General features: G+C 46.4%; 1 protein-coding gene and 1 non-coding gene across 2 annotated transcripts; both read left to right on the top strand.

Moving 5' to 3' along the window:
- The first annotated feature begins 55,786 nt into the window (after positions 1–55,786).
- On the top strand, positions 55,787–55,868 carry TRNAS-GCU (transfer RNA serine (anticodon GCU)). The gene has a single exon. It is a non-coding gene; the product is annotated as a tRNA-Ser (tRNA).
- Positions 55,869–77,354: 21,486 nt separating this feature from the next.
- On the top strand, positions 77,355–267,213 carry LOC138469226 (extracellular calcium-sensing receptor-like). Its single transcript, XM_069609027.1, has 8 exons — positions 77,355–77,371; positions 130,410–130,701; positions 190,465–191,295; positions 198,376–198,534; positions 199,201–200,013; positions 225,302–225,511; positions 231,472–231,595; positions 266,288–267,213. The coding sequence occupies exons 1-8, from the start codon at positions 77,355–77,357 to the stop codon at positions 267,211–267,213; spliced, it is 3,372 nt and encodes a 1,123-aa protein (XP_069465128.1).
- Positions 267,214–288,358: the final 21,145 nt, after the last annotated feature.

Genomic DNA, 288,358 nt, shown 5'->3' with positions numbered 1-288,358 from the left:
AGCAAAACATCACAGGCTGCCGTTGCTGGCACCCTTAGGTTGTCAGCTCCCTTGGGCCTTACATTATCCAGCCATGTTCCTATAACCTCACTGACTTTACCTGTTTTGACTAAATAAGCATCTTGCTGAAAAAGAGCTGTTCAGTGGAATTTCGTGTTTCAGCTCCCCGCTGGCTCCCTTTCTTTGTTCAGTGCAGAGGGTAATAAACCTGTCCTGTCATAATCTGCAGCTACTCACCCTCCACACTCCATTCCTTTATTTCTCCGTTATAGTCTGTGCACCCCACAGGTATGTCAGACTTGTTTTCCTAGCTGTAGTCATGAGCCCCACCCCCAAAACACCATTTTGAAATGAGCCCCCAGGAGCCCAACACATCTTCAGTAGGCCCTGGACGCAGCCCCGGGCAACGAAATAAAATGTGCCACTTCTGACCCCCCGTGCACCTCTGGTCCTGTGGGGCGGTGGATTGGCCACATTTTTCAATAGGCGCTGATGTGAAAACATCAGCGCCCTATTGTTATGAAATGCGCCCCGCTCCCAAGAACACTGCACGTAAAATTTCACCTGCTCTGGGAGATCATGAAATATTGCCCCGTGCAGGCATGACAGGGGGCTAATGGCATGGCGCCCGGGACTGTTTGTTACCTGGGGGCCCTGCCTGCACTCACCAGCAATATCAGTTCTAAGGGTTGCATTCCTTTATCTACCCTGGCTCCTTGTAGGAATCTCCTCATTATGTAAGAGAGCAACACACAGGCAGGAGTGGACTGGGAACCAAAAGAGGCCCTGCAATTAATGTTCAAAGCAGCCCCATATTACACATTATCAGCAAGCCCACCCTTTCCCTATGAGAACATTTGGAAATGAAATAGGTTGCAACACAAAAGAGGCCCAGGGTGACGAGGCCCACGGGGAAACCTCCAGAGTTCCCTATAAACCAGTCCACCCCTGCACACCGGGGAGCCATATGGCAACACAAACCACACATGTCCAACTCACCTAGAATCTCACTGGCACACACACCACTGGCACTTCGGTTCTGCACCTGACATGTCAGGATTTGCACCTCCGCCCCCTCGTGCCCCCATAAGAGCCCCTGCCCCACTAAAGCCATTCCAGCCCCTCTTCTACATAACCTAGCGCCAAGAGGTAACCGTAATTGGCCGACGGCACCCTATATAAGACCAAGTTACATTACAGATGCACTAAATAACACATGTGCCTATTGAGCTGCTCTCCCTATATTAAACCAAACCATTATTTAAAAACAGGCTTCATTTTGGGAGGAGTCACTGGCAGGGGAGTTGCTAGGTCTGGAAAAGACCCGGGGCTAAGCTGCTGTGGGAACTGTTGGGACTGGGGGCTAGCTAGTCTTTTGGCTGTAGCTCCTGAGATTCTATCCGGGGCTACAACCAAAAGATCAGGGGCTATAGCCCCCTTAGCCCCCCCCTAGCAACGCCCCTGGTCACTGGGAGCGTTCAGACGTGTTTTTTCGCCGTGTCCAATATTCCAGGGTTGCGAAACCTCCTCGCTTCTGTGCGCGCTGTGTTTAACCTGATAGTTTATTCAGTCGCTTGCTTTGTGCAACCCTTACAAACATGGTTTCGGGTAACATTATTTTGAAGATGTGTACCCATTGTTCATTGTTATACATAGCTACGCGAAGTCACAAAATCAGACACATATCATTTTAGGTTCATGTTGACTGATATTGAACATGAGAAGGGCGTGAACATGTCCGAGACCTCACAACAATGTCATTTATACTATTTAGAAATATAAAGGAGCTTTGCTTTATTTCCGCTACGCAGAGGCATTAATGTGATCAGAAAGTGTTGAGGTAAAATAACATACACTACATACTTATTCATTTTATGAAATTAATAAAAGGGCTGGTCCGGGATGTGAACACGGAACCTCTCACACCCGAAGCGAGAATCATACCCCTAGACCAACTAGGCCCTGTACGAATAGTATCTGCGATCAGGTGTCCGTGTCACTTCGAATCTAGCATGTGTTGCAACTGGGTTGGTTTTGTTTAAATCAAAGAGCCAGTCAAGCAAAAGTAGTTTTTGACTGGGTTAGTAGTAGCAGTTCCCTCCAGTAACAGTACTAGGTTTAGTGGCATCACTACCTTGTAGTGAAAGGGACATTCGGAGCCTTTTGCCACAGTGACATGGTCAGTAGCATCATTTCCTCTGAGTGTGAGTGAAATGAGGATCCTGCAGTGACCTGGTAAGTGACATCATTGCCTCTAAGGGGCGTGGCCAGGTTCATCGCCATCTCTCTGTGATAGGGTCAGCTGTGCATTCATTCCGAGGGACATCAGTGCCTTTCAATGACAGAGCTAGTGACACCCCTTCCAGGCAGGGACTGACACGTCACTGCCTTACAGTGGGCGTCTCTGCTGCACGTGTGTCCCTCAGTGACAGGGTCAGTGGCAGCCCTGCGTCTCAGAGACAGGGACAGTGACTGTATTGCTTCTCGGTGAAAGGGTTAGGGGTATGTGTGGCTCTGTCTGACAGGGGCAGTGGCCTCACCACTTCTCATTGATAAAGTCATCCACTTTAATGGCTCTCAGTGACAAGTTCAGTGACAGCACTGCCCACCAGTGACAGGAACAGTGACTCATTGTAGCTGTTGGGGGGGGTGGGGGGGTGTCGTTACTGTCGCTCTGTGACAGAGTCAGTGCCATCACTCCCTCTAAGTATCAGTGGCTTTCCTGCCTCTCAAACACCGGGACAGCAATGACTTATTTGGCTCTGAGTGACAGGCTCATTTACCTGTTATTGAGGGGGTGAGTTACTTTATTGTCTCTTAGTGACAGAGTCAGTGCTATCACTGCCTCTCAGTGTCGGGCTTAGTGAAATTATTGACTCATAGCGAGTCTCATAGTCAGGAAAGGTGACGTAGTTGCCTCTCAGAAACACCCCTGCCTCCTGGTGACAGGTGACGTACCAAAACTATCTCCCAGTTACAGGTCCAGCCACACCCATCATCCGGTGGACAGGTTTAGTCACAGCCCTCTCCGGTGACAGGTTCAGTCACACCCCTCTTCCCGGTGACAGGTTTAGCCACACCCCTGCCTCCTGGTGACAGGTTTAGTCACACTCACTTCCCGGTGACAGGTTTAGTCACACCCCTCTTCCCGGTGACAGGTTTAGTCACACCCCTCTTCCGGTGACAGGTTTAGCCACACCCCTCTTCCCAGTGCAATGAACCCGGCCATCGATCTATAGAGCGCATCTGTTCCTGACTCCGGTTAAAAGAGCCATGATTCGCCCGTGGGACGTGGAGCGGAGGCTTTCCTTGATTTCGTGTAAAAGATAACACAGGAATGCAGGAGCGGCTTTGTTGATATCCTGGTAGTAGTTAATTAGTGAATATAATTTAATTCATAGTAACGGTACTTTTGCTCGCCACGTTTGCCCGGCCAGCATGCAGCACTGTGTCCGCACTGCGCCGAGCGTGCTGTGGGGTGCGGTAGGAGTAATTCAGTTCCAGTCACACAGGACAGCACTGCTTCACTAATAAAAAGTTAAAGCTTCTCAGCTGTCATGTGCAGATGGGGTGGCCGTGTTGTTAAGGCGATGGACTGCTAATCCATTGTGCTCTGCACACGTGGGCCTCGTCGGCTGTTTTCTTCACACGTTTTAAATAAGGGTGGTAGTGTTTACACAAAAAAGGTCTAATTTACTACAATGCCACGGATCTTTAATTGTCCATTTACCTTCCCTGACAGATGAACGCTAATCACTCAGTGACGCCAAAACCTACACCAGTGTTCAGGGAGAGGGAACGACTGATACCCGTAAAAGATGCCTCAATTCTCCGAAAGTTACCATCCCTCTCAAGTGAAATTTATTTCATTTATTAGTGCTTATAATAATACTCATTTGCTTTTACACAGCACTACGAAGCCTCAGGCATCTTATCGACCACAGTGTGTGGTAAGGATGAAAGGCGGGGTTTCGCCCTGGCGGCATTCGGTACAGATGTCCGATGGAGCGTTCTACTCGCTGTGCTAGATGACCAGCAGTTGCAATTGGCTTTACTGTTACAATTACAATGAGCAGAACTGTTTCAAAGCGCCCACAGGTCAACAGGGTGGGGATAGGAGAAAGTAGACAATTAATTAAACAAAGAAAATGATTGAATTAATAGACAAACAAATCATGAGAATAAAAGGGAGGGCAGAGGAACCTAGCATGCCTTGTGAGTGTTCAGAACGTGCAAGAGCAGATGTGTGTGGTTAAGGGATAGGTGCTGTGGTGCTCATGGCGAAGTGCAAAGGGTGAAGTGCTAAGAAGAGAAGAACGTAAGTGCAACCCCCCATGGGTAGGGTGAGCCTAAGGAAGTGCAATAAAAAGACAGCAGCGGGAATGAGAGATGTGGGGGTTGGAGGGCAGGGCCCCAAGGATACATAAGGGCCCTACACATCAGTCACTCTGCAAATGCATTCAGAAATGTCTTGAATTCGTGGGCATTCCAGAAGGAGCTGCTAATATTGTTAAGGGTTTGTAGGAAGATCAGTTATGTAATTCCGCCAAAGTTCCTGGTTATGTAATTACCTGTTGGTGTGCATTGCTGGTTGATTCGTGCCCAACCATCATCAGCATCGTCGGCGAGGCCCCGCTTGGTGCGGGCATGCACCCTTAGTCCCAGGGCGTGCAACAGAGGAGCACATGTGGAAATAAAATGCAGCCCATCAGCAACACGCCGACAACCGCCGGCTCCTCTGGCAACACCCGCAGGAGGCCCCTGCGCACGATCCAAAAAAAAGACAAGCACTGGCAAAGCCAATATTTTTAGCATTTTATTTTTGGATTTTTAACTGGACTTTATTAAAATGACACACACACTGGTTAAAAAAGTGGCTGAACACACACTTGTTTAAGACAATCTTAATACACCAGCAGCACAGTTATAGCTACAGTTAAGCAATTAACTCTTAAGAATAATTTGAAATAATGACAGTCACTCGAATCACTATGTTTGATATTACTGCTTGAGAAAGAGATCCTATGATGATGTATTTTGGGTGATGAGGGGCAGGTAGTGGCCCGAATGGCTGCATAGAGATGAGCCTGGTCATGGGCAGTCATTGGGTAGGTAAATAACATGCACAAGCCCTGTGGCACTTCTGACATCCCATCGCTCTCCTAGCTTTACTCCAATGCAATCAATTCAGGTAATAGGTGGTGCTTCAGTGCCACCCAACAGCCAACACTAAAAATGGTTCAATCCTTAAGATTATTACTCAATGCTTCACCAAGACACACACAACCATCTCACAACTGATCCTTGAAACACCAGGCCTGTCTCAGATAATGACCCATAAAAATAGTGAGCCATGTCACAGAACTGCCTTTTGAATGCTAGAAACACTAGACCATTCTCATCCGAGCACTGAAGCACAACACAATCAGCAAGTCTCACGTGATCGTTCACCGGACCAATCTCACAAAATAAATTGTAAAAACAAGGCACAATGCACTCTATTGTGAAGCAAGAGGATTTATGTAGAACAGGAACAATACATTCACTTTTCCATACATAGCACCTGCTACTGGTCATGCATTTGTATAGCACTGCCCTGTTCAATGCTACTCATTTTAGTGACCCACTTTGGAAAGATAAAAAGCTAAAGGAAGGGGGCGTGGCTACATGGCCACGTAAAAGACCTGTATCTCGGAGCTCCTGCTGATCCGATGAAGATCCGAATGCTGAACAGGTATAATAAACAAGATATGAACAGTAAAACGGAAGCCACAGCAGCATGAATATGCCGGGCACATAGTGCTGAAAACCCAGATGACACTTGCATGCAGGCCAGAACACGGAAGAAAAGGTTGGATGGTGTTGCGGGCGAGTGCAACAAAATGGCGCCTAGCCTAGAACAAAGGAAAGGAGAATCCACGCAGCACGTTTGAACCGAAACAGAGCCCTGATCTCGAGGGGAAGCCGCACCAGAGCCCACATGAAGAGGTTAGAAGATAACAGCAGCTACAGTGTGTTAGGAGGAGCTGAACTGCAAATGGCTGGCAGACTCAGGCAGAAACTCTGAGACGCGATGGATACTTTGTGTCAGGGGACGCATGCTGAGGCGGCAGTGTGCAGCCGTGGAGAATACGCAGGGCGCAGGTGTCTACTAAGCGGCTGTGCGAAGAGCGGGACCCCCGAGCTATGGCATATATACCTGAGATAGTAGGAGAAGCGAAACCATGTCGGAGAAGCAGGCGCGGACAAGCAGAACGCTGAGACGCAACACGGGCCCCAGATTCGAGAAATGCACAACGTGGCAAGGACGGGTGGAAAAACACACAACACGGAGTAGATGTGCTGAGTACCCACAGAGATGATGCAAACTGAGTACTAAGGTCCTTAAAGTCCCGAGGAGGGAGAACATTTATATGTCACATGCCAATAAGACTCACGCACGTGGCCGCCAACTATTCACTACAACATCTACTAAGAGTACACAGCAAACGGGAAGGCATGGAGAGTCCTTATGCCCCCGAAAGGAGGATCTATAGGGTTTTGGGCAACGTCCGATGCATGGGAGGGAGGAGGAGAGAAGTGCTTAGCCCCAGCCACATTGGAATACCAGAAGGGCAATTGTGAGGCAGCCTAATGGAGGGAGCCTTGGAGACTGTCACAGAAGGTCAGGATCAGGCTGAACACCACAAAGCAGTCTTGGTGTGGGGACTCTAATCAGACTCAGCTGCAAAGTGGGCTGCAAGGGTCTCAAAGCGGCACACACACCAATGGACAGCCGGCAGACACAATGTATATGGAACTGTGGGCACACAATCAACGTTAGAAGTGCCACGAGTTTAACACTGTCAAGCCAGAAGCTCAGATGGTAGGGGTCCCGGTACACCCACTGCCCAGTAACAACCTGAGGAGACAGTAAGGTGCTGGAAAAGAACCTAATACAATCCGGATGAGACGAGAGGCGAGTATTACAAGGCAACATATATACGTGCCAACTACTCGCTAATTTACCAGAGGCAGAACTGTGGGCGCTGCTCCAAATCTTAGGAACAGAGGGTGGCAACACCAGCGGCCTGGAGGCACTGAATGTACAACAAACTCTGTAGAGGCAAGTAAGGAACCTGAGAGGTCGTTGGGCCCCCAGGAGAGGGCGAAAGCAGCACCCCAGGCCCAGGCAGGCATAGACAACAGAGAGAGGAAGAAGGGAAGATGCATACACAAATCAAGGGGCCAGGGGTAGCACATCATCGTCGAGACTCCTCACCAGCCTTTGCAATACCTTCAAAGTGACAGAATCCATGCAGGGAATGTGAGTAATTCCAGAATTACTTACTGGATTCTGTCTATACAAGGCTTTCCTGTGGAGGTGAGATATGGCCAAAACTAGAAGAGTCCACTCACAAAGGTTTGGCTAACTTGCATGATTGTGCTCGAGAAAACTGTGTCGAGGACGAAAGTCTCAAAACACAAGACAACATGGAAGCCTACCTGAAGTCCCCACACAAAGTCTATGAAGAAGACACATGCCAGGGGCTGCCCACAGTTTATGTGGACAGGTGCTCCTACCATGTTGATAACAATCGGGAAAAGGAACTGGTGGCCATCGTTGGGAATGCTTGGGTGAATGAGGCCCCGGAGCCCTTCGCTGGATACAAGATTGGTCCCTGAAGTAGTCAGGTGGTGGAGTGGATGGCGGGTTCATCAGGCCATCCTCAATGCCATGCAACACCGACTGTACAACCTGGTCATAATCACTGATTCAGATTATGTCTGGAACGGGTTCGTGGAGCACTTGATTAATTGGAAAACCAGAGGCATGCTGTGTGCAAACAATAAACCACTCAAGCATGGCAATCTAATACAATCTATCGATTATCTGGTCATCTCTAATGAGATTGCAATTGGTTGCTGCTGTTACCAGGCTCTAAACACATGCCCAAAATGAACTCTCAACTGCCCAGTGGAATAAGGAGACCCAGATGCTGATCTCTAATGAGATGACCATCTACTGAAAAAGATCAAGGGTAATTTCAGAATAGAGGGACCAGACAAAACTGGAAATGACCTGGCTGACCAGCTGGCCAAAACCAGAGCCGCCTATGGGGATCTCATTGAGATCGAGTATCTGTTGGGGGAAATCCAGGTTGCTGCTGTTACCAGGCCCTAAACACATGCCCAAAATGAACTCTCAACTTCCCAGTGGAATAAGGAGACCCCAGATGCTGATTTGTTCACGGCACAAAAAGGGGGTCCGATAATTGGGAAACTTTATCAACACATTGAAGACCCCGTGAATTTGCCTCTGACCGAAACCGATTACATCGAGGGTTTCATAGTACTTTGAAAATCTTGCGAGAGGTTGCATACTGGCCACACATGGGTCAGGACCCGGACCAATATTTGAAGGGGTGTCTAGTGTGTGCACAATTTCAGTCGAGTTCACTCACACACCAAACTCCCCTCCAGAAAATGGGAATGACACTGTCTTGGTCAATGTTAGGCAGAATCATTTGCAGTATCCTTTGGGAACACCGCACACAATTAAGACTACAAGTGACAGTACAAATTCACCTTTGGTACAAGCCTGTACTACACAGTAAAGGGGTAGCAATGTCTGAGCAGCCAGACTTATCTCAAGAGTAAAGTGAGCAGTATCAAAGTTACACAAAGGACAACAATTTAGTATGGTTCAAGCAAACATTGACTCAAGGTTTCTGAGTAAAAGAATATACATTTATTTATACATCATTTGTAAAACAATTCACTAAAGTAAAGCAGTAGAAAAACCACACTCTTAATATACTACACACCACTCAATAGATTCTGGACAAGTAAAGCTAAAAATGAAGTGAGAGCAAAATGGCACTCCAGCAATTTAAAAGGGAGAGAAATACAAGGTTATTCACAATTAAGCAACACCAACAAGTAAGTAAGCAGAGCAATCTAGAAAAGGCAACTACGGTGAGGAAGTCAAATCAAGTGGCCTGAGCCAAAGTCAATGGACCAGAGTCTTTGCAGAGGATCACACAGTTCAGAGTAGTTCGCAGTTAAATCTTTGCCAAGAGTTCGAAATGAAGATGGCCGTAAGAAAAGTTACTTTAAAGAGTAGAGAAGGACAAACCTTCAGATTGGCGAAAGATTTGAAACACTTTCACCGCGGTCGGACGGAACAAACAACTGGGTTAGCACAGTACCTTTAGAGCAGAGGAATGCTGTAGCTGAGGCACATGTTCCTGGCAGATCCTCCAGGTTCACATTTCCTGAAACAACTGTCGGACTGACACGAAGGAGGAAGACTGGAGGGTCCTGCACTGCCCAGGGAAGAAACCAGCAGCAGAGCAAAGCGACAAATAAAAGGTGCGCTCCTTAAAACCCAAGCAGGGTCCGGTCCTCCTGGCTATCCGGTTCACTGTAGCTGTGCACAGCAATTTTGACCAGAGGAGGGAGGCCTGGCTTGGAGTTTGGCGAACTGGTTGGTCCCACCAGCTCAAGGGGAGAAGATTCCTTGCAGATAGTCCCTGTCGTCAAAGTATCGAGATTTAGACCCACAGCAGGGCTTCACTGGGAGGTTCAGTAGTTGCAGTAGTCCTCTTCCTTTAGCTTCTCTTCAGTTCTCTTGATCCAGTGGCGACTCTGCCTTCCAAGTCCCAGAGACCTGCTTTTTATGCAGTTTTCCCCCATTCACACTGCCTGGCTTTCAATCACACAGCGTGGTGGCTGTCCTGGCAGGACAGTCACCACAGCCAATCATACAGAGTGTGACATGGGTCTCCAAGGAGACCCTGTGCTGGGAGTCTCATACCCCTCCCTCACATCCTATCTCTCTCAGACATTCAGGCACCTAAGGCGTGCTTCTGTGAAGAAGCCCGCCAAAGGACAGCGAACAAAGGAACCAAACCTGGTTTGGCACGCAGAGTAAAACACGAGAAAGACCTTTTCAAAAAGAAATGGTGAATGAACACAGCCAGAACCGAAATAAAATAAAAGAGGTCCAGCGGGTTTAAAGTTTGAGGCTACTAACCTAGCCTAAAACAGTAGCAAGGCTATTTTCATGGACCGCGGTAGGGAAAGAATTGTAAACACCACTGCCACCAGCCAAATCTTAAAGATAGGGGGAACAAAATAATGTTCCATGAGAGACAGATAAAAAAAGGGATAACTATTAACCCTTTTCAGTACTTTATATAAGATAGTTTGTACTGGGTCTGTGAATTTAAAAAGACTAAATAAAGTCAATGGCAACTTTACATGTTCTGGGAGGCAGTACTCAGTCCCAGAAAATGGAGTCAGTGTTGGGAAGTCTAAAAAAGACAACCCTGTGTCACTGCACTAAAGGTGCTCTATGACACACGGTAAAAAGATGATGCCTATGGAGTAGGTGAGGCTCCACAGTCCATGAACACATAAAAATGTACAACACATAGCCAAAAACACATGTAAGAGTAGGAAAAAAAGGCTCACACTCTTAACAGGTGAAAACATTAATCCTAGAAATCTAGCAAAGCTGCTAAATGAATGGAAATTAGCCATTTTGGAGCATTCTCCCTAACACTCACATTTGCAAGTAGAGTTCATCAGGCATGTGATTCCCTCCTCTAGAGGAAACAAGTACATGTTAACGGTAACAAGCTTGTTTACAAAAAGTGTGGAATGTCTCCCGGCCCAAATTGCAAGGCAGAAACAGCAGCTGCCCTGATGATCAACCACATCTTCTCGCATTTCGGCCTCCCCCAAAGGATTGAGTCGGACTGAGGAAGTCACTTCACCAGTAAGGTGATGACAAAGATGTGGGAGATACTTGGGTAAAGCGATAACTCCATATTGTCTACCACCGAGCCTCTACTGGGAGAGTTGAGAGGTAAAATAAAACAATTGTGAGCACCCTAAAGAAGTTTATGATGGACTCTGGGCCTAGTTACGACATCCAATTACCGCTTGTCCTGATGGCCATCAGGTCTACCCCATCTTCTGCAACAAAGCTGTGTTCATTTGAGCTAATGACTGGACAAAAAATGGTGTAACCACAGCATCTGCTCTACAGAACACAAGAGCAGACCCTATTTAACACATCCACGACACATGAATATATTGAGAATCTGAGAAGACACCTTCAGCATGATTTTACGTACGCTCAGCGGATTCTAGAAAAAACAGCAGAGGGGATGAAAACCCACTACGATTTAAAGACCAATGAAAAGTATATCAAGTAGGAGACAGGGTCTACTTTTACAATTTTCAGAGGAGCCAGACCAAGAAGTGGAAATTCCTTCCCTCCTGGCGTGGCCCCTTTGAAATTGCAGACACAATCTCACCTGCCGCTTATAAGATGTGCATTCCTAAAGGAGAACAAATGGAAGAGAAATGGGTGCACATCTATCAGTTGAAGTGCTGTCATCCCACGTAGAATTTGCAACTGATTGAAGAACCCAGTGAGGGTTGAGCCCAGGAATCCTCTGAGGAGCAAAGGTAAGGAACAGGAACCTGAATAAAGAAAATCCTACCTTAACAGGGAGTCGAACAATTATACTTATTTTGAAAGGATTACGAAAATGAAAAATGTAAGAACCACTGTTTGGGAAATATTTGTATGCCAAAAACCAAATGCTTGATTGATATATGCACTTTATGAGTATCTCTCCTGCTGTTTTGTTATCTATTGTCATGTCCCTATCTTTAAAAATGGTATTGTGTAAAATACTTAATCTCTCCGTTCTTCTTGGCAGATCTCTTAACTCCTTGACTCTACAGGCCAGAGGAGAGCCGCGGGAAGGGGAGATGTCCAGAAACCCCAACCTAATGGAAAAATCAAAATCTGAAGAGGGTGAGTGCGTACCAGTGCACCACTCCATCAGGCCCCGGAATAGAGCAGACACACTCCGAAGGAAAGTCCTTGAATGAACCAGGAGCAGGAACGCTCTAAATGAGACCCCTGGGGCGAATCCAGGCCATCCTGGAAGGAACACCCTACTCTCTCTTAGCTCTTCTCTCTCTCAATAAGGTTGCTTCAGAGCTAGGAGGGGAGATTTTTGGGGTGAAAATGCCCTAAAAAGCCAAAACTACAGGCCGGAGTCAGAGGGGGAGATATGCCCCTCAGCAAAAGGCCTGCGCTGGAGAGTGCATTCAAAATGAGGCGCTTGCCCAAACACAAAGGAGCCAATTTAGACATCTAGGCATGGGGATCCCTGGAAATATTCCTTGCTACACATGAGGGGAAGACCTAATGATACTGTTGAGGAACGTCTGGAAAGGATGAGACCCGCTTAGCAAAAATGGCGACATCCAGCATGTAATTGAAAGGGCCAAAATGTGCGCAAGCCTGCACAACAGACTGTGGTTTTACTGTAACAAGAACGATGGTCTTCAAAAATGTGTTTTTCTTCTAATTTTCAATTAAAGACCAGCTCTTCAAAATATGTGTAGATATGCCACCAAGGAATTGTAAGTTTGTTCATCATGTGCCCATCACAGATAATTTTTTAAGTAACCAGAATCTATAAGGAAATTTGGAACTATAACAGCATGAAAGGCTTCACGGCTAAAACTGACCCCAGTGTCATTGCAATTGGGTCTTAAAATCTACTCTTTAAGTATTCAAATGTACAGCTAAAGTCTTTAAACATATTATGTTGCCTTCTGTAATCACTGTTGCAGGAAAGTGCTGTTGCAAGGGGTACAGGTTACATTGTGTGCATTTCCTAAAGTTGGATCAAATATAAAATGCTGGGAAAAGGCAACTCTTTAATTTCACTTCATAGAAATTAACCCCAGGTGTGAAACCATGCCTTCCCAAGCTGTGTTACCATGGGAATGAGCTGAGGCATTCTTTGGATCTACAAGTTTTACGACCAATAGCATTCAAGCCATCGTAAACTTAGCAGTTAGCCTTTGAAGCTGTTGGCTAGCCTAATCAAAAGGGCCCCTCTTGACATCAGAGCTAAGAACCCAATCTCTGCTTACAGAGGGGTAAGAGTGAAGGCATAGCTTTACGCCCATTGTGCACGATGGGAGATATGCAATTAACAGAATAAATTGGGAAGTATTAATCGTACATTTTTCATGTTCGGATTTCTGAAAAGCTGTCAGTGAGCTGCTTCTTGTGGGTCCAAAACAACTTTGGTGATACCAACCTACCAAAAGTTAGCAAACACATATTAATTGTGTTCTCTGTATAAATCTGACAATCATAAAAATGTGATCAAAGGTGTAGTACGTGATAGGAACTCCACCCACTGAATGCCATATTTTTCAGTAATGTAGTTTGGGCGTAAACAGGAAAATACAATAGCTTCATCCCAATATGTTGCACAGTCACCCAACAAGGTTCATATGATTCCCCAAAAAATTGGATGTCTGAATATGCTGACATCTGTGGCGTAATCTGATGAGAAAGGGTATTTGTCAAAATGTGAGATTTCCACGTACAAAAGCCAGATCCAACCGTTAGCCTGTGTCATATGGTTGATGAGGTAACTTCCCCGGACTGCTCAAATCACGCCTACTTTCTTTGAGCCTACAAGTTTAGGGAGGGGCAGGGATCCCTTCACCATTGCCCAATCAGTTGTGTGAGGAGGATGACACAGCTGTGATATCATTTGGCTTATAAATAGATTACTCTTCCTCAACTGGAGATGCTCTCTACAATCCCCGAGCTGTGCAGCTGACAGGAGATCTGGGGCTATACTTGCAGAAATTGGGCCTAATCCTGGAGTCAAGCAGGGACCTGGAGTAGCTTGTTGGGATCACAGAGTGAGGCTTCATTTACCCCGGTGATGGTCCTGGCAGTGGAACCCTGGCACATTGATGACTGTAGAGTCTTCTGTAAGTATAGATCTTCCCAAACATAGATTAAACAAGTCATATTTATGTAAGCACTAGCCTATAGTGTCCATAAAGGAAACCCCTCTATTCTATCTGTTTGGAAATTTGTGTCATTTTCTATTGAAATGTATTTTTATTTATCTGTGCAATTTGGTAACTTTCCCCTTGACAAATAATGTGTTTCTCTGTGTATTTAAGTCATGTTTTTTATGAAAAATAATCATCCCATGTGTATCTGTTGATCATAGTTCTCTTTCCCCTGAAAAGTCCTTTGTTTATTTGCATAATTAAGTAAGTTATTCCCCAAATATTTTGCTTCGTAAATCAATTAATTCCCCTATTGAAATTCACGGAGCAAGATTGTTGCAATTCGAAATCAACCATCTTGTGCCCAGTGAGGTTATTTAATTGTTATAGTCATTAAAGTGTTGCTCCAAAAGAATTATTCCCATTATGAGCTAAAAACAAATTTTTCCATGTGTAAATTGTGTGCCTAAAAACAAATCTCCATTTGCATCCATCATAATAAACCCAAACTGTTGTTCCCACTGTGAGAATCGCTTTGCCCAAAACATCCCTGTGAATTGCCCCTGTAATTTTCACTAAAAAACGTGTTTCCTACATTCCTTTCTCATTGTTGAAAGTGTGTATGTAATTTTCAGCTCCAGCTAAAATTAATATGATTTGCAATTACGTTTTTCCAAAACCTTCTCTTCCTCCTTTAAAAGGGGATTTTCCCACTCAATCCTTCTTCCTCTATCGTGTTCTTAGCTCAGATTTCCTTCAATTTTTTTTTTGTTTGAGCTAGCTTGTCCTTTTCATTTCCAGCCAAATTCAGAGTGATTTACAATTGTGTGCTTCCAAATATTTCTTTTAATCCTTTAAACAGTGATTTTCCTAAAGTAGTTCCCTTCCCCTATCATGCCCTGAGCTCGGATTTAGCATTGCCTTTCCTTTATTATATGCTTTTGAGCTTGCTTGTCACTTCCAGCCACAGTAAAACTTAGCGTGATTTGCATTTTCATTTTTCTAAAACTTTCTTTTCACCTTTAAAAAATCGTTTTCTTTTTCATGTGCTGCATATGTAAACATTGGATTTCCTAGGTGTGCTAGCTAGCCTGTTTTGAAGCTCTATTTGTACTCTAGTGTAATCAGCCCAAAATACCCTTGTACGCTGTCCCATGGTAGTAGTAGTGAATCATTGAAAAACACAGTTTTCCACTGTAACAGGGGAATCGCTTAACCTTCCTGTCATTAGTTGAGAGAAATTAGTTGACATTGCTTTTCACAACACAAATTTGGTGTGGCATTGGAGTCTATCATAATCTGGTGATGTTTTAGAAAGTTGTGGATTGTGTAACCACCTCAATAGTGGTTGCTATCATGTTTTGTTCTGATTGAACATTAAGATTGTACATTAATAAAGTGTTCATTGACAACACACCGGCCTGGTTCTTGGTCTATTGGGACAAAGGGTGCTGTTGGAAGTTAGGTGTGAGACGGGTTGGAGGCCTCCTTAAAAACATTTGGGGATTGCAAGAGGAAAAGGTCCCTTTCGTATTTGTGCTGCATAATATTTCGTGACAGCCCCTTTCCTTTACAGGTTGTGGACTCGTACTGTGTGCCATCCATTTAGACCCATTGTAAATGTATATATGTTCTATGGTAGTGTTGGGAGTTTTAAGTATTGCAGCTGATCTTTGCTTGTGTTTGATTTAGGAGGCCTTTAATAAATGTGTATGTATTTTCGATATACACCTGATTAAGAGAGTAATGTGTAGTGTCCTTGCTGTGTGTACTCATTGTGGGCTTTCGATCATCCTCTCCACTCCTGAGATCTAGTCTTGACTGCCACCAATGCTACCTTGATTGGTCTGGCTTGTTCAGAAGGTTACCTTGTTCCAAGAAACTAGGCTTGCCTTCTGAACCTCTGCCCACCAGGTCAGAGTTCCGAAATCCATCTTAACAATCATTCAATTTAATTTAAAATTTCAAAAAAGCCCACGTGTGCGCACACCTACTTTGCAGGTCTTGGAATGTCTCACGCTCCTGTTGCATTTTGCGTTTAAAAAAGGGGTCTCCCATTCCTTCTTGGATTCACTCTTGGAAAGAACTTTCGGAACAATTGATTGGACATATTTTTGGAGAGTTGGGGCCTCATTACATGGTAGGCGGTAAGGGTTTACCGGTATTTTACTGGTACCGGTAAACCGTTACCTCCTTACTACGAGGTCCCTTTGTGGGTTGGAGAATTTAACGCCTGCTTTTTGCAGGCGTTAAAAACCAACCCGCAAAGGGACCAGGGAGCTAATTATGGTACCGCAATTTGCGGTGCCGTAATTAGCACCTTCCTCATTACCATTATACCCTATGGGGCAAAAATGGGAATGGGGAAGGGCAATGGGGAAAGGGGAATTACCGCCCCACCAACCTTGGAATAGGGCGGTAATTCCCCTTTCGACCAAGGCGGTGCCGGTATTTTACCGGCATGGACCAAGGTGCTAACAGCACCTTGGTAAACTGCCATCTGTGTAATGAGGCCCTTGCTCTTACCAAAGCTCTCAATCACTGAGGCAAGCTCTGTTCCCTACTCACTCCCATGACCCATTGTGAGTGACTCTTGCTGAGCATCAGGACCTGCCACTCTGCCCTAACCCTCCCAAAGCTGGGAAAGCAGTCACTGAATTGAGCATACTGCCCTAGAGCCCCTGGGTTGGGTCTCACAGCATCTTGATGACCAAATCAGGCAAGGCTACTTTTTCTGCTGCATTGATCCGTTCAAACTGCATGTGACCCGTGCTTACCATATTCCAACCAGAGTGACCAGCAGGTGCTCTTTTGGCACTCTATCAAACTCAAACTATAGCTGCATAACATCTGTCAAACAGACTCCCTGCAGCATCATGCCAAGTGGAGCCTGTCACCTGTTTGGATTGAGTAACTTGCTTGCCGCTGTGGACCAAACTCAAACAACCACCTCTTCGAAGCCTGCATATGCTCACCAAGTTCACTGCATTGCACTGACAGACATCGACTTGTACCGCAGGAGAATCGCATCACTCACGACCTGTACCAGCAATTATCAACATCTCAAACCTCATCAACTCACAATCTGACCCTGGTGAGCCATCCGAACTGCACAACCAGAACACCATATTCGACACACATCGAACTCCCGGTTCCAACTGACACCAGCCCCCTCTTGACCCAACACGACTCGCCACACCTGAACCTGGTATGACCCACAGCACAGCAATGCTGTTGAGCCACCTAAGAACAATGGAACATTACTGCTGACCCCTAACTGACCCTGTGGTCCATCTTTGGGTCCTAGAGTTTGGTTAGGTCACTTTTGCACCGAAAGACATATGCTATTTGAGTCTATGATAGTTGCTTTTTGTCTTTTCACCCCTGTTTTTATTACCCAGAGTGCTGCATCTTTCTGTCTTTGCATATTCTGTCTTCTCTCTTGCAGGGTTGTTTTTTTCTTAGTGATTTTAATAATTATTGTGTACATTGATGGGTTCAATTTAAGTTTATGTATTTTTATAGAACCTTGATTCTACATTCCTTCCTTTTGGACTGTTATACTCTGCTGTTTACTGGATCCTATTCATACCCATCCTGAGAGTATAGCCTTCCCTCGGCCCACGTGCCATACAAGGTGTTGGAGGTACATCTCTTGGCTGTTCCTCTGTTACCTTTATGATGGGGCTCACTCTCCGTTTGCAGAAGTGTGGAAACTGAGCAGGTGGTTTATCCACTGCCCATCCTTATGCTCCTGCAGAGCAAATGTCATTTTGTCACCCTCCTATGGAATAGGGAAAGTTGGGGCACTTTCCCACAGCAGATATACCAAAGGACGGTGCAACAGCCTTTGTGCTCTTTCAGTTGAAATAGGTCGCGAACCTGAGGGGGCCTGAGCTGCTGCTCCAATGTTGTCATGCATATTACAAAGCAAAACACCACAGGCTGACGTTGCAGTGCCTTCAGGTTGTCAGCGCCCATGGGACTTATATTATCCAGCCATTTTCTTATAACCTCACTGCCTTTTCATACCGGTTTTGACTACATTAGCACCTTGCTGACAAAGAGAGCTGTTCAGAGGAATTTCTTGTTTCAGCTCCTCGCTGGCTGACTTTCTTTGTCCGGTGCAGAGGGTAATAACCCTGTCCTGTCATAATCTGCAGCTACTCACCCTCCACACTCCATTCCTTTATCTCTCCATTATAGTCTGTGCACCCCACAGGTATGTCAGACTTGTTTTCCTAGCTGTAGTCATGACCTCCCCCCCACCAAAAACACCATTTTGAAATGAGCCGCCAGGAGCCCAACACATCTTCAGCAGGCCCTGGACTCAGGGCTGGCCTTAGTGGTGGCAGCCCCGGGCAGCAAAATAATTGTGCCCCTCTGCCCCCCCTTGTTCTGCGGGGTGGGGGATGGGCCACATTTTTCAATAGGTGCTGATGTGAAAACATCAGCGCCCCATTGTTATGAAATGGCCCCGCTCCCAAGAACACAGCAAGTGTGCCTGCCATGTCTTCTCCCATCACGCCAGCTCTGGGGAGACCTTGAAATATTGTCACCCGGGGGACCCTGCCTGCACTCACCACCAATATCAGTTCTATGATTTGCGTTCCCATATCTACCCTGGCTCCCAGGAGGAATCAGGATGTAAGAGAGCAACACACCTGGGGCCCATACGGCAACACAACCACACATGCCCAACACACCTAGAATCTCACTGGCACACACACCACGGGTACTTCGGGATCTGCACTTGACATGCAGGATTTGCACCTTGCACCCCCTCTTCCCTCATTAAAGCCCCTGCCCCACTAAAGTCCGTCCAACCCCTCTTCTACATAACCTAGCGCCAAGAAGGAACCGTAATGGGCCGACGGCACCCTATGTAAGACCAAGTTACATTACAAATGCAGGAAATAACACGTTTTGACATTTTAATTTACAAGAAATACAGTATTTTCAATGACTTTGCCTATTGAGCTGCTCTCCCTATATTAAACCAAACCATTATTTAAAAACAGGCTTAATTTTGGGAGGAGTCACTGGGAGCGTTTAGACGTGTTTTTTCGCCGTGTCCAATATTCCAGGGTTGCGAAACCTCCTCGCTTCTGTGCGCGCTGTGTTTAACCTGATAGTTTATTCAGTCGCTTGCTTTGTGCAACCCTTACAAACAGGGTTTCGGGTCACATTCTTTGCGAAGTTTGTACCCATTGTTCATTGTTATACATAGCTACGCGAAGTCACAAAATCAGACAGATATCATTTTAGGTTCATGTTGACTGATATTGAACCTGAGAAGGGCTTGAACATGTCCGAGACCTCAAAACAATGTAATTTATTTGATTTAGAAATATAAAGGAGCTTTGCTTTATTTCCGCTATGCAGAGGCATTAATGTGGTCAGAAAGTGTTGAGTTCAAACAACCTAAACTACACGAGTATTCATTTTGCGAAAATAATAATCTAAGGGATTAGAACCCAGGACCTCGTGCACCCGAAGCGAGAATCATATCCCTAGACCAAGGAGCCACTGTATGAACAAAACCAGCATCAGGTGTCCTTGTCACTCCTTATCTAGCATTTGATGCAACTGGGTTGGTGTTGTTTAAGTCGTAGAGCCAGTCAAATAAAAGTATTTTTGACTGGGGTTGGTAGTAACAGTTTCATCCAGTAACAGTACTAGGTTTAGTAGCATCACTGCCTTAGAGTGAAAGGGTCATTCAGAGTCTTTTGCCACAGTGACATGGTCAGTAGCATCAGTTCCTCTGAGTGTGAGTGATATGAAGACCCTGCAGTGACCTGGTAAGTGACATCATTGCCTCTGGGGGTCGTTGATTCTCAGTGACAACAGTGCCTTTCAATGGTAGAGCTAGTGACACCCCTTCCAGCCAGACAAGGAATGGCACGTCACTGCCTTACAGTGGACGTCTCTGCTACATGTGCGTCCCTCAGTGACAAGGTCAGTGGCAGCCCTGTGTCTCAGAGACAGGGACAGAGACTGTATTGCCTCTCAGTGAAAGGGTTAGGGGTATATGTGGCTCTGTCTGACAGGGGCAGTGGCCTCACAGCTTCTCATTGATAAAGACATCCACCTTATTGGCTCTCAGTGACAAGTTCAGTGACAGCACTGCCCACCAGTGACAGGAACAGTGAACTCATTGTAGCAGTTAGTGAGGGGGGGGCGTGTCGTTACTCTGTCTCAGTGACAGGGTCAGTGCCATCTCTGCCTCTCAGTGCCAGTGGCATTGCTGCCTCTCAAACACAGGGACAGCAATGACTTATTTGGCTTATAAGTGACAGGCGCATTTACCTGTTATTGACGGGGCGAGTGACAGGGTCAGTGCTATCATTGCCTCTCAGTGTTGGGCTTAGTGTTATTATTGACTCCTAGAGACCGCTGCAGTGACATTTGCGCCTCAGTGTCAGGAACAGTGAAGTTATTGCCTCTCAGAAACACCCCTGCCTCCCAGTGACAGTTGACGTACCAAAACTATCTCCCAGAGACAGGTCTAGCCACACCCCTCTTCCCGGTGACAGGTCTAGCCACATCCCTCTTCCCGGTGACAGGTCTAGCCACACCCCTCTTCCCGGGGACAGGTTCAGTCACACCCTTCTTCCGATGACAGGTTCAGTCACACCCCTCTTCCGATGGCAGGTTCAATCACACCCCTCTTCCGGTGACAGGTCTAGTCACACCCCTCTTCCCTGTGAAATGAACCCGGCCATTGATCTATTGAGCGCATCTGTTCCTGACTCCGGTTAAAAGAGCCATGATTCGCCCGTGGAACGCAGAGCGGAGGCTTTCCTTGATTTCGTGTAAATTATAACAAGGGAATGCAGGAGCGGCTTTGTTGATATCTTGGTAGTAGTTAATGAGTGAATATAATATCATTCATAGTAATGGTACTTTTGCTCGCCAAGTTTGCCCAGCCAGAAAGCAGCACTGTGGGCGCACAGCGCAGAGCTTGCAGTGGGGTGCAGTATGTTACAGGTGGCGAGTGACCCCCGGGCCCCCGCAGGCATACACACACTCACACGCATGTACACGGAGGAACACATGGGGTCCCGACTGTAACTGCCGTCCGGGACCGCCTTTATTAACAACGCACATGCGTTGCCCAGAACAAGGCTCGCGCATGCGCACACTGCGTACGTACTACGCAACATCCCTCCTTTTCCACCCACACAATGAACAACTCCAACATTAACAAATAACAGTCACAACCTGGGAACACAGTAACAGTTCTCGACCTCCTAAGAGACCGGGTCCATGATGAAGTCCTGGAATCTCTGCGGGGGTTGTCGCCCCTCGTGGCTTGGGTACCTTCTGGACTCCTCTCAAGGCACTCTCGGTGTCTCTGGGACCTCTGGAGGTTCTTCGCCCCTCAGCGGCGGTCCTTGTCTGGGTCCCGGCGTCTCTGGCGGCACAGGAGGTGGTGTGGCTTCGATCCGCTTGAAGTACGACACGTTCCGCGTGATTGTTCCCTTGGCATTGGCCGCCGTGACCATGGACCCCTTGATGTGAGTCACTCCCAGCGGCTGGGCCTTGTACGGGAGGGACAGCTTACCCTCCGGCCTTCTGTTCAGGACCAGGACAGTGTCCCCTACCGCGATTGATTTCTCGGGCAGGTTCCTGCAGGCACTTTCCCACTCGTTCTTAATCCCCCGCTCCACGCGTACACAGTTATTGTCAATCACCCCAGGGCAGCGCCCCTCCACTTCTGGTAGCACTCCTCTGGGGCACCGCATAATAGGGCCTCGGCCGGCGCGACCCCGGTGGACTGATGTGGGGTCGTGCAGTATTCTCGCAGGAATTCAAAGAGGTTTTAGCGTAGTTCCCTTCCCCCATCCAGCTAGATTCTGAAGACCTTGTTGAGTGTCAGCATGAAGCGCTCGGCCTCTCCATTCGCCCTGGGCCAGAGCGGGGTGACTTTTTGGTGCTTGATCCCCCTTTCCTCACAATATCTGGCAAACTGCTGCCCCTGGAATGGCGGGCCGTTGTCCCAACAAAGCTTAGTGGGGAAACCGTGGGTGGCAAACATCTTCTCCAGTGTCAGGATGGTGTGGTCGCTGGCCATGGATTCTACTATCTCCACCTCGGGATAGTGTGACCATTGGTCGACCACTACGAAAAAGTACAGTTCTCTGCCTGTAAAGCCGAAGTCAGCATGCACCGTCCCCCACGGCTGTTCACGTATTTCCATGGCTCTGATTGGTGGCCCTCTTTCCACTGGACTGGCCGCTTGGCACGGTACGCATGAGCACGCAAACTCATCCACTCCTTCCTGGCGGTGTTATTGAGCACCTCTCTCCACTCTCCGCTGGCCATTGCCTCCTTGATAACCAGGAACACCTCATCTTCATTCGAGGCACCCGCAATCTCCTGGCGCGCCAGGGCCACTGGCAGGGCTGCCTCCACAGCATTGTGCATCATCTCAATGCAGTCCACCACCTCGGCTGTGTCTCGAGGGTGCCCGGCCCCCGGATGTCTGGACATATAGTCCGCTGCGTTGTGGGTGCCCGGGTGATACTGCAGCTTGACCCCATATTCTATCAGCGACAGCATCCACCTCTCGATGCGTGGTGGTGGCTTGGAGGAAGCGCCCGCTATAATCGGAATGAGCAGCTTGTGGTCGGTTATCACTACAACAGGTTTACCCAGAATGTAGATCCTGAAGTGCTTGCAGCCCCACAGGATAGCCAAGGCCTCCGGTTCGATCTGTGAGTATCATTTTTCTTTCTCTGTGAGCGCCTTACTAGCATATGCGATTGGACGCATAAGCCCATGAGGGTCCGCTTGCATGAGCACCGCACCCAACCCCACCGGGCTGGCATCCACGCCTATCTCCGATTCCCGGTCGGGGTTAAAGTATGCCATGGTTTCCTGGCCTGAAAGGGCATTCTTGATCTCGGCAAACACCCTTTGTTCCTTCGGCATCCACGCCCATGCAAAATCGTTCCTCGTCAGGGTCCGCAAAGGCTCAGACAGAGACGCCAGGTCGTGAATGAATCGCCTACAATAATTCACCATGCCGAGGAAGCTTCTTATCTCGGCTGGGGATTCTGGCGGGGTTGCCTCACGTATGTCTCTCACCTTCTCCGGGTCAGGCGATATGCCCCCTGCATGGAATACCAACCTGAAGAACTCGATCCGTTCCTTGAGAAATTCACATTTCTTTCGGTGTAGGGTCAGCCCCAGACTTTTGAGTCTCTCCAAGGCACGTTCCAATCTTTTCAGGTGCTCGGACTCCGACTGTGCGAAGACCAGAATGTCGTCCGACATGTTGATGACCCTTTTAGTCCCACCAGGGCTCCTCGGATGATGTTCTGGAAGACCTCCGCCGCTGACGAGACACCAAAGCTGAGTCTTTTAAACTGATATAGCCCCTCATGAGTTGTGAAGGTGGTGATGTTCCGCGACTCCGGGTGGAGTTCCAGCTGGTGGTATCCAGACCTCATGTCCAGCTTGGAGAAGACTTTCGCCCCCTGCAGCTCGCCTACAATATCGTCTAGCATGAGCGTAAGGTGGCGCTCCCTCTTTATGGCGGCATTTGGCAGTCTCATGTCCACGCAGATGGGGCAGCCCCTGGTTGCTTGGGCTTTGGCGCCACCACAATTTTAAATTTTTATTTTTTTTAAATGGTATGTTTGGTAATCCAAACTTTTCATTATATTTGTCTTTCGAAGAATCGTTAGGATAATTGCTAAAGAAAGATTTGCTTCTTATTTTTTTTTTCGTGATCTTTTCAGTCTCGATCCAAAATTTAATGGCCGTTAGAATTAGATGTTTGTCGTTGCCTTTTAGAAGATGGTTCCAGCGTTCTTTTGTAGTCATCTGTTTTTTTGATATTCTAAAGAATTCCTTGACTAGATTTCTTTTTTCTTGTAGGGCTGGACAAATCATGATGATATGGAACAATGTCTCTTTGGTTCCGTGGCTCTGGCTGAAGCAACAATCTGAGGATTTGATTTCTGTCTGTTGGGTGATACTCAGATAGTCTTTGGTTGGTAAGAAGTTCAATCGGAACCTTAAGAAGAGATCTCGGGTATGTCGATCTGGAAAACAGGTCAAGTATGGTGGAAGTTCATGAAGGACTCTTATGTCTATTTTGCATACTTGATGGCATTTATATTTAGTCTGATCTTCGAGAGTTTTTATCCAGTCGCTCCTTTGTAGTGTTAGCTTTGCGTGTTGTGGCCTGTTCATTAACGTTTCTTCAGTGATGCCTTCAGCTTGCATTTGATTCTTGACCTTGTTGGTCCATTGTTGGAAAATCCTTGCGTTTGTAGCGTATTTTTTGCTTTTCAATATTTCTATGGCTGGGATTTTTTCGTGGCTTATTATTTTCCTGTAGAGGTCCATCTGTTTCCATGATATTATGGATTGTAATGATTCCAGCGCCAGTTCGAAATGGATCCCTGTCATGGGGAAGTTTTTTGGTAGTGCTAGTGTTTTCCTCCAGAATATTGCTTCGTAGAGGTGCCATTTCAGTCCTTGGTTGTTTACCAGGGTTTCGCCAGCGTAGGTCAATATTGGAACAACTTTTTGTTTATAGAAGATGATTGTTGATTTGTCCCGAATTTGCAGTGATAGAACCGACCTAGTCTGGCTAGCGATCTGGCTTTGTCTTCGATGTGCATTTTCCACTGTTGTTCTGTGGATGACGCATTAACCATTACCCCTAGATATTTGATGGATTTTGTTGTTTCAATTTCTTTGCTTTCAAGATAGAACTTTGGGGTTTTTCGGTTCTTCTTTGTTTTTTGGGTTGTTAGGTTCATTACTTTGGTTTTGTTTATGTTGATCTGAAGTTCATTGGCTGTCATCTAGGTTTCTACTTTGTCCAGAGTTTTATGTAGACCCTATGGGGTTTTGTCCATGACTGTGATGTCATCAGCATATATTAATGATAGAACTGATTTATTATTTAGTTTCGGAGGATTTGAGAGTGGATCTTTGATTGAGTTGACAAAGTCGTAGGTGTATAGATTGTAGAGGCAGGCAGCCAAGGGACATCCTTGCTTGAGACCGTTGGAGGTATTGATCGGTTGTGTGACTTTACCCTGTTTTGTTAGCCTGTCTCGGACTGAGGTATTAGTGTATAGTTGCTTGATTGGGTGAAGAATTGCTGGTGGACAGCGCCATGTTGTCAGTTTTGTCCATAGTTTGATTCTATTTACTGAATCGAATGCCATTTTTAGGTCAATGAAAACCGCATAAACCTGTTGATTTCTTAATGCCGCCTCGTATTTGAGGAGGCTCAATATTATCAAGTTGACGTTGGTTCCGATTTTGGCTACGAATCTGTTTGCCTTTTTTCAACTTTCCTGTTGTTTTTTGCCCAATCAGTACATTTTTTCAATAGAAAGTTCGGAAAAATGTTCCTAACAGGTCGAGTAAGGCTATGGGTCTGTAGTTATGTGGGTTCTTTCTGTCACCAGTTTTGTAAATAGGAATCAAGATGGCTAGTGTCCAGCTATGTGGGATTCGTTGGATTTTTTCAATGATAAGGAGCAGGTGGGAGAGGAGGCTAGCCCAATTTTCCGGTGCAGCCTTCAGGATTGTGTTTGATAATCCATCTGGACCTGGCGCTCTTGATGGATTTAGAGTTCTAATGGTTTGAGTGATGTCCTCTGTTTCCCATTTCAGATTCCATTTTGGGCAGGTGGATTCTTGTTGGATAGCCTCCGCATGTGCACTGTTGTTATATAAGGTGTTGAAATGTGCAGTCTACGCTTCTGGATCAACTTCTTGCATCATGTTTGTTGTTCTGTTGTTTCCGTTTAGAAGTGACCATAATTGCCTCGTATTTTTCCCTTTGATTGCCGCTAGAATAGCTTCAGCGTCAGCTTGTTGCAATGATCTTTTGACTGATTTAAGCGAGTTAGAATAAGTCTGTTTTTCTTTTTTTATGGCGATATTTGCTGCTGTTGTATTCAGTTTTTTCAGTTGACGTATTTTTTTCCGAAGCATTTTTTTTCTTTTCTTTCATTTCCATATTGATGCATGTTTATGTGTAACAATGGGATTGGTACTTTCGAACGATTGGCAGTCTCAGAGTACCCATTCATAGTTGAGTTTTACATGGTCAGGCATTGAAGATCTTTCAAATTTGGATACTAAGTCGATCGTTTGATGCTGTTTTATTCTTAGTTTCCTTAGTCCGTTGTTTATTTCAAGTTCTGGGAGGTCCAGGATCGAGTTCTCGATTTGTTCTGTTTGCCATGTTATTGAGATTTGACAGTGATCACTGTTAGATTGTGCAGAGTTTTCAGTGGTAATTAAGTTGTTCTTTATTCCTTCAGAGATGTAAATATAGTCAATAATCAATTTGGAGTTACCATTGGACCATGATGGGGGCATTTGACCTTGTGTGTTTAACGGTTGTTCTGTTAGGGTTAAATTGCGGGTCTCGATCTCTTTGGTCCATTTTCTTGCTCTTGGAGATATTTTCTTGGTTTCTAGACAAATTCCTTCAGAGTTGTAGAGGTGGATATTTAAATCGCCCACGACTACAAACTCTGTTTGCGCGAAAGAGTTTGCTATTTTATTGTACTCGTCATAGATGGAATCTATGAATTTATTATCAGTCATTGACATTGCGCTCCAATAGATATTGACGATTGTTAAGTGTGTTTTATTCGGAGGTTGCTCTGGTTTGGATGGCAGGATCAAAATACAGATGACAATGTATTGGGCCCATGGATGGATGTTTTTCTTTTTGACAATTGACCAGTTGGGGTCTATCTTAGTCAAGATTACCATTTGATTGCCGGGTTCATGAAAGTGGAAAACCCATTACAGACCACTTCTGTGGATAGCCAGGTCTCTTGGAGGCATATTATAGGTGTTTCTTTTTCCACAGGGTTGGGCCCTCCACTCTCTCGATAATGTCCAAGTCGATGAGTGACTGAAGTTCTTTCTCCACCTGCGCCCTCAGGTGGAAGGGGATTCTTCGATGCTTGAGGGCCGTCGGCCTCACGGACCCATCAATGTGGAGTCTGATGGGATCACCCTTCAGCTTTCTGACCCCTTTAAAGATGCTTTTGAACCGCTGAAGCAGGCGATCAATGTCTGTGTGGTACACCGCCAGCGTGAAGTGTACGATGTCAAGGGCTTCGGAAGGAGCACAACTTAGTAGGGAGTACGGGCTCACACTCGTCACAAAGAACCTCGCCTTGATCTTATTGAGCCCATTTGACACCGGAGTTACAAAGACTCCCTGAATTGGCAGTGGCGTGTCCCCCCCGAAGGAATATATCCGGGCTTTGGACTCTTCCAGCTTGGGAGGACCTGTGAGAGCCTCATAGTGTTCAGCAGCCAGAATGCTGACCGATTCCCCTGTATTGATCAAGACGGGGGTGGGCACATCACCAATGTTCACTGTGCACGTCGGTTGCCTGCTCTGCCTTGACCCTGTGGCGATACTCGAGATGAAAAAGATTTCCTCCTCCTCTTCTTCCTCCTCGGCGATGTCCAGATCTTGCACGCTTTGCTCAATCGACGACACACCCCTCACGCGCCGGGCATTATTCCCGCCTGACCTTGCTGGCCCCCTCGACGCAGCCACTGGGGTTGAGGCCCTGCACATTTTCTTTAGTGTCCTGGTGTGCCACGCCGTGCACAGACTCTAGTCTTTGCCAGGCATTCCCCAGCATGAGGCAGGTCATATCCACAGTACGGACAGTACTGCGGAATTCCAGGCGCAGAAGGGCTGTCCACCCTTCTGGGGGCCCAGCGCGCCCTACCTGGGGCAGAGCACCCGATGGCAAAGGAGTCCTCACTCTTCCCTGGATACATAGCTGCGTCCATTTTTGCACCTCTGGACTCCGCCAGTTCATTCGCTCTCCCAGTGTCAAGGATTTGCGGCAGCGTCAGGCCTGGCTCCCTTAGCACCTGCCTTCTCAGCTTCCTGGAGCTGCACCCCTGAATCAGCTGGTTCCGCACCATCTCCTCCTCATTCACCTACCTGCAGGTGCTTGCAAGGTGCCTCAGCTGTGCACAGAATTGGTCCAAGGACTCTTCTCCTTGCTGCTTCTCCACACAAATCACAAATCTGTCGAAATCGACATTCGCCATGGGGAGGAAATCGTCCTGGAGGACCTGTTTCACCGCATCATAGGTGACCACCTGAAGGTTTAGCGAGTCATAAATCCTGTGGACCTCCGTGCCAGCTGAATATACCATCGTGGCCACCTTCGCATCATCATCCGTCTCCCCTGAAGCCCTGAAAAACATTTCTAGCTTCTTCGCCCACAGTAGCCACTTCGGTCCCAGTTTAGATGGTGGGCCTGTGGTATCAAATTCAGGCATAAGTGCCAGGGTAGTATGCAATCTGCGTGGGACTGGCACAGGGGCTCCCTCTTCTTCCCCCTCATCTCCCATGGTGGTGACTGGGTTGAGGGTATCTCTGTTGGATTAGCACTGACCTTCAAGAGTCCCGGATGGGTGCCCAGGCACCAAAAGGCACAGGATGGAGGTGTGGTGGGCCTGTAGCAGGTGTGTCGCCATCAGCCGTCTCTCCTTTTTTTTTTTAACCACGGCCCTTTTATCCAAACAGGGCCATGGAGTGTCCAAAAATTGTAGCAAATGTCTCGATCACAGCCGTCGCATGAGCACCCGTGTGGGCCGCAACCGCTGTGATCTGCGTGTCTTCCAAGATGGCCACCGGCCAAGTGCATAGGTGCGCGACTGCGTGGGGAAAGAAAGCACTTTCTCCGACTCGGCAGTAGCCGGAGCAATGCCTTGCTCCCCGCCGTCGCCATTCCTCGTCGCCAGTGTTACAGGTGGCAAGTTACACCCAGGGCCTCCGCAGGCATACACACGCTCACACGGATGCACACGGAGGAACACACGGGACACGTGTTTCTGGTACGGGGTCCCGGCTGCAACTGCCGTCTGGGACCTCCTTTATTAACAACGCGCATGCGCGGCCCAGAACGAGGCTCGCGCATGTGCACACTGCGTATGTACTACGCAACAAAGTAGGAGTAATTCAGGTCCAGTCACACAGGACAGCACTGCTTCACTAATAACAAATTAAAGCTTCCCACCTGTCATGTGCAGACGAGGTGGCCGAGTGGTTATGGCGATGGACTGCTAATCCATTGTGCTCTGCACGCGTGGGCCTCATCGGCTGTTTTCTTCACACGTTTTAAATATGGGTGGTAGTGTTTACAAAAAAAAAAGTTCTAATTTACTACAATGCTACAGATCTTTCTTTGTCCATTTACCTTCCCTGACAGATGAACGCTAATCACTCAATGATGCCAAAATATACACCAGTGTTCAGGTAGAGGGAACGACTACAAGCTGCCTCAATTCTTCAAAAGTTACCATCTCTCTCAAGTGACATTTACTTCATTTATTGGTCATTTGTTGGTGCTTATAATAATACTAATTTGCGTTTACACAGCACTACGAACCCTTGGGCATCTTATCACCCACAGTGTGTGGTAAGGATGAAAGGCGGAGTTTAGCCCTGGAGGGATTTGTCAGCAGGCTCTAGTACAGATGTCTGATCTGGCATTCTACTCGCTGTGCTACCCGACCAGCAATTGCAATTGGCATTACTGTTATAATTACAATTAGCAGAACTGTTTCAAAGCTCCCACAGGTCAATAATAAAAGGGAGGGGAGACAAACCTACCATGCCTTGTGAGAGTTCAGAACGTGCAAGTGGAGAGGGGTGTGGGTAAGTGATAGGTGCTGTGGTGCTCATGGCAAAGTGCTAAGAAGAGAAGAACATAAGTGCAGCCTCCCGTGTGGAGGGTGATCTTAAGTAAGTGCAATAAAAAGACAGCAGCCGGGATGAGAGATGTGGGGGTGGAGGGGCAGGTCCCTGAGGATACATAAGGGCCCTGCATATCAGTCATGCTACAAATGCATTCAGAAATGTCTTGCATCCATGGGCATTGCAGAACGAGCCGCTAATATTGTTTAGGGTTTGTGGGAAAATCAGTTATGTAATTCCTCCGAAGTTCCTGGTCATGTAGTTACCTTTCGGTGTGCGTTGCAGGTTGGGTCATGCCCGACCATCGTCAGCATCGCCGGCGAGGTCCCGCTTGGTGCCAGCACGCGCCCTGAGTCCATGGGTGTGCCACAGCAGAACACCTGTGGAAATAAAATGCAGCCCATCAGCAACACGCCTACAACCACCAGCTCCTCAGACAACACCCGCAGTGTTCGGGCGCATGCGACAGGAGGTCCCTACACACGATCCAAAAAAAGACATGCATTGGCAAAGCCCATAGTTTTAGCATTTTATTTTTTGATTTTTAACAGGACTTTATTAAAAGGACACACATACGGGTTAAAAAAGTGGATGAACGCACACTTGTTTAAGACAATTTTATTACACCAGCAGCACAGTTATAGCTACAGTTAAGCAATTCTTAAGAATAATGTGAAATAATGGCAGTCACTCGCATCACAACGTTTGCTGTTAAAGCTTGATAAAGAGATCCTAGGATGATGTATTTTGGGCGATGAGGGGTAGGTAGTGGCACGAATGGCTGCATAGAGATTAGCCTGTTCATGGGCAGTCACTGGGTAGGTAAATAAATAAATAACATCCACAAGCCCTGTGTCCCTGCTGACATCGCTCACCTAGCTTTACTCTAATGCACTTCAGGTAATAGGTGGTCCTTCAGTGCCACCCAACAGCCAAAACTAAAAATGGCTCAATCCTTAAGATTATTACTCAATGCTTCACCAAGACACACACAACCATCTCACAACTGATCCCTGAAACACCAGGCCTGTCTCAGATAATGACCCATAAAAATAGTGAGCCAGTGTCACAGAACTGCCTTGTGAATGCTGGAAACACTAGGCCTATCTCATCCAAGCACTGAAGCACAACACAATCAGCAAGTCTCACGTGATCGTTCACCGGACCAATCTCACAAAATGAATTGTAAAAACAAGGCACAATGCACTCTATTTTGAAGCAAGAGGATTTATGTAGAACAGGAACAATACATTCACTTTTCCATACATAGCACCTGCTACTGGTCATGCATTTGTATAGCACTGCCCTGTTCAACGCTACTCATTTTAGTGACCCACTTTGGAAAGATAAAAAGCTAAAGGAAGGGGCGTGGCTACATGGCCATGTAAAAGGACCCGTATCTCGCAGCTCCTGCTTATCCGATGTAGATCCGAATGCTGAACAGGTATAATAAACAGGATATGAACAGTAAAACGGAAGCCACAGCAGCATGAATATGCCGTGCACACAGCACTGACAAGGCTGAGATTAGACGTGCATGCAGGACAGGACGCAGAAGAAAGAAGTTTGGATGGTGTTGCGGGCGAGTGCAACAAAATGTTGGCTAGCGAAGAACAAAGGAAAGGAGAATCCACGCAGCGCGTGTGAACTGAAACGGAGCCCCGATCTCAAGGGGAAGCCGCACCAGAGCCCACGTGAATAGGTTAGAAGATAACAGCAGCTACAGTGTGTCAGGAGGAGCTGAACTGCAAGTGGCTGACATTCTCGGTCAGAAACTCAGAGAAGCGAGGGTTACATTGTGTCAAGGGACGCATGCTGAGGCGGCAGTGTGCAGCCGTGGAGAATAACCCTGGCATCTGTCCATTCATATACAATATATCATAGCTCATTCCCTTTTCCCCCAGAAAAGTGTAGAATGAGACCTGTTTGTTTTTTGGCATAAAGAGCCGCAGATTTATTCCACAATAACAGCAAACCAAAACCACACTGCACACATTTGTGGAAACAATTACTCATAAGATGCGGCGACTGCTCCGTGTCCAAAATAACCTGCTTCCCCCTTTCCTTCCCCAAGTGTCCAGAATAGGCCCAACTCTCCCAACCTTTGCGTCCGAGCCTCTCCTGCCCCTGCAGGTGCTCCTGGGCGGGGAGAGTGCCGTTTTCTTGGGGGAAGCTGAGCCCTAGTTGTTCCTCCCAGACACCCCTGCCGCTTAGGCTCCCAAGGGGTGCTGGGTCTGAGAAGAGCGAAGACCCTTCTTGCTTTCCCCTGGCTCATACGTAGTCCGTCTCATGTGTTTGTCCGGCCAAACACCGCCACACCGCCTTGCTGTCCTGCGACGTCGACGACTAGGCCCTTCTGCATTTCTTGTCTGTAGGGTTGGTGGGTGGGAAAACGAAAAGCTCCTTCCAAAGTTACCGGCGGGTGTCCTTGCAGAGGCTGGCTGCTGCTTCCCCTGCAGCTCCAGCCTGCTATAAAGAGGGAGACCCCTCCCATTTCTTTTGTCCGCCCTTTGCGGGCTTTCCCTGTGTTTTTGCCGCGCTTCCTTGTTTTCGCTGGCTTTTGCTGGTGTTTGCCGCGTTGAGCCCGGCACCTCCCCTTTCTCCAGAGAGGGGGAGGTCAGGAGAGGGACACTGCCCGGGTTATCGGGGGTGCCTCCTCCATTTTGTGGTGCCTTCGTCGACACCTTCATAACCCTGGCATCTGTCCATTCATATACAATATATCATAGCTCATTCCCTTTTCCCCCAGAAAAGTGTAGAATGAGACCTGTTTGTTTTTTGGCATAAAGAGCCGCAGATTTATTCCACAATAACAGCAAACCAAAACCACACTGCACACATTTGTGGAAACAATTACTCATAAGATGCGGCGACTGCTCTGTGTCCAAAATAACCTGCTTCCCCCTTTCTTTCCCCAAGTGTCCTGAATAGGCCCAACTCTCCCAACCTTTGCGTCCGAGCCTCTCCTGCCCCTGCAGGTGCTCCTGGGCGGGGAGAGTGCCGTTTTCTTGGGGGAAGCTGAGCCCTAGTTGTTCCTCCCAGACACCCCTGCCGCTTAGGCTCCCAAGGGGTGCTGGGTCTGAGAAGAGCGAAGACCCTTCTTGCTTTCCCCTGGCTCATACGGAGTCTGTCTCATGTGTTTGTCCAGCCAAACACCGCCACGTGTGGGTTACCGCCCACCGTGGCTCCCCCCTTCCTCCTACCTTTCCAGTATCTTTTTGCAGATATTCCACAAGAATAACTCCATGCCTGTAAGAGGACTCAATTCAACACTACAGCTAAGTCAATGCCTAGTCTGGGATACTGAATGGAAACCCTTATTGATATATCTTTATGACCAGTTCATGAGTTCTGGATGACTACCCCTATATAACACCCCTCTCTTGGAATCCCCCTGACCCCACTGAGCCAAGAAGTAGTTCTGTTTTGCAAGTTTAAAAGGTTTATTTGAGAAAAATTAAACAATATATATATATCACACTTTTATGATAAAGTAATAATTAATATCACACTTCAGAACATGAGCAGTTAACAACAATGGGTAATGTTCTACTAACAAACTGATTGGGTTACTCAGAAGTAGTATAAAGGATGAGGTAGCACGATTGGGAATAGGAACAGAAGAATAAGGTGGTAGAGAATGCTTTATCTAGTTTCAGATGGATGCAATGTTGAATGAAAATGCAATACAGAAAATACTCAATATGATTTCAACAAAACAATGTAATCACTTTTCTCTGGCAATCCACTCCCCCCCCTTATGCAATGTAAGGAAATGAAGAGGAGAGCACACAGTTCTTAGAAATGCAATCAAATGTAATTCAGTTCACCCCAGCAAGCTTAGACTACAGATAGGAGTTTTGAAACACAGACCCAAGTGCTTTGAATGTGGTGGCAATGAAGTGAGAAATATGCTGAAAATGCTTTTAATTCCCTTTAGGAGGTTCAGGGTGAGTAGTAGCTACTTGGGATGAGTGCAGGCTCACTTTAGCAATGATTCAGAGATGGTGATTAAGAGGCAAACGAAATTTAGCAGTTCAGGCAAAAGCAGCTATCTTTTTACAAGTAAAGAAATCGGGCCAAATCACAAATCGCGGCAAAATTCGCGAATGCGTGAATCGTGATTGCGGAGAAAGTAGGAAGTCGGTTCTAGGCTTGTTGGAAAGGTAAGATTCTAAGCTTTCAGAGGAAAGTTAAATCAAGTTCCTAGCACAAACAGTTAAGGAGTTATGAACGCTTTTGTGAAGGTTGTTTTTCGGATTTGGAATTTTGGAAAAAGCGACAGGTTACAGCTTTGCAGCTAGAAAATGACAGGTGACAGTTAGGAGGCAGTTCTACTTAGATTAAAATAGTTTGGATTAGATTATTTTAACTAAGAGATTGGTTCTGCACAGTTCTGCTAGGTACTCACAATATATTTGAAATAGGCCTCGCCACGGATCTGGTCAGGTTTTGGACTGGACTCCGGTTCTGGTCTCGGCACTTCACAGTGATCTGGGTCAGCTCTCTGGTTCTGCTAACAGCGGTCTGGGTCACTCTGGAACTCTGGCCTCTGGTTCTGGATACTGCTCTGCTTTCTCTGGGTACAGCACTGCTTCTGAACTTTCTGGCACAGGGTTTCAGGCCAGAATCAACAGCTGGGTCTGGCTGTGAATAGTCTGCAAATGATTTTTGGGCCTGCTGACAAATACTTTTGCTTGCAGTGGGCCTTCTTGGTTCAAAGTTCTGTAGTCTCTGTTTAGCTTGGAAGTCTAAGTGTAGGATCTCTGGATGTGAAGTCGTCGGTCAGCATGCTCCGCAGCAAATGGAATTGAAAGTCTCTACCTGTCCCAGCAGTCTCTTTTTATGTGTTTTGAAAGTGGGTGTGTGCCTGGGCCTAGCTAAGCCTGCCCCTTTCTACTTGTCATTGGCCCAATTCTCCCCTCTCCCATGATTGGAAATGTGAGTCAGAGTGATGCTGTAGGTTTTATGGGTCAGAGGATCCTCCCCTGGTCAGTTTGCCCACAAATCTATATTTGACCTAAAGACATATTTCATAGATACACAGTGGTTTGAAATTACATGCACCCATCACGTATCACATGAGGTATACTCTGTTCAAACTCTGATGTTTCTAAGAGCTTGCATTCAGAAACGGCAACATTTTGTGTTTTTTTAACTGGTTTTGCAATATTGGTTTTTCATTAAAAATGATACACATATACACGGCCTGTCCATACATACTCCAGTAAATTCCCATGTCTCTAGCTTAAACACAGAGTCTGTAGTATCCATAAATAGCGGGGTTTTGCCCCAGAACATCACACAAATTGGAGTTTGGGCTTGAATCGAAGGTACATTTTTTAAATTAAGGCTCTCAAAGTTATACATTCCTGTCATTTGATTACAAAGAGTTATCAGTGTTTCTGTAAAATATATATTTTGCTTTCAATTCAGTTCTCAGAGTGTTGGAGTCCGCCTCCAAGACTTGTGTGGGTCAGTGATCACATGTGTCTTCTGCTGGGAGCTCTTTGTGTACAGTCAACAGTCAACATCAGCATATTCTATTCAAGTGTGTGGTCTCCAGGAGGCTGCCAGCCAGTCTGCCTTCTATCAATCAAGAGGTCATGTGAGATTCTGACTCCTGGTGTGAATCTCTGGAGGTGAGAGGTTTCCCAGCCTTTGGCCTGTTAATTAAATCAGATTGTCTTCTGGGAACAGCATGTGGTTAAGATTTTAATTAACTCCCAGCCTTTGATGTAAAGGCCTCTCCTGCAACTCCTGACATGCAGTTTCCCTGTCAGAGTTTAGACCGCTAGCGCCGCCCTCAGTCAAAAGCAGGTACTGCATGCATTTTTTGGATCAGTCTTGAATTCAAGCATTTCAAACAAGAGATATTACATGGAAGTATATTGTCCAGGTTCAACAAATGGCCTTGGTGTAGTTCTGCAGTAAAATAATTTTGTGCCCATAAATTAGCCATGTTTGACCTGAAGAAAACGAATTCCCAACAGTTATGGTTTGCTTTTGGCAATCAGCATTGCCCCTTTTACAATGGTTTTAGGCTCCGTGCCCTTCTGTGCTCACAACATAGGCAAAAATGGGTGGCACCTTGGGTGACCATCTTGGTGTGCGCACAAACTGCGTGGTCCATCTTGGATTTTCTAAGCCCACAGCACCAAATGTTGCAGCATGATAGCTCAAACGTGGGTCAGGACACCCAACATGCCCAACGGGGCCAAGTGTATCCCATCCTTGTGAAAGTACTCTGGGGATTTCAGATTAATCCGCCCATGCCTGATCTGCCCAAAGCCCCTGCAGCACTTTGCCATTGCGCAGTTCAGCTTCCTCCTGGATTTCTCCACTGCTGCGTGCTTAACTGCCCTCTCCCTTCCGGCCGCGGGATGATTTCAGACCAAACAATTTGTTTCCCCCAGCTGTCCTGCTAGTTCCTGCAATGAGGACATCATTTCACGCATCAGAGCCCCCCTCCCCAAGCTTGTGAGGTTGTTACCCCCTAAGTGGATAACCAGTTATGTCTGGCTTTCGCTCATTGCTCACCACCTATGCACCTGCTTCTGCAATTGTGCCCATTTCATCCCCGGCACACCATGCCAACCTATCCTGAACTCGCCCGCCGTCAGCTTTTCTTGTTCCTCTGTCCAGCTTGCCACTGCTCTAGACACAAAAGAGTGTCCTACCACCCACACCGATCTCTTCCTTCTTCGAGCAGGCACTGGTGAAAAAGAAGGAAAACACTTAACCTTACATTTTATCGGGCCTGATACACCTCCCAATCTGCTTGATCACCACTTCCCCCATGCCAACAGCTGCTGCAGATGTGGCAGCCCCTATCCGGAATGAGTGTGTCCCAAAAACCCCTTCCGTCTCCCCAATACCTTCTAAAGCCAGCTCCATCACCGTTTTAAACTGGAAGCGACTTAGAGCTGAACCCTCCTGGTGGATGAGCAGTGGGGCCTCCCTTCTGAAGGAGGTCTCAGCCTGAGGTATCCTGACACCTCCCTGACTGGGCATATTGCGCTTCCTGCGATGAAATGTAATGACACAGTGCACCCTTTGCCCTCTTGATCCGTCTTTGGCTTTTTTAACCATAAAGTCGCTTGAAGCTCTGAATAGTGTACCTCCTGTATTTGTAAAAACCTAGCCCCTTTTGCACCTTTGTACTCTGGCACCAGTTCACCCACTCTGAATGCCCCAAAGAACGCCAAGGTAAAGGCAGCTTTAAATAATGCCGCTTCGTACTCCCTATGGCAGATTTGCCCTAGACAACATACCACCTTCTGTAACTTGCCCACGTCAATGGGCCTCCTCCCTAATCCTCTATGGGGTATCGCCGAAGCTCCCATGCCATGGCCAAGTCGGCTAGCTTCCTGACGTTCACAGTGGTGCCATCCCACAAAATATCTCGCGCCTTGAAACACTTGTGTACAGGTGCGTTATAAATGCTATATCATATTATCTTGTTCCCTACCATGAGCCCTCTACCACTGCTACCTGATCATTGTCATCGTTCGGGTGAGAGGCAGTGCTGGCCCCGCTACCTGCGTCTTTAAACCCATTCCTTGCTGTTCTCGGTGAACCACCCAGCGTTGATTAATACTTTTTACTTCTTAGTCCCATACAGCATGCTCCCCACCTCCCATCACGTTGGCGCTTTGTTCCGTATGACCATGGGCTCCAGTCATAACACGAGAACTTGTTGTGGCTTTAGTACGCCTGACCAATGGCCACCAGCCCTATAACACGTTGCTCCCAAACCTGTAGCGAGAGCTGGCCTTGCTGAACTGTTAACCTGTCCCCTAATTTACTTCGCCTGGCGCCCTAGTTGACTACTTCCGCCAGCCCCCACGCTCCATGCACAGTACTCACTCGTACCACTGCCATCTCGTTCTTAGCCTTGGTCCTGGTAAGTTCCCCCATGGTTCATTGCAGTGCGAGCTGGTCTTCCCGCACTGTTCTCATGCCCTAATGGTGGTGGCCTCCGCTACTTGATGATGCCTCTTACCAATCCAGAGTACTTCACCTTCTACGTCGTAGCAATGCACCTTCCTGCCTGTGCTTTGCCCAGTTACGACCCCGGCCTAGGCCCCTCCCACGGTGCTCTCTTTGCCATATGACCGCTGATTTCCACGCCATAATCCTCCTTTTCCACCTTACTTAGGGGCTGACTCTACATGATCCGGTGACTTAGCCGCATCACCCGTCTGCATTCTCCTGGGTGGCAAGACAACTGGAAATATTACCGCTGGCTATGCTTGTTTTTTTAAAAATTTATTTATTTATATTAGACCGCACTAAAAAACCTCCAAGTTTGTATTTTCGAACCTTCATACTGTACCTGCGTTGAGTCCTTACTCTCCCCCAACGCCTGCAAACGTCTCCTGTCCTCCGCCACTCACACTGGCACCTTGTCCGACCTTTCTCCCACTCTTTAGCTCGGGCCACCCAATCTTCATTTATCCGCCTGACTGCCAGTTTGGCTGCTCCGCACTTGGCGACGCCCTAGTCCTTATAGCTGCGTACTTACCACACCTACTGCCTCTACAACAAAGCCTTCTGGTTACCTGCCACTAATGGCCACTCCGCCTGCATCCTTTTCATGTGCCGACCCTTATCACAACCTGCGGTACGTCGCCAATCTTATGCTTCCAAAGCTATGGTTGCCCTGTTTGAGGCGTGCCCCATCGTTCCGACTGGGCTGGCCTGGCTAGCTGAAAGACCATCGTCAGGCCCCACCCTTAAGCCACCCGCTTTAACCAAAGGGCAACCCTATCCGATCCCCCATGACTATACCCAGCTGGCCATTATACCATTCTCCACGAGAAAAGGGGGGGGAGGAGGCACTGCCTTGTGATGTTTGTTGCTGCAATGCTTCACATTGTAGCCCCATTGTTCGGGAGCCTGTAACATCAATTCCCGTTCAAGCAACCAAACCACCAACTCCTGCACCTGTCATCACTACTTTCATAGTGAACACATGGCAAACAACGGAGACACAAACCATACAGCTCAATTTATCTTACCCAACCTCTTTCAAATTCAGGTTAGCTGTTGCCCAAGAGGAATTAGTACCGTTAAATCCCTTGCCAACAATGCCTTTACCCAGGACCGATCTTTGCCATCACCGCCAAATACACCCATTGTTTCCTCCTTTGCTTACCCATGCACAGCTTCCCTTTTACCTCGGAAAACAACCGTTGTCATCATGCTGTCCCTATGTATCCCCAACAGGTGATGCAGTACGGCGCCCTGCGCCCTTCCCCTCTGTAATAGGGTACGTAACTCCAATTCTAACCACGGGCACTGGTGCCCCGCACTCCCACCCACAATTAATGACACTCTAGCAATGGCCTCTGGCCTTGAATATGTTAGCCCTGGCCATGAAACTGCACTAAAACCCCACCACTGTAACATAATTCACCTCCTTGTGCTTGGCCCCAGCGCACCCTTAATTGCCATCCAATTAACTGCCCACCGCCTTACTGCCCCCTCAAGCCTTCTTTGCGGAATGGTGAACCAGCGAACCTGCCATAGTTGAATTACCTCCAAGCCCCAATTTTAGTTGCATGAAAACTGACATGTCAACCCACCCGATTCAGGCGGGAGACTCCCAATTTTGAAATGAAAAATATTGCAAAATCTTGCTGTAATTAAGATTGGTAACACAACCTTCGCACAGAAGTCTACCATCATACTTTTACTAAGCGCCTCGACCGGTTGAGAACAGAAACCCAGCTGGCTACATGCCGACCTCCTTCTGAGCACTGGTGGCCAGCGCCATGCTTATAGCCATCTCGCCCGTAATACTCTCTCCCGTATCTCAAAAGCCGTGCCCCATGCATTACTCGAGCCACAGGTGGTTTAGCTAACACTAAACGTCATCCGCATCTAACTGCTGTGCGAGGCCCCTATTTCTCACAATATGTGAGGGAACCATGGTACGCAGGGGCCCTGCCTCAGCTTACCCCCCATGCACAGTTCATTCATCCTTGAAGCCCCTTGCTTATAATATGCACGGCTCCGTGACGCGCTGAGGCCCTGGACACCTCATTTTAATTTACTCGTGCGCCTGTGTCTGGAAACCGTCAAACGACCCAAGCATACCCATGCCAAGTGGGTGCATTGCCTCAACCAGTAAGTTACGACACCCTTGCAAAATGTGTCACGAAACCCCTGTGTACCTGCGTCTTACAAATAACGTGCGGCGTGAATTAAAGAAAACATCCACTAACTTGGCTTGCTCATATTACTGTGTCTGAGAGACACCCCACAGGCCAATGCTTTCTTTGTGCCCGCATCGCGCCATGCTGCCCAACGCATGTAGCACGGCAAAATGGCCGCCTGATTTCCATTTGCCATTAGGATACCTCTGTAATGCACCGCACCCTTTTGCTGCCTACCCCTGTAGCCTCCAAGCCATAGCGCGCTCTTAAATTCCTGGTACTACCTTCTCTCGGGCCGATGCACGGCCAAAGCCAGCCATGCTCTCCTGCATACAAAATCAGCTTGCCGCATATAACCCCTTCAATTGTTCTTCCCCCGGGCCGCTGCCGCTCCGATAGTTGCCTCGAGCTTACTTACACAATTTAACTTCCATCCATTCCCAAATACATAAGCCCCAGCCGCATGGCGTGCAACTGACAACGCAGCCGAAACCATAATGTATTGCTACACTTGAAACTTGCCAAATACATCTGCGTACGCCGTCTTTGATTTCCAAACCAACCTTTCCACCTTTTAATCAGTCCCTGCAACACAGGACCGCCATCACAACCAACGCGACACCTGCCCCAAATTCAAAAGCTCACCCTGCCAGATGCCTGCTCTGTACAATTAGTAATTTCCTTGCACTTACTTAAACCGTTTTATCTCCCTCCCACTATTGAAATTACTAACCCACCACCATATACCTTGCACTCGATCCACCGTGAGCACCTTCGTGCAATTTCCACCTGTGAAACCTGCCAAATACCTATGCATATTTGGCCTGTTTCTTTTATCCTGTGTACAACTCGCACCACGGATAACGCGTCTCCGCCAAGGAGTAGAAGCTCCCTGACTTTGCTGGACCCACATATGTAGGTCCAGCGGGTGGGCGTCCGTCTGCAAAGCAGACCACGGATCTACGCGTACTTTGCAGCCCCTTCTGCACACTCCTTAATTCTTCACGTCCGCCCCGCGTAATTAATTAACATTAACCGCAAAACCCTCCGTGCATGACTATTTACCTCTTTCTTCCTTACAGCTGATCAATCTCGACTCCTTCACCTTGAAACTGAGCCACACCTTCTCTGGAACCTCCGGAACTTCCATTACTGGACCTCTTCCTTTGCTGGAGCCCTTCGACCGTCTCGCCCGGTCACCACAACACAAACACGAAGGCAAACCTCCTCGCCTGCTCACAGTCAGCAACACGAAAACGAAATCCAAAACGAAAAGCTCCTTCCAAAGTTACCGGCGGGTGTCCTTGCAGAGGCTGGCTGCTGCTTCCCCTGCAGCTCCAGCCTGCTATAAAGAGGGAGACCCCTCCCCTTTCTTTTGTCCGCCCTTCGCGGGCTTTCCCTGTGTTTTTGCCGCGCTTCCTTGTTTTTGCGGGCTTTTGCTGGTGTTTGCCGCGTTGAGCCCGGCGCCTCCCCTTTCTCCAGAGAGGGGGAGGTCAGGAGAGGGACACTGCCCGGGTTATCGGGGATGCCTCCTCCATTTTGTGGTGCCTTCGTCGACACCTTCATACGCAGGGCACAGTTGTCTAATAAGCGGCTGTGCGAAGAGCGGGAACCCCGAGCGGAGGCATATGTACCCGAGACGTTAGGGGAAGTCAAATCGTGTGGGGTCAGCAGGCATGGACAAAAAGAACACTGAGACACAACACAGACCCCAGCTTTGAGAAACGCAAGACGTGCCAAGGAAGGCTGGAAAACAAGCAGCACAGAGCAGATGTGCTGAGTGCCCACGGAGTGGATGCAAACTGAGTGCTAATGTACTTGCTGAGGAGGGGGAGCGTTTATATGTCACACGCCAGTAAGACTCACGCACGGGGCCGCCAACTATTTACTACAACATCTACTAAGGGTGCACAGCAGACCGGAAGGCATGGTGTTTCCTTATGTCCCCGAAAGAAGGATCATAGTGTTTTGAGCAACGTCTGATGCATGGGAGAGAGGAGGAGGAGAAAAGTACTTAGTCCCCACCATGTTAGAATACCAGAAGGGCAATTGTGAGGAAGCCTAATGGAGGGGGTCTTGGAGACTGTCACAGAAGATCAGAAGCAGGCTGAACACCACAAAGGGGCCATGAGGTGGGGACTCTAATCATCTGCAATGAGGGCTGCAAGGGTCTTAAAATGGCACACGCAACAAAAGACAGCCGGCAGACACAATGCATATGGAACTGTGGGCACAGCATCAAAGTTAGGGGGGCCACGAGTGTAACACTGGCAATCCAGAAGCACGGATGGTAAAGGCCCTGGTACACCCATTGCCCAGTAACAACCTGAGAAGACAGCAAGGCACTGGAAAAGACCCTAATACAATCCAGATGAGACGAGAGGCGAGGATTACAAGGCAACATATACACATGCCAACTGCTCGCTAATTCACCGGACACATAACTGTGGGCGCTGCTCCAAAGCTCAGGAAAAGAGGGTGGCAACATCTGCAGTCCAGAGGCACGGTAAACAAAGCTCCTGAAACTCCTGAAGCTCCTGAAACTGAATGTAAAACAAACTCTGTAGAGGTGAGTAAGGAGCCTGAGAGGTCTTTGGGCCCCCAGTAGAGGGCATGAGCCACCCCCCAGGCCCAGGCAGGCATAGACAATGGAGAGAGGAAGAAGGGCGGATTCATAGGGCCTCATCACAAGTTTGTCGGTAACCCTTAAATGTGGCGGTAGCGTAATTACTGCCACATTTAAGGGTCCGCCAAATCACGGGTTTGGCAGAATTCCCACCAGCTCTGAGCTGCGGGGAAATCTGCCGAAATTTCGCACTAATAGCGCCGGCGTTACCGCCCAACTTGTGATGAGGCCCATACACAGATCAAGTGGCTAGGGGGAGCACATCATCGTCGAGACTCCTCAAAAGTCTTTCCAATACCTTTAAAGTGACAGAATCTGTGCCGGGAATGTGAGTAGTTCTAGTATTACTTCCTATCTGTCCATGCAAGTCTTTTCTGTGGAGGTGAGATATGGTGAAAACAAGAAGAGTCACGTTGCGCAAAGTTTGGCTGACTTGCATGATTGTGCTCGAGAAAACTGTCTCGAGGATGAAAGTCTGAAAACACAAGACAGCATGGAGGCGTTCCTGAATTCCCCGCACAAAGTCTATGAAGAAGACAAATGCCAGGGGATGTCCACAGTTTATGTCGACGGGTTCTCCTATCATGTTTATAACAATCAGGAAAAGGAACTGGTTGAATGAGGCCCCGGAGCCCTCCGCCAGATACAACATCGGTCCCCAAAGTAGTCAGGTGGCTGAGTTGATGGTGGTTCATCAGGCCACCCCCACTCCCGTGCAACACCGACTCCACAAACTGGTCATAATCACTGATTCAGATATGTCCGGAATGGGTTTGTGGAGCAGCTGATTAATTGGAAACCCAGAGGCATGCTGTGTGCAAACCATAACCCACACAAGCATGGCAAACTAATACAATCTATCAATGATCTGGTCACCTCTAATGAGATAACCATCTACTAAGAAGATCAAGGGTCATTCCAGAATAGAGAGACCAGACAAACCCGTAAATTACCTGGCTGACCAGCTGGCCAAAACCAGAGCCGCCCATGGGGATCTCATTGAGAATGAGTCCCTGTTGGGGGAAATCCAGGTCACTGCTGTTACCAGGTCCCAAACACATGCCCAAAATGAACTCTCAACTGCCCAGTGGAGTAAGGAGACCCCAGCTGCTGAATTGTTCACAGCACAAAAAGGGGATCAAATAATTGGTAGGTTTTATCAACACATTGAAGACCCCGTGAATTTTCTTCTGACCGAAACCGATTACGTCGAGAAAGAGGATCTCTGGGTGTTGATGAAGTTTCCCAAAATGTTCCGAATCCAAGACGGTTTGTTGGTACAGAGATCAATCACTGGATGTGACCAGTGGGTGGTGTCCACCTCATGCCTGATGCTAAGTCACACCCATGACGTGGCCACAGCCGGTCATCAGGGGTTTCATACTACTTTGGATATCTTCTGAGAGGTTGCATACTGGCCACATATGGGTCAGGACCTCGACCAATATTTGAAGGGGTGTCTAGTGTATGCGCAATTTCAGCCAAGTTCACTCACATACCGAGCTCCCCTCCAGAAAATGGGAATGACACTGCCTTGTTCACATTTACAAGTAGATTCATCGGGCCCGTGATTCGCTCCTCTAGAGGAAACAAGTACATCTTAATGGTACTATGCTTGTTTACCAAAAGGGTGGTATGTCTCCCAGTCCCAAATTGCAAGGCAGAATCGGCAGCTGCCCTGATGATAAACCACACCTTCTCGCATTTCAGCCTCCCCCAAAGGATTGAGTCAGACCGAGGAAGTCACTTCACCACTGATGTGATGACAAATGTTGGATACATTGACCCATTCAGCAGAATTCCCACCCATAACCAAGCTGCACTTCAGCAGTTAACAGCAAAATGGCTGTTCTGACTCCTTTGAGCTCCACTGCCTTGCATCAAAACTGTGTTTTGCAGCTACAAAAGGATGACTGCACTGTTTTGCCAAGCACCATTGAGCAAGTTGGAACCGGGAGCACACTAAGAAAGGCTGCCAAGGTATGTTCTGGTGTGCACTATAGAAGCAGAGTGAAAAAGCAGCGCTGCTTTGCTGCTAGCCCATATTTTACATTTAAAAGTATGCCGCTTTGATGCTCTTTTCATCTGTTCTACATTACTCTGCTTTTATCAGTGAGGCCCTGCCATGCCCATCCAAATTCAGATTGTGGTCCAGCAGAAGAGAGCCTTATTCCTGAATGGCAGGCTGTGTCAGACCAAGTCTGGGAAATCAACAGAAGTTTTAATTTCAACCGTACGGAAAAACGCTTGACTTTTGGGCTACAAAATGTAAAAAATCACTGCTTCAAAAGAAACCCTAGCTCTAAGGGCATATGTCAATTTCAGTGGACCTGTGTTTTAAACAGATTGCTGTATAAGTGAAAATGACTAGGGCTGCAAATCAATGCTTGGAATCCAGATGAGAGAGAAAAAATGAATTTGAAAGGGAAATTCCAGCAGCATTCACCACGTGTCAAAATGTGTTTTTGCAAACCAAGAAAAATGCCTGTTTTAAAAGTACAATCTTGAATAAAGCCCTTTCCTTGCCTAGGAATGTCAGTGGGTTGTTTTTTGAAAACCTAGATGGGATGTTGTGTTTCAACAGACATGATTCTGATGCAGAAAAATAAAATAGCTAAGTAAAGGCATTGGCTGCATTGTGGAACTAGCCAAACAGGTTTTCTGCTTGGGGGGTTGCTAGCAACAGGAGAGGCCTTCCCCCCCAAAAGAAGCCACACTAGATTCTGGGACACCTACCTGTTAACTGCCCCCCTTGAAAACTGTGAATGGACCAAGAGAAAGAAATATCACACGCTTGTTAGACTTCTGTCTGGGCTTCAGCTCGAGACAATAGATCTGGGACACCTAGGTGCGACTTTTGGAAGTGACAAACTCCAGGGCAGGCCTGGGCTGAACTGACATTTGGTGGTAGCCTGAAGAAAAAAATGGTCCCAGTGAAGGACAAAGGCCGCCCATTTTGACTCCAAAGACTAGTTTATTAATAAAACTTGGAGACTTTAATCTCTGCAATTGGACAATGCAGAAATGCGAAAGTTTCACAATCTAGATGCAATTTTGATGGCTGTAATTCAAGACGTGGTAGCCTTCAGTTGCATATAAGGGACAGAAGTGGCAGAGAATTGGATATTCTGAGGAAAGTGTATAGGTTGCCACTTTGAAATTCAAGATTAACATGCCTTATGATAATATGTACACATGAATAAAGTAATAGAATTGTAGGTATGATATTTCTCACTGAAAAGGGCGAGAAATGAATAGATGAACGCAACAAAGTCCTACAAATGGGGGAATTGGACTGCCATGCTCTGCATGAAATATGTAATCTGCCTATGTAATTTGTTAAAGTGCCACAACTTTACAAATGTGTAATTTATGTTAAGATTGATTTTTGGAAAAAAGGACTGTGGGAAGGCTATGCATTTCATAAAACAATACCCCCTAAACTGAGTCTCCTCCTTGAGGAGGCAGCTAACTTAGGTGGACCTATCTGGTTCTTAGGGGTAGGTCTAGCTCAGTTCTACCCAACAATAAACCCGGTGATGTCACCCGCTTTTATATAAAGGGTGGGAGCTCACAGGGAATCTCTCCTGAATTTCCCGCACCTGCGTATCCAGACATTCCAGATCCACCTTTGTAAAATTCCAGACTCTACTGCTAGGCCAAAGCATAACTGACCCTATCCAAGCAGGGCCAATTATCTAGAAACCCCCACAAAAATCCCAATAGCAAAGGGGAAAAGCTGTGGTACCCTTGGGGAGCATCCTGTGACCAGAGAAGCCTTTTTCTCACTACCTCCATGCCTGCTGTACCCTTACCATTCAGTGTCCAGACTTTGCCAGCTGCTTGCTGTTAGGAGTGTCCACCACTATCCTGTGACTAGAACCTTTGAGTCCAGAACCGGTTGACTGTCAAAATCCCCAAACTCAAGTTCTGATTGTGAGTATTTCCCCATCCCATAGCCACACATAGCCTACCCCATTTTGATACTTTCTCTTGGTTCCACTTTTTAAGTAATCCTATCCATACCCTTAATCCTTGTTAAAACGGTTAGAATTCTCTGTGCATCTTGTCATTGATCTCCAAGCATTAGTGCCACTTTTCTATTCATTTCTGTCTCGCATAGATCAGAAGTCCTTAGTCATATCTGAAATAATTAAATTAATTCCTACATGAAGTTGAACGCGGGGTGAAAAGGTTGACGTTGCGAATCAATCTTGGAATTTACTGTGTCTTTCTTTAACCACATAGTCTAGATAATTTAGTATAAGTAAAACTTGCCGTTCCTTTTTAAAAACGATTTTCTTTTCTTAACTGCTTTATTTTACCTAAACCGAACCTCATTCCACCTTGAAAATCTCATCCAATTCTTCAACTATAGCCACTCTTTCACTTCTATATTCTCCCTACGATGTGCATCTATCACCCAGCCTAAAAAACGCATTTTGATTCTGTGTATTTCACCCATTTGTTTTAAAAACCATTTTGACTTTTAAAACTGCAAATGTGTAAATTGCAACCTTTCAACGTGTGAATTGGGCTGCACTGTTTTTTCATTTCAAGTTGCCTTTTGAACTGTATGCCTTTTGTGATACCTTACCTTATAGTTGCTAGTGATATTACATCCATGATACTGTGATAAAACGTATGTATATCATTATTTAACCACACATATAATTAATTATTTGTCAAATTCCGAGTGTCAATTTATGCCATTGCAAAGGATTTTTGCCTCTTATTTTGTGAGGGAAGGTCGGATTTTGATTCTGTTTGCTGTCTCATATTCCTGTTTCCATGCTTCTTTCTATCCACTCAGAATTCAATTAATTTGGGTTTGAGGGAATATTGCAGGGGGAAACCGTAACTCTATCTTAATTGACAAAGTGCTCTTATTCATTTGTGTTTTGGATATGTTCTTGTAGAAAGTTACCCAAGTGTATTTCAGTGGTTTTCATTGTAATTATCACCCAATTGGTGATTGCTGCACAATATAAAAATTGTGTGATTTTCTTTGAAATTAAAATAAATAAATATTGAGTAACCACCCACCAGCCTGGTTCATGGTCTATTGTGACCCAGGGTATTTGTAAAAGGGGATGTGAGATGGGTTGGTATCAGCTCAATTTGAATTCGTAGAAAATCAAGAAAAAGTATTCTCATCACGCTCTACATCTAAGACTAAGGGCGAAGGTCCTGGTCCGGTGTTTGATGCCGGTTGGAATCCTTTACACAAGATGTGGGAGATACCTGGGGTAAAGAGAAAACTCCATATTGCCTACCACCTAGCCTATAGTGGCAGAGTTGAGAAGTACAATAAAATGATTGTGAGCATCCTAAAGAAGTTTGTGATGGACACTGGGCTGAGTTAGGACATCCGACCACTGCTTGTCTTGATGGCCATCAGGACTACCCCATCTTCTGCGAAAAAGCTGTCTCCATTCGAGCTAAAGACTGACAGAAAATGGTGTTAAAACAGCATCTGCTCTACAGATCGCAAGAGCAGATCTTATTTAACGCATCCACGACACATGAATATATTGAGAATCTGAGAAGACGCCTTCAGCAAGATTTTACAAATGCTCAGCGGAATCTGAAAAAATCGGCAGAGGGGATGAAAACCTACTACGATTTAAAGACCCTAAAAATGTATATTAAGTAGGAGACAGGGTATACTTGTACAACCTTCGGAGGAACCAGACCCAGGAGTGGAAATTCCTTGCCTCCTGGCGCGGCCTCTTTGAAATGGTAGACAAAATCTCACCTGTTGTTTATAAGACCTGCATTCCTAAAGCAGAACAAACGGAAGAGAAATGAGTGCACATCTATCAGTTGAAGTGCTGCCAACCCAGGCAGAATTTGCGACTGATTGAAGAACCCATTGAGGGTAGAGCCCAGGAATTCTCCTATGAGTAAAGGTAGGGCACGGGAGCCTGAATAAAGAAAATCCTATCTTAATAGGGAGCCATTTAATTATACTTATTTTGAAAAGATTACAAAAATAAAAAATGTAAGGAACCACTGTTTGGGACATATTTGCATGTCGAAAGCCAAAAGCTTGCTTGATATGTGCACTTTATGTGTATCTCTCCTGCTGTTTTGTTATCTATTGTCACGTCACTACCTGGAAAATTGTATTGTGTAAAATATTTAATCTCTCCATGCTTCTTGGCAGATCTATTAATTCCTTGACTCTACAGGCCAGAGGAGAGTCGCCGGACGGGGAGAGGTCCAGGAACCCCAACCTAATGGAAAAATCAAAATCCGAGTACGTACCAGTGCACCACTCCATCAGGACCCGGAATAGAGCAGAGACACTCCAAATGAAAGTCCTTGAATGAACCAGGAGCAGGCACAACCTAAAGGAGACACCTGGGGCAAACCCAGGTTATCCCAGAAGGAACACCCCACTCTCTCCTAGCTCTTCACTCTCTCAATAAAGTTGCTTCAGAGCTAGGAGGAGGGATTTGTGGGGTGAAATAGCCCTAAAAAGCAATAACCTCAGGCTGGAGTCAAAGGGGGAGATATGCCCCTCAGCAAAAGGCCTGCGCTAGAGTACATGCAAAATGAGGCCCTTGCCCAAACATGAAGGAGCCAATTTAGGCATCTAGGCATGGGGATGCCTGAAAATATTCCTTGCTACACATGAGGGTAAGACCTCATGATACTGTTGAGGAAGGTCTGGAAAGGATAAGACCCGCTTGACAAAAACGGGGACATCCAGCATGTAAATGAAAGGGCCAAAATGTTTGCAATCCTGCACAACAGACTTGGGTTTTACTGTAACAAGAATGATTGTCTTCAAAAATCTGTTTTTCCTCTCATTTTCAATTAAAGACCTGCTCTTCAAAATATGTGCAAGAATGCCAACAAAGAACTGTAAGTTTGTTCATCATGAGCCCATCACAGATCATGAGCCCATCAAAGATAATATTTTAAGTGTCCAGAATCTACAAGGAAATGTGGAACTATAGCAGCATGAAAGGTTTCACGGCTAAAACTGACCCCCAGTGACATTGCTATTGGGTCTTCAAAATCAAATTTTTAAGTATTCAAATGTCTTTAAACATATTATGTTGCCTTCTGTAAACATTGTTGCAGAAAAGTACTGTTGCAAGGGGTACGTGTTAGATTGTGTGCCTTTGCTAAAGTTGGATCAAATATAAAATGCTGGGAAAAGGCAACATTTAAATTTCACTTCCTAGAAAGGAACCCCATGTGTGAAAGCAGCCTTCCCAAGCTGTGTTACCATGGGAAGGAGCTGTGGCATTCTGTGGATCTTCAAATTTTACAACCAATAGCACTCAGGCCATCGTAAACGTAGCAATTACCCTCCGTAGCTGTAGGCTAACCTAAAGAAAAGGGTCACTCTTAACGTCAGAGATAAGAACCTGATCTCTGCTTACACAGGGGGAAGAGTGAAGGCAGAGCTTCACACCCATTGCACACATTGGGAGATATGCAATTTTCAGAATAAATTGGGAAGTATTAATCATACATTTTTCATGTTCAGATCTCTAAAAAGCTATCAGTGAGATGCTTCTGGTGGGTCCAAAACGACTTTGGTGATACCAACCTATAAAAGTTATCAAACAAATATTAATTGTGTACTCTGCATAAATCTGACAATAATAAACATTTGAGAAAAGGTGTAGTAGGTGATAGGAAGTCCGCCCACTGAGTGCCATATTTTTCAGTAATGTAGTTTGGGCGTTAACGAAAACATATGGTAGCTTTGCTCCAATATGTCACACAGTCATGTAACAAGGTTTATGCTAAAAAAATGTTATGTCTGAATATGCTGGCATTTGTATTGTAATCTGATGAGAAAGGTATTTTTCAAAATGTGAGATTTCTAGGTACAAAAGCCAGATCCAACCCATTGCCCGTGTCATATGATTGATGGGGTAACCTCCCCAGACTGCTAAAATCATGTCTACTTTCTCTGAGCCTACCACTTTAGGGAGGGGGGACCTTTGACCATTCCCTAATCAGTTGTGCATGGAGGATGACACAGCCGTGATGTCATTTGGCTTATAAATAGGTTACTCCGCTCAAGTGCAGATGCTCTCTACAAAATCTGAGCTGTGCAGCTGACAGGAGATCTGTGAATATACTTGCAGAAAGTGGGCCTAATTCTGGAGTGAAGCAGGGATCTGGAGTAACAGGATGGGATCACAGAGTGAGGCCTTGATTAACCCCAGAGATGGTCCTGGCAGTTTAGCCCTGGTGCCATTGATGACTGTAGAATCTTTTTCTTCTGTAAGTATAGATCTGCGCAGCCATAGATTAAACACGTCCTATCTATGTAAGCACTAGCCTAGAGTGTCCATAAGGGAAACCCCTCTATTCTATCTATTTGTGAAATCTTTTCATGTTTCTATTGAAAAGTATTTTTGTTTGTCTGTGCAATTTGGTAACTCTCCCCTTGACAAATACTGTGTTTCTCTGTGCATTTAAGTAATTTTTCCTATGGAACAAATTCCTCCCTTGTGTATCTGTTGATCATAGTTCTCTTTCCCTTGAAAAGTCCTTTGTTTATTTGCATAATAACGTACGTTATTTCCCTAGTATTGTGCTTAGAAAATCAATTAATTCCCCCATTCAAATTCACGGAGCAAGATTGTTGCAATTCAAAATCAACCATCTTGTGCTCAGCGAGGTTATTTGATTGTCATAGTCATTAGTTTTGCTCCAAAAGAAATATTCCCATTATGAGCTAAAACCGAATTTGTCCATGTTGAAATTGTGTGTCTAAAAACAAATTCCCATTTGCATCCGTCATAATAAACCCAAACTTTCCTTCCCACTGTGAGAATCGCTTTGCCCAAACCATCCATGTTAGTTGCCACTGTCATTTTCACTAAAAACCGTGGTTCTTAAATGCCTTTCTTATTGTTGAAAATGTGTATGTAATTTTCAGATCCAGCTAAAATTAATCGGATTTGTAATTTTGTTTTTCCAAAACCTTCTCTTCCTTCTTTAAAAGGTGATTTTTCCACTCAACCCTTCTTCGTCTATCATGTTCTGAGCTCAGATTTAGCATTGCAGTTTCCTTCATTGTTAGTTTTTTTTTAGCTTGCTTGTTATTTCCAGCTCCAGCCAAATTCAGTGTGGTTTATCATTTTGTTTTTCCAAAACATTCACCTCGTTATTTAAAAAGTGATTTTCCTACTCAATCCTTTGCATTGCAGTTTCCTTCATTTTTTTTAGCTTGCTTGTCATTTCCAGTTCCAGTGAAATTCAGTTTGATTTACAATTTCATTTCTCCAAATATTTATTTTCATCCTCTAAACAGTGGTTTTCCTAAAGTAGTACCCTTTCCCTATCATGTTCTGAGCTCAGATTTAGCATTACCTTTCCTTTATTATATGGTTTTGTGCTTGCCTGTCACTTCCAGGCCCAATAAAACTTAGCGTTATTTGCATTTTCGATTTTCTAAATCTTTCTTTTCACCTTTCAAAAATCGTTTTTCCTACTCAATCATTCTTTTACTATCATACCCTGATTTCTGATTCAAATTCTATCCCCTTTCATTTTTTACTTTATTTTTTATGTGCTGCCTGTGTAAAACTTTGATTTCCTAGGTGTGCTAGCTAACCCGTTTTGAAGCTCTTTTTGTACTCTAGTGTAAGCAGCCCAAAATGCCCTTGCACGGTGTCCCATGGGAGTAGTAGTGAATCATTGAAAAACACAGTTATCCATTATAACAGGGGAAGCACTTAACCTTCCTGCCATCTGTTGAGAGAAATGAGTTGGCATTGCTTTTCACAACACAAATTTGGTGTGGCATTGAAGTCGATCGTAATCTGGTGATGTTTTAGAAACCTGTGGATTGTGTCGCCACCTCAATAGTGGCTGCTGTCATATTTTATTCTGATGGAACATTAAAATAATCAATTAATAAATTGTTCATTGACAACACACCGGCCTGGTTCTTGGTCTATTGGGACAAAGGGTGCTGGTGGAGGTTGGGTGTGAGACGGTTGGAGGCCTCCTTAAAAACCATTTGGGGATTGAAGAGGAAAAGGTCCCTGTCGTGCTTGTGCTGCATAATATTTTGTGACAGCCCCTTTTCTTTATAGGTTGTGGACTCTTACTGTGTGCCATCTGCTAAGACCCATTGTAAATGTATATATCTTCTATAGTAGTGTTGTGTGAGTTTTAAGTATTGATGCTGATCTTTGGTTGTGTTTGATTTAAAAGGCCTTTATTAAATGTATATTTATTTTTTATATTCACTAATATCGAGTAATTTGTAGTGTCCTTGCTGTGTGTGCTCATTGAGGGCTTTCGATCATCCTCACCACTCCTGAGATCTAGTCTTGACTGCCGCCAGTGCTACCTTGATTGGTCTGGCTTGTCCAGAAGGTTACCCTGTTCCAAGAAACCAGGCTCGCCTTCTGAACCTCTGCCCACCAGGTCAGAGTTCAGAAATCCATCTTAACAATTATTCAATTTCATATAAATATTTCAAAAAAGCTCAGGTGAGCTCACACCCACTGTGCATTTCTTCGAATGCCTTACATTTATGTTGCATTTTGCCTTTAAAAAAGGAGTCTCCCGTTCCTTTTTTTGGGTTCACTCTTGGAAAGCACATTCGAAACAATTGATTTGGACATATTTTTGGAGAGTTGCTCTTCCCAAAGCGCTCAATCACTGAGTTTAAGAAGGAGCAGTCCAAGGTACAGGCGAGCTCTGTTCCCTACCCACTCCCAGGACTCATTGTGAGTGACTCTCGCGGAGCTTCAGGACCTGCCACTCTGCCATAACCTTCCCAAAGCTGGGAAAGCAGACCCTGAATTGACTCATACTGACTTAGAGCTTCTGGGGTGGGCCTCACAGCATCTGAATGACCAAATCAGGCAAGGCTACTTTTTCTGCTGCATTGATCCGGTCAAACTGCATGTGACCCATGCTCACCGTATTCCAACCAGGTTGACCCACAGGTGCTACTTTTGGCACTCCATCGAACTTAATCTATAGCTGCATCACATCTGTCAAACCGACTCCCTGCAGCATCATGCCAAGTGGAGCCTGTCACCTGTTTGGCTTGAGCAACCTGCTTGCCGCTGTGGACCAAACTTGAACAACCACCTCTTCGAACCCTGCATCTGCTCACCAAGTTCACTGCATCGCACTGACAGACATCGACTTGAACCGCTGGAGAATCGCATCACTCACTGACCTGAACAAGCAATTACCAACATCTCGAAACTCCTCAACTCCCAATCTGACCCTGGTGAGCCATCCGAACTGCACAACCAGAACACCATATTCGACACACATCGAACTCCCGGTTCCAACTGACTAGACACCAGCTCCTGCTTAACCCAACACAACTCACCACACCTGAAACTGGTTTGACCCACACCACAGCAATGCTGTTGAGCCACCTAAGAACAATGGAAAGTTACTACTGGCCCCTCACTGACCCTGTGGTCCATCTTTGGGTCCTAGAGACTGGTTAAGTCACTTTTGCACCAGAAAGACATATCCTTTTTGACTCTTTGGTAGTTGCTTTTTGTCTTTTCACCCCTGTTTTTTATTACCCACAGTGTTGCATCTTTCTGTCTTTGCATATTCTGTGTTCTCTCTTGCAGGGGTGGGTTTTTATAGTGATTTTTATAATTATTTTGTACATTGATGGGTTTAATGTAAGTGTATTTATCTGTATAGAACCTTGATTCAACATTCCTTCCTTTTGGACTGTTATACTTTGCTCTTTTGGTCACTACTGTATCGCATACATACCTGCTCCGAGAGTATAGGCGTCCCTCGGCCCACGTACCATAAAAAGGTGTTAGAAGTCCATCTCTTGGCTATTCTTGTTCTACCTTTATGATGGAGGGTGTGAACCTTATGGCCGAGACCTCAGAACAATGTAATTTATTTTATTTAGAAATATAAAGGATCTTTGCTTTATTTCCGCTATGTAGTGGCATTAATGTGATCACAAAGTGTTGAGGTCAAAAAAACATAAAATACATGAGTATTCATTTTGTGAAAATAATTAAAGAGTAGTATCTGACCTCAGTTGCCCGTGCTATTCCTTATCTAGCTTATAATGCAACTGGGTTGGTGTTTACATCGTAGAGCCTGTAAAGTGAAGGTATTTTTTGACTGGGGTTAGTGGAAACAGTTCCATCCAGTAAGAGTACTAGGTTTAGTGGCATCACTGCCTTATAGTGAAAGGATCATTCAGAGCCTTTTGCCACAGTGACATGGTCAGTAGCATCAGATCCTCTCAGTGTGAGTTATATGAAAACCCTGCAGTGACCTGGTAAGTGACATCATTGCCTGACAGGGTCAGCTGCACATTGATTCTCAGTAACATCGCTGCCTTTCAATGGCAGAGCTAGTGACATTCCTTCCAGCCAGGGACTGACACGTCACTGCCTTACAGTGGACGTCTCTGCTACACGTGTGTCCCTCAGTGACAAGGTCAGTGGCAGCCCTGCGTTTCAGGGACAGGGGCAGTGACTGTATTGCTTCTCGGTGAAAGGGTTAGGGGTATGTGTGGCTCTGTCTGACAGGGGCAGTGGCCTCACGGCTTCTCATTGATAAAGTCATCCACTTTAAATGGCTCTCGGTGGCAAGTTCAGTGACAGATCTGCCCCCCTATGACAGGAACAGTGAACTCATTGTAGCTGTTAGTGATGGGGGGCCGTGTCATTACTGTCTCACAGTGACAGGGTCAGTTGCCATCACTCCCTCTAAGCGCCAGTGGCATTCCTGCCTCTGAAACATAGGGACAGTTACTTTGGTTGGCTCTGAGTGACAGAGTAACATGTACCTGTTATTGAGGGGGTGAGTTTCTTTATTGTCTCTCAATGAAGGAGTCAGTTCATTCACTGCCTCTCAGTGACAGGCTTGGTGACATTACTGGCTTCTGGCGACCGCTGCAGTGACAGAAACAGTGACTTTGTTGCCTCTCAGAGGTGTGGCCTCCTGGTGACAGGTCTAGCCACACCCCTTTTCCCAGTGACAGGTTCAGTCACACCCCTCTTCCCGGTGACAGGTTTAGTCACACCCCTCTTCCCAATGACAGGTTTAGTCACACCCCTCTTCCCAGTGAAATGAAACAGGCCATTGATCTATTGAGCGCATCTGTTCCTGACTCCGGTTAAAAGAGCCATGATTCGCCCGTGGAACCCGGGGCGGAGGGTTTCCTTGATTTCATGTAAATGTTAACAAGGGAATGCAGGAGCGGCTTTGTCGATGAAGCCCTGGTAGTAGCTAATATAATTCATAGTAACGGTACTGTTGTTAGTTAATTTTGCAGGGCCAGAATGCAGCACTATGTCCGTGCCACGCCCATCCTGCTGTGGGGTTCAGTACGAGTAACTCGTGTCCGCTCACGCTGGACAGCTGTGCTTCACTTTCATTCAGCAATAAAAATTTAGAGATTATCGACCATCACATCGAGACGAGCTGGCCAAGTGGTTAAGGTGATAGACTGCTAATCCATTGTGCTCTGCACGTGTGGGTTCGAATCCCATCCTCGTCGTCTATTTTCTTCACACTTTTAAATAATTGTGAAATTATATGGGTAGTTTCTTTAAAAGGAAAGACAATCGCTCTGGTGGGCGCCGCCCCTTAGTGGGGGCTCCCGCCCAGCCTACCCCCCACCCCTACAACAGCAGGGGACATTTGGAGCGCAGGTTTAGGGGAAGGGAGCAAGAGCACGTCACCAGGCGGCGCGGGACCGAGAGATGGATGGCCTATATAAAGCCTTGTCAAGCGAGGCTTACTCTCTTGCTTCCTGACCCCCCCTTACCATAGTGGAAATAGTGGTGTGGCAGTTCCAGATGGAAGGGGTATCCAGTGTTCCTGTTGGAGGAGTAGCAGTGTTCCAGAAGGAAGCAGATGTCAGAGGAGTGTTTGACAGCTGTGCGAGCATTGAGAGTGGCAATATGGAGAAGGATACCAACCTTGAAAGACTTCCGAGGAGGGGTAGAAATCAGTGCTATGCCCTGCAGGGGTGTAGAAGGAGCCTGAGGTGGGGCAGAAGAGGAAGGAGGAGAGGGCAAGGAAGCCAAGGAGGAGGCAGAGGGAGCCAAAAAAGGGGGAGAAGGGAAGGAAATTGATGAGTTGCAGGAAGTGTCTATCAAAGAGGAGAAGGTTGGCCCGAGGGCCTTGTACCAAGATGGTGCCATTCAGGTAAACATTAATGATGACCTTAGAGGAGTGGAAGAGGGCCAGGAGGGCCTCCCACCGGGTGCCACCATTAATGGGAGAAGAAGAGAAAGGAGAGAGCACAGAGACCATATGGTCTGGTTAGGGAACGAGAAAGAGGATGTTGGTGAGGGTCTGTCTGGAGGAAGCACTGGTATAGGTGCCAGCAATAGGGAGTCCTGGGTTGAAGACCAGAATATCCTTTTTGAACTTCTTCCTACCAGACTTAGTACAGAGAGCAGGATAGTGGATAGAGAAGCAGTTTGAAAAGAAAGAAGAAACAGAGAGCACCATAGACTAGGTGGGGGAAGAGGAGAGAGGAAGAGGAGAAAGGTTGGGGAGACAATAGGGGAGGAGACAAGGAGAGGTGAAAGCCGACGAGACAGAAAGGGAAAAAAAAAAATAGTGGACGATTGTCTAAGTAGACACAAACTCAGATGGAAGAGCAGGCAGAAAACAAGGCAGTCCGGTAATCAAATCAGGTTACCAGGTCATCATGAACAGAGCAGTCATTAAAAAGAGAACCTAGAGGAGGGTGGAGCACAGCAGAACACAGAACAATATACAAAAGAACAAAGCAGTCGACAAATGTACACCTGTAAGAAGGAAGAATGCAGCAGAACACAAAGAAATACAATGCAAAACAGGGCAGTCAATGAGGAACATCAAAGGGGGTGCGTGGGTGCAGGAGGCTGGAGAAGGGGGCGTGAGGCACATGCAATAGGGAGTTGCAAGGGACCATGCAGTCAGGAAGGTGCCACTGAGAGCAAACCACACACACGCTGCAGTGCGAGAGTACAACTTTTACTTACTGTTCCACAGAGAACTTGTCCTCACCCCAGCACCTGAGAAGTTGACGTTGGTGTTTCCTGATGATGGTGGGGATGGCCTATGGGGTGGGGAGGCAGAGGGAGTAAACACATGTTGGTGCATTATTACATGCTGTCTGGGCAGGGGTTTGGGTGCTGGGTCCACCTGGTCTGAACAGGAATTTCCCTTTTCTTCATCTGCCCTTTTCTTCGGACGCCCGGGTGATAGACACCTTTGATCTAAGAGTTAAGAGCAGAAAGGAAGATGTAGGGCTAAGAAGGTGGGTGGTGCTTAGGCCAGATGACCTACATCCACTTGCACCTGCTCTCCATCTGCAAAGGAAAAGATGCTGGAGGGCTCCTTAAGTAGGGAACTAAGTCTTCCGAAATACCTGCCTTCTAGAGCTCTTCGCTCAGCTACCTCCAACTCTCGGAGGGTCAGACAATTCTCCAGGCAGAAAGTGGGGGTTAGACCCGCTGGTGATGCTCACAAATATTTTTCGTACGCATGCTGCTCCCCAAAAACCCGTAAAAGGCGTACTTTCTCCACTTGAAATCGAGGATATGTACTTCGTCGATTTTCAAGGGAAAGGGTGCTATTTTTTCTCCCTCTATGCGTTTCTGGTGTTTATCGGTGGGGCCGAGAAGAGAGGGTGGGTAGAACTAGAGGCCACAGTGTCTGTAGGAAATCTAGAAATCTAGAAATCTAGAAATCTACCCCTTAATGGGGGGTGGGAAAGCCATGGTTGTGGCTCTCCAATGTAAGGCATGATGTCCCTGCTGCTACTGCCTTGTGAGCCCGGGACTCCTGGAACAATGTTTAAAGGTGTGAAGGCAGGCGCTCAGTTACCAGTCTTTAGCTTCTCCTCCTAACACACGTTTTCATGACTTCATCAATCTTCAGGGAGGCTGAGTTTCTTTGTTTTTTTCGGGCGGGTCTGCATTTCTGTTTCAGGTGTGACAAGTTAATTAGCTCTGAGGATTGTGGTACTTGTATTTTTTGCACTTGCTTTTGCTGGCAGGTGACTGGAAACAACTCCCTCCAAAGATTGTACGAATGTTCATTGGCTGTTGGTCAGCCAATGAAATTCATTATCATGTGGTGGGGTGATGAGCACGCATACCTCTGAACTTTTCTGGACTGTTCTCCCAAATGTTCTTCCCAAATACAAACAGGAGCAGAGCCCGGAGCAGAGGCCTGTGCGTGGTGTTTTCCCCAGTGAGGCCTTGCTTGGGGCCTGGGGAAGCATGTTAGACGTGGATAAAGTTTGCTTGGTGCGTAAACAAACAAGACTTTACTCAGAGAGAGGACACAACCGAAAAATGAGGGCGCAGCATAACAAGCATAGAACCTGTGACATTGGAGCGATCCGAAACTACCAGGAAAATGTAGGTGAAGTAGCTGAATGGTATGTAAAAAACCTCAATGACATAGGACTGCACCTTTATGTATTAAACGGCACAGCCCTTTCATTATGCAGCGGATATATTTCCATTACGAACCTTAGTTTATTGCTAGGTATGGCAATCGGTAGCAAGCTTACCAACTAATTTCAGAGGCTGCTGGTGAGTGATATAGGTGGCTAAGTCTCCTAACCCTTTGCTTTGCAGGGCACTGAATGGCCCGAATTTTCACAGTGAAGTTATTCGAGACCTGAGGGGCCTCAGGCCTTACTTTTTCTTCTGGACCCGCTACCGGACCCGGCTACCTGACCGTCACCACAACCAGCAACCAACTTGAGTGAGGCCCTCTCCCCACTACCGTCGATCACTTTACCACCAGTGGAGGCATTTCATTTTTGTTAGGACACCAGCCATAGAAGTGGCAGACCACAGATCCTTTGTGCCCCCTTCTCTGCCAGCTCCCTTTACCTGGCGCAGGGTGGCTGTGCATCCTTGCAGATAGTGAAGGCCATTGAGATTAAGGACATGTCAGACCAGGTGTGCAGAGCGGCACCCACAAGCAGACCAGGATGTTAGCAGCGGTACCGTTATGAACGATACTGCTGCTACCATCCTCCCCATTCCCATTGAGCTCTATGGGGGCTCAAATGGAATGGGGATGTACTGACTCCGGGTCCCACGAATGGGAATTACCAGGCCCTCCAAGGTCGGAATGGCCTGGTACGTTCAGAGCCGGACCCGAGCCGGACCCGAGTTTGGGGGTAGCCATGCCCTTGTTAAGGTATGGGTGCATATTCTGGCAAAGCCACGCCTCATGGAACAGGGGGCTACTTCAGGTATGCACAATAGGTATGGGTTCATATTGTAGGCGCCCTCCCCGTCTTTAGACGTTCAAAAGAATGAATGAAACACTCCCCGGACGGGGAATAAGGCTAAGAGGACAGGTTGCGTGAGTTCAAAAATAGTTTATATATTTGGCATCCAAAGAACTCTGCTGCCTGAGAGTGATCTAACACAAATCACAGTTACATCGTATTATAAAGGTAAATTTCATCATACATGACGCAATTAGTGTAGGGTGTTGAAGCGGTACATGATTGGACAGTCAGTATAGGTACATATGGTGATGACGTTACTGTTCCATCTGAATTGGTTGCTCCTTCGCTGGGAGGATGGACTTCACGTGACTAGTTGTCAGTGTCCAGGAGGGGTGAAGGTCAGGATGCTGTGAGGCGGAGGTGATCACTAACTAAGCTAACATAATACATTTCTATGAAGCACACACTAAATAATGACTTTGCTATTCGTTTGAACAAATCACTATAAACCTATAAATGTCTTACATGTATTTACATCGTTAATAACAGAGGTTTATATTGAACATCAGGTTAAAGGGCTATGTTGTCCATCTTGATAACAGTGATTGAAGCTTGGGTCTGGACTCGTAAAGACTCGAAGGCACGTTGGCATTTGTTAGTATTAGGAGGCGATATACTGTGACAGGGACCTAATGTTAGTCGGGGGTCTACTTGGCGGGTCTCATGGTGGGGTCACATGTTTGGTACATCAAGTGAATACCTTGCTGGGACACAGGGTTACACTAGCAGTAATTTTCCAATGGCAAGGGTGAGGGGGGCATGGACAGATTTGTGGAGATGGATGCTTGGTTCAAGCAGGTTCGCACACAGGGCATTGATCTCAGAGGAAGAGTGAGTTGTTACATTAGTTCTTTGTTGCAATTGACCTCCGGCTTCAGCGTGAGAATGGAGTCGCAGAGTTTTCCAGACACAGTGAGAGAAAAGGTGGGGGCCATGTGTTCTGCGTGCGCGGCGCTGCAAAGGGGAGAGAAGCCTTTTCGTATTATCGCAGTGAGGCCTAGTTACCAAGATGGCGTCAAGGGGGCACAAAGATGGATACCTTGTGTCCTGCGCGATGGTCCCATCTACACAGATGCCAGCCAATGCTGACATTGCATAAGGGCAACAGGGGCACCCCCCACCATTGGAGGCACATGGTCCAAGTTGGTACTAAGGAGAGGAGGGGCGGGGGGGCCTACTGGCCCCTCACCGCCACACAATATTCTGGCAAAGCTGCGCCTCATGGAACGGAGAGCTACTTCAGGTATGCATCATAGGTGTGGGTGCATATTCTGGCAAAGCCGCGCCTCGTGGAACGGGGGGCTACTTCAGGTATGCACAATAACGAGCATGACAAAACAGATATGGGGGCACATTCTGGCAAAGCCACGCCTCATGGAACAGAGGGCTACTTCAGGTATGCACAATAGGTATGTGTTCATATTCTGTCAAAGCTGCACCTCATGGAACGGGGGGCTATTTCAGGTAAGCATCATAGGTGTGGATGCATATTCTGGCAAGGTTGTGCCTCATGGAACGGGGGGCTGCTTCAGGATGTACGATAACAGGCATGGCAAAATAGGTATGGGGGCACATTCTGGCAAAGCCACACCACGTGGAACGGGGTGCTACTTCAGGTATGTGCAATACCAAGCTTGACAAAATAGATATGGGTGCACATTCAGGCAAAGTCACGCCTCATGGAACGGAGGCTACTTCAGGTATGCATGATAGGTATGGGTGCATATTCTGGCAAAGCTGTGCCTCATGGAACGGGGGCTACTTCAGGATGCACGATAACAAGCATGACAAAATAGGTATGGGGCACATATTGGCAAAGCCACACCTCATGGAACAGGGGGCTACGTCAGGATGCTCGATAACAAGTATGGCATAATAGGTATGGGTGCACATTCTGGCAAAGGCACGCCTCATGGAACGGGGGCTTCTTCAGGTATGCACGATAACAAGCATGACAAAATAGGTATTTTGAAACACTTATGTATGGACACGATATCAATAAAATATATCATTATATCATATCATTCTGGCAAAGCCACGCTCCATGGAACGGGGGCTACTACATTTCGCTTTAGAATACTGTGCATACATGCAGTCTGAATTACATGAAGTACCAGAAATACATTTTTGGCATATTGCAGCTTAATTCTGCACTGGTTTCTCTGGCAACGTTACATTATTTAAAAATCTTTTCACCGGAGAAGCTGTCCATGGTTACAGCCTGAAAACTACAGTCCCAAAATTGGCTTGCAAAAATGATCAATGTGCAATCTTTCCTTCTCGGGTTGCTCAAATTCCCTCCCTCTGTGATGCTCCCACCTGCTCCATGGCAGCATGGCACACTGCCCAGCCTGGATACAGGTCCCCTATTTACCACCATTCTGTCAGTGCTCCAAAGACAACGCATACTGTTTGTATATGTCTTTTGTCCACTCTCATATCCTTATCGTAATAGACTGTAATGACATCATTAAAACGCAACCAAAGAAAGGAGAAGGCTCTTGGGCGGGCTCTTTGGTCTCTGATGATTGTATTCACGTTGCATGTATTCATAGTTCCAAATGTAAATTTCTTTGCTACCATATAGGTATTTTTGTTCAACATCAATTCACCTGGGGAGCCAAAGGTAGCTCCTGGTAGTTGTTGGTATCAAGCTAACTAGGCTATTGGAGTCTACAAGCAGGAGCTAAATAGCTCCCCTCAATTTCAAACCCTGCGTCAGGATTTAATTGTTAGCTGTACCAATGTATGGATTCTCTTGTGTCAGTTGATTTAGAAAATGACTAAATACTTATGTATCCTTGAATAACCTTCATATGAAACCTTTGCATATCATTCACATTGCATTTATTCATAGTGCCAAATGTAAAGATCTGCGCTAGCACCTACCACGTTCTCAGCCATGCAAAATGATCATACCCTGTAGAAACAGATTTTATTGCACGAGTTCTCCGTTCAAAGCAGTTTACTAAATAAAATAAAGTGGAATCATGTGTGCTGTTTTGTATTCATCTGCAAAGCCCAGTCTATGGAAAACCAAAGATGAACAAAGTTTTTTTAGTAAGCCAAACCAATACAATAAATAAGATGTTCTTGGACAAAACACAGAAGGACATACCTGCATACCTATATCACACCAAAAAATATAAAATACCCTTTTCATTAAAAGGAATCAAAGGAAAGCCTGGAGGCCTATTAGTAAGACCAGTCTGTATATTTACAAAGAATAAGGAATTTTAAAGAGAACTGTGTGGCAATCAGCATTTTCACACATAAGGGGGGTATAACAGACGTTACAGGCTCCTTGTTTTTGGAAAGAAGGGGGAGGGGGGAAATTAAGGTTAAAAAACGAAGGAAAAGGGGTGTTGTCAAAAAAGCATGGTACAACTTTAGACTGAGAGTGCCACCCCCAGGGGGTAGATCTCTCTCCTTTGCAGGTGCCTCCTTCTGGAATGGCCTCCCTGCCCCTCTCAGACTTCAGCCGGACCGCCTGAATTTAAGGAATCTCCTTTTCTCCTCTGTCTTCGCTCTCTCGCTCCCTTGCTAACTTTTCCGTCTGCTGCGCCGACTGATTGCTTGGTTCCCCTAGAGTCTCACTGGGTACCATGCTCTTCAAAGACCAGTCTTCCTTTGCACTGCCTCCTGGCATAGCTCACATTTAGGGGCTATAGCTGTAGCCACCACGACCCCCCTGCCTCCTTTCACTTACCTAGAGCCGTGGTGCCCTGGCTGCACTCACCTAGAGGCATGCTGCCCTGATCGCTCTTCCCCCTCTTTTCTCCTTTGTACTTACCCCTCTACTTCCCCCTGCACTTCTCGTTGAAGCACTTGCACATTCCGAATGACACAAGGCCTGGTAGGATCGTTTATCTTGTCCTCCCTATATCTGCCCTCCCTTGTCTTGTCGCACCTATAAAAACTTGTGTTCAGGTGTGCAAGAAATGTCATATCCTATCATATGTACTGGCCTACTGCTCTTGACCCATGCCCCATTCCGTACCAGAAAGTCAGAAACCTGGGGTCTGGCTTGACCTTTCGCTTTCTATTGATTACTACATTAATATGGTCTCTAATGCATGCTTTTTCTATTTACATTCTCTACAAGGATTCCTGGAATTGTTCAGATTGCCACATAAACTCCAGCTGCTGAATAATTTTGTTTCCAGCTGGTAGGATTCATGTTACACTATTCATTTGTATCTGACTAAATCAACCTTGCACAGATTTCAGAGGGCCCAGAATGCTGCTGCCAGACTTTTATCACATATGGATTTCAGGGCCCATAGCTCGTATGGGCAACTCATATGTTGCACTGGCTAGAGATTGAATAGCAACTTCTGTTCTAGGCATTGTGCTTGGTACATACGTCTTATGATAAACTAGTACCTCTATTTCTAGTAGTCGGTTTTCTCATTACACGCCCTCACGTGAGTTACATTAAGCATCTTCTGGCCTGCTCATAGTTCCAAAGTTGAGTTTTGTCAGGTGAAGTGGATCGTTCTTGCTCGGTGCTGGTGGCCAAGCTATGGAACGCTTTCCCTACATCTCCTTGTAGAATACTGAACACTTTGAGTTTAGGTGGAATCTGAAGACCTTTTTGTGTCCTCAGGGGCGTAGGAGACACATAAAATCTGGGGGGGACAGGGGACATCTTGGGGACTTTGTTTTATTTATTTATTGTGTTTTAGTCAAAGAACTCGACTTTCACAAAATTAGAATTAAAATAGCAGTACGTATTAAATTACAAATATCACTGTATAAAACAAGAGAAAAGAAGAAAAGAAAACAGAAGAAAATTAAAGGATGCAGCAGCAAAGAACATGGCTCTCATTACAACCCCAGCGCTTAACCATGGCGCTATTAGCACCATGGTTGGTGCCGGTGTTGTAACTAGTCCGCCATGGTGGAATGGGGAAATACCGCCCCATTCCAAAGTTGGCGGGCGGTATTTCCCCATTTCACCATGGCCCTTCCCCATTCCCATTTTCGCCCCATAGGCCTCAATGGGACTGGGGAAGGTGCTAAGTACGGTACCGCAAATTGCGGTACCGTAATTAGCACCGAGGTCCCTTTGCAGCACCCTACTTTAATGGCTGGTAAGACCAGCCGTTAAGGTCGGGTCCTGCAAAGGGACCTCGTAATCAGGCATTAAGGGTTTAAAAGCGCCGACACCTTTTACGGCACCGTTAAACCCTTAACGCCAGCGTCATAATGACCCCCCATGTTTTTGTATGTTGCATTTCTGGATTTTTCATCTGACTATGAGCTCATGGTAAGAGAGAAGAAATACACATACTTCCAGTGGGCCACAGCTAGGACGCCAGCTCGTTAAGAGGCAGATCACCTGTAAGTGGACTCCTTCCAAATAAAGGAGTTGAAGCCTTTTTCTACCAACTGCAAGTTACTACTTTTTTTGTGTGGGGCAAGGAGACGTGTCTGTCTCTTGGAATGGAAAGATGGGGGTTTCAAAGAAAGAGGAAATCTTGTTTGTTCCTCTGAGTAAGCCCTGTTATGGGAGGAGAGGGACCAGGTGTGTGATGTTGCTGCTTTGACTGTCCTCCGGGGGGGGGGGGGTACAGCAAACAAGGAGGATGAGCGAACGCAAGCCCACCCCCTTATAAGCACTCCCCAGGTCCGCGGCCGGATGTCTCGGACCCGGGGGATGCCTAGTGGGGTGTATGTGGACCCAGGGGGTGGCCAGAAGGTCAGCCCGCTATGTGGGCTGACCCTTTAGCGACCCTGCGAGGGCCGGGTTAGGCTCTCACAATAAGTCTGGTCCCTCTTATTCCATCTCATGCTGGCTTCAGAGCCTAGCCTTTCTTTGCCTTTGTTATTCTGAATGCAGAGCTGGACTCTGTTCCTTTCTCGTTTAACATTTGCTGCAAAGCCTGATCTATTTGATTCTCTCATATGTTACTAGGACGGCAGAGCATGGGTCCTCTGCCTTGTTACATTATTCAAAGAGACCCTCTGGCCTTTCTTTGCCTCTCCCTTGTCTCACTGCTTGCTTGATTAATACATACCTCCTTGCTTGAACACTTAACATATTGTCCCTAACACAGCAAAGGCAGCTGCAGTCTTTGTTCGCTTCTATTTGTTCCGTGTCTTGAATTGGCCTCTTATTTCCGCTTTTCTGTCTGCATGGGAAAGGCATTTGCCAGTCACTGCCATGATGGTTCTACCTGCCCATAAGAGGGCAACAGCTTGCCAATATTGGAAGAACATGGGCATATTATGCCAGAGGCTGGCAAAAGCCTTCCTAATGCCTACACAAGAGACACAACTCTTGCCTTTGTTTCTAACAGTAATTCAGTGGATGAAGAAACGCAAGAGCACACATATTGCTTATAGAGGAAGAGGATGATGTCACACTTGGTTAAGACATTTTGATCACGCCAGGAGCTAATTTCCAGCTGCAATTAAGCAATCACCTTTTAGACTTCTGGCTTTAAATAACGTTAGTATCACCTGGAAAGCACAGAGGTTGCTAAACAGGGTTGCTGGAGCACGAGGGATACCCTACTCGTGGGTATGGATGATTGGAGGGCATTCCTGCCCTGTTTTGGTGCCTGTCCCCTAAAGCCATGATGGGGGGAGGGGCCTATTACTTTTGGTTGTACGTACCCTTTGAGGGTGGGCAGACATTGCCTCCTGCTTTAGCCCACTAACAGCTCTGCTTTGCAACTTTATCACACGTATCTGTCAGGTGGCATGTAACTCAATGTTATCTGCCTCAGAAGTCTGGAAGCAGCGGTTTGGATTGGCAAGAGCAGTGGTTGTCTCAAGAATACACATAGAGTACACATCAACTAGGGTACAGGCTTGCTGTCATGATCTCTGCTTCCAAAAGATCAGGACCTGCCCGAATCCCTTGGAAGCAGACCCATAACCCCGGTTCCGAGTGCCAGCCAGTCCCAATTGGGACCTTTTGGACCCTGTCCTGGCGCCAGTGGCACCAGGCTCATAAAGATGCCCAGTCCCAGCGCTGGAAGCGCCGGGCTCATAATGCTTGGGTGGACTTACCTGCAGCAGACCATGCTGCTTACTTACCTGTCAGTTGAGCCCCTTATCCTCTTCTGTTTGGGACTACTTTTCCTGTTGGGTGGGGCAGGAGCCACTCCCTAGGTTCAGAACACTGGAACTCTTCTGGAAAGCAGGAACTCTTTTCTCACCTAGGCGAGGCTGTGGAAGGAGACACCTAAGCACTACAGGAGGCTATTTAAACCACACCCGATGGATGAATCTTGCTTTGCGTTATTCTGCATTCTCTGCAGCAGAACGCTCATCGTGTCTTCTGCTTCTGATCCTGGGCCTAAGGGAACAAAGGCTACCATCCTGGAATCCAGTCTTCAGCAGCACCTGTAAAGACAAAGAAAGAACAGGTTAGCACTCCGGTCTTCAGTGGCAGCGCATCTCTTACCTGGTCCATCGGCTGTCACCAACGCCTCGCGCTGCATTCCGGCATCTGAAAGACAAAGGCTTACCTATCCTTCGCATGCTCCGGAGGTCTTCGCACTGCATTCCGGCATCTGAAAGACAAAAGCTTACCAGCTCTTCGCACGCTCCGGAGGCCTTCAGCGCTGCATCCCGCATCTGAAAGACAAAAGAAGGTGCGTTTAAAGACATTGGGCAACTTTATTACTCACGTGCCATTACTCCTTCCCACGCCAAATCCAGTGGGTATTCCAGCACCCTTCAGCTTCTCTAAAGCTCCGAACTTGTACCTGCAAGATAAAAGGGACAGTTAGTGCGCATCGTGAAGCAAACTACAAGCGCTTACTTACGTGCTTCCAGGCACTTCTATTCCTCACGCGGGTTCGATCCTCAACTCTCATCAGCCCGCCATCCGCCATCGCCGGAACCCTGCAAAACAAGAGATATCATTACAAAAGACTTTTAAGACATTTGAAGTGCCCAGAACTTACCGTTCGTGCAGTTAACGACGGACAGCAGTCCTCTGAGGTCAAGAGGCCTGCACCCTTATCCAGTGAAGAAACTGGTTACGGCACCCTGCCCCGAGGCAGATGGAGAGCTCGGCATTCACTTACCTAAGGTGAGGGCGTTAACCTTTGGGGTTCTACAGGAGAAGAGAAAGGGAGGAGGAGAGAGGCACCCAATAACCCCAGTTCATTAATCCCATATTTTCTATCTGCAGACATCTTACTCTTCGAGTCAGACATACAGTGCGCAGAGGTCCAGCCCAAAGAGCCAACCGTGTGTGACACATCACCTTTGAAGATACGGCATTCACCCAGTCAAGACCGGCGCCTCTGCGGGAATCAGGTGAGCGTTACAGAACGCAAAGCCTACCGCAAAACTCCCACCCAGGCGCTATGGAAACCTCGGATACCGACCAGCTAGCCCAGTTACTTGGGGAACTAAGAGCAGAAGTGCATGCAGCCCGTCAGGAAACGAATGCTCTAAGAAGGGAACTGATTATTTCCAAAGAGCGAACAGACGATCTCGCTAGACAATTGCTACAGTCACAAGCCGGACAAACTCCGTTACCCGCATCAGGGGCAAATCTTCCTTCAACATCTTCTACGAACCCAGTGCCGATCAACCTACCTGGGAATGTACCTCTGGCTCCGCCCGAACGATTTTCTGGTGACCCAAAGAGGTTTGCAGTATTTATTAATCAGTGCCGGTTGCACTTCTTATGCCGGCCAGCAGCCTTTCCAATTGATCAAGCTAAGGTAGCTTTCGTGCTTTCATACCTTAGTGGCAATGCGGCAGACTGGTCGATCCCTCTAGTTAATCAAGATGATCCGGTTCTCCATGATTTTCAAGCTTTTCAGCTCAGTATGGAAAAACTGTTTGCAAGACATTCACAGGGGCAGGCCTTGGACAATGAGCTCCTTTCATTGCGACAGGGTAATCAAGACCTTTTGGCTTATATTGCGTCTTTCAACAGACTGATAGTGGAAACTCGATGGCCTGAGGACAAAAGGATTACGCTGTTTTATAGAGGTCTACGTGGAGAGCTCAAAGATGTGTTAGCCCAAGTAGTGAATCCCCCGCAAGACTGTTCGGACTATATTGACTTAGTCGTTCAAATTGACCACAGACTGCAGAACAGGAAGGCCGATCGTTCCAAGTTTGATGCTCGAGTATTTTCCAAACCACCAACTCCTACCAAAGGAGTAGACTCCGGGGAACCCATGCAAATAGGGGGCCTGAAAGGACCACTAACACAAAAGGAGCGGGAAAGGAGAAAACAGCTGCAATTATGCCTCTATTGCGGAAACTCGGGGCACTTTCTTCGAGACTGTCCGGTGAAACCAGCCAAGAAGACAGTAGGAGCTGCAGTTACCAGGGTCACAAACTCTGAGCAGGGAAACGACCTCGCCCGACAAGAATAGAGGTCCTCTTGCCGAGCGTTAAAACCAGTTCCGTGACCTCGCATTTCGTGATACCTATGGTCCTCATTAGCCCTGAACATCCGGATCGATTACATGCGATTGAAGCTTACGTCGACAGCGGTGCCATCGGCAATTATGTGGATCATGAAATGGTTTTGAGGATGAATCTGACTCTTTGTCCAAAGGCTGTAAAGGACGTCATTACTACGGTGGATGGTACGGAGATAGCCTCCGGACCAGTAACGCATACCACCCAAGAAGTGACGCTAGTAAGTCAAGATGGACACCATGAGAAGATTGTGTTCGATGTGATCAAGGCCCCTCAGTTCCAGATTATTCTAGGAATTCCTTGGTTAGAGAAGCACAATCCTCAGATCGATTGGCGAGCAAGAACGGTTCAGTTTCCAGAATGTGTCTCTACGTGTCACCCTCGACCTGGTGTTGCACTGGCAGCAATTTCCTCGGAGGCCCCCCAGTTACCTCCTGAATACCTAGAATTCCAAGATGTTTTCCAGAAGGATCAGGCTAACTCTCTACCTCCTCATAGGTCTTATGACTGCCAGATAGACCTGATACCTGGATCTACTCCTCCTTGTAGTAGAATTTATGCCCTCACCGAGCCTGAGAATCTTCACCTCCGACAATACCTGGATCAATACCTAGCGAATGGGTTTATTCGTCCTTCCAAGTCCCCTGCTTCCCCAGCTTTGTTCTTCGTTCCAAAAAAAGAAGGGGACCTTAGAACTTGTATAAATTATCGCGCCCTGAACCAGATCACCGTTAAGAATAGATATCCGTTACCTTTGATCCCTGAACTCCTGGACCAAGTCAGAAAAGCATGCATATATACAAAGCTGGATCTTAGAGGAGCCTACCACTTGGTACGAGTAAAAGAGGGCGATGAATGGAAGACGGCCTTCCGCACCAAGTATGGGCTATTTGAATATCAGGTCATGCCCTTCGGACTTTGCAATGCCCCGGCCGCCTTTCAATATTTTATGAACGATGTCCTCAGAGAGCTCATAGATGTGTGTGTTGTTGTTTACATTGACGACATCCTCGTTTATTCTTCATCGGAAACTGAACATCGGAAACATGTGAAAATGGTCCTGGAGAGATTGCGTCAACACAAACTTTTCGCTAAGTTGGAAAAATGTGTTTTCAACGTGACTGAAGTTGAATTCTTGGGATTCATATTATCACCTAGCGGAGTGCGTATGGATTCAAAGAAGGTCGATGCAATTCTCAAATGGCCATCGCCATCCTCCGTAAAAGGTGTTCAAAGCATGTTAGGCTTCGCTAACTTTTACCGCAGGTTTATCCCCGAATTCTCTCGAATAGTCCAGCCCATCACCGCCTTGTTAAAGAAAAACAAACGTTTTGAATGGTCTACCGAAGCGGAACAAGCTTTCCAGAATTTGAAGACTAGATTTATCTCTGCACCGATCTTAAAACATCCTCGCCCAGAACTCCCCTACATCGTTGAAACTGATGCTTCGAGCCTTGCCATGGGAGCAGTTCTATCACAAAAGGACCCAGTAACCAATCAGTTGCATCCCGTGGCATTTTGGTCCCGCAAATTCTCGCCTCCTGATATCAATTACACTATTACTGATAAGGAACTTCTAGCTATCAAGTCCGCCTTTAAGGCTTGGCGACATTATCTTCTGGGAGCCCGACACACCGTTACTGTGATTACAGATCACCGAAACCTGCAATATTTGAAAACCGCAAAAGCTCAATCCTCTAGGCAACTCCGTTGGGCACTATTCTTTGCCGAGTTTGACTTCATAATTACCTATCGACCTGGTACAAAAAACAGTAAAGCTGATGCCCTTTCTCGGATGGGAGTGGAAGAACATTTGATCAATCCTAAACCTGTACCTATCATTCCCGAACAAAGAATTCTAGGTGTAATCGCCACACAATCCATAGAGGAAGTTAAGGATAAAGCCAGGCTACTGGTAAGTCCAGCAGACATACAGAATTGGCATCTGCAGGGAAAGGACTTTACGGTGAAGGACAACCTATTATATTTCCAAGAACAGTTATACCTGCCCAGCACAGATTTACAGAAAAAGGTAATCTCTTGTTATCACGATTCTTTAATGGAAGGACATCCCGGTATGACCAAGACCTCGGAAAAGATCAAGCGCTACTTCTGGTGGCCGTCTTGGAAAAAAGATATCAGAGACTTTATAATGTCCTGTGGAGTATGCGCCCAAAACAAGAGTCAAAAGGAAAAACCAGCCGGCCTCTTACGCCCTATTGACATCCCACCTCGCCCTTGGCATACGCTTTCTATGGACTTCAACACCGATCTACCTCCATGCTCCGGATACAATACGATCCTAGTAATCGTGGACCTATTCTCCAAGATGGCGCATTTCATTCCACTCAAAGGCTTACCAACAGCAGCAACTCTGGCCGAGAATTTCTCGAAAACATCGTCCGACTGCACGGTTTTCCTTCAGTTCTCATTTCGGATCGAGGTAGTCAATTTATTTCTCATTTTTGGCGAAGTTGCTGTCGGTCGGCTCAAATTGATGTGAGACTTTCGACCAGCCACCACCCTCAAACCGACGGACAAACCGAGAGGACCAATCAAACTCTGGAACAGTATTTGCGCTGCATGCTACAACAAACTGAAAAAACTTGGAAAGATATCCTTTGGATAGCCGAATATGCCTACAATAACTCTGTCCACTCGGGAACTGGGAAGACCCCGTTTTTTCTTTTATACGGTAGTCACCCTCGAACCTCGGAGTTGGATCCACTCCAAGATCTTGGAACACCAGCAGTAGACCACCTGCATTCTACAATCACTCAAGCCTTTAAGGAAGCCGTTTCTCACCTTCAAAGGGCTAAAGAACAATACAAGAAAGGAGCAGACCAACATCGGAAGGAAGCCCCCCAATATCAAGTAGGAGATCAAGTCTGGTTATCCACCAAATATCTACCTCTAAAAGGACCACGCACATTCAACCCAAGATACCTTGGTCCCTATTCCATCACTACCATAGTAAATCCAGTAGCGGTCAAGTTGGACTTGCCCCCTCACATGAAGATACATCCGGTCTTCCACGTCTCTCTATTAAAACCCGTGCAACCTCAAACCCGACTAACTAAATCTCCAAAACCTATTCTAGTTTATGGAGAACTCGAGTTTGAAATCAAAAGCATCCTGGATTCCAAGATCTCCAAATCTAAACTATTTTACCTGATTGACTGGAAAGGCTACGGTCCCCAAGAAAGATCCTGGGAACCTGCAGAATATGTCCACGCCCCTCGTCTAATCAAAAGATTTCATCGAACATTTCCTAACAAGCCCAAACCCCCGGAGAAGCCCGGTTTGGGAGGGGCCTTGAGGGGGGGTGCTGTCATGATCTCTGCTTCCAAAAGATCAGGACTTGCCCGAATCCCTTGGAAGCAGACCCATAACCCCGGTTCCGAGTGCCAGCCAGTCCCAATTGGGACCTTTTGGACCCTGTCCTGGCGCCAGTGGCACCAGGCTCATAAAGATGCCCAGTCCCAGCGCTGGAAGCGCCGGGCTCATAATGCTTGGGTGGACTTACCTGCAGCAGACCATGCTGCTTACTTACCTGCCAGTTGAGCCCCTGATCCTCTTCTGTTTGGGACTACTTTTCCTGTTGGGTGGGGCAGGAGCCACTCCCTAGGTTCAGAACACTGGAACTCTTCTGGAAAGCAGGAACTCTTTTCTCACCTAGGCGAGGCTGTGGAAGGAGACACCTAAGCACTAAAGGAGGCTATTTAAACCACACCCGATGGATGAATCTTGCTTTGCGTTATTCTGCATTCTCTGCAGCAGAACGCTCATCGATTCTTCTGCTTCTGATCCTGGGCCTAAGGGAACAAAGGCTACCATCCTGGAATCCAGTCTTCAGCAGCACCTGTAAAGACAAAGAAAGAACAGGTTAGCACTACGGTCTTCAGTGGCAGCGCATCTCTTACCTGGTCCATCGGCTGTCACCAACGCCTCGCGCTGCATTCCGGCATCTGAAAGACAAAGGCTTACCTACCCTTCGCATGCTCCGGAGGTCTTCGCACTGCATTCCGGCATCTGAAAGACAAAAGCTTACCAGCTCTTCGCACGCTCCGGAGGCCTTCGGCGCTGCATCCCGCATCTGAAAGACAAAAGGTCAGTTTAAAGACATTGGGCAACTTTATTACTCACGTGCCATTACTCCTTCCCACGCCGAATCCAGTGGGTATTCCAGCACCCTTCAGCTTCTCTAAAGCTCCGAACTTGTACCTGCAAGATAAAAGGGACAGTTAGTGCGCATCGTGAAGCAGACTACAAGCGCTTACTTACGTGCTTCCAGGCGCTTCTATTCCTCACGCGGGTTCGATCCTCAACTCTCATCAGCCCGCCATCCGCCATCGCCGGAACCCTGCAAAACAAGAGATATCATTACAAAAGACTTTTAAGACATTTGAAGTGCCCAGAACTTACCGTTCGTGCAGTTAACGACGGACAGCAGTCCTCTGAGGTCAAGAGGCCTGCACCCTTATCCAGTGAAGAAACTGGTTACGGCACCCTGCCCCGAGGCAGATGGAGAGCTCGGCGTTCACTTACCTAAGGTGAGGGCGTTAACCTTTGGGGTTCTACAGGAGAAGAGAAAGGGAGGAGGAGAGAGGCACCCAATAACCCCAGTTCATTAATCCCATATTTTCTATCTGCAGACATCTTACTCTTCGAGTCAGACATACAGTGCACAGAGGTCCAGCCCAAAGAGCCAACCGTGTGTTACACATCACCTTTGAAGATATGGCATTCACCCAGTCAAGACCGGCGCCTCTGCGGGAATCAGGTGAGCGTTACACTTGCCACCTGAGACTTACCCATGTCTGAGTCTGCATCTGTCGCCCTGTGGGGAATTCCAAAGAAAACAGCACATACATGTGTATAGAATCACATTAGAAGTTTCCAAATGATTTATATTTGGATAGAATTTAAATGTCTGTATTTTACATTCTGAACATCATACTAAAGAACACGCACATAAGCAAACATAATTTGCATTATCAGAACAAAACGGAAGAAAGATTCTGTTCTTGCATAATAATATTGTTGGACAAACGTAATGCAATCACTACTGTCGCTACTGAGAGTAGACGACAGGCGTCGTACAAAGAGTGAACAAATAAATAAACAGGTCAGTAGAGCATATCTACATGGGAACAAACAGTTGACATTGCTAATGTTGTGTATTGGTGAAAAGCGTCTACGCCAGGTGTTTCAGCCCTATAACCGGGCTAGGTGAGCCATTTCTGCCTAGGGCCTTCATCTGGACGAAGGGAAGATAGTGTGGTCAGGATGTTCAGGAAGTGCTGAAACAGGAATGGAGGTCATTGATAAGGGGAGGCTCAATATAAATTGACTATAGAGAGTGATACAAATCACTGAATTTCTATCAAATAAATAGAACGTCATTGCTTACCTATGGGGACGAGAGTCAAACCACAGGTGGAGGTAACGTAGGTAACCTAATGGGAAAATGGACAATACCGTGTAACTAAATCTGGTATTGTAAAGCTCATGACTGTTCTGTGGATCTTACCTTTAATGGTAGCCGTGTGTCCAAAATCAACGTAATGGGACAGCTATATCTTCACATGTATTGCTAAAGGTAAAGACAAAACAGATATAGCTATAGTCACTTTCAATGTGAGGATTTAAAAAGGTATTATGTGCATTCAGGTTTTGTGAAGCCGTATAGACATGCTTACCCAGTGAGAAGTCTCAAAGTGGCATCAAATTACGCCCGAAAATATGTCCATCTGACAGAGTTCAGGGAACAGATATGGAATGTGGTTGTAAAAGAAGATGTCATAACTCTCGTAATAGTGTGCGTGAAAATTGCACTGACTACTCTGTGTGGGTAGAGCATTCGCTTGTTACATGTGTCTGCGAGCGCCGATCGCAGCTGTAACGCAGTCCACAGAAGACAGGCGCGCAAAAAGTGCTTGTGCGGCTCTGCCAGTAGAGGCGATCTCACAAGAACAACCTCTGCCGAGTCCATCCGAGTAGGAAAATCACACGCGTACAGCGAAGACGCGGTTGCTAGGCGCCGCGTACTGATATAGCGGGCACCATTTTGGAATGGGAAAAAAATAGTAGTGCTGAAAAACCCGAATGTACAAGACAAACAGGGTCTTAAGCACGTATTGTTAACAAGGGTTTAATATTGTAACTTCCAAGGAAATTAGGTGAATTAAAAACAGTATGTTGTTGGACGTTGCCATGGCAACCAGGTCGTGTTGTCAAGTCTGTATGACAGGAGTGAGGCCAGCAAGCTCTAGGTGTGTTGGTCATGTCATGTCACTAGGATGACCAAAGGTGGCTGGATGGACATGAAACTAAAAAGGGTGCTGAATGTCTCAAAAGGACGTAATGGCAATGTGCCTGGTAATCGTCCCGATAACTACTGGTATGTCTATTAGCTCCTATATATAGGGCACCGAGGTACTGATTCGGCATGAACAACATGTGGAAAAATGATGCATATCACAGGGCCATTTAATCTGCTAGTATAATCTATTGAGGGCCAACATTCATATGTACCAATATTTAAATACACATTGCCATGGTGAATCAATAGCATAGAAAAACATGATAATTCATAAAACCACATATGGAACAATCCCCTTTAAATTCAGTCCTGATCGAGTAAATCATAACAGAGAGACAGTCTGAATCAAATAGTTTGGCTTCTTACATTGGGACTCGTGGAGGCTTCTAGGTCTATACAATAGACACACTACCGAGTCATGGATGTCAGCGTAAACAAAAAATACATCTTACATGAAAGATTTCCATTCTACGGAAATTTTCAGACCTGTTTTCACCGTATCTAGTCTCTGCACTCAACGTTGCTCGTGCTGGGTGAGGGCTCTATTTTGGTCTCCTCCTCTAACAGTTGGTTCAAGTTTTTGGATAATGAACCATCTAAGGTCCACATCCTTGTGTTTAAAAAGGCAGAAATGATCCACAAGTGGTTTGTCTGGATCACTGTTCTGGATACAGGAGCGATGTTCGGAGATACACATTTGTATGGGGCGGTTAGTCTTGCCCACATATAAGAGGCCGCATGGGCATTCGATGATGTAGATGACTCCTTTCGAGTTACAATTTGTGTGTGTTTTTAAAGTCCATTTCAAGTTCTTGTACTCAAAGACTTTTTTCTGTAGGGTTAAAGGACATACCACACAATGGCCACATATGTAGTGTCCCACTATAGCCGGTAGGTTCAATCGGTCGTGTCGTTTCCACAAAAGTATGGACAAGGGTGTCCCTCAGATTCTTATTCTTTTTGTATGCAAAACACGGGTCTTTGCTGAGCGTCCCTTCTTGTTTGACTAGATGCCAGTTTTTCTTGACCACATTTTGGATAATGTCACTTAAAGGGCTGGATGTGGTGACACAAATCAATCTGTCTAGTTCTTTTTTAGGTTTGGTCTTGAGGCAGATTTCCCTGGGGGTGTATGTGGCTCTCTTCTTGGCATCCCTTATGGCTTTGCGGGGGTATCCTCTTTCAGTGAATCTTTCGTGTAGATCTTCTGCATGTTTTATGAACTTGTCGACCTCGGTACAGTTCCTTCGAATCCTCAAAAATTGGCCATACAGTAAGTTGTATTTTAGACCACGTGGGAGGTAACTGTGAAAGTTAAGTAAAGTATTATGATCTGTCGGCTTGCGGAATAGTTCTGTCTTGAGTTGGTCTCCTGTTCTGTATATGTGTAAATCTAGAAGATCGATCTGGTGGTGGTCCACTGTATGGTGAACTTGATGAATTGGTTGCGCTGGTTGATCCATCGGTGAAAGTCCAGAAGAGTGGCTGATGTGCCATTCCAGATCAGGATCACTTCATCGATGTAACGTTTCCAAAGGGCAATATGGCCGAGAAAGGGATTGTCCACACAGTAGATGTTGTCCTTTTCATACTGAGCCATATAGAGGTTAGCAATATCGGGGGAAAAGGTAGCCCCCATGCTAACTCCTTGTATCTGTTTATAAATCTGCTTGTGGAAGAGAAAGTGATTTTCCGACATCACTAGCCTGGTACACTCCAAGATGAAATTGGTAGGAGTCGTGGTGGTGTCGTTTCTCTGGTCTAGGACCAGTCGGATGGCCTCTAGGCCTTCAGCTTGGGGGATGGAGGTGTAAAGAGCCTCAACATAAATGGTGACAAGGAGGCTATTCTGCTGTAGATCGACATGATTGAGTAGGTTGATGGTACTGGTAGTGTCCTTAAGGTAGGATGGCATCTTGATGACGAGAGGTTTAAGGAAAACATCAGTGTACAAGGACAATGGTTCAAAAAGGGAATCACACGCGGACACGATGGGTCTACCAGGAGGGTGAGTGGCGTTCTTGTGAATTTTGGGCAAGATGTAAGAGGCTGGAGTCCGGGGATGTGTTTTGTTGAGGAAATGTGGTTCATCCTCGCAGATCTAGCCTTCCTCAACAGCGTGTTTTGTGAGGCTTTTAATTTCTTCTTGTAGAGTAGAGGTGGATTATGATTAAGTGGTCTGTAGGCTTTTTGGTTCTCGAGGAGGCGTAAATATTCCTTATCATAATCTGAGGTGTCTATGATTGCATTACGTTTGTCCAACAATTTTATTATGCAAGAACAGTATCTTGCTTCTGTTTTGTTCTGATAATGCAAATTATGTTTGCTTATGTGCGTGTTCTTTAATATGATGTTCAGAATGTAAAATACATAAATTTAAATTCTGTCCAAATATAAAACTTTTGGAAACTTCTAATGTGATTCTATACACATGTATGTGCTGTTTTCTTTGGAATTAAACAGAAGGGAGGAGTTGTCATAGTAGGATTGTTTCCAACCCATTCATTTTTGTTCTAGCAACTTAAGCCTTCCTGGGCAGAATAGGGTTGCACCCACCAGGAGCCCTTTTTGATACAATTTTGCCCTGCGAGGAAGAAACACACAGAAAGAGCAAGGCCCAGTGCCCTTGTGGGTTTTTCACACTTCTTCCTCGGGGTGGGCACAATTCACTCCGCAGAGAAAGTGGCACATGCTGGGCAACATTCTCCCACTTTGACAATGTCACCCAAAGAGCGAAATTGGCCATTTGAAATACCTCTGTCGACTTATTATTGCGCAATCCACACTGATGGGTTTCAGCACCTGCTTAACGCGAAATGGCAATTAAGGGCATTTGCCAACGCACTCAAGAAGCACAGGACACCCTCTTACCAGCGACAAGCCATACTCACTCATTCTGATCACGAATTGGCATTTATCTGGGGTCATGTTAAATGTATTTATTTATTTATTACATGTGTAGCATCACGCAAAACCCCCAAGCATCAAGGAGCAAAGTAAACTGCATGGAGTGGACCACATCCATTGGCGCAAATTTTTACTTTTCTGCCACACAATGGAAGATTTTTGTGTAAAAGGCAGGTGAAATCACATTGCATTTCCACTTTGGAAGAGTATAAATACCTCACACAATTAGCGATTGCTGGCGGAATCGACAATAGCTTCCTCTGGACTCCGCCCGCTTTTACCAGGTTTCATTACTAAGCAGATCCCAGAGGAATCCCTTTCCTTATTTCCAGCATGAGAATCCATGCTGGCATTAAGGCTGCAGTTGTCTGGTGGAGCGGGAAATACAGGGGGTCCTGGTGTGTCCACTCAGCTCCCGAACTCCACCCAGAAAATGCACGAAAATCTGGCTAATTAGAAAAAAAGCGACAGTAATAGTGTTTACACCACTTTTACTGAACCAATTGACCTGGAAAATGCTGTGGTGCATCGGAAGCTGAATGCATTCACTCTGCCTATTATCTCACCAGAAGTTTAAGCCAGGTGCTGAACACAGGTGTTACGTATTTCTGTGCACAATTTGCATTTGGAGAACGAACTAACTGAGCTACCTTACAAATGATATCTCCTTTGGGGCTTTATCGTCTTAACCCCTTAACTGCCTTGGGTATTTGCCCCCAGTGCCAAGGCCTTTTTGGTGATTTCGGTATGTCGCCATTCAATCCCTTGTAACTTCTTTGTTACATGAGATATCTCGGCCAAAGTCAGCCCTTTTTTTCCCCACATGTAGGTGGTCATAACACCATCCAGGAATCCTAGTTTGCTGTAGGGGGGTGGGAGAAAATAACCAAAAAGGAGAACTTTTTTTTCTTCAGAAAATGCCAATAAAATGTTGTACAAAGAAGCCTGTTGTGTTTTCCTTGTAAGAGCTAGGAACAAATGGTTTGCTCTGCTGGATTTTCCATTTTTCAGGCTTTCAAGAACAGATTGAGTGGAAGCCAAAATGACATATTTTGATATGCTAATCAGCCGTTTTGTGAGTGGTAGGCGATTTTGGTGTTTTTTGTCCAATAGGACATGCGTGGACGGGATGGAAGAAAAGGGTAGGAAAGCTGAATGGGAATCCAGAAAGGCATACATTTCTGAAAAGTAGACACTATTCCAAGTTTAGGAAGGGTTGATTTGCAGAGGTCAGGCAACAACTATGTAGGGAAAGATTCCATAGTTTGGGGGGAAATCGGGAAAATGTGAGAAAAAAAACACAATTTCCGCACATTTCACTCTGGTCACACACCGAAACACGCAGCCAACAACACATGGCCTAGCTTCCTGCGTTCCCACAGGTTTCCCGATGAAAACGGTACCTCACATGTGTGGGTGCACCTACCTGGGTGCAAAGGGAAAAGCCTAAAACACTGGTAACCCCAAGTCTTTTCGCACAGCAGACTTTCAGGAATTTTGCTCATGTGAACAACCTACAGATTTGGGCCTAGGGTGTCGAAGCCACGAAGGAAAACATGGAACCCCATGCATTTCCGAAAAGAAGACACCCATGGGAATCCACAGAGGTTTGACTTGCGCAAATCACCCCATCATTTATGACCCACAATCCTTGACAAAATCTGAAATTTAGTGGAAAAAATACAATTTTCACTTTGTCTGGGATTGTGGGTAATACATTCTGGGGCAATTCACGCAAGTCAGACCTCTGTGGATTCCCACGGGTGTCCTCTTTTTGGAAATGCATCGGGTTCCCTGTTTTCCTTGGTGGCTTGGACTCCCAAGGCCAAAATCTGTATGTTTTCCACATGAGCAAAATCTGATCTGCCGTAAGGCTTGGGGTTACCAGTGGGTTAGCCTTTTCCCTTTGCGCCCAGGTAAGTGCACCCACACATGTGAGGTACCATTTTTGTCGGGACACCTGTGGGAACGCAGGATGGTAGGACATGTGTTGTTGGCGGCGTGTTTCAGTGGGTGGCCAGAGTGAAATGTCTGAAAATTGTGTTTTTTTCCACCAAATTTCAGAGAGGCTGTTGCAGTAGTCCAGCCTGGAGAGAACCAGAGCTCTAGAGACAGTGAGCTTCTGGGGGAAGGAGAGGAAGGGATGAATACCTCTGAGGAGGTGCAGTTGGTAGCTTGACTTCTTAGAGACGTCCGAGATGTGTGGAGAAAAGGAAAGCATGGTGTCGAAGATGACCCCAAGGTTCTTAGCCTCACAGGTGGGAGCAGGGAGAGGGCCAATGGAGGCTGGCCAGAGAGTGACAGGAAAGGAAGGTGCAGGAGTGCCGATGAGGAGGCTCCCTGTCTTACTGGCATTAAGGCAGAGGTTGTTGGCAGCACACCACTCTTGGATTGCAGACAGACAGACAGAGATGAGAAGCTGGCAGAGGGGAGCCTGAAAACGAGCTGAGTGTCATCCGCATAGAACTGAAAATTGGAGCAGAGAGTAGTCATGCGGTGGGCAAGGGGTGCCAGGTATTGGTTGAAAAGTCAGGGAGAGAGGTTAGACCCCTGGGGAACACCAGAAGTAAAGAGTGAGATAGAAGAAAGGAAGGACCCGTGTTGGACCTTGGAGGGTCGGTTAGAAAGGAAAGAGGTCAGCCAGGCCAGGGCCTGATCAGTGGTACCCAGGTTATCAAGGGGCGCTCGAGCAGGATGGCATGGTTAACCATGTCAACGGCAGAAGAGAGATCAAGTAGGATGAGGACAGAGGGGAGATTAGAATCAAGGTTGAAGTGCAGGTCTTCACGGATGTTCAGCAGAGCAGTTTCCATGCTTGTGGCTGCTCTGAAGCCAGACTTTATGGTCATGGAGACAGCCAGCAGAATCAGTATGAAGATTAAGCTGGGAGATGGTCAGTTTGCTCAGGAAAGGAGTGATAGAGATTGGGCGATAGTGAAGAGGGTGCACAAGAGAGTGCTTCAGAGGGGAGGGGAAGGCTGCCGAGGTGACGGAGTGGTTGCAGAAGCCGGCCAGGGCAGGAGCGAGGGTGTCAATATGGTCCTTGATGGTTTTGGATGACAGGGAAGAACCTGTTTTCAAGAGATTTACATAGATCAGACTTGTCTGGAAATCTTGTCAGGAGAGAACAGAGGAAAGGAGGAGAAAGAGGGAGGAGAAGCGGCAGCAGGGGGGGGCGGTGGTAGCCGAGACAGAAGAGGGGAGAGGAAGGGAGGACGAGAGGGTGGACAGGATGTCCTTGGTTTTAGAGATGAAATGAGAAGCCAGTTCCTTCCAGAGGGCCTGGGAGGGGACAGGGGAAGTAGAGACTGCTGCAGGATTGGCCAGCTCCTGTCAGACTTTAAAGAGTTCGGCCGAGTTGTTAGATGCCGCAGAGGCACGGCCTTGGATGTGGTCTCTCTTCTTATTGTGGACAGAGAGACGGTATTGCCTTTAGAGCAGGCGGCAGGCCAGTTTGTCACAGGATGCCAAAGATGCCCGCCATTTCCTCTCAGCCACCCTACACTCGTGTTGCATTTAAGGCTGACTAGGTCACTCCAAGAGTTGCACTTGGCCTTGGACTTCAGGCGTATCCTCATTACAGGGGCAAGAAGATCAAGAGCATCAGATTGGAGCAGAGTGGAGCTTGGAAAGGGCAGTGTCAGGATGAGAGTCAGCCAGAGATGGAGGAGGGGGAGAGAAAGTCTCAACTGACACACGCTTGATGGGCCTGATGACCGAGAAGTTAGGTGGCAGTGCTGGAGCAGGTTTCGCGAGAGATGGGAGGAAAGTAGAAAGTGATCGCTCCAGGAGAGAGGAGTGGTGAGAAGGTTAGAGAGGGGGAGGTCAGAGGAGATGAGAAATATCTAGAAGCCCAGCAGTATGTGTCTGGCCAGAGGGAAGAATAGAAAGAGAGAGAGAGTTGCAGAGGTCACGAAAGAGTACAGAAGAGGGACATGAAGCATCCAGGTGAATATTGAGGTCACAAAGGAGGAGGAGTTGAGTGCTCACGGCCAGGAGGGAGGAGGAGAGGTCAGTCCACTCTTAGAGGAAAGAGGTAGTCTGACCATGTGGCCGATCGATAGTAGTAATGGTGAGAGAGTGGCCAGGAGAGAGAGAAAGCCTAAAGACAAGGCATTCAAAGGAGGAGTAGGCCTGCACGGAGAATCACAAAGACAGAAATCCACTCTGCGAAGATCAAGGCAACACCCCCACCACAACGGTTGGATCTGGGCGTGGAGAGGATCCTGTAGCCGTCAGGGAGGAGAGTGTCAAATCTCATGGCAGAGTTGGCCGTGAACCATGTCTCTGTGAAACCAAGGACATCGAGGTTCAGTTCTTCCAGGAGACGTCAGATGTCAGAGGAGTGTTTGACAGCTGAGCGAGAGTGGATAGTGGCAATATGAGAAGATTGCCAGCATTGAAAGACCTCCGGGTAGGGGTACAGATCAGAGGTATGCCTTGTGGAAGTGTAGAAGGAGCCCATGAGGGGGCAGAGGAGGAAGGAGGAGAGGGTGAGGTAGCTAATGAAGAGCCAGAGGTGGGAGGCATGGAAGCCAGAGAGGAGAGAGAGGGCACAGCAGCAGAAGGAAGGAAGTTGATGAGGCACAGGAAGCGTTTATCAAAGAGGAGAAGGTTGGCCTTAGGGCCTTGTACCAGGACAGTGCCATTCTGGTAGACATTAATGATTACCTTAAAGGAGTGGAAGTGATGCAGGAGGGACTTCCACTGGGTGCCACCATTAATGGGAGAAGAAGAGAAAGGAGAGAGCACAGAGACCATGTGAGGAGTCTAAAGATCAGGCGAAGGAACGACAAAGAGGATGTCGGTGAGGGTCTTTCTGGAGGACATGCTGGTGTAGGTGTCAGCAATAGGGAGACCAGGCTATGAGGTCAAGGTATCCCTTTTGAACTTCTTCCTACCAGACCTATTGAGTAGGATAGTCAATAGAGAAGCAGTTAGACAAGATGGGAGCAATAGAGAGTGCCATTGGTTATGTGAAGGAGGGTGAAGACGAGAGAGAGGGTGGGAGGGAGTGACCAGAACAGAGGAGGGGAGAGCAGGAGAGGGGAGAAACACAGGAACAGCAGGACAGAGTAGCACAATGCAGTGACTGGGCATCAAAATCAAAAACACACAGGTCAGCCGCAGGGGCACAGCAAAATTCAAATTGGCAGCAAAGGAGGAAACAGTACAGCCACAAGAGCAGGCTAAATTCGAATTTGGTAGCAGAGGTGGAAAACAGTACAGCCACAGGGGCAGTCTAAATTTGAATTGGCAGCAGAGGTGGAAAACATTACAGCCACAGGGGCACAGCAAAATTCAAATTGGCAGCAGAGGTAGAAAAGACTATAGCAACAGGGACAGGCTAAATTATTTGAAGTGGCAGCAGTCACAAGTGTAGGCTAAATTCCAATTTGCCAGCCGAGGTGGAAAAACTACAGCCACAATGGCATGCTAAATTCGAATTTGGCAGGAGAGGCAGAAAGCAGTACATCCACAAGTGCGGCTAAATGTGAAATGGCAGCAGAGGTGGAAAAAATACAGCCACAGGGGCACAGCAGAATACAAATTGGAAGCAGAGGTGGAGAACAGTAAAGCCACATGGGGAGGCTATATTTGAAGTAGCAGCAGAGGTGAAAAAATAGTACAGCCACAGGGGCACAGCAAAATTGAAATTGGGAGCAGAGGTGTAAAACAGTACAGCCACGAGGACAGGCTAAATTGAAGTGGCAGCAGAGGCAGAAAAGAGTACAGCCACATGGGCACAGAAAAATAAAATTGGCAGCAGAGATGGAAAACAGTATCGCCACAGGGGCAGGCTAAATTTGAAATGGCAGCAGCAGTGGAAAAACAAACAGTACAGCCACAAGTGTAGGCTAAATTCGAATTTGCCAGCAGAGGTGGCCAGCAGTACAGCCACAAGGGGAAGCAAAATTCAAATTGGCAACAGAAGTGGAAAACAGTACAGCCACAGGGCAGGCCAAATTTGAAGTGGCAGCAGAGGTGGACAAACAGTACAGCCACAGGGACACAGCAACATTCAAATTGGCAGCAGAGGTGGAAAAACAGTACAGCCACAAGGGCAGGCTAAATTCGAATTTGGCAGCAGAGGTGGAAAACAGTACAGCCACAGGGGCACAGCAAAATTACAATTGGCAGCAGAGGTGGAAAACAGTACAGCTATGAGGGCAGGCTAAAATTGAATTAGCGGCAGAGGTGGAAAACAGTATAGCCATAAGGGCAGGCTGAATTCGAATTTGGCAGCAGAGGTGGACAACAGTACAGCTACAGGGCAGGCCACATTTGAAGTGGCAGCAGAGGCAGAAAATAGTACAGCCACATGGGCACAGAAAAATAAAATTGGCAGCAGAGATGGAAAACAGTATAGCCACAGGGGCAGGCTAGATTTGAAATAGCAGCAGCAGTGGAAAAACAAACAGTACAGCCACAAGTGTAGGCTAAATTCGAATTTGCCAGCAGAGGTGGCCAGCAGTACAGCCACAAGGGCACAGCAAAATTCAAATTGGCAACAGAAGTGGAAAACAGTACAGCCACAGGGCAGGTCAAATTTGAAGTGGCAGCAGAGGTAGACAAAAAGTACAGCCACAGGGACACAGCAACATTCAAATTGGCAGCTGAGGTGGAAAAACAGTACAGTCGCAAGGTCAGGCTAAATTCGAATTTGGCAGCAGAGGTGGAAAACAGTACAGCCACAGGGGCACAGCAAAATTACAATTGGCAGCAGAGGTGGAAAACAGTACAGCTATGAGGGCAGGCTAAAATTGAATTAGCAGCAGAGGTGGAAAACAGTACAGCCACAGGGACACAGCAAAATTCAAATGGGCAGAGAGGTGGAAAACACTATAGCCACAGGGGCAGGCTAAATTTGAAGTGGCAGCAGCGGTGAAAAACAGTACAGCCACAGGGGCACAGCAAAATTCAAATTGGCAGCAGAAGTTAAACAACAGTACAGCCACAAGAGTAGGCTACATTCGAATGTGGCAGCAGAGTTGGAAAACAGTACAGCCACAGGGGCAGAGCAAAAAGCAAATTGGCAGCAGAGGTGGAAAAACAGTACAGCCACAAGGGCAGGCTGAATTCGAATTTGGCAGCAGAGGTGAAAAACAGTACAGCCACAGGGGCACAGCAAAATTCAAATTGGCAAAAGAGGTGAAAAACAGTACAGCCACAAGGGCAGGCCAAACTTGAAGTGGCAGCAGAGGTGGACAAACAGTGCAGCCACAGAGACACAGCAACATTCAAATTGGCAGCAGAGGTGGAAAGCAGTACAGCCACAAGGGCACGGCAAAATTCAAATTGGCAACAGAGGTGGAAAACACTACAGCCACAAAGGCAGGCCAAATTTGAAGTGGCAGCAGAGGTGGACAAACAGTACAGCCACAGGGGCACAGCACAATTCAAATTGGCAGCAGAGGTTGAAAAACAGTACAGCCACAAGGGCAGGCTACATTTGAATGTGGCAGCAGATTTGGAAAACAGTACAGCCACAGGGGCAGAGCAAAAAGCAAATTGGCAGCAGAGGTGGAAAAACAGTATAGCCACAAGGGCAGGCTGAATTCGAATTTGGCAGCAGAGGTGGAAAACAGTACAGCCACAGGGCAGGCCAAATTTGAAGTGGCAGCAGAGGTGGAAAACAGTACAGCCACAGGGGCACATCAACTTTCAAATTGGCAGCAGAGGTTGAAAATCAGTACAGCCACAAGGGCAGGCTACATTTGAATGTGGCAGCATATTTGGAAAACAGTACAGCCACAGGGGCAGAGCAAAAAGCAAATTGGCAGCAGAGGTGGAAAAACAGTATAGCCACAAGGGTAGGCTGAATTCGAATTTGGCAGCAGAGGTGGAAAACAGTACAGTCACAGGGCAGGCCAAATTTGAAGTGGCAGCAGAGGTGGACAAATAGTACAGCCACAGGGACACAGCAACATTCAAATTGGCAGCAGAGGTGGAAAAACAGCACAGCCACAAGGGCAGGCTAAATTCGAATTTGGCAGCAGAGATGGAAAACAGTACAGCCACAGGGGAACAGCAAACAGCACATTGGCAGCAGAGGTGGAAAAACCGTACAGCCACAAGAGCAGGCTAAATTCAAATTTGGCAGCAGAGGTGGAAAACAGTACAGCCACAGGGGCAAAGCAAAATTACAATTTGCAGCAGAGGTGGAAAACAGTACAGCTATGAGGGCAGGCTAAAATTGAATTAGCAGCAGAGGTGGAAAACAGTACAGCCACAGGGACACAGCAAAATTCAAATGGGCAGCAGAGGTGGAAAACACTATAGCCACAGGGGCAGGCTAAATTTGAAGTGGCAGCAGCGATGAAAAACAGTACAGCCACAGGGGAACAGCAAAATTCAAATTGGCAGCAGAGGTTAAAAAACAGTACAGCCACAAGGGCAGGCTGAATTCGAAATTGGCAACAGAGGTGAAAAACAGTACAGCCACAAGGGCAGGCCAAATGTGAAGTGGCAGCAGAGGTGGACAAACAGTACAGCCACAGGGACACAGCAAAATATTTCAAATTGGCAGCAGAGGTTAAAAAACAGTACAGCCACAAGGGTAGGCTACACTCGAATGTGGCAGCAGAGTTGGAAAACAGTACAGGAACAGGGGCAGAGCAAAAAGCAAATTAGCAGCAGAGGTGGAAAAACAGTACAGCCACATGGGCAGGCTGAATTAGAATTTGGCAGCAGAGGTGGAAAACAGTAAAGCGACAGGGGCACAGCAAAATTCAAATTGGCAACAGAGGTGAAAAACAGTACAGCCACAGGGACACAGCAACATTCAAATTGGCAGCAGAGGTGGAAAAACAGTACAGCCACAAGGGCAGGCTAAATTCGAATTTGGCAGCAGAGGTGGAACACAGTACAGCCACAGGGGCACAGCAAAATTATAATTGGCAGCAGAGGTGGAAAACAGTACAGCTATGAGGGCAGGCTAAAATTGAATTAGCGGCAGAGGTGGAAAACAGTATAGCCATAAGGGCAGGCTGAATTCGAATTTGGCAGCAGAGGTGGACAACAGTACAGCTACAGGGCAGGCCACATTTGAAGTGGCAGCAGAGGCAGAAAATAGTACAGCAACATGGGCACAGAAAAATAAAATTGGCAGCAGAGATGGAAAACAGTACAGCTATGAGGGCAGGCTAAAATTGAATTAGCAGCATAGGTGGAAAACAGTACAGCCACAGGGCAGGTCAAATTTGAAGTGGCAGCAGAGGTAGACAAAAGGTACAGCCACAGGGACACAGCAACATTCAAATTGGCAGCTGAGGTGGAAAACAGTACAGTCGCAAGGTCAGGCTAAATTCGAATTTGGCAGCAGAGGTGGAAAACAGTACAGCCACAGGGGCACAGCAAAATTACAATTGGCAGCAGAGGTGGAAAACAGTACAGCTATGAGGGCAGGCTAAAATTGAATTAGCAGCAGAGGTGGAAAACAGTACAGCCACAGGGACACAGCAAAATTCAAATGGGCAGAGAGGTGGAAAACACTATAGCCACAGGGGCAGGCTAAATTTGAAGTGGCAGCAGCGGTGAAAAACAGTACAGCCACAGGGGCACAGCAAAATTCAAATTGGCAGCAGAAGTTAAAAAACAGTACAGCCACAAGAGTAGGCTACATTCGAATGTGGCAGCAGAGTTGGAAAACAGTACAGCCACAGGGGCAGAGCAAAAAGCAAATTGGCAGCAGAGGTGGAGAAACAGTACAGCCACAAGGGCAGGCTGAATTCGAATTTGGCAGCAGAGGTGAAAAACAGTACAGCCACAGGGGCACAGCAAAATTCAAATTGGCAAAAGAGGTGAAAAACAGTACAGCCACAAGGGCAGGCCAAACTTGAAGTGGCAGCAGAGGTGGACAAACAGTGCAGCCACAGAGACACAGCAACATTCAAATTGGCAGCAGAGGTGGAAAGCAGTACAGCCACAAGGGCACGGCAAAATTCAAATTGGCAACAGAGGTGGAAAACACTACAGCCACAAAGGCAGGCCAAATTTGAAGTGGCAGCAGAGGTGGACAAACAGTACAGCCACAGGGGCACAGCACAATTCAAATTGGCAGCAGAGGTTGAAAAACAGTACAGCCACAAGGGCAGGCTACATTTGAATGTGGCAGCAGATTTGGAAAACAGTACAGCCACAGGGGCAAAGCAAAAAGCAAATTGGCAGCAGAGGTGGAAAAACAGTATAGCCACAAGGGCAGGCTGAATTCGAATTTGGCAGCAGAGGTGGAAAACAGTACAGCCACAGGGCAGGCCAAATTTGAAGTGGCAGCAGAGGTGGAAAACAGTACAGCCACAGGGGCACATCAACTTTCAAATTGGCAGCAGAGGTTGAAAATCAGTACAGCCACAAGGGCAGGCTACATTTGAATGTGGCAGCATATTTGGAAAACAGTACAGCCACAGGGGCAGAGCAAAAAGCAAATTGGCAGCAGAGGTGGAAAAACAGTATAGCCACAAGGGTAGTGAAGTGGGAGAATGGAAGACCAGGCTCCCGTCCTTCACCTCTCGCGCTTGGCCTAGAGGGTCACCACCCAGACACCCGCCACGAGACGAGTTTGTCCAGTTACCAGACGACCAGATACCCTGGTACAGGAACATACGGATGTGTCCATCTGCCTGCCCAGCAGCCCGCACTGGCCATGCCGACACCTGCGGCACGGATCAACTAGACTAAAATCTACACGTCGTTAGAGATGCCATGACGACCTAGACAACGGGAAGCACATCTGTACAAAATATACACACTGGACATTTCCACACCGATCTACACGAAGAATATACTCAGTGCTATGACGTAGGCGACAGGCATATTCACGGACGTGCATCTTTATTATTTTTACATAGGCTTTCAGAATGCAGAAACGCAAGACGCGTCATGAACTCATCTATAAAGCTTGCTCACGCTTCTCTTGAAACCCGTTACCACCATGAGAGGTATAATGAAGACACGATACTGGTCATGGAACTATATGCTACTATAACCTAAAGCACCTATGCACCAAACGGACCACTTATGCACCAGGCCCGAGTAGGCCCCAAACAAGAGCTCCCGTGGACATTAACAAAGCAAGAGTCAGGTTGCTGATCCTGCAGAAAGAGCCCGGTGAAGCAACCAGCCAAGGTCGCAATGTTGCAAACCCACATTCCAAGAACAAATCATCAAAGGCACGATGTTGCAACCTCGTACTCCGCGCACCAACGTTAAAGTCACACCGGCAAATTAAACCAGACGCACAGTGGAAAAGCAATATTAATTGTGCAGAATTCTGCCTCTTTCACGGTCCCTCCCCACGTGACCAAGCCGAACCTGACGAGATGCCAAACCCAGGAGAGAAGAGGCGTCTGGATCTCTCGCTACGAGACACAGGCAGATACACATGAAAGGCTCAATGGACATCTGCGACAGTGGGAGCGGTCAGCCTTCCAGCTATGAATAAATCCTCACATTGTCTGCACGTACCCATAGTGAAACATTGTTGCAACTTGCAGGTACACCGAGAGCTGGGAACAGCGGTGGTCCCAGGCTGGGAAGCTCACGGGCGCACCAATCAGAACATGGGGCTCTTATCACTGACGCCAGTAATATTAACCAATCCCCAGGAGTCTTCATGTAACAATTCTCATGTATCTAATTGTAGGGACAACCCAGATATACCACCTGACTACCCTTTGTCCACTAACATCGTTCTCTATATGTGTGCTATACTAACCCTACCACTCGAGCAACCAATTAAGAGTGGCGATAGGTTTTTTGTTAACTTTCTGAAGTGACGCAAGTAGCGCGTCATAATACAGTAAAAAGGGCCTGCGAGCCCCACGATTGTGTGTGTGTCAGGACGGACGCGTACGCTCCTTGACCCATCCCTGCCGTTTTGTCTAATAAACAGCAGAGTCACCTTGCTCCTTGTGTGTGTCTCATACTCTATCTCATCTGGGATATACACGGGAGGAGTTGGGGCCTCCCTGCCTGGAGGCCTGCGGACGGACTGGCCGACCCCGGCAGAATTTCCCCCCGACAAGTTGGAGGCACTGCTGAGATCTGTTTAAGATCTGCCTTTTTATTTTTTTTACTTTTCCAGGCACTCCCGTTGCGAGGAGGCCCGGCGGCGCGGCCCCCTCTGCCGTTGCCCCCTTCTGAGGACTACAGGACCATCGCGGAGCTGCGAGAAGACCGGACAGCGCAATCCGGATATTGGCCCTCGGGAGCCGGTTGAGAAGTATCCCGCCCGCGGTTGGCGAGTGTCCAGGCGTGGTCCAGACGAGGGGAGGTGGCGAGCCGCTTGGAGGGGTGCACACAGTCGAGCGGCCCTGCATCGAGAGAACTTGGTGAGCATGACACGCACAACAAGCAATGCGAAATTGTGAGGGCGGGGGAGGAAGTAAATAAGGGAGGAGGGAGGTGTTGTACAGATGCACGGCGAAGGTCTAACAACTTAGTGTTGCCAATGGAATGAACGGTAGCGAAACGAGTGCGAGAGCAGTCGGCTACGTCACGCGAAAGAGGGGGGCGGAGCACGAAAACATCACGTGCGGCCGCTCGTAAGACACTGATTGGCCTAAGTCGCGACTACGTGTAAGGGTGGGTGTGTGTGGTTTCCTACGATTTGACATTTATTGATCAATGAGTAGACGAGGATCCCTATTGTTCGAGCAAGAAACTCGATAGGTAGATGACGTTTCCCTGTAGACGGTAGCTAGTTGCCTAGTTGCCCAATACAGAAGATAATTGGCTGGTTAAGCCCTCCTGTTGAGGGGCGTATCACACGCGAGGCGACGCAGCGTGCGCAGTCCGATTATATTATTGATTTGATTACCTTGTTCCAGGAGAGACAGGAAGACAGCTGTAGGGTTAGCGGGGTAGATTGCAAGTGTATTTTGAACTTAAAGAACATAATAAGAATGTACCAGTAGCTCGAAGAGATCGGTGACGTCACCAGCAGGGATTTAATAGGATATCGCGAGCACAAGGAACTTTGGGTTTGAGAGTGGTGGGGAAGAGAAATATGATAAGGGAGCGGACACGGAGATAAACGATAGACGAGTGGATCGGAAAAGGAGAAGAAGAGAGGGGCGTGGCTGCGCACGGAGAACGCCGGCCACGGCAAGTGTAAAAGGGGGAGGAGAACGGGGAAACAGGACGACTGTATAAGAGCGTCGTAAAGGGTACGCAGCCGCAGGGGGCTGCGTACGCTTCGGCCGCAGGGGGCCGTAAGGGAGGGAATATACAATATAAAATCATACACATTTTTTTAAATAATTTTTTATTGCGTAAATTGTAAAAGGATTGTCGTAAGTCCCCACACTTGCGGGGCCAGGTAAACAATATAAGGTTGTATATTGTAAACTGCTAGTGAAGGGAAGGGTAACAAGGGGAGCGCCACTATGTCGTACGGGACAGGGTCGGGAGGGTGGGGGAACACCCTCACTACCCCACTACAACACATATGCACCACACTGCCACCCCATAGGGAGAAATTAATTAAGTACAGCATAGAGTGGACCCAGGGGACGGACAACAAAATGTTAACGCCATGGCGCCTAATGGTAGTTTCGATCCATATGCCCAACATTCACTGCTAAACCATCTGCACAATACATACAAGGGGAAGAAGTTGGCAAACCATGTGGAGGTGTTTAACTTATGGAGGATGTTCCAAGGGTCCCGACCAGGACCAAATGGAATGTTCACTATGGGGAAACACCGGAAGAAAAGGAGATTAAGAAAGAAGGAGAGGATGGGAAAAAGGGGTGTGAAAGCACAAAGAATACGGGGAACGGAGGAGAGGGAGGAGAAAAGATTGATAAATCAGACGACATAAAAAAGGAACCGAGCAACGAGATACCCATAACACCGGGAGTGAAAACAGAGGGAGGAGGGTTGTACCCTTTAAGAGAATTAGGAGAAATAGAAGGACAGTTAAGGGCGGCTGAAGGATACTCGAACCCGGCATACAGCCCTCCACCATATGTGGCTCATAGGAAGATACCAATGGGGGAGGGGAGGATTGGAGAAGAGCAGACTGTAGAGATAGGAAATGATGAGTGGGTAGCTGCACAGATATTATTAAAATTACGAGGTTCACTAACTGGAGAAGAGAGGGAGGTAGTAAAGAGAACAGACGAGGATAGTGCAAGAGAGAGTGAGATGAGGGGGGAGGAGCTATTACGGCAAAAGGAAGAGATTTTGGAGGAAAGATTAGCAAAGCTAAGGGATGAGCAGAATGAATTGATCAAACAGCTTGAGAGGGAGGAAAGAGAGAGAGTGAGGAAAAGGAAAGAAGGTAAGGACGAATTGGAAAAATTAAGGGAACGAAATGAGGAGCAAAGGAGAGAAGCTGAAAGGGTAAAAGCAGCAGCAGACAGGGTATCAAGAGTAGTGCTGAGAGAAAAGAAGAAGGAGGAAGAAGAAAAGGAACAGGAAATGGCAATATGGAGGAGGAGGGTACTATCAGAGACAGCTAAGAAATATGAAGAGGGGAAAGTAATAGAAAGTATAGTAGAAAGAGAAAGGGTGAAATGGGAAAGGAAGAAAGAGGATGAAAGAATATTGGAACAGATGAGCAACGAAGTGATGGAGGAATTAAAAAGGAAAAGGGAGGAAAGTAGTAGGGAGATGGAGGAGAGAAGTGAAGGGGAAAGAGAAGGGAGGAGTAGGGAGAGTGAAAAATGGGGGGATGTATATAGAAGTAGAGAAGTAGCAACAACATCAGCACTAGGGGGAGCAGTTGGTAACAAAGGAAAAGGAGAAATGGACCTAATAGACTTAGAAACAGTAACAATAAAAGGGAAAAAGGCAGAGTGGGGGGTACCATTTATGACTGATTTTTGCAGTGAGGAGGAAGAAGGAGTAGAGAGGGAAGGAAGAAAGAGTGAAAGGGAAAGCTTAGATAAGCTATACCTCACTCGAACAAACATAGACTCGCCATGGATCAGTAGGAGAAGGGAGGAGCTGGAGAGAAGTGAGGAGGGGGTGCAAAAACTAGTGGAAAAACAAACCCATGAAACCACACCATCCCCATCTCCATCACGCCCTCCCCCATCGCACCCTACATGCTCAACCACCGCACGCTCGCTGCACAGAATAAAGCTCGCGCCCTTCATGGACGAACTGACTCCCTATGCATATCGGCTTAGAGACCTCCCTAGTCGCAGGCAAGACAGACAAATAAACACGCCCACATTAAACACAGGAAATGACGAAAGGAGGGGAAAGGATGGAGAAGGAGTTAGGGGCAGGGGTAATAAGGACGAAATTGAAGAGGTAAAGGAAACGGAAGAAGAGGAGGGGTGTGAGGACTCGATATTATGGAACGTAAAGGGTGACACAAGACACAACTTAATGCCACTGTTGGAGAGAGGAGGGGTTAGACCACAGTATGTCCCTTGGAAGCATACGGATAAAGAAAATATAAAATGTAGGCTCCCATCACTAAGTGGAGGTGCGGGTAAGTGGATATATGAAATGGAAAAACACACCGCAGGACAGAAACTAGCAGTAGGAGATGTGAAGGGCCTGTTAATATCAATATTAGGGGATAGAGCGGATGACATTTGGAAGAGAGCGGGATTCCATGGGGTCACAATAACAAACACATCGCATGATGGGGCACCATTTGCAAACTGCAGACATGCGCTATGGCAGGCACTGAGAGTACAGTACCCAGACACATCAGACATAGGAGCAATTACTTCCCGTAAGATGCGTGAGAATGAGGATCCTGTTGATTATATCCAGGAATCCAAGAGAAGTGGCGCATGGAAACTAGAGAACAATGGGACAAAACACCAGCCATATTTTATCATATACTAGTACAAGGGCTCCCAGAAGGAGTTCAGAAACAACTGAAGAAAGTAGTGGGAATGGAAGCAAAACCATGGCCAGAAATACAACTGACTATAGTACATCACTGCATGACATGGCAAGGAAAAATGAAACAAAAGGAAGAGGACAGGAAAACAGAAGAGGCTAAACTAGTACAGAAAAAACTTACTAAATACACAATGGAAGGGGCACTAATAACTACGCCCACACCAATGGCCCAAAGCCCCACACAAGTAGTGGCTGCACAAGATCCCGCTCAAATAGCACCTCCACAGAGTGTAACACAGCAAGTGCCGCCACTGCAATTACACGCACCAAACATGGGAGGAGGGTACCCAATGCAAGGAGCTGGGTATTATAGTTATAACAGGGGGAGAGGAGGATTTATGAGAGGGAGAGGATACGGATATAATACCCAACAGCAGGCGGGGGGACTTAGAAATTCCTACCCCACAGGGCAACCAGTATACCAGGACAACACAGGGAGCTTCCCATGGCAAAGCAGGGAACCACCCGTGTGTTGGAGTTGCGGATTATTAGGACACATGTCACGTACATGTAGGGTCAGGCCAGGAACACCAACATGGAATGAACAGGCACAACCTAGGACCTCAAAAGAACAGCAGGGCATACAACAACAGCAGACGTTACAACAAGGAAGTGACCCACAACAACAAATAACACAACAACAGCCACTGCCACAACAACAAGTAGCGCTACCACAACAACCCCAAACGCAACAAACGCAATTGGGTAGGGTGACGGTGTTGGGACACAACCCTTACACAGGGAATGGCCAATCATTGTACCCTCAATAGGACAGCCCACAGACAACCTTGGTGTGTCCCATCCTGTCAGTAACACCTAATAGTGCGGAGGAGCCACGCATAGAGGTAACGATAGGTGACAAAAAATTATCATTCCTTGTTGACACCGGGGCAACCCGGTCTTGCATAAGGGAAGGTAAATTTAAGATGTCAGGCGAAGCCATGAACACCCAAGGATTTTCTGGGGCTAAAGGGTTGGTTCCCTTTACTGATAACATTCCCTTATCTATTGGAGATTATGATCTGTCGGTTCCACTTTTGTATTATAGTGCCTCACCAGTAAATATACTGGGGAGGGACATAATGAACAGGTTGAATATGACGATCTCCTTTACAGAGGATGGCATAATTTGCTCTACTCAAGGGATTAACATGCTCGCAGCACGACAGATTATGCAAGCATACTGTGGACAGACAGCGATTAGGGCGGAGCCGGTAGATGGCGAGCTATTCCAGTATGGAACAGACATGGCATTTGCATGGATGCCAGGGATAGAAGGGAAAATATGGAGGAGGCCAGCAGCCTATCTGTTCCGACCAGAAACACCCGTTAATGAACCAGAAGGAAAGGTGTTTGTAATGGACATCGAGAGCATTATTGCAACAGCTGATTATGTTGCTGTGCACGCCCAAGATAAAGAAGGGAGAGCATGGAGGGCAGTGATAGCACTAGCAGAAGGATGTAGGCTGACCCAGGTGTCAGATGAGGAGCTGTTCTCAGAAGAAAAGGAGGAAGGTGAAATGGTGTTCATGATGAGTGTAGAAATATGGCTAAGAGTGGCTCACAAACAAGTAGCACAGAAAATTGCAATGGCACTTGAGGCACCCGCATGCACCCCAGTCCCATTCTTTAAGGAGGATATGTCAAAGGTGCCCAAATCATTATGGACTATTAGTCCTTATGACATGGGATGCATAAAAAGCATAGGGGGTGTAAGGATAAAATTGAAAAAAGGTGCCATACTACCAAGAGTGAAACAGTACCCATTGTCAAAAGAGGCAGATGAGGGCATATATGAAACCATAACGGCCCTAATAAACAATGGCATATTGGTCCCCTCAGAATCACCATGTAACACGGCTGTGTACCCGGTGCGCAAGGCTAAAGGGGGGTCTTGGCGCTTCATACAGGACCTCAGGCCCTTGAACAACATAGTAGAAGCAGAGTATCCAGTAACAGCAAACCCGGCCACAATATTGTGTGGCATTCCAGCAGAAGCATCACGATTTACAGTGATTGACCTTAAAAATGCTTTTTTCTCAATACCATTACACCCAGACTCACAAGATTTGACAAGCTTCACTTACCGAAATACAAAGTGGAAACATACCAGATTACCACAGGGATATTGTGAATCACCCTCAATTTTCAATAGAGTAATACAGATGGATTTGGGTAACGTTGAGGTGGAAAGCACAGTGTTACAGTATGTGGACGACATAATAATTTGCAGTACAAACGAAAGTAAATGCAGAGAGGACTCGTTAAAAATGTTGACGGTATTAGCTGAAAAGGGGTACAAGGTAGACATGGAAAAGATACAATACTGTCAGGAACAGGTACTTTACATTGGCCAACTGATATCCCAACATGGAAGAAAGATTGCACCACAAAGAGCACAGGCCATTTCAAGCACTCCAATGCCACAGACTGTGAGAGAACTGCAGCAATTTCTGGGGCTATGCAACTACTGTAGAGCATGGGTATTTGATTACAGTTCATACATAGGACCCCTGCTTGAGGGTTTGAGGGAAGCCAATAAAGGGGAGAAAAAGTTGGGGTGGACTATGGAAATGAGGGAGGCCTTTGACGAATTGAAAGACGCAATATCAACTGCTCCAGTACTGGCATCCCCAGACTATGAGCAACGATTTTTTATATTTTCACATTGCGACTCAGCAGTGATGAAAGCAGTATTGGCCCAAAAAACGAGCATGGGCTATAAACCAGTAGCATTTTACAGCGGTCACTTAGACCCTGTGATGTTAGGTCACTTCCCTTGCGAACAAGGTCTCGCTGCAGCTGCTTTTGCAGTGGAAAAAGCATCAGCAATAACCATGGGGTGTCCAACTACACTGTTTGTGGAACATGCACTATTTGCAATATTGAATAAACCCAAGTCCACACTAACGACACAGATGGCATCAGGTTATGAGATCATTTTGTCTAGAGCTGAACTAGCAATTGTTAGATGTAGCACGGTTAACCCTGCAAGGTTCCTAGCAGAAGTAATTGAGGAGGGAGATTACGCCCACGACTGCACCCAAATAACTGAAATGTACTCATGTACTAGAAAAGTTGAAGAAAACGCACTAGAGAGAGGTGAGCTTTTGTTTATTGATGGGTCATCAACTATTGATCAAGGAGATGGGATACGGAGGACTGGGGCAGCAGTAGTAAAAATGATGGAGGCGCCGGTGTGTGTGGCTATGAAATGTGTACAATTACCACAGCATTACTCTGCTCAAGCCGCGGAACTAGTTGCACTAATATTGGCATTGAAGGAAAGTTTTGACAAACGAGTAACCATATATTCCGACAGTGCATATGTTACATCCACTGTCCACTCAGGGCTGTCAAAATGGAGAAGAAGAGGGTTTAGGAGAGCTGATGGCACTCCAGTGCAACATGCCCTCTTGTTGGCTGAACTAATTGAAGTAATAAACGACCCCCAAGAACTAGCCCTAGTCAAATGCACCGCACACACCAATGGTGAAGACCACGTCTCAAAAGGGAATGCAGCAGCAGACGCACATGCGAAATATGCTGCATACTTTGGTGAGATATGGAACCCCACAGACTCACAGAGAGGGAGAGGGAGGGGAATGGCTAGGGAGATGTTGATAAGAGAAGGGTACACCCATCTCCCAGCCACACAGATTATGGAGCTACAAGCGGCTGCACCAATGGCCGAAAAAGAAATATGGGTAAAAAGAGGATGTACAATGTCACCAACCGACGCACTATGGCGCCAGGGTGGCACTGGAAAAGTTGTAATACCATTGGCACTTTTAAACACCGCCCTGAGCCAATTACATCACCCAGCCCATACAGGCAAGGAAATAATTGCAGCACGAATCAGAGAAGATTGGTTCTGTCCCGAGTTAAATTCTCATGTGTCGAATTTTATCAGCAATTGTCTCACATGTCAACAGTTTATGGCCGGTCATACCCTAAAAGTGATAAGAGGTACCATACCCCGGCCAGAAGGACCTTTTCGGCACCTTCACATTGACTATGTTGATATGATCAACATATGTCAAGGTAATAGGTATATGATTGTAGTAGTATGCCCATTTTCTAGATGGATTGAAGCAGGGCCCTGTTCACACCCAGATGCATTTAGAGCAGCCAAATTCCTAGTAAGGGAGGTCTTCCCCAGGTGGGGAGTGTGCGAGGTGTTAAGGTCAGACAATGGCCCGCATTTCGCAAACGAAATGTTCCAGCATATCACATCCCTGCTGAGCATAAAACACAAATTTGCATGTGCATACCACCCACAGGCTAACGGTATATGTGAACGCCTGAATGGCCTATTGAAGGAGGCAATTGCAAAAATACAACAAACAACAAAGAAAAGCTGGTTGTATTGCCTTCCATTAGCCCTATTTGAATTGAGGAATAGGCCAGGGTCCGACCACCACCTCACCCCTCACGAGGTGGTTACTGGACGTCAAATGCGCCTTCCCCTAACGCCAACGTCAAGGGCATTCACTGACCACGAAAGTTCAGCGAGTGTGTTAGGTGATGAAATGTATCAATATGTGTCTTCTTTGATTACTAGTGTTGTGTTTGTGTCTCAACAGCTCGAGCGCACATGGGGCGGGTCTACCAGCAATCAAGAAGAAGGCGCAAGTACAGAATTGGAAAAGGAGAACTTGTGCAAACTTGCCAAAGGTGACCACGTGCTACTTTGCAATTTCAATAGGAAATGGAACGATAAGAGGTTCACTGGCCCCCATCTGGTAGAGGACGTATCAACAAGAGCAGTAAAACTAAAGGACAAGCGTGCCTGGAACCACCTACATGATGTAAAGATCTACAAACTGCAGACCCGCCCCAGCGCCAACGACAGGTCCATTGGAAGAACAGCAACAACATCCCCGACAGCGGAAGGAAGTTCTACCACAGACAACGACCCAATTGTTCCCTTACCGTGTCACTACCCAGCTACCCCGGAGACAATAACTGACGAAGAAAGGGGTGATCCCCATACTGCCCACCCCATGGTCACACGTTCAAAGAGTAAAAATACTGCCGCCATCTGAGCCCAAACCCCCCGCCCATTGACTCCCAAGTACAGTTATAACTGAAACTGAAAGACATTGCCTGCACAAATACACATGTAAACACGTGAATGTTCTCTTTTTTCTCTCGCACATACAGGAACTGCGTATTATTGTATTGTTAAGAAAAAAGCTAACTAACAAATTCACTGTCCAGGCGTAGATGGTACTCCTAGACGATAACTACCCAGAAGAATTGTCACACCAATTTGTATACGAAATAAAAAGGCCAACATACCTAAAAAGGAAAAGGGTACGTGTCTACTACACAGCATTCCTCCTGGCCATAGAATATTCCATGCCCCACCTCCGCCCATACTTGCCGGTCCTAAGAGACCGATCACTTAGAGTAGCGTGGGAGCAGCTCTTCGCCTGGGCACTGAATGACTATTTGATAGGGAGAGCTTAAAGGAAACAAAAAACTAACATTTAATAACAAGCATTTTGAGAATTTTTAGGCGGGCAACTTTAACGTCGCAAGAATACGCTGCCAGGACTGCAGCAAGGTAAGAGCAAAATGCCGGTGAGATTAGCATATGTAATAAAAATAATAGGGATTTTGATGATCACCGGGTTCTTGGCTGCCTCTGTCTGGCAGTACAGCTATGCTATCAATTTTATTGCTGCACCCAAACCTAATATACCCCCGTCCCCTGCTGCAACAGGTGTTACGTCAGGTGGTAATAGTAACATTGCACCCAAGCAAAATAGAGTTAAACGCAGCACATACTCAGACAATAAAGGTATTGATAATTATATACAAGATTCAGCACACGTCACAAACAACATATGGTACCAACACATGACCCGCATTGGTAAGCAGACAACTGAGGATAGCTGCTACGTTTGCTCATTAATACCATACGCCATGAGTGCTTCACGAACATTTGTTGCCACAGAAATAGATGAAAAGACAGCACAGTGCATAATATACTTGGCACTGTTCCAAACGAAAGGAAGATTTCAAGGAACAGTAGTGCACATGACATGAAAAACACGAGACTCATACCCATATGAAAACAACTTCCTCAAGACCTATTTGAGTTACCACAAGAGCAGTTTACATGCTGAAGCATTCAAATACATAACAAGTGGCCCTGCAAAAGGAGAAACAAAGAAGGTAACACTGCAGTATCTACCATGTGATTGGTACGCCACTGAAGTTCCGGGTAAACAAGGATGCTGGGAGAGGCCGCTGGTGACGATAATAGGAAAGGTGTATCTGGACAACAGCTGGGAGATAGGAGTGATTGGCAGCAACATGGTAACAAAAGAAACTATCTCAACCATCGAGACACACAATCACCGATGTTGGACGACGTGGATCAAGTATGTACCAATGCTCACGTGGGTAGAAGAAGATGAAGACCCAATAACAATACTACCGTTGACTGCGCCCAAGGTATGCTACCAGCATAAAGGAGAGGTGGACGTAGGATATAACACCAATTGTGCAAGTGTGATGGAGTTACCTGAATGGGGAGCGGGAACAGCAGTAATAATGGACCATTATTGGGCCTGTGGAGAAAAGGCATACCATACAATGCCTTCCCTGTGGAATGGTGTGTGCACAATGGTACACGTCAATGTACCATCACTAGTGGTACCTAAGAAGCATGTCAATGTGGCGAACTTTCCTAAAATGGATGAAGGGGATAAGAGAAAAAAGAGATCTGCACCACTTCAGGAGGAGCAAGGGAACAGGACCAACAGCAATGATACTGTCCTAAATAGAAGAAAACGACAAGGAGAGCCACTGACAGGAAATTACCTGTGGGGAAGGTCGGAAACGGCACTAACATCAATACCGCCAGAACACAGACTATTCAGCAGAGCACCAATGTTCTTCTCCTCAATAATACACCCGGGACTGCAGGCTTACGCAAACGCAAAATGGCTCCAAATAACTAGATGGGAACTAATGATGACCATCAATTCTACAGTAAATGGGTTTAACGCAATAAAAGAGGAGCTGCGAGCTGTAAGGATGGTAGCACTTCAGAACAGATATGTATTGGACCTTCTCACAGCAATGGAAGGAGGAGATTGTGCAAAGATAGGACAATCATGCTGCACGTTCATACCTGCCAACGATGCTGACAATGGTACACTGACAGAAGCAGTTTCACAATTGGCTCAGATGCACTCCAAAATGATGGATGAAAGTAACGGTGTAAACAAGGATAAGAGCTGGTTTTCACTATTATGGTCATGGATGCCATCCTGGCTGTCAGATGGACTGAAAATAATAGTGGGTTGTACTATTTTGGCTGGAGCTACGCTGATCATAATTAGATTTTGGAAGGCCCGGAAGGCACGTACTACTGACGAGTTGCTGGAAATGGTGGGAATGCACCCCTTGATGCCAGCAGATGACGGCCAGCATACAGGTGTGATAATACAGGAGAGGGAGAAGTTGCGCACCCAAATAATAACCAACCATCTAGACCCACCATCAGTGAAGGTCGAGAACCCAAGAAACCCCAGGAGCTACATAAGAAGATGGGTATACTGTACTCCTGGAGGAACCTGTGAATATATGTACTGGTCATTTGAAGATCATGTAAACCATTATGGACATCTCGGAGGAATAACCAAGATATGGCGAGTAAGAGGAGATAACGAGAAGGATATGTTTGTGGTCGACAAGTTGACCAGAGGGGGGACTGAAGTGGGAGAATGGAAGACCAGGCTCCCGTCCTTCACCTCTCGCGCTTGGCCTAGAGGGTCACGACCCAGACACCCGCCACGAGAAGAGTTTGTCCAGTTACCAGACGACCAGATACCCTGGTACAGGAACATACGGATGTGTCCATCTGCCTGCCCAGCAGCCCGCACTGGCCATGCCGACACCTGCGGCACGGATCAACTAGACTAAAATCTACACGTCGTTAGAGATGCCATGATGACCTAGACAACGGGAAGCACATCTGTACAAAATATACACACTGGACATTTCCACACCGATCTACACGAAGAATATACTCAGTGCTATGACGTAGGCGACAGGCATATTCACGGACGTGCATCTTTATTATTTTTACATAGGCTTTCAGAATGCAGAAACGCAAGACGCGTCATGAACTCATCTATAAAGCTTGCTCACGCTTCTCTTAAAACCCGTTACCACCATGAGAGGTATAATGAAGACACGATACTGGTCATGGAACTATATGCTACTATAACCTAAAGCACCTATGCACCAAACGGACCACTTATGCACCAGGCCCGAGTAGGCCTCAAACAAGAGCTCCGGTGGACATTAACAAAGCAAGAGTCAGGTTGCTGATCCTGCAGAAAGAGCCCGGTGAAGCAACCAGCCAAGGTCGCAATGTTGCAAACCCACATTCCAAGAACAAATCATCAAAGGCACGATGTTGCAACCTCGTACTCCGCGCACCAACGTTAAAGTCACACCGGCAAATTAAACCAGACGCACAGTGGAAAAACAATATTAATTGTGCAGAATTCTGCCTCTTTCACGGTCCCTCCCCACGTGACCAAGCCGAACCTGACGAGATGCCAAACCCAGGAGAGAAGAGGCGTCTGGATCTCTCGCTACGAGACACAGGCAGATACACATGAAAGGCTCAATGGACATCTGCGACAGTGGGAGCGGTCAGCCTTCCAGCTATGAATAAATCCTCACATTGTCTGCACGTACCCATAGTGAAACATTGTTGCAACTTGCAGGTACACCGAGAGCTGGGAACAGCGGTGGTCCCAGGCTGGGAAGCTCACGGGCGCACCAATCAGAATATGGGGCTCTTATCACTAGCGCCAGTAATATTAACCAATCCCCAGGAGTCTTCATGTAACAATTCTCATGTATCTAATAGTAGGGACAACCCAGATATACCACCTGACTACCCTTTGTCCACTAACATCGTTCTCTATATGTGTGCTATACTAACCCTACCACTCGAGCAACCAATTAAGAGTGGCGATAGGTTTTTTGTTAACTTTCTGAAGTGACGCAAGTAGCGCGTCATAATACAGTAAAAAGGGCCTGCGAGCCCCACGATTGTGTGTGTGTCAGGACGGACGCGTACGCTCCTTGACCCATCCCTGCCGTTTTGTCTAATAAACAGCAGAGTCACCTTGCTCCTTGTGTGTGTCTCATACTCTATCTCATCTGGGATATACACGGGAGGAGTTGGGGCCTCCCTGCCTGGAGGCCTGCGGACGGCCCGGCCGACCCCGGCAGAATTTCCCCCCGACAGTAGGCTGAATTCGAATTTGGCAGCAGAGGTGGAAAACAGTACAGTCACAGGGCAGGCCAAATTTGAAGTGGCAGCAGAGCTGGACAAATAGTACAGCCACAGGGACACAGCAACATTCAAATTGGCAGCAGAGGTGGAAAAACAGCACAGCCACAAGGGCAGGCTAAATTCGAATTTGGCAGCAGAGGTGGAAAACAGTACAGCCACAGGGGAACAGCAAACAGCAAATTGGCAGCAGAGGTGGAAAAACCGTACAGCCACAAGAGCAGGCTAAATTCAAATTTGGCAGCAGAGGTGGAAAACAGTACAGCCACAGGGGCAAAGCAAAATTACAATTTGCAGCAGAGGTGGAAAACAGTACAGCTATGAGGGCAGGCTAAAATTGAATTAGCAGCAGAGGTGGAAAACAGTACAGCCACAGGGACACAGCAAAATTCAAATGGGCAGCAGAGGTGGAAAACACTATAGCCACAGGGGCAGGCTAAATTTGAAGTGGCAGCAGCGGTGAAAAACAGTACAGCCACAGGGGAACAGCAAAATTTAAATTGGCAGCAGAGGTTAAAAAACAGTACAGCCACAAGGGCAGGCTGAATTCGAAATTGGCAACAGAGGTGAAAAACAGTACAGCCACAAGGGCAGGCCAAATGTGAAGTGGCAGCAAAGGTGGACAAACAGTACAGCCACAGGGACACAGCAACATATTTCAAATTGGCAGCAGAGGTTAAAAAACAGTACAGCCACAAGGGTAGGCTACACTCGAATGTGGCAGCAGAGTTGGAAAACAGTACAGGAACAGGGGCATAGCAAAAAGCAAATTAGCAGCAGAGGCGGAAAAACAGTACAGCCACATCGGCAGGCTGAATTCGAATTTGGCAGCAGAGGTGGAAAACAGTACAGCCACAGGGGCACAGCAAAATTCAAATTGGCAACAGAGGTGAAAAACAGTACAGCCACAGGGACACAGCAACATTCAAATTGGCAGCAGAGGTGGAAAAACAGTACAGCCACAAGGGCAGGCTAAATTCGAATTTGGCAGCAGAGGTGGAACACAGTACAGCCACAGGGGCAGAGCAAAATTACAATTGGCAGCAGAGGTGGAAAACAGTACAGCTATGAGGGCAGGCTAAAATTGAATTAGCGGCAGAGGTGGAAAACAGTATAGCCATAAGGGCAGGCTGAATTCGAATTTGGCAGCAGAGGTGGACAACAGTACAGCTACAGGGCAGGCCACATTTGAAGTGGCAGCAGAGGCAGAAAATAGTACAGCCACATGGGCACAGAAAAATAAAATTGGCAGCAGAGATGGAAAACAGTATAGCCACAGGGGCAGGCTAGATTTGAAATAGCAGCAGCAGTGGAAAAACAAACAGTACAGCCACAAGTGTAGGCTAAAATCGAATTTGCCAGCAGAGGTGGCCAGCAGTACAGCCACAAGGGCACAGCAAAATTCAAATTGGCAACAGAAGTGGAAAACAGTACAGCCACAGGGCAGGTCAAATTTGAAGTGGCAGCAGAGGTAGACAAACAGTACAGCCACAGGGACACAGCAACATTCAAATTGGCAGCTGAGGTGGAAAAACAGTACAGTCGCAAGGTCAGGCTAAATTCGAATTTGGCAGCAGAGGTGGAAAACAGTACAGCCACAGGGGCACAGCAAAATTACAATTGGCAGCAGAGGTGGAAAACAGTACAGCTATGAGGGCAGGCTAAAATTGAATTAGCAGCAGAGGTGGAAAACAGTACAGCCACAGGGACACAGCAAAATTCAAATGGGCAGAGAGGTGGAAAACACTATAGCCACAGGGGCAGGCTGAATTTGAAGTGGCAGCAGCGGTGAAAAACAGTACAGCCACAGGGGCACAGCAAAATTCAAATTGGCAACAGAAGTTAAAAAACAGTACAGCCACAAGAGTAGGCTACATTCGAATGTGGCAGCAGAGTTGGAAAACTGTACAGCCACAGGGGCAGAGCAAAAAGTAAATTGGCAGCAGAGGTGGAAAAACAGTACAGCCACAAGGGCAGGCTGAATTCGAATTTGGCAGCAGAGGTGAAAAACAGTACAGCCACAGGGGCACAGCAAAATTCAAATTGGCAACAGAGGTGAAAAACAGTACAGCCACAAGGGCAGGCCAAATTTGAAGTGGCAGCAGAGGTGGACAAACAGTGCAGCCACACCACAGAGACACAGCAACATTCAAATTGGCAGCAGAGGTGGAAAGCAGTACAGCCACAAGGGCACAGCAAAATTCAAATTGGCAACAGAGGTGGAAAACACTACAGCCACAAAGGCAGGCCAAATTTGAAGTGGCAGCAGAGGTGGACAAACAGTACAGCCACAGGGGCACAGCACAATTCAAATTGGCAGCAGAGGTTGAAAAACAGTACAGCCACAAGGGCAGGCTACATTTGAATGTGGCAGCAGATTTGGAAAACAGTACAGCCACAGGGGCAGAGCAAAACGTAAATTGGCAGCAGAGGTGGAAAAACAGTATAGCCACAAGGGCAGGCTGAATTCGAATTTGGCAGCAGAGGTGGAAAACAGTACAGCCACAGGGCAGGCCAAATTTGAAGTGGCAGCAGAGGTGGAAAACAGTACAGCCACAGGGGCACATCAACTTTCAAATTGGCAGCAGAGGTTGAAAATCAGTACAGCCACAAGGGCAGGCTAGATTTGAATGTGGCAGCATATTTGGAAAACAGTACAGCCACAGGGGCAGAGCAAAAAGCAAATTGGCAGCAGAGGTGGAAAAACAGTATAGCCACAAGGGCAGGCTGAATTCGAATTTGGCAGCAGAGGTGGAAAACAGTACAGTCACAGGGCAGGCCAAATTTGAAGTGGCAGCAGAGGTGGACAAATAGTACAGCCACAGGGACACAGCAACATTCAAATTGGCAGCAGAGGTGGAAAAACAGCACAGCCACAAGGGCAGGCTAAATTCGAATTTGGCAGCAGAGGTGGAAAACAGTACAGCCACAGGGGAACAGCAAACAGCAAATTGGCAGCAGAGGTGGAAAAACCGTACAGCCACAAGAGCAGGCTAAATTCAAATTTGGCTGCAGAGGTGGAAAACAGTACAGCCACAGGGGCAAAGCAAAATTACAATTTGCAGCAGAGGTGGAAAACAGTACAGCTATGAGGGCAGGCTAAAATTGAATTAGCAGCAGAGGTGGAAAACAGTACAGCCACAGGGACACAGCAAAATTCAAATGGGCAGCAGAGGTGGAAAACACTAAAGGCACAGGGGCAGGCTAAATTTGAAGTGGCAGCAGCGGTGAAAAACAGTACAGCCACAGGGGAACAGCAAAATTCAAATTGGCAGCAGAGGTTAAAAAACAGTACAGCCACAAGGGCAGGCTGAATTCGAAATTGGCAACAGAGGTGAAAAACAGTACAGCCACAAGGGCAGGCCAAATGTGAAGTGGCAGCAGAGGGGGACAAACAGTACAGCCACAGGGACACAGCAAAATATTTCAAATTGGCAGCAGAGGTTAAAAAACAGTACAGCCACAAGGGTAGCTACACTCGAATGTGGCAGCAGAGTTGGAAAACAGTACAGGAACAGCGGCAGAGCAAAAAGCAAATTAGCAGCAGAGGCGGAAAAACAGTACAGCCACATGGGCAGGCTGAATTCGAATTTGGCAGCAGAGGTGGAAAACAGTACAGCCACAGGGGCACAGCAAAATTCAAATTGGCAACAGAGGTGAAAAACAGTACAGCCACAAGGGCAGGCCAAATTTGAAGTGGCAGCAAAGGTGGACAAACAGTACAGCCACAGAGACACAGCAACATTCAAATTGACAGCAGAGGTGAAAAAATAGTACAGCCACAGGGGCAGGCTAAATTCGAATTTGGCAGCAGAGGTGGAAAGCAGTACAGCCACAGGGGCACAGCAAAATTACAATTGGCAGCAGAGGTGGAAAACAGTACAGCTATGAGGGCAGGCTAAATTTGAAGTGGCAGCAGCGGTGGAAAAAAACAGTACAGCCACAAGTGTAGGCTACATTCAAATTTGCCAGCAGAGGTGGAAACAGTACAGCCACAAGGGCAGGCTAAAATTGAATTGGCAGCAGAGGTGGAAAACAGTACAGCCACAGGGACAGAGCAACATTCAAATTGGCAGCAGAGATGATAAACACTATAGCCACAGGGGCAGGCTAAATTTGAAGTGGCAGCAGCAGTGGAAAAACAGTACAGCCACAAGTGTAGGCTAAATTCGAATTTTCCAGCAGAGGTGGAAACAGTACAGCCACAGGGGCATGCTAAATTCGGATTTGGCAGCAGAGGTCAGAAGCAGTAGAGCCACAAGGACAGGGTAAATTTGAATTGGCAGCAGAGGTGGAACAAAGTACAGCCACAGGGACCCAGCAGAATGCAAATTGGCAGCAGGAAAACAGTAAAGAGACAAGGGCAGGCTAAATTTAAAGTGGCAGAAGAGGTGAAAAATCAGTACAGCCACAGGGGCACAGAAAAATTGAAATTTGCAGCAAAGGTCGAAAAACAGTACAGTCACAAGGGCAGGCTAAATTCGAATTTGGCAGCAGAGGTGAAAAACAGTACAGCCACAGGGGCACAGCAAAATTGAAATTGGCAGCAGAGGTGGAAAACAGTATAGCCACGAGGGCAGGCAAAATGGAAGTGGCAGCAGAGGCAGAAAACACATGGGCACAGAACATTTCATATTTGGCCGCAGAGATGTAAAACAGTATAGCCACAGGGGCAGGCTAAATTTGATGCGGCTGCAGCAGTGGAAAAACAGTGCAGCCACAAGGGCAGGCTAAATTGGAATTTGGCAGCAGAGGTGGAAAACATTACAGCCACATGAGCACAGAAAAATTCATATTTGGCAGCAGATGTGGAAAGCAGTACAGCCACAAGGGCACAGCAAAATTCATCGGCAACAGAGGTGGAAAACACTACAGCCACAAAGGCAGGCCAAATTTGAAGTGGCAGCAGAGGTGGACAAACAGTACAGCCACAGGGGCACAGCAACATTCAAATTGGCAGCAGAGGTGGAAAAACAGTACAGCCACAAGGGCAGGCTAAATTCGAATTTGGCAGCAGAGGTGGAACACAGTACAGCCACAGGGGCACAGCAAAATTACAATTGGCAGCAGAGGTGGAAAACAGTACAGCTATGAGGGCAGGCTAAAATTGAATTAGCGGCAGAGGTGGAAAACAGTATAGCCATAAGGGCAGGCTGAATTCGAATTTAGCAGCAGAGGTGGACAACAGTACAGCTACAGGGCAGGCCACATTTGATGTGGCAGCAGAGGCAGAAAATAGTACAGCCACATGGGCACAGAAAAATAAAATTGGCAGCAGAGATGGAAAACAGTATAGCCACAGGGGCAGGCTACATTTGAAATAGCAGCAGCAGTGGAAAAACAAACAGTACAGCCACAAGTGTAGGCTAAATTCGAATTTGCCAGCAGAGGTGGCCAGCAGTACAGCCACAAGGGCACAGCAAAATTCAAATTGGCAACAGAAGTGGAAAACAGTACAGCCACAGGGCAGGTCAAATTTGAAGTGGCAGCAGAGGTAGACAAACAGTACAGCCACAGGGGAACAGCAAACAGCAAATTGGCAGCAGAGGTGGAAAAACCGTACAGCCACAAGAGCAGGCTAAATTCAAATTTGGCAGCAGAGGTGGAAAACAGTACAGCCACAGGGGCAAAGCAAAATTACAATTTGCAGCAGAGGTGGAAAACAGTACAGCTATGAGGGCAGGCTAAAATTGAATTAGCAGCAGAGGTTGAAAACAGTACAGCCACAGGGACACAGCAAAATTCAAATGGGCAGCAGAGGTGGAAAACACTACAGCCACAGGGGCAGGCTAAATTTGAAGTGGCAGCAGCGGTGAAAAACAGTACAGCCACAGGGGAACAGCAAAATTCAAATTGGCAGCAGAGGTTAAAAAACAGTACAGCCACAAGGGCAGGCTGAATTCGAAATTGGCAACAGAGGTGAAAAACAGTACAGCCACAAGGGCAGGCCAAATGTGAAGTGGCAGCAGAGGTGGACAAACAGTACAGCCACAGGGACACAGCAAAATATTTCAAATTGGCAGCAGAGGTTAAAAAACAGTACAGCCACAAGGGTAGGCTACACTCGAATGTGGCAGCAGAGTTGGAAAACAGTACAGGAACAGGGGTAGAGCAAAAAGCAAATTAGCAGCAGAGGCGGAAAAACAGTACAGCCACATGGGCAGGCTGAATTCGAATTTGGCAGCAGAGGTGGAAAACAGTACAGCCACAGGGGCACAGAAAAATTCAAATTGGCAACAGAGGTGAAAAACAGTACAGCCACAGGGACACAGCAACATTCAAATTGGCAGCAGAGGTGGAAAAACAGTACAGCCACAAGGGCAGGCTAAATTCGAATTTGGCAGCAGAGGTGGAACACAGTACAGCCACAGGGGCACAGCAAAATTACAATTGGCAGCAGAGGTGGAAAACAGTACAGCTATGAGGGCAGGCTAAAATTGAATTAGCGGCAGAGGTGGAAAACAGTATAGCCATAAGGGCAGGCTGAATTCGAATTTGGCAGCAGAGGTGGACAACAGTACAGCTACAGGGCAGGCCACATTTGAAGTGGCAGCAGAGGCAGAAAATAGTACAGCCACATGGGCACAGAAAAATAAAATTGGCAGCAGAGATGGAAAACAGTATAGCCACAGGGGCAGGCTACATTTGAAATAGCAGCAGCAGTGGAAAAACAAACAGTACAGCCACAAGTGTAGGCTAAATTCGAATTTGCCAGCAGAGGTGGCCAGCAGTACAGCCACAAGGGCACAGCAAAATTCAAATTGGCAACAGAAGTGGAAAACAGTACAGCCACAGGGCAGGTCAAATTTGAAGTGGCAGCAGAGGTAGACAAACAGTACAGCCACAGGGACACAGCAACATTCAAATTGGCAGCTGAGGTGGAAAAACAGTACAGTCGCAAGGTCAGGCTAAATTCGAATTTGGCAGCAGAGGTGGAAAACAGTACAGCCACAGGGGCACAGCAAAATTCCAATTGGCAGCAGAGGTGGAAAACAGTACAGCTATGAGGGCAGGCTAAAATTGAATTAGCAGCAGAGGTGGAAAACAGTACAGCCACAGGGACACAGCAAAATTCAAATGGGCAGAGAGGTGGAAAACACTATAGCCACAGGGGCAGGCTAAATTTGAAGTGGCAGCAGCGGTGAAAAACAGTACAGCCACAGGGGCACAGCAAAATTCAAATTGGCAGCAGAAGTTAAAAAACAGTACAGCCACAAGAGTAGGCTACATTCGAATGGGGCAGCAGAGTTGGAAAACAGTACAGCCACAGGGGCAGAGCAAAAAGCAAATTGGCAGCAGAGGTGGAAAAACAGTACAGCCACAAGGGCAGGCTGAATTCGAATTTGGCAGCAGAGGTGAAAAACAGTACAGCCACAGGGGCACAGCAAAATTCAAATTGGCAACAGAGGTGAAAAACAGTACAGCCACAAGGGCAGGCCAAATTTGAAGTGGCAGCAGAGGTGGACAAACAGTGCAGCCACAGAGACACAGCAACATTCAAATTGGCAGCAGAGGTGGAAAGCAGTACAGCCACAAGGGCACAGCAAAATTCAAATTGGCAACAGAGGTGGAAAACACTACAGCCACAAAGGCAGGCCAAATTTGAAGTGGCAGCAGAGGTGGACAAACAGTACAGCCACAAGGGCAGGCTACATTTGAATGTGGCAGCAGATTTGGAAAACAGTACAGCCACAGGGGCAGAGCCACAAGGGCAGGCTGAATTCGAATTTGGCAGCAGAGGTGGAAAACAGTACAGCCACAGGGCAGGCCAAATTTGAAGTGGCAGCAGAGGTGGAAAACAGTACAGCCACAGGGGCACATCAACTTTCAAATTGGCAGCAGAGGTTGAAAATCAGTACAGCCACAAGGGCAGGCTACATTTGAATGTGGCAGCATATTTGGAAAACAGTACAGCCACAGGGGCAGAGCAAAAAGCAAATTGGCAGCAGAGGTGGAAAAACAGTATAGCCACAAGGGTAGGCTGAATTCGAATTTGGCAGCAGAGGTGGAAAACAGTACAGTCACAGGGCAGGCCAAATTTGAAGTGGCAGCAGAGGTGGACAAATAGTACAGCCACAGGGACACAGCAACATTCAAATTGGCAGCAGAGGTGGAAAAACAGCACAGCCACACGGACAGGCTAAATTCGAATTTGGCAGCAGAGGTGGAAAACAGTACAGCCACAGGGGAACAGCAAACAGCAAAATGGCAGCAGAGGTGGAAAAACCGTACAGCCACAAGAGCAGGCTAAATTCAAATTTGGCAGCAGAGGTGGAAAACAGTACAGCCACAGGGGCAAAGCAAAATTACAATTTGCAGCAGAGGTGGAAAACAGTACAGCTATGAGGGCAGGCTAAAATTGAATTAGCAGCAGAGGTGGAAAACAGTACAGCCACAGAGACACAGCAAAATTCAAATGGGCAGCAGAGGTGGAAAACACTATAGGCACAGGGGCACACCAAAATTACAATTGGTAGCAGAGGTGGAAAACAGTACAGCTATGAGGGCAGGCTAAATTTGAAGTGGCAGCAGCGGTGGAAAAAAACAGTACAGCCACAAGTGTAGGCTACATTCAAATTTGCCAGCAGAGGTGGAAACAGTACAGCCACAAGGGCAGGCTAAAATTGAATTGGCAGCAGAGGTGGAAAACAGTACAGCCACAGGGACAGAGCAACATTCAAATTGGCAGCAGAGATGATAAACACTATAGCCACAGGGGCAGGCTAAATTTGAAGTGGCAGCAGCAGTGGAAAAACAGTACAGCCACAAGTGTAGGCTAAATTCGAATTTTCCAGCAGAGGTGGAAACAGTACAGCCACAGGGGCATGCTAAATTCGGATTTGGCAGCAGAGGTCAGAAGCAGTACAGCCACAAGGACAGGGTAAATTTGAATTGGCAGCAGAGGTGGAACAAAGTACAGCCACAGGGACCCAGCAGAATGCAAATTGGCAGCAGGAAAACAGTAAAGACACAAGGGCAGGCTAAATTTAAAGTGGCAGAAGAGGTGAAAAATCAGTACAGCCACAGGGGCACAGAAAAATTGAAATTTGCAGCAAAGGTCGAAAAACAGTACAGCCACAAGGGCAGGCTAAATTCGAATTTGGCAGCAGAGGTGGAAAACAGTACAACCACAGGGGCACAGCAAAATTGAAATTGGCAGCAGAGGTGGAAAACAGTATAGCCACGAGGGCAGGCAAAATAGAAGTGGCAGCAGAGGCAGAAAACACATGGGCACAGAACATTTCATATTTGGCAGCAGAGATGTAAAACAGTATAGCCACAGGGGCATGCTAAATTTGATGCGGCTGCAGCAGTGGGTAAACAGTGCAGCCACAAGGGCAGGCTAAATTGGAATTTGGCAGCAGAGGCGGAAAACATTACAGCCACATGAGCACAGAAAAATTCATATTTGGCAGCAGAGGTGGAAAGCAGTACAGCCACAAGGGCACAGCAAAATTCATCGGCAACAGAGGTGGAAAACACTACAGCCACAAAGGCAGGCCAAATTTGAAGTGGCAGCAGAGGTGGACAAACAGTACTGCCACAGGGGCACAGCAACATTCAAATTGGTAGCAGAGGTTGAAAAACAGTACAGCCACAAGGGCAGGCACATTTGAATGTGGCAGAAGATTTGGAAAACAGTACAGCCACAGGGGAACAGCAAACAGAAAATTGGCAGCAGAGGTGGAAAAACAGTACAGCCACAAGGGCAGGCTAAATTCGAATTCGGCAGAAGAGGTGGAAAACAGTACAGCCACAGGGGAACAGCAAACAGCAAATTGGCAGCAGAGGTGGAAAAACCGTACAGCCACAGGGGCACAGCATAATTACAATTGGCAGCAGAGGTGGAAAACAGTACAGCTATGAGGGCAGGCTAAAATTGAATTAGCAGCAGAGGTGGAAAACAGTACAGCCACAGGGACACAGCAAAATTCAAATGGGCAGCAGAGGTGGAAAACACTATAGCCACAGGGGCAGGCTAAATTTGAAGTGGCAGCAGTGGTGAAAAACAGTACAGCCACAGGGACACAGCAAAATTCAAATTGGCAGCAGAGGTTAAAAAACAGTACAGCCACAAGAGTAGGCTACATTCGAATGTGGCAGCAGAGTTGGAAAACAGTACAGCCACAGGGCAGAGCAAAAAGCAAATGGGCAGCAGAGGTGGAAAACACTATAGCCACAGGGGCAGGCTAAATTTGAAGTGGCAGCAGTGGTGAAAAACAGTACAGCCACAGGGGCACAGCAAAATTCAAATTGGCAGCAGAGGTTAAAAAACAGTACAGCCACAAGAGTAGGCTACATTCGAATGTGGCAGCAGAGTTGGAAAACAGTACAGCCACAGGGGCAGAGCAAAAAGCAAATCGGCAGCAGAGGTGGAAAAACAGTACAGCCACATGGGCAGGCTGAATTTGAATTTGGCAGCAGAGGTGGAAAACAGTACAGCCACAGGGGCACAGCAAAATTGAAATTGGCAGCAGAGGTGGAAAACAGTATAGCCACGAGGGCAGGCAAAATGGAAGTGGCAGCAGAGGCAGAAAACACATGGGCACAGAACATTTCATATTTGGCCGCAGAGATGTAAAACAGTATAGCCACAGGGGCAGGCTAAATTTGATGCGGCTGCAGCAGTGGAAAAACAGTGCAGCCACAAGGGCAGGCTAAATTGGAATTTGGCAGCAGAGGTGGAAAACATTACAGCCACATGAGCACAGAAAAATTCATATTTGGCAGCAGATGTGGAAAGAAGTACAGCCACAAGGGCACAGCAAAATTCATCGGCAACAGAGGTGGAAAACACTACAGCCACAAAGGCAGGCCAAATTTGAAGTGGCAGCAGAGGTGGACAAACAGTACAGCCACAGGGGCACAGCAACATTCAAATTGGCAGCAGAGGTGGAAAAACAGTACAGCCACAAGGGCAGGCTAAATTCGAATTTGGCAGCAGAGGTGGAACACAGTACAGCCACAGGGGCACAGCAAAATTACAATTGGCAGCAGAGGTGGAAAACAGTACAGCTATGAGGGCAGGCTAAAATTGAATTAGCGGCAGAGGTGGAAAACAGTATAGCCATAAGGGCAGGCTGAATTCGAATTTAGCAGCAGAGGTGGACAACAGTACAGCTACAGGGCAGGCCACATTTGAAGTGGCAGCAGAGGCAGAAAATAGTACAGCCACATGGGCACAGAAAAATAAAATTGGCAGCAGAGATGGAAAACAGTATAGCCACAGGGGCAGGCTACATTTGAAATAGCAGCAGCAGTGGAAAAACAAACAGTACAGCCACAAGTGTAGGCTAAATTCGAATTTGCCAGCAGAGGTGGCCAGCAGTACAGCCACAAGGGCACAGCAAAATTCAAATTGGCAACAGAAGTGGAAAACAGTACAGCCACAGGGCAGGTCAAATTTGAAGTGGCAGCAGAGGTAGACAAACAGTACAGCCACAGGGGAACAGCAAACAGCAAATTGGCAGCAGAGGTGGAAAAACCGTACAGCCACAAGAGCAGGCTAAATTCAAATTTGGCAGCAGAGGTGGAAAACAGTACAGCCACAGGGGCAAAGCAAAATTACAATTTGCAGCAGAGGTGGAAAACAGTACAGCTATGAGGGCAGGCTAAAATTGAATTAGCAGCAGAGGTTGAAAACAGTACAGCCACAGGGACACAGCAAAATTCAAATGGGCAGCAGAGGTGGAAAACACTATAGCCACAGGGGCAGGCTAAATTTGAAGTGGCAGCAGCGGTGAAAAACAGTACAGCCACAGGGGAACAGCAAAATTCAAATTGGCAGCAGAGGTTAAAAACAGTACAGCCACAAGGGCAGGCTGAATTCGAAATTGGCAACAGAGGTGAAAAACAGTACAGCCACAAGGGCAGGCCAAATGTGAAGTGGCAGCAGAGGTGGACAAACAGTACAGCCACAGGGACACAGCAAAATATTTCAAATTGGCAGCAGAGGTTAAAAAACAGTACAGCCACAAGGGTAGGCTACACTCGAATGTGGCAGCAGAGTTGGAAAACAGTACAGGAACAGGGGTAGAGCAAAAAGCAAATTAGCAGCAGAGGCGGAAAAACAGTACAGCCACATGGGCAGGCTGAATTCGAATTTGGCAGCAGAGGTGGAAAACAGTACAGCCACAGGGGCACAGAAAAATTCAAATTGGCAACAGAGGTGAAAAACAGTACAGCCACAGGGACACAGCAACATTCAAATTGGCAGCAGAGGTGGAAAAACAGTACAGCCACAAGGGCAGGCTAAATTCGAATTTGGCAGCAGAGGTGGAACACAGTACAGCCACAGGGGCACAGCAAAATTACAATTGGCAGCAGAGGTGGAAAACAGTACAGCTATGAGGGCAGGCTAAAATTGAATTAGCGGCAGAGGTGGAAAACAGTATAGCCATAAGGGCAGGCTGAATTCGAATTTGGCAGCAGAGGTGGACAACAGTACAGCTACAGGGCAGGCCACATTTGAAGTGGCAGCAGAGGCAGAAAATAGTACAGCCACATGGGCACAGAAAAATAAAATTGGCAGCAGAGATGGAAAACAGTATAGCCACAGGGGCAGGCTACATTTGAAATAGCAGCAGCAGTGGAAAAACAAACAGTACAGCCACAAGTGTAGGCTAAATTCGAATTTGCCAGCAGAGGTGGCCAGCAGTACAGCCACAAGGGCACAGCAAAATTCAAATTGGCAACAGAAGTGGAAAACAGTACAGCCACAGGGCAGGTCAAATTTGAAGTGGCAGCAGAGGTAGACAAACAGTACAGCCACAGGGACACAGCAACATTCAAATTGGCAGCTGAGGTGGAAAAACAGTACAGTCGCAAGGTCAGGCTAAATTCGAATTTGGCAGCAGAGGTGGAAAACAGTACAGCCACAGGGGCACAGCAAAATTCCAATTGGCAGCAGAGGTGGAAAACAGTACAGCTATGAGGGCAGGCTAAAATTGAATTAGCAGCAGAGGTGGAAAACAGTACAGCCACAGGGACACAGCAAAATTCAAATGGGCAGAGAGGTGGAAAACACTATAGCCACAGGGGCAGGCTAAATTTGAAGTGGCAGCAGCGGTGAAAAACAGTACAGCCACAGGGGCACAGCAAAATTCAAATTGGCAGCAGAAGTTAAAAAACAGTACAGCCACAAGAGTAGGCTACATTCGAATGGGGCAGCAGAGTTGGAAAACAGTACAGCCACAGGGGCAGAGCAAAAAGCAAATTGGCAGCAGAGGTGGAAAAACAGTACAGCCACAAGGGCAGGCTGAATTCGAATTTGGCAGCAGAGGTGAAAAACAGTACAGCCACAGGGGCACAGCAAAATTCAAATTGGCAACAGAGGTGAAAAACAGTACAGCCACAAGGGCAGGCCAAATTTGAAGTGGCAGCAGAGGTGGACAAACAGTGCAGCCACAGAGACACAGCAACATTCAAATTGGCAGCAGAGGTGGAAAGCAGTACAGCCACAAGGGCACAGCAAAATTCAAATTGGCAACAGAGGTGGAAAACACTACAGCCACAAAGGCAGGCCAAATTTGAAGTGGCAGCAGAGGTGGACAAACAGTACAGCCACAAGGGCAGGCTACATTTGAATGTGGCAGCAGATTTGGAAAACAGTACAGCCACAGGGGCAGAGCCACAAGGGCAGGCTGAATTCGAATTTGGCAGCAGAGGTGGAAAACAGTACAGCCACAGGGCAGGCCAAATTTGAAGTGGCAGCAGAGGTGGAAAACAGTACAGCCAGAGGGGCACATCAACTTTCAAATTGGCAGCAGAGGTTATAAATCAGTACAGCCACAAGGGCAGGCTACATTTGAATGTGGCAGCATATTTGGAAAACAGTACAGCCACAGGGGCAGAGCAAAAAGCAAATTGGCAGCAGAGGTGGAAAAACAGTATAGCCACAAGGGTAGGCTGAATTCGAATTTGGCAGCAGAGGTGGAAAACAGTACAGTCACAGGGCAGGCCAAATTTGAAGTGGCAGCAGAGGTGGACAAATAGTACAGCCACAGGGACACAGCAACATTCAAATTGGCAGCAGAGGTGGAAAAACAGCACAGCCACACGGACAGGCTAAATTCGAATTTGGCAGCAGAGGTGGAAAACAGTACAGCCACAGGGGAACAGCAAACAGCAAAATGGCAGCAGAGGTGGAAAAACCGTACAGCCACAAGAGCAGGCTAAATTCAAATTTGGCAGCAGAGGTGGAAAACAGTACAGCCACAGGGGCAAAGCAAAATTACAATTTGCAGCAGAGGTGGAAAACAGTACAGCTATGAGGGCAGGCTAAAATTGAATTAGCAGCAGAGGTGGAAAACAGTACAGCCACAGAGACACAGCAAAATTCAAATGGGCAGCAGAGGTGGAAAACACTATAGGCACAGGGGCACACCAAAATTACAATTGGTAGCAGAGGTGGAAAACAGTACAGCTATGAGGGCAGGCTAAATTTGAAGTGGCAGCAGCGGTGGAAAAAAACAGTACAGCCACAAGTGTAGGCTACATTCAAATTTGCCAGCAGAGGTGGAAACAGTACAGCCACAAGGGCAGGCTAAAATTGAATTGGCAGCAGAGGTGGAAAACAGTACAGCCACAGGGACAGAGCAACATTCAAATTGGCAGCAGAGATGATAAACACTATAGCCACAGGGGCAGGCTAAATTTGAAGTGGCAGCAGCAGTGGAAAAACAGTACAGCCACAAGTGTAGGCTAAATTCGAATTTTCCAGCAGAGGTGGAAACAGTACAGCCACAGGGGCATGCTAAATTCGGATTTGGCAGCAGAGGTCAGAAGCAGTACAGCCACAAGGACAGGGTAAATTTGAATTGGCAGCAGAGGTGGAACAAAGTACAGCCACAGGGACCCAGCAGAATGCAAATTGGCAGCAGGAAAACAGTAAAGACACAAGGGCAGGCTAAATTTAAAGTGGCAGAAGAGGTGAAAAATCAGTACAGCCACAGGGGCACAGAAAAATTGAAATTTGCAGCAAAGGTCGAAAAACAGTACAGCCACAAGGGCAGGCTAAATTCGAATTTGGCAGCAGAGGTGGAAAACAGTACAGCCACAGGGGCACAGCAAAATTGAAATTGGCAGGAGAGGTGGAAAACAGTATAGCCACGAGGGCAGGCAAAATAGAAGTGGCAGCAGAGGCAGAAAACACATGGGCACAGAACATTTCATATTTGGCAGCAGAGATGTAAAACAGTATAGCCACAGGGGCAGGCTAAATTTGATGCGGCTGCAGCAGTGGGTAAACAGTGCAGCCACAAGGGCAGGCTAAATTGGAATTTGGCAGCAGAGGCGGAAAACATTACAGCCACATGAGCACAGAAAAATTCATATTTGGCAGCAGAGGTGGAAAGCAGTACAGCCACAAGGGCACAGCAAAATTCATCGGCAACAGAGGTGGAAAACACTACAGCCACAAAGGCAGGCCAAATTTGAAGTGGCAGCAGAGGTGGACAAACAGTACTGCCACAGGGGCACAGCAACATTCAAATTGGTAGCAGAGGTTGAAAAACAGTACAGCCACAAGGGCAGGCACATTTGAATGTGGCAGAAGATTTGGAAAACAGTACAGCCACAGGGGAACAGCAAACAGAAAATTGGCAGCAGAGGTGGAAAAACAGTACAGCCACAAGGGCAGGCTAAATTCGAATTCGGCAGAAGAGGTGGAAAACAGTACAGCCACAGGGGAACAGCAAACAGCAAATTGGCAGCAGAGGTGGAAAAACCGTACAGCCACAGGGGCACAGCATAATTACAATTGGCAGCAGAGGTGGAAAACAGTACAGCTATGAGGGCAGGCTAAAATTGAATTAGCAGCAGAGGTGGAAAACAGTACAGCCACAGGGACACAGCAAAATTCAAATGGGCAGCAGAGGTGGAAAACACTATAGCCACAGGGGCAGGCTAAATTTGAAGTGGCAGCAGTGGTGAAAAACAGTACAGCCACAGGGACACAGCAAAATTCAAATTGGCAGCAGAGGTTAAAAAACAGTACAGCCACAAGAGTATGCTACATTCGAATGTGACAGCAGAGTTGGAAAACAGTACAGCCACAGGGCAGAGCAAAAAGCAAATGGGCAGCAGAGGTGGAAAACACTATAGCCACAGGGGCAGGCTAAATTTGAAGTGGCAGCAGTGGTGAAAAACAGTACAGCCACAGGGGCACAGCAAAATTCAAATTGGCAGCAGAGGTTAAAAAACAGTACAGCCACAAGAGTAGGCTACATTCGAATGTGGCAGCAGAGTTGGAAAACAGTACAGCCACAGGGGCACAGCAAAAAGCAAATCGGCAGCAGAGGTGGAAAAACAGTACAGCCACATGGGCAGGCTGAATTTGAATTTGGCAGCAGAGGTGGAAAACAGTACAGCCACAGGGGCACAGCAAAATTCAAATTGGCAACAGAGGTGAAAAACAGTACAGCCACAAGGTCAGGCCAAATTTGAAGTGGCAGCAGAGGTGGACAAATAGTACAGCCACAGGTACACAGCAAAATTCAAATTGGCAGCAGAGGTTAAAAAACAGTACAGCCACAAGGGTAGGCTACATTCGAATGTGGCAGCGGAGTTGGAAAACAGTACAGCCACAGGGGCAGAGCAAAAAGCAAATTGGCAGCAGAGGTGGAAAAACAGTACAGCCACAAGGGCAGACTGAATTCGAATTTGGCAGCAGAGGTGGAAAACAGTACAGCCACATGGGCACAGCAAAATTCAAATTGGCAACAGAGGTGAAAAACAGTACAGCCACAAGGGCAGGCCAAATTTGAAGTGGCAGCAGAGGTGGACAAACAGTACAGCCACAGGTACACAGCAAAATTCAAATTGGCAGCAGAGGTTAAAAAACAGTACAGCCACAAGGGCAGGCTGAATTCGAATGTGGCAGCAGAGTTGGAAAACAGTACAGCCACAGGGGCAGAGCAAAAAGCAAATTGGCAGCAGAGGTGGAAAAACAGTACAGCCAAAAGGGCAGGCTGAATTCGAATTTGGCAGCAGAGGTGGAAAACAGTACAGCCACAGGGGCACAGCAAAATTCAAATTGGCAACAGAGGTGAAAAACAGTACAGCCACAAGGTCAGGCCAAATTTGAAGTGGCAGCAGAGGTGGACAAACAGTGCAGCCACAGGTACACAGCAAAATTCAAATTGGCAGCAGAGGTTAAAAAACAGTACAGCCACAAGGGCAGGCTGGATTCGAATGTGGCAGCAGAGTTGGAAAACAGTACAGCCACAGGGGCAGAGCAAAAAGCAAATTGGCAGCAGAGGTGGAAAAACAGTACAGCCAAAAGGGCAGGCTGAATTCGAATTTGGCAGCAGAGGTGGAAAACAGTACAGCCACAGGGGCACAGCAAAATTCAAATTGGCAACAGAGGTGAAAAACAGTACAGCCACAAGGTCAGGCCAAATTTGAAGTGGCAGCAGAGGTGGACAAACAGTACAGTCACAGGTACACAGCAAAATTCAAATTGGCAGCAGAGGTTAAAAAACAGTACAGCCACAAGGGCAGGCTGAATTCGAATTTGACAGCAGAGGTGGAAAACAGTACAGCCACAGGGGCAGAGCAAAAAGCAAATTGGCAGCAGAGGTGGAAAAACAGTACAGCCAAAAGGGCAGGCTGAATTCGAATTTGGCAGCAGAGGTGGAAAACAGTACAGCCACAGGGGCACATCAAAATTCAAATTGGCAACAGAGGTGAAAAACAGTACAGCCACAAGGTCAGGCCAAATTTGAAGTGGCAGCAGAGGTGGACAAACAGTACAGCCACAGGTACACAGCAAAATTCAAATTGGCAGCAGAGGTTAAAAAACAGTACAGCCACAAGGGCAGGCTGAATTCGAATGCGGTAGCAGAGTTGGAAAACAGTACAGCCACAGGGGCAGAGCAAAAAGCAAATTGGCAGCAGAGGTGGAAAAACAGTACAGCCAAAAGGGCAGGCTGAATTCGAATTTGGCAGCAGAGGTGGAAAACAGTACAGCCACAGGGGCACAGCAAAATTCAAATTGGCAACAGAGGTGAAAAACAGTACAGCCACATGGTCAGGCCAAATTTGAAGTGGCAGCAGAGGTGGACAAACAGTACAGCCACAGGTACACAGCAAAATTCAAATTGGCAGCAGAGGTTAAAAAACAGTACAGCCACAAGGGCAGGCTGAATTCGAATTTGACAGCAGAGGTGGAAAACAGTACAGCCACATGGGCACAGCAAAATTCAAATTGGCAACAGAGGTGAAAAACAGTACAGCCACAAGGGCAGGCCGAATTTGAAGTGGCAGCAGAGGTGGACAAACAGTACAGCCACAGGGACACAGCAACATTCAAATTGGCAGCAGAGATGAAAAAACAGTACAGCCAGAAGGGCGGGCTAAATTCGAATTTGGCAGCAGAGGTGGAAAACAGTACAGCCACAGGGCAACAGCAAAAAGCAAATTGGCAGCAGAGGTGGAAAAACCGTACAGCCACAAGGGCAGGTTAAATTCGAATTTGGCAGCAGAGGTGGAAAACAGTACAGCCACAGGGGCACAGCAAAATTACAATTGGCAGCAGAGGTGGAAAACAGTACAGCTATGAGGGCAGGCTAAATTTGAAGTCGCAGCAGCGGTGGAAAAAAAACAGTACAGCCACAAGTGTAGGCTACATTCAAATTTGCCAGCAGAGGTGGAAACAGTACAGCCACAAGGGCAGGCTAAAATTGAATTGGCAGCAGAGGTGGAAAACAGTACAGCCACAGGGACACAGCAACATTCAAATTGGCAGCAGAGATGATAAACACTATAGCCTCAGGGGCAGGCTAAATTTGAAGTGGCAGCAGCAGTGGAAAAACAGTACAGCAACAAGGGCATGCTAAATTCGGATTTGGCAGCAGAGGTCAGAAGCAGTACAGACACAATGGCAGGCTAAATTTGAATTGGCAGCAGAGGTGAAACAAAGTACAGCCACAGGGGCCCAGCAGAATGCATATTGGCAGCAGAGGTGGAAAACAGTAAAGCCACAAGGGCAGGCTAAATTTAAAGTGGCAGCATAGGTGAAAAATCAGTATAGCCACAGGGGCACAGCAAAATTGAAATTTGCAGCAAAGGTTGAAAAACAGTACAGCCACAAGGGCAGGCTAAATTCGAATTTGGCAGCAGAGGTGGAAAACAGTAAAGCCACAGGGGCACAGCAAAATTGAAATTGGCAGGAGAGGTGGAAAACAGTATAGCCACGAGGGCAGGCAAAATGGAAGTGGCAGCAGAGGCAGAAAACACATGGGCACAGAAAATTTCTAAATTGGCAGCAGAGATGTAAAACAGTATAGCCACAGGGGCAGGCTAAATTTGATGCGGCAGCAGCAGTGGAAAAACAGTGCAGCCACAAGGGCAGGCTAAATTCGAATTGGCAGCAGAGGCGGAAAACATTACAGCCACATGAGCACAGCAAAATTCATTTTTGGCAACAGAGGTGGAAAGCAGTACAGCCACAAGGGCACAGCAAAATTAAAATTGGCAACAGAGGTGGAAAACCCTGCAGCCACAAAGGCAGGCCAAATTTGAAGTGGCAGCAGAGGTGGACAAACAGTACAGCCACAAGGGCACAGCAAAATTCAAATTGGCAACAGAAATGGAAAACCCTACAGCTGCAAAGGCAGGCCAAATTTGAAGTGGCAGCAGAGGTGGACAAACAGTACAGCCACAGGGACACAGCAACATTCAAATTGGCAGCAGAGGTGGAAAAACAGTACAGCCACAAGGGCAGGCTAAATTCGAATTCGGCAGCAGAGGTGGAAAACAGTACAGCCACAGGGGAACAGCAAAATTCATATTTGGCAACAGAGGTGGAAAGCAGTACAGCCACAAGGGCACAGCAAAATTCAAATTGGCAACAGAGGTGGAAAACCCTACAGCCACAAAGGCAGGCCAAATTTGAAGTGGCAGCAGAGGTGGACAAACAGTACAGCCACAGGGGCACAGCACAATTCAAATTGGCAGCAGAGGTTGAAAAACAGTACAGCCACAAGGGCAGGCAACATTTGAATGTGGCAGCAGATTTGGAAAACAGTACAGCCACGGGGCAGAGCAAAAAGCAAATTGGCAGCAGAGGTGGAAAAACAGTATAGCCACAAGGGCAGGCTGAATTCGAATTTGGCAGCAGAGGTGGAAAACAGTGCAGCCACAGGGGCAGAGCAAAACTGAAATTGGCAGCAGAGGTGGAAAACAGTACAGCCACGGGGCAGGCTAAATTTGATGTAGCAGCAGAGGTGGAAAAACAGTACAACCACAAGGGCAGGTTAAAATTTAATTTGGCAGAAGAGGTGGAAACAGTACAGCCACAGGGGCACAGCAACATTCTAATTGGTAGCAGAGGTGGAAAGCAGTACATCCACAAGGGCAGGCTAAATTTGAAGTGGCAGCAGAGGTGGAAAACAGTGCAGCAACAGACAGTGCAAGTGAGAAGTCCGGGAGAGGAGGTGAAGTTTGTACAGCCTAGGGGAGGAGCAAATTGAGGGAGAGGTAACTAATCCATGGTAGTTGAGGTGTGAGTGTACAGTAGTTCAGGCTCCAACAGGGAGTGCAGGAGTTCCAGTCACATTCAGCTGGTGAGGGGTGTAGGAGGACCTCCTAGGCCGGTCCAGGTCGCGGGCAGGGAGAAGACAGGGCCTTTGATCCAGGCTTTAGATTCAATGGGCCGCCTCCTGCCTCCCGGTGACAGTAATTTGCTAAAATAGAATGCAGGCAACCAATGGGAGTGGGAGCAGGATCAGGCACAACAGCAGGGGGGACCGCAGAGAGTGCGGCCATGCTAGAAGGGCCAAGCACTACAGTGAAGAAGTAGTACTGTAGGCATCTAGGTAACAAAGCATGTGGAAACAGCTAAGCGATCACCCCCTCTGCCAATGTAGATCTCAGACGCAGGATGCCTCTCTCAAACACGAAAGGTCTCAGTGGAATGCAATGCTTAGTCACAGAATGGGGCTTACCAGCAAGTGGCCAACAAAGGACAAGGCCAGCGGTGCTCTGCGATGTCTCCCAGAGCAAAGATCAGCTGCCCCTCCCTGCGTTGCAACACTTAGATGCTGTTCATGCCTTCATTTTCATAAATGCAGACGTCTGAAGTGAGTTGAAGCTAAGGCTTGGGGGTCCCGCACTATATGAGGGCGATGCTAATAATAATAATAATAATACATTGCAATAATGAGCGCTGTTTATTATTACCCACAGTGTGTGGTGTTCACTTATCGGTCTCAGAAGGATGAAAGGCTGAGTTTGTCCCTGCCGGGATTCGAACCTGCTCCTGCCCGGCTAGTCGGTTGTCTTCTTTTCGATTGCAACTTGGGCACATGGGAGAAGAGAAGCTGTTCCGAAATGGGCATGTGACCTGCCCCCTCCCATCCCCAACACCTACATACTAGACCCTATGGCAGTGGTCTTCAAACCTTTTTTAGCCGGCCCCCCCCTAAGCAAAATTTGGGCAGGCCGGCCCCCCTCCCCCAAAAAAATACCAAAATGACAGTATGTACAAATGGCTGTGAACCATTGCACGCCGTCACTGCACCCTACTCCCAGTATAATCCCTGGGCTCCCTCATCTGCTCCCATCACAGTCGCTGGGCTCCCTCATCCCACTCCTACCTAATCCCTGGGCTCTCCCCACCCCATCACAAACACTACGGCCTTCGTGAATTAAGTGCAAACTCTTCTGCTTCCATCCCTATGGTGGAATTAAGAAGCTGCCTGTTAAGACAATTACACATGTTTCAATCGAATTATGTTTAATGAAGCCAGCTGCACACCTTCTCCTCCGTACTTACTCCTCGGGCTAAAGGCTTTATAAAGTCGAATCGTGCAACCTCCTCGCTTAAGAATATGGGCCCCCAGAAATGACACGAAGACATATAGGGGTGCGAAGTGAAGGAAATAAATAGGTTGCCCATCGCTGGAGCAAAGGTCTTATAGAACAGATTGTGGGCTATGAAACCAGGAACCCCCTTATTCTAATTTGCAAACCCACTTGGCCAAATTCTTTTCTTTCATTAAACAAAATGTCTCCCTTGTCTATCCAAGTTGGGTGTGCTCAGAAACAAGCTAAGTGTTGTATAATAAACTGTCGTTTAAGATGACCGTGCCTCCAGGATCTATGCTATTGTCTCATTGAGAAGGCTGGCTGTCCAGTCCCGGCTCCCATACGGATGCAATGTGTGACCTTGGCTTACTGGCTACATCTGATTAGCCTGCAGTCAATTCGCAACCTGCCTTGGGAAGACGAAACTGCGCACGGGGAACACACCTGGAATAGCCACGTGTTCATGCCTCCATGATTGCTTCAGAGCCCAGCCTGTGTCAGTCTACGGCGCTGCTTAATTCTTCGTACATGAACATTAAAGATTACAAGTCTTAAGGAAAGGAAGCAGATCTGTCCCATCCTCCGTTCCCTCGGCCCAGTTTTACAATAAGTGTCTCTTGCTAAAGGATGGTCAACGTCCAGCACAGGTCGATGGACAATATGTCAATAAGAGGACACGTCACGAATCCCCTATATCAGAAATCCTGCCTCTACCTGCTGCTGTACTGTCTGATCCCAGCGTCCATGATGCAACGTGTGGATCCCAGGTGCCGGCTCCACACCCCACCGGTGACCGGGCTCACCAGGCAGGGAGACATCATGTTAGGTGGGATATTTGTAGTCCACGATGACATAGAATTCCAGGAGACCACCTTTACCACGAGGCCTGCACCCACAACCTGCCAAAGGTACAGTAAGGAGCTGTCTCTTTAATCACGTTGAGGTAACGTATAGCGCCTATAGTCTGCATCCAGAGCATTTAGGTGCTTCAATAGTTCATAGAGAAACAGTAAGACTAATACGCTTTGTTCTGTTTGCAATTACCTACATACTCCCTATGAAGGGGTAGATACTGAGGGCTTGCCATATACACACAGAGCTCAGCTGCCCGTGCATTAACGTGCTAAGCTTTCCTACTAAAGCTTTGAGCGCACATATAATACGCGGCAGTCTGCAATAGCCTATAAAGCCCGTTCCTATGTTTCTCATCACAGCCTAGTGTGACATCACTAAGGACCTTTAATTAAAAAAAAATGACATCATTATGCTTTGCAATTAGTTATTAAAAATATTTGGGATTTCGCAATCCCTGCTGCTGGAGTCAGCACAGAGCGGATTCCCAGCTGAGAGTGCATCACTTGATTAAACTCATGACCGCATTTGTAAATGTGCCTTCTATGACACTTTACTGCCATTAACTGATAAGGAACTCTTCATGGTAGTATGATTATTATTTGTGCACTACTGGAGTTTAACACCTGAGAGCAAGAATGAGTATGCTTGCTATTACTTACTTTAGAGCAAAAAATAAAACGATTTTACGGATGCATTTTATTAAACTGCTTACATTATTTTTCAGCACGACATCAGCAGCTGCATATTCGTTTTTTTTTTGTTTAATCCAGACACATTCCAAATAGATGTTATGCATCAGCAACTTGGAGATCTCTTGCATTTCAAGGATCAGGAAGACAGGTATTAAAGGAGATGACCTTGTGTGGCCATGTATTAGAAGGAATAAAATACCCCCCATGGTGCAGACAAAGGATAGTGCAAGTCAACTCAGCGTCCCTTGACCTTATACAGGCCTCAGTCTTGTTCCTCCATTTGGTCACTCATCTCCCCTGTTTCTTGTAGATCAAGTGTTTAGGGAAAAGCAGTTTAGAATCGTACATTGGGATATAAATTAGAGTCTGGCAGAAGCCTTCTCTTGCTGGAAAGTCTTTTTGTATCTTTAATTCACTTTACAAGCTCCCAGGATACTAGGGGTCAAGTCCTAAAAATTAAAGCAGGGGACTCATCAACAAACACAATGGGATGTGACGTCGCCAGAAATTAGCATATCAAGGTGAAATAAGCACATTTCATTTAATTGGCTTTGCATAACCACCCAAATTGAATTGGACGAATGGCATTTGCCTTTCATGAAATAAACACACACACACACAAAACCAAGACAGGATATTTTCTTCTAATAGTGTTTTTGAAAACGTTAAAAGGTGTGCATGGTTTAAACTCCAAGAACCAATACAAATGTTTTCCCTTGGACTTGCAATACCGAAATGGGAAATGTCATCTTTATTTGAAGTTTTTCATCAGGTTATGTAGTGCAGTGGTGAAGTGTCCTGCCTCCAAACTTGAAAGCTGTGATTTGATCCACGAGGTCGGCTTTAATTCATACGTTCAAAGAGGATATCCAATGTTTCTCTTTTAGCTGGGGGGGACTGAGTCCATCCTCTGAATAAAGTGGGTGGACTCCGCCACCCCGCCCCCCGCATGTACCTTCGACTTGATCCCTGCAGGGTACAAGCCGGGGGTGAAGCTTCAGGTTTGTCTGTTCTTCAGTGGCCGCATCAATTAAATATACATTATTTGAATTAATATGTTAATGTTACGAGTTTTCTTGATACATGTGTTCAAACCCCATGCATTAATGTACCTTGATATTAATGCTACTGGGGTAATTACCTGTGGTTTGGGATTGTCTCAGAATCACCCGAGTGCATGGGCAGAGCAGTAGTTATGAGGGGCTGGCACAGCTACGTTGCACAGACCACCTAATTGGAGGATCTACCTCGGCCGCCCGCATCATCAAGGGTCTACGTGAATATGACCACATCGCTCCGGTCCTCATCGACATTCACTTTCTCCCAAAAACGCGCGCAAATCACCTTCAAGTCTTGCTGCATCATCTATAAGGCAGTCGCCTTCAAGTCACCATCTACCTCGCGGAGAAACTCAGCATCTCTGGCGGACGGCGCACCACCAGATACCGGGACAAGTGCAGAATTTAAATACGCTGTTACAAAAGTGAAAAGACCAGAAAACAATGCTTCTCTGCTTACACCCCAAAACTATGGTACCTCCTCTCTGTCAGCATGAGACTCGCCCCCACACTCCTACAATTCAGAAAAGAACCCAAGGCCATCCTCTTCAAGGAGTCTCTCCTCCTCAACACCTAAGCAATCAGATCGCCCCCGTGCCACTTGACTCGCTAGAGGCCATCGCCCTTCTCCTCCCCGCCACCCTGTATGGCTGTACTTCTCCTCTGTGCCCCTCTGTATCCAACCCTCTCGCTGTATATCTGGTTTGTTGTGTCCTCTGAAAAGTGCTCTGTTATGCTTCTGTAATGTTGTACACCTCTGTAAAGCGCTCTGTTATGTATCTGTATTGTTGTATACCTCTGTAAAACACTCTGTTATGTATCTGTATTGTTGAATACCTCTGTAAAGCACTCTGTTATGTATCTGTATTGTTGAATACCTCTGTAAAGCACTCTGTAATGTATCTGTATTGCTGTACACCTCTGTAAAGCGCTCTGTTATGTATCTGTATTGTTGTATCCCTCTGTAAAGCGCTCTGTTATGTATGTTATGTATATGTATTGTTGTATAGCGCTCTGTTATGTATCTGTATTGTTGAATGCCTCTTGAAAGCACTGTTATGCATCTGTATTGTTGTATACCTCTTTAAAGCACTCTGTTATGTATCTGTATTGTTGATACCTCTGAAAAGCGCTCCATTGGTTTTGAAAGCTAGGTCTGTGCTCAGTAAATGCCATAATAATAATAATAATAATAATAATAATAATAATAATAATAATAATAATAATAATAATAATAATAATAATAATAATAATAATAATTCCACAAAGTGAAAGATGTGTGACGTCATTTGAATGGAAGCAGAATTCTGGGTCAGGACTGAGGCGCTTCAGATGACTGCACTTGCATAGAGGAAGACCTTGGCCATTGGTGGTGATAGAGAAATTAAGTGCTTGGTTACAGGTGCAATATGTATAAGTACTTGAATGGCCAGAGATTAAGGTGCACTGAGTATTCTATTGCAGATGATGCAGCTGGAATATCACATGAGGCAGTGAAGGAGTAATGAGGCCCGTGACCCCAGCAATGTTGCTCCCTGCACCGAGGTCACTACAAATGGCAGAATGGCCCTATACTCACTTCTATACTGCCATATGCACTCAAGAGTGTCCCCATTAAGGTGCATCGACACTTTCAAATTTCAAGCAAACTGTTGTTAGCAGATCAAGGAGAAACTTCATTGTGAGTGCCATCTGCAAAAAATAGTGGACCACTGGATTTAAAGGATATATGTATTTATTATCACAAATATTCATTGGGCCGTATTATGAGTTTGCCAGTAACAACGGTACTGGCAAGCTTGCCGGTACCGTTGTTACCGGACCGGCAAACTACGAGGTCTGCTCGCAGGTTCCTTTTCGCCTGCCAAGTCTGACCTGACGGGTGGACCGGCACCCACGAGCAGACCATGTCGGATGCACCGGCACCATTTACGATTGGTGCAGGTGCATCTGGCCTCCCCATTCCCATTGAGTCCAATGGGACTCAAATGGGAATGGGGAGTAAATATTTCCGGGGGCCCTGGGAATGGGCAATTACCGGGTCCGGCGGGGCCGTAATTCCACAATTATTGCCATTCCTGGGCGCCGGAAAAACAATTATACCGGCACAGCTACTGCCGGTCTCATAATGAGGCCCATTGTGTTATTAAAGACGCAGCAGCCATTATATCTAGGAAAACACATCATAAATGCGAGCTCATTGACGTTTTTGCTTGTATGTGCAGGTATTGATTTCCTCGACACCATCTTAGAAACTTCTGTAAAAAGAAATCTATCAGAGACATAACTTAGACCGGAAGACTGAACCCGTGCAATTGAAAATGAGTGGACACATAAGTGAGGAAATGGCTAGATGAAAGTGTTAACTATGAAACACAAAGTTTTATTTGTGGAATGTGGATCTTTTATTTGTAAAAAAAAGTTTGTAACAAACAAAGGGTTATTACCAACACTTCCAAATGATGTTCCTAAACAATAATCTGACTGTTTTTAATGTCCATACATATGTTTCAGATTCGGACTACAAAATTACCAATTTATGCAGGCCATGGTGTTCGCCATTGACGAGATCAACAGTGATGCTTATCTTTTGCCCAACGTCACCGTGGGTTTCTGGATCTATGACTCATGTGACATGATGCGCCGTGCCCTTAAGGGGATTCTTTGGATACTCACCGGGCAGGAGGAGCCTGTTCCAAATTTTAGCTGCCAGCAGAACCTCCCACTCATGGGCATCATGGGTGACGCTGGGTCATCATGCTCTATCGTCATGGCACGCGTCCTGGGTCTATACAGGTTCCCCCAGGTAAGAGTCTAAAACCTTGTGTATTGCTAAAGAAGTATTGAAGTCAAGTGAGTTAGAAAGCCCATCCAACAAATGGGGGAGTGACACATAAGACCCGTTCCTCATTCAATCGACATCTCAGGTCTGATGTGCAAGTATCCTGAGGTTGGGTGGCTATATTTCTGATGGCAGGAGACCTGGCCCATTTTAATTGTATTGTTTACTGCGCTGACCTAGCTCGAGAGGAGCGGGGTGCTGTACAAGGTGTGGGTAGCCAGCATTTGGGCAGGCATCTTTTAACAGTAGCCCAGTAATGTGAGCTGAGGTCTGTGTGTCAGTATGTGCGTCCTTTGGAATTAGACCTTGGTCAGGTGTTTTTGAAATAGACATGTTGTGAGAGATTTGCGAAATTGGAGAATTGTGAAGGCATTCTGAGCCAACACCGTGACTGAGTTCCACAGGGTGGGTGCATGTGTCTCTAACTGAGCAGGTTGTGTTATCAGGGGAACATTACACATTCTAGGCAAACAATGTTTGGAATGTTGGCATCACTTAGAAGGAAGGAAGTGATGCCTTGCATGTATTGGGGACTAACATGGATTACCAAACATAGGGAATTGGGAAAACTCCTAACACAGGCTATCTATCCAGCAGTGTTTGGCTATAGAGACAAGCATTATATTGACAAAGAGGTACAATATGCCACACTGACCACCAGTTAACACTTAACAGTTAAGTTATACAGAACAAAGGATTGCCAAAGACTATTGTCATTCAATAACAATCTATGCGAATCCCTTTTTCTCCCAGTAAACCACTTGAAATGAGGAGCCAGTAAGTGAGAACATCTCTAGATTGCAATGGCCCTCATTACGACCCTGGCGGAAAGTGACTGACCGGACCGCCACAGCGTAAATAGCGTTTCCGCCATTGCACGAAGGAGCAAAGTGCGGCCCATTCCGACCCATCGGGCACGAGCACCACGGCATGGCGGAAGTGCAAAGTCCGCGATGGCGGAAATGACCCCAAAACGGCCCACACCGCCGCCGTACGGCGCCCTAGGTGCAATACCGCCACCCATCACAGCGGACACCGCAGTGTGCGCCTACCGGAAAGTACGGTGACCGGAAATATACGGAAACGGAAGTAAAAACATGGGCCCGGAACGTGAAACATCCCGCCGTACACCTATAAAACCACTAAAACCACACAACCACCAAAAACACTACCCTGAGACACACCCCAACCCGTCATCCACCCTAGCGAAACCAAGAAAAATGGGAAAAGTAGCGAAGAAAGCGTGCGACCGCAAGCGGCAGGTCCACTTCTCCCGTGAGGAACTCACCGTGCTAACAGAGACCCTCCAGGAGAATGCAGCCGTCGTCTTCTCCACGCAAATGACCAGGACGGCACTTGCGAACAAGAAGGCCATATGGGCTCTGGTGGCACAGCGGGTAAGTGCGGTGGGGACCGCACCCCGCAACCCACAGCAATGCAGAAAGCGATGGGACGACCTGCGGATACGCGTCCGCAGCATACTCTCTGCCAACCGCAACATTGCCACAGCCACCGGGGGAGGTCCTGAATCACCCATCAAGTTGACCCCCTGGGAAGAAATCTGTGCCTCCACCATCGGAATGGAGAGCATAGAGGGAGTCGGAGGGATGGAGAAAGGAGTGCAGACATCCGAAGATTCAGGTAGGTGGGCCAGATAAAACAATGCCAAATCCACAAAGTCCAATCATGTGAAGTACCATGTGTCCACATAGTGCAACAGAAACACATGTCCAGGAGAACGTCCACACACATCGGCCTGATAGCGCACGTTAAAACCCACAATAAATACATAATTAATTAAAAACCCCTAAAACACGCACTACACGTGCAGCAGGCACACCCTAACTGCAGGCTGCCAAACAACTGCACCCTCACTCCACACACAAATGAAAGCACCTCCAAGGCCCTGACCCAAATCACCCTCAGGTACCACCCCAATGCATGTGATACAATGCCATTCCAATTCCCACAGACCCATTAATAACCCTCGCCCTCCTTTACTCCACCACAGGGTCTGATCCAAACGACGAGCATCAGGACACCCCTACCAGCACACCTGCAAAGAGGGCCAAGACCAACGGCCAAAGACCCTCCACCTCAGCTGCACGCATCAAGACACGGCAGCAGCACAAATCAGGTGGCAGCACAGAGGAGGGAACATCAACAGGCACCCCAGCAACCAGCATGCCCACACCACCACCACCACAGGTCCCCCCAACGGATGCCACAGAAGGCACTGCCTCTGGTGGCAGCAGCACCATAGGTGACACCCCATTGATGGCAGCATGCTCCGACACAGAAGACGGGGATGTCGAAGTCAGATCCATCCATGACCTGTCCCAATCCCCCTGTCTGTCCCATCCCGTACAACATGAGGATACCACGCAGGGGCACCCACAAGACGACGACTGGCCATCCCCCACAAGCCCTGTGGCAAGGCAACATGAGGTCAACAGCCCCTCTGTGACACCCCCGCAAATGGCCATGGCCCAGCAGAGGCAACAGTCCCTCGACCAGTTAATCGTGCAACAGCAGCAACTGGCCACGCTCCTCAAGGACCATGCCGATGAATGTGGGGGCACTAAGGCAGACATAGAAACATCAACTGAGACACTTAGGGCAGAAATGGAGAGAGGTACAGAGACACTAAGGGCACAAATGGAGAGTAGCACCGAGAGCCTGAGAGTCCAAATGGAGAGAAGCACCGAGAGCCTGAGGGGGGAACTGCATGCGACGTCCAAAGACGTATGTGCCGAACTTGCCGCAGTGCGCCGTGTGCTCACTGAGCTCTCGCAAACCCTTAGGGACATGCATGGACGTGAGCAGGCAGAGACATCATCCGTTGCAAGTTCCGTCCAGGGCAGCCCCCAACGTAGATCTGGGAGGAACCTGCGCTCCACAGGCAGGGGTGCCCCTGATACCCGCAGAGGGGGCTTGCAATAGCGACAGCCCACTGACAATGAGCATCTTTGGACACTGGTGTTCGGGGGGGAGGTAGGAGGGTGGAGGGGGTGTGTTGGGCTCACTTGGGTGGCGGGTCGATAGGGTGTTCAACATGATATCACATATGCCATAAACAGTGCACGATCAACCAATGAGATGTGTGGACATTGATCTTTGTGTACTAGGCCATCATAGGCGTACAGTCCATATTGTGCATGTCCCAGACACACACAGTGCCACGAGTCCCGTGTCCATGTATCAGCCACCAGGCGTGAGTGCTAGAAGCATGCATCAATGAGATGCTGACGAATGTCACGGCCCTCCGGTGCCTCGCAGACTCCTTGAGGTGCTGCCACATCCCCACCCTCATCATGACCATCATCAGGTGCTTGCAGTTCTGCGTTAGGGGGCATGGGCACATTTCTACGTACGCACATGTTGTGGAGCATGACACATGCCATCACCATCTTTGCAACCTTCTCATGGCGGTACAGGAGTGCCCCGCCAGACCTGCTGAGGCAGCGGAAACGAGTCTTCAGTAGGCCGAATGCCTGTTCTATGACTACACGGGTACGTGAGTGGGCATGGTTGTAGTCCTCCTCATGCTGGTCCCGTGGGTTCCGGACTGGTGTGAGGAGCCATCTCTTCAGTGGATACCCAGCATCACCTGTATGTGGACGAGAAACGTATGATGTGGAATGCCATTGCTACGTACGCACACCCCCCCCCTTCCTGCCAGGTCATTGCCGCATCACATACCCCACATCATCATGCATGAAATGAGACTCACCGAGTAGCCAGGATCTGTTCCCTGTGTGTCGCTCCATGTAGCGTGGTATAGTAGAGTTCCTCAAGACCATAGAATCATGGGTTGATCCAGGGAATCTGGCACAACAATGTGTAATGATCCTGTTGGAGTCACACACCATTTGTACATTCAGGGAATGAAATTGTTTACGGTTGCGGTACTGGGCCTCCATGGCATGTGGGACGACCAATTCCACATGGGTGCAGTCGATGGCACCAATGCAACCCGGTATGCCGGCAAGTGCATGGAATCCCACTTTTGTGTTTGTAATTTCCTGCTCCGAGCGTGGTAGAGAGATGTAGTCGTCTGCGTGCTGCAGGAGGGCATCGAGCACTTGCAATAGTGTCCGTGAGAACAGTGGCTGAGAAATGCCATGCAACTGTCCGACTGTGTGCTGGTAGGTGCCTGTGGCCAGGAAGTGGAGTACAGACACCACCTTCAGTAGGGGTGGGATGGCGGTTGGGCTATCTATCATGCTGACAAGGTCAGCCTGTGTCATGTCCACAATGGCGGCTATGGTGTCCCGGTCCAGACGGTAGAGGGTGTGGATCTGCTCATCAGTGAGGTTGAACGGATGTGCTCGGAGGCGTGGGATTGCGGGCTGCCTGCGTGGTGGTAGTGGCTGTGCTGGCGGCCCTTGCTGGCCCTGCCTTGCCCTCCTCCTCCTCCTGCGTCTCCACCGTGCGGCCGGTTGTAGTTGGTGTTCGTCTTCTTCTTGGAGTTGGAGTACTTGCAGTGCTATCAGGTCCCCCAGGGCCAACATCGCGAGTCCTGCCGGTAGCATTTCGGAGTGGGTGTGGTTGTGGGAGGAGACTGGGTGTGCAATTTATGTGTTTTCAGGCTGTATGGCCTCCACCTGTGGTGATTCATTCCACCCGTGCAAACTGCTCTCCCCTTTGGCTGAGCACGTCCCGCACACAACGCTGCAATTCGAGGAATGGCATCTTGCTATTGCAATCATGTATTTGTACCCGATGGCCGTGTAACATTGGTTGATATGTTCATTCTGCTGTGGTCCCATTGTTTCACATACTATCTGTGCAGTCGCGAACAGACTTGTGAAGGGTCAGTGGAACGTAGTACTCGAGTAACGGTGGGCCCTCATGCATCACTGTACCGAGTTGCAATGACGGGCGGGGCGTCCCATTTGTGGGTGAAGGCAGTTGCCATTTTCACACACAGCCGCACTAGATGGATTAATTAGTGATTTCAAACGGCCACAGATGCCTCTTCGACGTGATGTTGCAAATGAGGAATTCGAAGGGCGGCGCTTTCGGTTTTCAGCTAGCGGCGAGGAAATGCCCACAGGTCTGACTGCAAATATAACGTTCTATTGTTCAATGTCCTTGAGACAGGGGCCATGGCGAGGATGCAATGATTGATATGAATGGTTTGGGATGCGCAATAGCGACGTGGGCGATGAGGCCGGACGTTCCCAAATACATGTTACTTCACTACACTGGAATTACGGGCTGGGGCACTGTGGATTTTGCAGGCTGCATAACGCACAGACTCAATGGATATTTCTAATGTTATGTGAGTAAATATTCAGGCGTTTTAATCCCGGGATGAGGGAATGATGAATGGATGCATGGGCAGGTGATTTGATACAGAGTTTGCCATGTACAGGGCTTCTTGGAATCTATCCGCCTCCCCTGCGCTATGTGATGCAGGGCTGCCATAGTGGGACCATCGTCTATCTGGCCTTGTTGAGCCCTCCCTGTCTCGACGCGCCCTCAGACACTTGTGTCCATGCACGTTACCAATCCCATCTGATGGATTCTGTTTTGACAGACGCATGCACAGGTACACTCGTTTGTGATGGTGTTTACACCTCGATATAGATGGTTATGAGTCGCAAGTGGTTTTGGGGTGGTGATGATCCTTTGGAGTGGGCTAGCATGCATATGGCTGTGGATTTAGTGTGATCATTGAAGTGAGTTGTTCGGATGTAGTTCTGATTGCCATTCTGTTCTTTTTCTTTTCTTTTGGTTGACAGGTATCTCCTCCCCTTTTGCCACTGCCATCTGTATGCCACTCCTGCAGATGGCTTTTACTCCCGACACCTGCTGCTTCGTATTAATCAGTGGAGCAGCATTACGATCTTATGGGACGATCGCCAATGGGCCACATGCCCTTACGCAGTACTAGTGGCTCGGAGCAACATTTCGGCCTTTCAGCTGGACTAGTGCCTCCCCATTGGGACGGCCCTGCGGTTCTGTGCGCTTCCATGTTGCCTTTTCGTACGTGAATGTGGCTCTGTGTACCATGATGGAACAGGGCGTCACACAAGTAGTGGCTGGTCATTTCTTGCGGATGCAGCCCACAATGGTGAAATGTGTTTTGGAGTTCATGGCCTAATGGCTGTATGGGCTTGGTGATTTTGTTGTGCATTAAATTTCTATTCTGATTTGGCCCGTGTAGCGTTCTTCTTTGCAAGTGATGTGGCATATTCCTATTTGGGGAGCGATGTATTGGGAGGAGATCTGCATTGGGTTCCAGCTTCGGAGTTTAGTTGCGTGGTACTGTACTGGGTGCGTTTGCCTACGAAGCCCAGTGAGGTCAGGGATGGGGGCTGCCAATATGACTGTTTGAATGTTGTCATGCTCAGGGGCGGGGGATTGGGTTTTGTGTAACAGATGCCGGTCAGCCAGGTGGACTGGTGGAATGATGTGATTTTCGGAATATTGCTGGTCACAGGTGCCTGTGTTTGCGTGCGTTTCGGGGGGGGGGGACTGTGGTCATGTCCATTGGATTGGCTTCTGTATTCGTGCCATCTGTGCCCTGCAGCTCCCATTGGCCCCTCTTGTGTTTCTTTTGTTCGTTGGCATGCATGGGTGACTTGTACATTTCACTGGTTGCATTGTGACTTCATTGCACCTACGGGGAGTTGTACTTTGTGGGCAGGGAGCGGTGTACAGGCACTCAGTGGGGCCGTTTACGGTTGATTCGCGATGCCGTACTTCTCACCATGGCGGAATGTTACATTCCGCCATGCTTGATGGCGTTAGGTACATGTCCGCTAGGGTCGGAATTAGCGTACCCTTGCGCCATGGTGGTATTTACGGTTTGGCATGGCGCGCGCGCGCGTGCTTGGTGCAGTTAGCGTTGGCGTTCACTACGGTGTCGCTAATGGCTTCGTACTTTGCGGTGACGGGTCATAGTCGCACCGAGCGCTATTCGATGGCGGTATTGCATTTCCGCCATCGTTTTCCGAATTCCGCCAGGGTCGTAATGAGGGCCAATGTCTTTAAAATACCACTTCCTAAATTGGAGCCTGCATGGTATTCTTATGCTGGCAAATGGTCAGTTATATTTTCATTGAGTGCCTCCCTAAATTGGAGGGTGTTATTTATTTTCACCTTGTATGGTATATCTTCTTTCAGCAGCACCCAAGCTGGAAGGGGCCAGTCATACTTAATGGCCTGAATGCAGAGAAGCACTGTGCTGTCACACCAGCCCTTTCCTCTATGCCCGTTGACCTTATTGAGTTCGGAGTGAACCTAATGGCTCACAAAAGCCATCTCATCATTATTAATGAAGTGGCTTTTGCCTGTGCATCTCATCTGGGCAGAGAGCTCCATCACAAGGTGTTCGGTGTTGGGAACAGGACAATGCCATACGATGTGGGTTCAAAACCCTGGTCATGCCATTTCAGCCCTTCATCTTCCCCAAGTCGTTAAAGTGAGTACCACTAGTGGCTTATAATGGTGAAACTGAATATGACAGCGCTTAGAAACGGGAAGAATCTGGTAGGAGCTTAATATAGGGGTACAGAAGTCAACAGATGAATGTCCAGGCTTTGGTAATGTGACTAGCATTGCATTTCCTGTTCCCTTGAACTGATGAAATTCAAAGCAGTTGCTGTATTATGAAGAGGACTTTGGGAGTGTGGGCAAAGGTCCCAAAACTCATCTTCTACACTATCAAAGTGGTCGAAACAAAACATTCGTTTGGAAGATGGAAGGGAAAACAATAGAAATTGTCCATTCATACACTTATCTGGGTATTCATGTGTTCATTTGTCAGAAACCTTTATTGTACAAAACATAGAGCGTAGGTTTAGGGTTATCTCGAATTTTGTAAGATACAAAAGTGGATCTTCAATTGTAAGTTTGCTGTAGTTATATAACACATGTCTTATTCCATGCCTAACATACGGCCTGGAGGTTTTTACGATTGTGGAAAACAATGGCAAAAGAAGTTAGAGGGTAGACTGGGGCGTTGAGCCTGGGGCCTTCCGAGAAATGCGCCAGATGAAGGTATAATTGTGAATTGGGTTTACCATCACTTACTACCTTAATGAAAATACAGATGGGTATTCATTATCTACAAATTTGGGGCAAACTAGAAGATAAGGACTTGCTCTGTTCTGACTCTGGCAGTTATTTTATAAATAATGGCACAAATGAAACGTTACAAGAATGGAATAATGATGTTAGTATGTTTTGTGACGAGATTGATTTTAAGGGGGATAAGGAAACATCGTTATCGGTGATGGAAACTAAAATTAAAAAACTAGCTGGTATTTGGGACCGGGATAATAATCTGCAAAATTGGGCACTATGAGGAAATATGACAATTATGTAAAGCAAAGATTCCCAGTCAATACTTTGGGGGTAATTCATGGAATTAAGCGCAGAAGTGGCGCATATGGCTGGTGCAAAGATCATGCGTGTGGCAGCATGCGCCAGCTGCATGCGCCAAAACCCATTTTGGCGCACAGCGTATTCATGGATTTATACATCCATAACCAGCCGTGGCGCAGAGAGGCGCAACAACCCTGCAACAGTGCCAGTTACGCCCCATCTCCGCCCCGTGCGCCTAACACATCGCACAAATCCCCTACATGGCGCAAAGGCCAGGAGACCAGTATACAGCCCCCCAATCATGAAAACATGCTAAAAATGCCACACAGCCCTCATGCGCCAGCAAAATCACATGTAAAAGTCCCTGCGCACCCCTCGGAATACGCGTACCCCGCTCGCGCCAGCATAATCACGTGTAAAAGTCCCTGTGCACCCCCCTGTGATGTTGATGGCCCAGAGCCATCATCGCTCCCACCCTGAGCCTGCTGCTGCCGTGCATGTGTCCTGCCTGTTGATGCCTGCATGTCCTCCTCTTTCTGGGGTCCAGTTGGTGTGGTGCTGGACCTCTGACTCCCGACTGTGGCAGGGATGTGTCCTCCACCAGCCAGGCAGCTCAGGGACAGCTACATAGGGTGCCCAGGTGATACTTGGGCAGGAAGATGGCACAGAGGATGACTGGCGCATAGGGGGTTCAGTTGAGGAGGGGGTCGCTAGAAGATCCAGCACACGGAGGAGCCCAGCTGGTGACCTGTCCTAGTAGGCCGACGTGGTCAAAGAGGTATTCGAAATGACATGCATTGTCCAGATGAGAACCCTGCACGTCATCCCGAATACCAATTTGACGCAATGCCACCCCAGCTAGGACAGGCTCAATCCAGTCACGGATTGCCACGTCCGCATGGAGAGGAAGGCCAGCTGTTGTTTGCGCATCCCCTCCCTGAAAACGGGTCTGGATGAAGGCATCCCTGCTGGTGCGGGATGATGCAGTCACAGGATCGGGGACAGGATTACACACAGGCACCTCCACGGCGGCCTGTGCTGCCTCCTGTCCCTGCCCCTGGACTGCACCACTAGCACCAATGGAATCCCCCCTCCAGGCCCCGTGCGTGGGCCTTCCACGGCCTCCTCCTCAACCAAATCCACCACCAATCTTGATGACTCTGTGCCATCTTCCTCCATAGGCCCCTGTGTGGGCTCAGCTGCCCCTACTGCTGCCGAGGAGTCCACCTCCAACCTCCGCCTCTTACACCTTCCCTCGGCAGCTGTGGCCATGGACACGGCACCAGACTCCTCACTTCAGGAAGAGATGACTACGTGGGAGGAGAGCTGGGCCTTGCGTCTCCGGGCTGGTGGTGGGATCCTTGCCGCTGTGCTCCACAGCACTGTCTCCGCCCTTTTCATCAGTCGACTCTGCAGACAGGGAGAGACAGAACACAGGCATCAGGGCACTGTACAATGGTCAGATACACACATGACAGTTGCACATGAGTGGCAGTGTCAAACTTCACAGATGGCATCACACTCCCCAACACTCATATCATTTGAACCCACACACATGCACAAATTAACAGGAATCGTACAGCAAGCAGCAGCATCCATACACACACAACAGCATGAACATCTGAAGGTTGGCATGACATCACAAGCAACATGGGGAGTGCCGAACACATGCACACACGGCAATAGACAGACATTCATCCGTACATATCCACCCCCTGTCACATTGCAATCATCGGCAACTATGTCACATCTGCCAATTGGGTTCCTACATATCTGTGTCACATGCATCCATGGCGTATCACAGTCGCACACATGTCAAACACACACACTCACATGTATGCCGTGCACGTACATGAAGGTGGAACCAGCATCCATGTGTCACACCCCAACCATGCCATGGTACATACACAGAAATGCTAACATGTGTGCATTTCCACATGCAGTTTTGCATCGTGCTTTGGAACACATACACCATTGATGTGCATGACACATGACAGGACTCACATGCAGCATGGTCATATCCATGCACATACACATCCATACATGGTGCTTTTCAGACATATGTCCAAACTGCACTCTTCTGACACACCTCAACATGCACTGCGTCCAATAAGTATGCATGGACACTTACCTCTCGACTCTGGACTGGTCTGCCTCTCGAGGACCTGGCGGTGAAGTGTTGGCTTAATGTGTTCCAGGACCCTCATGTCATCGGTGGTAAGGTGGATCCGGCGCCTCACTGCACCCGCTGCTTCCAAGAGGCTCCGGGCCTTCTTGAGGGTCCTGGACCTGAAGTCCTCCCAGCGCTTACGGACATGTGGTAGGTGGCGGGTTGCCAACCCCTATACGTTGATGGCAACCACGATGTCCTTCCACAGTCCATCCTTGTCGGCGCGTCTTCTTCTGTAGAGGGCATCATAATGCACCAGGACTTGCTCCACCAGGATGCCAACTTCTCCTGCAGTGAAGCTGGCAGCCCTCTGCCTCTCTTGTTGGGGGTTGCCAGTGGTCTCCGATGGTGTTTCCCCCGACATGGCATCCCCGAAGCAGGTGTGTGTGGGCAACTGAGTCCTGGTGCTGGGCTGTGGAGCGATGGAACTGCAGTTGGGAGTCTTCTGTTCCAGCAGGGGTGGTCACAGCAACTGGACCCCTACAGATGGCTGACGTGCGGGCATCAAATAGCAGGGCACGTGGCCAGCAGGCAGGCAGGCAGCAGCAGATGGCTGGTGGGAGTCAGCTCGGGGATCTGGGGGGGGCAGGGAAATTGCCTTCTGGGCAGCAGCATGGTCTTCCGTGTGTTGTCGCGTGGCTAGCTTGATACAGAGTGATTTGGCAGTGAAAAAACAGCACGTCAGTGTGTAATTTGAGAAAAGGCCCTTAGCGCGTAAGAACGTATGTGGCGCAACACACGCAGGCATTTCCCTTGTCACGGGTGCATAGTGATTCAGCACGTGAAAAAACAGCAAGTCTGCGTGTTAATGCGTGTAATTCGATTAAAGGGCCTATGCGTGTAAGTGATGTGATGCGCGGGGGCGATTCCCTCAGCGCAGGTTAAAGGTGAGCAGGTCCCGGCAGTTCGCTGTACGTGCCTTTCGTGGAGACCGGCACGTGTGTTGCTACTTCTGGTTGTTTCACGCGCCATCACAACTTTACAGCGGATCAAGGACGTATCTCTTCTTTTGGCGGGGTATTGGCTACGCATGTTTTTCATTACCACGCGAGTCAGACGCTGAGTCGCGCACGCTATTTTTCCCACTGCGGGTCCCCCTGTGTATCGCGTACCCATTTTCAAGGTCATAGTGGCCTGCGTGTCCCACGTGTATGTGTTTTTCGTGTCCCTGGGTGCCACCGCGTACTGTGGGAGGTTAATTCCACACTCGTGGGCTACCAGGGGTTAAGTGCATGGTTTTACTGCAGTTTTGGGGTGCCTGAGCATTGCGTGACCCATCACTTTATCACCGGGGTCACATACAGCCTTGCAGGTGACCACTACTACATCTGTGCCGGCACTAACACATCTGTGCCAGGGTTGGGAGGCCACGAAAGGTGACGGGTGCCTCAGCTGGGCGTCCTCCATGTGGCGGGCATAGTCAGTGATGTGGCCGGGGTGACCATGACCAGGGAGTAGGGGGACTCCAGGGTGTACAGGGTGGCTGCAGAGGGGCAAGAGGCAGGGGTACGCCACTTTGGCAGGATGCTCTGCCACGTGTTGGTGCAGTCATGCCACCAATCCCTTGTGGTTCTGGGAGATGCAGCTCTTGCATCTGACACTGGTGCCCATGTGAGCTGGCAATCCGTTTCATCGACTGCCACAGGCACAATGGTAGTGGTAGCTGCAGATGCAGCTGTGGCCACCACCAGCCAGGCTCAGGGTCTGCCAGCGCATGCTGCGTTGGCACCTGAAGAGTCCCAGGATGATTTCCAGGTGTTCAGGAGGCACGTGGTAAGTGCATGCAGGGCTGCCCTGACCGAGGCACATGTCCCTGGGGCAGTATTGTCATCTGCTGCCCTGACCAGCCTGGTGTTGGCAACTGCTTGGGCAGATGCAGCCGACACCACCCCGGCTGTGAGTCTGCCATACAGGGGAGTCTCGGTCAATGACCATGGCACAGCGGATGTTGCTGCGCAAGGTCCAGTCAAGGGCACCCAGAAGCCACTGACGCAAGTCAGGGCTTCCGTCCTAGTTCCACCTGCCACTCCCTCGGTTCAATCCACCAGCGCCACTGTCCCTGCTGATCAGGGCAGCATTTGCCAGTCAGGGAACGGATCAGAGGAAAAAGGTTGCATCTGCACAAGAGGCTGGGACCCTACAGATGTCTCCGCCCTCCGGCATGTCGAGGAAGAAGCCTTTCTGCAAGCAGGAACTGGACTTCTTTGTGGACTACGTGTCGGGACACGACCGTGATATGCTAGTGGGCCCGAATTGTCACACTACAGCTGCCCAGCTTTTGTCCCACTGGAAGCATGTTGCGGTGGGTGTCAGTGCATTCGGACATGAGTTGCAACCAGCTCAGGAGTGCAAAAAGCATTGGGATGACCTCTGACGCTGTGCCAAACTGAAGCGTGCTTCCAATTATGCCATGACTCAGGTGACTGGCAGTGGGTCACCACCTGAGGAGGAAGATCTCACTTCGCACGAGTTGATTGTTGCGGCGTTCATACCGGCAGAATTGTACGAAGGAGTGGGAGAGATGCTGGACTTTGATGCCCCTTCCAGTGAGTGTTGTCGCATGTTTGTCCAAACCATGTGTGGTTTGCTTGTGTGATGTGTTGTGCTTGACTGCCACTACATGCTATGTGTACATGGTTTTCATGTGCTAGTCATGCAATGCTTCACTGATGCGTGCCTGCTGTGCAGAATGCTGGACATGTAGAGCAGACGGGGACTATCCTCATCACCACACTTGCACCCTACTCACATGCTAGTCACCCGGCTCCCCTGCGGTTCATGTTCCAGCTCACTGGCCCTTCTGCATGTAGCCTGGGGTGTCTTTCCATTCAGCAATGGGACTATGTCATCGCATGACTGACGTGCATGTGTGTTCTGCCTGCATGCAGGTATTCCACATAGGCATGCTCCCTTGCCCGTCCACCCCCCTGCACCCCAATTTCACCATGGCACTGGTGGGTATCATGTTGGACTACTGCAATGGCCTGTTCAACGCTCCTGTGTAAATGCACACTTCCCCCTGCCAACCTGCCAGACACATACTGTGGGGTACATCCTTTGTCCTTGATGCAGGGTGTCTCACTCGGACTGTGCAGATGGCAGATGCTCCGCAGAGACACGAGTGCCCATTCATGCTCCATGTGCATTCCATGCATGTCCCTATGTTTCCTTGGCAGGATGATCATTGTAGTATGTGTCCAGGATGACATACATTTAATGGCATTTGATCATCCATTCCATGCCCACTCTGGCTCAGTCCTGCATCAGGCACATGTTTAGGGTGTCATAGGGCCTCATTACACGGATGGCGGTAAGGATTTACCGGTACCGGTAAAATACCGGTACCGGTAAATCCTCACCGCCTTACTACGAGGTCTCTTTGCGGGTTGGGGGATTTAACGCCTGCTTTTTGCAGGCGTTAAAAACCAACCCGCAAAGGGATCCAGGGAGCTAATTACGGTACCGCAATTTGCGGTACCATAATTAGCGCCTTCCCCATTCCCATTGAGCCATATGGGGCAAAAATGGGAATGGGGAAGGGCAATGGTGGAAGGGGGAATTACCGCCCCGCCAACCTTGGAATGGGGCGGTAATTCCCCTTTCCGCCAAGGCGGTGCCGGTATTTTACCGGCATGAACCATGGCGCTAATAGCGCCATGGTTCTCTGCCATCCGTGTAATAAGGCCCATAGTCTGTGTGGGGCACAGGCCTCCCCCTGTTCAGGCCCCCTGACTCTGTTCAACTGGTGTAGTGGCTTCTACACAAATGGGTGTACTACTGAGGGTTCATCATGTGTCCTGCTTACTGTCCCATGCTCATCTGCTTTGTTGTCAGTTGACTCAGTTGATGCAATTGAGGCTAGTCAACACTGTCTGCCAATACACAGTTCTCTGGTCAACCTTTCACTGCCATGCAATGCCTCCCTGTATTTTCACTAAGGGGGGGGGTTGCCTGTAGCCATGCAACCCATTGCATGCACATTGCACATTATGCCTGAACCTGCCCTTACACTGCCTTTATGTTTATTGATTGACATCATAATGTACTTGTTTATGTAGATAGTTAGTAACGTACACATGTTCTGCACTGCACCAACCCACTTCTGAGCCATGTTACACCGTTCTACATGCCTACTCACTGCTGCAATGTCAAAGTGACCTGGTATGTATGTTCAGATTGTCCTCCCTTCACTGTCATGAAAGGCGCGGGCACAGGTGCATCCTGTACAGATGTACTCAGTATTGGAACACCATAATGGGTGTTTAGTAAAGTTGCTTGGTCAATCAGCGGCCTATACCAACTGGTATAGGCAGCAGATTGATTATAGCCTGCCAATCGGGTTGTAATGACTGTGGAGCTGCCTTCATGTTTGTATGTGTACACTTCCACATACATCGAAGCAAGCAATGTTGTAGCTGCTTGCTTTGCTGTATAGGTTGCTGTTCATAATCACCATATGGGTGTATATGAACACAGGTGTTCTTGAACACTTTCACATGTACATATGCAAGCAGCTTCAACATTGTGTAGTGCAACACTGCAGCTACTCACTTATGTGTGTGTGAAGGTGTTCATTTACACGTGTTCTCTGCAGCTTTTTTGTTGAATGACTAAAATGTAGTTGATTAACATCAATGCTGCTGCGATTTCAGCATTCCGCCCGTTATGTTCAACTGGCACAATCCTGAAGGTGCACTGTAGTGTAGTATGTGTACACCCAGGCCCACTTAGCTAGTCTGGTGGGGATGGCCGTGATGATTTGACACACTGAATAATGTTTTATGGCACAATCAATGCACAATATGCTCAATGAGGCCCTGAGGGGTGTTCTGGAGGCTTCATGGCCGGCAGCTTGGACAGTACTGGGCGTTATGATCCCTCATGCCTGGTTGCAGGTCCTCGCTTTGCTCGTGACATTCACTATGTCTACATGGCCCATGACGCCCGGTACGGGATGAGCTGCAGATGGATGAAGCTATATTGGTGATGATGGTTTAGTGATGCATGTGTACATGCATATTACGTGTGTCATGGTGAGTTTGGATTCACTTGCAGGTGTGGCCAGTTCAGACATGCTTATGGCATGTGCCCTCTCTTTGTTGCCATCTGTCATTTCTGCCTGTGACATGTGCCTGACAGAGATGGTGTGTGATGGAGGTGATATACTACATTCTATACATGTGTAGGCTTTGCTATTTACACACATCGATTTCTGCTTTTGGGATGTGTTTGCATATCAATGCCACTGGATGCATGCCGGAATTTCATTTGTGTGTGACATGTCTGCTTCATGTTTTGACTGTCGATGTGATGTCTACGTGTGTGTGGGTTATGTGCTTCTGACATGTGTACTCATGTTTGTTTTTTTCCACATTACAGATGATGACGCAATCGAGCCAGAGGATGGTGATGTCAATCCTGACACGGGGTGGCTATTACATTGGCAACCCGGCACAAGTGGGGGTCGTGGGGTGGTAGGCCATGAGAACCCACTTGTGCTCCAGACCATCGTGTCTAGGGCTGGCAATGAGTCTAGTTCGGATGATCACTCTGACAACAATGTTGAGTTGGATGCGCGTCATGTCCATTCGTCGACGGTGAGTGATTCTGATGTGGACGATCTTCTGTCCGCGACACCTGCACTGAGGGGGCAGACAGTGTTGGAACCTCCGCCTGTGATGGATCGGGACGCACGGACACACTCCACACAAGTTGATGATGTGCCTGGGGCATCACGTCAACAGAGGGTGTCAAGCCCGGCAACGCGGTGGCCGTGCACCACCGGGTATACTGAGTGGGAGCAATCCATGTGTGCCAATTCAGAATTACAGGGGGCAACAATTGATAAATTCGCTTAGTTCATGGAACGTGTGGCCCAATCCGTGCTCCCCCCTGTAAGGCAGGTGGAGCTACAGCAGTGGCCAGCACAGTTCACGGCCCACTCACTCAGGCTGGGCATGGCGGGCTCAGACAGGGTACACCGGGCTGAAATGGTGTCTCTGCGTCAAGCACTTGTTGCTCACGCAGAGACACACAGGGAGGCGCTGAGGGATGACCATCAATCCCTCAGATCGACTCTGGGTGTGCTCAACATGTCCCAGAGGCAGCAGACAGAGGAGAGGTTGGAGCAGCTTGAGAATGCCATCTCGGCTGAGCTACATGCATGCCTGGAGGTGCTCCGGATGTCATGTGTGGCCATGCAGGAAGAACACTGTGTTACACGTGCTACCTTGCAAGATGAAGCACGCGTATCACGTGAGGTGCTGCAAGCTGACCTACGTGTCATTGCCGCACAGGACCAGGTTTACCAGTGCTGCAGACTTGCTGCCGACGAGGGGCAAGCTGCGCATAGGCGTGGTCAGGGTACTGTGGTGCCACATCCACCTTCTGCTTTACATCAGGAGTGTGACTCGGACGACGACTTATCTCCCACACAGGTCGGGCCGTGCAGGCATTGAGCCCAAGGAGGTTTTATTTTTGGATTTCAACATCATCGCATGTGGGTGTTGAGGTGCACCATGTACCTCCCCCCTCCTGGGTACCTATCCCCACAGGTCGTATGTGGGCATTTTTGATTTTATAGTTAGTTTAATTAGTTAATTTAGTTTCAAATTGTTTGTCTATTGTGCATTCATTTGACAGTGTGGTGCTTTGTGGCTTTTGAAAGCATCCACTGTCTGTTCCATCTGGGCCCATTCAAGCGTGTCTTGTGTATGTGTTTGCGGTTTGGGGTACTGATACATATGCCACTCCTGCTTCCCCTATCAATGGGCTCGCAAGGATGGTTTGGTGTGACAACCATTTATACAGGGGCATTGGACTTTCATCATATCTGTGGCCTGTCTGCTGCTATAGTACTTGTGTTAACACCCCTAGTGGGGATTATGGATGTTTTCTCCACAGCATGTCTGCAATCAATTTTGGTGAGTACATTATTGAACTGTTCATTTATTGATGTTGATTGTGATGTATGTTCATTTTCTTGCCTGTATACGTGCTTCGGCTGTCAAAGTCACACTGATGGTGGGAGGGGGCCGGATGTTGACAATTGTCAAGTTGGTACATGTTGATTTCAGCCCCTGGGGATTGTGTCAAAGGAGGATGCATTAGGAATGTGACCCAAGAGGCACAACTCACGGTCCAGTCCTCTCCTGAGATGTCCGCCTATACTACTACTACGCTCTGTTCCGTTTGGACGGCACGTTGTGTCTGTCTTCCCTCTTGGACTTTGATACTACCTGACAGCGCAGTTTTCCTACTGGACTACTGCTCTTTTACTTGTTTTTCATACTCTGGTTCCTTTAGTCCCTGTTCTTCTTTCTGCTACTGTCCTTGTTGCAGATATGTCCACCTGTCTCTCGGGCAGTTATTTCCACGTACTCTTACACTGCCTCAGTTTGCCTCAGTACACTTCTGTTCAACAGCATCTTTCTGTCACCCCTCCTGTCTTTCATCTATAACATCCATGCCTTTATGTTGGCTGTTGGCCTTTACCAATGCTATTCAACTGCTGTGGCTCTTGACTTGCTGGCAGCTGTTTCCGGCTATCTCACATTCTCTGTGCCTTTCCAGACTTGTGCTGTCTCTGTCTTTCTTTGTTCACGCTATCAAGGATTGATTGGGTTTCAGCTCAACCATCCAGTTGTGCCAGCCTCTTTGGTTATTTTCGACTCAAGTTCCAGCTCTACCTGTCAGGGTTCAGAACCTGAGGTTGTGTGGGAGGAGGTCAGATGTAGGTCTCAGTCTTCGCCCAGTGACAAGCAGCATAAAGACATACACACAGTAAACTTTCCAGCCTTATTAAAAGTTTGTATGCCCTTTCTGCAGGAAAAGGAGCCTCCAGACTGCCTTTTCCAGCAGACACCGGGCCAAGAACTACAAAACCCTGGCCACGTTGAGTGGTGCACACGTGCGCATACCTGCACAAGCAGAAGCACAAGGCTTGTGCTCAGGCGTCCGACAGAAGCAGACGTGTTTCCAGGAGCTCCAAGCAAGGTGAGCAGCACACGGGGCCATGCCACAGCCGACCTTCCTCCAGGCCCCTCGCACATGCAAGCTAAGTAGTGCCAGTGCTGGGGAGCTTAGCCAGGCATTGTGGAGGATGCGCACAGTACAGCTAAGCCGTGCTCAGGAGCAAATGCCAAGAAGCTTTCCAAGTTGTCAGGGGCACAGGCAGGAGGCATCACCCATATCCTCGAGTCCCCCCGCTCCATAGAAGCTAAGTTATTAGCAGAGTAGCGTTCCTAGCCACAAATTAATACAGCTCAAGGGGGGGCACCCATCGACGCACAAACTCGAGTGCAGTGCATATCATTAGCATATGCAATTAGCCACATGGGCTGCCTATAGTAAGCCGTGGCTGGCATAACGCAACTTGTACTGAAGTCGCACCTCGCCACATGCGTCTAGCAGCACATCCAAGGCACATTCTATCATGTGTGATTCTTAACACATGGTCTTCCATTTAATGCAGGGCCACGTGTGGCTACCTTACCGCATTACCAATGTGTAAACCAACACGGGGGCAAGCAAAACTATACGAACAAAGCAGCAGACAAGAGTGCTTATCTGGGGAGGAGTCACTAAGTTCGAGGCATGCATGGTGTTATGTGTGTGTGGGGAAAACAAACAGAACAGTAACTCACAATCTCTTTGCAGCATTGAACTGCTCCTGTTACCGGACCTGAGGGTGCACAAGCAGGAGGCCAGCACTCATCCCACAGATAAGTCTCTCTTTTGCTTGCCTTTGAGCCATTTTGTACAATGTGCATGAAGTACATGGCTTCTCTGATTGAGTATGTGTAATTGTCAATAGTTGTATTTTGTATTTTCACTACTTTCCCTTGCCCATCCACCTCCCCTCTCCTGACCCTCTTTCCGGTTATCCTAAATACTGATGCCTATCAAACCAATGGATCCCTAACCCTCTTTGCCCGCCGGGGCCTCGGAGGCCCGTCTAAGTTTAACCTTGCTGGCGCCCAGACCGCAGAGGGGGTGGTTGGTTCGTGCTACTCCTGCGCCTGGAGACCGGAGCTGTGACATTACCCATCAGCTGTTGCATCCTCATTGATTATTGTGTACTGAAATTGCTACCCATCCTGTTGAACCATTGTTCAACTGTGCTACCTTGGTAGTTATTCTATCATTCTGCTTGGAAATGTGCTTGGCCATATTCAGCGACTTCAAGTCATCTACTGGAGACTCTTCCAGGGTTTTCTGGTGGCAACAGGCTTTTTCGCTGGTTTGGGGGTTTGGGTCCTTGGAGTTCTCTGCAATTTGGTATTTTTACCAGCCAAGGTGGCCTCTGAAGGGCTGGACCCTATTTACACGAAAGGTAGAACATGGAAACAAAGAGTTAGGGGGATAGTGAAGCCAGGTAGACCAGAAGGAAGAAGCCAACGGACCCCAGACACAGTTTTTCTGAAGGTCATGGTGATGGGTATATGAGGGAGGGCGTTTTGTAGTCGGACAGTACACTTGGGCTAAAGTGTTTGGGCACTCTCTGACATTCTCATTGTGAGGTACTATGTACATGATGTGTTCTGCTGGTCAATGGATGGTCCTGTGTTAGATTTACTTTTCAGGGTTCAGGGGATTGTTGTGGTTTGACATACTGGCCAATGTGCACATGTGATGTGTACAGGACACTGAGGGTCACTTGATTTCACATGCATGTATTGGGTGCATGTCCCTACTGACACACACACTTACACAATGCTCCACCACACATACAACCACCCTTCCATGCCCACACGTGCACACAGATTGCCTTCTCTGGCATGCTGTGTTCCTGCAGCGCATGATCACTTACCATTTGGGGATCGTGTACATGCGTCAGTAGGTTATTTTTGTTGCTTGTCCTTTTTATATGATGCTCAAGGTGTATACCCAACACAATGGCTGCTCACTATGCTGTGTGCTGAGCGGTGTGTTGCAGGAGACACACACAGCACACAGGTTTGGGATTTGTGGATTTGGATTGGCCAATGTGCATGCCAACAGGCATCTGTCTTTTGTTGATGGCACCGCTGGTGGCATGCATTTTTGTATGACTTTGTATGTGTGGGAGGTTGTTGGTCATTCATTTAATCTAATTCCATGCCAGGTGTGATTGTCTCAGGCCTCTTTCCATTTATCACATGTCACTTTGTATCTAATTGGTCATGTGTTGTGCTTTTGGTTTGCTCATTTGCTGTTGCATGCCATGTCATGGTGTGGCCGACAAGGGTAATGTGGGTTGGGATGGTTTGGGTGACATACCAGTGATTGTCATAGCCTGTTTTGCAGGGGGGTGGTGTGATATACACCTTGCATGTGTTCCTTTTGGTCACACAGGATTGGTTATGTTTAAGTAGCTAGGGATGCACACAATGTAGCACTTCCATGGCAACATTCTCAGGGTGGTAAGGTTGTGACAGTTGACTGTCTCTTTGTCATCATCGATTGTCACCTGGTATGTGCCAGGCCTGTGTGCACTCTGCAGGGGTGGGAGTTTAGGTGAAAAATGTGGCCACAAGCCAGGTCAGGGCTGCCTCGCCACGTGCCCTTCCCTTCCATGTGCAGCGCCCATGCCTGTGGATGTGGGGGATTTTTCACGCTTGTGCAAGCTTACGCCACGATTTTCGGTGCACATTTGTTCCATGAATCGGCTAGCATTACTTTTAAACTTTCTTTCTATAAAGGTACAACCTCTTCAACCCACTGTTAACAATATATTTCATCAGTAGGACCCAGCTAAACCCAGATCTGTCACTCGAATCTTTTAAAAGTTGGTCTGAACCCGAATCACCCAAATTAAGGGAAAATAAATAAAATGTGTCTGAATGCATTCACGCAAGCTTACTTGCAAGTCACATGAAAAGTGAGAAATGCTCAGTTCTCATCCCTTCCTCTTAAATGTGCCAAGTGGCCACAATGATAACATTGAATTCATAAGTTTAGCTGCATCTTTTACAAACATAGGTTTTGCGTTTGCAAGGCGGTGCCTTGATGATGCAACGGTTTAGAGCACACAATAATTACTTCATACATCTGGCCAAACCTATGTTCATATATTATGTGTTTCCAGAAATCTGTGTTCCACAATACCTTAAGTATGTAGTTTATGTTTTTCCAAAATGTGCAAAAGAGAGAGGTTACTCACTTTTATTCTGCACAAGTCATGTCATTATAAAATGTTGCCATGGAAGTATTACCCTTGCAACAATATGAAATAAATAGCAAATGCTATGGAAGTTACCTTTAGCACTTCAAATAGAAAAGAAAGTGTGTAAGTATAAATGGGGAAAATAGTTCTGACAGAATCTAGAAGGAACAAAATACAAAAAATAACATAGTCAGTTCATCAGAAAGGACGGTTTCCAAAGCTCAACTAAATCATTTGGAGATGGCTACTTAACATAAAGTATTTTCAGTGATACAGAAATGTAAGTAAAGTACGAAAAACATTAGGAAGTCAAAGAAACCAAACCTCAAGGATGTGGAGCACGTGCTAAAATGGCTTGAACATCTGACTTGACATAATAGAGTTTCTGAATCTCCAGCCTGATGATATATAACTTTGGGTAGTCGCCAGACACCTGAAGACTTCCAGTGAGATTCAGCTTCTCTTACATGTAAGTGTAGTGATATATAGCTAAGATTTCTTGCCAGTGTCGGACCCGGCCAGGATATAAAAAGGAGATCAATTTGTTGTTTTTTTTTTTTTTTTTTTATTTGAACTTTACTCGGTGAAAACCAAGAGATCAATTTGTTATGACACAGGTCAACCAAATGCCCGCTCCCATTGTCCTGCAGCATAAAGTATTATGAGCACATAAAATACACTTCTTTGAGTTGTACAAATGTACTGTCAAGACACAAAACCAAAGAAGCAGTGTTATAAGGGTATATGCTTGCTGTCATTAATTTACAAGGCTAAGCCATTTGTCTTTGAGTGAGATTTCTTAAACAGTGTTAAAAAGAAAAACGAATGACTTTGTGATTCTAATTGTTGTTTGGAAGGTTAATTTGCTAAATGGGACCAGATGCCCCTATTGCAGTGAAATGACTCAAACATTTGTACTTACCGTGAAAAAATAGTCCCAGGCAAAGGACTGACATTCACTGCCCCACACTGAGCACCAACCTCACAACATTTAAATAATACGAGGCAATATTACCCAACCAAACAATATCCATTGTATCAACTATGTATGGATACAATCAATCTTTGGTCCTGGCAGAATATGTGCCTTGCATGTTTGTTCTTCTTAAACAGAACAGGAAAAAGGATGCAAAGAAACTGCTGAATATGAACATTCCTAAGCCTGTCATAGCTAGAAATGGAGAAAATTATGATACACGTTTCTCACCTTGCACCGTTCCGTCATGGGCACTCCTGGTTCTTAAAAATATGGCAAAAGAGAGTTCTCAAATCGTGTTATCTACTTTCTGGCATTTGTAATGCACAGCAATTTCCATACCTGTACAATTATAAACTTGAGCATGTATGGCTGTACTTCATTAACACTGTCACAGAACCCAAAGGTGTCTGTGTGATAGTCACCTACTTGTAGTCATTGTTTGACACGTGTAGGTATATGTGCACTATGTATATTATGAATAATATTTGTCAATCCTCAATAAAGGTGTTAGATACCTTGCAACATAAAGCAAATCACAACCTCCTGTTTGGGTCGGTGTTGGGAGAATCACAGATATTTGCTTTAGCGGTAGTTCTGCAGAGGCTTCCAACGAATTCCTGTTTAGTAGATGACAGCACTTCAAATATTTGAACAGCTCCTCTGCATACTTGCACATTGTCACATGAGCATCCACCACCCTTCAGAGAAGGTAAGCACTTCTCAACCAGATATGTGTTTACTCTTTTACTCAGACTTCATTTGCATTCAGCGTAGGCAGACCAACTGGTGACCTTATTTTAGTGTATCTAATGGAGTAAACTGGCATTGCCCTAGTGCTGATAGCTCACAGGTGGTTTATTTCTCTCCTGTGCTGTTTTATTTTTCTGTGGGATTGCATCTGAAAATAATAAGTTAATGTCATTTTCACATATTTTGCGAGTTGTCGCACAGACAACTTTGAGGACCCTCTGAACAAATAAATGAAGGTACCCCAAGACTCTTTGGTGGGGCCACGTTTACCTTTCCGTTACAGCCACAGCCCATAGCATGATATGTTGATAGAGAAACTGCAATCCACATCCCTGGGGGGTAGAAGGTATCATAGTCCGTGTGAAGAGCTGCTGGTGTAGCAGAGTCACAGGGGAAGATCCATGTTTCTGTGATAGCAAGACGCGATGGTTGAAGGTGATAGTAGTCAAAGAAGCTCATTTTCGATGAGCCCGTGAAGTGACTTAATAGCATAAAAGCCTTGCCTAAGTCTTTTAAGCCATTCATTCACATCACAGCTTATTTCCATGTATTTTATTTTTTGGCCATTTGTATGGAGCCTCCACACAGGTGTTTTCTATTTGTATGATGGAGAGGAGGGGTAGAATGTAACTGATGTTTCAGCCTCTCCCTTTTTCCCTGTCATAAAAATATGCCAGCATTTGAATTGACATGCAATTTTATCCCGACGCGAATGCTGTGGATTCCTATGGAGTGCACTAGCTTTTTACACCAGGCGGACTCCACACCAGGAACATGAAAAACATGGAGATCCTTTCCTGTCAGGAATTATACTACACACTCATTGATTGCTAATACATTGCTACCAGAGCATTGATTAGAACAAATTCATATTGCAAATTGTATGCAAAGCATTTCATCACAGATTAAAAAAAAACATATTTTCACGTAGAAATGTAAAACTGCATCATATTAACAATACACCAAACGCCACAACAAATGAGAAAACGTATAATTCCAAAAATGGATGGACGATGGAATCTAAATTAAAAACAGAATACCCATTATGAAGTGACGCATGTGAAAACCATATGAAATAACACCTACACCACAATCTACATATGTTTGATAAATAAAATATTGACATTTCATTTCTTTTGATAAAGACAAGCCCAATTTCACATCACCAAAACACTGCAACCATTAATTAATTGCAGTTCATAGACCCAACATGTTTCTGTTCCCAATACATTGCATAATATGCTTCAGGGGCAGTTTTCTATTTTCATACTCTCTTCTATAACAATGAATTCTTTGGTGGCAATCTGCAATACAAAATACACATAGTATTGTTCATGGAAGTGTAGAAAATGCCTCACACAGACATATATTTAATTTCTTGTTTCTTCACACATAGTTAATCAGTGCATTGTGATGACCTGTTTAATTCACCCATGTAGGGTCATCTTGGCAAAAACCAAATTCGAATGCCATTTACAAACAAACCCTTATCCAGGACGCTGCAATATGTATTCAGACTCCAGACGAATCCATTGTAAATGCTGCTTGCGATGGTACATGTCAGGCAGTGTTTACTCAATTTGCACGGCAGAGTACAAAAGACCGGGTTACTCCACTTCTAGGAGAGGGCATAAAGATGAGGGCCTGGGAAGGATAGTGGTAAGAATGTCAAACCAGGAAAAGACCAGTGCATGGTCAGATGAAATATGTCACATTTCTTTATCTAAGTAATAGGGGATTTAAATTAGCAAATAAGAATCAACAGTCAACCCTGATGACATTGTTGTTGGAATACATTCCCAAAACAGATGAAGAGTACAGCTAGTAAAAAGCAGGCAAAAGTGAACCGGTGCAGTCAAATTAGGGTCGGAGCATTATTTGGGGATCACTAGGGGTCGCAACTGCGGCCCTAGCATCCCTGTGCTTCCCCCGGCAATGCCTCTCCATTATTTCATTTTGAAATCTGAGGCCTCCCCCCCAACAGGACATGAATGGCTCTGGCTCCTGTGCTCTGCTTTGCATGACTGGAACCAAAGCTAGCTCTTTGTGTGCATGATGAAGTATGGGAGCCAGAGTCCTGCCTGCAGAGGAGGAGCAACACGTTCTGGAAGGTAAGGACCTTTATTTTTTTAATGTAAAAGTGTATGTGGTAGTGTGTGTGTGTGTGTATATTATGTAATGTATGTGTGGGTATATAGTATGTAATGTATGTGAATGAGTTCATGATGTTTGGGTAGCTGAGCGTGCTTATGAATGGTGAATGAGTGCATGTGTAAATGAGCAAGTGGTGTGTGAATGTGCATGCTTGTGTTAAATACCTGGAATTCTTACCAGTAATCTTTATTACTCCTAGGCCCACTCTTCCTTGCTCCAATACTTGCCTATAAAGCACCTTGTCTCATGCATAATTACTGCGACGAAGAACAGGGACATTGAGTGAATACTGGGCTGAGAAGTTGATTTTGGGGGTTGGAGGAGGATAGTGGGAGGGATGGAGAGAGGATGTGTGGGAAGGATGGGGCAGGAGAGGGGTGCACTAATACACAAAGATCATCAATGAAAAAGTAGGCATAATATGTATTAGTGGCTAGACTGGCATTTTCGTACTGCTGTCTAATTATTTCTTAATGTGGCATGACATTTTGACTGGGCATCTATAATAATGTAAGCATGGTAAGTGTTATTACCTGTATAGCTGGCCTTTGGGTGTACCAAGTATAGCCTTTTCTTACTGTGTCATGGCATATTTTCTGGGCATGTATAATTAAGTAATCATTGTGCATGTTATTACGTTACTAGACTGGCCTTTTGGTGCAGATCGTTTAGCAATTCCTTACTGTGGCATGACTATTTGTACTGGGCATCTCTGATAAAGCAATCATGATACGTGTAATTACCTGGCCAGACTGACATTTTGGTGCAGCCAGTGTATCCGGGCATCTATGATAAAGTAAGCATGTTAAGTTTTATTACGTGGTTAGATTGACAGTTTGGTGCAACCTATCTAGCCTATCTTGGTATGTCTTACTGTGGCATTGCATGAAATTGTTTACTGTGCATCATCAAAGCTACAACTGACATGATACGTGTTATTACATGTCTTGCCTACATTGTGCAGCCAGTTTTCACATGTTTTCACAATAAAGCAGTAAGATAGATCTGTGGGTTGAGTGCGCACGGCGGAGATCTGTGTGTGATCTGCAGGTTGCAGTTTTGAATCCCGGCAAGGCTAACACAGCCTTTCATTCTTCCGAGGTTGTTAATTAGTACCAACTTCGGTTAGAATGACAATTGTATTTAAATTACTATATAAATAACAAATCTTTATCATGAATTAAAGCATTAATGCTCCTGTGCATTGTTGGTGTCTTGAATCTATTGGATTTTTGGATACTTTAATATCATATGCAACTGGCAATGTAGGGGCTCTACTTGTCATATACTGACAATACATGACATGCAGCTATAACTGGCATAATATGGAAGTAACGGGCCATACCATGCTGAAGTAGCATATCAATGGCAGAGCCCAAGCCTATGTTAATTCTATTAGGTCTAACCCTATCATAACATCCATGTCATATGAAGGCAGCACCCTAGTTAAAATGTGTTTGGTATCTAAAATATTCTTGCCTGCATTAGTACTTATTTACTATTTTAAACATTTTACAAGTATGTATTTCTTTATGCCCCCAAACCACTTCCAGTGATGTCACCAGGGGTAGAAAGGAACTGATGCCATCCAGGTCAAAGGGCATGTGACATCACTTCCTGTGGCATTCAATTGGCATTTAAAGTAGATGGAACATCTTTTACACAAGTCTTTAGTAAAAGCAAAATCATAGGGATGGATAGTCATCAGTGCCCATTTGCTATATGGGAAAAACGCTAAGAAATTTGAGACCATTACAATATCAATGTAAAGGAAACGAGTACCTTTACATTGCCTTCCTTTTCACATATTTGATAATTTAAGCTATATTGTGGTAATGTGTTATGTTAAGTTGATTTATACCACACGCTGCTATCATTTGCATGATCTTCAGGCACTCACATTGCTCTATTAGAAAGTGGGTAGGGTAGGTTAGTGAGGGGAGAGGGATAAAATAGAGGTTGTGCTCTTATATTGGTGCTTCTAGAAGCAGGAAAAACTGGAATCTGTACGTGTCGGCTTTCTGAGTGTGTCTGGATTGTGCGCACTCTGGTTATTGTGTCCGAAGGGGCGACATCCAGTGTCTGGGTTTTTTGTTTGTGGCAGTTTGTTCTTTTGATGGATTTGTAAGTTGTGTGTTTTGTATATGGTAGGGCAGGCACATTAGTTTGTGTGAGGTATGTGTGGGGTATGCTGGAGAGGAGCAAGTAGCAGAGGTGGTTAGTGGTTAGTACAGTGTGGTTGTCTTATTGTTGGTTCCAGGATCCGTACTGTCCCTCGTCTTGTGTCCGCACTAATATCATGGGAGGTGTCGGTTTTTATGCTAATCTCGGTGAGTTTTTCAGTCGATTTCTGATGGTAAGGTTATCTTCTATCCTCCGAATGTACTTTTTTGTGTGTGTTTTGTTTCAATCAGGAGGTTGTTGCTTTATCTTAGGTTTCTTCCTGGTTGGAAGCGGTTGATTTTGGCTTGGAGGAATTTGTCACCTTGTCCTCTTAGTGATATGTGGGCGATGCAGAGGGCTTTACAGTTAATACATTGTTTTACTGGGAGCCATTGTAGGCTTCTCAGGGCTGGTATGATGTGGTCTCTTCTGTTTAGTCTCAGGAGTATTCTTGCTATTTGGACATATAACCCACATCTGTCATGAGTGTGAGCTCTTAGCGGTGCTGGCTTTTCCAGAGATTGCTGTTGTATTGCTAGTCTATGCATTTGGATTTGAATTCAGCCACGCCTATAATTTTGGTGAAATCACACTAGTGTGTGCCCAGTCAGTGTAACTAAGAATTAGAAATATAATGCATATCTAAAGAATAAGGCTGGGTATCTCTAAAGTGATTCCAGATGTCAGTATTGTGGCCCACACATATTATATCTGGACACTTTTTAAGGGACTGGAGGACATACTAAAAAGGTGCTTTCTCTGGGAGGGTTTTGAGTCTCATAAACACCTGCAAAAACATATTTATTACTTTTAAAAGTAAACATGATTCCCCTTTGTGGAAGGTGAGTATACATGGTGGAGACAGTAAAGCTGGAACCTCTCGAATTTCTACCAGGTCTAAGATTTTATATTTTAATTTTAATTTTGGCTCAAAACATGCCTTTTCTGTGAGTTCAACTTCATACCTATATACAATAAGGCAAATAGAAACTAAGCTGTGGCTAGTTTGAGTAGGGGTTTGTTTAGCTAGGGTGTAGTTTGTTATGAGTATTAGTTTAGTTTAGAGTAGATTTAAGTCTGTAATAGACACGGTCACATTAGTGAAATATGATAGAATTTTGGGGGCATTAGGACGAATGTGACTTGTTGGTAAAAGGGGACTAAACTAAACCAGTGAAAGAAGCTGAGTCAGGCAGTCACAGTTGTGTTTGTTTGGCAGAAGAGAATGTTGAAGCAACCTTAAGCACACATAAATCGTGTAGGCAGCAGAGAACATCAAAGCAGTGTTAGTGAGAACACACACACTTTGCAGGCAGGTGAAGAAGGCCAAGGCAATGCTATGCATCCATATGCGTTGTAGCTATAGGCATAGGCATAGGCGAAGGACAAGGCAGTGTGAGGCACATGCATTTGTAGGTGGAGGAGAATGTCATAGCCAGGGGCGGTCTGGGAAGGGTGGCAAGAGGGCAAGTGCCACACTGTCTAGCTGAGCTGTTTCTCCCGGGCTGCCAAAGTGAATGAGTGAGAGAACAGCCTAGGTTGGTAATGTTGGTACCACTGCACCTCATAAACCATTGGCCTGTTACATTATGATGCTCCAACCCTAATGTGACTGGACAGATTGCCAAGACTTCTATTTGCCAAGGAAATAAGTATCCATATTGTATTACAGTTTTTCATTGGTTTCATTCTGTAAGAATTCTTGCCCTTTGCTCCGGTGAATTTCATGGTCACTAGTCTGATCACAACACTGCTGACCACAGCATCCTCAGCATCCTCATCTCTCTCCTCTCCAACAGCATGGGATTACCCTCACTTTCCTGAATTGGTTTACCCCCTGCCAGGGAGTCCAGATTAACTCATTTCGTTTGAACTCACTTCCATTCTCATGAAGAATCCCCCAAGGCTCTAACCTCTCTCTTATCATCTTTCACCTTTACGTGGAGCCACTGATCCCACTCTGCAAAGATCCTGATATAGCCATCCAACAACATGCAGACAACACTCATCTCCATAATTATATAGCCAGAGTTTAGTCCTAGATGTTGACTGCATACCACAAACGTTAACCCTCCCAGAACAAATTAGTTCTCATCGATCTCCCCACTAAACAATAACTAGTCCAACAACGGACAATGGATTAACGATATATGCCTAGAGGTATACCCGCCACAACTCCCCAATTCAGCAAAATCCTTGGGCATTACCATTGACAGCAGCAGCCTGTCCTTCCAGAAACACATAGACAATGTGGCCCAAGTGGCTTGGCTCCAAATCTCCACTCCTCGCAAGATCAAATCCTTCATCCCGCCGAAAGACATATGGACTGTAGTGCAGGCCCTTGTGGTTTTACACATCAATGAGGGAAAATCCTTCCTGGCAGGGCTCTCTGTTGAGTAAAAGGCTCCCCTAAAATCTTCCACCATGCCGCACCAAACCCCATTACAAGTGTCTGGAAATTTGGCTAAATCGCCCCCAACCCCACTCCTATAGGAAATACAAAGGCTCCATCTGCGGGCAAGAAACAGTTCAAAACCACATGTATCATCTAGTGAGTAGTTACCAGTAGCATTCCAGGGCGCTTGAAGCATAATCTTCACACTTCTTGCCAGTTAATTGAAGAACAGGCTCAAATCATAGCTCGTTTGCAAAGATAGGACCTGAAAATAATCGTCTTGTCATGCACCCGCATTCTAGAAATTTGTGCAAATTTATCAACATTTTTGTATTGAATATTGTGCTTTCCTTCTGTACAGGAAAACAAGTTTTAAAAAATGTGGGGCCAACTTGGATGTTTACCTCCACCTCTGAGTTGGCGGCAACAATTAGTAGATTTACTACAGAAAAAGTGCCTAAAATACCTTCAACGGTATTCCCATGGAATACCACTGGTGACATTTGATCAAATCCTGAATTGAGTGGATTGTAAAATTGGCAGTGTATTTGCTAAGTATTGCCAATGTTAACATTACCACCCAATTCTGAATGACCCATTAAGTATGTTATTCATAATCATCATCATCAAGTTTATTTGGATTTGCATAAAAAAACAATCCATAAAACCATTACAAGATACAAAAAATATATAACAATGATATCATAATAAAAACCCATACCGCCATAAAGCCATTATAAAACAACAACAAAAACAACAAATAGAGAGAATTACAGGTTCAATTAATTAATCAGTGTATAAAAACTCATTATTGGGGCAGTATATCAAGCAGTCGTTTCCTATGACAAAGTGCTATTTTTAGGTACGAGAGTAACAACTAGCCCACTTGTGGTGAATTTACCCATAACATGTATATTAGAGCTGGCCTTTATTGTGCAATGCCTGTTTCCCTTAGTAACAGTCATATGAGCCGTATTCTCGCCTGTACATATGCTGGGCAAAAGAGAATCAGGTGTGCTAGGTCCTCCTATGGAGCTTCGCATGTTGGGCTAGATTGCTCTGCACCACCCCGGTCCAGTATGTTATTGTTTTTCATTGTCTTGCCCAGAGCACTCTTATATGACAAAAAAAGACACACATGCAAATCAACAACAGATTCAGGTATATAGGTGCGTAGCCACATGCAACCAGATACATCTCTCCACCTATATTTTACACTGCCACAAATACACTCAAACACATCATCACAGTCACAGAAATTGAAATATAAACACAAATACATATACAGACATGCAGCCACACATACACACAAACACTCTCCACCTTTCTTGAAAAACCGAATAAATATAATAGGTCACTCTTGCTCCCTCTCCATCATCAGATCCCAGACAAGCTCCCCTCATAGTTACTTCTGCTTCCATGAATTGAAATGTTGAGCCAATTTCCCAGGAAAGTGCACCTTGGGAGCACAATAAAAGCCACATCCCTTTGGCATCTTCCGATCCACATCGTCCAAGTGCAGACCCCATGCAAAATTGCCAGCAAGACCACAACTACAGCTTCTTGTCATGTAAGTCAGGGGCTGACTGGCAAAACATGGTGGTGTGCTGTGTACATTTGAGCAATGGAAGGATGAGTGACAGAATTGGTGACTGTGCAATGTGGTCAAAGGAAAGGAATGAAATAAAATCTAGATATGAGTAAAGGAGAGCAATAGGGGAACAGAGGTATGAAACTTATCTCTGTGTCATCAAGGATGTGGCAAAGGGAAGGACACCAAAAGGTGATTGGTAAGGAAAAATGGTATATCCAACAGAACTACAACTCTGGAAATGTAGGTCAGCAGGTTGATTGACTGCTGCTGAGATCTGTACTGGACATGCATGCCACTGCACCTGATTGTCAGAAAAAGGAAAGGGATCAAACCAGGACCACAAAGTGATGCATATTTGCTTTGTGAACATGTTTCAATTAGAACATCTCGTATATTTGTCAGGTTGATTTATCATGTGACTTTGTGCTTTGAAAGTAGACACAATTGTGCAGACTAAGATTATATTTATAGTGAGTTTTCATTATAATTATAGTTTGATTCTGTATATTTTCATGTACTTTCAGATATTTTCATCTCAGAAAACTGACGATCTGGAGGCTTCCCACTTGTAGATACAATGCTATTTTTTAGAGCAGATTTATTGAAGAGTGTACTACTTTAGCTCTTCAATATCTACTTTGAAAGACATGCTTTTGAGATTTCCAATATGGAAGTTGGGATAGCAGAAGATGAGGCCTCCTCTACTCTCTTGATTGGAAATCGTGGAACCAGGAAGACAGGGCTCAAATCCCTCATTCCACACTTCACACATATGATCTGAGCAAATCACTTTTCATCACTGTGTCTTATTTTCCTTAACTACCTATATAGAATGTCTCACTCATATGGGTTTATTTATTTATGTATTTATATCTATAAAGGAGCAACAATGCTCTTTTGATCACACACGAACGTAAAATAGATAAGAAAACCGATTTGACAGAAAGCAATGATCTACTTACAATAGGGTGAGTTTGAGGGACAATCTGACCAGGCTGTGGAGGGGAGTAAATGGAACAGTCACCAGGGACAATACATAAGTGCACATACATAAAGGAAAACCACCGTTGGACATTTTTAAGTGCAGGTAGACAGTCAGGCCAGCTGTGCTCAGCGTGTGACCATGCTGAGTGAAGTACCAGAGTGTAGGAAGGTGCAGATGAGGGATAGAGGCAGGTTAGAGGTGAGGACAAATGTTAGCTAGCAAACAAGTTCTACAGTGTTACTCCATAAATATTGACCATGTAATTAATACATACTGGTCAGGAGGCAGGTTACCAAGTGAGGGTCTGATCATGTGTAGGGTAGGGTGGGGGTAAACAAAGTTCCAGGTATGTGTTTTGTGTTGTAGGCTGGATATCCAGAAAGCTTGGTATGGGTCTTTTGCCTTGCCAGCTCACAATTCGCTCTGAGAGAGTAGCCAAACCCTCTGGCCCTGCTATAACTTGGTTCTAATAAGGAATTCTCTAGCTTTGCCACCTCTGCATTGATCAAAAAACTAAAGATGGAATCAGATGGGATGGGAGGAGATGTAACCTGCTGTCAGATTCAAAACTGGGACACAGGGAAATCTGGGCTCAAACCACAACTTTCCCATTTAACCAATTATATTATCCTGGCACAATCATTTTACTATGTTTGGTAAGTGGGAGAGTTTCGGGGGGACCTAGTCTCTAAGAAAGCATAAACAAAAGTTATGTTGTATAAAAGGAAATCAATGTCAATAATGTCTACTATATACATATACTAAATTTACTTGAGACTTTGTGGGCGAAGAGGTTGGCATTGGGTTTACTTGTTCTGGAAGTTGGAACACTCTACTGTGCCATGGGCCAGCAAATGATATTTGCCTCCCACACCAAAGGTTCCCAGTTCTCCCCTGGCCATATCATTTTGTATTGTAGGCATAGGAGAACTCCAAAGCAGTGTAAGGCATACTTCAGGTTATGAAACCATTGTCATCATAGGCATTTCGAAGTCAGAGGAATTGTGAAAGAAGAGTTACACCCAGGTGCATTTTGTAGGCAGCAGATAACTAATGCATTAATAACAAATCCAAAATTACCACAAATCCAAAATTACCACAAAACCCCTGCTAAAACACCAATGTGTAAGCATGTCCTACCCTTTAGCCTCCACAATCAAACAAATCCCACAAAAGAACAAGGGATAAACTGGGCCTGTTATCTCCTGGTCAAAATCCTTTTTACAAGTTTTGTTAAGCCTCCCAATTGGATCACACCTCACAATCCAAGAACATATTCGACTCATAGGAAATTAGCACTATACAAATGAGGTCGATCAAAGCCACCCAAAAAGGTCTAAGCAACATAGAGAACTCTTTTAAAGAGGTTGAGCATCACTAACCATTAATACTAATTTTATAAATCATGACCTAAAAGGCTGCTAAGTGTAATTGCTCCACAAATATATATGTTAAGAATAAATTATGACAAATGATATCAGATGCCAAATGTGCAAAGGACACTAAGGGGCCAAATCTCAAAAAAGAGACATCTAAAGTAGCACAGCACATGTGCTGTTTTTAGATGCCCGTTTTGTGGAAATGTACAGATCACCTTATTCTCAAACATGATCTGCACATTTACAGGAGGCTGTGGTGCAGTGCAAATGATGAGCTGGCCAGCCCCCTTGAAAACGTTAGTGTCAGGCCCACATGGTTGCTGAGAGCGTATATCACATTGACAGGTCCTAGGAGGACTTCCACTGTTTGAGGGATAGAAATGTAACTGGGACAGTAGTGGTTCATACTGTTGCTATGTGTGCACCCCTATGCACCTACTACAAACAGATAAAGGGTGATGTCATAGTTTGTGTTCAGTTTAAAGCACATCCTGTTTGTCAATTGGGGTTGCTCTATAAAATGAAGAGTCACACCCTTTGATTTGCACAGTCAAAAAAGGGCATCAGAATGGGCGCATCTAAGATTCACCTATTCTGATTCCCTTTGTGGATTCTAATGCACCTTTTTGGGTGCAAGTAATGAGATACACAATACATAGTAGAAGTTGTAGTATAAGTGATTTATTAAGCACAAATTTCAACAAAGACACCAGTATCAAGGCGCTAGTAAACAAACATTTCTAGAATACAAAAAAAGCACTACAATGCATTGCATTCCAATCCAATATAATACAATACAGTACATAAACTTGAGACAACAGTTAAGGGTAGCATATGGATATAAAGCACCCAACAACTATCCCAGCAGATCTTTCAACCTAACAAATTCCTGCTACCTAAAAAGTTAACAGGTATTGTTTGAGACGTCATTTAAAAACCTGCACTGCATATCTGTTTCTAGCAAACCATTCACACATCAAATCAAATAAACTTTATTGCAGAAAAGTTACATTTGCCATGAAAGCAAATGCCAAACACAAGAAATTAGACACTTTAAAGAATTTAGAAATCAAAGTTAAGAATTTCGAGTATGTGATAGGATCAAGAAATTATATTTCAAACAGTAAAATCATTAGTTATTTTAGCACCACTTTTTGTCATTATTTCAAAAGCGTGCACCAATAATGCTCCACAAGGCAACAAACTAAAGGTGTATTATACATGGCTAAAAACCTCAATGCGTAAAGACTGTTATTTATCCTGTGTCCAAATTCAAAGTTCATGCACCTGCATCATCAGAGAGTAGGGATACAACAGTTGCTAACTGGAATATTTAAGCTGGGGAAGCTGGCTGGGACAAACGAGGCCCTGGCATGACAAATGAGATGGGAGCATCTTTTTGTTCTTGAAATCGGGGGTTGGGTCCCTCTATTCCCAGGCAAAAGAAAATGGTGGTTTTATTATTGTGGGGGAAGCAGGAGTTTTGAGTGTTTATAGTGAAATATTAAGGATGTGGATACTCCTATATAAGAGGAAGGGGAGAGTTGTGTTGATTATAGGGTGCATCCCAGGAAATGGGAGTGAGTAGGTGTGGATAACCTAGCGTTACATAAGCAGAGGATGTGTGGTTTTCCTTTCATCCCAGGTAAGGGGGCATGAGGAGGTGTAGTTTCTCCTCTGTCCTGGATAAGGGGGCATGAGGAGGAGTCGGTTTCCCTCCGTCCCAGGTAAGTGGGCATGAGGAGGTGTGAATACGCTCAAGTTATAGAAGCAGAGGAGGTGGCAGAATGAATTGAGCTATTTTTGGTAGAAGTGTTTTGTATAATATGTGTTTTTTGTGAAAGTACATTGTAGGTTTTGGTTTATTGGTGGTTTTGAAAGTATTTGGAGTGAAAGATTCAATTGTGGTGTGTATATTAACACGCGCTTCAGGTAATGAGATTAACATTTTCTACACTGATACACATTAATAAAATGGACTGCCCACTAGTACCTGTGTAAATCATTTCCCCAGTATTGGAAGAACATAATTAAATGCCATAAGGAATGGATACATGAAACAGTAGACGAGGAACTGCTGGTTGGAGTGAAGCTAGGCGATAGGACATTTTCATTTCTGGCCAACATAGGAGCCACCTAATCCTCCATCAGCGTACAAGGATTTCCTTTATCAGACATCATTATTGACATGCAGGAATTTTCTGGGGCAATGGTGATGGTTCCTTTTCAAGAAGACTTAACCATAACAGTAGGAAAACAAGAAATAATATCTCCTTTGTTATATTCTCAAAACACGCCAGTAAACATATTTTGCAGGGACATCATTAGCAAATTAAACATGACAATCTCATTTACTAAAAATTGAATATTGTGTCCACTCCAGGTATACACCATGCACAATCAAGGTCAATCCTACAGGCATTTTATGGCTGCAGCATTTTAAGTAGAGCACCACTACACACAGTTTTATTCCTTTATGGGGCACAGGTAATATTGGGATGAGTGCCTAGAATAGAGGACAAGGCATTACATGTATCTACAGTATTTGTATTCAGACAGCACTTCCTAGAGTGATTACACATGGTCATATTATTATGGTGGGTGCATCTAGAAGCAGTGATAATAGAGGAAGCAGCAGTAATATTACACGGAGTAGACGAGGAGGGTATTGAATAGTGCTCTGTCTTGTGCATCGATCCAACACTATGTTTCACTAATTTAACTGACAAACAACATTTCCAAAAAAACGACAAGGTTGGAGAGGCACTGATCGATATGTGTATACCATACCAGTTAATAGTGGATCACAGGGAAGTACCCCAGTAAGTATTGTTTGCAAAAATATTTTCACTGTATTTTCAGGCAGATTTGGACACAGTGCCTAAAGATTATGGACCAGTAAACCCATTGATGTTGGTCTTAAAAGGAGTAGGGGCATGTTGATTAAACTAAAACATGAGCTTTATTATCCCAAGTGAGATAGTGCCCAATTTCCAGAGAAGCAGATGAGGGAATATATGAAATCATTGCAGAATTATTGCAGCAAAACATTATAGTACCATCAGACTCCCCATGCAACATGGTTGTGTATCCTGTGAAAAAGGAAAACGGATTGTAGATTAATGCAAGATGTGTGCCCTCTAAATAATATAGCTGAATTCCCAATAGTTCCAATAGTTCCAAATCTAGCAACAGTGTTATGCAACATCCCAACAAGTGCAATGTATTTTACAGTAATAGATCTCAAAAATGTGTTGAAATGTGGTGTACTGTATGTTGGAATGTGTTAAAAGTCAAATTTTGGCTATTGCACAATAAACAAATAAATAAATAAAGATCTCAAAAATGCTTTCTTTTCAATTCCAATATTTTCCTGTGTTTACTTACGGCGGCCAATGACTCAGGGATACTATGAATCACCCAGTGTGTTTAACAGAGTGATACACATGGAGCTAGGGAATGTACAGACACATAGTGAAGTGATACAATATAATAATGACATCTTGGTGTGCTGCACCACAGAAGATGAATGCAGGAAATATTTGGTGATGCTCCTGAAACTATTAGCGGAGAAGGGGTACACAGTAGATAAAGACAAACTGCAATATTGTCAAAAAGTAGTGATATATTTGGGCCAAATTATATCATCAGAAAGAAGAAGAGTGACAGCAGAGAGAGCAGATGCAATACACAACACAACACAACCGGCTACAGTAAAAGAAATACAACAGTTCCTATGGCTTTGCAATTATTGCTGATTATGGATATTAGATTGCGCCTCATAAACTAGGCCCATTCTACAAGGATTAAAAGAAGCACAAAAGGAGGGAAAAGTTATTGTCTGGTCAGTAGAGATGACAGAAGCATTCAGTGTACTGAAACATGCGATTAGCATCACCACAGTGCTAGCAACGCCAGATTACAAACAAATGTTTTTGTTGTTCTCCCATTCTAATGGTTACATGATGACAGCTGTCCTCACTCAGGTAACTAAAAAGGGGCACACAAATATGTCATTTTACAGTGGTCATTTAGACCCAGTAAAGCAAGGACATTTCCCATGCAAACAATTATTGGCAGCAGCTGCCTTTGCAACTGAAAAATCAAAAAATCATGAACACTAACTATGGTTTGCTAAGTGACTCTTGATGTAGAGCATGCACTGTTTGCAATTTTGCAAAAATCAAAATCCATGCTCACAGGCTTTGAGGTAATTCTGTCCTCCATTCAAATTGTGAGATGGTGCATTGTCAACTTAGCTACTTTTCTTGCATAACCTGTGGAGAAGGGAGGTTCTGTGCATGGCTTTTCAACATATACCGATGTCTATGATGATTTACCACATGTTGAGGAACATGCGTTTACGGGAGGAGAGATATTTTATCAACAATAAAACAGAATACTGTATTAAGGCACACAGGAGCAACAGTGGTAAAATGGGAAGATGGGGAGTTTGGAACAGTGGCTAAAAAAAGATTTCCAGCACTTTATTCGCCACACACGGCAGAATTAATAGCTCAGATTTTGGCATTAGAAATGTATTGAGATACCCCTGTAACAATTTATTACAATTCTGCACAGTCAACGCGACAACACATTTGGGGCAGCCATGATGGATAAGGAGAGGTTGTAAAAAATCTTGCAGTACGCCAGTACAACATGCTCAATTATTATCCAGATTAATTTAAGAATTGTCGGGCCCTGCAGCAGTCGCAGTGGCAAAATGTGCCACCCACACTAATGGAACAGACATAATAGCACAATAGTGTAGCAGATTCTGTGGTACAAGAAGCATCCTGCATGCCTGAGATATTGGAAATGGTAACAATTGTAAGCCAAAAGCAAGTACAGATAACAGAATCATGCCCTACCTCTAATACAAATTATAGAGTTGTAGGGATGCATGCCCCAACATGAGCAGGAGCCGTGGACTAGGGGAGGGTGTGTTTTGTCACCCACTGACCCACTATGGAGCCAGAGCATTACAGGGAAACCAATTATGCCACTGGAGCTACTGACAGTTGCCCTTGAGAAGCTGCACTATCCTACACACACATCAAAGGAATATGTAACAGTAGATTTAAAAGACGAGTGGTTTGTTCCTAATTTAAAGGAGTGGGTGTCCAAATTCATAACAAATTGTGTAGTATCTTAACAATATACTGCAGGACACACACTAAAAACAGTGACAGCAACAGTGCCTCGCCCATCTAGGCCCTTTCGCCATTTGCATATCGACGATGTCGATATGGGAAATAGGTGTAAGATATATCGCTATATGATCGTTATGGTCTGCCACTACTCCCATTGGCTTGAAGCAGGTCCTTGTGCTCATTGTGATGCAAAATCAGCAGCAGAATTCCGCATACACAAGATATTCCCCCCTGGGGTTTCTGTGAAGTCCTCCAATCAGATAACGACCAGCACTATTTTAATGATTTATTCAAAGATCTATAGCGGACATAATACACAAACTATGTTCAGTTTATCACCCACAAGCCAACAGATATTATTGAATGCCTCAATGGTCTGATTAAAGAGCACCATGGGAAACTGTGCATCACCCATAATAAAAAACTGTCTGCACTGCTTGCCAATTGCCCTCTTCGCACTGAAGAATCAACCAAGCTCTGACACGCAACTCATGCCAAATGAAGTTATGACTGGCAGAAGAATGCATGATCCACTAACACCTGCACATGAGTGTTTAAATGCTGAAAATGCAGCACCCGTTTTAGGCAATGAATTTCATGAATATTTTAGGGCTATAACCAATTCTCTTAAGTTCATCTCAAACCAGATAACACCTCAACAACAACGACCGGCAGAAGCTACCGGAGAAGAGGAAACACCACCAGGAACATAAGTTCTGCTACCCCTACCAAAGCTTTATCCAGGGAACTGGGTGTTGATTAAAAATGTTGTAAGGAAGTGGAATCATCCTAGGTTTGTTGATCCATTTGTCATCAAATATGCCACACTGACTGCAGAGAAACTTCAGGGTCATAAGTGAGGGGTCCATCGTTCTGATGTCAAGAAAGACAAGAGCAGGGTCCCCCTTTCCGAAGACAAGAAGGGCAACTAAAGAGAAGTATCATGAGATATAATATAACTGTTTCAAACTATGTGCGTCCACTTATTAACAGGGACTCAGAACTTTTTATTACACAGCACAGGAGATGCAAACGATTAATGGAATGTGTGCCTTGCATAGCATTCATAATTTTTTTTTCTCTCTTTCTTTTTTGGGATGAAATATATAAATAGTTGGTGAAACAACAAGGGATTAATGATTTAAAAATATGTGAAAACAAAACTGGGAGTATGACCAGGACAAGGAGAGAGGTCTGTGACCCTGAAAGATTTGACCGAGGTACACATGATGGATCCTCTAATGAGATTGAAAATATGTGGTATGGCCATATGCAGGTAATGGGGAGAGAGATCAAATGAAACCTGCAATACGTGCTCTCTCATCGCCCATGCCACAGGCGCCCCCAGACTGTCTACACCACATGAAGTAAAACCTGAGATGGCACACTGTCTAGTTAATCCTGCCCTATGCAAGACAAGAGGGTTATTCCAGGGACATTTGGCACATGCAAAATGGGAAGAAAATTCAGTTTTTGTTGATGACTTTATAAAATTGGAGAAAATGGCAGATATATCAGGATCAAAGGAAATTGGAATGCTTTATACACTGGAGTGTCCACAAAGGGGGAAGTTACATTTACTTTTAATTAAAAAAATGAAAATGAAATGATATTTTATTTATATTGCGCTCGTACACAAGTGTTTCGGAGCGCAACCAGGCAAAAAGGGAGGGGAACAAGGGAGAACAAAAAAAAGAAAACAGCGATCTTACTAGGCCCAGTGACATTTAAGAAAGAGCAGGTGCATGAAAAAGGGAAAAGGGAAAGTGAATGGAAGGGTGGGAGTGGAAAGTGCGGAACAGTTGAGAGAAAACAGCCCCAGGTGCACAAGGAAAGTACTGCCTTGGTGCACACAGAGACCACAGCTGCACATAATAGGCATGTATTGTATAGAGAGAAATGGCATGAAGGGATAACTGGATGCAGAACAAAGACAATGGTTGGATTAGCAAAATAATTGGTTGCACACTTGAACAAAATATGTCCAGCAGACTGGAGACAATATGCAAAATTGTTGAACTGGAGAAATGCAAAAAAGAACTGATTAGCATTAAACGCCTCATACACCCTTCTTTATATTTCAAATATAACAGATCAAAGTGGGAATGAATACTGAGTGTAAAAGAATAATGGGCATGCCAGTCTTTAAGTTGAAGATAACAAGGGGGGTCCTGGGAGACTCTCTGCCAGACATGAGTCCTGGTTACAAGAGCCTTACCCAGAGTCTTTAGCTCACTATCTTTCACAGAGAAGAAATATCCCAAACATATCAGTCTTTGTCCTGCCCTGGGGCAGTCCAGCACCGAAATGCTAGGCAATTCTCCTCTGACCAAGAGTACCAACAGCAACCCCAGACACGTGTTTTGGTCTGGTTGAACCTCATCAGTAGGGTAGTCTTTAAGTTGAGACAGCATCCCTCATGGAACATTATTGGTCCTGCGGCACCCAGGCCTATACGCAGCTCCCACCAAAGCGGAGTGGCTCTTGCACGTTAACAACTCTTCATTCCCCAGCATTGATGGTTACACAAAGCCACGTTGTTTCAATTGCAGATCACCCTTCCTTAACTGATGTGAACTATTGCACAACAAGTAGTAGCTCTTTGACATTGCAAAGGAGTACGAGAGAACATTACTTTTCACAATCCTCTTCTGACAGTTTGGCGGTAATCCCTACAAAGTATAGGCTTTTCAGCAAGGTCGCTGTCTTTTTCTCATCGCTTTTAGCACCTGGAATTCAAGCAGCAATGAATGCTAAATGGGAACAGATTACCAGGTGTGAGCAGCTCCAGCTTTCTGATACTACATAGAAAGGGCTTAATTAAATAAAAGAAGAGTTTAGGGATGTCAGATTAACCACTCTCCAAAATGAGCTTGCCCTTCAACTCCCTACCACTATGGAAGGAGGTGTATGTGCAAAATTGGAACAAAGCTACTGAAAATTCGTCCAACAAACGATGCACAAAACGGCCGCCTAACAGATGTTATTGCTGCCGTGCACACTTTGCACACTACCATGGAGGAGGAGAGTGGACCAGTTGTTGATGAAGTACTGGTTTCCATTCTTATTGTCTTACTCGTAAGCCTCTGAATTCTGCAAGTGGTTTTACGGTATTTAAAGGGGGTAAGGAAGAAGAAAGCAGAAGTGCAAATGTTGTCACTTACATTAGGATAATATGATGCCTCTGTCCTCTCGATACATGCTCATACAAAAACAGACCAGTGGAATGGGAGAAAGAAATATGTATGGTTGCAATTGGCAGACCCATTGGCCCCCAGGCATGCATTTTACCCCTGCCCCAGACTCTGAAAATAATAGCCAACACTAGTTAGAATGTGATGCAGATGGAGAATGTTGTTTTATGACATGTCACACAGAGGAATATACAGCCCGTAGAGGAAGCCTAAAGGGAGTGTGTAGTGTGAAGACTGTAGGGGGGTGTCTGTACTTCCGCTCTCGATATGGTAGAGGAGAGGTACAGAGGACCCCAGCCAAGATTCTCTATTATTGGTAACGTAGTCGAGCAATCAAGGCCTAGCTTCTCAGGAGGTGATGCAGGCTGGTTCTTAAGTACAGTGTAGTCCCCGAACCCCCACAAAGGAATGTCCACACACTGTATAACTGAAAACACAGTCTTCATATAATTAATATTCAAAGGTATGTACACAATCACAATAACGCACTTTGTACTCGGAAATCAACAATGATAAATATACAATTCTAAAGTGGTACCACCAATGTTATCAAATCTCATTAAAGTGCATCAACTGTACGGTTAAAATGTCACACAGATCAATAACGAGGGAACCAGCAATAGAGATAGGAAGGAACGTAAGATGGTTGAAACAGTAGGCAGAATGCTGGCCTCTACCGATAGAAACAGTTCTGTGTGGAGATCCCCCCACCTGGGCAACCTGTAAAATAAAGATATATAGCACAAGCCCAGTCCATATATTGTTCAATAGCCTTATTTCTTCCCATAATGTTTTACCCCCCCAATGTACCTGGTGGAGTAGAGTTCTTTGAAGACGCGTCGAACGATCCTTCTTGAGTGTCTCCCTTTAAAGCAGGAGCCACGGATCGTCGAGAGGCATCAAAGATGGTGAACTTGTCGTCGACGGCGGCGATGAGAAGTTCAAGGGTGCCGAGACCCCGATGTCGATCCAGTCGGTGCTCGTCAGCGACGTCTTGCGAGGATGAGGTGTGTGGGGCACCTCGGCGATAGATTGTTCAGGACCGCCAAGAGTTTCAGAAGAGCTGTGGCCCAACGAGGACGTCGAGTCACCGAAGTCTTTGTGGCCTTCAGGTGGCAGGAAACCCACCAGCGGATTGTCCTCGGCGCGTTGTTGGTGCTCTACTTTCTCCAAGGGACAAAGCGGTCGACGTTGCGGACAAGGGAGTCCTTGGATTCAAATTTTCTTAGGCTGAGGAGCAGGCGGCACCGGTCGTCAGCGGCACGGCGTCAAGCGGTCCCCACGGCTGAGCAACACAACTTCAACGGGCCTCCAGCGGTTACACAAACCTGCGAACCCTGGTCGACAGCAATAGACTTCGACCGCGGCAAAGTCCGGGTGCTTTGCTTCGTTCTCCTCAGCGGTCCCGTCTCAGGTCGGCAGCCTTTCGAGGGTCTGACTTCCAGGGAGCTTCGGCGAAGGTTAGCGGTGCTCGATGGTCCCTAGGAGCACGGGAAGAGGGCGCCTTACCAGGTCCTCTCTCGTATCAGTCTTCTACGAGTTCGGCAGCTTTCAGATCAGGTCGAAGCAAATGCAACAGCAAGTCTTCGTCTTCCAGCTGGGCGTCGAGGATCAGCAGTTCCAGTTACTCTTCAAGTGTAGACACAGCTTCGGAATGGTTCTGACCAATTTCCAGTAGTGAGAGGTCCACAGATATACTATCTTGTCTCTCATCCACACTGCTGGGTCACTCTCAGCAGCCAATCATACAGAAGGGCATTCATGCAGTCAGTCAGCCAATCAGGCACACAGTGCATTCAGGCCATCCTCCTCCCTCTCAGACACTCACAACAAGGAAGGTGGATTGGGGCAAGTACTCAGCCATTCAACACTGCACACTGCATTCAGGCCAGTTTCGGGCAGGGCTGTCTCAGTCTTTTTCTCTCATACCAGAAACTAGACAGCCTCAAGAAGAAGTGCATATTGGTCACACACCCCATTCACCCAGGTCCCACTCACAGGGTGTACCCACAACATACAGTCACTGAGAAGGCTCCAGTCAGTCTGGACTGGACTTCACAACAACACCATATATGGAACTTCCACCCAACAGCCAGTCAGAGGGAAGGGACAGAGTCAGGGCTTCCCAGGACTTTGGGAAAACAAGGTAATAGGTAATAGAAAGCAAGAGGCCACAGGGGCCATCTTGTTTTCCATCAGGAATCAACTGATTCCAATGGCAGGGCCTGGGTATCCCAAAATGGAGGATACTCAGCGCACCTGTCAAATTCAGCATGCAGCTGCCACCAGCACATACCCTGCTCTGCGGGCCACCCACAGGTGCCCAGAAACATACACTAGGGGCACAGGGTTGTACCCCCACCCATGGGTGCCATAAGGGTATCCCACGGGTCTGTTCACCAAACCAAAAGAGAGAGATCTGCACCGCCAGGAGTCCCACATGAACTCCCGCACGGAAAATATGACAGAACACACAAAAAAAGGCAATAAAGGACAAGGATACGGAGGCCCTGTCCCTCCGATACATTTCCAGCATCACATGTAGGACATGTATCCCAAAAGGTTCTTATTATAAAAATAATGGCTGCAGGTGTATTGGTTATTAAACTAACCAGAGGGGGGAATATAATGGTGCAAATGTGGCAAATATCACATCATGCACCACCCCCTGTGAGGAATCTGAGGGCCTCCTTGCTTCTTTCCCCAAAATATCCTCCCCCCAGTTGACCAGGGAAAGGCCATCACTTTTGCATCCTGACCCTGGGTGTGGATATGCAAGGGAGGATCACCTGGGAGGAGGAAACTTGGGGAGGGGTGGTGAGGCACCCTTGGGTGAGACACAGTATCCCTCATTTCCCTTTCATCAAGAATCAATCGTCCCCCAGACATTTAAGGGGTATTTCCAATCCCTTCCCTTTTATGCTAGAAAATGATCTCCCCAAATGTACCATTATAGTACTGAGATGTGGAAGAGACCACACAGGAACAGACATTCATTCTTTATTAGTTTCAACACCACGCTGGCACTGGGACAAGGTAGAGGGATGCAGAGTACCAAGACCGTTGTGTAAACAACATGAATGGCCTGCAACTGAAACTAAATGGGTGGTATAAATAGTCAGCTTAGGTGAGGCTAATGGAGCGAACAGGAACTCCTGTGGATTTCTTGCAGATGGATCAAACGGAGGAAGGAGCTGGGAGACAGGAATCTGAGGCACCGTGGAGCTGCATAGTCTTTTCAGCAGAAGCAGACTGTGGCTGGGGGCCATCTGGCATTGTTGGAATGTCTCCGATGACAGGCTGCCAACCACCAAGAGTCAAGTGGACTCCCCCTCCAACAGCCTGAGGTGTTGGCGAACTGAGAACAGGGGCCTGCCGAGCTGGGAGCAGCAACCACGAAGAATCGAACAGAGCAGAGACGGACAAACAAAGACAGTGCACCCAGTGTGTCAAGTCAGTCTGCGTGACTCGGGGTTGATGTGGTGCGAGCCGCAGGCTGAAGGAACGTCAGAATGCTTGCGAGAGAGCAAGCAGAATCGGTGGCAATGTAATTGCCGCATCAGAAAGGTAAAACGCAGATGCTGGATACATATAATGTTGTATAGATTGATGAACTTCATGAAACGAGTGGTTTTGAATGCCGAATTGTAAAGCAAATTGAAAAGGCAGCGGAAAGACCACAGAAACAGTAAAGTTGAAAGTGAATGAGAAACCCTTGAGCCAAGTGCAAATTCCCAGCAGAAGCATAAACTGGGAATGTGCCATTACATAATTTTGAATATGAATGAAAAGTATTTTGAATACCAACCAAAAGAAAATGATAATGAGTGAATGCCACAGCATGGAAAGTAGAGGGACATGTTCTCTGATACAAAGGAACTGTGAATCAGATAAACTGAAGAAAGCAAGAATTTGTAATGAGTATAATGAACTGTGAAGTGTTGAAGTTGAGAAAAAGCAAGCACTAAAGCCATAAGGAAAAGAGGAATTGTACAAGTTGTGGCAGACTATGAAATGTTTGTGATACTTCAAAAACTGAATAGTGGCAAGACAAGTGTTGGAAAAGACTGCCAGGATATACCTATGATACCACTTTTGAGCTGTAGCCGTGATGATGCAACTGTGTAAAAGAATTCAAAATGTGACCTGTAATGGTTGGACGGCGTGTTCCGAAATCTGCTCCTAGACCGAAAAACACCCCACTCAGGAGAAGCCACTGGAAGCATTTATAGGTTTATGGTTGAATATACAGAAAAGCCTGTGCATTGGGAACTTAAAGAGTTGAAATGTATGATTTTGATGAAAGAGCCAAGAGCCTGAAAGCTGGGAAGAATCTCAAGGAATCATGTTGTCATGAAAAAAATTAGACTTGAAAGCTAGAAGGGAACCGCTTTTTTTAATTAATATTGAACTATTTGGAATCCTGGGGAAGGGAGAACCCCTTTCCAACCAAGAGCTGGAAGAAGCTCTGAACTTTTGTTTGAACACTTCTTTGAACACATTCATTTGAAGCTGACATCATTACACGGTATAGGCAAATATAGGTTTTGGACACAGACAGACCTTTACTTTGGACTTCCTGACAGAGAATATCCTTATTTAAGTAGAGAAATCCCACCTTAGTATAGGACAAGGTAGGCCTTATCCCCACCTCATCGTGATTTTAATAAAAGATTATAGCCCACACTTTACTCTGTTGCCTGTGTCTACTTTGTGATGCCTTCACACTGCCATGTGCCCATAACGTGAACGTAAATATAAGATAAGGAAGCTCACTTAATGAATGGTTTTATTCCTTTTATTTATGAAGCCTGAATACAAGGAACAAACTAACACAGCAGATTGTATAGAAACATTTCAGAGAGGGGTTTGCTTGACAGACAGTAACTGTTCACTTGGACCAGCATCATGACTCGTGTGGGTCACAGGTGCCTTTCTGCAATCTGGAAAGGGAGACCAATTGTTGCCTAAACCACCACAGGCTAAAACCGAATGCACTTTCTTTTTGTATCCTGAAATTCCAGGGGCGACCGTAACCTGTTTACCAACTGTGTCTTAGGAAAATTACTTAAAATATGCCATTTAATCTGTCTTCAAGAAATTTGGCTAACAGAAAAACCCTTGTTTGACGGCCACGTGTCCCATTTCCAAGCAGCTCAAAAAGGTGCCTGGGTCATCTCTTGGGGGCTCTACTCAGCTTATTACAATAATGTCTAGGATTAGTGGCTCTTGAGGGATTTTAGTGTCTCATGTTATGGTGAAAGAAGAGATGAAAAAATGTGTATTTGCACAAGGGGAACACAGTGTTAGATGTAGCTTTGGACAAACTTACCACCTTCGTAAATGGCTGGTGCGTTGGAGTTAGAGGTGGTTTTCCTATAGTATTGGGTGAGCTTGATGCCCATTGTATAGTCTTTGACCTAGAGACAACAGAAATTGCCAGGTTGGGCTATTCTAATGTGCGGCTGGGGAATGGTCCAAATGGTTTTGAGCCTCCATAGTCTGGGGCTTAAAATGTTTAATGGTTCTGTCCCATGCGATATTCCTCATAATTATACGTGGAACAACAACACTCAATTGTTTGCGCCATATTCATCCTACCATTTTAAGCAACCTTTGTATGTTTCTTGTGGAGATTGAACTCGAGGTCGAGTGTGCTAGCCTTGATGGACCGCGCAACCTTTTGGTCAAAACTGCTGGCAACAACATTTTGTGGAACCCTCAAAATAGTAATCTGGTCAATGACGTAGTTGCTCTTTGATTGGATGATGTTAGGGGAAATTCTCCAGAATGGCTAATTTCCCTTACCTACTGAGTCCGTCAGCAGCTTTGCTGGATTTCTAGGATTTTTTTTTTCACCTGGTAAGAGTGTGAGCCTTTTTTCCCACTCCTACATGTGTTTTTCTGTGTTTGTTTAACATTTTTGTGTTCATAGACTGTGGAGCCTCACCTACTCCACAGGCATCATATGTTTACTGTGTGTTACACAGCACCTTCAGTGCAGTGACACAGGGTTGTCTTTTAGACTTCCCAACTCAGAAGACTCCATTTTCTGGGATTGACTACTGTCTCCCAGAACATATAAAGTTGCCATTCACTTTATTAGCCTCTGCAAAACCACAGACGCAGTACACTCTATCTTACATAGAGTACTGGAAAGGGTTAATACTTATCCCTTTTTGTCTGTTTCTCTTGGAGTGTTGTTTCACTCTCTTTTCATCAAGACTTGGCTGGTGACAGTGGTAACTACCCTATTTTTCCAATCGCGGTTATCTTAAATAACCTTGGTATTTCTTTAAGCTATCTTGGTAGCCCCAAACTTAAACCCGCTAGACAATATATGTTTTATTTTGGTTCCGGCTGGGTTTATCCACCATTTCTTTTTGAAAATGTCTTTCTCATGTTTTACTCTGAGTGCCAAACAAGGTTTGGTTCCTTGGTTCACCGTCTTTTCGCGGGCTTCTACGCAGAAGCCCTCCTTAGGCGCCTGTATGTCTGGGGGGGACAGGATGTGAAGGAGGGGTTTAGTTCTCCCTGCACAGGTTCTCTTTGGAGACCCATGTCACACTCTGAACTGATTGGCTGTGGTGACTGTACAGGCGGGACAGCCACCCTGATGTGTGATTGACAGCCAGGCTGTGTGAATGGGGGGAAACTGCATAAAAAGCAGTTCCCTGGGTCTGGAAAGGCAGAGTCGCCACTGGAACGAAAGCTGATGGAAGTGGACCCCTACCACGCCTGAACCACCCGGTGAAACCCTGCTGCAGGTCCGAATCCTCTAACTCCAATGACAGAGAAGATCCTCCAGGAATCTTCTTCCCCTGAGCTGGTGGGACCAACCAGTTCACTTAAACTGCAAGCCAGGACTCCCTCCTCTGGTCGAATTCGCTGTACAGAGCTACAGTGGGCCGGATAGCCAGGAAGGTTGGACCCTGCTTGGGTTTCAAGGAGCGCACCTTTTATTTGTTGCTTTGCTCTGCTGCTGGTTTCTTCCCTGGGCAGTGCAGGTCCCTCCAGTCTTCCTACCTAATGTCAGTCTGACAGTCGCTTCAGCAACCGTGAGCCTGCAGGAACTACCAGGAACATCCGCCTCAGCTACAGCTTCTTCTCCATTTAAAGGTACTGTGCAAATCCGGTTGTTCGTTTCGTTCAGCCGCGGTGAAAGCGTGTGAAATCTTTCTCCAATCCGAGGGCTTGTCCTTCTCTACTCTTTAAACAAACTTTTCTGCCAACCAACTTCGTCCGGAACTCTTGGCAAAGACTTAACCGCGAACTACCCTGAGCTGTGTGATCTTGAGCAAAAGACCTTTGTCCTATTGACTTTGGCCCTAAGTCTTTTCGATTTGATTGATTCCATTACTGTAGTTCCTCTTTCTAGATTGCCCTGCTTACTTACCTGTTGGTGCTGTTCAATTTCTGCCTAACTTTGTCTTTCCCTCCCTTTTAAACTTCTGGAGTGCCATTTTGCTCCCACTTCATTTGTGAGCTTAACTTGTCTGGAACCTATTGGGAGTGTTGTGGTGTATTAAGAGTGTGATTTTTAAACTGCTTTACTTTAGTGATATGGCATACAACTGATGTGTAAATATATGTATATTCTTTTACTCAGAAACCTTGAGTCAGTGTTTGTTTGAATCATAGTAATTGCTGTCCTTTGTGTAACTATTGATACTGCTCACTTGCTCTTGAGATAAGTCTGGCTGCTCAGCCATCGCTACCACTTTTACTGTGTAGTACAGGCTTGTGCCAAAGGTGAATTTGTACTGTCACTTGTAGTCTTAATTGTGTGTGGTGTTCCCAAAGGGTACTGCATATAATTCTGCCTAACAGATGACTCCTCCTTAAATTGGAAAATAGACACCTTTTCAGTTGATGCATTTGAAACATTTTTATGTGAATTTTTAGGCTCTATTCCGGGTCATTCCTGTATGAAAAGCAGGACTAAGCATAAGCATACCCACGCTTTTTATCAAGCAGTGATTCAAAATGCTATATGAGAAACTGAATGAAAGCACTAAAAGTTAGAAAAGAGTTGTATCTCAGCAAATCTAACTGAAATCAAGAAGGCTCAGTTTTACTATAAAATTTTGTCAAGAAGCCATAGAATATTGCTGCAACAAAGAGACGCAGAGAATAACTTGCCAGTGCTGAACAACAAACATTCCTCAGCATTTTGGAGGATTATTAACAATGGTGTAACTATACAATCCAATGTTCAAACTAATCCTGTCTCAGAGCTAGATCGGGTATATCATTACTCAGGTGTCTTTTCAGAGAAAGAACCTGGTGTCTCACTGACATTTTTCAGATAGCAATTCGATAACTCCTCATCCATATTTCTATGAAACAGGAGATTGTAGAGGGAATTCTCACAAAGATCAATTCTTCGCAAGCACCCAGCCCTAATAAATTATCAAATACATTATTTAAAAGTGCAAAAAGGAAGTGGTTGATTATTGTATTTGTTTTGTTTGAGCAGATTTTGATATGTCATCACTTCCAAGAATTATGGCGGGTGGCACGCATAGTTCCAACTTATTAAAAGGGCCCAAGCTATAACCGCAAAAATTACCAATCAGTTTCCATATTGGATGCAGTCAGTAAAGTCTTTGCCACTCTGATTCTTGGTCATCTAGAGTCATGGGTGGCACAGTCTGGATGAGTGCAAATGAATATCACATTAAATGGCATAGTATTGAAGTGTGTCCAATCTCTTGCCTGGGGAAATAAATATAATGCTATCTTTATTGCCACCATTGACCTGTCTGCCACCTTTGATATGGTAGATACAAATTTACTTTGGGTAAAGTTGCAAAGGACTACTGTGGCTAATTATGGGTCTCCATGAACAAACTGCTTTTGAGGTTAGGTTAAGTGCTGAATGTGGCCTGTCCACTAACATACCAGCTTACAGGGGTATTAGACAAGGCTGTGTTCTTGCACCCTATCTTTTTAATTCATATATGTCCGACATTGGAGACTACCTTCGGCCCCAGCTTTTGCCGCTCCTAAACTTGAAACCTTGAAATTCACATGGTTGAACTACGTCGATGACTTTTTAATATTTGATTGTACGGAGATGGCCTCAAATGACTTTTAACCGCTTTAAACACTTTTGTAAATGCTCATTACCATAAAATGGATTTCAGTAAATTAAAAGTTATGCATTGCACTTTAAAAAGCACATGTCTACTTTTAAATGGTCGGTCCAAGATGAATCCACCGAAAGAGTTGACAGCTTTATATACCTCTGCTTCCCTATCATCTCTAAACCACTCACATCTGAAATTGGAGCTTGGTGGTGTGCACGGGTCTCCGCACTAGCAAACCAAACTGTGTGGTTGGATGCCCGATTTGTTTGTTTGTTTGTTTGTAATGCGCACCAGACCCAGGGGTAACCGGGTGCAGCAAAAGAATATGCGAAACTTACAATGTTACAGAAATGTTACAGAAATACACAATATCACAAAATATACATAAATTATACAGAGGTTCATCAAATACAATTTACAAATTTACATAGATGCCGGTGTGGGCGCTGTTTAGGGATAAGATATACAGGATGCAGAGTTGCAGAGTTCCATCAGACTAGAGAGTCAAAGGGATCTGAGTAATTACGGATTATTAGCATTAATGTGGTTGATAAAGTTCCTTCTAAAGTGTACGAAGGGTTGGTCTATTCTCAGGTTGTGTGGCAAGGCATTCCACAATTTAGCAGCTATTACCGGGAAGCTAATACTGCCGATTTTGGCAAGGTTAAATCTTGGTACTACCAGACAGTTCGAATTGACCGATCTTGTCAGTCTGTAAGAAGTTTTTCTCTTTATTTTGTCCGCCAGGTAGCTAGGAGCCGCATTGTTAAGAGCTTTATTCATCAGGGAGATCATTTTTAGATGGATTTTGTCGTCAGTAGAAAGCCATTTATATTGTCGTCTAGTAGAGGAGATATGTTCTCTTTTATTTATATCGAGTGCAGCTCTAAGTGCATTATTTTGTAAAATTTGGAGCCTTTGGGTGATGGCTTTGTTGGCCCCACTGTAAAGGGCATACAGTAGTCGAGACGGGATAGTATTAGGGCTCTCGCCAGGATCATACAACTGGCATTGGAAAGGAATGGTTTACCTGCTCTTATTAGTTTACAGGTATAGGCTGTCGTAGAGGTTAGTGAGTTGACCTGTTTGGAGAATGACATAGTGGAATCAAGATAAAAGCCACGCGTTTTTACTGCCCTAGAGACCTTTATGACATTACCGTCTATGCTGAATGCAGCATAGTCTGGGCCTAATTTGTTGATATTGGCCTGTGTGCCCAAGATGATCAGCTCTGTCTTGTCGTCATTCAGGCATAGACCATGCAGTGCAATCCACGCCTGAATGATGAGATAGACCCTATTCACCAACTCCCAATCCTTGCCATGAGCCCCAGAAAGCGGGAGGAGAATCTGTGTATCATCCGCATAGTTAGTGTAGGTGATACCTAGATTGTCTAAATCATCAAAAAGGGGTTTGGTGAATATGCTGTATAGGGTAGGGGAGACACAGGAGCCCTGCGGGACCCCACATGTAATTGGTGTAGGGTCTGCTGCTGCTGAAGGGGAGAAAACTTGCATTGTTCTCTCGCTAAGGAAGGATTCTATCCATCTAATAGCCTGGGTGGAAAACTGAGCAGCAGAGTCCAGATGTCTACAGAGGACCTTGTGGTCCACAAGGTCGAAGGCCGCTGAGAGATCAAGTAGTAGGAGGAGTGCTGTCTTTCCTTGATCTCTCAGCTCATCTATTTGGGTCTTTAAGTCAATGAGGGCTGTCTCCGTTCCATGTAATAGCCGGACGCCCGATTGTCTCACTCCCAGTAACTTGTGAGATTCAAGATGTTTTTGAATTTGTGTGTACACCACTTTGTCCAAAATCTTCAGTAGAAATGGTACCGTAGTAATTGGGCGGTAATTGGTAGGGATCAGGGGGTCTAATGTCTGTTTCTTGAGAAGTGGGAGCACCCAAGATTGTTTTAGGTTGGCCGGGATGTTACCAGTAGTGAATGAGGCATTAATCAGTTTTGAGATAAAAGGAGATAAATCTCTGGCGGCGTCTTTTATTATCTGTGCTGGACAGATGTCCCCTTTGCAGTTGGAGGGTTTGAGTGAGAGTATGATTTTCTCTACCTCTATTATGGAAGTTTTGGTGAAAGTGAATTTGTTAGTTTGGTCGTTTGAGATATCATTGGGCAGTGCCTGGGGCTGATTTGGGATGTTAAGCAAGTCTTTTTTAGTCGGATTTTCTTTTGGAGAGTGTTTATTTTGTTTCCTCGTGCGTCTTGGATATCTGCACACCAAGTCAGGTCCTTAGTGCAGATATCAGGAGTGGAAATGGGAGATTCAAGTTCTTTCACTATAGAGAAGAGTTCCTTCATATTTGAGTTGGAGTTGGCAATGCGATCATTGTAAGAGTTTCGTTTTGCCAGACACACTTCATGTTTGTACTGGCGAGAGATAGCATTTAAATTATCCTTATTCTCGTCAGTTGGGCATAATTTCCAAGTTGATTCGCTTTTTCTCTTAGTCAGGCGTAAGGTCTTAAGTTCAGGCGTGAACCATTTGTTTAAATGGGCCTTAGGTTTACTTGTACATGGTTTAAGCGGGGCAATTTTGTCCATAGTGTCAAGCATAATTCTATTATATTTGTGTACTAGTGCACTGGGGTCTAGGTTGTCCGACAGAGCATTTAGAGTTGGGAGGACGGCTGGAATAATATTATTTGTAGTCATATTCTTTTTGTTTCTGGTAAGGCAGGATGGTGTTGTACGTGGGGCTGTGGTAGATGGCCTGGTGGTTAGGAGATTGAAGGATACCAGTGCATGGTCGGTCCAAGGTAATGGCGATATGGAGGCGATGTCAGCTGTACAATTGGAGTCGGTAACCCAATCTAGTATTCTACCTTTAGAGTGAGTGGGACTGTTGACTTTTTGGGATAGTCCTAGAGAGTCTAGAGTATTAGCAATGCTTGCTCATTAAATCCTGGGTTAAAGTCCCCTAGAACCAGCAGTTGTGACTTAGTTTTGGCCTTGTTGGATACTATATTGTGCAGATCCTCCTCAAAGGTCCCAAGTGGTCCTGGTGGTCTGTAAATTAGGTGTATATTGAGTGATTCGGTATTGTTTATGGGGAGTTTAACAGTAAGTACTTCACACGATTGTAGGGTTAGGATAGGGGCTAATCTTAGCGACAGGTTTGTTTTGAATATGATGGCAATGCCGCCTCCACGGGAAGACTCTCGGTCTTGCCTAATTATAGTGTAGCCGTCTGGGATGGCCAGCATGAATTATGGTCCTGCTGCATTATGTAGCCAGGTCTTGGTAAAAGCAATGAAATCCAGGTTGGCTTCCGGGCCTGGGTTGCGCTATACAAATAAATAAAATACAAATACAAATACAAATACAAGAAAGGCAGAGCAACCAATCAGAACGAGGTGGCGACAGTTAGGTGGCTGGATTGGCACTGCAGATGCCGGTTTACAAAGTGGGCGGCCATTTTATACTGAATAGGTACCTCGTGTACCTTAATGGCGAAAATGATACAACAGCAGCGTTTGCTGATATGTATAGGCATCAGTCCATGTGTCAGCTATCAGCGTGAATAGGTAGAATTGTAGGCGCTGTGGAGTATTGTAGCGGCAAAAATCATTACCGCACTATTGTAAAATCATTCTCTTTAAATCCCATTCTAAAGTGTTTGGACGGGAAGATTATCCCAAAGATTTTACATGGGTTTGAGATCCATTTCCTTTTGGTGGTGGAAACCTTACCCAGATTGGAGGGTATCTACTGGTTTGGTGTGCTCAACATCCAGACTTCAGTTCCACTGGCAGCAATCCAGTATGAAATTGGCATTAATGCCCTAACTAGTAGAGCCAATTGGAGACTGCTAAATCTGTATAGGAATATTATCAATCCTGTCTCTGAGTCTCGGATTTGGCCAACATGATCAGAGATCAAAATTGCAAGCTCTGAATGAATTGGCAAGCTATTCTGTGAACCTGTTGAGGGAAATGGAAATGTCGATTGAGGACTTGTCGAATCCATTAAATGTAAAGATAACTTTGTATTAATGTGATTGGATTAACATGTTGGAGAAACTGCATGGCTACAAATCATTTGACCATCTGCCTTTGGATCATAAAACGCATGGAATGGCACCCACGTATTTATCCATTTATCAGAGCTAGGAGGTCCTTTTTAAAATGCTGCTGGAATCATTATTATAGCAAGCAAATAATAATTATATATGGTTACTGCCCAGCAAAATCTTCTAACTGCAGATATTGTCGTCTGCTTCACTCAGAGGAGGATTTAAAATAATGTGTTAATTATGTGCCCCGCAATAATAGTGAAGCACACGCTAGATTTCAGAAAATGTAATAACATCCAAACCCCTGATGGTAGCAAAAATGAGCAGAATGATTGTTTGGCTGGTAGGATCACGCCAACGGTGTTGGCTGTGGTAGCCTTTTTAAACTGCCTGCAGCTAAATGATGGTGTTAATGTTAGCACGTTATTACCTCTTTGTATTGGATCATAACACGAGTCTTACATGCTGAAATTTGAGGTTTTATGGGTTCTTATTTTTTTTTTTTAAATGATGTAACTGATAAAGAATTATTTTTTAGACTCTGTATTGTAAGTTCATTTTAACAAGAAATCTCTTTTTTTGTAATGTTGATTATTATGTAATAAACTTTGTGATGTACACAAGTAGAATAGGGACAAGTGTCTTGTCTGTAAAAAAATAAACACACATATAATAGAATTAGTCTGCAACGCTATAGCTAGTTGTGCCACATTGAGGGAGTTATGTTACAGTGTACAATGAGAAGACCACTCAGAAATAATGGGTGCTGAATAAATTGAGATTTCTAAGAGATGCATACACAAAGAAACAGTATTCCTCATGAACTATAATGTAGCTTTGAGCAGAGGTTCTGCCATTTTGCAGCAAAGGCTGCATTAGAAATTACACAATGTGTAATTTTAGAGCTGCCGCGCCACAGTGCTTAGATTTGTCCAACTTTATGCAAACCCCATTCTTGCCTGAAAGTATGAGACAGCCAAAGTTTGATGGAGTTGCATAGAGATGCTATTCCTATGACAGAAGAGTAAATATGTGGACATTATTTCTTGTCCAAACGATGATTGAATAAACACACAGAATCCTTGATCAGCAGGTGTCTGGTGCCCCAAGAAGAAATATTGCCAAATTAGTGCCAAAGTACCCTGTACTAAATACAGTAAAATAGAAGAAATCATCCCCAGCTGACAGAGCATCATAAAGACTGTTATTCATCCCGTGACCCAATCAAAACATTATGCACCTGGGTCGGCAACGAGTCTCAAGACAACAGTTGCTAAATAGGTTGTGGAAGCTGTCTGGTACACATGGGGCTCTGGCATGAGAAATGAGATGGGATGGGAGTATCTGTTTGTTCTGGAAAGTGGGGGTTTGGTCTCTCTATTCCCGGTCAGTAAATCAAATAATAAATTGTACTGTCTAGGACAGTTACAACATTCGTGGCCACCTTAATAGGTGCCATCCAATGGCAGGGAAGTATTATTATCACTGTCAGGATGCAGCGAGCCTACCAACCAAATTGTGCGGTAATGATGTGATTGTAATGACGACTATACTTGGGGGGATGAACCTGGGTTGAGTCATAGATAATGTATTAGCCAATGGTTGACTCCTTTGTATAGGGACCCAAAGGAGTTTTGATTAGTGTAGCCAATTATCATGTTCAAAAATAAAACATATTATTTTTTGTAACTATAAAAATCTTTTTCACCTTATAATCCTCAGCCCGATGTGGGCTTATTGAGTTTTTTTGTATCTTGCTTGACTCCCGGGCAACACTTGTCTTTTAATAAAGTGAATGAAGCTATGTTTGTTGCACTTGGCGCACTTCCTTATTTCTGGGTAATGGACTGGTTTTGCATGCATTAATATACTCATCCCAATGCTATTGTTAAGTAAGTCAGTTAGCAGTTTGCGTTTTAAGTCAGCTAAGGGATTCAGCAACATCGAGCCCCACAAAGCTAACGCCTTGCTTCTGATATATCCATAATATGTAGAACACCTAACTCGGTGGGCAGAATATAGCTCGGTGTACACTGGGCAAACTTCACTATCCTCCGTAAGAAAGCATTTTCAGCACAGGCCAAAGATTCAACACTGCTGTGAGCCTGTACTCCTGCTCCATAACTGGTCATGTTTACCATTCGACCCCATAACGTGTAGTGGTTTATTTGGTCACCTTCGATAGCTCATTAGACGTAATAATATTGGACTATTCGGATCCAGATATTTTGATTTCACTAAATCACTCATTGAAGTAAGAAACGCGCAAATCGATTGTGAAGCCACTCTGCCTGCTGTGAAGTCTAACAGAGAGAAACGCGTGCCAGTTTGAAAGTCTGAATGCATACAAACCAATACTGAATTGCTGTTAACAGGTATTATTCTGAAAGATGCTAATCAATCATTGACTTATAATTGATTGAGGATTGGTGACACTAAGCCGAGCGTGGGCAATTTTCTTAAAACACAAACATCCACTCTACTTGAAGGAAGGCGGGAGACCTTTGCTGTGGAGGCTGCAAAGTGCCAAGGATGAGGACACTCATTGAAACTCCAGAGCTGGAGCGCCAGAGCAGGGGCTCTGTGCAAGGGAAGGTGGAGTGTCTCAGTGAGGCTTGCTCCGTGATGTCCAAGAGGACCGCCAAAAGGGGCAATGCGACTTGACGGGGCAGTGGGTGGGGACTGCACATCGGTCAATCCGGTAGCAGTTTAACCCGGCACAGGACCAGGATGAAGTATTTTCCTGATGCACAACCTAAATAAGCCAGTACTTGGATTGAAAATCACTTTCATGATGACACGTTCAAAATATATGCCCGATTAAATCTATACATCACTTCGTTGATGCCAGTGGAGGTATGGTCACAGCTTCCCTCTGACTCCATCACTGTCTGCATTACTTTGTGGCCTTGGTAATTCTTGTAGTGCTGCCAGAATCACTCTTGTGTGCCTGTAACAGCACCTAGCCAGATGCCTCATGTGTATATCTACCGTGTGCTTGTTCCTCAGCATGTACAATCCATTTTGTCAATTTCTATTTTAATTGTGAGGGGACTGCTTTTTTTCACTTTTAGGGTTGTCTTTTTTCCTATACCAAACTGACCATGACTGGAAAGAAAACAGAGTATGCTAACAAATCCATTTACATTGTGGTGTGGTAAAAAAGTGGCAATAATTCAGTTATTGGTGTTTTTTTTAGGTGGTAAACAAATTATTGCCACTAATCCTGCACTGCCACAGCTCGAGTTTAGAGGTAAAGTGGAGTATTTACCTCCATATAAATGCTGTAGGTAAATAGGTAAATTGCCCACCTAAACTTCATAAATTGGTGGATTTACCTGGCCACATATGGGAATTTACACCACTATACCTCCACTCCTACGCCTATGCTAATGTCACTGGGCCAAGTGGTGGTAACAGTAAATTAGTTTAGTGGTGAAATGGCAGTTTTGCCATCGATTTACCACAAAACTGTTAATGAGGCCCATGTCTATACATCACAGGCCTCAGTCAGTAGTGAGTTGTCATTGTTGCTAAGATTCATTCATCTTTTAAGATATCTTACCTTTACACTCATCCCACTTTTATTCCTGTACATGGTCTTGTGGGGGCAGCGGGAGGCATTGTGGCAGAGCAGTCATTTGAACACATGGGTCCAGATCAGAAATTGGTGCAGAGCAAAATGTGCCTATCGTGTAGTGAGCATGACAACATGTCACACGTAGGCTTTGCCCTTTCTGTCTCATAGTTTGTTTTGTTGAACAAAAGTGCAAGGAAAAGTGCCAGCCTGAGAATGACTGGGGAATGGGTGATGCCGGGACATGATGAATTGCCTTAAGGGGGCAACTGCCCCCCTGTCTTCCCAGATCTGACACCTAAACTATTAATCACATGGGACTGCACACAAAATAACATAGCATTAAAATATATCCTATATATCATTACCATGAGTTAATTACAGATCACCCAAGATATGCACCCTAAAATGAACGTCAAGACACGTGAAAGGAGTGAAGGGCATTTATATCATATTAAGACCACATAGAAACTTCATATCATTGTAATATGCTTGTGGGTGCCAGCAGTGATCAGAAAGCCTCCCGTCAAACGTTGGTTAAAAACAGTGTTGTGACTTTGCCTTAGTCTTACTCATCCACAATTGTTGGTTGCGATGATCTTTCTTTAACATTTCTTTTTCTTTGCAGATCAGTTATTTTTCCTCCAGTCCCGTCTTGAGTGACCGGAACCAATTTCCTTCCTTTTTCCGCACCATCCCCAGTGATGTCTTCCAGTCCCAGGGACTGGCTCAGCTGCTGGTGTACTTTGGCTGGACCTGGGTGGGTCTCCTGATTGAAGACAATGACTATGGCCAACAGGGTGTTCAGATATTGAAACAAGAGCTTGCCAAAGCTGGAATCTGCATTGCTTTCTCAGAAAATATCATCCTACACCAGGCCGACCGGAATGCCTTGCACATTATACAGGTGATTGAACACTCCACCGCCAGTGCCGTTGTCATCTTCTGCAGTGATGCTGGGCTGATCCCTTTAATAGATGAGATGGTGATACGCAATGTGACAGGGAAGACCTGGATCGCCAGTGAAGCTTGGTCTACATCTGCTCCCCTTTCCATGGAGAGATACTCAGAATTCCTTGCTGGCACAATCGGATTTGCTATTCGAAGTGGAGTGATTCCAGGATTTGAGGAGCATCTCACCAGTGTCAATCCTTCCAGATCTGCATTCAATGGTTTCATGGGAAAGTTTTGGGAAGAGATTTTTGGATGCAAATGGCTCGACCATAAGCTGGCCATTGACATTCTCGATAACACGTCAGCTCTGTGCACAGGGGATGAGAAACTGGAGGGTATTCACAATGACTATATTTTTGTATTGAATGCAAGAGTTGCATACAATGTCTACAATGCAGTATATGCCATTGCTTGGGCCTTACATAACCTCACATTCTGCAAGAAGAGTGGATCTGCATTTACGTATGGTAGCTGTCATGATAAATCAGACTTCAAACCATGGCAGGTACAGTAAACCCCTTCTTTTCAATTGCCAGGGCCCATAGACAAATGATCTAAATTCACAACCTATTGCAGATATCATTATTTCATTTCAATAAGTCCAAATCTTTTCTAAGTCCTTTGCTATAAAAGAAAAGTCAACCTATCTTGTTAATTAAATGCATTAATTATACATAATTCCACAAAAAAGAAATAATAATATCCCAAGTGAATCATGCCAGATTACTCCAGCTTCTAAGAGACGTGATCATAGATGCTAATATTATCAAATTCAATAGTACTCAATGTATCGACCTCAGAACAATGAAGGACTGAGTAAATGTTGTGGGGGACTCAGCATTCGCCAACGACCACGCATACCATGAAACACAGAGCCACCATCATGTTCAACCTTTCTTTATTCCTCCTACCTCTTGACTCCTGTTTCCCTTCCCCTGCTCCTCCCCTTCCTCCTAACCGTGCTCTAGGTGCACTCTGGTCTCTTGCCTGGGGTGTGGGTTGGCATGTCGAGCTTGTGGGTGGTCTTGTCCTGCACATTCTCTGAAGGTGACCTTCCTGGCTACAGCGCCAGCATGTTCGTCCAAAGGCTGGGTATGGTTGTCTGTGGGTGTGTTTCCACCCTGGCCCGTGGCATTGCTCTGTGTCCGGGCCTTCTGGCCAGTGTCTTCTCAGTTTGCTTCTTCTCCAGGGTCGAGTGGGATCAGAGTATTGCGGTCGCTCTTCCGTGAGGGCTGCGATGGCGTTGCGTTCTACTTTCCTTTCAATGGCGTCTGCCTGTGTGTCAACTCTCTCGTACGTTTTTGCCAGATTGAGTATTTTCGCTAGGGGTAGGGGTTTTATGAGAAGGTGTTTTCCTATCTTCTGCTGGAGACGTATGATGAACTCTCCAATGGATTTGTGTGGACGCTGACTGTGTTGGTTAAATGCAAGGCGTTCGTAGTCTTTGTTGGATCCTACTATGAGTTTGTCGTTGATTGCATCGAGGAGACGTTGGTACGTGGTTTTGTCTGTGGCTGGGATTGTCTTGATGATGTCCTTTACCCCTTTTCTAACCAAGTTCCTAAATATACTGAGTTTGCTTGGCGGGTCTTTGTTCCTAATTGCTCCTACAAAGTCTTCAAATTCTTCAACCCATTCCTCCCATCTTGTTCCTCGGTCGTGGTGCGGGATCAAGGCGAATGGGTTGGGCCTTCTCATGACGGTGGCATATGACGTGGGGCCCAAGTCTGCTAGGGTTTGCGCACTTGCGTCGACATCTGCTTGTGCTAGGTCAGTCATGGTGGCTGGTGTTTAGTTTGGGTATGGAGTCGCTGTGCACTTGTGTGCGGTCTTTGGCGGCAGATCGTTGTGTTTGGTCTTTTGGTTTGTATGCTTTTACTTTCACTGTTGTCGGTCCTGCCTGGTATGGGTCTTCTCTGCTGCTGGTACATGTCAATTTGGGCAGCTTTCCATGTCTCTCTTCTTTTTATTTCCTGTGCATGTCCTTCTCTTCTGTTGACCTGGGTAGTATTGGGTCCGCCGTGGTGGTCAGTGGCTGTCCCTCTGTGGGCCTGAGGGTCAGCACTCTGTAGTCCTCGTACAATGTTCTTGTGACCTTTGTGTCACAGTGGCCAAATGGGCGGGGTGGTGGGCGGTCACTTTTAATCTCTCAAGTAGCGCGTTGCCCTTAGTTGCTAGCGTTGGTCGGGGCAGTCAGGGTGTTGGCAGGGTGCTGGATGTACCTTTGCGTGCTTATTCTTAGTTATGGGAGTTTCCCATGAGTGCGTTGGTTGGGGTAGTCAAAGGGGTTAACAAAATGCTGGGTGCCCCTTTGTGTGCTGGCTCTGGTTAGTTACTTTTGTTGCTGCTAGGGCGCAGTTCTGGGCCATTCTCAGGTCACTTAACTCCTGCACAGCGTGTGTTTGTCCTTGCTGCTGTTTTGAACCTGGTATGTGTACTCGTGGGTTGTGAATGGGTCTACTATAATTTTCGTCCCAATTTCCTTTTTTTTTATTTTAAAGGTGTCACGTAATGGGAGACGCGGGGTGTGATTGCGAAACCCCACGCTTGTTTATAATAATGTCACAGACGGGAGACGCGGGATGCGCTTTCCCCACGTGTCTTTACTATGCTTGCACTTGCCGGAGTACCTTGTGCGTTGGTGGAAGCGTCCTCTGCGATCCGCTCACCTGCAGTCTTCCGTGTGGCCAGGATGCAGTGGTCGATCCTAAAGTGTGGCGTCGGGATGCCGCAGCGGTGTTCTCCTCTCTCCTGCTGGGGGGCTGTGTGGGATGCACACATGGACCACCCGACCAGTGCCTGTGATGTCTCTCGGGCACATGGGCCCTCTCCACTTGCAGGGCTCGCGGGCCCTCTTCTGACAGCTGGGCACATGGGCCCTCCTTTCCGCTTGCCAAGCAGCTGGACAAACGGGCCCTCACGGTGTGTCGGGCGCGCCGGCCCTTTTCACTTGCAGGGCACACGGCCCTTTCCCTTGTCACAGGGCGCATGGGCCCCACTGCTGGGCACACAGGCCCACTTTCACCGTTGGGCTCATAGGCCCACTTTCACTGCTGGGCTCACGGGCCCTTCCACACTGCTGGGCTCACGGGCCCTCCTCCACTGCTGGGCTCACAGGCCCTTCCACACCACTGGGCTCACGGGCCCACTTTCACTGCTGGGCTCACGGGCCCGCTTTCACTGCTGGGCTCACGGGGCCTTCCACACTACAGGCGCACAGGCCCTCTGTTACTGCGGGCGCGCCGGCCCTCGGTCACTGCGGGCACACGGGCCCCCGGATGCTGGTGGGCATGCAGGTCCTGCACCTGTACTCCTCCGTTGCACGGCTCACGGGCCCTCCGTCTTCCTGTTCTGCTGGGAGCACGGGTCCCCATTGGTGCTGGGCGTCCGGGCCCTCCATTATTGCTGGGCGCATGGGCCCCAACTGCTGCTGGGCACCCAGGCCCTTCTACCTCCCGCATGGGGTGTCACCTGTACCTTTTCCTCCATGGCGCAGGACGTTTCCCCTCGTCGCCAGTTGTTGTGGGGGACTCAGCACTCGCCAGCGCCCATGCATACCATGAAACACAGAGCCACCATCATGTTCAACCTTTCTTTATTCCTCCTACCTCTTGACTCCCGTTTCCCTTCCCCTGCTCCTCCCCTTCCTCCTGCCTCCCACCCCCTCCCATAGTCCTGGGCTTCCTTCTTAAAGGAGCTCTGTCCTTTTTCCACTTACAACAGTAAACCTTTCCAAAATTCTACCTTGCAAAGTGCACCCAGACCCAATGTCTGAGTCTTAGCTTGTAAGTAAGCCATAGAGGTAGTGATTTTAGCTCTTTGCCTGGGCACAATGCAAGCAGAAGGATCCTTGGATCAGAAAGCACCGGGCCATAGACACACTACAAACACAAACAGTGAATCAATGCAGGAACAATCGGAATCCCGAGGAAGTCATGGCTTCTTCTTAAGTAGTGTTTAACCTCTAAGTCACTCATCAAAAGTTTATCAACATTTGGAGCATGGTTATTTGACGGAACACTGATAAGCATGTTCCTATTCCCAAAGCAACTTTACACTAACTCATTTCTTGCATAAATACATTGGGACCGATTCGTAAACTATTTTTTTGTGGATAGGATGTGATTGGATGTGAAAATGCACCCACTTGCACCAGAAATGTTGCACAAAGTTCACCAGAATGTATGTATCATACATGCACAAACTCAGAGGCCCTCTTTTACTGTGATGCGCAGGTGCATAGCTCTGATTAATTTGAATAGCATCACAAACAAGATGCACTTGTACATTTGTCGAAAACAAGCTCATGAGGGGCACAATGCATGACACGGTGAATCGCTGCTGTCCCAATGCATATCTATGACTCAAAGAGGGATAGAAATGTTTTGGTCTGTTTTTCCCATTTCGCAATGACAGTCCATCTCACTGTGAAATGTGCTTCCAGCAACCACATGGACTCTGCAAGCCTGTTATACATAAGTGTCAGAAGCATGCTAGCGATATTATTTTATGCAAGGCGGCTGTATAGAAAAACCTGTTCGATGAAGCGAAGCCCTCTAGAAATTAACAGGACCCTTTTAAGACTAAAACATTTTCAGTATTGGGGCACCTAATAATAGAACCTCTTCTGTGCTATTTTAAGAAGCCTCTTTTTTTTGAGAATCCGTCCTATTCTGACCATCTTAGAATCTGCAAACGTTCATTAAACATTCATATTCACTGAAAGAGCAAACACAATTGCACGGTGACTCAGAGCCGAGTCTAAGGTGGGTGTTAAGTACCGAAAAGGTTGGAGAAAGCGTTAACAACCTTTTCGGTACTTAAGACATATTCTGAAGGTGGAGCATTCTTCTGAAGTCGAAATGAATTCACCACTTTCGGAATATATGTGGCGGGTTGCTAGGATAGGTGGGAAACCAACCCAGCAACTGCACATTCATTACCTGCCATTTAAGACGGGTATTCTTGTGGTACTCCTCCACTTTTTAATGTGCGTTAAATTAGCGCACATATACGGCACCGTTTCAGTGCCGGTATTGTGGAGGAGTGCTACAGGAAGTTTGTCCCTGAGTGAAGGTGGGTGGGTTAAGATTAATAATAGCCAGGTTGGGATGGGTGGGTAGGTAATTATTAATGTAATATGTGGGTAATTGTGAATATTGGCATACAGCTGGCACATTATTGTATTAAAGCATGTGCAGAAATGCTGTAGTTCTGGCGCCAGTGGCAGAAAGGGTGCTGTGTAGACTTCTACATTTCCGCAAAGGGCAATTTTAAGTCTACACAAGTGTGTACCTAGTTTAGACTGTTGTCTGAACCACAAGAGTGTGAATGGAAGAGTGTGCTATTGGGGAACGTGCAAATGAATGAAGGACTTATATACTTGATGAATGTGTTTCTCACATTGCCATGTATGTACATTTGTGAAGTTGGATTTCACTTAACGTACCTTCTGTTTGGTGGCGGATGTTAGTATGGTGGAATGGGTAGTCCACTACATAATACTTAAGAGCACCATATGCGCTGTGATCAAATGGTGTGCACCACACACGTGCACTATTATCCATAAGAAAGAGGGAATGAAGTGTGCCACTTGGGGGCAAGATGGATGTGCATGCCTTTTGCCAGGTGCTGCAGCATGGGGAAAAGGGAGACACCATATGCAAACCAGGATTGCTGGGAGGCATCACATTTGCACCGTTATGTTTGGCCTTGTGTTGTTATTTCCTCTTTGAGCTACACATTTCTGATTGTTGTATGTGTTTGCAGCGTGTAGCTCACAATGTGGTGACACTTCGAAAGGTGCTGACTTAGGTAACCTGTTGTCGCAAATACATGAATAGGTGTGGAATGTGTGGATACCATTTTCGTACTTCATTTTTTAATCTTTTCTGTTCAGGTGCTATATGAACATCAACTGCTAGCGTACACATACCCAGTAGTGTGTGCAGTTTCTACAAAGAACAGTGGCCATGCATATCCAGCACCCATGTCGAATGCTTTTGCAGTGCACTTTTTAGCTTGTCTTAAGCATGCCAACAATGAGCAACCTGTGCAACCAACAGTGGTGAATGTGCTGGCTGAGCTCCCACCTCCCAGACAAAGAAGAAGGCGTCCAAATAAAGAATGTATATATTGCACCAGGGTGAATTTGTTCAACATGTCATCCGAACACATCATTCAGCTTTACTGGCTGTATACTGATGCAATTATGTATTTGGTAGAGCTATAAAAGAAGGAGATGGAAGGAAGCACCAATAAGACTACAGCTATTCCATCTTTTGTCAAAGTAATGGCACTGCTTCACATTTGTGTAACTGTATCGTACAGGGCAATGTTGCAATGGCAGCATGGATGTTGCAGCCAAGTTTCTGCAAAAATGTGCAAGTAGTTTTGGCTGCACTGTTACAGCACATATCCAAGTTCATTACTTTCCCACTTATGGAAGTTGAGGTTGCTGCTGTGAAGTGTGTTTTTTTTGCAATAGTTGTGTTCTCCAACATTGTAGGGGCAATAGATTGCACTCATGTGCGCATAGTACCACCCCATGAAAGGGAGAAAACGTTTAGAAATCAGAAAATGCAGTACTCAATTAACATTCAGATGACATGCCATGCAGATTTGCAAATGACTGATTGCTAAGCCAACTTCCCTGAGTCTGCACATGATGCATTCATTATGTGTAGCAGCAACTTGCCCGTGGTAATGAGTGGCTTGTCGTCAGACATAAGCTGACTGCTTAGGGATGGAGCATACCCCTTGAAACTGTGGCTAATGACACCAATCTTGAATGAAAACACAGCATCTGAACAGAAATATAATACAGCACGTATGAGGACAAGGAACACAATCGAACAGATGCTTGGCCTCTTAAAAAGTTGTTTTAGGTGTTTGCATGTGTCTGGAGGGGATATCATGTATGCTCCAGACACAGTTTGCAAAATTGGAGTGCTGTGCTGCATGCTGCATAATTTAGCCATTCAACGCTGACTGCCTGAGCCAGTGGATGGAATATCAGAGGAGGTGGACAAGGAGGAGGACCCCATACGCAATGACGAGTATGAAGACAATGGGCGCAATGTTCGTAGTGATGTAATTTTTTCATGTGACACCACTGGATGGTGGTCATTGCAAAGTTTGAACATAATTATGAGAACATGGATGAAATGTATGATTGTGCAACATGTGCGAAAATAGGACAACACACGTTAGTGCCATTGGGCCTCATTACGAGCTTGGCGCTAAAAAGCAGCCATTCACGGCATGCCGTTAATAACATGACCGTCTTGGCTCGAACCCGCAAACAGCGGGTGATTAAGAGTGCCCGAGCCCCCAGATAATGGCATCAATGAATGCGCACATAACGGCTCCGGCCTCGGCAACCCCCAAATAGCGGTACCGGTATTAACATAGTGCTAAGAACGGGCCTGTTATTACCGGACCCGGAAGTATCATCATCGTGCCGGAACGGGAAATGCTTAGGCGGCCATGTTCAAAAACACAATCCATTGCCATCCTCCACATACAGGACCTTCACCACCAGAACTCCTAGCACACCACGGACAAAATGTCAAAGTCTACCCAGAAAGGCACTGCCCGGCTGCGTAAACCACGGATCAAGGATGAAGAGCTGAACATGTTAGCTGACACCCTAGTGGCGAATGCTGATGTGGTGTCCTGCAGCGACCTCAGGCATCCAGCCCAGTTGAAGAAGAATGCCATCTGGGAAGAAGTTGGCCGGAAAGTAAGTGCAGTCGGCACCACTGCACGCACAGAGCGCAATTGCGAAAAAAGATGGGATGACCTCAGGCTGAGAGTTTCGGCCAATCGGAGCCAGGGGCGGGCAACTGGTGGAGGACCTCACTCACCAGTGAAATTGGCCAGATGGGAGGAGACTTGCAGCTCAGCCATAGATGTGGAGTCTATTGAAGGAGTTGGTGGAGCTGAGTTTGGCGTGCCAACATTGGCAGGTGAAGGTGAGTGTCCCTGCATACACATGACAACTAATCATCACCATTGACCTCCAAATGTGACAGCAACGGCAGCCAATAAATGGCCCATCATGCACACCAACACATATCCATATACACATGCTGGGCCCACCACTATCACATCCCAATGCATGCTGCATGCTGCGCCCATACACAAATACACACCCGATACACAGATGACCTGCACGTGTCACACAGCACGTCACTCCCAACACACATTAAGGCCCAACAGCAGCCACCATGGTGTACATGTGAGCACCTGCACGATTCCAAACAACACCCCCCAACCTTGCATGTACCCAGTCCGCTGTGAAGCCAGGCATGCAACTGATCACATGGCACCACCTGCACAAAGACAAACGCATGCGTGATGCATGCACCACCATCACTGATGCCCTGCCACTCTCTGTCCCCCACAGGTGCAGATGCAGAAAGCGAAGAAGCACAGTGAAAGGCACAATGCACAACACCAGCCAAAAGGGCAAGGTGGCAAGGTGATGGCACCGGACCATCTACATCAAGTGGACCAAGGGGCAAGCGGGACAACAACCAGTGCCCTACCAGCCACACTGCAACCCACACAGGACGAGCAGACACCTGCCCCTGCAACCCCGGACACACAATCGACACAGGCCGAGGACACATCTGGCATGGACGATGGCACACAGTCTGCTGCTGCAAGCACAATTGGGGAGATGGCTGCATCGGCACAGCATATTGTCGATGAGGAAGCTGACCCTGACAATGACGGCAATGCAGGACTCGTCCACTCAGAGCCTGTATGCCGAACATCTAGCTCGCAGGTCACCCCACAGGACACCCCTTGCCGGGATTCATCTGAACAGGGCAGCCCTGGTGAGTGGTCTCTGACATTGCACAGCCCCATATTGAATGCAGTACCACCACATAACCCACCAACCACCACCCAAACTGCCATACGGGACCTTGAGGGATGTCTGTCCAGGATGGAGGGCCGGCAGGAGGAGATGCAAGGCTATGTCAAGCAGTACCTTGCTGAAGGGGAGACAGCACACCGTGTCATCCATGACAGCACTGCGGCCGTAATCCTGACCATCAGCTCAAGTACACAGCAAGTGCACAATGGCTTCAATGCCTTGGGACAGATCCTCACCAGGATTCCTGACAGCATGGAGCAGCGGCAAACTCCGGATTTAGGGTCACAACCATCTGGCTCATTGACCACGCCAGGGAGTTCCAGGCAGACCAGCCCCGTGTGCAGGTCCCTGCGAAGTGCATGGCACTCAGATATCCAACCCCCATCTCTGAAGGGGGCACCACAGTAGCAGGGCCACCCTGCAGATTCTCTTTACGAATACATGCAGACACATGTTGTGCCATTGTTGACTTTGGGTGTTAGGGGGAGGGTGGAGGGTGGTGGTGGGTGTAGTACTGGGGATGTTGGGGGGTGTGGGGGTAGAGTGGGGGTGTGTGGGGGGAGGGTGAGGGGTGTTGGGGCGTGGATTGTTGAATCATGTTGTACAAATAATCTCACTAATACACCTGTTGTGTACAAGACATCACGAGTGAACATTGCTTATTTGTTGTTTGTCAATGTATTGCTTCATAGTGAACTGTGCCCATATACCCACACACCCAGTGCCCACAGTTTCCAATACATGACACCCTCTGCATCCAAGTACATCAGAATGATTGGTCTTCAACCAATTGCCGCACTGCACGACCCTCACGTGTATCACGTCCTGGCCTATGTCCAACATCTACTCCTTGCTCTCCTTCTACTTCACCAGGTGGTGGCAGCTCCGTGTCAGGTGGCAATGGTACGTTCCACATGTGCATCAGCCCTGTACAGTGCATGCCAATCCATGGTGCGAGACTTGGGTGACATACATGACCTAGGGTCCTAAGCATTTAAACCACCAGGCCCCCCAATGCATTTTAACTAGGGCCATTATGTACGCACATGTGAGGGCTGTGTGGCGATGGATAACTCAAGATACATTCATCCCTCTCCTCCCATGGCCCAGGGGGCATTCCCCTTGCATATGCATGTAGCCCCCCATCCCTCTCCTCCCATTGCGCCAGGGGGAATTCCCCTTGCATATGCATGTAGCCCCCCCATCCCTCTCCTTCCATGGCCCAGGGGGCATTCCCCTTGTATATGCATGTAGCCCCCCATCCCTCTCCCCCCATGGCCCAGGGGGCAGACTCACCCAACAGCCAGCCACTTCGTACAATGTCTTCTTCCATGTACCGGGGTAGTGAGGAGTTCCACAGCACCATGGCATCATGCGTGGATCCTGAGTATCTGGCACAGCAATGTGTTATTATCTGGCTGGCATCACACACCATCTGCACATTGATGGAGTGGTATAGCTTCCGATTACGGTACACCACCTCCACGGCATGTGGGACTATAAACTCTACGTGCGTGCAGTTGAGGGCACCAATTACATTGGGCATGCCTGCCAGTGCATGGAATGATTTTTTTCTTGGCATTCGCCTCCTGTTGTGTCCGTGGTAGGGATATGTAGGCACTTGCATGCTTCAGTAGTGCATCCAGCACTTGGTTTAACACAACAGAGAAGCATGATTGCAACATGCCATGCATTTGGCCCAATGTGTGTTGGTAAGTGCCTGTGGCCAGGAAGTGGAGCACAGATGCCACCTTCAGCAGAGGGGGGATGGCTGTGCGGATGTTGATCAGGCTGACCAAGTCTTCCTGTATTAATTCCACTATGTTGGTGATGGTGTCGCTGTCCAGCCAGTACAGGGTGTGGATCTGTGCTGGGGTTAAGTCAAATGGATTGGCCCTTATCTGTGGAATTGATGGCTGTCTGCGGGGAACAACTACCTGCACTGGTGGGATTTGCTGGGCAAGTCTCATCCTCCTTCTCCTCCTGCGTCTCCTCTGTGTTGCCTATTGTACTGCCTGCTCAAGGAGTAGCAGTGCAGGCATGTCCTCCAGCCCCAGTATGGCAAGTGCAAGTGGTAGCATTTTGGTTTGGAAAGGGGTGTGGCGTGTGGGTGTGCTCCTTTTGTGCTGGCCCTGACTCCATTACCTCCACCTGTGCTGATTGTGTGCACCTGTGGCACTTGGTTACACATCAGTTTGCGGTTAACGGGTGGTCCGCGATGCCGGTATTGGCGGCATCATGGTAGCCCTTCTTACTGGCATCTCGATGCCGGTATGTACATGTCCGTGCGACTCGTGGTGTCCTCTTCGTTGCAAGAATGCCTGTATTACGGGCGCGCCACCCGCGCGCATGCCCGCATGCCGGTACGGTGGTGCACGGCCACAGCGGGTTCTTGTCGATGCCGGTGGGACCGGCATCTAGGGTCGTAATACTACAGACCGGTATTGGAGGCCGGTATTGCCTTATCGGCTCCATTATTGCGGGACCGCCAACCTCATAATGAGGCCCATTGAGTTTGAAAGTGTATTGACAACTGTTAACAAATGAAACTTTGCTCAATAAAAGTATGACCAAGCACATTGGTGTCCTGGACTGATTTATGGGAAGTCTACATTATCTCGGATGAGCCATCAGGAAATGGTCCTTGTGCACACAACCAGCCCAATTTTCATCGATTTTGAATGGTGATGCGTCAACATCTTCAATGTGCAAGCCTGGTCATAAGTACTTTTCCTCATCAATAACCTTGTCTCCACCCCTTAAACTATGGTAAACATGACCCAAATGAACATTACAAAACTGTTCAATGAAATTAAGTAACCAAACGTTGCAAAAACATTTACCAATATGTTTTCTGTTACTGTTCTATTTTAGCATGCTTACACCTGCACTCTCTCTGTGGCCGACTAGGCAGTGCAACCTCATGGGCATCGTTGCTGGTAGAGGTGCTAGGGGAACTGAACGATTCCACTGCTGGATTGTCCTCTGGCAAAATTGGCACAACCATGCCGGCCGTCAATAGGAAGTACTCCTTTTCCTGCACTTTCAATAGATCGGTCAGTGTTTGCAGGCACAATGCATTCCCCTTAACTGTGGCACTGCACATTTGCACTGCCTGCCTCAAAGCATTCATGATTTATGAGTTTTGCTTTTGCGTTTGGATGTACATTTTGACACTTTTGCTCACCACAACTGCCACACTATCAATTGATGAGCACAGTGTGCCTATGTTTCGTTGTATTTCATTCAAGGCATCAGTTACACATGCCATATCCGTATGTGTGACTGAATTTCCCTTCTTAAGGGTGCACACCTGAGTCTTCAAGTAACAACGCATTTGAGGGAGTGCCAGAGTTTATGTATCTGTGGTGGCAAGGAGACGGCAATAGTCGTCCGTGAATAGACCTGTTGTTCTTCCACTGGTCTGCTCAAGCGTCAGTGGTCGCTGGGTGAGCAGGCTGTCTTTTACAAATGAGTGCTCCATGGCTACATCCTCCACTACATCGGCCATGTTGCCTGCATTACTCTCATCATCAAAGTACTGATACAGTGTAATTTCAGTATCCACTTGATGGTCCTCTGACGATGGCAGATTATCTTCTCCTTGGGTAGGATTTTCATAGACTCTGCTGCGGCTTCAACAGATGCTGACAATGAAGTACCTGCACAAATAAAGACAGTACGATAAAACCACATTACAACAGGCCCATAGCAGCATGGAAAGTAATCATAGAAGTGCATGGTACAGGAACATGAATACACTCCTTCTAGTGCAATCTGCTTGGCCTAATCCACCTCTCTTGCCCTCCTTCTTTCTCTTCCCCAAACTACTGAGCTCGCTGACTGGTTTCCTGGTGCAGAAGGAGCAAACATTCAGCACTTAAACCTGTCCCCTGCGGCGGGACTAGGCGCACTTGTCTTCCTCCCACTCCCTTACACTTCCTGTCTTGAATATCTGTCTGTCCACTCCTCCCTCTGTTTCCTGTTCTAGCCATGACTGTACCGCAGTATATTGGAACGTACGTTCCTTCCCTCTCCCCCCCTTCTCTCTCTCCTCACAGACCCTATGAAATGCAAGCACCTTTAATTCTGTGGGCAAATCATTTGGGTCAAAGGGCGATCCTCCACCAGTGCCCTTGCTGTGCTCTTTGCTCTCAAGATACTTCTCGGGAACCCTGCGCCACACATCATACCACCTTTTTTCATTGCTTCAACCATGCGCAAAGTACTGGAAACAGCATTCACTTTGGTGCCAATAAGGCTATTTTTCACAGAAAGAGGTGTCCGGTTTGCCATTGCCCCAAATAACATTCTTTCATTTGTTATAACTTCATCCACCAGTACACCCACGGTCACTTCAGTGAACTTTGCCTTCTGTTTTCGGCCTCCACTTTGCACTTTCACATCTTGCCCAGCCATCAGAATACTACCCTCTTTGACCACTTCACACTGTAATGGCACCTTCCTTTAGGTCATCTTATAATACCCATGCAAAAGTGAAAGTTGCTCTCTCCCCTCCTTCACACATTTCTTTTCCTGCACACACTGCTGAGAACGTCTGTTCTCCAGCTAAACCAGTCAAATCGAATTGCTGCCCAGGAAATTCCTTTCATCCCTTCCACTATTATAACCTTCCCTTGACACCTTCTCCGTCCTGTCCTGTGCTTTGTGCCGCATTTGTATCTAGTCTACAGAAGCATGTGGTTTTCCATGTGCTTCCTCTACGGGATCCGCTGTGTCCTCGGCAGCACTTTCGTTTAATAACTCATTATTTAAGGAAAGTGCTGGGTGAGCAGGCTGTCTTCCACAAATGACTGCTCCATGGCTACATCCTCCACTACATCGGCCATGTTGCCTGCATTACTCTCATCATCAAAGTACTGATACAGTGTAATTTCAGTATCCACTTGATGGTCCTCTGACGATGGCAGATTATCTTCTCCTTGGGTAGGATTTTCATAGACTCTGCTGCGGCTTCAACAGATGCTGACAATGAAGTACCTGCACACATAAAGACAGTACTATAAAACCACATTACAACAGGCCCATAGCAGCATGGAAAGTAATCATAGAAGTGCATGGTACAGGAACATAAATACGCTCCTTCTAGAGCACTCTGCTTGGCATAATCCAACTCTCTTGCCCTCCTTCTTTCTCTTCCCCAAACTACTGAGCTCGCTGACTGGTTTCCTGGTGGAGCAAACATTCAATACTTAACCCTGTCCCCTGCGGCGAGACTAGGTGCACTTGTCTTCCTCCCACTCCCTTGCACTTCCTGTCTCAAATATCTGTCTGTTCGGTCCTCCCTCTGTTTCCTGTCCTAGCCATGACTTGTACCGCAGTATATTGGAACATACGTTCCTTCCCTCTCCCCCCCTCCTCTCTCTCCTCACACTTTGTCACATATTGCACTAGTAGATATGCCTTCGGCATGGCATGCTAGTTTTTGTTGTTTGGTCATTCAATGCCTAAGTTCTCCAGCTAAGCCAGTCAAATTGAATTGCTGCCCAGGAAATTCCTTTCATCCCTTCCACTATTATAACCTTCCCTTGACACATTCTCCGTTCTGTCCTGTGCTTCGTGCCACATTTGTATCTAGTCCACAGAAGCATGTGGTTTTCCATGTGCTTCCTCTACGGGTGCCGCTGTGTTCTCGGCAGCACTTTCGTTTAATAATGAATATGTCATATTTAAGGAAAGTGCTGCCGAGAATTTTTATAGCGGCCGTCGTCAAAAACAGGCAGAATGAAGGCAGTGCACTGTGGTGTACGACAAAGACGCCCAGGACAGGGACGTCATTTCACCAAAATGCCAGGGGTAGCGGAACTGACATCATGAGACCCTTGACCCCCCTGATGCCATCACAGGAAGTGATGTCATTTGAGCCCGCCCCAAAGTGATATCACGGGGGGTGATGGAACACAACATTTCACGCGTTGACAAAACAGGAAGTCACATCACATAGCATTGTACACTATGAAAAATATAGTTATGATGTCACTATGTGATGTACATTTCATACAATAATGGATCGCCATATGTATCATTAAGATCAGTGTGTATAGGCCCATATTACCAAATGACTGTGTATGCAAGCAGACGTCCATGACCAAATGATAATGATGTGTTATTATATAGCACTTATGCTTAAGTGCTTTACATAGAAAAAATATACACCCAATATCACCCAACCTTGTTGGTACTCATCTATCGACCTCAGAAGGATGAAAGGCTGAGTGAGGCGTTTAAGAACAGACTAAATCAGTGACTCACCCGCTGAAGTGTGCCTGAAATAAACCTTTAATGAGTCTAGCAATTATTGTATAGAATTCCAGAAAGACACAGTATTTGGTGTTCCTATTCTTTCTTATTTAGGGTCAGTGCTGAAAGTGTTAGACTTGTGGCACTCCTGTTCTTATTTTTCTTCTTTTTTAAGGGGCCTGAACAAGAAAGCCAGCCACCCCAGATGTAAAGAGCCACAGCTCAGCCCAGTTGCGACCTCTGGCGACCTCCAAATGATGTCCCTGGCCCAGGCCCACTTGAGAATAGTGGTGGAGCCTGGGCGTCCAGATTTGGTGTAGTGATTCATGCTCTTTAGCACGCTCACAGCGCCAACATAAGAATCGGGTTATCAAGGGCCGATTGTGACCTCATGACAAAAAAAGAGTGTGGATCTACGAAATTCTCCCCTCCAGTTTCCAGCGCCACCATTCTGAAGAGGGTGGAAGTATTGTAGGGGAGATGACATACTTTCCAGGAGCAAAAGCTTCTAAAATCTTTCATTGTCGGGGGACCAAGTGCTTCAGTGCCATTGCAAGCATTTCAGACTGCCACTGTTCTAATTTAAGAAAGTTTTCTTAAACTTTCATTAAACTAGAAAAGTGGTGCTGCAGTCTAAGAAATGCTATTTTTATTGAGGGGAAAAGGGTGTAGTGGTGCTTAACGACACCTCAGAAGTGTCGTATTTTAACTCCTTTTTCTGTCATGCTAAGACAGTGCTGTTGGGAGGCGAATCTCCTCCCTGTGGCTGCCCTGCATTCCTGATGGTTGTAGGGCAGTTGTTAAGCCGTAAATCAGGCTCATGCAAAACCCGAGCTTTTTTCATGTCCCTGCATCACATTCTTTCCCTGTCAGAATAGGGTGCATTTTAGAAATGTGTTGTTCCGGCTTGGGAAAACAGATTTCTATTTTTACACAGACCTCTGAATCAGGCCCTCAGAGTCATCCCGATGGCAACTAAACTTTCTGTGCCTGTTTCTGGCCACAGAATGAAATAATGCATCTGTGAAGACCATTATACTTCCAAAGCAACATCAGACCTTTTTACATACCTTGCCGAGCAGGAACTCCCTAATGAAATGCAAAAAGTGGTCAAACAACCAAAGATGACTTGCACTGCTAATTCATTTTTGGACATGTTAGGAAAAAGAAGGCTCCAGTCCCTAAACCCCTGATGCTCACTACTCAGACATGCCTCCATGTCTATCTCTGCATCCTCGGCATTGCCAACCCCATCTGATTACCATTTGCAATTGTAATCCTGCAGACCTCATGCAAACCATATGCATAATAAAACTGCACCAGAATACTACATTGCAACCCGTAGACACCCACTCGTGTTCAGCAATGCACACTTAGGACCAGACACTCAAACAGGCATAAGTGAAGAAATGCACTACTTAGAGTAATAAGGTGCAGCCCAATCCACAAAGGGAATCTAAATGTATGTATATTAGATGTGCACTCTCAAAGGCCTATTTTCACTGCATTTGAGCATTTGTGCAAATAAAGGTGCATTTCTGTGCATGACAATGTGCATCGAAAATCCCAAACCAAATGCGTTTTGAAATGTGGAAAAATCAAAGACCTTCACCTGCAGCCGTTTTGAGTAGGCGGAGAGGAAGGCACAATACATGATAGGTTAATTTCTGAACTGTTCATGCATTTTCATTGACCTGGGAGAGCTGCAGGCTGAGCTGCTGCTTTCCCAATTGCTCTTACATCCTTCAAACAAGGATAGATATGCATGTTTCATTTTTAAAGGTCCTCTCATTGTGAAATGTGCTCTCTGCAACCACAGAGATGCTTGGAGCCTGTAAAACATTGGTGTTGGGTGCACACTCACAACACAAAGGCAAGCAGCGGGGCGGGCCTCTGCATCCATTGCCCTGCTGTCCGGCCACCCTGATATAGGCAAGCGCAGGGCGCATTCGAGAAGGAGGTGGGATGTGAATTTCTGAAATGAACGCAAATGAAAAACCACATCTCCTGGATATTTCTCATTTGGGTTCTATGGTCAATCCATTCATTAGCACCCTCTGTGGGTGTGCCAGCGAATCAAATTTCTCCAAACCAGGGCTCAATCACACAATGCAGGCCTTGGTTCGGAATAACCAGAGTTCTTGACCCACCCACTGGCCATCTTCTATAAGCTCTACCGCTTCTATCGTCTCTCTGCACCTATAACTACCCCTACCAGTTCCCACTTACCTGATGTCCTGGGGTCTCTGTGACTCTATTCAACTCCCGCCTGAAATGGCTGTCATAGAAATGAAAAAAGGGGCTCTGCATGGGTGGGCATGTTTCTCAAAAGACATTTCTCTTAGTACAGTGTGGGTTGGCCTAGGGTTGCTAATAGAAATAGGCAGTAATTATGGGGCTGAACCATGTGGTAAGGATGCCCGGGCCCCATGTTAAATCCATGTTATGTCTGGGCCATTACCAGGCAGTTCAGCCCCAAGAACGGGTGTATATTACTTAATTCATATTCCCCACATATATTTCTGTATTGTTATTTATTTATAAACATCACAGGGAAAGCAATACATTTTTGGGACAAAATTGCTTACAAAATGTACCATTAATAACAGAGCAGGGAACATTTTCATTTACAAAGGGGTGAGAGAATGTGACTTGAAGACCATATGTTGCAGGGGAAGGTGGAAACATAAGCCAGGGACAAGGACAGGAGAGAACGACATAGGTATGGGATGGCGGAGGAAGGGTCATGGAAAAGTGCTATACTGTTGTCCTTATGGGTAGGGAGAGAGAGGAGCAGGGTGATGCTATAGCGTAGAGTGCTAAAAACAGGTTCTTCAGAAAGAAGGAGAGCTTTGAGGTTGGAGTTAAATAGTGGTAGAGTTGGAGTAGCACAGAGAGTGAGAGGAAGAGCATTCCAGAGTAGAGGAACGAGGAGAAAGAGAGAGAGATAGAGAATGAGAAGTACAGGGCACTCGAGTAGTGGCAAGGAGGTGAGCAGAGGATGATCGTAACGAGCAAGGAGGAGAAACCGCAGTGAGATGAGCAGATAGGTAGTGAGAGATGAGCCAATGGATAGTTTTAAAGATGATGAGAGGATGTTTATACATAGCCCTTTGTTTCATAGATAGCCAGCTAATCAGTCTCAGTGCGTTGAGCATGAGCGAGTGAGGTACCATCCAATATTTGATGGCAGGGGGAGAGTTTGATATTTTTGTCAACAGCTCACCAGATCAGGAGTGAAAGGAAAAGATCTGTGTATAGTCATCAAAGAGCTGATAGGAGAAACTGTAACAAAAGATCTGGGCACCAAGAGCTGAAGTATAGAGAGTGAAGTGCACTTCAGATTGAACCTTTTTCCAACGAAACAACGTATGAGGTACTAGAAGGATGACACTGGTGTTGTTAATGATGGTATTTGTCCATTTTGTCATAAAGAGTATGAAACATTGAAGTATTTGACCTTATATTATACATTTTTTGATTCTGCAAGGGAACAGCATTTAGCACATTATTTAAAAAATGACGTACCTTTTGTGTTGGAAACCCTATGGCTGAAATGTATGTGGGGTTATAAAAATCTTTACTCATTGCATTAGGTCCTCTGCTAAAAAATTATTGAAACTAGTCTTGGATAATTAAACAGGGATTTCATCACTTAACTGGAATCACCTTGTTTCCTGTTTACCTACTACTTGTAACAGATCTATGATCCTAGGTAATAGGGTTACTGATGCAAGGCTCTGAATGTGCTTTTGCTAATTCTGTTATTATTGCATGGTGTTCTGTGCATGAATTAATTTTTATTGTATAGTAAAATGTGTATGTGGAATTGAGTGTTCATGTGTGTTATTGGCTTAGCTGAACAAAATAATTGATGTCAAATTAAGCTTTTTCTTTTAATCTGTTTGTTTTAATAATTGTTGTAAAGGGCTCAAATGTAAGTGAATACATGTTTTGCATACGTTTGTTTTATGTTGTTTTTATGACTTTTTAAGTTTGTTGTAAAGGTGCTTGCACCAAAAATAACGAATAATCAAAAATAAAAAAAAATAGAGAGTGAAGTTGCTCCAGCTGTTCCAGGACACCTGAAAATATCTCAGGGCAAGTTATGATGCAAACCAAGCGAGGTCATTATCTCTGATGCCAAGGAGAGATAATGTATAGAGAAGGTAAGAATGGTCGACAGTATCAAAGATAACTGAGGGGTCGAGAAGAATAATAATAGATGAAAGGTTTGCATGATGAGTGGAAGAGTTGAAGTTGCTGACATTGAGAAGAGCTGTCTCTGTGGAATTTAGAGGTCAGAAGCCATATTGGAGAGGGTCCCAGAGGATGTGAGTATAAAGGAACTCAGTGAGTCAATAAAATACTACTCACTCTAGGATTTTGAAATAGTGTGGTAGAAGAGAGACACAAGGAAAGTAGGCAGGACAGTGAGGATCTAGAGCATGGTTCTTAAGGAGAGGGATGACAGTATCTGTCTCATAGGATGAGCGAAAAATGGCATTGTCAAGAGAGGAGTTGAAGAGGAAGCAGGATGTGGAGCAACACAATGACCTATGTGCAGGACCAGTGGGTCAGTGGGGGCCCTGGAAGGGTTAGCATTGAGGAGTAGTTCAAGAATCTCATCAGGGTTGGCTGGGCAAAAGGAAGACATAGTAGGAAGAGAGGAGGGTAGGAGTGGGTTGAGAACAGTGAACAGAGGGAGGGTGTGGAAGGTAAGTAACAAGGGTATTGTGAATTGTAGACATTTTAGAAGCAAAGTATACATCAAGATCATTTGCAAAATAGAGGAGATGGAGGTGGGTTTAGGTGGTGAGAGAATAGAGTTGATAGATTTTTGGAGGCACCTATGTTGGGAGGATTGAGAGGAAATGAAAGAGATAGAAGTCATGTTTGGCAGAGTCGAAAGTAGAGGGATAGTTTTGAAAAGCAGTGAGATAGAGTTGGAGATACGGGGATTGTCTTGACCTTTTCCAAGTGCAAAAGGTTTTCCACATTGTTGTTTTCAGGGTGCAAATGAGAGGTGTAATCCAGGGCTGTGGAGGGGATGATTTAAGTGTGAGTGTAGGAAGAGGGTAGTGAGAGGAAAATGGACTATATAGAGCAGTGTTAAAGTTAGTGTAGCCTTCTTCAGTGGATGGAAAGATGAGTTCAGCATAGGAGTAGAACGAGTGGTGTAGATCAGATTTCAGAGTCAGGGAGTCTGGAGGAGTTAAATGTGCACTAGTCATAGTAGATCAAGGGAGTGAGGAAGATGCTGGAGTGAAGATTGAGGCAAAGACGATAGATTGATTGGAGGGATAAGGAGAGATGGCGATATTAGAGTCAGAGGGCCTCATTACGAGTCTGGTGGTAACTGAGGCGGTAAAACCGCCTGGTTACCGCCGGACTCGTATTACCATTCCGCCTCCGTGATTCCAGGAATTACCGGGGCATTACAATCCCGGTTTTCCGGGAATCATGGAGGCGGAATGGTGTTAATCCCCATTCCCATCGAGTCCTATGGGACTCGATGGGAATGTGGATCATGGAAACATCTCGTAATGCTGCCGGTGTTTCCAGGTCAGACCTGGCGGGAACATCACCTCCCGCCTGCAGGAGTTGTGATTGCCTGGCATGGAAACAACGGTGGCGGCGGGTATACCGCCACCGTTGTTTCCATAACGGGCGATTTGTAATGAGGCCCATAGAGTTAAAAGGAGATGAGAATGTGGTCAACAGAGTTATCATTTGAATGGCTGGGCAGAGAGTGGACAGAAGAGAGTAAGTGGTTATGTAGATGAGAGTTAAAGTCAGTGGCTAACGCAGCAGAGAGAGAGGGGAGGTAACATCACCAATGACAGTAAGGTGGTGATCAGGAGGGAGATAGTCAATTAGTTGGGAGATATGGTTGAAGAGTCAGAATGAGAGATCCATGATTCAGTAAGGGTAACGAGGGCAAGAGAAGGAGAATAAGACAGGAGGAAGTGTGAGGTAAAGAAGGTTTTATTGCAGACAGAATGTGCTATAGAAAGACGCTGAGGTGTGAAAGCACGTCGACATTGAGTCTGAGGAATAGAGAGGGCCTGGCGGTAGATGCGAGAAGAGGAAGTGTAATGGAAGTTAGGGTTGGAGTAGCTTTTGGGAAGTAGTGGAGCGAGAAGCGTGGTGGTGTTGAGGAGAAGAGATGATAGGGATGGGAAGAGATTTAAGATGTTTCTGAGGAGAGGAGAATGACGAGAGAAGAAGAAGGCAAAGGAAGAGATAGCATGAGAAGTGCATGGTGAGTGTGAAGCTGAGTACTTACAGATAAGTAGCAGGACACAGAAAAGCAAGGCTCATAGTGAAAGAGGCAAAGATGCTGGTCAACTGCTGAGTTCTGCCCTATCTGGGACTCCCCGAGCTGGATGCCAGTAGGGGGTTCAGAATGGATGACACACACTCTTGTCACCTGCTCAGTGGTTAGTTCCTCTGATTTTGTCCCTGGTGCTGCCAAAGCATATTTAAGTCTGACTTTATTAAGTCTCCCTTATGTTGCAGGGCCCATTTTCAACCAAGAGCTTACTGGGCATGGTATATAATTCTATGAAATGGTTTGTTACAGTGAACTGAAGAAAGAGGAGATTTCAGCTTTGACACTGCTCTTTCTTTATTCTCCGGAACCAGGGAGTTATTGATCTCACACAGGCATCAAACAGTACAGTAAAGCAGAGTGAAGGGAATGCCAGTTTTCAGAATCGCACAAGACATTACATTCGCACATACTGTATAGTCAACACCCTCTAATAAATGTTGATTAAAGTATGACTACTACGTCGAGTGGGAACTGCTAAAATAATACCCCCCTGACATACAGTCTCACCCCACAATTCTGGGCAAGAAACAGGCCTTTTGACCAAAACATAAAAGTATATAAATTACTGGTTTTAAAGGTTAAATTACGAAAAAATGGGTGCCCAGCTTTAAACAGGGAAAATCACAACAATGTTACTCAATCACAGGCAGCTTGTCTACAAAAAACGAAATTGACCTGCACACACAAATAAGTATTCATGTCCATTATGAATTCTGTATACATATTAAGGTCTGAATAATGCACGCATTCTAATTGTAAGTCTACCGCTGCCAGCCATTGGATTTAAATGTGCCATAGAGCAATCAATACGGCAGATGGATCATAACCATCAATGATTCTGCGAACATTTTGCTTTGCTTAAAATGCTAGCATCTTTTACCAAAACATGAAACACATTACTTTTGCTGTCCCCAAATATTAGCAACAAATGCTGGTATTAGGGGACTGATGCATACCTCTTGCCTCCAAAGTAAATATGGTTCTTAGGGGTGTTAACAAGGCTCAAGCCAAGGGATCACATGGGTAGACGGCATCCGCCCACTTTTTCAAAAGGGCGGCCGTTGTCCCCCTTATGTGTGTTAGGAACTGTTAAAATAAAAAAAAATACACATTTGATGTCTGCAGTGTTATGGCTGGGCACCGAACCCAGTGCACGCGATTGGGCAGCAAGACACTCAGCCACAAGACCAAACAGATAGGGTAGCAGATGGATGCTGAAATGTTGTGTATTGACATTCGCCTAACAAAGGATGTCTTTTGTGAAAGACTCTTTGGGCCTCATTACAACTTTGGAGGCAGCCATGCCCTTAATAAGGGCATGGCTGCCTCCAAAATCGTGTCCGGGTTCCCTGAATGGGGAAATACCGGGCCATTCCGAGTATGGAGGGCCCGGTATTTCCTCCTTCAGGGAACCTGGGCCTGGTCCTTCCCCATTCCCATTCGAGCCCTCATAGGGCTCAATTGGAATGGGGAGGGAGCTAACTACGGTCCCATTACGAACGGGCCTGTTGTTAGCTCCCTGGTCCCCTCGCGGGACACGCTATGGACGTCTGGAAAAACCAGACGTCCAGAGCGGGTCCCGGCGAGGGGACCTCGTAATAGTGTGGAATGGGTTTAACGGCGCCACACCATTACCGGCGCCGTTAAACCCATTCCGCACAACTTATAATGAGGCCCTTAATCCTAAAAGGTTCGTACCTTTTATAAGTATCCTGCAATGTAATAATACAAATTGTTCTCTTGGCAAATGCTTACACTTTCTCAGTTGTTAAAGATAATTTGAATGGAATTTGCATATTTCGTTCTGGTGTCTGTTCAGTTCGTGTGCCGTCCCTTCCCTATGCGCGTGTAAGGGTCCCCCCCACTTTATTTTAGGACTTGAGCCCTGGCTGCTAACTTGTGTGTGAGTTTAAAATATGCTTACAATAACTTTCACTAGAATTCTGCAGGTTTTGCGATAGGTATTCTCTCGACTCAAATGCCTCGATGCTCGTGCCACAGAAAAACTCCAAACAGACCAAGGTGCAGAGCTCAGGCCCTTGCGTGCAACAACAAATAAACAAAGCTGTCTTGAATGGTTCCTCTTCTCCCACTAACCAAACAGATCCCCCTCCTCTGTCATCAACATCATATTCTTTATTTCAGATAAGGAACAGGTTTTCCATTAAAGCATAAATAAAAATGCAGCTAAAATAAAAATCAACACAATATTAAAACATGGCATTTTTAACTAGTTAATAGACCCTCTTTGCAGAACCAAGATATTTGCCTACAGCAAAACACAGAAAGTGAATCAGGAGCCACTGAAGATACAGGATGGCTGTACAAGATGGGTGACGATAATAAATGGGGTGGAGAAAGGTAACAAAGAGGTTCTTAGTTCTCCAAGGTCAGCCTTCCCCCCTCCTCCCCTGGAAAGTCTCTGAATGTCTCTCAGCTACAAGCTTAAAGGCTTCCAACCCCTGCTTCTGATCGGCTACATGCTGCAGGTTACAGGCTCTGATATACATTGCCAAACTCGTATGGGATTCATCTTGGAGTTTGAGGGAAAACTGTAGCTCTGTGTTGAGTGGGAGCTGGAGACTGCAATTTCGAGGGACTGCCAGGGCCATTGGGCAAGACATGAGGGCTAAACCCTGACCCCTTATTATGTTCTCTTTCATTACACTCAATGTACTCTCTCTATTTTAAAATGGCTCCTCGAGGTTCCACACTGGCTGATACCTCATCCCTACTCTAATGCCAACCTATGTGCAGACCGGCCATGCCTATCCTCCTCAATCTGTCGCATTATTCTCTCCCAAACCTATTGTTCTGGCATCCACTGAACAACTCTTTCTATCCTTCTAGTGTTAGAATGCTTCCTTCTGCCATCCTCTCCTTTCCACAGCTCCTTTGCCCTTCTCAATCTTCTTCCAATGACCTTGTGACAATCACCTCCTACCATCTTTTTGTCACACTTTCTGACTTCCTCGTTCAGATGCACTTCAATATCCTATTGTAGTTAATTCTTCACATCATACTCACAATATTCTGCTACCAGCTCCTTCCTATAACTCTTAGCATCCTCTCTAACAGGAACATCTCCAATGTCGAAGTAAGAGGTTTCTGGGCCTGGGCAGGTCTCTATTGTGTGCTGCTCCACCATTGTAGGGTTGCCAAAAGATCATTGGCCCGTGCAACAAATTATACCCCCACACTAAAGGTGAATTTGGATTGGACAAAATGTGTCCTCCCAACCGTGGGAGTCCACACAGAATTAACCACTTCAAGGTAATGAGAAAGAGCATGGATATGCGAAGTGTTGTCTTATGTTGCCATTCTCTAATCACCTAAACCTGTGAGAGGGCAGTCATTTAATGAAATGTGGGCAACACTTGTATATTCTTTCCTCTGGTTTCTGGGAACGGTTTTCTCTGTCCGGGTCACGTGTGTCGAGACCACAAAACGAAACCCTTTCATCTGTAATTATGAGGATTTTAGACAGTATTTCTGCAAGTGGCTCATTATCGCCGTAGCTGGAATTTTCCTGCTTCCCCTTGGTCCTTGGATGGGTGTCCTGTTTCTGCTTGCCTCGAGTAGCAGCGATCATGCCAGCTTGTCAGTGTTTCTCAAATTTGTCTGCTCTCTTGCAGGGTCTGATGACCTATAACTTCTATAGTGTCCCTTATGGCTTCTCCATGTTAGTAGCAGTTTAAGCAAATGTAAGCTATATATACAAATTCTTCTGCATCTTGCGGTTTCAGCATTGGCAAATGATATGAATGTAGAAGTATGCATGTGTGTTCATCCTCTGCCTAAGTAAGTCATAAGCATGTGCTTTGTGCCTATATGCAATAAACTAGTGCATGTCCATGTAGCTTTATGAATGGATGGATATGTACTTCATGTATAAACGCGGCTACATTGTGATGTCAGTGATGACATCATTGGTTTCTGGTTCTCCAGTCACTCAACCTGATCGATTGATGTCAACTCCATGTCGTCCAAAACCTCAATTTGGTATGGTCTGAACGGTTGTGAAAGAGAGTACCATTTTTCGTATCGATGATTGCGGTGATGGGACTAAGAGCGAGTCACATCTATCGTTTCTCTGTCTTCATGTAGAGAGTCGTGTGGGGGGCATGAGGGTCAGATTTGACCCCTCATCTATAATGTTCCCCTCCAGCTAGAGCAATTAGTGCCACTCTGGTTGTGACTGCCTACCTTAAAGACTATATGCCCTTTTATTCCAGCAATTTCCAGCTTATTGCTCCTCATTTTTACCAGTTCTTACTTCTAACTTTACTTCTTCTCTTGACTAATCCTGCATTTATGCCAGTTCACTTATCATTCCATACCTCACCTCGCTCTCATTGCTACAGTTACCCTAATAATCTAATACCTATTACTCCTAACTGCAGCCCTCCTCCTATCTCCATAGGCCTTCTCAATGCATACTCTATTTTTAACAAAACTCATTCTATTCTTGATTCTTTTTTTATCTTAATTTGTGCTTTCTATGTCATACTGAGACCTGGATCGCAATACAAATATTTCCTCTTCACTAACAACTGGTCTCTTAAGCTTTCCCCACTCCCTACATTAACTTGGCAGGGGGTGTGGCAATTTCATGCTGTTCAATTCATCCTATAATGTTCTTCCATCTCTGGATCTCCACCACAGTTCTCCTCTTTTGAGTATCATGTGCTTTCTTTTTCCAAACCATGCTCCATTTTGTTTTGGATTACCTATCACTCACCTGCCATCCCTTCAACCTTCTTTACCGACCCTGACCCATTGCTCTCAGGCTTGCATCCTCTCTCCTCTACGTTCTTCTTGGAGACTTTAATCTACACCCATCGACCATTCATTGTTCTTCTCCATTTCTTGAGTTAATAGACTCCTACAATCATTTCCAATATCCAACTCCTCCATCCCACTCTTACAGGTCCAATCTGGATCGGATTTTCTCTTCTGTGCCTTCAACCTCATCTGTTTCCTCTTATCCTTATTCTTCCTTTGATCATGTTATTTTCCTTATCTTTTTTCAACTTCCCAAGCCCCCTGTCTCTATTATTTCTAAACAATATTTTCTGTGTCGCATTCTACAGCCTTTTCCTGACTTAGTCTTCTTATCTTCTCTTACTTCTTCTCTTTCATCTTCAATGACCTTTGCTTCTCTTTCTATTAACTCTGCACTTTCTACTTTCAATACTACCCTTCACACTTCTCTGTACTTACTCCACCATGCGTGCCCTTTCCGCCCTTCAACCAACCCTGCCCAACACTGGTTAACTACTGAATTCTGCTCTCTTCGTAACTCACGGAGACATGCACAGCGTGTATGGAAAAGAATTCAATCCCTCTCAGACCTAATTTCTCTTTCTACGATTCACACATCTCATGACTCTACTCTTGTTGCTGCTAAAAAGTTACTCCTCAGACCTTATTGTCTCAAATTGTCTGCTCCGTCTGTGTCTTTTTCTACTTCTAAATCATATGCCCCCTCCCCTCTCTCATGAACAGTCTCTTTCTTTATAACGTACTCCTTCTGACTTTGCGAACATCTTCATTTGCAAAGTTGTGCTAATACATTCTTCCTTGTTGTCCACTAGCACTACATCTTTCATTACTCCGCCATTTCCTCTTCATTCTTCTCGTCATTCTCCTCTATTTGTGAATCTGATACTACTTCTTATCTTCCACATGCTCACCCCACCGCTTCTTTTAGACCCAAGCCCATCTCCTCTTATTACTAGTCTCTTCCCTCTGCTGTTGTATTATCATACTTGATTCATCAATCTTTCCCTTCCCTCTACTACATTTCCCACTGAATTTAAGAGTGCAGTTATTCTTCCACTCCTTAAAAAATCTTTCTCTGCACCATCAGTTTACCGTCCCATCTCTTTGCTTGCTTACCTTTCTAAAATCTTGAAATGTGTGGTTGACACTCAAGTTTCATCCTACTTTCATCACAACTCACTTCTCCCTCTTCCTCAATCAAGGTTTAGGCATTTCTGTCTACTAAAACAAACTCAGTTCTGTCACTAATTCTCATTTAACTACTAGGCACTATAGACCTTCTTCTATTATCACCTTGCTAGATCTCTCAGCTGCTTCCCATACATGCTTCACCCTTCCTTCTACGCCACATTCTTTGGGATTTTCTAGTGCTGCTCTTTCTTGGTTCAAGTATTTTCTCACTGATCTGTCCTTCTGTTTTTCTTGGGGTGGTTTAGAGTTACTCTCTTTTCATCTTGACCACAGAGTTCCTCAAGGCTGGATCTTCTTCTTTTCTCATTGTATAATTCTGCTTTGTCTTCGATCATTTCATTGTTTGGGATTACATCACACTTTTCTGCTGAGGATTCAGAACTCTTTAGCTCTTTTTCTGCTTTTTCGGATACACTTCTTACTACTATTTCTGACTGTCTTCTCTCGATCCAAACTTGGATGCACTCACTTTATCTTCACTGCAATGCCTCTTAGACAGGAATCCTATTAATTCCAGCCTCTACTGTTTCCCCTTTGAGTCCACCTCTATTAACATGAATCGTATTTCTCTTTCTATCACATCATTTTCTCGTTACATCTGTGTCCTCTTTGATTTTTCCCTCTCTTTTTCTTCACACATTTCTAATATTGCAAAGCTCCCACCTTCCTCACATGCCATGCTACTAAACTTCTTATCACTGGATTGGTCTGTTCATGTCTTCCTGTTAGTCTTACCACATCCCATCTTGCCCCTCTGTGCTCCATATTTAACTCACAATTTGCACACTTTGCGGAATCCCTGCTCGCCCTTTAATTTCTCCTTCTCTCCACTCACATTTCTGGTTATCTTTTGAATTGGGCATGGTGTGCTGCCAATGATCTCACATTGTGACCCCAGCTCCCTCCTACCCGCCTACCCTATGGCCACCCTCTTTGGGTGCCCACCCCTCACCCTCTTATGAGGCAAAAAACTTGGTGTCATCTTTGTCTCCTCTCTCTCCTTCTCTCCTCACATCACAGACCTTGCCAAGAAGGCCCACTTTCAGCTCAACCTCCTCAGAGGCATTCTTCCTTTCCTCACCTTCCCCAGAAACTCAATGTCTCCAGAGCTCTGGTCCTCTCTAGGCTGGATTACTGCAACAGTCTCTTCCTCAATCTCCCTTTATCCTCCCTTTGCCCCCTTCAACTAATCCAAAACAGGACTGCAAGACGTATCCTTGGTCTCATGCCCATGGACCACATATCTATAGCCGGAAAATCTCTCCACTGGCTCCCGGTTGCTGTTAGGATCAAGTTTAAGACCCTCTGCATCATCCACAAGGCTTTCTCTGGCATGGGACCCTTCTACATCCAACCCTCTCTCCCTAAATACCTCACTGCTAGAGCCCTCTGGTCCTCTAGCTCCAACTCTCTGCAGATCAGATGCTTCTCTATGCAGAGAATGGGGGGTAGATCTCTATCGTATGCAGGATTCTCCCTCTGGAATGCCACTATCTGGCTTGAGCTGGACCTCCTTATGTTCCACAAGCTCCTCAAGCCCCTCCTTTTCACTTCTTCCTTCTCTCTCCCACTATCCTGCTAACTCCCCTATCTGCCGCAGTGACTGGCAGCCTGGTTCTCTATCAGTTCTAGAGGGCACCAGGCCCCCCGCCCAGTCCCCCACTCCAAGCACTTAGCATGGGGACCCTCTCCCCCTGCACCCATGCAATATCTGGCACTTGCCCTCCTGGCCCCCTTAGCAATTGCCTAGCCCCTGTTGCCCTCTTCCCCCCTCTTCAACGCCCCCTCCTTCTTCACTTTCACCCTCTCCTCTTTACTTCCCTTCCCATACATGCACTTCACATTGCTCAGACCGGCCCCCCCTCCTCTCCCTTGCACTTCTTGTTCCTGCACTTGCACGATCCAAAAGTCACAATACCTAGTAGGAATGTTATTTTTTATATTTCTCCCTTGTTCCCCCCTATCCATATTTGTCTTGTGGCACCTTGAAACATAATTTGTTGTATAGGCGCCTTACAAATGATATGATATGATAATTAATAACGCTCCTGTACACAAGGGTTTCTAGACGTGACAAGACAAGAACGGGAAGACTTCGGGGGGACAAACGATCTTACTAGGCCTTGTGTTATTGAGATCGTGCAAGTGCGAGAATGAGAAATGCAAGGGGAAAGGGAGGCGGGAAGTGCAAGGGAGAGGGGAGGTGAAAACAGGGCAGCAAGGTTCGGAATAAGTGCAGCCAAGGCAGTGCGTCTCTAGTTAGTGCAAGGAGAACAAGGGACTGTAGGGCTACAGTTACATCCCCTAAGTGCATGGTAATTCTGGAGGCAGTGCAAGGGTGACTGATCAAGAAAGAGCCTGGTACCCAGTGAGACTCTGAGGGTAGCCAAGCATCCAGTCGGTACAGAAGACAGGTAGGTCAGGTAGGTCAGCAGTGAAAGAAGAGAGAGAAAGGAGAGGAGAAGAGGAACGTTTTGAGCTTCTTCCGGAACTTCAGGTGGTCCGGCTCAAGTTTGAGAGGGGCAGGGAGGCCTTTCCGGACAGAGGTACATGCAGAAGAGAGAGATCTACCCCCCACTCTCTCCCTGGAGAAGCATCTGAACCTTAGAGAGTTGGAGGTAGCTGAGCAAAGGGCTTGAGAAGGAAGGTATTTTGGAAGAGAGTGTTGAATGTAGTGTGGGCCCCGCCCAAAGAAAGCCTTGTGGACAATGCAAAGGGTCTTGAACTTGATCCTTGCAGCCACCGGGAGCCAGTGGAGAAATTTCCAAATAATGAAATACATTTTACCTACAGTTCCTCTTTATTTGCATTACATTTAAACTTCATTCACTTGTTTCTTTGTATGTCCCGTCTTGTTCTCTTCGTTCCCATGCTCAGTTTCTTTTGACTGCTCCTAAGCCCACGTTTTTGATCATTCAGTCTTCTAGCCCCCAAACTGTTCAATACCTTTGCGCTACATATCAGATCAATTTTTTCTCACTCTCTTTCTCTCACATACCAAAAAACATTTGATTTCTGTTATGTCTTAAGATCTCTCTTTTAGGTATTTACACCATGTTCCATTCCTTTTTGTACTATTCCTTTTTATGCGCGGAACTCTGATTAGAGCGCCTTATAAATAAAATATAAATACAAATCCTCTACTTTACCTCAAAAAGCTGATCTACCTCATGATTTACTGACAAACTTGTAATGCGGCCCGATGATTTATACATTGCTACCCGCTTGATAGATAGCACTTTTGAAACATCCTATAGTTTAAACAAACTGGATGTAATCGTTGAGCTTGGGCTTGTAACCTGGTATAGTGCTGGTCTGGACGAAAACATATTCTGATTCTGATTGCATTCGTTTTTATTAGGAAGTTTGATACTGTTTGGTTCCAGGAAACCTGGGCTTGAGGACAATAGTATATTGAGGGTTACACAAACTATGATGTTATCTCCATTCACAACTTTGACTGTCCAAGTGGTTGTTTAAGTATCTGGGTAACCACTTAACTCAAGCCTAGTGCAACTGTCTTAGAAATTAATTCACTAAACTTACAAAGGGTGCACTTCAAATAACTGGTAAATGAAAACATCTTTATGATTATTAACCATCTGCTTGGGCAGCTGAGCCTGAATTATCCCTAAATATCAGACTAGATTTTGCAAGGGCGCTGGCACCGTCACCAACCTTTTGACATTAACTAATGTGATCCAAAACTCTTGGCACATATGCAACTTAAACATCTGTGCCGTGTACATGTACTTTAGCATGGCCTTTGATACTGTGTGCCGGGACACACATTGGAGTAAGCTGGTGAGGTGGGGCATACCGTCTGGACTGTAGGTTGAACAATAGTGGGGGGGTTACTGATGCCATCAACACTTTTATTGGGCTTAAACAAGGTTGTATACTAGCCCAACTGTTGTTCAATCTCTTCCTGAGCGACCTGTCTGGAGCCCTGGTGAATAGTGTTTCCACATTTCCCGAGCTACGTATGGTGCAAATACTTTGACTTGGGTGCCGGGATGGCTTGATACTGTTAGATCTTATGCCTAAAGGTCTACAGAGTTGACTCAACTGCTATAATGTGCAGAAAATCGCCTGGTTATTAATTCGGGGAGTATGAACTCTATGTTCTTTAGCCCTAAAATTATAAAAGCCGTTAAGCCTTTAAAATTCAGATTAGGAACTTTACATATTGAACTGGTGTGCACCTATGAATATCTGAGGCCTACTCTGGACTCTAATTTGTGTTGGGTGTCCCATCTTGAATGCATTCAAGGGAAGGCTAACTCCAGTACTGCTGGGTTGACGCATTTCGCTAGGAGATATGCTGGATATTTTTTAATATCATTTGTGAATCTATATAAGGCTGAACTAAGACCGATTTTTTTGTACATTGCTAAAATATGGACTTATAACACCTGGAACAAATTATCCAAGATTGGCGTGGAACTGTATCAACTCCTTGCTAAGTCTACCAAGTAGCACGCTGTATGAATACATCCTATGGTAGACCTGTGCTCCCTCCCTTGACTGCACAAGAAAGATGGGTTTTATCAAACATTGTATTATCTGAGGAAGGAATTCTTTTGCATGATAACGGTGTATTACTTGGTACTTACCTCCTCAGCTGCAGAAAATTGCTGTATTTATACTATTATACTCAAATGTACAATTGGTAAGACAGGGTTGGCCACATGTATTAAATCTTACACATAGGGCCTCATTACGACCCTGGCGGTACGGAGTGAACGGCGCCGTAAAAGGTGCCGGCGCCGTTCACTCCGTACCGCCGCATTACGAGTTCCCCTCACGGGACACGGTAAGCACGCCTGGGAAAACCAGGCGTGATTACCGGGTCCCGCGAGGGGAAGAGGGAGCAAACAAAGGGCCATCTCGTAATGGCCCGTTGTTTGCTCCCTCTCCCATTCCCATTCAGCCCAACGGGGGCTGAAATGGGAATGGGGAAGGACCGTGTCCGGGTCCTTGGAGGGAGGAATTACCGGCCCTTCTGAACTCGGAATGGCCCGGTAAGTCCTCATTCCGAGGACTTGGTCCCCGATGCGATTTCGGCGGCAGCCATGCCACCAATAGCGGCATGGTTACCGCCGAACTCGTAATGAGGGCCATAGGGTCCACAAGGCAAAATAGCTCTGATGAAAATCAATTCTGAAGAGTTGCTAACTAACCCGGATGTAAAGCATCCTCTGGCAATTATGTTGTTCATTGGCTAAATAATACCAGTAGCAATGGCTATCTGATAGCCTACCTATATAATATGATTGTGGCATCCTATTTACGTATTAAGTGTAATCTTTTGGGTGCACTAGGGTTTTTTTGTTTTGGGGACTCACGCTTGCCTAATCGCCATTGTCGACTCTATGTTCATATTTCCCTAAGGACCTTGGTAACAGAGAGTACATAAACTCATGCAGCGTTGCACAACTCCTTTGAGAGTAGCGACGCAAGGAGCCCTGGATACTCCTTCCGGATATGCTGGACAGGAAGGAGGCATGGCCTCCATGGCTAGCCCCGTTGTGTGATTCACTAGAGCGGCACATTGAGTAGAGCGTAACTCCATCTTGAAATTAGTACATACAGGGATGTTAATGCCGTGCATCTGAACCCTCGAGGATAGATTCATCACAGTATGCCCTCTCTTAAGGGTATCTCCCCCCGGTTTGTCGGGTTGTCTGACATGAAACCTCATCACCAATCGCGGGGCATGTATTGCCGACTCTGGCTCCCAGGTTCGATCCGAGAGGGAGTACCCCTTCCAATCCACCAGGTATTGTAATCGTCGCTATGAATTTCGAAACCCTTAGACACATATTAACGGAATGTAAAGTGTTGATTTCCCCCTGTCATACAACATGTCTGGCAGCAGGATTTGATTTTAAGAAAAATGAGACAGAGGCATCTGATTGCTTGTGGCAGGGTTATTTAGACGGCAATGATTTCAGCCTGTTATACCACATGACAAAGCTATGGCATCAAGTGGCAGATGTTTTCTTATTACTCCAGTAGACAGCTATGTAAGTAAGGCACATTCTCTATGGTCTCATTATGTCTACATTTTACTATGAATTATATTATCTCCTCGTGTTTCTATTGTATATTTAAGGATTGTCTATTATCGATGAGTTGTGTTTTTATGTATAAAAAGCCAAATATGGCTGTATTATACAAATAAAACAATAATATTAATAATAATAATACATTTTCATATTATTATCATTATTATTGTATAGAACTAAACATATGGCCTCCAAGGCTGGCCAGAATGTGATGGAAACAATGTACAAGCTAGTTTCTCCAATCAAAGAACGGTTACATAGTGTAGAGACCACTCCACTAGATTTATTGTTGGGTGATTTAAACCACCAATTTGAGCATCTCAGTGAGATGCATTCTTTTCTAGAAAAAATACCTACTCTGGAACATAACTGTTCTTACTACCCTAAAACTGGGCAACCGTATGCATGCATTATGCACCGTGTTATTATATATCCGACGAATTGAGTTAATAGAGAAAGCAGGGAGACTAGACTTACTGGAGCCAGGAAGCACTGTGGTGTTGCTGGGATGTGGTAGGTTTTGCAAATCTCTTGATTTGGGTGCAAGGCAAGCCAAGCTATCAACCTTGTGCATTAACTGTGAAGAGTGCACATGGTGGAGCTTCTACACTCCTTCAATTAAGGATGAAAAAATAGGTCTAGTGGATTCACAACAATTTATGTTTGGGTTTCAGCCCACAGCACCATACTGGCCTTAGAATAGTGAGCAATGAAGCAACTCAATGATCACTTACATTGCATGTGTGCCTTTCCAGAACAATAGTGTTGGGGTACTCAACATCCGTAAACACAGCCATGTTTTCATTTATGATAGTGAAAGAGAAGACTCATGATGCTGCATCATTCTGATTGTTGTTAGATGTTTACATGATATGGGGGAAGGCTGGGACTAGGGAGTCATTGATTATTATTGGTCTGCAATATGTGTTAGCTCTCAATTGATTTTACTAAATGGTTTGTATTTGTTTTCTACCTCCAGAACGTGCATTTTCGAAATAAAGGCGGAGCTGACATATTTTTTAATAGCAATGGTGAAGCTGGTGCTCAGTATGACATTGTAAACTGGCAACGGGGTCCCGGCGGAAACCTCAGGCAGGTGACTGTGGGAATATACGATGACAGAGCTCCTCCGGGACAAGCTCTCACTATCAATACCAGCGCGATTATATGGCCTTCAGATGTCACTCAGGTATGAGCATCAACAGATATGCCATGCATTTGATGGATTTTACTTCACTAAATGAATTTTGGTGGTGTGTGATATGGAAATGAATCACCTTGGAAATGAATCTTTCACATAACATGTTCATCTGGTTCTTAGTGATTGCATCGACAGCCAAACCATCGACAACCATACCATTGACAAAAAAGCATCTAAAAAAAAAAAAAATGGAATGCCTTTTTTAAAAAATTTTTATGGGGGCTCCTCCACCAAATCCCCATTTTTAAATCATTAAAACACATTCTTACCGAACTAAACCCTTTACCATTGAAAAAAATGCATTCAATGGGGGTTTATTGGATGCATTTTTTTCAATGGTATGGTCTGTCGATGGTTTGTATTTGATGCAATGACCGGATACCGTTCATCTGGTCATGAAAGAGCGTAAGACTGAGGTTATGTTAAGAATTCATAATTAAAAGCAATTGAGACCAGCTTATTGCAGTCTGGACATCAAGAACGAAATCCGCTGCAGAACATAATTAAAAGTACAAGGATACAAATGGGATGTATTTGCATTATTAGTTACCCTGAAGCAAACAATATTGTCAAGTGCCTGAGTTAGAGATCCCTGACCATGGCATTACTTCTGAATCGGAATATGCCATTTTCCGTAACATCACAAGTCAGAGATATATGAGTCAAATGACTATTTCATTCCTCATTCGTAAAGGGAAGTCTAATTCATAGCTAAAACATCCCACATAGAACGCTATGGGCCAGTCGAAGCAACAAGGATGGCCCAGGCGGGCATGTGAAAGTGAAGAGAACCTATAATTATAATTGTTCTTTTATAACGTGTTTAATACCAATGACTGGTTTCTAAGCTCGGGATCCAGATTCAAACCTGTGCTTCGCTGCTTTGTCTTGCTTGCAAGACAAACGTGTTGCCCCTGAGTTATCCATCCCCTTATCACAGTCTCTATCCAATCAAAAATAGCTATGTCAACTATTTCATCTTGGGTGAAGTGTGCTGGCATTAACTCAAACACCTAGGCAGAAGGAGTTTTTTTGTAAACCTGAAAAGCAAGAGAGGCCATAGAACACAAGAATAGCAGATTTGAACTCCATCATGAAGTAGCTGACAGTGAAATCTTCTGAAGTGGGCCTTTTGTAGATGGACTGAATGCAGAAGCATTTTCACAAAGTGGCCCCGATTACCTGAGAGAGACTTTGGTGTACAAACGGGAAGGAAGAGATTACCTGACAGAGCTGCCTGACACCAGTCAGTGTGCCTACCTGTTTTGGGCCTTGATAAGACTAATAAAAGTAAGTACTGTGACCCCAAATTATTTATAGAAAGGTCCTAAAGAATTAATTAGATCCCAGAAAGCAATTAAACATATTTTGTGAACCCTGTTTAAGTGCTAGTTAACTGAAAGCGGGAGTATAATACAAGGTGTATGTGCTTTGTGATTTATAATCTATGAATGCATTTGATATCTCATAGTGAAATATGAAGTGACAAGTGCCTTGGTTGGGATCTGCCATAGTCAATTAAGTTATTGAAATTGATACCTTAATGAGCATAAGAAACTGGGGTTCTGTGCGGCTTGATCTGATTCCTTGTGAATAGTGAGAGAGTTGGGCACTGCTCTCCCAATATTCCAGAAGAATAGAAACCCTAGAAACCCTGAGACTTTAACATTGTTTTCAACTAATTTAACATTACAAAAGACGACCTATTGTATGTATGGTCAAGCTAAGAACCAAGAGCTTGTCATAGATATTTTCCAACATTTTAGATTTAAATTAGTGCAAGAAATGGTAAGCTGTGTTGTACCGAGCAACATGTTTCTCTAATGCTAATAATTCAGAGAAAACTGACTACATTATTTTTGTTTCAAACTTTAATCTGAGAACTTCGTCAATCTCAAAAGAAAGTTAAATCAAACAATCAGTACCAATGTGTCTGTCTGTATTATAAAGTAGTTAAGCCTATTATCTAGAACAGTCATGCATACTGTGTTTTATATGTCAGGTCATTTACGCAAATAATGAGACAACAGCCGGTGGGTTGCATTTTACATTCCGTAAACAACTTTCCGATATCCATTTGAAAGATTTGGTTGGACTTCAACAGCATTGCAAGTTAGGGGAGCACCTTTAGACCCTTGATTTAATATTTTAAATAAAACAAAATATTCAGATATTCAGATTAAAACTGCCGGTGTACTTTCCCAAATTGTGGTTGCGACTGATTTTTGGGGACTAGGAAGGTAAATATATTCCACAGATAGATGTCATTAATGTTTCATGTTTGGCAAATATTTGTTTATATTCTGCACACAAATGGCACGCAATACGTGTAGTTTGTCTGATAAAGTGATAAAGTATATATACAGTATTGGCTACTGCGGAACCCACACAATGTCAATAGTCAATATTCCCAGGCAGCTACATTTCAGCTTGTTGCTAAACACTGAGGCCTGTATTGTGCAATAATGTCATTTGATTCATAAAATGCAATAATGTCCAATGAGGCTATGCCAATGACGTTTATATAGTTCAACCTCCTTTTTGGAGGTGGACATTTAAAAGAAGTATGTTATGCCTTGACTTTTCCTTTACGGCAAGAGCAAGGCTGTCAGGATCTAAAAAAGCCCTTTGCCATTACAAAGCTTTCCTTTGGTTTGACCTGTAACAGACAAGACCAAGCACAGGGTAAAGAGGCACATATGAAATCACCTTTCATTTGGATCCAGATGAGCTTTGATCTTTGACGGATACTCCCAAAGGTAATACTACCCCATTCCGAGGCTGGGCTCATTCACAAAAGGGGATCGGCAGCCATGGACATCGGTCATTCTCTGGGTACAGTGACCCTAACACCAATGCCTCCGGCCATGGCCTGCCGCCATACCTAGCAGTCACTGCACCTAAGGCATGGAGTTTTGCCATGCCCAGGCAGAGTGAAACTATAAGTGACCAATGGGCCTGGCCTGCAATAATGACTGAGGGCTGAGTTGACCATTTTACCCCAACTCATCCTTGTACTCCTACAGAACAGAATCCAATTTGTCACAATTGGCACACACAACATTTGTCACACATTGATTTTGGAGCCCACCCCCCAAACCCATGCCAGTCAAATGCCATTTGTGATTTACCACTGCCCTTGACATGTGAGTGAAATATACCTTGCATTTTCAGCCTCGGATTGAATTCCCTATAAGAATATAATTTGATTGAAAAATTTGGAGGAAGTTGATATTTGTATAACTTGCCTCCCCATTAATTATGCAGATTTCAGATATACCATTTCACACATTTGCGGGTTCTTTCCTCATTAGCTCTCATTAGCATACTTCGCTGATAGTGTGCAACTCATTCTGGACCTCTAAAACATCATTTTATGGAGTTGTCCCCGCCCCTCCCTGGAATGAAAAGCTCTAATGCGGACTGGCCAGAGTTCCAGGATGACTGGTGATGCTGTCAGCAGCCTTGGGCGCCGGCCTCCACTGTGGGTCGACTATCCCCAAGCCCAGTGGCAGTCCCATGGAGCCCCGGCGGGGTCCCTGTCCCTCCACATAGGGAATAGCTGTAATGCGCCCAGGCAGAGCTACAGGACATCCAGTGGGCTGTCCTCAGCCTTTGGTGTCTCTCTCCCATGTGAGTCAACCACCACCAAGCCAAGCAGTGGCCCCAAGGAGCCCTGGCGGGGTTCCCGTCCCACACAGGAGGGAAAAACAATAACACAGCCCAGCCAGAGCTACACAATGGCTGGGTGTGCTTGGGTGCCTGGCTCCCTTGTGGGTTGACTGACTCCAAGCCATCCCTGGAAGGAAAAGCTCTAACACGGCATGGCCAGAACCCTGGGGTGCTGCTCCCAGTCTTGGGCATCTGCCTCGCACGTGGATCGACCACCTGCCTCCCCAGTGGCAGTGGCAGGGAGCCTGGTGGAGTCCCTATCCCTCCCTGGATGGGAAAGCTGTAATGCAGCCCAGCCAGAGGTCCAGGACAGCCATAACAAATTGGACCTTCCCTAGGAGCAGATTGCCAGGTTATGCTGACAATCTGTCCCAGGGAGTGCAAAAATTGCATGCCCAGTCCCTTTTGGATATAGAGGGGGAGAGGGCTGCTTATCTGGTAAGTGGTCCCCCAGGCTCCACCCCTAAAATGAACCACTGGATGTCTAGTGGCCATTGCTGCTCCTCAGGGGTGGCAAAACTCTGGAAACTGCTCACAATTGTGCCCCCCCCCCTCCAGGGAATCAGAAAGGATCTGTACCTCCTAGCTGAGTTTCCTGGGAGGGCTGGCCATAGGAACCGAGCCTCCCCCTGCTACCTCAAAGTTTGCCAAACTGTATACACTGGTATTTTTTTTTGCCTTACTTGGGGGCAAATCGTTGCATAACAGCACCCATCTGCAAACCAAAGAAGGCAAAACAACACTGTGCCACCTTTGTGGCAATTTCTGGCCGGGGTAGAGTGAGGGTGGGGGTTTGTTTGGCCTGAGGGGCACACCCCCAGCCCCAGAATAATTTCCCTGGTGGCCTAGTGGTCCATGCTGCTTCTTCCCTTCTGTGGCAGAATAGGGCCAGACCCTCAATGTTACCCCCCCCAAGGAAGCAGCAAGGATCTGCCACTCCTTAGAAGGATTCCAGGGGGCTGGGGAGCTGGCCCACATGTACAGGGCCAGCCCGATGAGGCACCCAAATGTGCCACTATATATATAGTGGTGGGAGTTTTGTCTTCCTTGGGGCAGATCAGTGGAACAAACCACCAATTATGCCGCAAAGAAGCCAAAACAACATTTTACCAACTTTGTGGCAAAGTTCAGGGTGGGGATGAGGGGAAGTTTTGCCTGTGTGGAACCCGGACCCCCAAAATCAATTCCCTGGTGGTCCAGGGTGATTGCTGGTCTCCCCTTTTGAACAAGCTCTCCCCCAAGCCAATCGGCAAAAACTGAGCAAGCAGCATGGAAAACCGTGTCTGCAGAATTCACTGAAAGGCTTCTGGCATGTAAATTAAATTTCCTGATAACATCAGTGGACGTTGCGTGCGTTGACATCATCACGGCTGCCCCCCCCCCCCCAGCCCAGGCCACCAGGCACAGAATTGGAAGTCTTCCGGGGGGTCGGGAGCATCAGTGCTCCTCCCGGGGTTTGGTGGGGTGGACCTCCCCTGCATACGTAAGTAATGAAAAGGACGAGATTGCAATCTTGTCATCCGCAGTTAAGCAGTTAAACAAGCATTGGCGGTCTGTCGCTATGCACTTTTTTAAAATTAAACTAATTAAGGAATTAAAGCTTTTTTAATACATTTAACACCACAAAAATAATAATGGCCCCTAGTACCCTTCTTATACATTTTAAGTTAATTTACCTGTCTCTTAATAAGTATAATAAATACGGATTGTTTCCTAAATTAGCATTAAATACTCTTCAAAAATATAAATGTAAGGAAAATGACAAAACATGAAAGCATCCCTCCAAGAGCTTGTTAAGCAATACACACACAAACACAGAATTGGCCGTTGCAGCCAAGACATAGACATCACAGCACACCCAGTATTCTTTAATGGAAGTTCACTGCCACTTCAGAGCCAAATGGGCAATGCATTGTTAGAATGCAAAGTAACACAGATGTCAAGTCTTCAAATGCAGTAACATGTCTTTGCCAATAGGGCATTGCTATTCTATACAGAGAATTGTTGAACCCAAGTCAGACAGCTTTCAAGGATTCAGACAATTACATATATGTTAAACTCTAATAGGGGTTGTCAGCACAGTATAGTTTGAACCGGTTTGGTGAATAATTGGACCTTTTTGCATAAACACCAGCAAAAAGTATGTTGGGTTTAGAATGCGGGAAAAAACTTAAGCTCTAAAAGAGTGACATGGTTTTCGGCCTAGGACCGTTATAGCAATGCCAAGCCCTCTACTCTTTTTAGTACTGATTTGAATATTTGGTTATGTTTTTCAGGTTCCAGCCTCAGTGTGTAGTCAAAGCTGCCTGCCTGGCTTTAGAAAGGCTGTGAAAGAAGGGGAACCTGTCTGTTGCTTCGTGTGTGTTCTGTGTCCTCCGGGTGAGATCACCAACCAAACTGGTGAGTAATGAGGAGCAGAATGAATTAAGTGAAATCTCCTGAATATCGGTAGGTTTTACCAGGCCAAATACAAGCACAGGTCCTGTTTGGCAGTAGATTTTAGCTCAGGTACATGCTAACTCTTCATGTACATTATTTCAAGCCTTTGTAAAGCTATTTATATTAGGTATCCAAGATGCATTGGACGAGCTATAGACTTTCAAAACCTGAGCCGAAGTGTTATTGTTTGTCCAAGTTAACACCAACTGCCAATCATAACAACTGTTCATATTTAGACTCGCTACTACCATTGTTTCGCTAGCGTGTAATTGAATGTCCTTATTGGGTCATAACAGAGGTAATTCTGGGTTATCTACATGATCAAACATAGGGGGCACAAAGCAGGAGCTGTATGCTGGTCTCAATGCAGCATACATCTGCTTTTCTGTTATGCTCTAGCCATAAAGGTTGCTGATGTTGGTGGATGGGACCTTCTGTAATCTTAGCCCACAGGTCTCTATCTATAAAGATTCTCAAATTTAGAACCTAAAATATATGCTAAAACTGTAGACCAACTAGCTGATTATGCCTTACACAACCTAAAGTTTGAACCCAATCCCTTTGAAGCCAGAGACACCCTTCCCTCTACTGGTATGAATGGGTGAGGACACCGGACTTTGGGGGAAAAGGGGTCACATTGTGTCAGGAGGGACTAGAAAGTGCCTACCCAGAGAGAAATCAGAACGGTCTTGTAGAATTTAAAGGGGTACTTCAGTCTGAAATTTGATTGGCGAAAATTGATCCAGGATGTATTTCGAAGCATATATCTATTGTTCTTTCAAAAATTTCCAATGCAACGTACCCCCGTTTTTTGCACTTTAACACACGTGAAAACAAGGGTCGGGTCCCACCATCTTGGGCTAATCTTATCCGTTGATACATCGCCCTAAGTTCAAGTGCCCTCGCGGCACTAATTCAGATCACCGGCCCCTAACGCTGACATCACTAGACGCTTACGCCCCATTCCACAGCGCCAATGCACGTCTCATGTCAGCGTCCTCTGTGCTCCATCTAAATGTCTAGTCACCTCATTCCTCGACAAGTGTAAACAAACCCTTTCTGATCACACAAAGTTTGAGTTTTTTTTTCCTTTGTGTCAGTGTATTTCATTTCAAGCTTCCCTGACTTGTTTCTGCTCTGTTCACCTATCTTCCCAGTATGATGCACTGAAAATAGGTACTTACACTACCCAAAATGAATTAATTCAGTCATTTTTTATTTCTTCTATTATGTACTAAACCATATTTAAACATGTGTCCTTGCAAACCTTTAAAGTTTGAGCATAATAATCTTGTCTTTTCACAGTGTGTTTTTGTAACATGGCTGTGTCTTCACTTGTCTTTCTTTAACAGTCAATGTTAATCGAAAACCTCTTATCTTTACTGTATGCAAACAAAAGCTTTTTTATTTACCTCACTGTTGATTCTGTGCTTCTTCACTATTCAGGAACGGTGGCACAATTCAGCCCTGCATATATGAGCCCGAATATTCAGAAGAGGAAATCCCTGAAAGAGAAAAAAGTCTAGATGATGTGAAATCAGATGAAAGTCATAAAGATCAATTGCCAAAGCCTGAACCCTGTCGCATGCAACATGTTTCCACATGGTGCACCTGCCATTGTTGTGAGCGTATACCTACTCTGGTGGAGAACTGCTGTTACAGAGAACATTCTGTCCGCTTGGCCTACAATGCCGAATAAGACACATCACCGCTATGCGTTACCGAACTGCATGACTTCAGGGCTGCATGTCTTACAAGATATGTGTTGCGAATTATGAGGGCCCTTATGCACGAACTATGAGCTACAGTTCGCCCTCGTAATCCAAGTAACGAGTAAATTCACTCTATATATGTAGTGTGTTTGACAACCGAGATGGCTAACATAATATTTTGTTGCCCTGAATCAATATAACTTCAATGGATCACTGACGAAAGAATTTTTCTGTAAATTGAAAAAATGACTCATTCTAATCTGAAACCAAAGTGTTCATCTCTAGATTTCTCTTCCAAGCAATTATGTTTCATTCACTTGCAAGTAACTCCCATAGTGGTTTTGCTGAAATGTGTGATCCCTAATTGAAATCACAAGTCCTGTCAGTACTTTGCACAAAACAGTACTTTTTAAAGCATAACAATGCCTTACATTTGACATGGTAGTGCAAACAAACAAAATGCATTTGTTGGGTTCATTCAAGTAAACTATTTCTGTATCTCTTACACAGGTGGTACAGGCTTGTGGCATATTGTGCGTTTTCATAGTGGATTCATGGAAGACTGGGATTTCGTGTTTGAAAAGTCATACCTGCCTGTGTGGTTCAAGCCATTCGAGATGAATTCCCCAGTGACCATGGACAATACTGTGGCTTTATACAGACAGCAACTCAACTGCAGTATTATAATTTGTTGTGTCATTGCCATCCACTTTACCAAACTAAATAACACAAATAAAAAATGAGTTAATCTGAACAGTTGTTCGAAATTCTTTGTAAATTCACAACACGTCCAAACATCTAAGACTATCGTAAATATTGGTGTGCTTTAATGAGTTTACTGGCATATCGTGCTCGCCTCATCCACATCCATCCCGCTCCGCTATTAATGGTAGTTTGCACCTGTGGATGTGCACTCGCAAAGGGGCTGGGAGGATGGGAACGCTCAAGCGCCGGATACCATGTACACCTCAAAAGGGTTCTTCCGCCTGGGGGCCCTTAGCCTCATGGCCACCCCATACCCAGTGTCTCGAGTCTCCTCTCTGAAGACCCCGTCCCTGCAATCAACATATGTCATTGGCAGTGTTACAGACCTATTGTGCTTGCCTCATCCAAATCCATCCCCCTCCAGTATCAATGGCAATTTGCAGCTCTGGCCGTGCACTGGCAAGCGGGATGGGAGGATAGGAACACTCAAGGTTTCGAATAACATGTACACTTAAACGGGTTCATTTGCATGGGGACCCTTATCCACCTGGCCACCACAGACCCAATGTCTCCAGTCTCCCCTTTGAAGACACCTTCCCTGCAATCAGCATATGCATGTGTCCATTGACTGTGTTCCGGGTCTATTGCCATCATCTCACCCACATCCACCCCCCTGTGCTATCAATGGTAGTTTGCACCTGTGGTGGGTGCTCACATGGGGGCTGGGAGGATGGGAGCACTGAAGGTGCTGAATACCATATACACCTCAAAGGGTTCTTTCACCTGGGGACTCTTGTCCACATGGCCACTCTAGACCTGGTGTCTCCAGTCTCCCCTTTGAACACCCCATCTCGGCAATCAACATATGTCTGTGTCCATTGGCGGTGTTCCAGGCCTGTTGCTCTCGCCTCATCCACATCCATCCGCCTCCAGTATCAATGGCAGTTTGCACCTGTGACCCCACGCCTGCAAGGGGGCTGGGAGGATGGGAACACTCAAGGCACCGAATACTATGTATACCTCGAAGGGTTCTTTTTTGCATGGGGACACTTTCCACATTGCCACCCCAGACCCGGTGTCTCCAGTCTCCGATTTGAAGAACTAATCCCTGCAATCTACATATGTCTGTATCCATTGACTGTGTGCCAGGCCCGTTCCGCCAGGGTCGTAATGAGGCCCAATGTCTTGAAATAGTCTGTGAACAGGTAACATAATTAACCGTTTTCAGTTTTTGGGGAATATTTCCATTGATATTTTATTACACAAGTTTCCTTCATGATGCGATGTACTGTGGTTTATACATTTTTAACTTTAAATTACTTTATATATCCCTACTTTAGGGATACTAGAATAGTTCAGTGCAATGGGATGCCTTTACAAACACACTGTCACATCGTGTCCTTTAAAAAAATTGTAATTTTATTAAAATTGCCATCTTTGTCTTTATATAGACTGCACTGATGGAAGTTGGCAGAAACCTGAGGGTATTCTCCCAAGCAGACCTCGAGAATGCCTTATTCGGGTGTCCAGGGAAGGGCTGGCGCTCTCAGATCCCAACCCACGGGATGGACAAGCGAGGGAGGATCACCTGGGTAGGGGAGCCCGGGGTTGTGTTTAGGGAAATGCCACAGGTGAGACGCAGCATTATACTGAGGAGGATGGTGAAGGGAACGAAGTCCCTGAGGCTTTCCTTGGTTATTCCACTTCTACCTCCCTTCCATCCAAAGAAGCTCCCTTAATAAAGTCCAATCGCCCCTACACCTCTAACAAATCCCCTAAGATCCCAAACCCTATTGACCCCAGAAACCATTGTTCCCCGAGTCCCTGTTTCCATGTTGCCCACCAAAATACTCACAATCATTCTTCTCCACATCCCTCTGATAATTCATTCCCAAAACCAGTCTTCCCTGACAAAACACTACCATTCCCAGAATCCCCTCTGTTAATTTCACAATCACAGTGATTCCCATTTTATTCACAAACCCTACCAATACCCATCCCTCTGATTATCACTTTCCGAACTCCCAGTCAAATCTAACTAACAACTACAGCTCCCACAAACCCTCCTACTAATTTCACCAACTTTACAAGACCTACCCTTCTGAGATCACCACAAACCCTAATACAAATGTGATAATTCCATGTAACACCTCTTTCACCCTCCTTTTCCAAACCGAGCACTTCTTTACATTATGACAAACAACAGACAAATACAAAAAGTGTTTACCTGCCATGTCCCAACCCAAGGGTCAGGCAAAGTCAGGCAATTGAACAAAATAACACACTCCTGATGGCTTTTCCCTTTCCCCACTGGGATAAATGGTGGAGCACCAAAGCACATTACCAGCAAGGCAGACCGCACAAGGAGACAGCTATCCAGTTTAATAGAACGAGAAAGGTGGCGGTAACCAAAAGGGTGACAAGGAGTGAAGCAACCTTGCCCTTTCCATCCCAGACCCGTAAAGCCTTTGTAAGAGGAAACATAAGATTGCGATCAATAGCCCAAGTGTGTTGTAGCAGATGTCAGAGGCACCCGTAGGGTGCCTAAGCCGATAAGCCAGAGTGAGGGAGACTCCTCCTACCATGGTACCGGACTTGACTCCACAGACAAGGAGAGCCAAGCTGCGCATCACACCCGGTGAGTCGAAGGGGAAACTGATAAGAAACCAAACTGTGTTGAATGAAACCTGCAAAGCGCCAGATTGAGAAGTGTTAAAAGAACTGTGAATAGTAACGGGAAAACCAGCTGCAGAGGGGAGCCAGCACCAAGTGGGTGCTGTCTCAAGAAGCTCTGGTTGCTACTGTGATGAATAAAACTACTAATACCAGAAGGCTGTAGGAGAGCCGCCAAGATAGGTCAAAGTGGTCATACAGGAGGTCTAGCAAAATCCCCTTACAATTGAAAGTCTTTGATCGGCAAACTGTTAAGAAAGCAAGAGAAGTAAATCCTGCATGGTGAAATGAGTGTATGAACAAGGTGTTACAAAAGTTGGCAAGAATGACCTTGACGGAGGGATGCTAATGAAAAGGGGCGAAGCCTGAAGTCCCTATGAACAGTGTGTTGACAGGAGTGAACCTGGCATGGGTGGTTCACAGTAACCTGTTTTGTAAAAGAAGGAAAAGCCATAGTGAGGCTGACATCGGAAAGGAGTCCGAGCCCGAAGGATGGAGATCCAGCATGGGAAGTTACCACTCAAAGTTGATTGAAAAGAAAATTGTTCAGTTGAGTTGTTGAATACGATATGTGAAAGATCTACGTCCAGAAGAGGGAGACCAAGACGTGAAGTATGAAGAATTGTTTAAAAAGACTTTGTGAATACAAGAAGTATTGGAGGACCAGAGGAAGTGAACTGTCCCCCTAGTCATTTGCGTCTGAGCCCGGCAGTGGGAAATCCAGGCGTAAAAAGTTATTACCTGAAACTCATTGGAAAAAGGAACTGGCTATTTGATTTATGTAATACGATTTGTGAGGGGTCTGCACCCAGAGGTGAAGCTATCACCCAAAGTATGTGTGGAACAGAACTTTGTGTTTGTTTGTTGGATGAATCATGCCTCGAAGGCAAGCGACTTTTTATCGAAAAGAGATTCAATCATCGAAGAACCTGATAGCTGACACGGAACTGTCGGTTCATGCTGGAAAAGCTTGGGCATGTGCTGTGCTCAGGAGATCCACTTTGCCGTGTGCTCAAAATGTGGGGAAGGGAGACCCCTGGCAATCACATCCTGACTTACGATTTGAGAACTCTTCTTTCATTATTGAAACCTATCCCAAACTCCTTCTGTAATTAGTAGTAAGGATTTGGCAAGAGTTTTTTTTTTTAGTATAGGCCCTTTTATTTGACACAGCGCCACTTTGACTGCCTTATTTTTCATTTTATTATCAATGCTTGCTCCCATCTTAGATTTTGTTTTAGGTTAGGTGTTTTCCCACCCTGCATTCCTTGTTCAATAAACACCCTTGAACTGTGATCACTTGGGTCTGTCTTTACTGTGTCCACCATGAGCCTCTGACAAAGTACAGACTGTTACCATGGAGGAAACCACAGGCACATCCAACGCCCTAATGGTGAGGCCAAGGACTTGCACACAATCTGTTTTTTATCATTTTTGATGTGGTCTAAATTATAATACTAATGTACATTTTCTATCGAACAATGGAATGAATATATACATCGATTAAAGGAGTCAACGGCAACCTCAATCGCCTTTCAAGTACATTATTCAGAATTGAATTTTTCAAGCTCAACTTAAAACATATTATTATTGTTTTGAATATTATTAGCTTTTGATACAAAGTGGCTTGTAGGCTTATTTGTCAATATAGACCATCCCTTCCATGTCATTTTTGCATTTTTTTATTTTGCTTTCACATATTTATTATTACAATTACTGCCATATAGGCAGAGCCTGGAACTTCAACAACGTACTACTCTTCTTCTGCAACTGGTCTGGAGGATGAGAAGTGAAAATATATTGATTTATACTAACAGTATCTATTTTCCATGTAAGCTAAGTTATTGTTTTGATAATTTCAGCAAATAGCAATGCATTTGAGGAACAACCTTGATGTATTTATCTCAGAACCACATGCAACAATGAGAGGAAACCTTCAGAAAACATTTACTACGTCACTGAATACCATAGAACCTTTCACTATATGCATGGTGTATGTTTTTGTTCATAAACTTTAGCTGCTTAGTGAAAAATTGAGTAAGTGAAACAAAATAACATTGCACCGCATTAAAGGGGCCACAATTTAATCAATATGTTTTGCAGGATGAGTTTGCACCAACTCCCTCCGACATCTCTGAAGTTTATATGTCTTTTTAAAATGTTACATGTACACAGTGTTGAATGTTATGTTAACACTAATTAAAACATATAAATCATATAATTAACCATATCTTTTTTACATAGGTTAACTGATATTGCAAGGTCGACAATCATTAAATCAACTTTCTCAAGATGTACTGTGCGATCAAAGGTTTTAACATTGTGTCATCAAAGATTTTAACATTAAATTGTTCAACAATGTATTCAATGCTCTTTGGATTTGTTATGTACAAGTTAGTACTACTGAACTGGTCGAAATTGGAGAGACACATGGACAAGAGGTATACATAAGATATTTTAAATTATTAGTTATCATCCATTGTAACTATGATGTTATATTTAATATTCTTCAGTGGTTTACATAGTGACATTTTGTTATATTTGTATATATGTAAATATGATTCTTTAAGTGGAAGAGCACATTTCAAGGTTCATACAATTTCAAAATGCTGTTTTTCAGCTTGGTCTGGTGGTCAGCAAATCGAAGTTACAAGGAAAATCTGGAAAACAAGGGTATGTAACCGGCAGGTATTTTAAAAAAATAAGTTGTTTAGGAGTTATTTCATTGATATTACATTTTAATGTTGTAATTCATATATTCTGTATGTGTGCTATAAATTAAGCATGTTTTCCTTTCTCTTTAATTAGAGGCCTATGGAGAAGAGGAGCATACAGACTCAGACAATAACTACATAAACTAATGATGTCGGTTGCCAAACCTTTGTCACTTGGGAGTGGCTACCTTTCGAGGTTCAGCATGGTCCTCACAAGATTCAGTACTGTGGTGCAGATGTCCAGAGGCCGGAATTTGAAATGAATGTCAGCAGTGACCCATGGAAAGTCTTCTTGGAGCATTGTTACAGCACACAATGTCACCTAGAAGAGACAGAAAACACATAAAATGTTTCGAATTTGCTTGCAGCACCGCTAACAAACAACAACCTCTAAAAAAAATCTATTTTAAGAAACAGGCAATGTTCCTTGTTTCCCCAATACATGTGGACAAATTGGAAATATCACACACAGAAATAACTGAATTAAATGTATCATTAATTGCATAGGCATATTTGTGGGGAGCCATTGGTGAAGTTTACTCATGTAGTCAAAGGCACCGACCTGAAGATCAAGGGTAGATGTGTATACTACCATAACTCATTTTCATGGTCTGCTCAACCTATACATGGAAAAGTGTCCCTTGGAAATGTACTTTGTTCATCTGCTTTGTTGTTTAGTGGATCAATGTTCAGTACAATTTCAAGTTTTTCAAACTTTGTAGGGCTCAAGTTCCTTTCAAAAACCCAATACTACAAATATCAGAAGGATTTCCTGTTCCCCGCTATTAGCCAGGCAAGGACTAGAATAGATGTCAATGGACAATGCTCTCGCTGGCAAAACGGCACTGGCTTCGCTGGTGATGGACAGTGTGGCAGCCCAGGTATTTTCTGATAAATACTGCACTTACCACTTCCAAGATACGGACATTAAAAGAATAGTGAATTCAGTCGTCATGCAAGTATCTGAATGTACAACTTCTGTTGCCATGGAAAAATATGGTTTCAGTGAATCCATTCAACTTCTGCAATCCAGAGGAATGCAAATAGACCTGATATCCACTGACATGCAAGTTTCAATAGCCAAGCCCATGCAAGAGCAGTTTCCAGACAAAAAGCATCAATATGATGTAAGGATCATTGAGCAAGGAGCAGTAGTGTAAGAAAAGGTGAGGATTGTGCACAACAAAAAGCTTTCAAGAGACATGAGGTGACTCTCCAAATTCGGCCACACTTGAGATTTGGAGGTGTTCCATAAAAGGTGCCTAAATTACAGGCCTAAATTACAGGCCTAATAGGTTGCATTTTGGCATAGACGGTATGAAGGCTAGAACAAGATGGGCTGTATTTGCACACAATGAGAACTTTGGACATAAACAAGAAAAACTGCAGGAATTTTCAGGATGCCTCGTTACAACAAGGAGTTTACCAAAAGAAGCAAACAGTGAATGGCAAAGCCAATCTTCCAGCAGATGGATTTTGAATTTGAGAAAGGTCTGACATTGAATTTGCTGGCCATGCAAGGCATGGAATTGATCCAGATTTTGTTTCCAGGGCCCAGTTTATGTCACAGAACATTGCAAAAGAGGTTTGCCTTCCCAAACTTGCACTTGTGGAAAGGTTGATTTCAAGATTCAAAAGAGGTTTGGCTCTCTTTACAATGTTTAACAAAACCAGTTTCAAGCTTTTGCACAGTGGAATAGTGTGTAACTTGAGATTACTTTGTTAAATAGTTAGTTCTTAATGAATTTCTGTTTCTGAAATAATGTCACTAGATAGGCTTTAACATTTATTTTGTTTGTTGCTTTTTGTATTTTGTACTGTTAAAATAATGGATTTATATTACAACAATAAATGTCAGTCTGATTATTTCAAGTATGTAACTCAAATCAAATGTAAAGGAGCCTGGTGAGCTTAACACCAACAGTTACCAGGAGCTACTTTTGGCTCCTCTGGTCAAGTAATGTACCGCTATAAACTAGCCCCTTGTTCCCTAGCGGTAGTTCCTGGTGACTGGTTACTGCTGGATACACAGGCGGTGCCTGTAACTCCTGCTTATCCAATCCTTATTTCGAGCGTGTTTGTGATGAACTCACAATATTTGAAGAATCTACGCAGAAAACTGGAGCAGCAGGCCTACAAAAACTCAATGTTTCCAGAGCTTTGATCCTCTCCAGGCTGGACTACTGCAACAGCCTCTTCCCCAATCTGCCTTTATCCTCCCTTTGTCCCCTTCAACTAATCGAGAATAGGTCTGCAAGACTTATCCTTGGCCTCAAGCCCAAGGGCTTCCTCTCTCCGCCCAATAATGTCTCCTCTCGCTCCCGGTGGTTCAGAGGATCACGTTTAAGACCCTCTGCATCACCCACAAGGCTTTCTGGGCCAGGGAACCCACTACATCCAATTCTTTCCATAAATATCTCCTGTTTACAGACCTTCGGTCCTCCAGCTGCAGTTCTATACAGATCAGATGCTATTCCAAGCAGAGAGAATGGGGTAGATCTCTTTCCTCGGCAAGACGCTCCCTTTGTAATGGCCTCCCTGCCTCCCTCAGGCTTCTGCCAGATCTCCTTAAGTTCCATAGGCTTCTCAAGGCCCACCTTTTCTCTTCTTCCTTCCACTCTCCCACCCGTGCTAATGCCCCCCTCTGTCAAATTGACTGGCTCCCTGGTCCCTTCTGAGCTCCACAGGGCTCCAAGTCCTCCTCGCCCACTATAACCCAGCAACTTGTTTTCCTGACCCCACCCACAATCTGCACTTGCCCTTCCGGGTGCCTTTCACCTGACAAGCCTGGTGGGGTATGCATCCCTACCGATCCTGGTCCACCCCGTCCTCGGGTTTAGCATGTGGTCCTCACTGCCTGCTTCCCCTGGCACTTGCCCACCTGGCCTCCCCTTAGCACCTGCCTAGCCCCACTAGCTCTCTTCTTCCCCTCCTTCACCCACCTCCATTTGTATACCTCCTCTTGCCCTGCACCTCACTCCTGCCTAGCATTTTCCCTTCTGCCCAACCTATTGTCTGACCTGCACCTCTTGTTACTGCACTTGCACGATCTGAATGGCACAAGGCCTAGTAGGACCGTTATTATTGTTTTCTTCCCTGCACCCTCCTCCCCATTTTTGTCTTGTGGTGCCTTGAAACACCATTTGTGCCACATTGCAGAAGTTTGTAATCTTTTGAAAACTGCACTCATTCAAGGTGTGCTGGAATTTTAGTTATGTAAAATTGTTATTGTTGCCCATAGCACGTGTTACCCTGGAGGCAACAGTCCACCAAGCCTGGTGCCAAGTTGCAAACCCCCCCTTTTCCTGATCCTGCCATGTCTTCTCTATATATTAAGCCATCACTTTTCATTCGTCTACATGAATGAATCTGTGTTTCATGCTGTTACCATCTCTATATGTGAAGTATGATTAATAAAATGAGTTTGTGCGTTTTTATTCCACACTGCTGGAGGGTAGCGAATAGCTACTTAGCTAACAGCAATACATAATTATCAGATTTTGGTTACTAGGTGCAAAGAGTACTGTTGAAAAAGGTTGCATAGTCCCAACGGTAATATTATTTAAACAATTGACAGAATTGCTGAAGTTGTTGTATTTGGCTCAAGATGCAAAAGCCTGTTTTCCTGATTTGTATTTGAATTCTGTTTATTTCAGAAAAGAAATTGCCTACTTTGGCTATAAAAACTGGCCCACGCTATTATTTAGGCTTTTTTTCGGGCATTGAACTATTGACGTATAGGGAAATCTGAACCTGTCTGCACCTCACATATGTTCCCCTTTTAAAAGAGCACGTACATTTTGTGTGACCAGGCACGTTAATACTGTTAAAATGGAAGTAAATATTTTCATATATGTGATACTTGAAATATTTTGTTCTTGCCATTAATACTGTTCATTTTTGTGGCATGTCTTACTGAAACTCACTCTGGCATGCTGTGAACGCTGGATGAAGAGTCCCATTGTAATTTGTCCTTGAATCCACCATGCTAACAATTTGAAGGACAAAATGTGTTGAATATCTGCAAAGAATTGATAAGATTCACTATATTGAACGCTTACTTTGGAAAGTTACGTTTCCATTGATGCAAACTGTCTTTTGAAGTGGTTGGTCATCCATCAATTAGGGATAATGGACACCCTAGACACAATGTAAGCAAAGTTTTAAATAATATTTATGCAAATGAGGATGAAAAGTGTGCTGTATGCTATATGATTAACATTGTGATGAATGTATGTCCAATTTGACGCAAAGAATATATATTATACATGTTAATTGTAACTTAAATTGATAGTTAACGTAAATAGGTACAGTGTATATTTATTACCATTTAAAGTTTATTCGGATAATATCCATAAACCACAACAAAAACAATTATAAAGTGGGTACTGACATTTATTTTCACATTCTCGATTTTACATAGTTACATAATACCGATGTACGCCTGTCATGGGTACAGTCTACCGGTCGACGGCTTCTTCAACCGTAATTGGACAATAATCATCAACAACACATATGTGATAACCATTATCTGGGACTATTGCCATACACCAATCTGTCCTCTCGCAGTTGCAGTAATAAGGAGAGACATGGCAGCCTATATGTTCTGAAATCATGTAGATGTGAAAGTGTTGCAACACCATGTGCGTCGATCAAAAATCAGCGATGGAAGATAATACCTTTCTGTGAAGAATGTAAAGACTGTGATTAATCGATCGATGCATGGAATCACTGTTCACAGTAAAACAAATGAGAACCATGCAATATTTTCTGGCTATAACCTCTACTGGAAAACGTTTCCCATGTTTTAGTGGGCTTAATTAATTCTTTTGAGCGCTATGTCAAAATGAAAGTACTTCCTAATCTCCTGACTATTGATGTTTTTGTTTTGATAGTTTTTGTGAAAAGAAACAATTGTTTTGGGTTTGTTGTGGATGTATGTGTTTATGTTCCTGGTCTGCGCTAGATAACGTTATGACGTTGGTGATGATAGGGTATGTTTGGCTACGCTGTCCACTAACGTCATTACAACAGGTGGAGCTATTCGTGATCGTCTAGTGATGTCAGGGCATGCGATCTGAATTAGTGCTACAAGGGAACTTGAACTTAGGGTGATGGATCAAAGGATAAGATTAGCACAAGGTGGTGGTACTGCATGAGGTAAAGTGCAAAAAATTGCATAAGTTTCATTGGAATTTTTTTAAAGAATGTTTTAAGAATGCGTGCTCAGAAATATATGCCGGATCGATTGGGCCAATAAAATCTTCTGACCGAACTACCCCTTTAAGTCAACCCTTCCCTATTGCCTATAGTACACACTCCAAGAGTGGAGTGCAGAGTGGCGTGAACAAGGTTTAATAGAGGTGTATTAACACCTAATTCCCAGGCTGCTTATACAATGAACTGACACTCTATGATCACTGAGTTAAGATCATACAACGAAATTCATTTTTTACACAATGTTGTCATTCAATGAACTTTAGACCCATTCATCTTGGTTTCGGTGTTTAAACCTAGTACATGTGAGCAACAATTATCTGGATAATCACCCAACTCACTGACATATCACAGCATTTGTTAGCACCACATTTTTGCACATATGCTTTCAACAGGCGGTTTATCATTCACTACTAGATGGCTTCATGCCATTCAATGGGGGTTGAAGCACCAGCTCCATAATGCATTGGTCTTCGCCATAATTATACTGCAAGGAGGATGAGAGTGTAAGCCATCTTTGAAGCACATCGTTATTCAATCACCTGACAATCTCTGTAACAGCAGTCATTTTGGGATTGAGAGCACAGTAGTGTAAGCATGATCGATTTGGGACCAAGATTTGAAACTCTAATGGACTCATCAACAAGACGAACGCCTCATCAACTATGTGACCCTTAAATAATTTGAGTCCCATCTTTCAATACACTCCAGCATTGTTATTTTTATTGCTTTCTGTAAAATGCACCTTAAAGACCTAAGACATTTATAATTTACATATTAATGTAATGTTTATCTTCACAGGCCTTATCTGCGAAATACAGTCACGACATAGCAGCCAAAGGGGTCTGACAACAGGATGGGGGAAAAGTGAGGATAGAGCCTTGAGGGACACCACAGGTGAAGAGTGTGATGGGGAGAGGGAAGGGCCCAGTTGAACCTGGGAAGGTGGTCCGAGAGGACGGAGGTCAAACAGTCCAGTGCCAGGCTTGTGATGCAAAGGATGTCAGTGAGCCGATTTTTAAGGGTGGCACGATTGACTGTATCGAAGGCAGAGAATGATCCAGAAGGATAAGAATGGATGGAGAGTTGGAATCGAGATTTGAGAGCAAGTCTTTACCTGTGTTCAGGAGAGCAGTTTCCGTGCCTTTAGCTGCTGTGAAGCCAGACTGGTGGTCGTGGAGACAACTAACAGATTCAGTGTACTGTATGAGTTGGGAGATGTCCAGCTTCTCCAAGCGTTTGCACAGGAAGGGGGTAATGGAGATAAGGAGGTAGCCTGGCAAGAGGGGTCGACAGTGGGCTTTTTGAGGAGAAAATTCACACAGGAGTGATTGAGGGGTAGTGGGAAGGAGCCTGGCCTGTGGCATAAGAGTGATTACAGATATCCACCAAGGCTCGAGCAAGCGAGGCAATGTTGCCTTGATAGTTCTGGAGGAATAGGGGAGCACCTGTTTGGAAGAGACTTTCATCGAGAGGACTTGTTTAGAGGCCTCATCCGGTGCTATGGGTTGGAAAGAGGAGAGTAGGAGGGAAAGGGAGAGGGGGACTGAGCGAGGCCTGAGAGTTGGTGAGGGAGGGGTGTAGAGGAGATTGAGGAAGGAATTTCCTGTGTTTTCGTTAAGAAGTGGGAGGCCAATGATGTGCAGAGTGTCAGGGATGGCAGGGGAGAAGTGGAGACTGCAGTAGGATTGGCGAGTTCCTTGCAGATTTTAAACAGTTTGCCCATGTTGTTTGTAGCCCCAGAGATGCAGGGTTGCATATGGGCCCTCTTCTTCAAGTGAATAGTGAGTCTGTATTGCCCTTGGAGCAGGTGACAGACCAGTATGTCAGAGGATGTGCCTGAAGTCTGCCTCTTCCACTCAGCATATCTGCACTTGTGTTTCAGAGAGGCTAGGTCGGAGTCATACCAGGTGTTGTTATTGGAGATAGCCATCATGCGGATCCTCATGACAGGGGTAAGGATGTCCAGGTGTTGGTGATGGAGAGGTGAAGATTAGAAAGGGCTGTATCAGTGTGGGAGTCTGTGGCAGGAGTGGGGGGCAGATTGAAATTTGCAGCAAAAGCAGCAACGGACACTCGCTTTATCAGTCAAATGACGGAGAAGGAGACTGGCAGTGAGGGCAGAGGCTTAGCCGGCGGACCTAAGAAATCCAAGTGAGAGGACAGGAGAGCATGGTCAGACCAGGAGAGAGGTGTGATGAGAGGGTTGGAGATGGGGATAACTGCTGAGATGAGAGCATCCAAGGTGTGTCTGGCTAAGTGCGTCGGAACGGAGGGAAGAATGATGAGGGAAAAAAGTCACAGAGGGTGTGGAAGAGTTCAGTGGCCGAATAATGAGTCAAGGTGAATATTGAAGTCTCTGAAAGGAGAAACTTAGAGGTGGAGGCCAGAAGAGAAGAGGTGAGGTCATACCATTTGAGAGGAAGAGGTAGAACAGACCTGGGTCCTGCAGATGGTGACAAGAGTCAACGAGAGGGTTGGAGAGACACCAAGCCTGTAGACAAGGCATTCGAAGGAAGAGTAGGTCCGAGTGGGAATGATAGTAGCAGGGACCTATTCAGGGAAGATCAGGGCAACTCTGCCTCCAGACAGGTTTGGCCTGGGCTTAGAGAAGATCTTGTAGCCCTCAGGGAGGAGTGTGTCAAAAGCAGTGACATATCTGGCAGTGAACCACGTCTCAGTGAGCGCAAGAACGTCAAGGTTCAAATCTTCAAGATGGAGTCGGATGTCAGCGGAGTGTTTACAGCAGAGCGAGAGTTGAGGGTAGCTATGTGAAGCTGGTTGCCACCCTTTGAAGGTCTTCCATTTAGGGGTACAGGGATGTGGTATGCCCATTGGTGGTGTGGAAGGGGCAAGAGGGGTGGCAGATGGTAGGCATCTATCAAGAAGTAGGAGGTTGGGCTGAGAGCCCTAGCCCATGACAGTGCTGTTCTGATATACACTGATGATGGACATAGAGGATGGGAAGCATGCCAAGAGTAATTCCCATCTGGTTCCACCATTAATGGGTGATGAAGAGAAGGGGAGCTACAAAGAGGATGTCAGTGACAATCTGCCTGGAAGAAGCATTGATGTAGGTGTCAGCGATGGGCAGTCCTGGATTGGAGACCAGGAGATGTTTTTTGAACTTTTTTCTTCCAGGCTTTGAAAGAGAGCTAGGATAGGTGATAGAGTAGCAATTAGAGTAAATAGGGGAGATGGAGAGCACCATGTGAGGAGATAGTACAGAGACAGAACAGGGAGAGATAGAGGCGGAGAAACTGCACAATGCACAATGAACTCCACAGGCAGCCTAGCAGCAAGACAGGTGCAGATGATTAAGGTGCACGAGACATCCCAGGTTGCTGAAACCAGGTTGTTGCACTGCTCCAGCTGTGAGAAGGGCCAAACATGAGGGTGGAGTGACCTGCAGTGACTCTTAATGATGAGGTCAACACAAGGTGTCAGGAGTCTGAGGCTGCAGCGACCTCAGTCTGATCCAGGCAGCCTACCAACAGGACAGGCACAATTGAATCATTTGCACTTGGCAGTGTGCTTTTAGTCAGAAAATTGGGTTTGACCCCGGCCAAGTCAATCAGAGAAATGCTTTGGAGTGGGTTAGCAAGGGTTGAGCTGATGAAGAGTGGGAGAATCTGTAATTCAGAGGGAAGAGCGACTCGCAAATACCCACCGTCCAGATGACACTCTTACACTCTTCCCAAGCAAACCAGTCACTCCGTCGGACTGGATCTGGCTAAGAGCTAAGACTCAGGGATAGGGAGAGCTGTAATACTACTCAGGAACTTCCGTTTCCAAGGCTACAAGTCGACACCACCGGGAAGGCTCAAGGTCGAGCGCAGGTTCTACCAACCACCTAAAACCACTTGCCGCAAGCACAGGGATTACTATCCCAGCTGAAGGGATACCAAAGCACCAAAAGGACTACTCCAATTGCCCTCAAGCCCCAGAGGCGAATCACAACCGTACCATGAGGTGGTAGCTCACACTTCAGATAATTTCTGAATTCCCCTGCTCGCAGACCTGCCAAAATTAGAGGGACAACACTGTAGCAGGGAGGGCATTCCAGATCTAGGAAGGACGGTCATAACAGGAACCGTTGCGTCAGAACAAGAGCATCTCACAACCCCTGATACCGAAGTGAGGGACAGCTTTGCTGCGTCCTACATGTGGTAAGCGGTTGGCGGCTGCAGGACCCCAGTAGCCGGGATGGGTGGCTCAGCACCACAGGAAGGCAGGATTATAGTAGCCGGATCGGCGTGGAGGAGCAAGGGGATTACAATGCCGGCAGACCCTTTATTAGCTCGAATGAAGATAAGGCAAGGCAAGGCTCAGGCTCTAGTAGGGTCTCCATATCACTGTCCATCATGTTTACAAGTGGCTAGGACCATGCTGACACCATCAGCTCAGGCTTGCAGGGACATTAAACACAGCGAGTAACAAAGTGATTCGCATCAGCTCAACCACTGGTCCTGCACCGATAATAGTAATTTTCAATGATATCCAGTGATGTTACCAAAAAGAGTTTAACCGAAAAAATGTGACCAAATAATTTTTCTGCCATTTTAAAAAAATAGATGGGGGTTGGGCTAAAGGGGTAAAGGGTTTGAAGTGGTAGTTGAGTTAGGGTGGGTTTACAACTAGAAAAAAACAGTGGTCTTGAGTGGGACCCCCTAAAAATGAAACAAAAAATACCTGCAATTTTTTTCGGTAAAATCAGCTCGATAAAACAGTTTTGGTAAAACAAATTTCGTTAACATCTCATGGGGCCGTTTTCAATAGCCGGGCAGATACAGATCTGCAGCTGTGTAGGCAGTTTATCACACCAACTCTTTCAGGCCGATTCATGGAATTAATGTGCGCTGAAAATTTCCGCGCAAGCGTTTGAATGTGTGCGAATCGCAGCGCAAGTGCAAAAAACGCAGCGAAACCCTCGCACAGCTATTCATGGAAGTCCGTGCGTGTGTTAATCCATGGATGTGCGCTAAAATCCTGCGTGGTGCACGCTGGCGCACACGTCTTCAAACAGCATGCGCTACGCGCACAGCGAAAGCACACATAGCGCAGCACACACAACTAAAGTAGGCGTAATACGGGGCATGAAAATATGGGCATCACGGGGGAAGTACAGGAGGCAAATGCGCGGAACGCCCATACGTGCGCCTACAACACATATTCATGGAATCGAACGGGGCTAATGCGTGCACCAAAAAAGATGCGCTAATCCAGAAAGACGTACGCCAGCAGGAAGCAGGCATACGTGGACCAGCACAGCATAAAAGTGCGCGCAAACAAGAAACAAGCTCAGACGCTAAGATGAATAAACCGTTCCTTGCAGCAGTGGTCGTGGGATACCGCAGGTGGAGGAGGACGATATCAGGGCCAGAATTTTTACACCCAGTACCATCCTTTTTGGGATGCCTGATGACCAGGTGAATGGGAGGTACAGGTTTCCACCTCACATAATACTCGACCTGGTGAGTGAGTGGGAGGATGACCTCACATCACCCACCCTGTGCTCCCAAGCACTGAGCCCCCTTGAAAAGGAGCTTAATGTACTGCACTTCTTGGCCACTGGATCATTTCAGCGGACAAGTGCTATAGTGGGGGGGTGTCACAGGCCACGCAGTCACGCTGCCTACACCAGGTGTTGGCTATCATGACTGCACGCCCATCAGTCCGCAGGCACATATACCTGCCCAGAACACCTGCAGAAAGGCAGGCTGCCGTCCAGGATTTCTACGGGGTGGCACAATTCCCCAAAGTGCTAGGTGCCATTGATTGCACCCATGTGGCTCTACGTCCCCCCAGGGCAACGGAGCACATCTATAGAAACCGCAAGCACTGGCATTCCATCAACGTGCAGATAGTATGTAAGGGAGGGAGGGATGCCAAGGGAATCATCACCTCAGTATATGCCAACTATCCAGGGTCCACCCATGACAGTCATTTACAGAATGTCAACCCTAAACCGGGATCTAGAAGCTGGGCAGCATGGCGATACATGGCTGCTTGGTGAGTATAAATGCCACTGCACATGCATGCATGCATGTCAGATACTGAGTAATGTCACAAACCCACTAATGATACCCATCACCACCTCCCCAGGGGACAGTGCCTACCCTCTGAGCACCCACATGATGACGCCAATTCGGAATCACACCACCCGAGGTAAGATACAACACAGCCCATATTGCAACCCGGGGCATAGCGGAGCACACATTCGGAGTGCTCAAGTCATGCTTTCGCTCCCTTGACTGCTCTGGTGGGCAGCTGCTATACAGTCCCCCAGTAGCGTGCAGGATCATAGTGGCAGCATGTGTCCTGCACAACGTTGCAACACGCCGGGGCCTGCCGGTGGACATGGTGGTGCCCCCACATCCCCAACCACATGCATGGCCGCTGCGCATGGGAGGGGAAAGGGCACATGGTGAGGCAGCCCGTACGTAGCTGGTGGCTAATTACTTCACCTAAAATCACACCCCTTTGGAGTGCACACAGCCCTGGCACATACCAGCTGACAATCAATGATGATGACATAAGGGACAGTCAACTGTCACAACCATACCAGCCTGAGATTGGTCACCTGGAAGTGTTACATTGTGTGCATCCCTACCTACCGAAACACCACCAATGCTGTGCCATTATAAAACATACATCTATGCTGCTAAATTGATAACCCCCTTGCAAAATACAACATGAAAACAGAGCCAGGTCACCCAACCCCTCTCCGGCTCCGCCACACAACACACCATGGCATGTCATGCAATGTGAAAGCAAACACAGCAATGCACAAGAACTGACACAAAGTGCACTGTCCCAAATGGAAACTGCCCACAGACAATATGCTCCCAGTAATCAATACCAAACAGCACACATGAACAAATACTTACCACCAACACAATACAGCAACACACCATGAAACATTGCAAAAACATGACAGTACTAAGTCAAAGTAGTGGTAGTCTTACAACCTGAATAAGCCAGCACATCGACCCCTTCCAACTGTAGAGTGCTGCTGCCATGCAAATGTGTCAGTGTACTGCATACAACATGAACTCCATCTGCAAAGGAGACGGCCTTGTGAAGACATGAGGAAGGAACCTGCAAATTATGAGGAAGACATGGATTCACAAGCACATATCAATACACCATGCAGTGTACAATACAACAACAATACCCACTAGGGATGTCCACACAGTATTGACTACAGACTGCCCACACAGCTCATAGGAGCCCAATGTCACTGTGTAAGTCACTGTCACTTGGTCACACCCTTTCAAAAGCCCATGGGAACGGGAAGAAGGAGGGGTGTGTGTGTCACAAACCCAAGCATCTAACCCAAACTCAGGACAAGCCTGCATGTGCCCAGCCGTAATACAGTGGATGCCCACGGGAGCCACACAAGGCAACACACTGTAAAAAAAAAAAATCATGCATGGCTATGACATTGTGGGAGAAATGGTGTCGCTCTCTTCACCCTCTGCTGCTGCATCAGGAGGTGGAGGCACTATGGGAGGCAGCCCACGCAAAGCCCTGGTATGGTCCTCCATGGCAGCAAGCATGTGGTTCTGGAAGGTCTGATTCTGGAGGATTAAAGTGCGGAGATCCCCATGCAGCACCTCACGGGTTGCCTGCACTCCTGCACGCATGGCCTCGAGGGATGCCCGGATCTCCTCACGTGTTGCCTGCAGCTCAGCTGAGAGCGAACGTATGAGCTGCTCCAGCTGCTGTTCTGCCCTAACATTTCGGGAAGCCTCAAGTTCAAGCAGACTCTGCCTGAGGTTATGGAGTTCTACCCTCAGGGCTTCCCTGTGGCCCTGTGACTGTATTGATATGGATTTACGCAGAGTCTCCAGTGTCGCCCGTCGGTCCCTGTTGGACGCCAACATGTCTTGCCTGTGTGATTGGCAAATGGAGTCTGTTGCCTGCTGTTGTTGCTCCATCTGCCTTTCAGGGGGGATAATGGAAGTGGCCACCCTCTCCATTGCCTAAGCCATCATTTCTACTGATGCTGCCTGTGGGTTGCCATACCGTACATGGAGTTTTCCCATACAGTATTCCCTGGGTGGCACATGGCCACCGTGTCGGCGGGCACCACACCTGTTCGGGGCAAGGCGATCTGCACCTTGCTGTGCTGGCACTGCCTGAGGATGCAGGACTGCATCCCCCCTCTGATTTGCTGGCCCAGGAACAGGATCAGATGCTGTGGAGTGTGACCCAGCATCCGTAACCGCCAAAGGCGGACCTACCAACACTGACATCCATATAGAGGGTTCTACCCCTGGTGCAGGTGGGTTGGACAGAACAGAATCCCTGCCAGAAGCACTGACCTGCGACAGCACATAAGTCTCATCATCCGACTCAGCACCTGAATAGAGGTCTGGGGAGCTGCACCCAGAGACAGCCCTCAACAGTATGGTCTGCAGTACCAAAGTGTTTTCACCCACCACCACACCACGTCCCCCACTGGTGCCCGGTCATGGCTGAGAATCCTTCTGGGTCTGCACCATCTCCTGAACCTCACCAGCATCAAGTGCGTCGTCACCTGCAAAAACATGAAATACAAGAAATGGAAACAGGCATGAGCACCATAGCACACACGTAGGCCTGACAAGACAGAGATCCTGTACATGGTTTACACATGTCCCACATGACTATAACCCTGGCATGCATGCACTGTCAATGAGTTTGAAGGGGAGTCAAAAAGGCAGACAATGAGGACACCAAGATGGAAAAGCAACACATTTGCAGCATGTTGTGTAGCACTGGCATCACACATCAGCCTGTGAGTGGCATGTCCAATACACATACATGACACATGCCAGCACACAGATGTCATGTAGCATAGCCATGGTAAATTAGACAACTACAGCGGTATGTCAGTGAATGAGTACTGCCACACATCCATGTCACATGGACATGATGAGAAGATTAATGCAGAATAGTGTTGCAAAATATGCATGTGCCACACACTGCAACACATCCAGTGTAAAATAAGACAGTGATTGTAGGAAGATGTACACATCAATGGTTGGTCACTTCAACATGACAGGAAACAACTATCATGTTCCACATGCAAACAGGCCCTAAAAATAAATTTCAGCAGGCCAATACTCCCTCGCCCTGAATGGTCTAATCATTCACATAACCAGGTAACTAAAGTGGCACAATGTGGGGTGTAAACAATGATAGAGCATTTTACATATGTGGCATTAGGGATGAAAAAAGAATATGAACAATGGGATGATCTAAACAATCAGCCTGAATGAACACAGAACAAATCAGAACAATGTTGATGCAAGATGATAGTTCAAGGGCAACATCAGTAATGTGGGGCTAATTGGCCACTATGGGCAGAAGGGATACTGTCATACCCAAACAAAGGCACGTGAATGTATTGGAGGAAGCACATAGGTGACCCATAACACTCAGGAGTACACACCCTCAACTGGCACTCAATCAGAACCTGTCACCCAAACAACATACACATGGATTACACACACATGCATGGGCACTCACTGGACAATGCGTCGTAATCAGGTAGGTCTCCCACGCCTTGGATCTGTTCCTCTGTGACGAAGGTCCCAGCAACAGACTCATGTTCAGTGAGTTTGTTATCCTCTGGTGGAGACCCACCGCCAGTCACCAGAGTAGCGGCATGATTTGAGGCCAGCTTGTTCTTTGCTCTGCGTTTCAGGTCATTCCACCGCTTGTAGCAATCATCAGCTGTCCGCCTCACAAATCCAAGGGCACTTATGCGGTCGGTGATGGTCTGCCAGTGTGCCCTACGTTGACCAGGTGTGGTCTTGCACGCTGCAGTCACCACCATTTCTCGGCTATGTGCCGACACAAGTGCATCAAGTTTGGCGTCATTAAAGCTAGGCTTCCTTGACGTGGCGGAGAGTGTAGCCGTGTCTGGGGTCTCAGCCTGTCGTGCCAGAGCACCCTTCTTCCTCTTTTTCAAAGGTGGAGCAGAGTCTGAGTGGCTTACGCCGCTCTGGTCAGTAGGGGCAGAAGCGCCGGTGGACTGGGTACTAGGAGTGTGCAAAGGCACAATGACCATAGGTCTTGGTGCAGGCATTGGCTGAAGTGTGATGTTGGCAGGGGCAACATCGGTTTGATGGTCCTGGATCGACAATGTCCCAGCTGGGAGACTCAGAGCTGGGGTGGATAGAGCTGCAGCTGCCCCTGCAGCCTCCCCACCCTGCCTACTTGGGGCAGCAGATGACATTGCTGCCCCAGATACACGTGGCCTGGTGACACCAACTTGCGCCACCACACATAGCTTAGACTTGTTGACGTGGAAGTCAGCCTGGGAGTCATCCTGTGCTGGGTCAGGTGCCACAATGGCTGGTCAAACAAGGGCTGAGCTGGGAGGGTGTCAGCTACGTTTCCCACAACCATGGGGGGCATGGGTGTCCCTGATTGGTCCTCCACACATGGGGGTCTAGGTGCACCCTGCAAATCCTGGCCACGTCCCCTACCGCGCCCACCACGCCCACCTTTTGGAGGTCGACCACCTTTGCTCCCTTACCGCTTGGTCGCCTCCCAACCATGGCACTGATGTTGTTGTGCGTATGGGAGGAGCAGTAAACGATTGTCCTGGGCAATTGGGGGTGAAAGGGGTAGGGTACTAGATAGAATTCGTACCCTAGTGCTCTAGCAAGGCTGTCTGTGACCCCAGGGGGAAGATGACGGGTCACGCAACGCACAGGCACCCCGAAAACAAAAAATAACATGCACGCAACCCCTCGTAGACCACGTGTGTGGAAAAATGAACCCGCACTACGCTGTGGCACCCAGGAACACAAAAATAAGCATACGCATGTTACACGTAGCCACAATGACCTCTGAAGGGGTATGCGACACACGGGGCAAGCACAGTTGGTAAATGCGTGCGCGACTCAACCCTCTGCCTGGAAAAAGAAAGTGAAACAAACGCGCGTGTGCGCGTTGGCAACACCCCCGCCAAAAGAAGAATTGTACGTTGTCTGAGGAGACAGGACAAAAGAAGAAGTGAACGCTGTTTGAGGAAACAGGCCTAACAAAAAAAATGAACGCTGTCAGAGGTAACAGGGAGTACGAACTTCAAACGATGTGAAGTAAACGCGAGTGAACCGAAAAGAAGTAAAGAATTCACCCACTCGCTCTCCACGAAAGGCACATACAAGGAAATGCCTTTTAAAGCGCCCCACATGTGCAACGTCACTTACGCGAGCTGACACTCGGACGTGCAGTTTTTTCACGCGCCATGAGACACTATGGCCACGTCACGAGGGAAACACCCGCGCGCGTCACGTCACAGACGCGCTTACGCGCTAAGGGCCTTTGGTCCAATGAAACAGCGTACGTGTGCTGACACGCTTACGCGCTAAGGGCCTTTCCTCGAATTACATGCTGACGTGCAAGATTTTCATGTGCCAAATCACTCCGTATCAAGCTGTCCATGCAACAACACACGGAAGACCACGCTCCTGCCCAGAAGTCCGAATTACTGCCCCCCAGTGCCCCGAGCACGCTCCCACCTGCCATCTGCTGCTGCCTGCCTGCCTGCTGCCCACATGCCCTGCTATTTGCTGCCTGCACATCATGCATCTGCAGGGGTGCAGTTGTTGTGACCACCCTGGAACCGAAGACTCCCGACTGGGATACCATTGCTCCACAGCCCAGCCCCAGGACCCAGTTGCCCACCCACACCTGCCTCTGGGGTTGCCATGTCGGGCACACCACCATCTGGCAACCCCCAGCCAGAGAGGCAGAGGGCCACCAGCTTCAGTGCCAGGGAAGTTGGTGTCCTGGTGGCGCAAGTCCTGGGGCAGTATGATGCCCTCTTTGGAAGTTCTCGTGCCGACTATGAAGGACGGACCAGGATCTAAATGGATATCGTGACTGCCATCAAGGAGGAGGGGGTGGCAGTCCGCGACATCAAACATGTCAAGAAGCGCTGGGAGGACTTCAGGTCCAGGACCCTTGACAAGGCCCGGCGCCGGGGGCCACCTGTCTGACCACCAAATGAGGCTCCTGGAACGCATATGCCCAGCGCTCCACGTCCAGGTCCTTGAGAGGCAGACCCGTCTGGAGTTGAGCGGTAAGTGTACATGCATAATGATTGGACGCTGTGCTTGTCGTGGTGTCCCAGTAGTGTGCAGGTTGCACATGTGTTTTTGTAGGGCCATGTATGGATGTGTATGTACAGGGGCGTGAGGCTGACACATGCGAGTCCTCTCATGTGTGAGACACATGGATGGTGTATGTGTGGGTAAGCATGCCGGCCAAATGCAGATGTGGGAGCACACATATTTGAATTACTGTGTATGTACGTTGGCATGGTTGTGATGTCACACATGGATGTTGGTTCCAGCTGCATGTATCTGCACTGTGTACATGTGCAATTGTGTCTATTTGACAAGTGTGCAACTGTGATGCAACATGGAAGCCTGTGGCACTGACATGTAGAAGGCTCAATGCCAGGTGTGACATGGATGGCGATCTCATCACTCTGACAGTTGGTGGACATGCACACATGCATGTAAGTGTGTTGGTTTGTGTGAATGTGTTGTGTACTCCCCGTGTTTCATGTGACGTCAGGCTCACCTTCGGATGCTGATGCTGTTGTATGTGTATGAATGGTGCAGCCTGGTGCAATATTGCTGTGGAATTGCTCATGTGTGTGAGTGGAAATGACATGTGTGTTAGGGAGTGTGATGCCATGGCTGAAGTCTGACACTGCCACTCATGTACAACTGTCATGTGTGTATCAGTCCATTGTACAGTGCCCTGATGCCTGTGTTCTATCTTTCCCTGTCTGCAGCGTCAACTGATGAAGAGGGCGGAGAGGGTGCTGTGGAGCAAGGCGGCAGGGATCGCACCGCCAGCCGGAGACGCAAGGCCCGGCTCCCCTCCCAGGTTGTCACCTCTTCAGGGAGTGAGGAGTCCAGTGCAGCGTCCCAGGCCGCAGCTGCTGAGGGTAGGTCCAAGAGGTGGCGGTCGGAGTTGGACTCCTCGGCAGCAGAAGGGGCAGCTGAGACCCCACAGGGTCCGACGGAGGAAGATGGCACGGCGTCATCCAGGTTGGTGGGGGGTTTGGTGGAGGAGGAGGATGTGGAAGGGACAGACACGGGGTCTGGAGGTGGGGATTCCACTGGTGCTAGTGGTGCATTGCAGGGGCAGGGACAGGAGGCACCACAGGCCGCCACGGAGGTGCCTGTGTGTAATCCTGTCCCCGATCCTGTGACTGCATCATCCTGCACCAGCAGGGATTCCTACGTCCAGACCCGTTTTCAGGGAGGGGATCCGCTTACAACAACTGGCCTTCCTCTCCCTGCGGACGTGGCTATTTGAGACCGGGTTGAGCCTGTCCTGGGTGGGATGGCGTTGCATCAACGGGGCATGCGATGTGACCTGTGTTTTCTTGAGGACACTGCATGTCATCTCAATTGCCTCGTTGACCGCGTTGACCTACTGGGACAAGTCACCAGTGCTGGATTCCTCTGTTTGGTGGACCTTTTTACGACCCCCTCCTCACCTAAACCCCCTATGCGCCAGTCATCCTCCATGCCATCTTCCCACCCATGTATCACCTGGGTACCCTGTGGAGCTGCCTCTGACCCTGTGGCCAGGCTGGTGGAGGACACATCCCTGCCACAGTCGGGAGTCGGACGTCCAGCAGGGGTGGCCACCTCAATAACTGCACCCCAGCCGGAGGAGGACATGCAGGCAGCAAGAGCCAGGGCACAGGCACAGCAGCAGCAGCAACAAGGATTGGAGCCATGATGGCTCGGGGCCTTCAACATCGGAGGGGCAGGCATCGACCAGAGGGCAGGAGGACCCAGGATTGGAAGTGTCTTCCATTTGGCAGCGGTTGGGCCAAGCCATAGATGCGGAGCGGCAGCGGCCGGAAGAGGCATGGCTCACAATGGTCAGGGCGGAGAACTCCATGTGGAGAGCTCTGAGGCGGGCCGAGTGCCTCGAGGCAATTCGCAGGGAGTTGGAGGTCCACATGTCATCGTCCCTGCGAACCCATGGGGCCATGGAAGAGGACCGCCTCCGGGACATCGAGCAGGAGTTTGATGATGCCCTGGCACAGGAAATCGGGAAGTGAGCTGTCGGACTAGCCCGCTGCCATTGTAAATAGCTTTTAGAGTTAGGTTTCCTTTTCCTTTTCCTTTGATTTGTGGTGAATGGACTATGCCACACACATTTGTATATAGTTTTTTTATTAGGTAGTTTCTTAGGTAGGTTTCATTTCTTTCGTTGGGCTCATGGACCCTTGACAATGGAATGTACATAGTTGGACAATGGATTATTATGAACTTTTTCTTTTGATTTCACCATGGATCAATGGATTTATCTTTTTACGTTTCCTTTGGATTTGCGTTGGTGGAGGAAGAGTTTGGACTATTTTTCTTTCGGATTTCTTTGGATTGGTTATACTTTTGATTTACTCATCTTTTGCACATGCTTTTCATTTCATGTTTGCGATTTTGTACATAATACATTTTGATATTTTAGTTCCATGTGTGGGATTCGCTCATTGGGTTAATGCATGTGAAAATGTGGGTTTACCCAATCAATGCCAACCAGTGTGTGTGTGTGACGGGCATGTGTTGATGTACATAGTTGACTTTTGGTTTGTGTCTTGAGATAGGCATGTCAGTGTGGGGTGGATTGGGAAATCATTGCGTCTCAAGAATGGGGTGGTGTGCTGTGGTATTTTGGTGTAGAAGTGGGCCATGATTGTGCATCTTTATTTCATGTAGGGGGGGACATGAGTGGGGGGCCTGCTGGCAGGTTCCCTCACTGCTGGGGGTGGGGGTGCTGGGGGACATGAGTGGGGGCCTGCTGGCAGGTGCCCCTCACTGCTGGGGGGTGGGGGTGCAGGGGGACATGAGTGGGGTCTGCTGGCAGTTGCCCCTCACTGCTGGGGGGTGGGGGTGCAGGGGGACATGAGTGGGGGCCTGCTGGCAGGTGACCCTCACTGCTGGGGGGTGGGGGTGCTGGGGGACATGAGTGGGGGCCTGCTGGCAGGTGCCCCTCACTGCTGGGGGGTGGGGATGCAGGGGGACATGAGTGGGGGCCTGCTGGTAGGTGCCCCTCACTGCTGGGGGGTGGGGGTGCTGGGGGACATGAGTGGGACATGAGTGGGGGCCTGCTGGCAGGTGCCCCTCACTGCTGGGGGGTGGGGGTGCAGGGGGACATGAGTGGGGGCCTGCTGGCAGGTGCCCCTCACTGCTGGGGGGTAGGGGTGCTGGGGGACATGAGTGGGACATGAGTGGGGGCCTGCCGGCAGGTGCCCCTCACTGCTGGGGGGTGGGGGTGCTGGGGGACATGAGTGGGGGCCTGCTGGCAGGTGCCCCTCACTGCTGGGGGGTGGGGGTGCTGGGAGACATGAGTGGGACATGAGTGGGGGCCTGCTGGCAGGTGCCCCTCACTGCTGGGGGGTGGGGGTGCAGGGGGACATGAGTGGGGGCCTGCTGGCAGGTGCCCCTCACTGCTGGGGGGTAGGGGTGCTGGGGGACATGAGTGGGACATGAGTGGGGGTCTGCTGGCAGGTGCCACTCACTGCTGGGGGTGGGGGTGCAGGGGGACATGAGTGGGGGCCTGCTGGCAGGTGTCCCTCACTGCTGGGGGGTGGGGGTGCTGGGGGACATGTGTGGAGTCTGCTGGCAGGTGCCCCTCACTTCTGGGGGGAGGGGCTGCTGGCGGACATGAGTGGGACATGAGTGGGGGCCTGCTGGCAGGTGCCCCTCACTGCTGGGGGGTGGCGGTACTGGGGGACATGAGTGTGGGCCTGCTGCAGGTGCCCCTCACTGCTGGGGGTGCAGGGGGACATGGGTGGGACATGAGTGGGGGCCTGCTGGCCGGTGCCCCTCACTGCTGGGGGGTGGGGGTGCTGGGGGACATGAGTGGGGACCTGCTGGCAGGTGCCCCTCACTGCTGGGGGGTGGGGGTGCTGGTGGACATGAGTGAGGGCCTGCTGGCAGGTGCCCCTCACTGCTGGGGGGTGGAGGTGCTGGGGGACATGAGTTGGACATGAGTGGGGGCCTGCTGGCAGGTGCCCCTCACTGCTGGGGGATGGGGGTGCAGGGGGACATGAGTGGGGGCCTGCTGGCAGGTGCCCCTCACTGCTGGGGGGTGGGGGTGCTGGGGGACATGAGTGGGGGCCTGCTGGCAGGTGCCCCTCACAGCTGGGGGATGGGGGTGTTGGGGGACATGAGTGGGACATAAGTGGGGGCCTGCTGGCAGGTGCCCCTCACTTCTGGGGGTGGGGGTGCATGGGGACATGAGTGGGTGTCTGCTGGCAGGTGCACCTCACTGCTGGGGGGTGGGGGTGCTGGGGGTCATGAGTGGGACATGAGTGAGGGCCTGCTGGCAGGTGCCCCTCACTGCTGGGGGGTGGAGGTGCTGGGGGACATGAGTTGGACATGAGTGGGGGCCTGCTGGCAGGTGCCCCTCACTGCTGGGGGATGGGGGTGCAGGGGGACATGAGTGGGGGCCTGCTGGCAGGTGCCCCTCACTGCTGGGGGGTGGGGGTGCTGGGGGACATGAGTGGGGGCCTGCTGGCAGGTGCCCCTCACTGCTGGGGGGTGGCGGTACTGGGGGACATGAGTGTGGGCCTGCTGCAGGTGCCCCTCACTGCTGGGGGTGCAGGGGGACATGGGTGGGACATGAGTGGGGGCCTGCTGGCCGGTGCCCCTCACTGCTGGGGGGTGGGGGTGCTGGGGGACATGAGTGGGGACCTGCTGGCAGGTGCCCCTCACTGCTGGGGGGTGGGGGTGCTGGTGGACATGAGTGAGGGCCTGCTGGCAGGTGCCCCTCACTGCTGGGGGGTGGAGGTGCTGGGGGACATGAGTTGGACATGAGTGGGGGCCTGCTGGCAGGTGCCCCTCACTGCTGGGGGATGGGGGTGCAGGGGGACATGAGTGGGGGCCTGCTGGCAGGTGCCCCTCACTGCTGGGTGGTGGGGGTGCTGGGGGACATGAGTGGGGGCCTGCTGGCAGGTGCCCCTCACAGCTGGGGGATGGGGGTGTTGGGGGACATGAGTGGGACATAAGTGGGGGCCTGCTGGCAGGTGCCCCTCACTTCTGGGGGTGGGGGTGCATGGGGACATGAGTGGGTGTCTGCTGGCAGGTGCACCTCACTGCTGGGGGGTGGGGGTGCTGGGGGTCATGAGTGGGACATGAGTGGGGGGCCTGCTGGCAGGTGTCCCTCACTGCTGGGGGGTGGGGGTGCTGGGGGACATGAGTGAGACATGAGTGGGGGCCTGCTGGTAGGTTCCCCTCACTGCTTGCGGGTGGGGGTGCAGGGGGACATGAGTGGGGGCCTGCTGGCAGGTGCCCGTCACTGCTGGGGGGTGGGGGTGCTGGGGAACATGAGTTGGTGATCATATTGCAAGGTGACATGTGGCTTGGCTGGGGAGCATGCCCATGGTGGATGGGCTGCCTGCGGGACATGACCAGGGGTGCAGGGTAGTCCCCTGTGGTGTGGGCTGCCTGCAGGGGCCATGTAGGGGGTAGAGGGGACACCTGGGAGGACCCACACTGCCAATTCACGTGTAGGACTCCCCGCGCACCACACTGGATACATGTACCCCGCTCTGACAGCAAAATCCTGCGTGAAACTTCACACGCTCCCCCGAAATACAAGTACCCCACTCTGACAGCAAAATCGCGTGTGAAACTTCACGCGTACCCCAGAAATACACGTACCCCGCTCGCACAGGGCCAATCGCGTGTGACACTTCCCGTGAACCCCAGTAATACACGTACCCCGCTCGCACAGGGCCAATCGCGTGTGAAACTTCCCGCGAACCCCAGTAATAAACGTACCCCGCTCGCACAAGGCCAATCGCGTGTGAAACTTCCCGCGAACCCCACTACCCGGTCGCACAAGGCCACTCGCATGTGAAACTTCCCGCGAACCCCAGTAATACACGTACCCCGCTCGCACAGGGCCAATCGCGTGTGAAACGTCCCGCGAACCCCGGTAATACACGTACCCCACTCGCACCAGGCCAATCGCGTGTGAAACTCCCGTGAACCCCAGTAATAAATGTACCCCGCTCGCACAGGGCCAATCGTGTGTGAAACTCCCGTGAACCCCAGTAATAAATGTACCCCGCTCGCACAGGGCCAATCGTGTGTGAAACTTCCTGCGAACCCCAGTAATACACGTACCCCACTCGCACAGGGCCAATCGCGTGTGAAACTTCCCACGAACCCCAGTGATACACGTACCCCGCTTGCAAAGGGCCAATCGCATGTGAAACTTCCCGCAAACCCCAGTAATACACGTACCCCGCTCGCACAGGGCCAATCGTGTGTGAAACTTCCCGCGAACCTCAGTAATACATGTATCCCGCTCGCACAGGGCCAATCGCGTGTGAAACGTCCCGCGAACCCCGGTAATACACGTACCCCGCTTGCACAGGGCCAATCGCGTGTGAAACATCCCGCGAACCCCAGTAATACACATACCCCGCTCGCACAAGCCCAATCCCGTGTGAAACTTCCCGCGAACCCCAGTAATACACATACCCCGCTTGCACAGGGCCAATCGCGTGTGAAACTTCCCGTGAACCCCAGTAATACACGGACCCCGCTCGCACAGGGCCAATCGCATGTGAAACTTCCCGCGAACCCCAGTAATAAACGTACCCCGCTCGCACGAGGCCAATCGCGTGTGAAACTTCCCGCGAACCCCACTACCCGCTCGCACAAGGCCAATCGCATGTGAAACTTCCAGCGAACCCCGGTAATACACGTACCCCGCTTGCACAGGGCCAATCACGTGTGAAACATCCCGCGAACCCCAGTAATACACGTACCCCGCTCGCACAGGGCCAATCACGTGTGAAACATCCCGCGAACCCCAGTAATACACGTACCCCGCTCGCACAGGCCCAATCCCGTGTGAAACTTCCCGCGAACCCCAGTAATACACATACCCCGCTCGCACAGGGCCAATCGCGTGTGCAACTTCCCGCGAACCCCAGTAATACACATACCCCGCTCGCACAGGGCCAATCGCGTGTGCAACTTCCCGTGAACCCCAGTAATACACGTACCCCGCTCGCACAGGGCCAATCGCGTGTGAAACTTCCCGCAAACCCCAGTCATAAACGTACCCCGCTCGCACAAGGCCAATCGCGTGTGAAACTTCCCGCGAACCCCACTACCCGCTCGCACAAGGCCAATCGCATGTGAAACTTCCCGCGAACCCCAGTAATACATGTACCCCGCTCGCACAGGGCCAATCGCGTGTGAGACTACCCGCGCAGCGGGGTACGTGTATTCGGAGGGGTGCGCGGGGAGTTTTACAGGCGTTTTCGAGGTTGTGAGCCTGTGCGCCATGTACAGGATTTGTCCGCTGTACATGGCGCACGGGGAGGGGTTGGGGGTGTAACTGGCGCTGCTGCAGGGTCTATGCGCCACTCTGTGCCACGGCTGGTTTTGTATGTTAAAATCCATGAATACGCTGTGCGCGGGAATGGATTTTAGAGCACTCGGCTGGCGCAGAAAGTTCCATGCGCACACTGTGCACCAGCCATGTGCGCCACTTGTGCGCTGAATTCTATGAATATCCCCGTCTATCTTAACAACAACACAACACTGCCTTTAAGGTCAGAAAATGTGGGGCGCAAAGTAGGAATGGAGAAATCAATGAGCCACCATTCACGTCAGCTCAGAGGCCACAGCAATCGTCTCATTACCGCCCAGCCGGCCCCGCTCTGCTCTTTTTCTTTGTAGGTCGAATGTGCCAGCCTGCTCCCCGCCATGTTGGCTGTAGACACGGCTGAACTTGCTAAGCCGATTCGGGACCTTCCATTAATTGTAATGTCATCAGATTCACACAATCATCTGTTGGGATGTTCTGATCAGCCATTTCGACGAAATCAGGATCTCAATACCCTTTGGATTAAAATATCAGATCAATATTCACGTGGTGGAGTTCATCGTTGCTCACGCCACCACGTCCGTCCTCGTCCACCACCAGTCCAGTTCATTGGCACGCGGCCGAACAATTTTGGCCTGTCCATGCCACAAATTCAGCAACATAAATGGCTGAAACCACCTCAGTGACAGCCTCAGAATGCCAGGAAATGCCCCTAAATTCTAGGTGAGTCCCCGAGATAGAAATGTAGAGAAGCGTCATTGGATATATAGTTTGTGGTTGAAACTCAGGTCCCACATTACTCCATTGTTTACCTGAGGGCCGGTAGGCATCCCCAATTCTGTTTCACTTTAATGAAAACAGTTTAATTGGCGCATCAAGTGCCTTGGATTTGTTTTCATTTTAAAGTTAAAACTTTCAAACTTGTGCAATACGTCAGGCATGTGTTCCTCATGCATGACTTACACATTGGGTAAATTGCCCACAAGAAAACACATACCTCTTTCTCTTTGTGTAAATGAGCAATCTCGTGTCTGAGCTCTTACAGACGCAATATGCCGATGTAACTATGCATGGTCAATGTGGGTCAATGTTACATAGCTTACACATGTCATAAACAGGCATGCTCGACTTCGCCTCCAAAATGACGCACAGATATTAAAAGAAGTGGTGAGGATAAACTTTGCAGAAGCCATCTCCACTCCCGTGCTCCCAGAGCACTCGATGCCCCCTCTTTAAGTCACATTCCAATTCCCAAACCCACTTACCTATATTTACCTGAAAACTATCTCCTGCAGGTTCAATTGAAAAGGCTTGCTTGTATTATGTGGTGTCCTGACTGCACTAGACATCGAAAGCAATGCAATTGTGGGCTGGTACAGGATATTACGGTTCTATTTCAATCACAGGTTGGCCTGACTCCCCCAAAATGTGAGGGACTTTGAACTCCACAAAATGTTTTAGGTTTGAATTTCCTCCAAAGTAGTTGACCCATGCATGCTTCGTTATAACATATGCATGCAATTAGAGAACTATGCGCGTCTGGCACATAGCTATTGAGTCAATTAAGGCTAAGTACAATCTATAATCATGAAGCTGTACACGTTTGATGATTGCCCTATAGCAGGGGCCTGCAATCTGTGCCACTCCACATGTTTTGGACCGCAACTTCCATGATTCCTCACCATTGACTATTGTGCCTGGGGTTGATGGGGGTTGTAGTCCAAAACATCTGAAGAGCCAACGGTTGCAGACACCTGCCCTATAGTAATTATACTGGAGGCAGGTATCAAAAATAAATCCTAAACATGTGAACCCTCACCTCATTCTAGTATATTCAGGATGGATTCAAGATTGCAGCGCAGGCTGGATAATGCTCATTTAATCGCAGTTGCAACTAGTAGGACAGAAAGTTCCAGCAAATGGAAGGATGTTGAAATACCTATTCAAACATGGTGTCTTGATCGGCTTGTACATTGCAACTATTCAGACAATCTGATAGATTATCATGCAAAAGGAAGCAATGTGGGTACTTTCGGTTAAGGCTGTTGGCATGCAGCATACCCAAAATAACAATGTATACATATATGATAAATATATGATAATCCTAGGCTTTATATTGAAGTAAATAGTGAAAGTGTGCACTATTCAATAGTCATGTGACTAAAAATGTTACTAAACCCCAATAAAAGTGAAATGAAATGGCCATGCATAATACCTTTTTCACTTCTCTTCTGCAGACTCGACAGAATGTTCCAAGTGCACCTGGGATCAGTGGCCCAATGCCCGACAGGACCGTTGCCTACTTAAGATAATAGAGTTCCTCTCCTATGACGAACCTCTAGGAGCTGGCCTGGCAGCTATCTGCATTCTCTGCTCACTAATGCCTGTTGGCATTCTGGGACTCTTCATTTATCATAGGAACACCCCCATTGTCAAAGCCAATAACCGCTCTCTCAGCTACCTCCTGCTCCTCTCCCTCACCCTGTGCTTTCTGAGCTCAATGGCTTTCATTGGCTACCCCACCCCAGTGAAATGCCTTCTCCGCCAGGCTGCCTTTGGCATTGCCTTCACTCTTTCAGTATCTGGCATCTTGGCCAAAACCATCATGGTGGTCATTGCCTTCAATGCCACAAAACCCAATAGTCACTTAAGAAGATGGGTTGGGCCTCGTTTGTCATATGCCCTCATCTGTTTTTGCACGCACCTTCAGGTTCTACTGACTGCTTCTTGGTTGAGCCTCTCCCCTCCGTTCTCACAATATAACATATACACTGAACCTGGAAAGATAATAGTTGAATGTAACGAGGGGTCCTCCCTTGCATTCTGGTGCATGCTGGGATATCTTGGACTTCTTGCCTCCATCAGTTTCCTAGTAGCCTTCCTGGCTAGAAAGTTGCCTGACAGTTTCAATGAGGCCAAATTCATCACCTTCAGCATGCTGGCCTTCCTCAGTGTCTGGCTTTCCTTCATTCCTGCCTACCTCAGCACCAAGGGCAAGTACATGGTGGCCATGGAGATCTTCGCCATCTTGTCTTCCAGCTCTGCTTTGGTTTCCTGTATATTCTTTCATAAATGCTATATCATCCTGTTTAGGCCAGAGATGAACACAAGAGAATATCTGATGGGAAGGGAAACGGGAATCCGGAAGGAAACTGCTCAGTAGTCTGCCAACTAATCACCTAAAATATGTCACCAGATGTTCGTATAAGATGTTCCTCATGTATAACCAATTATGAAAGGTAGGCAAGAAAAAAGAACTTAGCAATGCATATATAAAGCAACATCTTGTATGTTATTCCTCAAATAGCTTCTCCCTGGCACTCCCCCCTCTCCTCTCCCTCTGCACTTTGCCCTGTAGCCCTAGCACGATCTGAATGACACAAGGCCTAGTAAGATAGTTTGTCTTGTCCTCCCTTTTTTTTCTCTCCCTTGTCTTGTTGCGCCTAGCAAAGAAACACGTGTGTACAGGCGCGTTATAAATGACATATATCATATCATAACACCCTGCATTTTTGGGAAAAAGAGAGATTCGCCTAAAAAGCAGAAAATTGAGATAATATTCCTTTTGCGACGAAGCAAAATTGAAGTGAACTTTTTGCCCATTTCCTTCATATATTTATACATTATTATACAATGAAGCTTTAAAACAACAGACTTTTCCTTAAGACAATTCTTTTTTTTAAGCCGGTACGTCCCCATTCCCATTTGAGCCCCCATAGGGCTCAATGGGAATGGGGAGGATGGTAGCAGCGGTACCGTTTATAATGGTACCATTGCTACCATCATCTTCTGCTCACGGATGCCGGTACGGCCACCTGGTCAGACCAGGTGGCTACGGTTCCATGTCATTTCATCATGGGATTTTTTTTGCGTGGTTTTTTACCGCCATTTTTTTACAGAAAAAAAACATCACATTTTTGTACAATTATTTTTGGGGGGATTCCACCCCCAAACCCTCTATAACATTTAATTGTTCATGTATTCACAAACACCCACACCCCATATATATAATTGTCTAACCACCCTAAAAAATTCCATGTTTTTTTTAAATACATTTGCGGTAAAAAAAGCCGCAAAAAAAACCATCCTGCGATGAAAAGTCATCGTACTGTGGCTGTAAGGGCACCCGCAAGCAGAAGTCCTAGTATGGTGGTATGGTAGCAACGGTGCCGGTAGTAATACCGGTGCCGTTGTTGCCTTACCACCATACTCCTAATGAGGCCCATTGTCTTTATTTCCAACACTGGAGCAAGCCACATAAAGCTGACCATGAGAAAAGCATGAATCCTGTAAATCGGTTCCAGCTATTTTGAATTTGAGCATTGAGATTGTGCAGAAATATTATTGGTGTCCCAATCTACAGCTGAAGCAGCAGCAACGTCAACATAAGCGCCATACTTGTAGGCCTGAAGGGTGTAAGCTTGAAGTGACGTTCTCGTACGTGTACGGTTGAAGCAGGAAAGCTGTTCAGATGGCATACTTTGAACAGCTTCTTTGGGAAATTAAGTTTCTGTAATTATCATGAGAGAATTGCCACAATGTGATGTACAACGTCATTGCAGACACTATTGAGGAGACGTGCCGTTTCCTGTCCCCCACATTACTACAAAAGCACTGTTTTGTGTCACCTGCAAGACTTCTAAAGTGAGTGTCGCTAATATCAGCTAGAAAGTTTAGGAACAATGACCTGCTGAACTTTAGGAACAATGAACGTAGAACTATGGCAGAACTACGGTGCAAAGAGCCATATGGCAGTGGTAAGAATTGCAGACCGCTTAAAAAATAAATTCTCTGAAAAAGGTATATATTATACTTTTTACATTGTCTACACCATGGAACCTACCCACATGCCACATTCCAGGCTTGTATCATGTTGGGAAGTATGCTGAACATTTCGAAAAGACACACACACAAATACACAACTGTCTCTTTTATATATATGTTATGTTATGTTATTGCAATTTGTAAAGCGCACGGTCACCCAGAGGCATCATGGCGCTAGAAAAGGAGGCTGCTCAGCTGAGAGAGAACCAATGGAAGACCAGAGCTTAGAACAGGTAGGTTTTCAGAGCTCTTCTAAAACCAAGATGGTCGGCAATGGCTTTCAGTACCAGGGGGAGACTGTTCCACAGTTTGGGCGCGGCAATAGAAAATGCTCTGCCGCCGAGCCTTTTCCGATTAGCTTTAAGAACAATCAACTAGTTAGAGCTCGCAGAACGGAGATCCCGAATCGGTATATATCTAGTGAATTTAGTCTGTAGAAATTCAGCACCCTGGCCATGAATAGCCCGGTGGACAATGCACAGACTTGAAATGGATTCGCTGCTTCACTGGCAGCCAGTGAAGTTGGAGTAGGACTGGCGTAATGTGAGCCCCATAAGGGGAGCCAGTGGCTAGCCTGGCTGCAAGGTTCTGCATTCGCTGGAGACGATGGATGAGACCAATCGGTTGTGCCAAATATAATGAATTACAATAGTCCAGCCGTGAGAGCACTAACGCAGCCACCACGGGAGGATGAAGGGCTTCAGGGATCAAAGGCATGACCCTCTTAAGGACCCAGATCTGATGATGGGTGGACTGACAGATGGCCGCCACCTGGTTAGCCATAGACAAGGAGGCAGAGAGGAGAACCCCCAGGTTCTTCACTTTACTAACTGGGCCAGGCAAGGCGCCCAGAGAGCAAGGCCAGAAAGCAGGGGTCCAGAGTAGGGGACTAGGAGGACATCCTACTAACAAAACCTCCGTCTTGTCCCCATTAAGCTTTAACCAGTTCTGAACCATCCATATCCCGACTGCACTAAGACAGTCATGGAGGCAGGCTGCAGCCTCGGATTGATCCTGATCCAAGCGAATTAAGATTTGTGTGTCATCCACATAGGAATAACAGTTAAGCCCATAAGAACGGATGAGACAAATGAGGGCCCAAATATATATATTAAACAAAATTGGGGACAGAGAGGATCCCTGAGGGACCCCACAGGTGAGGGAGCATGGAGTAGATAGAAAAAGAGGCATTGCAAGGGTCTGCGTGCGATCCAAAAGAAAAGCAGTGAACCAGGCAAGAACAGAGCCGGAGATTCCAATCTGTGAGGGGTGAGAGAGGAGGATGGAATGGTCTACCGTGTCGAAAGCGGCAGAGAGGTCTAACCGGATCAGAGCCCCAGCTCCGCCTGCATCTACAAGTCTGGATAAATCATCTTGCACAGAGACAAGGACATTCTTGGTACCTCTACCTGGCCTGAAACCAGCCTGTGCATGATCAAGGACTTTAGAGGACTCCAGAAAAGAGGACAGTAAAGGAGTAACCAACGATTCCAAAAGTTTAGACAGAAAAGGGAGAAGAGAAATAGGACGGAAATTAGCCGGGACAGTGGGGTCCAAGGAGGGCTTCTTCGGGAGAGCAATAACCCTTGCAGAATTCAACTCTGATGGCACCAGGCCAGTCTGGCAAGAGTTATTTATCGCCCTCGTGATGTCAGATAAAAAGTCAGGGGCATTCGTTTTCATCATAACAGCTGGAATAGCATCCTCAGGGGAGGATGATTTGATCTTCAAGATGGCCGTCAAGACTTCTGCCTCGGTGAACAGGGGGAAAGAAGACCAACTCACAGGAGTGTCAGCGGGAAGAATTTGGACAATGAACTGATTCATCTATTGTAAAAACAAATTTTCGTTCAGCCCCAAACCAAAATGAAAAAACTGCAAATTATTAATGCTTATGTCTTTTTTGCTAAATGTTTAGTTAATTGACAAATAAGCAAACACATGTGGTTGTAAACATAAAATCGCTAGCTGCAGGTAAGTACAATAACCAAATTTATCTTTAAGCATAACATGACAAATATATCCTTTGGACCAAGAGGGAAGTAGATATTATGTCACTATATTGAAAAAGTAAGATTCAGAATAACTATAAAAAATTAGCAAAATGCGAAGGTGCGTCTCTCAAAACTAAAATGGCGCATAGAAGATAAACACGGAAAACAAACAAAGAAAAACAAAGCATGTCTGTCCCAAATCAAAATGGCGCATAGACGCGATCACGTAATCACGTGATACATCAAACACGAGATATTTTACCCAAAAATAAAAACTAAATGAGGGATTAAAAACATCAGGTACAATCGACAAGAACACGATTATACTTTTCTAGCAAAGATAGTCACAACAGGAAAGACAAGTCGTGTCATTTCCTGACCAAATGGAGGATTAGTGATCACGTGATCGAATCCAACACCTGACCGCAACCCCATCTACTATAAAAGAGGAAGGCAAAACAGCTAAGCACATCGGTTATCAGGCCGAAAGCGGGATTGTTTACAGAGAACGAGAGATACAACTCAAAAAGGGAAAGAGCAAAAGGTGAGTAAACAATAGACTTTATTTAACATATAGGTATATCTTTTTAAACTGAGTCAAGACAGCATAAAATGACAATTGTCCCTCTTCTTCTAGCTTTGCTTCTAAAAACCATAAATTGGGACAGCTTTAAAACGAACAACTTTTCCCAAAGTAAAAACTAGACAAATGTAGCGGCACAGGGGAAGAAACAAGTGTAAGTGAAAGAATTCTAATTATTTACAGGTTTTTCGTGCTTGCTACATGAAATGTTAAATTATCCTAAAAAGCAATCAAAGTTGAAACCGCCATTATTAGAAATGTTTACAACACACTGTCAAAGAATTCTGAATCAAAAAATGTTTCTTTCTATTTTTTTCCCTTTTTAGACATACAATTGCATTGCTAAAAAAACGTGTAAAGTCCCTCCTGAAGATCTATCTGAAAAAATAAGATAGTGAAACACGTGTAGAGGGCATAGAATTGAAAACATGAGGGCATAGAATTGAAAGCATTGACTAAGCAATTTGGAAAATAAAATTTGTTGTGCTGAGGGCGCAAGACACCTGGTTCCTGTCTTTCTTTATGAAAAGACAACATTATTGAAGTGTCAGCGGGAAGAGAAGGGACAAAACAAGTGGTGTCGGGAGGCAATAAAGCCAGAGATTTTGCGATGTTGGCTCGAATAACGTCAGTTTTAGTAATAAAAAAAGAAGCCAAGTCGTTACACAATTCCTGGGAAGGTTTAACCATAGAGGTAAGAGTCTCCGAGGAGGCTAGCGAGTGCACAATGGAAAAGAGAGCCTTAGGCTTGCACAGCGCGTGTTCAATTTTCTGGGCGAAAAAACTGGATTTCGTCAGTTTTACGCTGGTCAGATAGGTGGCCAAATTAAGTTTATATAGCTCTATAAGCGCGGGACTATAGCATGCACGCCATTTGCGTTCAGCTTGCCTAAGTTGGAGGCGGGATGCTCGGAGCTGGTCTGTGAACCAAGGTTGAGCGGGGAGCCTACGACCCTGAGTCAATTTCAAAGGAGCATAAAGATCGGCTGCGGACACCAGAGAATGAGAGAGGGCAGTCAGTGATAATGCTTTCAGAGGGGCACAATTCGAGGTAATATGGGCACTAAGTGCCCATATTACCTATTAGAGATTAGACCATATTAGAGATGTATATTAGTTTGGCCACTCCAGAAAATTTTAGATGTGTTTCTACACTTGCAATGACTCAGTTATTCCTCTTTTTAACATGCAAGTCATTTAGCATAATCTGTTTCATCGCAACAACTCTTGTAAATTCATGCGGCATGGGGAGTGGCAACCAACTTAAATCTAGAAGTGAGAATAGTGTCTGGTGAAACGTTCACCAAACATGAGGTCACTAACGAATCCAGTAAACACTGCTGTATATTTTAATAATGCATTAAATTATTCCATGATTGGCTTGATCATAGACAAAAATGATGATACCATGTGTGTATGAGATAAAGTCTCTTATTTTATTCGTATTCATTTTCCATATTAGTCTTCCAGAGGCCTTAGCCACTGATGCATTTGGGACCTAGGTCCTTCTTCAGAGTGGGCTCTACAAATACAATATCATACAGGGATGTTTTGATAGCTTGCTTATAAGTCAGTCAGGAAATGCACATCTCTACTTCAATATGTTACCATGTGGCATCACGCACAAAATAACATAATTGTACCTGCGGCTTTGGAAAATCAAATAAATGTGTTTGTTCTAGAGGTCGTGTCTCGCATCCTTCCTGCAATGTAAATGTGTAAATGTGAGGCTACTTGTTCGCTAAAACTAAAATATATTTACTTAGTTCTCAAAGAAAGAGTAATGTATGCATAGAATGACTCCTAGCCCACCATGTCGATGGGCAGTGATGTTATAAAGGGGATTGTAGTCTGGTGTAGACTAGAAATGCTAATGGCGAAAAGCATACAGCACTTGAGAGATGTGTCACCTATCAATGTTAATGGCGCTGATTAAATGCTGCAGACCAGAGTTAAAGAGTTTTTTTTAAAATTTAACTAATTTAATTTAATTAAAAGAAAAGCAAAGCAGCAGTCCTGTGATCTTATTTGGCATGAGGGCGTTTAGACGTGGCTGCAATGTCAGCCACGTCCAAAAATCCCTTGCGCCAAAATTACAGTCCCTGAATGGCTTTCGCTCCGAAAAGGGCGCTGCGGCGGAATGGCCGTGCAAAATCAGAGTGCTGCAAAATGACGGCACCGAAAACGGGTGTACAGCTTGGAGCATGCAGCTGTACCAAAGTGTGTCGACCATGGCAAATAATTTCATCTCACTGCGCTTTGCCTAAAAATATTGTGGGCCTGATTCATGGAATTTCTTGCACGGTTCGAAGTGACTTTGTACTGCTGAAAGGTGACTTTGCACTGCCGACACAAAACCCGATACATGAAACCGTGTATTTTTGCTTTGCAAAGTCAGTGCAGTCATTTTGTACTGCAAAAATGACATTGTGCTGACTTTACACTGGAAAAATACACTTTGCACAGTTCTATGAATCAGGGTTTGTGTTGGCAGTGCAAAGCCACTTTTCAGCAGTGCTAAGACACTTTGAACTGTGCAAAAAAATCCATGAATCGGGTCCTAAGCATATTCATTAATCTGCATCCTTATTGGTGCTCACAGAGTCGAAGCTTTTTATGCCCCCCCCCGTGGTGTAGAAAGTGAAACATACTTCCTAGTTCTACTTCCGGATTACAAGCTCACAAGACCATAGCAGAGAGAGGGAATTGTTTATGAGTTTAGTATGTTCTTATATGTGTTTTTTCATCACATGACAACACTGCAGGCCTCTGAGGTGGTGTTTCAAGTTAGTGTAGACTCGCACACACAGGATATAGCCAACTAGGCTGATTTAGGTGAGCAGAAAAAAAAAACACTATTCAGATTGTTCATTTCTCTTGGAGTGAGATTAAACACAGTGCTTCCTTTCTGTGGCCAGTGCATGCCCCTACCATCGCACTGCACTGAAATGAGTCACTGGCTGAAAACACCACATTTTGTATTTGGAGGGTGAGAGCCCATTGAAGTGAATGGGCATTTAGGGGGCTAGGCGGGTGAGTGAACTACAGGGTCTTTGATTTACCAAAATGCCAGGGGTAGCGGAAGTGACATCACATACCTGATGACATCACAGTAAATTATGTCACATGACCTTTCACCCGGATGGCAACAGTTCTTCTTTAACCCCGCTGACATCATCAGAAGTGGCTTGCGAGTGTAAAAAAAGTACATGGTAATGGTATGGTAATGTGTATTTGTAAAGCGCCTATACACAAGGCAAGTGTTTCAAATCGTTCAAGGAGGGAGGGCACAAGTGGAGAAAAAAAACAACAGTCATTCAGTGCCCTTGAATTTCTGAACGATACAAGTCTGAACAGGCAGAGTAAGTGCATATCATACAATTAACAGTGTAGATAACAGCAAATAGGTCTAAAGACGATTCTGCAGTTTTTCCAAGTACATTGTGGCACAACCATGCAAGGAGGGAAGACAGGGAAGATAGATGGACAATCTCAGGCATGGAACGTTCAGATCGTTCAAGTGCACAGACGGTACAGGAAAGTGGTGGGGGGGGAATCCAAGTGTGCCCAGTAGTCAGAAACTGGGCAAGTGCTGAGAGAATGCCATTCTCATGGGTCATTTGACCTAGTGCAGTAGCAATGAGGCAAGTGCAGGCCTGGAGGCAAGTGCGAGAGGACTGGCGTGGGTGCCAGGGACCTGTGAGACTCTAAGGTAGAGCCGGCAGACAGTGGGCAAGCTGTGTGGAAAAGGAGGGAGAGAGGGATAGCGCAGAGAGAGAGGTTAACAGGGTAGAGGGATAGAGAAGGAAGAAGAGCAATGATTTAAGGAGTTTCCGGAATTTAAGGAGATCATGCTCAAGAGGGAGGGCGGCAGGGAGGCTATTCCAGAGGGAGGCCCCTGTTGAGGATAAAGATCTCCCTCCAAATCTCTGCTTGGAGAACCGGCTCACTCACAGAAGGTTGGAGGTAGATGAGCGGAGGGCCCGGGAGGGACAGTATTTAGGTAGGCATTGTTGCACATAGGTAGGTCCCAGGCCCCAGAATTCCTTGTTGACAATGCAGAGGGTCTTGAACGTGATCTTAGCAGCTACGGTGAGCCAGTGGAGAGATTTCAGCACCAGAAATAAGGGAGGTTGAGAAAGAGGCTGTTGCAGTTGCCCAGCCTAGAGAGAACCAGGGCTCTGGAGACAGTGAGCCACTGGGGGAGGTGAGAAAAGGAAGAGTACCTCTGAGGAGGTGCAGCTGGTAGTTGGACTTTTTAAAGATGTCCAAAATGTGAGCAGAAAAGTAGAGAGTGGAGTTGAAGATGTCCCCAAGGATTTTTGCCTCACAGGTGGGTGTGGGTGCAGGGCCCACGGAGGCCACCCAGAGTGAGAGCAGGAGTCCCAATGAAAATTATCTCAGTCTTACGGGCGTTGAGGCAGAGGTTGTTTGCAGCACACCATGACTGAATTGCGGACAGGCAGTCAGATATGAGTGAGGTAGAGGAGGTGGCTGAGGGTAGCCCGAAGGACAGTCGCGTGTCATCCGCATAATACTGGAAGTTAGAGATGAAAGTGGCAATCTCGTGTGCCAGGGCAGCCATGTAGACATTGAAGAAACAGGGGCAGAGGTTACGGGAACGTCACAGGTTGAAAGAGTGATAGTAGGGAGAAAGGACCTAAGCTCCACCTGGGATGGGCGGTCAGAAAGGAAGGAGGTTAACCATGCCAGAGCCTGACCTGTGATTCCAAGAGTGTCATGGAGGCGTGCAATCAGGATGTTGTGGTTTACCGTGTCAAAGGCAGAGGAGAGGTCAAGATGAATGAGGGCAGAGGGGGTGTTAGTCTCGAGATTTGAGAGCAGGTCTTCACTGGTGTTCACAAGAGAAGTTTCCCTGCCTCTGGATGCTCTAAAGCCAAACTGGTGGTCGTGGAGGCAACCAGCAGATTCAGTGTGGAGGGTGAGTTGGGTGGTAGCCAGCTTCTCTAGGAGTTTGCCCAGGAAAGAGGTGATAGAGATAGGGCAGAAGTTTGCCGGAATCGAGGGGTCGGCAGAGGGTTTCTTAAGCAGAGGGTGCACAAGGGAGTGCTCAAGAGAATTTGGGAAACCTCTAGTGGCAAAAGAGAGTTGCAGAGATCAGCCAAGGCTGGAGCGAGAGAGTCATTGTTGTCCTTAATGGTTTTGGAGGAACAGGGGTCGACCTGTTTGGATAATGCCTTCATAGACCAGACTTATTTGGCAACCTCATAAAGTGTGACAAGAGTGAGAGAGGGGAGGAGAAGTGGTGGAGGGACAAAGGGAGGCTCCAGAGGTGTTGGTGTATGTTGTGGTGTGGAAGTGAGAAAGGAAAGGATATCTTGGGTTTTCATGGTGAAGTGTGCAGCATGGGCCGAGCAAAGGTCCTCGTTGGTGTGACAGAAGAGGAGGCTGCTTCAGGATGAGCCAGTTCCTTACAGACTTTGAAAAGTTTGGCTGTGTTGTTTGATGCCGCAGAGATGCAGGCTTGAATAAAGACTCTTTTCTTGGTGTGTATGCAGAGTCGATCTTGCCTTTGAAGGAGGCAGCAGGCCAGTATGTCAGAGGATCCAGCTGACAAATTCCATTTCCGCTCAGCTGCCATACACTTGCATTTAAGGGCTGCCAGATCAGAGTCGGACCAAGAGTTGCACTTTTTGGAAAGCTTAAGTCGGACCCTCATGACAGGGGCAAGAATATAAATGGTGTTTGAGATAGAGAGATTGAGGTTAGTGAGTGCTGTGTCAGGGTGGGAGTTAGCCACAGGAGTAGGAGGCAGAGAGTAGGTGGAGGCGAAGGCAGCCACTGTCACTCTTTTCATGGGTCTGGTGATTTTCAAACTGAGCGATCGTGCCGGGTGTGCCGATGCAAGGGGAGAGGAGAGCTTCATGTGTGAAGAGAGAAGAGAGTGGTCAGTCCAAGAGAGAGAGGTAGTGAGAGTGATAGAGAGAGGCATATTGGTAGAGATGATAGCATCCAAAGTTGGCCGCTATGTGCATGGAGCCAGAGGGTAAGATAGAGAGGGAGATAGAATCACATAGGTTGCAGAAGGGTCCTGAGGAATCAGGACAGTCCAGATGGATTTTGAGGTCACCCAGCAGGAGGAGTTGAGAGGAGGAGGAGAGTAGAGAGGAGGCCAGGTCAGCCCATTCCGAGAGGAAGAGAGTGGACTGTCCTGCTGGACGATAGAAGGTTGGCATGAGGAGAGACGATTTAGGAGATAGTGAGAGCCTGCAGGCTAAGGGTTCAAAGAAGGAGGAGGCCTGAGTGGGGATGATAGACACAGGTATCCATTATGGGAAGATCAACGCCACTCCCCTTCCAGAACCCATGGGCCCGGGCACAGAGAGGATTTTGTATCCTTCAGGGAGGAGTGTGTCAAAGCTCGTGACAGAGCTGTCCTCAAACCATGTCTCGGTGATGGTGAGCATATCTAGATCCATGCGTTCAACGAGGTTGCAGATGTCAGACGAGTGTGTGTGAAGCATGACAACATGAAGCGGCTTGCCATCTTTGAAGGCCTCCTGCAAGGGGCCAGGGCTATGGTTGTCCCCCCCAAGAGTGGCAAGAGAGCCAGCGGGATAGTTGAAGATAGCGGAGGGTCCAAGGCTGACAGGGGAGCCGGGACAGTGCGGCAGGGCAAGGGTGTCTGTGCAGAGAAGTAGGAAGGCACAGCAGGCAAGGGAGCCTGTGCAGAGGAGGGGGAAGGCACAGTAGTCAAGGGTGCTTGTACAGAGGATGGGCGGGCACAGAAGGCAAGGAAGCCTGTGCAGAGGAGGAGGAAGGCACCGCAGACAAGGGTGCCAGTGCAGAGGAGGAGGAAGACACAGCAGGCAAGGGAGCCTGTGCAGAGGAGGAGGAAGGCACAGCAGGCAAGGGAGCCTGTGCAGAGGAGAAGAAAGGCACTGCAGGCAAAGGAGCCTGTGCAGAGGAGGAGGAAGGCACAGCAGGCAAGGGAGCTTGTGCAGAGGAGGAGGAAGGCACAGAAGGCAAGGGAGCCTGTGCAGAGGAGGAGGAAGGCACAGCAGGCAAGGGAGCCTGTGCAGAGGAGATGGAAGGCACCACAGGCAAGCGAGCCTGTGCAGAGGATGAGGAAGGCACCGTAGGCAAGGGAGCATGTGCAGAGGAGGAGGAAAGCACAGCAGGCAGGGAGCCTGTGCAGAGGAGGAGGAAGGCTCCACTGCAAGGGAGCCTGTGCAGAGGAGGAAGAAGGCACAGCAGACAGGGGAGCCTGTGCAGAGGAGAAGAAAGGCACAGAAGGCAAGGGAGCCTGTGCAGAGGAGGAGGAAGGCACAGCGGGCAATGGAGCCTGTGCATAGGAGGCGGAAGGCAGAGTGGGCAAGGGAGCCTGTTGAGAGGAGGAGGAAGGCACTTCAGGCAAGGGAGTCTGTACAGAGGAGGAGGCAGGCAAAGCAGGCAAGGGAGCCTGTGTAGAAGAGGAGGAAGGCACAGCAGGCAAGGGAGCCTGTGCAGACAATGATGCAGGCACAGCAGTCAGGGGTGCCTGTGCAGAGGAGGAGGAAGGCACAGCAGGCAAGGCAGCATGTGCAGAGGAGGAAGAAGGCACATCAGACAGGGGAGCCTGTGCAGTAAAGAAGCTATTGGCAATGGGAATGAGTCACAGACAGTGCAAGGCAGCTTGCAGAGTCACCAAAGAGCATGGGGCATCTTGAAGGTGGATGACTTGGGGCAGAAGTAATGATTTTGCTGGCACAAAGGCAGCCACTAATTAGCAGTATTCACGTGACGGTCAAGTAGGGATGACAGAGTCATGAGGGTCAATGAATGCAAATGTAACAGCACAGTGCATTATCATTAAAAATAGCAGATGAGTTGGGCCTGGGGCACAGCCAGGCATGGACAGGAACAGACAGCGCCTTGAAGTGTGGCCCTACAGGTTGGGGCTGGCTTCCTCGCCTGGCAAGATAAAAAGTAAACGGGCCAATCAGCAGCCTTGTGTACAATGCTCCATTGCAACCCTCGGAGGCACTCTAGTACTGAGGAAGAGGGTGGCCATTACAGAACACACACACAATGGCCCGACATGCAAAGCCTGATGGTGAAGGCGCAGCAACAATGATTGCAGCGTGCCACCACAAATAAACGTCCCACTCACCAACAAAGGTAGAATGCACAGCCGATCACGCTACCACTGGTCAGAAAAAATGTTGTGGAAGAATCAGATGGGTTCCTCCAGTGCGCCCAAGGTTGTGCTGAGGGCGGAGCGTGGTAGAGCGGGGAGAATTGCGACCCACACGCTCCAGATGCAAAACGGGAAAAGGACATATATGTACAATTTTTAAATTACCAAATAGGTTTATTTTAGTAACCAACCACATTTTAGCAAGAGGGCTGCCTTCATATGCCATGGATGGGGTCATGATGTCATAGGGTTAGATCCAATAGTATCAACATATGCCGAAGCACTGTTATAGATATGCTACTTCAGCATTGTATGGCCAGTTACTTCCATATTATATCAGTTATAGCTGCATGCCCGGTATTGTCATTATATGCTAAGTAGAGCTCGTGCCTATAAATACACCTTTGGTCATTGAAATCTTGGGGCATGGGCTTTTTTATCTCATGTATACAAGCTATTAGATGAGGCTGGTTGAAATGTCTGTTTGGTCCTCCCATCAGCTGCCCAAGATCTGCATAATCTGAGTGTCATATCCCAGTATGCACTGAATAATCATTGTGAGAAGACCGGTTCTTTGGCACCTGCATTGAATTTCTTGGGCCTTCAAGGTGAATGAACACAAATGTATGTACCTGTGATGCCCATGTGATTTTGGGAGAGTTAAAGAAGAATGGTTTGGCCATACTAGTTGTATCCCTCCTTGGGGCAAATTTGAATTAAAAACTGCTGGTTATTCAGAGCACTACATCAAGGTACTCTTTGTTTATCTGTGCAGTAAGACAGCTCAGCGGGCTGAGTGCTTGCTACTGCAATCTATGTTTGATCGGCAGGTCGCAGGTTTGCATCCCGTCAAGGCCAATTCAGTATTTCATTCTTCCAAGGTCGATAAAGGAGTACTTTGGTTGGGATGGTTAATGTATGTAAATCTGTTCTATGTACAGCGCTTAGGTGTAAGCGCTATATAAATAACAAATCATTATCTAACCAACCTAAATTCCAATTGGCAGTTGTGAACGAGACTTCGTTGTACATTATTGCAATCAGGAATTGTGGTCACAAAGTTTTGAGTGGATGAACAATTTGCCTGGGGAGCATTATCTGCTTTTAGATAAACAGACAGGTCGAATCCAGAGATCAGTTTGGCTCAGATCAGTTCAAGAAGAAATCTTTATTGAACAGCTCTGCAGGAGACAAAGCCCTCACCCTCAGAATTCAACAAAATGTTTATATATCGTGTTATGGTCATCTACATTGCCATACACTTTCAGTGAAAGATATTATGATCTCATCAAAGCAAAATCATTGACCCAATGGGGGTCATTCCGAGTAGGGCGCAAAGGGATACCGGGCACCGTTAAGGGCATCGGTGGCGGTAAACCCTTTGCGCCCTACTTCGAGGTCCCTTTGCTGCCCTGTCCTTAACGCCTGCTTTTACCAGGCGTTATGGACGGGATCCGCAAAGGGACTTCAGAGCTAATAACGGTACCATAATTTACGGTACCGTTATTAGCACCCTCCCCATTCCCATTGAGCCCTATGGGGGCTCAAATGGGAATGGGGATTGACATTTTCAATGGGGACTTACCGGTCCCGCAAAGGTCGGACTAGACCGGTAAGTCCCCATTGAACCAGGGCTGACACGGTACCGGTAATGGTAGCGCCATGACTAGCACCAACCTCGGAATGAGGGCCAATGACTGCCTTCGGTGTTCGATTTAGACCCAGGTCCCCAAGGATACACAGTTGCTGGAGAGAAAGCTAGCATCCCGGGCAAGCGGAGTACATCAATGGCTTTGAAGCCTGTCCTTTCAGGACTAGCAAAGTGCAGAGACATTATCCATTTACATCATCCCAAGGCTCATGGCGTGAGCCAGACTAAATTCTAATTGTGAAAACTCAGCAGAATCTAAAAATATACAATGAAAACTTTTTTCTCTTCACTAACATTTATCGTATATAAAATCAAGATGGAGTCCATCTCAGTTCTTCAGAAAAAGTCCTAAGTGCTCGTATCATGATGTAATGAGAATTCTCTGTTTCCCTCATACGCCAGTTGTATCTGTTTTATTATTTGTGGGTATATGACAAGAACAGTTAGCAAAGTTGAATGGTTCTTTAGCTGAACTAATTGAGAAGTGTGCATGTTATCCTCACTTCCATGAGGAACCTGCTTAGTCTAAGCTATGTGGTCTGATTTGCTGAAGCCCCTTTCCTTATTTGCTCCTCTATTTTCTAAGAGCTATGATTGTTGGCCCGCGTTCATTTTCAAGCACTAATTCCTGCAGATGATAGCTGTGTTGATCTGAAAACAGCACACCGTGATATGATTCTAATATGTTGAATTTTGATTCTAAAAGTGAAAGCAAATGTAATACTAAACAAATTAATAAGGATGCTTTTCTGATGATGTGGGACTCTGAACCTGCTGTGGAGAATTGCAAAAAAAAGATTTTGACGTATACCTCACAAAATAAATAAAACATATTTGGTTCCAAACGTGTCTGTATTTGCGAGGTGGTGTAGCCCACAAGCACATTTCCCTCCATAATGAATATTTCTTTTTTTTGCAAGGGTTTCTGGCCTTTTGTTTCCGAATTCAGTTTAGCTATACTGATTATTTGCAATCTCTATTTTACCATTTTAAGTGAAGGCTGATTTGTAAATTCCTGCCGGGAGCACAACATTTTCTGATTGTAGGGTTATGAGGATCCCTGTAGACATGTCTTTCCTTGCTTGTGACAATGGGCCTCATTATGACCCTGGCAGTAGAGGGTTAACAGCGCTGGTAGAGCTGCCAGCGCCGTTAACCCCTTACCGCCTCATTACGAACTCTGCTCGCGGGACCCGCTAAGGACGCCTGGTAAAAACAGGCGTCCTTAGCGGGTCCCGCGAGCAGCCCAGGATGCTCTAACAATGGGCCCATCATTAACGGGCCCGTTGTTAGCATCCTCCCCATTCCCATTGAGCCCTATGGGGGCTCAAATGGGAATGGGGATGTACCGGGTCCGGGTTCATTGAATGGGGAAATTCCAGGCCCTCCAAGGTCGGAATGGCTCGGTATTTCCCCATTCAGGGAACCCAGACCCGAGTTTGGAGGCATCCATGCCCTTATTAAGGGCATGGTTGCCTCCAAACTCGTAATGAGGCCTCATTACGAGTATGGAGGTAGCCATGGTGCTATTAACCTCCATACCAGGCTCCAATACCGGGTTTCTTCAATGAGGAATTACCGGGTCATTCTGACATTGGAGGACCCGGTAATTCCTCCTTGCAGGAACCCATCCCCATTCCCATTTGAGCTCCCATAGGAATGGGGAGGTAGCTAATAATGGCGCCGTCAATAACGGCCCGTTATTAGCTCCCTCTTCCCCTCTTGGGACCCGCTAAGGACGCCTGGATTTACCAGGCGTCCTAAGCAGGTCCCGCAAAGGGAACCTCATAATCGGCACTCCCGTAATGAAGGGTGCCGGTCCTCTACCGGCACCCTTCATTACGGGAGCGCCAGGGTTATAATGAGGCCCATAGTTAGAAGTTCATAGATGCATAATTGGTTGATATTTAAATTGATTAATTTAGTTCTATTTTATTGATAAATAGACCTTCTGGGCAGACCTGCATGAAAGGGGAAAGGCTGTGGGGAATCAATGTTATTGGAGATACAGGTTCATAAAAAGAAATGTATTCAATACATTAAGCTTGTGCACACTTGGTGTGTGGTAGGTTGAAAATTCCCCCCCAATTGGAAGTCGCCCTATTACATCTTGTACACTACTTCACGACTGACTAGATTCTATGGATGGCTAAATGCAGTCAAGTGTAGGTCAAAGCACAAGCACAAACAATGGGAAATCAGCCACGTCAGCAGCTCCATGGAAGTTTGGCATTGCCTCACTCAGCTTGATCTTTCTAGAATCAGGCAATGTAGATTATTGCAACCAGCAATGCTAAATACAGCACATGTGGCTGTCAAGTCTATGGGAAAAAAAGAGTATCGACACTCTCGCCTGAACCACAGAAGCCGAATGGATTCGACCCTCCCACCATGGTTGGCACAGGAAATAACATGGCAGCCAATGGAGGGAAGAGGGATTAGGGAATGGTTGTGGATAGGGATGAGAAAGTTAGGAAAACCGGACAGGTGTAGAGTACACGGAGTTGGAAAGGTATAGGGAAGTATAGGGAGCAACACATGTAACAAACTCTATTGGTACAACTCCTGACCTGGCTCCTAAACTCTATTTCGCCCTGTACATATTCAAATCCTACTCCTTACACATATCCAGAAAACATTAGACACGTAGCATAAACACATGAGGGTACACATATAACACTTATGAAACTACTCAGCAAGCAGTATGGAAACATACATGGGTGTTCTCCCCAATGAATGCACAAAACACATGGCCCGTTGGGCAAGCACACAGAGCATACCAAAACATAAACAGCATAATGACTGGTAATCTATTTGATATGATAGGTTATTTATAACGCGCTTAATACCCAGAGGTTTCTAAGTGTTGACCTGGGGATTGAACCTGTGATGCTCCATGTGGTCTTGCTTCCAAAGCAAGCACGTTGGCCCTGAGCTATCTTCCCAAGACAATTTGGCTCTTGGTGGTGCTCTATGGGAGCGCTGCATGTCCTTGTAAGCACGTTTCCACATCCACAACTATACAAGTCCCTCCATTCCCTGCTGTGACACACACTCCACCCTTCCAACCCAACTTGCTCATTTATCGCATCTCAAAACCCCACCGGGAGCCTTCCTCCAACAAAGCGTTGTCACCAAAAACTCAGTCCTTATCAAGGAATCATAAGTACTTTCCTCAACATAAGGCTTGTGAGCCCAGTAAGCATGACCGCCACTTAGCTTAATGTTGGAAGACCCATGGGACTGTCCAGACCTGAAGATGAACCGCCACATCACGGAAGAGAAGACCAGTCACCGCTGCGGCCCGGAATGCCTTCTCCTGCTTTAGTCGTCCGGCGTCACCGCTGCTCCAACCTGCTTCATCCTCGCCAAATGCTGCGTACGCCCATGTAAACGCTCAATAATCTGCACGTGAGCACGGACGGCCGGAGTCTAAATAGTCTCCACCTCATTACGCGCAGCTGAATGTGACATGTGTACCAGGACTACTAAGCCTTCCCAATGCTGCTGGGAAATGTAGTCTTTCCTTATTCCTGCTAAATCCTTAGATTCTTCCATGCCCAATGTCTCCCCTTCTGCCCCAACCCCAAATCCTGACAGTGGGTCCTTTCACTGTGCCCTTTGAAGTAAAATGATGCCTGCCTTGCTTTTCCCAGTCCTGGGAATAGATTTCATAGCGCTCTACTAGTAGTCAAATGTCTTTTCCCCAAGAAGTGATTATGGAGAGCACTGCCAGTTCTATTGGGAATCTTGTCTTCAACATGTGCAAGACACATTGCAAAGCACTATTCCGTATGAATTAATCTCCTGTTAATCTTCTATTCCTAGATGAGTCAAAAAGATGATTCACAAAATTCCGGGTTTCACCCTCCATATATAGACAAATCCTAACATGGAATGAGTCCCTTTTAAAGCCTTTTGATAAAAACCTAAACATGACTCTGTTTTAGAGTGTCCCTTCTTTGCAGTGTCATATCCAGATTCATTGATTTGCAGAGAGTCAGGGTGGGAGGGGTTAAGCAGGATGTAAAGTACAGTATGTTTCAAGCTGAGCTGTCCAAAGTATTTTTCCTGTTTGTTTCTGACCTCTTGGTATCTCTGGACCTCCTCCCCTCACTCTCTGTCCTAGATCAAAATGATCTTAATGCTAATGTACCACTTCCTGTATTTCCTCTTTCACCTGCAGCTCCCCTTGACACGCCTATTCCCATCCCTATCCCAGAGGAAGTCAGGGTCCCTACCTAGGAGAGGTGTCATAATCCCCATTAACAATAGATTAGGTATTCTGGATGTACCAAGGCCATGTGTTGCAGGAGCAGCTTCAAATGCAATAGTCTACAGAAGATGTCTGTTTGTAGGCAAGTGTGGAAATCCAGAATGTCTGATCAAGTATGGCAGCATATCTATTATTGGCTGGTTACATGAATACACTCATGAATCACTATATCTATCATGTAATTCCTTGTTCTAGTGGACAGTAGCTCTGTCACCAGATTCATGAGGTTACCAAATAACACTTTCGCTGGGGTACTTTTCAGTGAGTCGACACAATGCAGTTAGGATCAGTTTAGCTTAAGCCGTGTGTTTGTCATTTCATACCATGCTTTCATTTAGCTTCCACTATGTCATTTGGCAGGTGAGGGGCATCACTATTTCCTTAGCACCACTAGAGTTTTTCCAAAGGAAACCCATATGAGATACTGAGATTCAGCCCATCCTTGTGCACATTTGAATTACATGATACTTTCTCTGGCTAACACCATATCAGATGCTGTTCTATTTGGAAACAGTGGAAGTATAAGAAGCTCATGTCTATGAGTGATAGTGATCATGTTACCCACTCACAGGGTCTGACACCAGATCAGGTGTAACCACTGATGGTACTTTTTCAGCACAAAACATATGTGGAATGTTTGTTTGTTAACAGCATCACTTTCCAACAGGGATACCACCTTCATTTTGCATGAAAATACTCATTGTAAACATCAGAATTGTACACCGTTGCAGATGACATTCTGTCACAGTTCTTCCCACATTGCTATGAAATGTCACATGCTCTTATGTCATGCCAGGCGGTCATTAGGAGTCTCTCTACCTATAAGAAAAAGTCTCAGAAGTAGTATTCAAAATAAAATGGCGCACTCAGTACAGCCATTGAATGCACTGTCCTACCTGCAAAAAATTGTAATACTTTGCAGTCAACAAATATTTTCAATCATCAAAGTAAGATTGCCCAGTCAGTTACAGCTAGAGGTATAAATCTGCTTCTGCATCTAAAGACACTTTTTACGCAAGTAACACAAATGATGTCTCATGGCAAAACAATGATTCCCCAAAAACTATAATCTATGTTTGCAACTGAAACATTTATAAGACTACTAAAACCACAATGTCTGATTTTTCTTGGCCAACTTCAACAAGCTCAGACTCCCAGCAACATGCAAGATCACATCTTCATAGTCTCCTTACTTGACTTCTCTGTACTCTCTGACGATGCTTCTCCATATGACCAGTCACTCATTCATTTTACCATCTCCATCCCCCTTCCCCTCTTGCTACCACCTTCTTGACCAGTTTCGCAAAAATGTCAAGCCTAACTCCATTCCCACCAAGTGTATTATTTGTGTTATTATTGCCTTCTGCCAATGGCTTTTGCGTTCAATGAGCTCCGATGATCTTATGACTAGAATCAACTGATATTATAAGGAAAACTAGAAATCTTAACTTCAATTAGATGATTAGGAAACTAGCAGTGCCTACCTTCACTTGCTTTTCTGTATTATTCACCTCAAACTATGAAACAGCTTACACCTATCACCAACTCTCACCTATCTTTCCTGTTGTGATGTAGTCGCATGTTTGGAGATTTGGCTGGCCCTCATCATTTTGGGTCTTACATCAATGTGGCTTCGTAGACTCTGGCTCATATGGTTGTGTCTACAAGACCCGAGATCAGGTGACCAGTTACGGCTACCGGGAATATTGGGCCACTGACATGATGATAGATTTCATCACTGAAGCACAAGACCAAAGAGCTATAGGAGGCATGAAGAAGGGACTATGGAGGAGAAGGTGGGCCAGTACGAAGGCCCTGGTAGCACCAGCCTCCTGAACTTCTGGGAAGGATATGAGTCAGATGTATAACAGAGTGGGCTAGCCCATAAGAAGGATGAAGTAGTGAAATGCGGGCATTGCATTCCAGAGTAGTCTATCAAGGAACATCAGCATGAATCAAAGTACAAAGTGGGACTGCACAAAGGCAACTGTAACAGGATAACTCATAGAGCAGGCCCAGAAAGAAAACAGGCACGCAGAAGATCCTAAGAACCCAGAGAGAAAGGGGTTGGATGGCAGTGGCAGGCAGACACATTCACAGGGGGAAGCAGTGGCCTGTGGGAAGAGAAAGGGAGAGTTAGGGAAAGACATAGTTTGCAGATATTAAGGGAGAGAAGTAAGGACTAGAAATGAAGCATGAAGCAAGGAAGAGAACACAAGTATAAGCATAAACTACACCATAGAATGCCAGTAGAAAGAGGATATGTTGGTGCAGACAATCCTAAGATCATAAGTCATGTATGGGACAAGGTCTCATTACCCAGTCTAAACATTCGGCCCGCAGACAGTCTAACCATTAACTAGGTGCAAAGGTCGGGAAGACTCGGTTACAAGTTGAAAACACAGTCCACCATTTTAGGACACAGAATTACATATGAACAGAAATCAAAATGTCGGATGATCCTAAAATGGCGGCTAGGTCGATTTAAAATCGGAACTTTGCAACGCAGTTTTCTTGGCAGAGCGACTGGGCTTAGGCCAGTATATATAAGAAAGGAGGCACAATATGATTTCCCATTTAACACCTCCGCCAAAAACATATGCAAACTTCAGTCAATCCAAAACAATACATTGAGAGCAGCACACTAAATTAGAAAGCATGACCACATTTCCGCAGCCAGGAAATCCGCCCACTGGCTCCCGGTCAATGATAGTATTAACTTTAAGATCTTGTCCATCACACACTGTTGCATCTCCATCTACACCCCCTCCTACCTGGCAACAAAAATCTCAAGACACACCACAACAAGACCTCAATGCACGGCTTGCAAACACTGCCTC

This window comes from Ambystoma mexicanum, chromosome 1p (genome assembly GCF_040938575.1).
Source record: "Ambystoma mexicanum isolate Mex_15411 chromosome 1p, UKY_AmexF1_1, whole genome shotgun sequence".
In the NCBI taxonomy this organism is placed as follows: Eukaryota; Metazoa; Chordata; class Amphibia; order Caudata; family Ambystomatidae; genus Ambystoma; species Ambystoma mexicanum.
This window is presented reverse-complemented; position numbering and strand designations above follow the sequence as displayed.

Excerpts from the sequence above, each read along its gene's own strand:
- LOC138469226 (XM_069609027.1), top strand. Across the intron at positions 130,702-190,464 it reads GTCTATACAGGTTCCCCCAG|ATCAGTTATTTTTCCTCCAG; the intron begins GTAAGAGTCTAA and ends TTTTCTTTGCAG. Across the intron at positions 191,296-198,375 it reads CAGACTTCAAACCATGGCAG|AAAGGCACTGCCCGGCTGCG; the intron begins GTACAGTAAACC and ends AAGTCTACCCAG.